General features: G+C 56.3%; 2 protein-coding genes, 1 long non-coding RNA gene and 1 other non-coding gene across 7 annotated transcripts; 3 read left to right on the forward strand and 1 right to left on the reverse strand.

Annotated features, from left to right (window-relative positions):
* Positions 1 to 4262: 4262 nt before the first annotated feature.
* LOC144375520 (uncharacterized) lies at positions 4263 to 17578 on the forward strand. The gene is made up of 2 exons (XM_078040952.1): positions 4263 to 10292; positions 15742 to 17578. Exon 1 carries the CDS (start codon positions 4311 to 4313, stop codon positions 5226 to 5228), a length of 918 nt encoding a protein of 305 aa, XP_077897078.1. The 5' UTR covers positions 4263 to 4310; the 3' UTR covers positions 5229 to 10292; positions 15742 to 17578.
* A 3078-nt stretch (positions 17579 to 20656) lies between these two features.
* On the reverse strand, positions 20657 to 170182 carry Vipr2 (vasoactive intestinal peptide receptor 2). Of its 4 annotated transcripts, XR_013435589.1 has the most exons (14): positions 170011 to 170182; positions 167816 to 167915; positions 154318 to 154425; positions 152514 to 152611; positions 108116 to 108213; positions 98921 to 99062; positions 27389 to 27539; positions 26762 to 26822; positions 25554 to 25623; positions 25329 to 25420; positions 22796 to 22925; positions 22691 to 22732; positions 21306 to 21537; positions 20657 to 20989 (listed from the first exon to the last, which is right to left on the reverse strand). XR_013435589.1 is itself a non-coding variant. In XM_078040953.1 (13 exons), exons 1-13 carry the CDS (start codon positions 170056 to 170058, stop codon positions 21358 to 21360), a joined length of 1320 nt encoding a protein of 439 aa, XP_077897079.1. In that variant the 5' UTR covers positions 170059 to 170182; the 3' UTR covers positions 20657 to 21357. The 4 variants fall into 4 exon arrangements, 3 of the variants coding, with proteins under 3 accessions (XP_077897079.1, XP_077897081.1, XP_077897080.1); XM_078040953.1 differs by having other exon boundaries at positions 20657 to 21537; XM_078040955.1 differs by lacking the exon at positions 154318 to 154425 and having other exon boundaries at positions 20657 to 21537.
* Positions 170183 to 170252: 70 nt separating this feature from the next.
* Positions 170253 to 201088, forward strand: LOC144370457 (uncharacterized). The gene is made up of 3 exons (XR_013430440.1): positions 170253 to 170780; positions 199751 to 199998; positions 200097 to 201088. It is a non-coding gene; the product is annotated as an uncharacterized LOC144370457 (long non-coding RNA).
* A 9165-nt stretch (positions 201089 to 210253) lies between these two features.
* Trnag-gcc (transfer RNA glycine (anticodon GCC)) lies at positions 210254 to 210324 on the forward strand. Its single transcript has one exon. It is a non-coding gene; the product is annotated as a tRNA-Gly (tRNA).
* Positions 210325 to 281957: the final 71633 nt, after the last annotated feature.

Below are 281957 nucleotides of genomic sequence, written 5' to 3' on the forward strand. Positions count from 1 at the left end.
AGCGTCCGTCCGACTCTCAGTGGGAAGCAGGAGGCCGCAGAGTGGGGACGGGCTCCAGGAGCTCCTGGGGCTGCCACACGCCTGGCACAGACCCACGTGGATTCCATCTGGCTCTGCACAGCTCTCCAGCCCTGGACACCTGGGGCCAGGCTGCATCCGGGGGTGTGCACCCGGACTCCACCAGGGGATGGAGAGCGCGGCCGTCTCAGGTCCCTGAGACACAGAGACAACAATAAAAGGGACTTCCTGCCTCACTCCTCCCTTGGCTCACCCTAACTTCCCGCTGTGCTTGCACCCTCTCACTTAGCCCGGCACCCTTCCTGGGCCGGGCTGCCAGCTGACTTCAGAGGGTGGACATGCTGAGCCTGGCTCTGGACCCGGTCACTGCAGGAGCCAGAGCTGCCCGAGGGAACCCAGGACCTGGGAAGCTGCAGAGAGGAGTGGGCGCCACAGACACGCACCTGGCCAGGCAGCGCCCTTGGGGCTTCCCTGGTGCTGTGGTCCCCAGTGCCCGTGAGCTCCGTGTGGGAAACGTGCTCCTGGACTCACACAGCCCGTTGGAGGTGGGCCCTGGGGAAACGTGCTCCTGGACTCACACAGCCCGTTGGAGGTGGGCCCTGGGGAAACGTGCTCCTGGACTCACACAGCCGGTTGGAGGTGGGCCCTGGGGAAACGTGCTCCTGGACTCACACAGCCCGTTGGAGGTGGGCCCTGGGGAAACGTGCTCCTGGACTCACACAGCCCATTGGAGGTGGGCCCTGGAGGCCCTGGGGCTGGCCCATGGCTACGTTGCTGGTCCATGAGGGGAGCAAGAGAGACCAGGAGCTGGCCGGCTCTGGCTTGCCATGCATGCGTGTGGCAGGGATAGCCCCAGGGTGGACGGGCAGTGGTGGGTGCCAGGCAGGGCCTCCCAGGGCAGGTGGCCAGCTGAGAAGCTGGAATTTATGTTTTTCTGACAAAAAACCATGATCCTGGGTGCTGAGGTGGAGGACAGAGCACCAGTTAGGTGGCTCCCACGTGGCAGGTCCTCCTGCCCACCCTGTTGGTGAGGAATCGCTGTGGCCAGCGCAGGTGACCACACAGCCCCAGCCTCAGAGGCCACGCAGATGCCCGTGCCAGGCTCTGGATTCCCCAGCCCCAGGGCCCAGAGCTTAGTGAGCCTGGTCCCTGCTCTGTCACCCGAGTGCAGTCCCCTGTCAGCCACAGAGAAGGAGCAAGACGCAGGACTGTGAACTCCAGCTGTGGGGCGTGTCTGTCCCTTTGGGCAGACTGCACCCTTCCCCGGGCTCCTGACCTCAGGGGGGTCTCCGCCAGACCCGAGTCCTGTCCCAGGGTACCCGGGCACCAAGCCGGGCAAAGCCAGAGGGCTGGGTGCAGGTGAGTGGAGCCCGCCTGGTGAGCTCAGGCCCTGGTTCCCTCCTTAGCACTGTGTCGGCCACACACGCACACGCGCACATGCACACACACGCACACACACGCATATGTGCACAGACACAGGTACACACACACAAGCACACACGCACACATGCATAGTGCACTCAACACGTGTGTGACCGCACACGCACATGCACACACACGCACACATAAGTGCACATACAATGCACACACAGGCACACAAGCACATACACACATGCGTGCACACACACATGTGCACACATATATACACACGCACACACAACCACACACTCCCACACAATGACACGAAGACATGCATGTGCCACACAGGAAAGACATCCAAGAGCGGTTCATGTGGATTTCTGCAAAGTGAGAGACAGAGTCCACCAGAGGCCTGTCGGCTGGGGCACTCTGGGGACGTGCGGGTGACATGCTCAATAAAGAACTTCCTGAAAGTCCACCTCTCCACCTCCCCACCTCCTCACCTGCCCACCTCCCCACATGTCCACCTCTTCACCTGTCCACCTCCCCACCTGTCCACCTCCTCACCTCCCCACCTCCTCACCTCCCCACCTCCTCACTTGTCCACCTCCTCACCTCCCCACCTGTCCACCTCTTCACCTCCCCACATGTCCACCTCTTCACCTGTCCACCTCCTCACCTCCCCACCTCCCCACCTCCTCACCTCCCCACCTCCCCACCTGTCCACCTCCCCACATGTCCACCTCTTCACCTGTCCACCTCCTCACCTCCCCACCTCCCCACCTGTCCACCTCCCCACCTGTCCACCTCCTCACCTCCCCACCTCCTCACATGTCCACCTCCCCACCTCCCCACATGTCCACCTCCTCAACTCCCCACCTCCTCACATGTCCACCTCCCCACCTCCCCACATGTCCACCTCCTCACCTCCCTACCTGTCCACCTCCTCACCTCCCCACCTGTCCACCTCCCCACATGTCCACCTCTTCACCTGTCCACCTCCCCACCTGTCCACCTCCTCACTTCCCTACCTGTCCACCTCCTCACCTCCCCACCTGTCCACCTCCTCACCTCCCCACCTGTCCACCTCCTCACCTCCCCACCTCCTCACCTCCCCACATGTCCACCTCCCCACCTGTCCACCTCCCCACCTGTCCACCTCCTCACCTCCCCACCTGTCCTCCACCTCACCTCCCCACATGTCCACCTCCCCACCTGTCCACCTCCCCACCTGTCCACCTCCTCACCTCCCCACCTGTCCTCCACCTCACCTCCCCACCTGTCCACCTCCTTACCTCCCCACCTGTCCACCTCCTCACCTCCCCACCTCCTCACCTCCCCACATGTCCACCTCTTCACCTGTCCACCTCCCCACCTCCTCACCTGTCCACCTCCTCACCTCCCCACCTGTCCACCTCCTCACCTCCCCACCTGTCCACCTCCCCACCTGTCCACCTCCCCACCTGTGCACCTCCCCACCTGTCCACCTCCTCACCTCCCCACCTCCCCACCTGTCCACCTCCCCACCTGTCCACCTCCTCACCTGTCCACCTCTTCACCTCCCCACCTCCCCACCTGTCCACCTCTTCACCTCCCCACCTCCCCACCTGTCCACCTCTTCACCTCCCCACCTGGCCACCTCTTCACCTGTCCACCTCTTCACCTCCCCACCTCCTCACCTGCCCACCTCCTCACCTCCCCACCTCCCCACCTGTCCACCTCTTCACCTCCCCACCTCCCCACCTGTCCACCTCCTCACCTGTCCACCTCTTCACCTCCCCACCTCCCCACCTGTCCACCTCTTCACCTCCCCACCTGTCCACCTCTTCACCTCCCCACCTGTCCACCTCTTCACCTCCCCACCTCCCCACCTCTTCACCTCCTCACCTCCCCACCTGCCCACCTCCCCACCTCCCCACCTCTTCACCTGTCCACCTCTTCACCTCCCCACCTGTCCACCTCCTCATCTGTCCACCTCCTCACTTGTCCACCTCCTCACCTCCCCACCTCCCCACCTGCCCACCTCCTCACCTCCCCACCTCCCCACCTGCCCACCTCCCCACATGTCCACCTCTTCACCTGTCCACCTCCCCACCTCCTCACCTGTCCACCTCCTCACCTCCTCACTTGTCCACCTCCTCACCTCCCCACCTATCCACCTCCTCACCTCCCCACCTGTCCACCTCCCCACCTGTCCACCTCCCCACCTGTCCACCTCCCCACCTGTCCACCTCTTCACCTCCCCACCTCCCCACCTGTCCACCTCCTCACCTGTCCACCTCTTCACCTCCCCACCTCCCCACCTGCCCACCTCTTCACCTGTCCACCTCTTCACCTCCCCACCTGCCCACCTCTTCACCTGTCCACCTCTTCACCTCCCCACCTCCCCACCTGTCCACCTCCCCACCTGTCCACCTCCCCACCTGTGCACCTCCTCACCTGTCCACCTCTTCACCTCCCCACCACCCACCTGTCCACCTCCCCACCTGTGCACCTCCTCACCTGTCCACCTCCCCACCTGTCCACCTCTTCACCTCCCCACCTCTCCACCTGTCCACCTCCCCACCTGTCCACCTCTTCACCTCCCCACCTCCCCACCTGCCCACCTCTTCACCTGTCCACCTCTTCACCTCCCCACCTCCCCACCTGTCCACCTCTTCACCTCCCCACCTCCCCACCTGTCCACCTCTTCACCTCCCCACCTCTCCACCTGTCCACCTCTTCACCTGTCCACCTCTTCACCTCCCCACCTGTCCACCTCTTCACCTCCCCACCTGCCCACCTCCCCACCTCCCCACCTCCTCACCTCCCCACCTCCTCACCTCCCCATATGTCCACCTCCTCACCTCCCCACCTCCTCACCTCCCTACCTGTCCCCTCCTCACCTCCCCACCTGTCCACCTCCTCACCTCCCTACCTCCACACCTCCCCACATGTCCACCTCTTCACCTGTTCACCTCCCCACATGTCCACCTCTTCACCTGTCCACCTCTTCACCTCCCCACCTGTCCACCTCCCCACCTCTTCACCTGTCCACCTCTTCACCTCCCCACCTGTCCACCTCCCCACCTGTCCACCTCCCCACCTGTCCACCTCCCCACCTCTTCACCTGTCCACCTCTTCACCTCCCCACCTGTCCACCTCCCCACCTCTTCACCTCCCCTGTCCACCTCTTCACCTGTTCACCTCTTCACCTCCCCACCTCTCCATCTCCCCACCTATTCACCTCTTCACCTGTCCACCTCCCCACCTCCCCACCTGTTCACCTGTTCACCTCTCCACCTCTCCACCTCCCCACCTGTCCACCTCCTCTCCTGTCCACCTCTTCACCTACCTCCCCACCTCCTCACCTCCTCACCTCCCCACCTGTCCACCTCCTCTCCTGTCCACCTCTTCACCTGTCCATCTCTCTACCTCTCTACCTCTCCATCTCTCCACCTCCCCATCTGTCCATCTCTCCACGTCTCCACCTGTCCATTTCTCTACCTGTCCCCTCCCCTCCTGTCCATCTCTCCACCTGTCCACCTGTCCATCTCTTTACTTCTCCACCACCCCACCTGTCCCCCTCCCCACCTGTCCATCTGTCCACCTCTCCACTTCTTCTGTCAGCTCCTCACCTGTTCTTTTCTCTGCCAGTCCACCTCTTCATCTCTCCACAAGTTCACTTCTGTCTTTGTACACCTCTCCACCTCTCCTTGTCCACCTGTTCACATCTCCTGTCCACCTGTCTACCTCTCTCCTTGTCCATCTCTCCACCTGTCCACTTCTCTACCTATCCATTTCTCCTTCTGTGCACCTCTCTCCTTTTTAAAAAGAAATTTAAAAAATTCCTTCTGATTAGTCACACATGACAGTAGATGCATTTTGACACATTGTGCACAAATGGAGCAGACCTCTCCTTCCTCTGGCTGCCCACCGTGCAGTCACGTCAGTAGTGTGACCATAGACGTGTATGGGGTGATAACGTCTGTCTCGTTCCACGATCCTTCCCACACCCACAGACCCTGCCCTCCCCTCCCTCTCTTCTGCACAATCCAGAGTTCCTTCATTTCCCTCCCCCTCCCTGCCACTGTGGATCAGCTTCTGCTTATCAGCTAAAACATTTGGCCTTTGGTCTTTTGGGATTGGCTTATTTCATTTATAATGATATTCTCTAGTTCCATCTATTTACCTTCAAAAGCCACAATTTAATTCTTCTTCAAGGCTGAGTAATACTCCATTGTGTGTGTGTGTGTGTGTGTGATTTTTTGATCTAGTCATCTATTGAAGGCACCTAAGTTTGTTCCATAGTTTAGCTATTGTGAATTAAGCTGCTACAGACATTGATGTAGCTGTTTCACTGTAGTATGCTGATTTTAAATCCTTGGGGTTTAAGTTGAGGAGTGGGTCAAATAGTGGTTCCATGCGAAGTTTTCTGAGGAATCTCTATACCACTTTCCATAATGGTCGCTCAGTTTGCGGTTCCACCAGCAATAGATGAGTGCACCTTTTCCCCTACATCCTTCCAACACTCATTGTTGCTTGTATTCTTGAAAATTGCCATTCTGACTGGAGTGAGATGAAATCTTAGAGTAGTTTTGAATTGCATTTCTCTAATTACTAGAGATGATGAGCATTTTTTCATATGTCTGATCAATTGTATTTCTTAGCCCATATTGATTAGGTTATTGTGTGTGTGTGTGTGTGTGTGTGTGTGTGTGTGTGTGTGTGTTAAAGTTTTTGAGCTCTTTATATATCCTGGAGATCAGTGCTCTATATTGTTATGGGCCAGGTTTATGGGCAATGACCAAGCAGACTCCATTTTACCCTGAGACTCCACATCATGTAGGAAACGCCTCTCCCGTGTACCATTAGTAATCACCTAGCAGAGCCTACGTGGCAGCACAGAATAGCAACTCTCTTTTTAATATTTATTTTTTCGTTGTCGCTGGACACGACACCTTTACTTCACTTACTCATTTTTATGTGGTGCTGAGGCTCAAACCCAGGGTCTCGCCTGTGCCAGGCGGTGCCCCTACTGCTGAGCACAAGCCCCTTGTCAGAGATTGATGCCTGGACTCCACTGGGGTCACTCTGAGCCCCTTCCCTCCGTTGCTTGCTGCTAGGCCACCTGGAAAGTCCCCAGGGAGTCCCCGTTGGGTTGTCTGCTAACTGCCCACTTCAGCTTCTGGACCTGCTCTTGCAGCTACTTCCACCCGGAGGTGGTTTTGCCTTTAAATTTCCTAAAGTGCTCAGGCTCAGTTATGGGTCCTGGGGGCAGTCGCCCACTGGTCGGCTACATAGAGACTCTTCAGTTTGGACAAAGCTGGGACGTGGTGTGTTTTCTGTAAGGTGGGTGTGGGAAAGATTTTCCCCATCCTGTAGGCTCTCTCTTCGTGTTATTGATTCTTTCCTTTGCTGAGAAGAAATTATTATCATCATTTTCTGCTACCGAGGATTGAACTCAGGGGCACGCGACCCCTGAGCAACATCTGAGACCCTGTTTTGTATTTTATTGAGAGGCAGGATCTTAGGGTGGCTGAGCATCTCGCTTTGGCTGAGGCTGGCTTTGAACTTGCCATCCTCCTGCCTCAGCCTCCTGAGCCACTGGGATTACAGGCGCGCACCACGGCTCACGACTCAGAAGAAGCTTTTTGGTTTGAATCCATCCCATTAATTGATTTATAATTTCACTCTTCACTTCAGGAGTCTTGCTCAGGAAGTCAGGTCCTAAGCCCACCTGATGAGGATTCGGACCCACTTTTTCTTCTGTTAGGCACAGGGGCTCTGCTCTAGTGCCGGAGTTTTTGATTCACTCTGAGTTGATTTTTGTGCAGGGTGAGAAATAGAGGTTAATTTTATTTTGCTACATTTGGATTTCCAGTTTTCCATTTGTTTAATCGGCTACCTGTTCTCCAACGTGTGTTTTTGGCACCTTGGTCTTATATAAGATGATGGTGTTTCTTGGGTTTGTCTCTGTGTCCTGTGTTCTGTACCACGGGCCGACAGGTCTGTTCTGTAGTGAAGCTTAAGGTCTGGTACTGTGAAGCCTCCTGCTTCACTCTTCTTGCTAAGGACTGCCTTGGCTATTCTGGGTCTCTGATTTTTCCAAATGAATTTCAGGATGGCTTTTTCTGGTTCTATGAAGAATGTTGTTGGTGCCGGGCTGAGACAGGAGGATGGCAAGTTCAACGTCAGCTTCAGCAAAAGTGAGGCACTAAGCACCTCATCTCTCTAAAGAGGATACAACATAGGGCTGCAGATGTGGCTCGGTGGCTGAGGACCCCAAATTCAATCCCCGTAACCCTCCCCCAACAAAAAGAAAGAGTGTCCTTGGGATTTTAATAGGAGTGGCATCAAACCTGTGCGGTGACTGTGGCCATTTTGACCACTCTGCCTGTCCAGGAGCCCCGAGGCCTTTGGCCTTCTGAGTCTCCTTCAGTTTCTCTTCAGGGCTCTGTGGTATTTGTGGAAGAGCTTGTCACCACTTTCGTTAGATTGATTCCCAAGTGTTTTTTTTTTTTTTGAGGCTATTAGAAATGGAATAGTTTTCTTAATTTCTCTTGCAGTGAATTCGTCACTCAGGCATAGAAACACATTTGATTAATGGGTATTGATTTTATACCCTGCTGTTTTGCTAAATTCATTTACTAGTTCTAGAAGTTTTCTGGTGGATTTTTTTGATTTTCTAAATATGGGACCGTGTCATGGGCAAATAGCGAGAGTTTGATTTCTTCTTTTCCTGTTTCATCCCTTTAATTTCTTTCGTGTGTCTGATTATTAGGGTCCGAGTTTCAAGGGCTGAGTTGAAGAGAAGTGGTGAGAGAGGGCAGCCCTGTCTTGTCCCCGTTTCCAGAGGATTCGGTGTGAAGAGCTTCCTCAGGAGTATGCGAGGAAGACGGCAAAGAGGGCTGGGCCGGGCTCAGCAGGCTGCGCCCCTCCTCTGCCTAGGGCAGGTGTCAGCCTGAGGGTGTCCAGCTGGTGGGACCTCACCCAGATTCTCAGAAGAGCAATGCCCCTCCTTGAGATGGCTCAGACAAACCCACGATCCATTCTCCAACCCGGGGCCTCTGAGAAGGAGTGGCCACCCCAGGCCAGGGCTCTGGGGCCCACACTGCCTCAGCTCCTGGGGTCTCTGCGGTGGCCCTCACCCCTGCCCGGCTGGCCTGTGCCTTTCTGCCTGGAGGCTGGCCCTGTCCTGCAGAGTGTGTGGGTGGGGTAGCTGAGGCCAGTGTGGCCAAGGCTGGACTAGCCCTCACTTCCTGCTCGGCCCTCCTTATGCCAGGATCCTGCCTCTGTTAGTGTTTCTCCTTTAAAAATAGCCTCATTAGGAAGTGCAGCCTCGATCGATATATGAAATCCTCTCTGCCAAATGAAACACTTTACAATTCCAGGTTACTCCTTTATCAATAACGAAATCCTTGAAGTCAACAGGCGTGTTGTTTGTTTTAGGTCTGACTTGAAAATAGCACAGAGTTGTATTTTGATTTTAGACTCGATCTGAAATTCTCCCTGTAACAGAATTAATGGTAATTAACCTATTGACCATTAAAAAAAATTTACCTGAGAGAGACTTTAAATGTGATGGATAAAACACCCCACGGAATAGAAAGGACCCGCACCCAGCACCCAGGGCCAAATGGCTTCGGCAGGCTGCAGGTCGGAGCCTGGTGGCCTCGTTTGACTCCAGGACCCGAGGAGGCTGAATTCTGAGATCCTGCTGAAGAGCCACCACGCACACTGCCGGACGGCAGCACGTGGGCCCAGGGGCCAAGCCAGGTTCAAGCTGGGATGAAGGGACCTGAGGTGCACAGATGCTGCTTGCTGAAGTGGGTGGGCGCCACCCCTCCCTCCACAGCCCCTGCCGTGTGCATGCCTCCTGCAGGCCCACAGCAAGCCCTTGTTCAAAGATGGTGGCCGGGGGACGGGCAGACCCAGGAGTCAGAGTCTCAGGCCCGGCTGCTCCTCAGTCATCTGTTCCTGCAGCAGAGCCACATCCAGAGCCAGCAGCACCCTGACTGCAGCCTGGTGACCTGCGTGTTCCAGGGCAGGAGGTGACAGAGGAATTGAGGAACTGTGGTCCATCCAGCCTGACAGGTTGAGGGGCCAGAGCCAGCAGGTGGACTCTTGGTCAGGAGCAGGGTTTCCATGCGAGCTGGGGGAGGCCGATCCCCAGGCTCTGGATGGGGAGCTGTCCTGGGGCCTCTGGTTAACTGCTGCAGCTCTCCGGCGGAGAGTGGCCCCTCCCAGAGGAGCTGGGGTCCCCGGTTCTTCCACTGCCTGTGTGTTAAACTAGGACTTCCCTCCAGGGATTGCCTGGGTCGCCACCCACAAACTCCCACGATCTGGGCTTTTCTTCTTCGGTTCAAGCTGCTTTGAATTTTGCCCTGCCACGTCTTTGATGGATTTAGACGTGTGTTACTTGATTTGCAAATACTTGGTGTCTAGTTATCCCTTTGTTCTTAATTTCTGGTTTAATTCCTTATGGTTAGATTTTATTCCCTTCAATTCATAGGATTTGCTTTGTGGCCCTACAAGTGGCCCACTTTGGTGACTGTGTGTGACTTGAAACACGCACACTCTGCAGCCAGCTGTGCCCTGTGTGTCGGTCACTGCTGTTCAGATGCTCTAGATGACATATGCCCTGGCTGTCCCTGGCCACCCTGCTCTGTCATTCAGAGTCTTGGGTACTCCTTTTAGTTCTCTCATTTTGCTGCAGGCATCTGGAGGTTCTGGATCCTGTTTTCCTCATGAGGTGACCATTTACCATTGAGAAAGGGACAGAGATGTCAGTTTTCAGAGGAGACGCCAAGCTGCAGTGGAAGGTGCCAGTCATTCGGGTTGCGATGTCCCCACCGTATGGGGATGGCTGCTCATGGGAGCGGGTCATCTGGTCAGAGGCGGCCTCCTGGACTCCTTGCTGACAGTCCTGGCTGGTGAGTAATTGGGTCGTGTGATTTGTGCTGGTTATAAACGGTCCACTGGGCAGAGCTAATTGCCGCCAGGAATGCACAGTGTGGGGATTCCAGGTTGTGCCCTCCAAGGAGCGGCTCCCTGGGGACGGCTCCCAGCGGTCAGGGCAGCTGACCAGTGCATCCTTCACGGTTAGCGCTCTCATGGCTCTGACCGCAAGAGTGCAGCTCTCTGCCTGCCTCACAGTGCTTTGGGGAGAGCGGTGGCTCAGGGGACAAATACCTGGAAGTCATCTCTGTCCCAGTCTGAATGCTATATTCTAAATTGCAATTTAAAAATCATTTATGTTAACTTTAGTTTTTTGATATTGATATTATAAACCACATCTTAATGACCGTTTTTATACATAAAGCATATATATAACTTTGAATATTGAATTAGGGGTTTCCTAAAAATGTAATTACTGGGTTAAATGGAAGGAAGTTTTACAGTTTATAATGTTTAAAGTTCAAGGGAGAAATAAACATGGTGAATGATATATGATATGACATAATGTTACATTGCATTACGATAACACTATGAAACGATATAGTCACCGAGTAAGTTTTATCATACTGCACTGCGTGACACAGCTCTGACCTCAGTTAAACCACCTCACACTGATGGTACAGCCTGACCCTGGCTCACACCACCTCATGCTGATGGTACAGCCCTGACCCTGGCTCACACCACCTCACGCTGATGGTACAGCCATGACCCTGGCTCACACCACCTCACGCTGATGGTACAGCCCTGACCCTGGCTCACACCACCTCATGCTGATGGTACAGCCATGACCCTGGCTCACACCACCTCACGCTGATGGTACAGCCATGACCCTGGCTCACACCACCTCACGCTGATGGTACAGCCCTGACCCTGGCTCACACCACCTCATGCTGATGGTACAGCCCTGACCCTGGCTCACACCACCTCACGCTGATGGTACAGCCCTGACCCTGGCTCACACCACCTCACGCTGATGGTACAGCCCTGACCCTGGCTCACACCACCTCACGCTGATGGTACAGCCCTGACCCTGGCTCACACCACCTCACGCTGATGGTACAGCTCTGACCCTGGCTCACACCACCTCACACTGATGGTACAGCCTGAGCCTGGCTCACACCACCTGACGCTGATGGTACAGCACTGACCCTGGATCACAATACCTCACGCTGATGGTACAGCCCTGACCCTGGCTCACACCACCTCACGCTGATGGTACAGCTCTGACCCTGGCTCACACCACCTCACGCTGATGGTACAGCCCTGACCCTGGTTCACACCAACTCACGCTGACGGTACAGCCTTGAGCCTGGCTCACACCACCTCACGATGATGGTACAGCCCTGACCCCGGCTCACACCACCTGACGCTGATGGTACAGCCCTGACCCTGGCTCACACTACCTCACGCTGATGGTACAGCCCTGACCCTGGCTCACACCACCTCACGCTGATGGTACAGCTCTGACCCTGGCTCACACCACCTCATGCTGATGGTACAGCCCTGACCCTGGCTCACACCACCTCACACTGATGGTACAGCTCTGACCCTGGCTCACACCACATCACGCTGATGGTACAGCCCTGACCCTGGCTCACACCACCTCATGATGATAGTACAGCCCTGACCCTGGCTCACACCACCTCACGCTGATGGTACAGCCCTGACTCTGGCTCACACCACCTCATGCTGATGGTACAGCCCTGACCCTGGCTCACACCACTTCACGCTGATGGTACAGCCCTGACCCTGGCTCACACCACCTCATGATGATGGTACAGCCCTGACCCTGGCTCACACCACCTCATGCTGATGTTACAACCCTGACCCTGGCTCACACCACCTCACGCTGATGGTACAACCCTGATCTTAACTCACACCACCTCACGCTGATGGTACAGCTCTGACCCAAGCTCACACACCTCACGCTGATGGTACAGCCCTGATCTCGAATGACACCACCTCATGCTAATGGTACAGCCCTGACTCTGGCTCACACCACCTCACACTGATGGTATAGCCCTGAACTTGTCTCACACCACCTCACGCTGATAGTACAGCTCAGACCCTGGCTCACACCACCTCACGCTGATAGTACACCTCTGACCCTAGCTCACACCACCTCACGCTGATGATACAGCCCTGATCTCGAATGACACCACCTCATGCTAATGGTAGAGCTCTGACCCTGGCTCACACCACCTCACGCTGATGGTACAGCTCTGACCCCGGCTCACACAACCTCATGCTGATGGTACAGCCCTGATCCTGGCGCACACCACCTCACGCTGATATACACCTCTGACCCTAGCTCACACATCTCACGCTGATGATACAGCCCTGATCTCGAATGACACCACCTCATGCTGATGGTAGAGCTCAGACCATGGCTCACACCACCTCACGCTGATGGTAGAGCTCAGACCATGGCTCACACCACCTCACGCTGATGGTACAGCCCTGATCTCGACTCACACCACCTCATGATGATGGTACAGCCCTGACCCTGGCTCACACCACTTCATGCTGATGGTACAGCCCTGAACCTGGCTCACACCACCTCACGCTGATGGTACAGCCCTGAATTCGACTGACATCACCTCATGCTGATGGTACAGCTCTGACCCTGGCTCACACCACCTCACGCTGATGGTACAGCCTGAGCCTGGATCACAACACCTTATGCTGATGGTACAGCTCTGACCCTGGAACACACTACCTCATGCTGATGGTGCAGCCCTGACCTTGGCTTACACCACCTCATGCTGATGGTACAGCCCTGAGCCTGGCTCACACCACCTCATGCTGAAGTTACAGCCCTGACCCTGGCTCACACCACCTCATGCTGATGGTGCAGCCCTGACCCTGGCTCACACCACCTCACGCAGATGGTACAGCCCTAGCCTTCGCTCACACCACCTCACGCTGATGGTACAGCCCTGACCTTGGCTCACACCACCTCATGCTGATGGTACAGCTATGACCCCAGCTCACACCACCTCACGCTGATGGTACACTTCCTGACCCTGGCGCACACCACCTCACGCTGATGGTATAGCTCTGACCCAAGCTCACACACCTCACGCTGATGGTACAGCCCTGATCTCGAATGACACCACCTCATGCTAATGGTACAGCCCTGACTCTGGCTCACACCACCTCATGCTGATGGTACAGCTCTGACCCTGGCTCACACCACCTCACGCTGATGGTATAGCCCTGAACTTGTCTCACACCACCTCACGCTGATAGTACAGCTCAGACCCTGGCTCACACCACCTCACGCTGATGGTACAGCCATGACCCTGGCTCACACCACCTCATGCTGATGGTACAGCCCTGACCCTGGCTCACACCACCTCATGCTGATGGTACAGCTCTGACCCCGGCTCACACCACCTCATGCTGATGGTACAGCCATGACCCTGGCTCACACCACCTCACGCTGATGGTACAGCCCTGACCCTGGCTCACACCACCTCATGCTGATGGTACAGCCCTGACCCTGGCTCACACCACCTCATGCTGATGGTACAGCCCTGACCCCGGCTCACACCACCTCACGCTGATGGTATAGCCCTGAACTTGTCTCACACCACCTCACGCTGATGGTACAACCGTGATCTTGGTTCACACCACCTCATGCTGATGGTACAGCCCTGTCCTTGGCTCACACCACCTCACGCTGATGGTACAGCCCTGATCTTGGCTCACACCACCTCATGGTGATGGTACAGCTCTGACCCTGGCTCACACCACATCAGGCTGTGTGGGATGTCTGTCCTGACCCCGGCTCACACCACCTCATGCTGATAGTACAACCGTGATCTTGGTTCACACCACGTGAGGCTGGGAGGTCTGTCCTGACTGTGGCTCACACCACCTCACACTGATGGTGCAGCCCTGAACTTACTTGCACTGTCACTGGACGTGTGCATTTTATAGGCAATCAAGCTGTCCACCTTTAGTTTTTTTAAAAAATGACTAGAAGAGTGTAGAATTTCTCTTATTTCTTTGCCTTTCATAAGTTTTGGAGGAGTGGTTATCAAGTGCCAGCTGTGGTGCACACAGTGGCCCTGGGTGGGATGGCAGACCTCCTGGTGCCCAGCTCCAGGGCACACTCTCTTGTCTGTGCCAGGGATAGCGATTTTCCCTGCTCTGTGAGGTGTGATCAGCATGAGTCCTGATAAAGAGGACAGGGAAACTCAGTCCCCTGGGGCCAGGTGGTGCGGGTCCTCCTGTCCAGCTGTTTTCATTGCTGTCCCTGATGGTCTGTGTTGGCAGCCGTGTGTGGACACAGCCCGGCACATCCCTGCCCAGGTGTGGTCACCTCTGCTGCAGCTCCTGTGTGCCAGGCCTGGGGAGGGCTCCAGGCCACCAAGGCTGGCTGTGGGTCCAACTCCTGACCACCTCCCCTGTCGCTGCTCCCAAAGGTCCCGGGAGGGGCTTGCTCTGCTGCTCGGGCAGTGATGGCCGCTATGGCCCTCACATGTGGTCTCTTCCTTCTTTGGGCTTCTCCCCCTTTCTGCCTCTGTCCTGAGCTCTGCCTTGCTGTTCCTGACCTTGGCCTGGCCACCCCTCAGCTCTTTCCTGGCCCTCAGGGTGATTGTCTGATGGACAGAAAGCTCTCCCATGGCCCTGCTGGCCTCCTGGTGTTTGCTGTGCCAGGCAGAGGTGGTCTGTCTACTTTGGATCTGAGATGTCAGTGCTCATGAATGGAAGGTCCCAGGGCAGCTAGGGTGAGTCCCTGGGGAGGTGACTGGCCACGAGGGCACAGCCTCACTGTTGGATTAATTCAAGATGGATCCAGAATCATGGCACTGGGGGAAGTGGTGGAACCCTAGTGGCGGGCCGGAAAGCTCAGTTGGCCCCGGCTCCTTCCTTTCTCGGCTTCCCAGCCCCTGTCAGCCGAGCCGCTGCCCACCTCGCCCTTCACGTGGCGCTCAGCCCCGTTCGGGCCCAGGGGAGCCGTGTCCAGGTGGAGCCCGAGGGAGCCTCCCTTCCTGCCAGCTCTCCCCTCGGGTGTAGTCAGGGTGGGGGCCGGCGCAGCTCCAGGCTTGGGCAGCCCTGTGCCCTTCTCCCTGCCCGGGGCAGCTGCTGTGCACATCCTGGGCTGCTCGGCTGCCCCTGCTGGCCGTGTCCTGGGGAAGGACTCTCCTCTCCTGCTGTCCTCTTTCCCCTGGATTCTTCTCGGAGCTATCTGCTGGACACTGCAGAGGGGAGCAGGGCAGGAGGGCCCACCCCATGCCTCCCAAACACAAACCCCAGACCTGGTCACCGCCAGCTCCTACCCCGAGGTGGTCACTGCTGTGGTTGGAATTGGGGGAAAGAACTGCTGTGCCCTGGGGACCTCGGTGGGGTCTTACTGCAGTGTGTGTTTGGATCTGAAAGACTGTGGGGTCTCCTTTATCATTTGGAAATCAGGACTTCTACGGGTTGTGTCACTGGAACCACGACAGCTGTGGGACCAAGGGCACTGGACTCCCTGCTGACGTCTTAGACCCTCAGGTGCAACCTTCTCGGGAGGCGGCTCGCCCCCTGGCCTTCCCGCTGCGCCGTCCTTCGCCTCTGGCACTTCAGTTCCAGGTGAACAGAAGCAGCTTCAGCAGAGGTCCAGCCATGGTCCTGCAGGGTGAGTGTCCTGCCGAGGACGAGTGGCAGGGTCCATGTGACATCCTGGGTGGGTGGAGGAGGGACTGTTTTCCTGAGCGGGAGACCCCCTGCCGACTGCGGCCACCTGCCCCACTTTCCTGGCTAGTCCCTGGAGAGCACAAAGGAAGCTGGTCCCTTTTCTTCCCGTCTGCATAAAGGATGCCCTAAATCCTTTGTAGGCCACGTGCCCACGCTGCTTCGCTGCTCTCAGGCAACACTGAGACCACACAGCCCAGCACTCCTGCCTCCGCCCCGAGCGGCAGATTCCTGAGCTGTCCCCGTTTCCCAAGAATAAAGGAGTTAATCTGTAAATGGCCGGGACTTGGCGCCCGAGCAGCAGGGGCTGCCACTGTGCAGGTGTTAGTGGGTCAGGCTGAGGCTGGGCTCCAAACCACAGTTAGAAACTCTCCCAGAGACCAGCTGCTCACCATTTTGTGAATAAAGACACACTTCTCAAAGGGGGCTGTGTCCTGGGCGTCCCCCAGAGGAGAACCCTGCCTGGACTGGTGCGCGTGGTGCCTTCAGCGTGGCTGGAGAGTGACCGCGCCACCTTGCCTGAGGCAGACACCGGCCAGTGACACATCCTCAGCCCACGTCCCCCCCTCAGCAGCTTGTCCTGGGCACAGCCACAAATCCAGCGTTCCACAGAGAGCCACCGGACACTCCTGGCCGTGCCCACTCGTAGGACGTGGCAGCTCTGAGCTGGGCGTGGTGTGGCAGGCCTGTCCTCCCAGCCACAGGAGGCTGAGGCAGGAGGGTCTCGGTCTGGAGACCAGCCTGGGCAACTTAGCAAGACCCTCACAAAAAAATTTAAAAAAGATATAAAGTGACCCAGTGCTGTGAGCTCAGGTGACCACTCCCACTCCCTCCTCCACTGGAGAGAGCAGGTGGTGGGGCCTCTATGCCACACGACCCCATCCCACCAAAGCCACCGCGGGACGGAGGGACAGATGGTCTGTGTGGACTCAGCGCGACAGGAGCCCACACTAGCCCTTTCCGGGGCGGGGAGGGACCCGTGGCCTCCCCCATGACGTGTGCTCGTACATCGGGAGCCCCCACCTCTCCTGGTCACTTCTGTAACCTGGAAACGTGGGAAACGCACGAGGGAGCTGCTTCCTCCTGCAGCCAGAGGCCTTGTGACGGCACGACTCACGGTGACCTCACACCTGACACAGCACCTCTACCCGCCCACCAACGCAGGGACCTGCCTCTGTGTTCAGGAGATGCCAGATTCCTTCCCTTCTTCCTCCCTAGCTTCCACAGGAGAGAACTCAGGAGACTCCATTTCCTGCTTTAAACAGGGCTGTTTCTGCTGGGAAAGAGCCTACCCAAGGAGCGGGCCACACTCAAGTCCCTCCACCCCACCAAAGGGCGGGTACCTGTCAACCTCCCGGCTAGCACTCCCCTAAGCTAGAGGGATGGCTGCCTCCAGTCAGACGTGCAGGGTGGCAAGCACAGGTCACTGGAGACCTGCTGCTGCTCTCTGCCCTCCTCCCTGAGGTCCTGGGCTGGTGCTCTCTCCCCTCCCCTCCTCCCTGAAGTCCTGGGCTGGTCCTGTCTCCCCTCCCCTCCTCCCTGGGGTCCTGGGCTGGTGCTCTCTCCCCTCCCCTCCTCCCTGGGGTCCTGGGATGGTCCTCTCTCCCCTCCCCTCCTCCCTGGGGTCCTGGGCTGGTCCTCTCTCCCCTCCCCTCCTCCCTGGGGTCCTGGGCTGGTCCTCTCTCCCCTCCCCTCCTCCCTGAGGTCCTGGGCTGGTCCTCTCTCCCCTCCCCTCCTCCCTGGGGTCCTGGGATGGTCCTCTCTCCCCTCCCCTCCTCCCTGGGGTCCTGGGCTGGTCCTGTCTCCCCTCCCCTCCTCCCTGGGGTCCTGGGCTGGTGTTCTCTCCCCTCCCCTCCTCCCTGAGGTCCTGGGCTGGTCCTCTCTCCCCTCCCCTCCTCCCTGGGGTCCTGGGCTGGTCCTGTCTCCCCTCCCCTCCTCCCTGAGGTCCTGGGCTGGTCCTCTCTCCCCTCCCCTCCTCCCTGGGGTCCTGGGCTGGTCCTCTCTCCCCTCCCCTCCTCCCTGAGGTCCTGGGCTGGTCCTGTCTCCCCTCCCCTCCTCCCTGAGGTCCTGGGCTGGTCCTCTCTCCCCTCCCCTCCTCCCTGGGGTCCTGGGCTGGTCCTGTCTCCCCTCCCCTCCTCCCTGGGGTCCTGGGCTGGTGCTCTCTCCCCTCCCCTCCCCTCTTCCCTGGGGTCCTGGGCTGGTCCTCTCTCCCCTCCCCTCCTCCCTGGGGTCCTGGGCTGGTCCTGTCTCCCCTCTCCTCCTCCCTGGGGTCCTGGGCTGGTCCTGTCTCCCCTCCCCTCCTCCCTGGGGTCCTGGGCTGGTCCTCTTTCCCCTCCCCTCCTCCCTGGGGTCCTGGGATGGTCCTCTCTCCCCTCCCCTCCTCCCTGGGGTCCTGGGCTGGTGTTCTCTCCCCTCCCCTCCTCCCTGAGGTCCTGGGCTGGTCCTCTCTCCCCTCCCCTCCTCCCTGGGGTCCTGGGCTGGTCCTGTCTCCCCTCCCCTCCTCCCTGGGGTCCTGGGCTGGTGCTCTCTCCCCTCCCCTCCCCTCCTCCCTGGGGTCCTGGGCTGGTCCTCTTTCCCCTCCCCTCCTCCCTGGGGTCCTGGGCTGGTCCTGTCTCCCCTCCCCTCCTCCCTGGGGTCCTGGGCTGGTCCTGTCTCCCCTCCCCTCCTCCCTGGGGTCCTGGGCTGGTGTTCTCTCCCCTCCCCTCCTCCCTGAGGTCCTGGGCTGGTCCTCTCTCCCCTCCCCTCCTCCCTGGGGTCCTGGGCTGGTCCTGTCTCCCCTCCCCTCCTCCCTGGGGTCCTGGGCTGGTGCTCTCTCCCCTCCCCTCCCCTCCTCCCTGGGGTCCTGGGCTGGTCCTGTTTCCCCTCCCCTCCTCCCTGGGGTCCTGGGCTGGTCCTCTCTCCCCTCCCCTCCTCCCTGGGGTCCTGGGCTGCTCCTCTCTCCCCTCCCCTCCTCCCTGGGGTCCTGGGCTGCTCCTGTCTCTTCTCCTCTCCTCTTGTCCCTGGAGTGTTGTGCTGGACCTCTGACTTTCTCCTTCCTCTCCTCCCTGTGTCCTGGGCTGGTCCTTTCTCTTTGGTTCTCCTCTCCTCCCTGGGGTCCTGGGCTGGTCCTCTCTCCTCTCACAGAGTCTTGGGTGTCTGCTCGTTGCTGACTTTGCTTTCTGGGGCTTTGTTTTTCGCCAGCGCTCTCAACCTCTCCCTGGCCGAGTAGCAGTAGACGCCATCTTCTTGTAGCATGTTGTGGTAGAAGTGAACACCTTCAGACCTGCACACACGTGCACTTCCGTATGCACACCCCACCCCAGCACACAGCACACACGTATGCTTGCACACCACTGTGCACACGCAGAACCCCTCCCCACAGTCTTCTCTGGGTGGCAGGTTCTCTGGTGTCTAGCTGTGGACAGTGAGCCGGAGCTCGGGCAGAGGAGGGCGGGTGTGTCCACTTGCCAGTGCTTCTGGTACCTTCCCTGCTCTCAGAACCCCTCCTGCGGTCAGGGTGTGCTGGCGGCTCAGGCGTTGTCTCCAGGGAATGTGGCTGCTCCCGACGTCCTCGCAGGTACCCCGTGGGCAGCAGGACTCTGGAGTCACAGCAGGTCCTTACCCAGGGTGGACACAGGTTTATTGCAGTATCTACAGAACTCGTTTCCACACAAGGTGGAGTCCACGGTGGCTCAAGCACCTGCGTGCACCGCGGCCAGCCCCCGTTCCTCCTCGGTTCTGTCAGAACACTGTCTGCAGCCTCCCCTCTCCCTCCAGGAGAGACCATTTCACCCTTTTGGTTTTGGCAGGTGCTGGGCTGAGGGGACACACCCCTGTGTACATCTCAGTGCCCTGTGCCTGGCCCATGATCACCAGTGACCCACACCTGCCTGTCCAGGCCCTCAGTGTCTGTTCGGGTGCAGTTTGATGTCCACATGGGCCATCGGCAGCACATCTGCAGTCCCAGCTGGTGTGCTCAGAGCTGCTGAAGTGGCTGGCGGGACTGGTCCTATGGTCTGCAGCATGCACAGCTTCCTCTCCTTGCCCTGCGGCCACCATCCACCACCCGGGCAGGTCCCTGGCTTAGGCCATGGCTCTCCACACTCCTGCCCCCTAGCTGTGGAGGCCGGAGGTCTCTGTCCTCTGAGCCTGCACCACCACTCCACACTGGGGGATGGCCTCTGGTGGGCTGGATAGGAGTCCAGGGACGGTCCTGGTAGTCAGGGTGGGGCCAGCACTGGTTGTGCAGGATGGGGGCCTGGGATGGGGCCTGGGCTGGCTCTGGCTGCTCTGCTGCCCTTCATTCTCTCTTCTGCAGGATGAGGAGTGGGCATTACCTCCTGCCTCCTTGACCCACCTGGTCCAGCCTGGCATGGTGTGGGTCTCCCTGCCTGCCTGGAGCCACAGGACCCCTGCAGCCAGAGCAAAGATTGTGCTGCCTCTCTGAGGGGGAGCAAGTGGCAGAGTGTGCCCTGGCACATGCACTGCCCTGGGCTGGCCATCTGTTGGTCTGCGGGTGTTGGGGATGCGCGATCGGCAGGGGGACTGGCTGTGTCCTGCTCCCACACCCCCAGGATGTAGGTACTCTGTGGCCACCTCAGGGACTCCCCAGCCCTGCCTCTCCACCCTGCAAATAGTCAAAGGAACAGAAAGCAAGAACCCTTTGCAATCATTGGCTAGGAGTGCTTGATACACTTTATCTTCCCTTAAAGGAGTCTCCATTTAAACAGAAGCAATTTTAAGATTATTTTCATTAAGCAGAGAACAGGGTTGATGTTGCTCCCAGTAGATCCCTCAGCCCTGGGGCAGATCGCAGGGCTCTGGCCGCCTGTGGGAGGTGCTTGAGCTGCCCAGGAGGCCACTGAAATGCAAATGTCCCCCCAGAGGCCAGAGAGGACAGGCCTGGGGACCAGAAGAGTGCTGGGAGGGCTGGCTCACTTCCCCGTCTGCCCTGGTTTAAGGAGGAATTTCACAGGAGCTCTGACCTGGCTGCTGGGTCAGCACCCTGTGGGGCCAGGAGAGGGTGGAGGCTGTGGATGGTGCTAGGGTGGCTGTGTCCAGGGCAGCTCCCTGCCTGGGACAGGCCTGGCCAATGCAGGGGGCAGTAGGGAAGGAGAAGCCCCTCCTCTGCTTCTAGGCTTTGTGTCTGGGGCTCATCTTGTCTCCCTCTGAAATGGATCTGCCTGTGTAGCTGCAGGTTTGAGCAGAGTGGTCCCTGTCCACCGCGTGGCCCGTCCCACCCAGGATCAGGCCCACTGCAGGATCAGGTCACCCTGGGATTGATGGGCGCCTCACTGGTGGGGCGGGAGGAAGCAGCTCACCACGGGGGGCCCGCAGCCCGCAGCTCTGCCTGCTCTGCAGTGAGGGGCCTGGCTAGAGGACGGAGGTCTCTGTCTGCAGGAAGGACTGGGTGCGGGAACCCCGGTGGGTCTGCAGGGCGCTCTCTGAGCCGTTCCGGGAGATGGACCAGCTGTGGAGCCGGTAGTCCCGGCCACTGGGTTGGGACGGGTGCAGGCCTAGGCCTGGCCACCTCCTCTTCAGCTCGCACCGCACCTGGTGGGGGGCATTCATCGGGCCTGAGGCTGGATGCAGGCCCTCCTCGGGGCCCACCCGGCTGATGGACACTACCCCTCTCCCTCCCATTTCTGGACAACAGAGCCTGTGGCCCTTTCCCCACATCCCAGTCAGAGGTACCAAGGTGGTCTTGTGGGAGAGGGTGGGAGGAGGGACAGGAGAGACCCAGCCACAGTGGACCCCGTCCACTCTGCAAGCCTTGGGTGGTAGAGAGAGGCCTCCAGGGCCTCAGGGCACACGAGGCACTTCTGGAAGACCCTCCTCAGCAGCATGGGGCAGGGTCCCGCTCCGCTCCTCTCTGCTCCTGGGTGGAGGGTGCTGGGTGGTGAGGAGGGGCAGTGGAGGAAGGACAGAGCCGGTTCTGGGGAAGGTGTGCTGCTGGGCATTAGACACCAGCCCAGGGGCCGCCAGAGACAGCTGAACAGGGCTGGGTGTCCTCAGGTGCGGGCCAGGCTGGGACCGGCCGTGTCCACTCTAGGCACAGCCTCCTGGACCCTGCGTGGGCCTTCACCAACTTCCTTCCCCTCTGGGGACTGACAAAGGGGCTGCAGCATCTCTGGGGAGGTGGGCATCGAGGAGCTGCTGCTCCCCAAGAGGGCGTGAGAGCTGCCCGCGGTCTGCAAGGGCGTCCTTCTCCAGGGGAGGAGCCAGGTGCCAGGCGCAGAGCCCGGAGGGGACCTGGGCACTGCCTGGAGTGAACAGGCCCATGGAGAGAGGCTGCAGGGGAGGGCAGCGGGCGGCAGAACCAGGGGACAGGGGCACCCACTCCGGGGGCTTTATCTTGGGATTGACACGTCTCCTGGTCAGTCCCTGCCCTTCCCCACTAAGGCCCTGGGCTTTCTGGCCTCCTGGTCATGGATCAGGGAGCAAGAGGCTGATAATAAAGAGGGACACTGGATTCGGGTTTTGTCTCACTGGCAGGAAGGGCCCCTGAGGCTGCTCCAGGGTGGTGGAGAGGCAGGTATGGCCTCTGCCCTCGGAGGCCCAGTGGGTAGCAGCAGCCGTCAGTGAGGCCCACGGCAGGAGGGGTCGTGGGAGCTGCCCCCTAACCCCACCCCCGGCTGGCGGGAGACGGGGGCCTCCTGGGTGCTGTGGGAGCCTCCCCTCCCCTGGTCCGTGGTGCAGGCCTCACCTCACTGTTCAGGAAGCAGTAGAGAACGGCCACCACCAGGCCCTGCAGGAGAGAGGGCGTCAGCGCGGCCCAGGGAGCCCACCCTCGCCTGCCGGCCGCACCCACCTGGAAGGACCCGCCGCACAGCTCCAGCAGGATCTGGTACTTGGCGGAGATGCCAATGGGGAAAGCGGCAAACACCACGTAGTGGACGCCAAACAGCGGGATGAGCAGCAGCGTGGACTTGGCCAGCCTCCTGGGGGAGGGAGAGGATGTCGCGAGCCCCACCTGCCACCTGAGGGGGTCGTTTCCCAGGGTGCAGGGGCAGGGTGCTGGGCCTGCTCTGCCTCCTCACGGGGACCTGCGCGGGGAGCCATGGCCCCACCCCGCCTCTCTGCAGGCTTGGTGACTGCTCACGAGGGCCAGAGCCCACAGGGAGGCCTGGGGCTCACCAGCCTCTGTGTGGCCCTCCAGTGTGGCCTCAGGCTCACTGTCCTTTATCACTGCCGTCAACAGTGGAGCAACAGCCCTAGACAGGGGGTCTGGTCTCAGACCGAGAGGCAGAGCAGCAGAGGGAGGCCCCAGGGGCACACACGGGCCCTGGACATGCTGTCACTGGCTGCTAGGCTCCACACACCCCGTGGCATGGAGTGGCCTGGCTGGAGTGACCGCCCTGCTGGACAGAGATCCAGGAGTGGTCGCCCTGCCCGGGCCAAACACAGAGTTTCTTGTGCTTCAGATTGGAAATGGCACCATGCATCCAACTCGACCCTCCTTGCTGCCAGCAGCAGACACCGGCTTGAGCTGACTGAGCTGCTGGGGAGCCCGCAGGTTCCCGGCCCACCCTCAGGTCTGGAGCCTCTGAGCTGGGGTCCGAGAAGGGCATTCACCAGTTCCCAGTGAGACCAGGCTTACGGCTATGGCTTTGCGGCCACCTGTGGGGATCTCCACCCTCAAGCCCTACATCCCTGTCTGGGCACAACAGCCCCATGGGTGGCCAGGAGCCTGGCCTCACATCCCAGGTGACTCCGTGCCACCCAGCAGTGAGGGTCTGCTCCTGCCCGCCTCAGGGCTGCCAGCAGCCAAGCCCTCAGACAGCCCCATCTCACCTGGAAACCGAGGCCACTGCCCCTCCATCCCTCCTCCCTCTGTGGCCTCACACCACTTAGGGAAAACACCTGTCTCCAAACCTCACCCTCTGGGGAAGGCAGGTTCCAGAAAGTACCTGCCCCTTGGCCCACAACAGGTGTCCTGCGGGTCTATCACCAGCCGGATTCCCCCTAACAGACAACTCTCTCAGAGCCAGAGAGGGTCCCTTCTGCAGTGGGCCTCGGTGTGGGGGGCAGGCACCGTCACCAGCCGGCTGACTCTGACTCCTGCGTCCCACCAACGTGCACCTTGACCTCTGAGCCCAGGGCCTGCCACACCCAATGCCTTGCCCAGGGTCCGCAGGTGGGAGCGGCCCGGGGGCAGCGTGATGTGGGGGCAGCGTGATGTGGTCGGGGATCGGGGACCTGTTTTCCTTCCTGCTGCCCCCAGGCCCAAGCCTGCCACAGGGTCTCAGGAGGCAGTGTGGGTGTGGCTGACCTCGGGGCCCTTCTCTGCAGAGACTCACAGGGCACAGCTCAGCTCTGCCCTCCTGCCATCCTGGAAGAGCGCGGATTTCATTACCCCCATGTAACTGTGTCTCCAGAGTAAAAACATCCATCTCCGGACAGATTTCACACCACTCCCAGGGAACCCGAAGGAAAGGTCAGCTCAGATGTGGAACAAGATCTGCAGAAAACCCCAGTCCAATTACGGTCACCAGGAGTGACCTCCTCCCTGCTTCCTGCCTCCGCGGGCCTGGGCCAGGAGCTGAGCTTCTCCCAGCACAGCCGTGGGGCCTGGCTCTGGCCTGAGCACGCAGCCAGCGGAGTCTGGCTCCAGGGGGGCCGCACAGACACTTCTTCCTGAACCTACGCACGGTGTGCCTTAGACACAGGTGGCGCCACCCCACACGGTTCCCAGGCTCTGGCTCTACGGGTCCTCGGGTCTGGCTGCCACGTTTCACCTCACCAGGACACGGAGGACAGAGAGGTGCTCTCCTCAGGCCTGGTGGGATGTGCCCCGGCATTGTGACCCCAGCCTTCTCCCGATGCCCGCACTTGCCAGGGAGGGACAGGGAGGCCAGACACCCGAGGACTCGGGGCTGGGCTGGGCCATCAGGTGACTGAGGGGCTCCTCGCAGCTGGGCACAGGCCTGGGCTGGGTTCCATCCTGAGTGCGGATCATGGAGAGGAGTTTACGGCGCCTTATGCCTTCCTCAGGTCACCTCTGTGTGGTGGTGGCTCCCCTGCTGAGGGTGGTGGGGCAGCACCTGCCCATCAGTGGGCCCCTTCTGGGTGGTGCCCAGACACGGCCTGGCATCAGATGCTCTGTGGCCACGCGGCCCCGGAGCACAGTCTGATGGGGTGACAAGTGGCCAAGGGGAGGGGACTGCAACGGGCCCTGGCAAACCCGATGGTGTTCTCACTACAGGGCCCATGGGCTCCATGGAAGCCCCCTCTCAGCACCAGGCACAGCAGACCTGGCCTTAGCTCCACTGCATCTGGGGGAAGGGGGCACCTCAGGACCTTGCAGCCAGTGACAGGGCCCTGCGGCTCTGGGACCGACTCACTTGTACTGAGACTGGTCGTTCCCACCGACGTCGGGGGACATCAGCTTCTGCAGTAGAATCCTGATGATGCTGATGAAGAGGATGAAGTTGACCTGCAGGGAGGAGAGGGCCCCCGAGTGTTGCCACCTGGACTTCTGTAGGAAGGCCGTGTGGAGCCAGGCCACCCCGCTGGTGAGGACCCTTGGGCCGTGGAGCAGAGCAGCATGTCCATGAGGAAGGACTCACCAGGATGGAGACCAGGATGGGCATCCGGATCACCCACCAGGGGACGCTGTGCTCGTTGGTGTCCCAGCAACTGTGAAGGGAAGGGAGATCCTGCCACCCTGGCCACAGCTGCAGGTCAGTGTGGACGTGCGTGGACACACTGCCCGGGAGGGCCTCGTGCTGGGCCGTGCACCTGGCTGGCTCTTCACCCAGCCCAGGCGCCCAGCTCTGCGGGCGAGAGCCGCGGCTTGGTCCCCAGGGGGGTGACTGTCTGGGGCTGTCCTCCCAGTGTGACCACCTGCTGATGCCAAGGTGAGCCAAAATGTCCAGGACTCTCCCCAGAGCTGTTTGGGGCTTGACTCAGTTTACACCACGAGAAGGGATGGTTTCCCTGAAAGTCAGCTTCCTCTCACCCTCTGTGTCTTGAATGAAGGTTTAAAGCCCCCTCAGAACAGGGCAGGAGGGCCCACTAGGAAGTCCTCTGCAGTGACCTCACCTCTGATTTCCAGCTCCAGGGCTGTTTGCAGTGGGAGCTGGTGCTCACTGCCCTTGAGCATCTGCCACCAGCTCTGGCCTCCTCTGGAGGCAGGGGCCCTGTCCCTGTCCCAGGCCCCAGTTGGCTTGGCAACGCCATGTGAGGCACTGGGGCCGGGCCCTGAGCTCTAGGGTTGGCTCCCAGGACCTGGACCAGGAGGGGACTCAGCCAGTCACCCACCGACCCGGAGGTGACCAGGGGAAGACCTGCTGGGAGGCCCCAGGCTGGCCATCTGTGTGAAAAGCCCTGAACACAGGACTGTTCCAGGTCGCCCACCTTCCGGATCTGTCACCCAGGAGGCACACCCGCTGGGAGTGCCCTGTCCTCGTGTTGGGGCCATGGCCTGGCTTTCCGTGGACAGAGCAGACGCGCTGGCCCAACCTGGCTGTTTGGAGCTTGAGAGTTCCCAAGAGGACAGCCAGCCCTCTGCCATCTCAGAGCTCAGCTGCATCTGCTCAGTGTCCTTTGGTGGACTGCACTGTGCTCAGGAGGCCGCCCACCTCCACCTGTTTGTCCTAGTCTCAGCTACCAGGCTGGTTCAACCCCCTTCTCACGCCCCCTTCACGGACACCCTGGAGACCCTTGCCCACACACGGCGCCTCCAGTCCTTCCACCCAGGCGCAGGCCCTCCAGTCCAGACACTCGGCCAACACTGCTGGGCCTCACTCCATGGGCCAGGAGTGTGTGCACTCACCCTGTGTCTTCTAGAGAGAGCCGGGTCGCGGTCCACGCGCCTATGCAGATGGTGGGGATGCCTGCAGAGAGACGCCTCGTCAGGGGCTCAGGCGGGAGCAGCTGTGCACACAGATAGCTCCTGCGCTTGGGGCAGCTTCCCAGCCTGAGGGCCAGGGGCAGGGCTAGCTCCAAGTTGGCCTCAGTGTTCACACTCAGGCCTTGACAGGGAGCTGGGGAGAGGAAACACGTCTGAAAGCTGAGGATCAAGCCGAGATGGGTCTGTTTCGCGGAGGCCAGCCTGCCACGGTGGGACACCAGAGTCTGCAGGTCTGCCTGTCCCCCACCTCGAGGCTTCCCTGCCCTGGTCAGAGCCGGCTCTGCTGCTGGCTTGTGAGCCTGCCCACCTCTGGCCCTCTGCCTGGTGCCCACCGTGTCCTGTGCACTGGGTGGGGAGAAAGATAAGTGCCATGTTGCTGCCTGTTTGCAGTTCAGGCTGGACCCAGGGTGGACGGGGCCAGGAATTGGATTCACAGTTCAGACCCTGGTTACCAGAAACACCCAAGTGTGGCCTGCAGGAACCTCGGGTCTGCACAACCTGACCCTGCAGTGCAGCCTTCCGTGCTAGCTGGTCAGGTGGAGCCCTTACCCCATCCGATCAGGAGATAGGCCAGGAAGCACCTGCTGGGCGGGAGGACGGCCACCAGCAGCGTGTGCAGGTAGAGCCCCTCCACCAGGAGCCAGTAGAAGTTCGCCATGATGCAGTACTGGAAGAAGACCAGGCTGAGCTTGCAGCCGACCTGGAGCAACACAGACAGCAGGAGAATGTGCCCGGGACAAAAATAGCTTGCGGCAGGCAGCAGTGCTCTGTTTGTATAAGGACGGCCAGGGTGATCCACGCAGGGTGTGGTGCTGACCAGGAATGTGTGCGATGTTGGAGGGAGGCCCTCTGCACATCCCACGCCAGGGTCTATCTGCTCAGAGCCTCGAACTCCCCAAGAGAAACACCCGCAGAGGTGGAGGTGACCAACCTCCCGAGAGGTGGCACGGGCAGGGCAGGCCACCCTTAGGCTCAGCACGCGCCTCCACACCGGTCCACCTTCCCGCCTGGTCACAGGGGCTCCTCTGGCTCTCCACTGTGGACTCGACTCCTGCCCCCCTGGGACACGGGTTGAGGAGGGGGAGGGGGAGGGGGAGGGGAGGAGGAGGGGAGGAGGAGGGGGAAGAAGAGGAAAGTGAGAGGAGGAGGAGGGAGAGGAGGATGAGGAAGGGGAGGAGGAGGGTTCTTGCCAGTGAAGGACTGGGGGAACGACAAGCTCAGGGAGGTGCCTGCCGGGAGGCATGGACACTGGGTGCTGCCTGTCCTTGTCGCTCAGGGCCTGGGCTCCACACTGAATCGAGCAGGCACAGGAACAGGGGCCAGGCAGAACGGCTGTGTCCCTCAGCAGGGCTTCCAGTGGTGGACGCTGGGAGGAGAAAACTGGGGCAAACTAGGTTGGACTCTCAAAGTTTTGACGACCTTTGAAGTTCCCCATTTGTAAGAGTGTTTTAATCTTTGGAAACTTGGAGATGGAAAATAAGAAAAAATGAGAAATCTGGCAAATAAACTCCTTTCCCTAGGAGTTCTGAAAGGGTTTTCACTGGGAAAAAGCATGACATAAACTAACTCTATTTTAATCTCCCAGATTCCCTTCATATAAACCTACCAGGCATTTCAACATGTATAAAACTGCTACTTTTAATCACTTAGTGTATGCAAAGTTTGCTGAAGAAGAGCAGCACTCCCAACATCCCTGACGGATGCAGATCTGCACCTGCAGTTATAGGCACCTACCTATGGAAATGCTCCTGGATGGGCAGATAGGCTACGGGCACAGGCCTGTGCACATGTGGGTCTGAGCACACAGGGTGATGAATGCACACACACCTGTGCACATAGGTGGGTGGCCACACCTGTGTCTGCACACAGGGTGATGAATACACACACACCTGTGCACACATCTGTGGGCACACCTGTCTGCACACAGGGTGATGAACGCACACACACTTGTGCACATAGGTGGGTGGCCACACCTGTGTCTGCACACAGGGTGATGAACGTACATACACCTGTGCACTTGTGAGTGGACACACCTGTCTGCACACAGGATGATGAACGCACACACACCTGTGCACATAGGTGGGTGGCCACACCTGTGCCTGCACACAGGGTGATGAATGCACACACACCTGTGCACACATCTGTGGGCACACCTGTGCCTGCACAGAGGGCGATGAACGCACACACACCTGTGCACATAGGTGGGTGGACACACCTGTGCCTGCACACAGGGTGATGAATGCACACACACCTGTGCACACATCTGTGGGCATACCTGTGCCTGCACAGAGGGCGATGAACGCACACACACCTGTGCACACATCTGTGGGCATACCTGTGCCTGCACAGAGGGCGATGAACGCACACACACCTGTGCACACATCTGTGGGCACACCTGTCTGCACACAGGGTGATGAACGCACACACACCTGTGCACATAGGTGGGTGGCTACACCTGTGTCTGCACACGGTGATGAATATGCATGCACCTGTGCACTTGTGAGTGGACACACCTGTCTGCACACAGGGTGATGAATGCACACACACCTGTGCACTTGTGAGTGGACACACCTGTCTGCACACAGGGTGATGAATGCACACACACCTGTGCACACATCTGTGGGCACACCTGGCCTGCACAGAGGGCGATGCATTTGGGCATCTTCCTCTTGGCTCTTTTGAGGTGGTCTGCAGGGCTGCCCGGGCCTGACCTGAATACTGAGCCCTAAGCGGCCTCCGCCCTCATGACACTGCCTCCCTTTGTCCTTGGCCAGCTGGGCTGGAGGACCCTGATTCCGGCTGCTCCTCACTGCCCCTCTCCAGGAGTGCAGACCCCAGCACCTTGTGACTGGGGTGTCAGGACAGAGTGGAAGACGCTGTGATAACCAACCACCCAAACAGGAAATTTGAGACTTGCCACCACCCACTGGAAGAGTGGGAAAAAGAAACCAAACTTGAAGACCTCTGGGAGGTTCCCGGGAGCGGGCAGCTGTCTGAACGTGGCCTGCTGCCTTTCCACTCTCGAGATCCCGTCATGAAACATGAGCGGGATGAGTGACAGTGGGAGAATGCGTGCCTCCCACACGGGAGCCCTGGGCGCCATCCTGGCAGCACACAGCACAAGACCCCACGCCACGTCTGCCTGCCCCAGGTCACGTGTCCATGCCTCTCTCAGGAGGTGCTGTGGAGCAGTCCTGGGCTGGAGGGCAGTTGTGAGGGCAGAGCTGGTGCAGGACCAGTGTCCTCCTGAGGGGCCTGCAGGACCCCCACCCCTGCACACACAAGAGCCTCTGACCCAGGAGGCCTGTTATGATCTGGACCCGAGGTGGCCCCAGAACTCATGTGTGGGACGAGGCAGGAGAGTTCAGAGGTGGAGATGGGGTCATGAGACCTGAGCCTACTGCTGCATCAGCCGCGTGAACACAGGAGCTGGGTGGTGACGGTGTGCAGGTGGGGTGTGGCTGGAGGAGGGGGTCCCTGGGGTCTGCCTTGGGTCGATGTTTTGTCCCTGGTGAGCAGAGCTGCTTCCTTGCTGTCACATCCTGAGTGCTCCACTCCACCACGCTCTTCCACCATGACGTGCTGCCTCATCTGGGCCAGAGCTCAGAGTCGGCCATCCATGGACTGAGCCTCTGAAACCACGAGCCACAAAGCCACTTCCTCCTCTGCTGACTGTTCCAGTCAGGTCTTCCGGTCACAGCCACGGAGAGCTGGCTAAGCAGAGCCCCCACGACTCAACAGGTCTGCAACACCTAGGCCTGGGACCCCCCGGGGCTGTGGGAAGAGGGCTCTGGGTCCCTGCAGCCCTGGTTGGCCAAGGCCCTCTGACCCGCCAGCCCACCTGTGAGTCCCTGATGGGACAAGGGGCTCCAGGTCTCGGGAGGTGCCTGAAAGGTCTGCAGGGCAAAACACAGGTGCCCCTGCTCGCAGGCCGCCGGCAGGGACGCACTGGGACTCAGGCTTCAGGGTGCCTGTTGGAGGAGTAGGAAAGTGTGTGGAGGGCAACACCATCTTCCTTCTAAAACAGTGACAGGAGCCTGGCCTCAGCTGCGGCCACCGGCTCACCCCTCACCAGCCACACCCTGTCTTTGCTCTGCCTTTTACAGCTGTAGCCGCCAGCCACAGTCCACAGGATCAGAAGGGCAGGAGGGGCCGGTGGGTGACACGGGACCCCCCAGTGCTACCACGGTTCCAGCAGCCACAGTGGGACAGCAGCTGGAGGCTGGCCAAGGCCAGCTGCCCGTGGGCAGCAGCTTCTAACCTGTGCCTGGCTGGATCCCGTGTGAGCACACCTGTTTGTGCACACAGTGTGTCGGGTGCACATGTGTTTTTCCTGTGCACGTTTTGTGCACACGCGTGCATGTGTGTGCATGTTGACGGTGTTCACTCCCTGGGCCCTGCTCTCCTCCCTGGGCTGTGGGCCAAGGCCCCGTGTGCTACGGTGCTGTCTTCCTGGACCCAGCCCAGGCTCTAGAGCCCACCTCTGATCTGATCCTCTCCTCACAGTCTGGGGAACAGGCGGTGGTAGTCCAGCCCCAGCCCCCGACCCTGCAGGCAGGACAAGGTGTAGTGACCCTCGGTTTGGGCTTCTGAGGGTCCAGCAGGCCCCACATGGAACCTGCTCTGGTGGGCGTAGAGGGCTCTGCTGCCGGCGGCTGCCCCGGAGGAAGCCGCACCGCCTCCAGCCCGGGCAGGGAAGCTCCACAAGCCTCCTGCTCAGGGGGGGTCGGACACGCTCCTCCCAGCACCCTCAGAAGGAGGCCTGCTGCTGCTCTGGGTGCTATCCTGGCGTCTTCTCCGAGGCTCATGTGGGTCCAGGGAACCGAGGTGGGAACAAAAACGTGCAGAAATGGAGCTGGAGAGAAACTGCTTCGCGCTGGGCAGAACCAGTCTGGCTCCAGGGCAGTTGGCTGCTCAGAGCTGGGCTCTTCTCCAGACACACTGTGGCCCCTCCCTCCTGCGGGGTCTCTGCCCTCCTCTCCCTGCTCTGTCCTCCCTGGTTCAAAATGGCAGGGCCCAGGGCTTGGGGCACAGCTGCACCCTCTGTTCTCCACAGTGCGCCGGAAATGGCCGGGCACCCGCGGCTGCTCTTCCAGGCAGGCATCATGGCGTTCCACACTGGACATGCCCCTAGTCCTGGTTTGGATCCTGCCACTGAGGGCCCAGTTACCTCACTCATGGGCAGGGTCCTTGTTCTTTCAAGGTGTCTGGGCACCGGCCAGCCGCCAGCAGCCTTGGGAATGGCCTGGCCTGAGAGGCTGGAGACTCCTGTGTAGGGGCTGGCCATGGGCTGCTCCAGCCCTTCGCTGTGGAGGAGCCTGGTGCTCCCTGGAGGCGGGCTGGGTCTTGGGTCAAAGTGGCAAGAGGAGCTGAGAGCTGCTGCTCAGGGGACTAGGGAATGGGGGGTCTTCCAAGGGTCTCTGTTTCCTTGGGTTCAGAGCAAAGGAAGACCACTCAGGAGAGCAGAGAAGAGACAACCAGAGAGAGGGATCTGGGGAACTCCTGAGACCACCGGAGAGAGGGGTCTGGGGCACTCCTGAGAACACCGAAGAGAGGGGTCTGGGGCACTCCCTCGGTGCCCACTGCTGTTACACACAAGGGGACCTGTGTCAGGTTCAGAGCTGGGAGAACATCCACATAGTGATGTGGAGACAGGGCTGTGCCTGCCCTAGTGACTCAATGGTGCTTAGAAGAGCAGTCCTCAGGCTGTACCTGCCCTAGTGACTCCATGGTGTGTAGAACAGCAGTCCTCAGGCTGCGCCTGCCCTAGTGACTCCATGGTGTGTAGAACAGAAGTCCTCAGGCTGCGCCTGCCCTAGTGACTCCATGGTGTGTAGAACAGAAGTCCTCAGGCTGCGCCTGCCCTAGTGACTCCATGGTGTGTAGAACAGCAGCTCTCAGGCTGTGCCTGCCCTAGTGACTCCATGGTGTGTAGAACAGCAGTCCTCAGGCTGTACCTGCCCTGGTGACTCTATGGTGTGTAGAACAGCAGTCCTCAGGCTGCGCCTGCCCGAGTGCCTCCATGGTGTGCAGAACAGCAGTCCTCAGGCTGCACCTGCCCTAGTGACTCCATGGTGTGTAGAACAGCAGTCCTCAGGTTGTGCCTGCCCTGGTGACTCCATGGTGTGTAGGACAGCAGTCCTCAGGCTGTGCCTGCCCTAGTGACTCCATGGTGTGTAGAACAGCAGTCCTCAGGCTGTGCCTGCCCTAGTGACTCCATGGTGTGTAGGACAGCAGTCCTCAGGCTGTGCCTGCCCTAGTGACTCCATGGTGTGTAGAAAAGCAGTCCTCAGGCTGGGCCTACCCTAGTGACTCCATAGTGTGTAGAACAGCAGTCCTCAGGCTGCGCCTGCCCTAGTGACTCCATGGTGTGTAGAACAGAAATCCTCAGGCTGTACCTGCCCTAGTGACTCCATGGTGTGCAGAACAGCAGTCCTCAGGCTGTGCCTGCCCTAGTGACTCCATGGTGTGTGGACAGCAATCCTCAGGCTGTGCCTGCCCTAGTGACTCCATGGTGTGTAGAACAGAAATCCTCAGGCTGTACCTGCCCTAGTGACTCCATGGTGTGTAGGACAGCAGTCCTCAGGCTGCACCTGCCCTAGTGACTCCATGGTGTGTAGAACAGCAGTCCTCAGGCTGTGCATGCCCTAGTGACTCCATGGTGTGTAGGAGAGCAGTCCTCAGGCTGTGCCTGCCCTAGTGACTCCACGGTGTGTAGAACAGCAGTCCTCAGGCTGCACCTGCCCTAGTGACTCCATGGTGTGTAGAACAGCAGTCCTCAGGCTGTGCCTGCCCTAGTGACTCCATGGTGTGTAGAACAGCAGTCCTCAGGCTGTGCCTGCCCTAGTGACTCCATGGTGTGTACAACAGCAGTCCTCAGGATGGGCCTGCCCTAGTGACTCAATGGTACTTAGAACAGCAGTCCTCAGGCTGTGCCTGCCCTAGTGACTCCATGGTGTGTAGGACAGCAGCTCTCAGGCTGTGCCTGCCCTAGAGACTCCATGGTGTGTAGAACAGCAGTCCTCAGGCTGTGCCTGCCCTAGTGACTCCATGGTGTGCAGAACAGCAGTCCTCAGGCTGCGCCTGCCAAGTGACTCCATGGTGTGTAGGACAGCAGTCCTCAGGCTGTGCCTGCCCTAGTGACTCCATGGTGTGCAGAACAGCAGTCCTCAGGCTGTGCCTAACATAGTGACTCCATGGTGTGTAGGACAGCAGTCCTCAGGCTGTGCCTGCCCTAGTGACTCCATGGTGTGCAGAACAGCAGTCCTCAGGCTGTGCCTGCCCTAGTGACTCCATGGTGTACAGAACAGCAGTCCTCAGGCTGCGCCTGCCCTAGTGACTCCATGGTGTGTAGGACAGCAGTCCTCAGGCTGTGCCTGCCCTAGTGACTCCATGGTGTGCAGCACAGCAGTCCTCAGGCTGTGCCTGCCCTAGTGACTCCATGGTGTGTAGAACAGCAGCTCTCAGGCTGTGCCTGCCCTAGTGACTCCATGGTGTGTAGAACAGCAGTCCTCAGGCTGTACCTGCCCTGGTGACTCTATGGTGTGTAGAATAGCAGCTCTCAGGCTGTGCCTGCCCTAGTGACTCCATGGTGTGTAGAACAGCAGTGCTCAGGTTGTGCCTGCCCTAGTGACTCCATGGTGTGTAGAACAGCAGTCCTCAGGCTGTACCTGCCCTGGTGACTCTATGGTGTGTAGAATAGCAGCTCTCAGGCTGTGCCTGCCCTAGTGACTCCATGGTGTGTAGAACAGCAGTCCTCAGGCTGCGCCTGCCCGAGTGCCTCCATGGTATGCAGAACAGCAGTCCTCAGGCTGCGCCTGCCCTAGTGACTCCATGGTGTGTAGGACAGCAGTCCTCAGGCTGTGCCTGCCCTAGTGACTCCATGGTGTGTAGAACAGCAGTCCTCAGGTTGTGCCTGCCCTGGTGACTCCATGGTGTGTAGGACAGCAGTCCTCAGGCTGTGCCTGCCCTAGTGACTCCATGGTGTACAGAACAGCAGTCCTCAGGCTGCGCCTGCCCTGGTGACTCCATGGTGTGCAGAACAGCAGTCCTCAGGCTGCGCCTGCCCTGGTGACTCCATGGTGTGCAGAACAGCAGTCCTCAGGCTGCACCTGCCCTAGTGACTCCATGGTGTGTAGAACAGCAGTCCTCAGGTTGTGCCTGCCCTGGTGACTCCATGGTGTGTAGGACAGCAGTCCTCAGGCTGTGCCTGCCCTAGTGACTCCATGGTGTGTACAACAGCAGTCCTCAGGCTGTGCCTGCCCTAGTGACTCCATGGTGTACAGAACAGCAGTCCTCAGGATGGGCCTGCCCTAGTGACTCAATGGTACTTAGAACAGCAGTCCTCAGGCTGTGCCTGCCCTAGTGACTCCATGGTGTGTAGGACAGCAGCTCTCAGGCTGTGCCTGCCCTAGTGACTCCATGGTGTAGAACAGCAGTCCTCAGGCTGTGCCTGCCCTAGTGACTCCATGGTGTGTAGAACAGCAGTCCTCAGGCTGTGCCTGCCCTAGTGACTCCATGGTGTGCAGAACAGCAGTCCTCAGGCTGCGCCTGCCAAGTGACTCCATGGTGTGTAGGACAGCAGTCCTCAGGCTGTGCCTGCCCTAGTGACTCCATGGTGTGCAGAACAGCAGTCCTCAGGCTGTGCCTAACATAGTGACTCCATGGTGTGTAGGACAGCAGTCCTCAGGCTGTGCCTGCCCTAGTGACTCCATGGTGTGCAGAACAGCAGTCCTCAGGCTGTGCCTGCCCTAGTGACTCCATGGTGTACAGAACAGCAGTCCTCAGGCTGTGCCTGCCCTAGTGACTCCATGGTGTGCAGAACAGCAGTCCTCAGGCTGTGCCTGCCCTAGTGACTCCATGGTGTGCAGAACAGCAGTCCTCAGGCTGTGCCTGCCCTAGTGACTCCATGGTGTGTAGAACAGCAGCTCTCAGGCTGTGCCTGCCCTAGTGACTCCATGGTGTGTAGAACAGCAGTCCTCAGGCTGTACCTGCCCTGGTGACTCTATGGTGTGTAGAACAGCAGTCCTCAGGCTGCGCCTGCCCGAGTGCCTCCATGGTGTGCAGAACAGCAGTCCTCAGGCTGCACCTGCCCTAGTGACTCCATGGTGTGTAGAACAGCAGTCCTCAGGTTGTGCCTGCCCTGGTGACTCCATGGTGTGTAGGACAGCAGTCCTCAGGCTGTGCCTGCCCTAGTGACTCCATGGTGTGTAGAACAGCAGTCCTCAGGCTGTGCCTGCCCTAGTGACTCCATGGTGTGTAGGACAGCAGTCCTCAGGCTGTGCCTGCCCTAGTGACTCCATGGTGTGTAGAAAAGCAGTCCTCAGGCTGGGCCTACCCTAGTGACTCCATAGTGTGTAGAACAGCAGTCCTCAGGCTGCGCCTGCCCTAGTGACTCCATGGTGTGTAGAACAGAAATCCTCAGGCTGTACCTGCCCTAGTGACTCCATGGTGTGCAGAACAGCAGTCCTCAGGCTGTGCCTGCCCTAGTGACTCCATGGTGTGTGGACAGCAATCCTCAGGCTGTGCCTGCCCTAGTGACTCCATGGTGTGTAGAACAGAAATCCTCAGGCTGTACCTGCCCTAGTGACTCCATGGTGTGTAGGACAGCAGTCCTCAGGCTGCACCTGCCCTAGTGACTCCATGGTGTGTAGAACAGCAGTCCTCAGGCTGTGCATGCCCTAGTGACTCCATGGTGTGTAGGAGAGCAGTCCTCAGGCTGTGCCTGCCCTAGTGACTCCACGGTGTGTAGAACAGCAGTCCTCAGGCTGCACCTGCCCTAGTGACTCCATGGTGTGTAGAACAGCAGTCCTCAGGCTGTGCCTGCCCTAGTGACTCCATGGTGTGTAGAACAGCAGTCCTCAGGCTGTGCCTGCCCTAGTGACTCCATGGTGTGTACAACAGCAGTCCTCAGGATGGGCCTGCCCTAGTGACTCAATGGTACTTAGAACAGCAGTCCTCAGGCTGTGCCTGCCCTAGTGACTCCATGGTGTGTAGGACAGCAGCTCTCAGGCTGTGCCTGCCCTAGAGACTCCATGGTGTGTAGAACAGCAGTCCTCAGGCTGTGCCTGCCCTAGTGACTCCATGGTGTGCAGAACAGCAGTCCTCAGGCTGCGCCTGCCAAGTGACTCCATGGTGTGTAGGACAGCAGTCCTCAGGCTGTGCCTGCCCTAGTGACTCCATGGTGTGCAGAACAGCAGTCCTCAGGCTGTGCCTAACATAGTGACTCCATGGTGTGTAGGACAGCAGTCCTCAGGCTGTGCCTGCCCTAGTGACTCCATGGTGTGCAGAACAGCAGTCCTCAGGCTGTGCCTGCCCTAGTGACTCCATGGTGTACAGAACAGCAGTCCTCAGGCTGCGCCTGCCCTAGTGACTCCATGGTGTGTAGGACAGCAGTCCTCAGGCTGTGCCTGCCCTAGTGACTCCATGGTGTGCAGCACAGCAGTCCTCAGGCTGTGCCTGCCCTAGTGACTCCATGGTGTGTAGAACAGCAGCTCTCAGGCTGTGCCTGCCCTAGTGACTCCATGGTGTGTAGAACAGCAGTCCTCAGGCTGTACCTGCCCTGGTGACTCTATGGTGTGTAGAATAGCAGCTCTCAGGCTGTGCCTGCCCTAGTGACTCCATGGTGTGTAGAACAGCAGTGCTCAGGTTGTGCCTGCCCTAGTGACTCCATGGTGTGTAGAACAGCAGTCCTCAGGCTGTACCTGCCCTGGTGACTCTATGGTGTGTAGAATAGCAGCTCTCAGGCTGTGCCTGCCCTAGTGACTCCATGGTGTGTAGAACAGCAGTCCTCAGGCTGCGCCTGCCCGAGTGCCTCCATGGTATGCAGAACAGCAGTCCTCAGGCTGCGCCTGCCCTAGTGACTCCATGGTGTGTAGGACAGCAGTCCTCAGGCTGTGCCTGCCCTAGTGACTCCATGGTGTGTAGAACAGCAGTCCTCAGGTTGTGCCTGCCCTGGTGACTCCATGGTGTGTAGGACAGCAGTCCTCAGGCTGTGCCTGCCCTAGTGACTCCATGGTGTACAGAACAGCAGTCCTCAGGCTGCGCCTGCCCTGGTGACTCCATGGTGTGCAGAACAGCAGTCCTCAGGCTGCGCCTGCCCTGGTGACTCCATGGTGTGCAGAACAGCAGTCCTCAGGCTGCACCTGCCCTAGTGACTCCATGGTGTGTAGAACAGCAGTCCTCAGGTTGTGCCTGCCCTGGTGACTCCATGGTGTGTAGGACAGCAGTCCTCAGGCTGTGCCTGCCCTAGTGACTCCATGGTGTGTACAACAGCAGTCCTCAGGCTGTGCCTGCCCTAGTGACTCCATGGTGTACAGAACAGCAGTCCTCAGGATGGGCCTGCCCTAGTGACTCAATGGTACTTAGAACAGCAGTCCTCAGGCTGTGCCTGCCCTAGTGACTCCATGGTGTGTAGGACAGCAGCTCTCAGGCTGTGCCTGCCCTAGTGACTCCATGGTGTAGAACAGCAGTCCTCAGGCTGTGCCTGCCCTAGTGACTCCATGGTGTGTAGAACAGCAGTCCTCAGGCTGTGCCTGCCCTAGTGACTCCATGGTGTGCAGAACAGCAGTCCTCAGGCTGCGCCTGCCAAGTGACTCCATGGTGTGTAGGACAGCAGTCCTCAGGCTGTGCCTGCCCTAGTGACTCCATGGTGTGCAGAACAGCAGTCCTCAGGCTGTGCCTAACATAGTGACTCCATGGTGTGTAGGACAGCAGTCCTCAGGCTGTGCCTGCCCTAGTGACTCCATGGTGTGCAGAACAGCAGTCCTCAGGCTGTGCCTGCCCTAGTGACTCCATGGTGTACAGAACAGCAGTCCTCAGGCTGTGCCTGCCCTAGTGACTCCATGGTGTGTAGAATAGCAGTCCTCAGGCTGGGCCTGCCCTAGTGACTCCATGGTGTACAGAACAGCAGTCCTCAGGCTGTGCCTGCCCTAGTGACTCCATGGTGTGCAGAACAGCAGTCCTCAGGCTGTGCCTGCCCTAGTGACTCCATGGTGTGCAGAACAGCAGTCCTCAGGCTGTGCCTGCCCTAGTGACTCCATGGTGTGTAGAACAGCAGCTCTCAGGCTGTGCCTGCCCTAGTGACTCCATGGTGTGTAGAACAGCAGTCCTCAGGCTGTACCTGCCCTGGTGACTCTATGGTGTGTAGAACAGCAGTCCTCAGGCTGCGCCTGCCCGAGTGCCTCCATGGTGTGCAGAACAGCAGTCCTCAGGCTGCACCTGCCCTAGTGACTCCATGGTGTGTAGAACAGCAGTCCTCAGGTTGTGCCTGCCCTGGTGACTCCATGGTGTGTAGGACAGCAGTCCTCAGGCTGTGCCTGCCCTAGTGACTCCATGGTGTGTAGAACAGCAGTCCTCAGGCTGTGCCTGCCCTAGTGACTCCATGGTGTGTAGGACAGCAGTCCTCAGGCTGTGCCTGCCCTAGTGACTCCATGGTGTGTAGAAAAGCAGTCCTCAGGCTGGGCCTACCCTAGTGACTCCATAGTGTGTAGAACAGCAGTCCTCAGACTGAACCTGCCCTAGTGACTCCATGGTGTGCAGAACAGCAGTCCTCAGGTTGTGCCTGCCCTGGTGACTCCATGGTGTGTAGGACAGCAGTCCTCAGGCTGTGCCTGCCCTAGTGACACCATGGTGTGTGGAACAGCAGTCCTCAGGCTGAGGCTGCCCTAGTGACTCCATGGTGTGTACGACAGCAGTCCTCAGGCTGTGCCTGCCCTAGTGACTCCATGTTGTGTAGAACAGCTGTCCTCAGGCTGTGCCTGCCCTAGTGACTCCATGGTGTGTGGAACAGCAGTCCTGAGGCTGAGCCTGCCCTAGTGACTCCATGGTGTGTAGAACAGAAATCCTCAGGTTGTGCCTGCCCTAGTGACTCCATGGTGTGCAGAACAGCAGTCCTCAGGCTGTGCCTGCCCTAGTGACTCCATGGTGTGTAGAACAGAAATCCTCAGGTTGAGCCTGCCCTAGTGACTCCATGGTGTGTAGAACAGCAGCTCTCAGGCTGTGCCTGCCCTAGTGACTCCATGGTGTGTAGAACAGCAGTCCTCAGGCTGTGCCTGCCCTGGTGACTCCATGGTGTGTAGAACTGAAATCCTCAGGTTGTGCCTGCCCTAGTGACTCCATGGTGTGTAGAACAGCAGCTCTCAGGCTGTGCCTGCCCTAGTGACTCCATGGTGTGTAGAACAGCAGTCCTCAGGCTGTGCCTGCCCTAGTGACTCCATGGTGTGTAGAACAGAAATCCTCAGGTTGTGCCTGCCCTAGTGACTCCATGGTGTGTAGAACAGCAGCTCTCAGGCTGTGCCTGCCCTAGTGACTCCATGGTGTGCAGAACACCAGTCCTCAGGCTGTGCCTGCCGTAGTGACTCCATGGTGTGTAGGACAGCAATCCTCAGGATGTGCCTGCCCTAGTGACCCCATGGAGTACAGAACAGCAGTCCTGAGGCTGTGCCTGCCCTAGTGACTCCATGGTGTGTACAACAGCAGTCCTCAGGCTGCGCCTGCCCTAGTGACTCCATGGTGTGTGAACAGCAGTCCTCAGGCTGTGCCTTTCCTAGTGACTCCATGGTGTATAGAACAGCAGTCCTCAGGCTGTGCCTGCCCTAGTGACTCCATGGTGTGCAGAACAGCAGTCCTCAGGCTGTACCTGCCCTAGTGACTCCATGGTGTGTAGGACAGCAGTCCTCAGGCTGTGCCTGCCCTAGTGACTCCATGGTGTGTAGAACAGCAGTCCTCAGGCTGCACCTGCCCTAGTGACTCCATGGTGTGTAAAACAGCAATCCTCAGGCTGTGCCTGCCCTAGTGACTCCATGGTGTGTAGAACAGCAGTCCTCAGGCTGTGCCTGTCCTAGTGACTCCATGGTGTGTAGAACAGCAGTCCTCAGGCTGTGCCTACCCTAGTGACTCCATGGTGTGCAGGACAGCAGTCCTCAGGCTGTGCCTGCCCTAGTGACTCCATGGTGTGTAGAACAGCAGTCCTCAGGCTGTTCCTGCCCTAGTGACTCCATGGTGTGTAGGACAGCAGTCCTCAGGCTGTGCCTGCCCTAGTGACTCCATGGTGTGCAGAACAGCAGTCCTCAGGCTGCGCCTGCCCTAGTGACTCCATGGTGTGTAGAACAGCAGTCCTCAGGCTGTGCCTGCCCTAGTGACTCCATGGTGTGCAGAACAGCAGTCCTCAGGCTGTGCCAGCCCTAGTGACTCCATGGTGTGTAGAACAGCAGTCCTCAGGCTGTGCCTGCCCCAGTGACTCCATGGTGTGTAAAAAAGAAGTCCTCAGGCTGCACCTGCCCTAGTGACTCCATGGTGTGCAGAACAGCAGTCTTCAGGCTGTGCCTGCCCTAGTGACTCCATGGTGTGTTAGAACAGCAGTCCTCAGGCTGTGCCTGCCCTAGTGACTCCATGGTGTTAGAACAGCAGTCCTCAGGCTGTGCCTGCCCTACTGACTCCATGGTGTGTAGAACAGCAGTCCTCAGGCTGTGCCTGCCCTAGTGACTTCATGGACTTAGAACAGCAGTCCTCAGGCTGTGCCTGCCCTGGTGACTCCATGGAGTGTAGAACAGCAGTCCTCAGGCTGTGCCTGCCCTGAGTGACTCCATGGTGTTAGAACAGCAGTCCTCAGGCTGCGCCTGCCCTAGTGACTCCATGGTGTGTAGGACAGCAGTCCTCAGGCTGCACCTGCCCTAGTGACTCCATGGTGTAGAACAGCAGTCCTCAGGCTGCACCTGCCCTAGTGACTCCATGGTGTACAGAACAGCAGTCCTCAGGCTGTGCCTGCCCCAGTTACTCCATGGTGTGGAACAGCAGTCCTCAGGCTGTGCCTGCCCTAGTGACTCCATGGTGTACAGAACAGCAGTCCTCAGGCTGTGCCTGCCCCAGTTACTCCATGGTGTGGAACAGCAGTCCTCAGGCTGTGCCTGCCCTAGTGACTCCATGGTGTGTAGAACAGCAGTCCTCAGGCTGTGCCTGCCCTAGTGACTCCATGGTGTGTAGAACAGCAGTCCTCAGGCTGTGCCTGCCCTAGTGACTCCATGGTGTGTGGAACAGCAGTCCTCAGGCTGTGCCTGCCCTGGTGACTACATGGTGTGTAGAACAGTAGTCCTCAGGCTGTACCTGCCCTGGTGAATCCATGGTGTGTAGGACAGCAGTCCCTAGGCTGTGCCTGCTCTAGTGACTCCATGGTGTGTAGAACAGCAGTCCTCAGGCTGTGCCTGCCCTAGTGACTCCATGGTGTGTGGAACAGCAGTCCTCAGGCTGTGCCTGCCCTGGTGACTCCATGGTGTGTAGAACAGTAGTCCTCAGGCTGTGCCTGCCCTAGTGACTCCATGGTGTGTAGGACAGCAGTCCTCAGGCTGTGCCTGCTCTAGTGACTCCATGGTGTGTAGAACAGCAGTCCTCAGGCTGTGCCTGCCCTGGTGACTCCATGGTGTGTGGAACAGCAGTCCTCAGGCTGTGCCTGCCCTGGTGACTCCATGGTGTAGAACAGCAGTCCTCAGGCTGCGCCTGCCCTAGTGACTCCATGGTGTGTAGGACAGCAGTCCTCATGCGGTGCCTGCCCTAGTGACTCCATGGTGTGTAGAATAGCAGTCCTCAGGCTGTGCCTGCCCTGGTGACTCCATGGTGTACAGAACAGCAGTCCTCAGGCTGCGCCTGCCCTAGTGACTCCATGGTGTGTAGGACAGCAGTCCTCAGGCTGTGCCTGCCCTAGTGACTCCATGGTGTGTAGAACAGCAGTCCTCAGGCTGTGCCTGCCCTAGTGACTCCATGGTGTACAGAACAGCAGTCCTCAGGCTGTGCCTGCCCTAGTGACTCCATGGTGTGTAGGACAGCAGTCCTCAGGCTGTGCCTGCCCTAGTGACTCCATGGTGTGTAGGACAGCAGTCCTCAGGCTGTGCCTGCCCTAGTGACCCCATGGTGTGTAGAACAGCAGTCCTCAGGCTGCGCCTGCCCTAGTGACTCTATGGTGTGTGGAACAGCAGTCCTCAGGCTGCACCTGCTCTAGTTACTCCATGGTGTACAGAACATCAGTCCTCAGGCTGCACCTGCCCTAGTGACTCCATGGTGTGTAGGACAGCAGTCCTCAGGCTGTGCCTGCCCTAGTGACTCCATGGTGTGTAGGACAGCAGTCCTCAGGCTGTGCCTGCCCTAGTGACTCCATGGTGTGTAGAACAGCAGTCCTCAGGCTGTACCTGCCCTAGTGACTCCATGGTGTGTAGGACAGCAGTCCTCAGGCTGTGCCTGCCCTAGTGACTCCATGGTGTGCAGAACAGCAATCCTCAGGCTGTGCCTGCCCTAGTGGCTCCATGGTGTGTAGAACAGCAGTCCTCAGGCTGTGCCTGCCCTAGTGACTCCATGGTGTGTAGAACAGCAGTCCTCAGGCTGTGCCTGCCCTAGTGACTCCATGGTGTGTAGGAGAGCAGTCCTCAGGCTGTGCCTGCCCTAGTGACTCCATGGTGTACAGAACAGCAATCCTCAGGCTGTGCCTGCCCTAGTGGCTCCATGGTGTGTAGAACAGCAGTCCTCAGGCTGTGCCTGCCCTAGTGACTCCATGGTGTGTAGAACAGCAGTCCTCAGGCTGCGCATGCCCTAGTGACTCCATGGTGTGCAGAACAGCAGCTCTCAGGCTGTGCCTGACCTAGTGACTCCATGGTGTGTAGAACAGAAGTCCTCAGGCTGCGCCTGCCCTAGTGACTCCATGGTGTGTAGAACAGCAGTCCTCAGGCTGCGCCTGCCCTAGTGACTCTATGGTGTGTGGAACAGCAGTCCTCAGGCTGCGCCTGCCCTAGTGACTCCACGGTGTGTAGAACAGCAATCCTCAAGCTGTGCCTGCCCTAGTGACTCCATGGTGTGTAGAACAGCAGTCCTAAGGTTGTACCTGCCCTAGTGACTCCATGGTGTGCAGGACCGCAGTCCTCAGGCTGTGCCTGCCCTAGTGACTCCACGGTGTGTAAAACCGCAGTCCTCAGGCTGCGCCTGCCCTAGTGACTCCATGGTGTGTAGAACAGCAGTCCTCAGGCTGTGCCTGTCCTAGTGACTCCATGGTGTGCAGAACAGCAGTCCTCAGGCTGTGCCTGCCCTGGTGACTCCATTGTGTGCAGAACAGCAGTCCTCAGGCTGTGCCTGCCCTAGTGACTCCATGGTGTGTAGAACAGCAGTCCTCAGGCTGCGCCTGCCCTAGTGACTCCATGGTGTGTAGAACAGAAATCCTCAGGCTGTGCCTGCCCTAGTGACTCCATGGTGTGTGGAACAGCAGTCCTCATGCTGTGCCTGCCCTAGTGACTCCATGGTGTATGGAACAGCAGTCCTCAGGCTGTGCCTGCCCTAGTGACGCCATGGTGTGTAGAATAGCAGTCCTCAGGCTGTGCCTGCCTTAGTGACTCCATGGTGTGTAGAACAGCAGTCCTCAGGCTGTGCCTGCCCTAGTGACTCCATGGTGTGTAGGACAGCAGTCCTCAGGCTGTTCCTGCCCTGGTGACTCCATGGTGTGTAGAACAGCAGTCCTCAGGCTGTGCCTGCCCTAGTGACTCCATGCTGTGCAGAACAGCAGTCCTCAGGCTGTGCCTGCCCTTGTGACTCCATGGTGTGTAGAACAGCAGTCCTCAGGCTGCACCTGCCCGAGTGACTCCATGGGGTGTAGAACAGCAGTCCTCAGGCTGTGCTTGCCCTAGTGACTCCATGGTGTGTAGAACAGCAGCTCTCAGGCTGTGCCTGCCCTAGTGACTCCATGGTGTGTAGAACAGCAGTCCTCAGGCTGTGCCTGCCCTAGTGATTCCATGGTGTGTAGAACAGCAGTCCTCAGGCTGTGCCTGCCCTAGTGACTCCATGGTGTGTAGAGCAGAAGTCCCCATGCTGTGCCTGCCCTAGTGACTCCATGGTGTGTAGAACAGCAGTCCTCAGGCTGTGCCTGCCCTAGTGACTCCATGGTGTGTAGAACAGCAGTCCTCAGGCTGTGCCTGCCCTGGTGACTCCATGGTGTGTAGAACAGCAGTTCTCAGGCTGTGCCTGCCCTAGTGACTCCATGGTGTGTGGAACAGCAGTCCTCAGGCTGTGCCTGCCCTGGTGACTCCATGGTGTGTAGAACAGTAGTCCTCAGGCTGTGCCTGCCCTAGTGACTCCATGGTGTGTAGGACAGCAGTCCTCAGGCTGTGCCTGCTCTAGTGACTCCATGGTGTGTAGAACAGCAGTCCTCAGGCTGTGCCTGCCCTGGTGACTCCATGGTGTGTGGAACAGCAGTCCTCAGGCTGTGCCTGCCCTGGTGACTCCATGGTGTAGAACAGCAGTCCTCAGGCTGCGCCTGCCCTAGTGACTCCATGGTGTGTAGGACAGCAGTCCTCACGCTGTGCCTGCCCTAGTGACTCAATGGTGTGTAGAACAGCAGTCCTCAGGCTGTGCCTGCTCTAGTTACTCCATGGTGTAGAGAACAGCAGTCCTCAGGCTGTGCCTGCCCTAGTGACTCCATGGTCTTAGAACAGCAGTCCTCAGGCTGTGCCTGCCCTAGTGACTCCATGGTGTGTAGAACAGCAGTCCTCAGGCTGTGCCTGCCCTAGTGACTCCATGGTGTTAGAACAGCAGTCCTCAGGCTGCGCCTGCCCTAGTGACTCCATGGTGTATAGGACAGCAGTCCTCAGGCTGTGCCTGCCCTATTGACTCCATGTGTGCAGAACAGCAGTCCTCAGGCTGTGCCTGCCCTAGTGACTCCATGGTGTGTGGAACAGAAATCCTCAGGTTGTGCCTGCCCTAGTGACTCCATGGTGTGTAGAACAGCAGCTCTCAGGCTGTGCCTGCCCTAGTGACTCCATGGTGTGTAGAACAGCAGTCCTCAGGCTGTGCCTGTCCTAGTGACTCCATGGTGTGTAGAACAGCAGTCCTCAGGCTGTGCCTACCCTAGTGACTCCATGGTGTGCAGGACAGCAGTCCTCAGGCTGTGCCTGCCCTAGTGACTCCATGGTGTATAGAACAGCAGTCCTTAGGCTGTTCCTGCCCTAGTGACTCCATGGTGTGTAGGACAGCAGTCCTCAGGCTGTGCCTGCCCTAGTGACTCCATGGTGTGCAGAACAGCAGTCCTCAGGCTGTGCCAGCCCTAGTGACTCCATGGTGTGTAGAACAGCAGTCCTCAGGCTGTGCCTGCCCCAGTGACTCCATGGTGTGTAGAAAAGAAGTCCTCAGGCTGCGCCTGCCCTAGTGACTCCATGGTGTGTAGGACAGCAGTCCTCAGGCTGTGCCTGCCCTAGTGACTCCATGGTGTGCAGAACAGCAGTCCTCAGGCTGTGCCAGCCCTAGTGACTCCATGGTGTGTAGGACAGCAGTCCTCAGGCTGTGCCTGCCCTAGTGACTCCATGGTGTGCAGAACAGCAGTCCTCAGGCTGTGCCAGCCCTAGTGACTCCATGGTGTGTAGAACAGCAGTCCTCAGGCTGTGCCTGCCCTAGTGACTCCATGGTGTGTAGGACAGCCGTCCTCAGGCTGTGCCTGTCCTAGTGACTCCATGGTGAGTAGAACAGCAGTCCTCAGGCTGTGCCTTTCCTAGTGACTCTATGGTGTGTGGAACAGCAGTCCTCAGGCTGTGCCTGCCCTAGTGACTCCATGGTGTGTAGAACAGCAGTCCTCAGGCTGTGCCTGCCCTAGTGACTCCATGGTGTGTAGAACAGAAGTCCTCAGACTGAGCCTGCCCTAGTGACTCCATGGTGTATGGAACAACAGTCCTCAGGCTGTGCCTGCCCTAGTGACTCTATGGTGTGCAGGACAGCAGTCCTCAGGCTGTGCCTGCCCTAGTGACTCCATGGTGTGTGGAACAGCAGTCCTCAGGCTGTGCCTGCCCTAGTGACTCCATGGTGTGTAGAACAGCAGTCCTCAGGCTGTGCCTGCCCTATTGACTCCATGGTGTATGGAACAGCAGTCCTCAGGCTGTGCCTGCCCTAGTGACGCCATGGTGTGTAGAATAGCAGTCCTCAGGCTGTGCCTGCCTTAGTGACTCCATGGTGTGTAGAACAGCAGTCCTCAGGCTGTGCCTGCCCTAGTGACTCCATGGTGTACAGAACAGCAGTCCTCAGGCTGTGCCTGACCTAGTGACTCCATGGTGTACAGAACAGCAGTCCTCAGGCTGTGCCTGCCCTAGTGACTCCATGGTGTGCAGATCAGCAGCTCTCAGGATGTACCTGCCCTAGTGACTCCATGGTGTGTAGAACAGCAGTATTCAGTGAGTGCCTGCCCTAGTGACTCCATGGTGTACAGAACAGCAGACCTCAGGCGGTGCCTGCCCTGGTGACTCCATGGTGTACAGAACAGCAGTCCTCAGGCTGTGCCTGCCCTGGTGACTCCATGGTGTACAGAACAGCAGTCCTCAGGCTGTGCCTGGCGTAGTGACTCCATAATGTGTAGGACAGCAGTCCTCAGGCTGTGCCTGCCCTAGTGACTCCATGGTGTGTAGAACAGCAGTCCTCAGGCTGTGCCTGCCCCAGTGACTCCATGGCGTGTAGAAAAGCAGTCCTCAGGCTGCGACTACCCTAGTGACTCCATGGTGTGTAGAACAGCAGTCCTCAGACTGAGCCTGCCTTAGTGACTCCATGGTGTGTAGAACATCAGTCCTCAGGCTGTGCCTGACCGAGTGACTCCATGGGGTGTACAACAGCAGTCCTCAGGCTGTGCCTGCCCTAGTGACTCCATGGTGTGTAGAACAGCAGCTCTCAGGCTGTGCCTGCCATAGTGACTCCATGGTGTGTAGAACAGCAGTCCTCAGGCTGTGCCTGCCCTAGTGATTCCATGGTGTGTAGAACAGCAGTCCTCAGGCTGTGCCTGCCCTAGTGACTCCATGGTGTGTAGAACAGAAGTCCCCAAGCTGTGCCTGCCCTGGTGACTCCATGGTGTGTAGAACAGCAGTCCTCAGGCTGTGCCTGCCCTAGTGACTCCATGGTGTTAGAACAGCAGTCCTCAGGCTGTGCCTGCCCTAGTGATTCCATGGTGTGTAGAACAGCAGTCCTCGGGCTGTGCCTGCCCAAGTGACTCCATGGTGTTAGAACAGCAGTCCTCAGGCTGTCCCTGCCCTAGTGACTCCATGGTCTTAGAACAGCAGTCCTCAGGCTGTGCCTGCCCTGGTGACTCCATGGTGTGTAAAACAGCAGTCCTCAGGCTGTGCCTGCCCTGAGTGACTCCATGGTGTTAGAACAGCAGTCCTCAGGCTGCGCCTGCCCTAATGACTCCATGGTGTATAGGACAGCAGTCCTCAGGCTGTGCGTGCCCTAGTGACTCCATGGTGTGTAGAACAGCAGTCCTCAGGCTGTGCCTGCCCTAGTGACTCCATGGTGGACAGAACAGCAGTCCTAAGGCTGTGCCTGCCCTAGTGACTCCATGGTGTGTAGAACAGCAGTCCTCAGGCTGTAACTGCCCTAGTGACTCCATGGTGTGTAGAACAGCAGTCCTCAGGCTGTGCCTGCCCTAGTGACTCCATGGTGTGTAGGACAGCAGTCCTCAGGCTGCGCCTATCCTAGTGACTCCATGGTGTATAGAACAGCAGTCCTCAGGCTGTACCTTCCCGGATTGACTCCATGGTGTGTAGAACAGCATCTCTCAGGCTACACCTCCCCGAGTGACTCCATGGTGTGTAGAATAGTAGTCCTCAGGCTGCTCCTGCCCTAGTGACTCCATGGTGTATAGAACAGCAGTCCTCAGGCTGTACCTGCCCTAGTGACTCCATGGTGTGTAGAACAGCAGTCCTCAGGCTGTGACTGCCCTAGTGACTCCATGGTGTGTAGGACAGCAGTCCTAAGGCTGTGCCTGCCCTAGTGACTCCATGGTGTGTAGAACAGCAGTCCTCAGGCTGTGCCTGCCCGAGTGACTCCATGGTGTGTAGAACAGCAGTCCTCAGGCTGTGCCTGCCCTGGTGACTCAATGATGTGTAGAACAGCAGTCCTCAGGCTGTACCTGCCCTAGTGACTCCATGGTGTACAGAACAGCAGTCCTCAGGCTGTGCCTGCCCCAGTTACTCCATGGTGTGTAGAATAGCAGTCCTCAGGCTGTGCCTGTTCTAGTGACTCCATGGTGTGCAGGACAGCAATCCTCAGGCTGTGCCTGCCCTAGTGACTCCATGGTGTGTAGAACAGCAGTCCTCAGGCTGTGCCTGCCCTAGTGACTCCATGGTGTGTAGAACAGCAGTCCTCAGGCTGTGCCTGCCCTGGTGACTCCATGGTGTGTAAAACAGTAGTTCTCAGGCTGTGCCTGCCCTAGTGACTCCATGGTGTGTAGGACAGCAGTCCTCAGGCTGTGCCTGCTCTAGTGACTCCATGGTGTGTAGAACAGCAGTCCTCAGGCTGTGCCTGCCCTGGTGACTCCATGGTGTGTGGAACAGCAGTCCTCAGGCTGTGCCTGCCCTGGTGACTCCATGGTGTAGAACAGCAGTCCTCAGGCTGCGCCTGCCCTAGTGACTCCATGGTGTGTAGGACAGCAGTCCTCAGGCTGTGCCTGCCCTAGTGACTCCATGGTGTGTAGAACAGCAGTCCTCAGGCTGCGCCTGCCCTAGTGACTCCATGGTGTGTAGGACAGCAGTCCTCAGGCTGTGCCTGCCCTAGTGACTCCATGGTGTGTAGAACAGCAGTCCTCAGGCTGTGCCTGCCCTAGTGACTCCATAATGTGTAGAACAGCAGTCCTCAGGCTGCGCCTGCCCTAGTGACTCTATGGTGTGTGGAACAGCAGTCCTCAGGCTGCGCCTGCCCTAGTGACTCCACGGTGTGTAGAATAGCAGTCCTAAGGCTGTACCTGCCCTAGTGACTCCATGGTGTGCAGGACCGCAGTCCTCAGGCTATGCCTGCCCTAGTGACTCCATGGTGTGTAAAACCGCAGTCCTCAGGCTGCGCCTGCCCTAGTGACTCCACGGTGTGTAGAACAGCAGTCCTCAGGCTGTGTCTGTCCTAGTGACTCCATGGTGTGCAGAACAGCAGTCCTCAGGCTGTGCCTGCCCTAGTGACTCCATGGTGTGTAGAACAGCAGTCCTCAGGCTGCGCATGCCCTAGTGACTCCATGGTGTGTAGGACAGCAGTCCTCAGGCTGTGTCTGCCCTAGTTACTCCATGGTGTGTAGAACAGCAGTCCTCAGGCTGTGCCTGCCCTAGTGACTCCATGGTGTGTAGAACAGCAGTCCTCAGGCTGTGCCTGCCCTAGTGACTCCATGGTGTGTAGAACAGCAGTCCTCAGGCTGTGCCTGCCCTGGTGACTCCATGGTGTGTAGAACAGCAGTCCTCAGGCTGCACCTGCCCGAGTGACTCCATGGAGTGTAGAACAGCTGTCCTCAGGCTGCATCTGCCCTAGTGACTCCATGGTGTGTAGAACAGCAGTCCTCAGGCTGTGCCTGCCCTAGTGACTCCATGGTGTGTAGAACAGCAGTCCTCAGGCTGTGCCTGCCCTAGTTACTCCATGGTGTGTAGGACAGCAGTCCTCAGGCTGTGCCTGCCCTAGTGACTCCATGGTGTGTAGAACAGCAGTCCTCAGGCTGCGCCTGCCCTAGTGACTCCATGGTGTGTAGAACAGCAGTCCTCAGGCTGTGCCTGCCCTGGTGACTCCAGGGTGTGTAGAATAGCAGTCTTCAGGCTGTGCCTGCCCTAGTGACTCCATGATGTGTAGGACAGCTGTCCTCAGGCTATGCCTGCCCTAGTGACTCCATGGTGTACAGAACAGCAGTCCTCAGGCTGTGCCTGCCCTAGTGACTATATGGAGTTTAGAATAGCAGTCATCAGGTTGTGCCTGCCCAGGTGACTCCATGGTGTGTAGGATAGCAGTCCTCAGGCTGCGCCTGCCCTAGTGACTCCATGGTGTACAGAACAGCAGTCCTCAGGCTGTGCCTGCCCTAGTGACTTTATGGTGTATAGAAGAGCAATCCTCAGGCTCTGCCTGCCCTAGTGACTCCATGGTGTGTAGAACAGCAGTCCTCAGGCTGTGCCTGCCCTAGTGACTCCATGGTGTGCAGAACAGCAGTCCTCAGGCTGTGCCAGCCCTAGTGACTCCATGGTGTGTAGAACAGCAGTCCTCAGGCTGTGCCTGCCCCAGTGACTCCATGGTGTGTAGAAAAGAAGTCCTCAGGCTGCACCTGCCCTAGTGACTCCATGGTGTGTAGGACAGCCGTCCTCAGGCTGTGCCTGTCCTAGTGACTCCATGGTGAGTAGGACAGCAGTCCTCAGGCTACGACTACCCTAGTGACTCCATGGTGTGTAGAACAGCAGTCCTCAGACTGAGCCTGCCCTAGTGACTCCATGGTGTATAGAACAGCAGTCCTCAGGCTGCGCCTGCCCTAGTGACTCTATGGTGTGTGGAACAGCAGTCCTCAGGCTGTGCCTGCCCTAGTGACTCCATGGTGTGTAGAACAGCAGTCCTCAGGCTGTGCCTGCCCTAGTGACTCCATGGTGTGTAGAACAGAAGTCCTCAGACTGAGCCTGCCCTAGTGACTCCATGGTGTATGGAACAACAGTCCTCAGGCTGTGCCTGCCCTAGTGACTCTATGGTGTGCAGGACAGCAGTCCTCAGGCTGTGCCTGCCCTAGTGACTCCATGGTGTGTGGAACAGCAGTCCTCATGCTGTGCCTGCCCTAGTGACTCCATGGTGTATGGAACAGCAGTCCTCAGGCTGTGCCTGCCCTAGTGACGCCATGGTGTGTAGAATAGCAGTCCTCAGGCTGTGCCTGCCTTAGTGACTCCATGGTGTGTAGAACAGCAGTCCTCAGGCTGTGCCTGCCCTAGTGACTCCATGGTGTACAGAACAGCAGTCCTCAGGCTGTGCCTGACCTAGTGACTCCATGGTGTACAGAACAGGAGTCCTCAGGCTGTGCCTGCCCTAGTGACTCCATGGTGTGCAGATCAGCAGCTCTCAGGATGTACCTGCCCTAGTGACTCCATGGTGTGTAGAACAGCAGTATTCAGTGAGTGCCTGCCCTAGTGACTCCATGGTGTACAGAACAGCAGACCTCAGGCGGTGCCTGCCCTGGTGACTCAATGGTGTACAGAACAGCAGTCCTCAGGGTGTGCCTGCCCTGGTGACTCCATGGTGTACAGAACAGCAGTCCTCAGGCTGTGCCTGGCGTAGTGACTCCATAATGTGTAGGACAGCAGTCCTCAGGCTGTGCCTGCCCTAGTGACTCCATGGTGTGTAGAACAGCAGTCCTCAGGCTGTGCCTGCCCCAGTGACTCCATGGTGTGTAGAAAAGCAGTCCTCAGGCTGCGACTACCCTAGTGACTCCATGGTGTGTAGAACAGCAGTCCTCAGACTGAGCCTGCCTTAGTGACTCCATGGTGTGTAGAACATCAGTCCTCAGGCTGTGCCTGACCGAGTGACTCCATGGGGTGTGCAACAGCAGTCCTCAGGCTGTGCCTGCCCTAGTGACTCCATGGTGTGTAGAACAGCAGCTCTCAGGCTGTGCCTGCCCTAGTGACTCCATGGTGTGTAGAACAGCAGTCCTCAGGCTGTGCCTGCCCTAGTGATTCCATGGTGTGTAGAACAGCAGTCCTCAGGCTGTGCCTGCCCTAGTGACTCCATGGTGTGTAGAACAGAAGTCCCCAAGCTGTGCCTGCCCTGGTGACTCCATGGTGTGTAGAACAGCAGTCCTCAGGCTGTGCCTGCCCTAGTGACTCCATGGTGTTAGAACAGCAGTCCTCAGGCTGTGCCTGCCCTAGTGATTCCATGGTGTGTAGAACAGCAGTCCTCAGGCTGTGCCTGCCCAAGTGACTCCATGGTGTTAGAACAGCAGTCCTCAGGCTGTCCCTGCCCTAGTGACTCCATGGTCTTAGAACAGCAGTCCTCAGGCTGTGCCTGCCCAGGTGACTCCATGGTGTGTAGAACAGCAGTCCTCAGGCTGTGCCTGCCCTGAGTGACTCCATGGTGTTAGAACAGCAGTCCTCAGGCTGCGCCTGCCCTAATGACTCCATGGTGTATAGGACAGCAGTCCTCAGGCTGTGCGTGCCCTAGTGACTCCATGTTGTGTAGAACAGCAGTCCTCAGGCTGTGCCTGCCCTAGTGACTCCATGGTGGACAGAACAGAAGTCCTAAGGCTGTGCCTGCCCTAGTGACTCCATGGTGTGTAGAATAGCAGTCCTCAGGCTGTAACTGCCCTAGTGACTCCATGGTGTGTAGAACAGCAGTCCTCAGGCTGTGCCTGCCCTAGTGACTCCATGGTGTGTAGGACAGCAGTCCTCAGGCTGCGCCTATCCTAGTGACTCCATGGTGTATAGAACAGCAGTCCTCAGGCTGTACCTTCCCGGATTGACTCCATGGTGTGTAGAACAGCATCTCTCAGGCTACACCTGCCCGAGTGACTCCATGGTGTGTAGAATAGTAGTCCTCAGGCTGCTCCTGCCCTAGTGACTCCATGGTGTATAGAACAGCAGTCCTCAGGCTGTACCTGCCCTAGTGACTCCATGGTGTGTAGAACAGCAGTCCTCAGGCTGTGCCTGCCCTAGTGACTCCATGGTGTGTAGGACAGCAGTCCTAAGGCTGTGCCTGCCCTAGTGACTCCATGGTGTGTAGAACAGCAGTCCTCAGGCTGTGCCTGCCCGAGTGACTCCATGGTGTGTAGAACAGCAGTCCTCAGGCTGTGCCTGCCCTGGTGACTCAATGATGTGTAGAACAGCAGTCCTCAGGCTGTGCCTGCCCTAGTGACTCCACAGTGTGTAGAACAGATGTCCCCAGGCTGTGCCTGCCCTGGTGACTCCATGGTGTGTAGAACAGCAGTCCTCAGGCTGCACCTGCCCTAGTGACTCCATGGTGTGTAGAACAGCAGTCCTCAGGCTGTACCTGCCCTAGTGACTCCATGGTGTACAGAACAGCAGTCCTCAGGCTGTGCCTGCCCCAGTTACTCCATGGTGTGTAGAATAGCAGTCCTCAGGCTGCGCCTGCCCTAGTGACTCCATGGTGTGTAGAACAGCAGTCCTCAGGCTGTGCCTGCCCTAGTGACTCCATGGTGTGTAGAACAGCAGTCCTCAGGCTGTGCCTGCCCTGGTGACTCCATGGTGTGTAAAACAGTAGTTCTCAGGCTGTGCCTGCCCTAGTTACTCCATGGTGTGTAGGACAGCAGTCCTCAGGCTGTGCCTGCTCTAGTGACTCCATGGTGTGTAGAACAGCAGTCCTCAGGCTGTGCCTGCCCTGGTGACTCCATGGTGTGTGGAACAGCAGTCCTCAGGCTGTGCCTGCCCTGGTGACTCCATGGTGTAGAACAGCAGTCCTCAGGCTGCGCCTGCCCTAGTGACTCCATGGTGTGTAGGACAGCAGTCCTCAGGCTGTGCCTGCCCTAGTGACTCCATGGTGTGTAGAACAGCAGTCCTCAGGCTGCGCCTGCCCTAGTGACTCCACGGTGTGTAGAATAGCAGTCCTAAGGCTGTACCTGCCCTAGTGACTCCATGATGTGCAGGACCGCAGTCCTCAGGCTATGCCTGCCCTAGTGACTCCATGGTGTGTAAAACCGCAGTCCTCAGGCTGCGCCTGCCCTAGTGACTCCACGGTGTGTAGAACAGCAGTCCTCAGGCTGTGTCTGTCCTAGTGACTCCATGGTGTGCAGAACAGCAGTCCTCAGGCTGTGCCTGCCCTAGTGACTCCATGGTGTGTAGAACAGCAGTCCTCAGGCTGCGCATGCCCTAGTGACTCCATGGTGTGTAGGACAGCAGTCCTCAGGCTGTGTCTGCCCTAGTTACTCCATGGTGTGTAGAACAGCAGTCCTCAGGCTGTGCCTGCCCTAGTGACTCCATGGTGTGTAGAACAGCAGTCCTCAGGCTGTGCCTGCCCTAGTGACTCCATGGTGTGTAGAACAGCAGTCCTCAGGCTGTGCCTGCCCTGGTGACTCCATGGTGTGTAGAACAGCAGTCCTCAGGCTGCACCTGCCCGAGTGACTCCATGGAGTGTAGAACAGCTGTCCTCAGGCTGCATCTGCCCTAGTGACTCCATGGTGTATAGAACAGCAGTCCTCAGGCTGTGCCTGCCCTAGTGACTCCATGGTGTGTAGAACAGCAGTCCTCAGGCTGTGCCTGCCCTAGTTACTCCATGGTGTGTAGGACAGCAGTCCTCAGGCTGTGCCTGCCCTAGTGACTCCATGGTGTGTAGAACAGCAGTCCTCAGGCTGCGCCTGCCCTAGTGACTCCATGGTGTGTAGAACAGCAGTCCTCAGGCTGTGCCTGCCCTGGTGACTCCAGGGTGTGTAGAATAGCAGTCTTCAGGCTCTGCCTGCCCTAGTGACTCCATGGTGTGTAGGACAGCAGTCCTCAGGCTGTGCCTGCCCTAGTGACTCCATGGTGTACAGAACAGCAGTCCTCAGGCTGTGCCTGCCCTAGTGACTATATGGAGTTTAGAATAGCAGTCATCAGGTTGTGCCTGCCCAGGTGACTCCATGGTGTGTAGGATAGCAGTCCTCAGGCTGCGCCTGCCCTAGTGACTCCATGGTGTACAGAACAGCAGTCCTCAGGCTGTGCCTGCCCTAGTGACTTTATGGTGTATAGAAGAGCAATCCTCAGGCTCTGCCTGCCCTAGTGACTCCATGGTGTGTAGAACAGCAGTCCTCAGGCTGTGCCTGCCCTAGTGACTCCATGGTGTGTGGAACAGCAGTCCTCAGGCTGTGCCTGCCCTAGTGACTCCATGGTGTACAGAACAGAAGCCCTCAGGCTGTGCCTGCCCTGAGTGACTCCATGGTGTGTAGGACAGCAGTCCTCAGGGTGTGCCTGCCCGAGTGACTCCATGGTGTGTAGAACAGCAGTCCTCAGGCTGTACCTGCCTTAGTGACTCCATGGTGTACAGAACAGAAGCCCTCAGGCTGTGCCTGCCCTGAGTGACTCCATGGTGTGTAGGACAGCAGTCCTCAGGGTGTGCCTGCCCGAGTGACTCCATGGTGTGTAGAACAGCAGTCCTCAGGCTGTGCCTGCCGTAGTGACTCCATGGTGTACAGAACAGAAGCCCTCAGGCTGTGCCTGCCCTGAGTGACTCCATGGTGTGTAGAACAGCAGTCCTCAGGCTGTGCCTGCCCTAGTGACTCCATGGTGTGTAGAACAGCAGTCCTCAGGCTGTGACTGCCCTAGTGACTCCATGGTGTACAGAACAGCAGTCCTCAGGCTGTGCCTGCCCCAGTTACTCCATGGTGTGTAGAACAGCAGTCCTCAGGCTGTGCCTGCCCTAGTGACTCCATGGTGTGTAGAACAGCAGTCCTCAGGCTGTGCCTGCCCTAGTGACTCCATGGTGTGTGGAACAGCAGTCCTCAGGCTGTGCCTGCCCTGGTGACTCCATGGTGTGTAGGACAGCAGTCCTCAGGCTCTGCCTGCTCTAGTGACTCCATGGTGTGTAGAACAGCAGTCCTCAGGCTGTGCCTGCCCTGGTGACTCCATGGTGTGTGGAACAGCAGTCCTCAGGCTGTGCCTGCCGGGTGACTCCATGGTTAGAACAGCAGTCCTCAGGCTGCGCCTGCCCTAGTGACTCCATGGTGTGTAGGACAGCAGTCCTCAGGCTGTGCCTGCCCTAGTGACTCCATGGTGTGTAGAACAGCAGTCCTCAGGCTGCGCCTGCCCTAGTGACTCCATGGTGTGTAGGACAGCAGTCCTCAGGCTGTGCCTGCCCTAGTGACTCCATGGTGTGTAGAACAGCAGTCCTCAGGCTGTGCCTGCCCTAATCACTCCATGGTGTGTAGAACAGCAGTCCTCAGGCTGCGCCTGCCCTAGTGACTCTATGGTGTGTGGAACAGCAGTCCTCAGGCTGCGCCTGCCCTAGTGACTCCACGGTGTGTAGAATAGCAGTCCTAAGGCTGTATCTGCCCTAGTGACTCCATGGTGTGCAGGACCGCAGTCCTCAGGCTGTGCCTGCCCTAGTGACTCCATGGTGTGTAGAACAGCAGTCCTCAGGCTGCGCCTGCCCTAGTGACTCCATGGTGTGTAGAACAGCAGTCCTCAGGCTGTGCCTGCCCAGGTGACTCCAGGGTGTGTAGAATAGCAGTCTTCAGGCTGTGCCTGCCCTAGTGACTCCATGGTGTGTAGGACAGCAGTCCTCAGGCTGTGCCTGCCCTAGTGACTCCATGGTGTACAGAACAGCAGTCCTCAGGCTGTGCCTGCCCTAGTGACTATATGGAGTTTAGAATAGCAGTCATCAGGTTGTGCCTGCCCAGGTGACTCCATGGTGTGTAGGATAGCAGTCCTCAGGCTGCGCCTGCCCTAGTGACTCAATGGTGTACAGAACAGCAGTCCTCAGGTTGTGCCTGCCCTAGTGACTTTATGGTGTATAGAAGAGCAATCCTCAGGTTCTGCCTGCCCTAGTGACTCCATGGTGTACAGAACAGAAGCCCTCAGGCTGTGCCTGCCCTGAGTGACTCCATGGTGTGTAGGACAGCAGTCCTCAGGGTGTGCCTGCCCGAGTGACTCCATGGTGTGTAGAACAGCAGTCCTCAGGCTGTGCCTGCCGTAGTGACTCCATAGTGTACAGAACAGAAGTCCTCAGGCTGTGCCTGCCCTGAGTGACTCCATGGTGTGTAGAACAGAAGTCCCCAGGCTGTGCCTGCCCTGGTGACTCCATGGTGTGTAGAACAGCAGTCCTCAGGCTGTGACTGCCCTAGTGACTCCATGGTGTTAAACAGCAGTCCTCAGGCTGTGCCTGCCCTAGTGACTCCATGGTGTGTAGAACAGCAGTCCTCAGGCTGTGCCTGCCCTAGTGTCTCCATGGTGTGTAGAACATCAGTCCTCAGGCTGCGCCTGCCCTAGTGACTCCATGGTGTGTAGAACAACAGTCCTCACGCTGTGCCTGCCCTAGTGACTCCATGGTGTGTAGAACAGAAGTCCCCAGGCTGTGCCTGCCCTGGTGACTCCATGGTGTGTAGAATAGCAGTCCTCAGGCTGTGCCTGCCCTAGTGACTCCATGGTGTTAGAACAGAAATCCTCAGGCTGTGCCTGCCTTGGTGACTCCATGGTGTTAGAACAGCAGTCCTCAGGCTGTGCCTGCCCTAGTGACTCCATGGTGTTAGAACAGAAATCCCCAGGCTGTGCCTGCCCTGGTGACTCCATGGTGTGTAGAACAGCAGTCCTCAGGCTGCGTCTGCCCTGGTGATTCCATGGTGTGTAGAACAGCAGTCCTCAGGCTGCGCCTGCCCTAGTGACTCCATGGTGTGCAGAACAGCAGTCCTCAGGCTGTGCCTGCCCTAGTGACTCCATGGTGTGTAGAACAGCAGTCCTCAGGCTGTGGCTGCCCGAGTGACTCCATGGTGTGTAGAACAGCAGTCCTCAGGCTGTGCCTGCCCTAGTGACTCCATGGTGTGTAGAACAGCAGCTCTCAGGCTGTGCCTGCCCTAGTGACTCCATGGTGTGTAGAACAGCAGTCCTCAGGCTGTGCCTGCCCTAGTGATTCCATGGTGTGTAGAACAGCAGTCCTCAGGCTGTGCCTTCCCTAGTGACTCCATGGTGTGTAGAACAGAATTCCCCAAGCTGTTCCTGCCCTGGTGACTCCATGGTGTGTAGAACAGCAGTCCTCAGGCTGTGCCTGCCCTAGTGACTCCATGGTGTTAGAACAGCAGTCCTCAGGCTGTGCCTACCCTAGTGATTCCATGGTGTGTAGAACAGCAGTCCTCAGGCTGTGCCTGCCCTAGTGACTCCATGGTGTTAGAACAGCAGTCCTCAGGCTGTGCCTGCCCTAGTGACTCCATGGTCTTAGAACAGCAGTCCTCAGGCTGTGCCTGCCCTGGTGACTCCATGGTGTGTAGAACAGCAGTCCTCAGGCTGTGCCTGCCCTGAGTGACTCCATGGTGTTAGAACAGCAGTCCTCAGGCTGCGCCTGCCCTAGTGACTCCATGGTGTATAGGACAACAGTCCTCAGGCTGTGCCTGCCCTAGTGACACCATGGTGTGTAGAACAGCAGTCCTCAGGCTGTGCCTGCCCGAGTGACTCCATGGTGGACAGAACAGCAGTCCTAAGGCTGTGCCTGCCCTAGTGACTCCATGGTGTGTAGAACAGCAGTCCTCAGGCTGTAACTGCCCTAGTGACTCCATGGTGTGTAGAACAGCAGTCCTCAGGCTGTGCCTGCCCTAGTGACTCCATGGTGTGTAGGACAGCAGTCCTCAGGCTGCGCCTACCCTAGTGACTCCATGGTGTATAGAACAGCAGTCCTCACGCTGTACCTTCCCGGATTGACTCCATGGTGTGTAGAACAGCATTTCTCAGGCTACACCTGCCCGAGTGACTCCATGGTGTGTAGAACAGCAGTCCTCAGGCTGTGCCTGCGCTAGTGACTCCATGGTGTGTAGGACAGCAGTCCTCAGGCTGTGCCTGCCCTAGTGACTCCATGGTGTGTAGAACAGCAGTCCTCAGGCTGTTCCTGCCCTAGTGACTCCATGGTGTATAGAACAGCAGTCCTCAGGCTGTACCTGCGCTAGTGACTCCATGGTGTGTAGAACAGAAGTCCTCAGGCTGTGACTGCCCTAGTGACTCCATGGTGTGTAGGACAGCAGTCCTAAGGCTGTGCCTGCCCTAGTGACTCCATGGTGTGTAGAACAGCAGTCCTCAGGCTGTGCATGCCCGAGTGACTCCATGGTGTGTAGAACAGCAGTCCTCAGGCTGTGCCTGCCCTGGTGACTCAATGGTGTGTAGAACAGCAGTCCTCAGGCTGCGCCTGCCCTAGTGACTCCACAGTGTGTAGAACAGATGTCCCCAGGCTGTGCCTGCCCTGGTGACTCCATGGTGTGTAGAATAGCAGTCTTCAGGCTGCACCAGCCCGAGTGACTCCATGGTGTGTAGAACAGCAGTCCTCAGGCTGTACCTGCCCTAGTGACTCCATAATGTACAGAACAGCAGTCCTCAGGCTGTGCCTGCCCCAGTTACTCCATGGTGTGTAGAACAGCAGTCCTCATGCTGTGCCTGCCCTAGTGACTCCATGGTGTGTAGAACAGCAGTCCTCAGGCTGCGCCTGCCCTAGTGACTCTATGGTGTGTAGAACAGCAGTCCTCAGGCTGCACCTGCCCTAGTGACTCCACGGTGTGTAGAATAGCAGTCCTAAGGCTGTACCTGCCCTAGTGACTCCATGGTGTGCAGGACCGCAGTCCTCAGGCTGTGCCTGCCCTAGTGACTCCACGGTGTGTAAAACCGCAGTCCTCAGGCTGCGCCTGCCCTCGTGACTCCACGGTGTGTAGAACAGGAGTCCTCAGGCTGTGCCTGTCTTAGTGACTCCATGGTGTGTAGAACAGCAGTCCTCAGGCTGTGCCTGCCCTAGTGACTCCATGGTGTGTAGAACAGAAATCCTCAGGCTGTGCCTGCCCTAGTGACTCCATGGTGTGTAGGACAGCAGTCCTCAGGCTGTGCCTGCCCTAGTGACTCCATGGTGTGTAGAACAGCAGTCCTCAGGCTGTGCCTGCCCTAGTGACTCCATGGTGTGTAGAACAGCAGTCCTCAGGCTGTGCCTGCCCTAGTGACTCCATGGTGTGTAGAACAGCAGTCCTCAGGCTGTGCCTGCCCTGGTGACTCCATGGTGTGTAGAACAGCAGTCCTCAGGCTGCACCTGCCCGAGTGACTCCATGGAGTGTAGAACAGCTGTCCTCAGGCTGCATCTGCCCTAGTGACTCCATGGTGTGTAGAACAGCAGTCCTCAGGCTGTGCCTGCCCTAGTGACTCCATGGTGTGTAGAACAGCAGTCCTCAGGCTGTGCCTGCGCTAGTTACTCCATGGTGTGTAGGACAGCAGTCCTCAGGCTGTGCCTGCCCTAGTGACTCCATGGTGTGTAGAACAGCAGTCCTCAGGCTGCGCCGGCCCTAGTGACTCCATGGTGTGTAGAACAGCAGTCCTCAGGCTGTGCCTGCCCAGGTGACTCCATGGTGTGTAGGACAGCAGTCCTCAGGCTGTGCCTGCCCTAGTGACTCCATGGTGTACAGAACAGCAGTCCTCAGGCTGTGCCTGCCCTAGTGACTATATGGAGTTTAGAATAGCAGTCATCAGGTTGTGCCTGCCCAGGTGACTCCATGGTGTGTAGGATAGCAGTCCTCAGGCTGCGTCTGCGCTAGTGACTCCATGGTGTACAGAACAGCAGTCCTCAGGCTGTGCCTGCCCTAGTGACTTTATGGTGTATAGAAGAGCAATCCTCAGGCTCTGCCTGCCCTAGTGACTCCATGGTGTGTAGAACAGCAGTCCTCAGGCTGTGCCTGCCCTAGTGACTCCATGGTGTGTGGAACAGCAGTCCTCAGGCTGTGCCTGCCCTAGTGACTCCATGGTGTACAGAACAGAAGCCCTCAGGCTGTGCCTGCCCTGAGTGACTCCATGGTGTGTAGGACAGCAGTCCTCAGGCTGTGCCTGCCCGAGTGACTCCATGGTGTGTAGAACAGCAGTCCTCAGGCTGTGCCTGCCCTGAGTGACTCCATGGTGTGTAGAACAGAATTCCCCAGGCTGTACATGCCCTGGTGACTCCATGGTGTGTAGAACAGCAGTCCTCAGGGTGTGACTGCCCTAGTGACTCCATGGTGTTAAACAGCAGTCCTCAGGCTTTGCCTGCCCTAGTGACTCCATGGTGTGTAGAACAGCAGTCCTCAGGCTGTGCCTGCCCTAGTGACTCCATGGTGTGTAGAACATCAGTCCTCAGGCTGTGCCTGCCCTAGTGACTCCATGGTGTGTAGAACAACAGTCCTCACGCTGTGCCTGCCCTAGTGACTCCATGGTGTGTAGAACAGCAGTCCTCAGGCTGTGCCTGCCCTAGTGACTCCATGGTGTTAGAACAGAAATCCCCAGGCTGTGCCTGCCCTGGTGACTCCATGGTGTATAGAACAGCAGTCCTCAGGCTGTGCCTGCCCTGGTGACTCCATGGTGTTAGAACAGCAGTCCTCAGGCTGTGCCTGCCCTGGTGATTCCATGGTGTGTAGAACAGCAGTCCTCAGGCTGCGCATGCCCTAGTGACTCCATGGTGTGCAGAACAGCAGTCCTCAGGCTGCGCCTGCCCTAGTGACTCCATGGTGTGCAGGACAGCAGTTCTCAGGCTGTGCCTGCCCTAGTGACTCCATAATGTGTAGAACAGCAGTCCTCAGGCAGTGCCTGCCCTAGTGACTCCATGGTGTGTAGAACAGAAGTCCTCAGGCTGCGCCTGCTCTAGTGACTCCATGGTGTGTACGACAGTAGTCCTCAGGCTGTGCCTGCCCTAGTGACTCCATGGTGTACAGAAGAGCAGCTCTCAGGCTGTGCCTGCCTTAGTGACTCCATGGTGTGTAGAACAGCAATCCTCAGGTTGTGCCTGACCTAGTGACTCCATGGTGTGTAGAACAGCAGTCCTCAGGCTGTGCCTGCCCTAGTGACTCCATGGTGTGTAGGACAGCAGTCCTCAGGCTGCGCCTGCCCTAGTGACTCCATGGTGTACAGAACAGGAGTCCTCAGGCTGTGCCTGACCTGGTGACTCCATGGTGTGTAGGACTGCAGTCCTCAGGCTGTGCCTGACCTGGTGACTCCATGGTGTGTAGGATAGCAGTCCTCAGGCTTTGCTTTCCCTAGTGACTCCATGGTGTGTAGGACAGAAGTCCTCAGGCTGTGCCTGCCCTAGTGACTCCATGGTGTGTAGGACAGCAGTCCTCAGGCTGTGTCTGCCCTAGTTACTCCATGGTGTGTAGAAAAGCAGTCCTCAGGCTGTGCCTACCCTAGTGACTCCATAGTGTGTAGAACAGCAGTCCTTAGGCTGTGCCTGTCCTAGTGACTCCATGGTGTACAGTACAGCAGTCCTCAGACTGAGCCTGCCCTAGTGACTCCATGGTGTACAGAACAGCAGTCCTCAGGCTGCGCCTACCCTAGTGACACCATGGTGTGTGGAACAGCAGTCCTCAGGCTGTGCCTACCATAGTGACTCCATGGTGTATAGAACAGCAGTCCTCAGGCTGTGCCTGCTCTAGTGACTCAATGGTGTACAGACCAGCCGTCCTCAGGCTGTGCCTGACCTAGTGACTCCATGGTGTGTAGAACAGTAGTCCTCAGGCTGTGTCTGCCCTAGTGACTCCATGGTGTGTAGGACAGGAGTCCTCAGCCTGTGCCTGCCCTAGTGACTCCATGGTGTACAGAACAGCAGTCCTCAGGGTGTGCCTGCCCTAGTGACTCCATGGTGTGTAGAACAGCAGTCCTCAGGCTGTGCCTGCCCTAGTGACTCCATGGTGTGTGGAACAGCAGTCCTCAGGCTGTACCTGCCCTGGTGACTCCATGGTGTGTGGAACAGCAGTCCTCAGGCTGCGCCTGCCCTAGTGACTCTATGGTGTGTAGAACAGCAGTCCTCAGGCTGCACCTGCCCTAGTGACTCCACGGTGTGTAGAATAGCAGTCCTAAGGCTGTACCTGCCCTAGTGACTCCATGGTGTGCAGGACCGCAGTCCTCAGGCTGTGCCTGCCCTAGTGTCTCCACGGTGTGTAAAACCGCAGTCCTCAGGCTGCGCCTGCCCTCGTGACTCCACGGTGTGTAGAACAGGAGTCCTCAGGCTGTGCCTGTCTTAGTGACTCCATGGTGTGTAGAACAGCAGTCCTCAGGCTGTGCCTGCCCTAGTGACTCCATGGTGTGTAGAACAGAAATCCTCAGGCTGTGCCTGCCCTAGTGACTCCATGGTGTGTAGGACAGCAGTCCTCAGGCTGTGCCTGCCCTAGTGACTCCATGGTGTGTAGAACAGCAGTCCTCAGGCTGTGCCTGCCCTAGTGACTCCATGGTGTGTAGAACAGCAGTCCTCAGGCTGTGCCTGCCCTAGTGACTCCATGGTGTGTAGAACAGCAGTCCTCAGGCTGTGCCTGCCCTGGTGACTCCATGGTGTGTAGAACAGCAGTCCTCAGGCTGCACCTGCCCGAGTGACTCCATGGATTGTAGAACAGCTGTCCTCAGGCTGCATCTGCCCTAGTGACTCCATGGTGTGTAGAACAGCAGTCCTCAGGCTGTGCCTGCCCTAGTGACTCCATGGTGTGTAGAACAGCAGTCTTCAGGCTGTGCCTGCGCTAGTTACTCCATGGTGTGTAGGACAGCAGTCCTCAGGCTGTGCCTGCCCTAGTGACTCCATGGTGTGTAGAACAGCAGTCCTCAGGCTGTGCCTGCCCTAGTGACTCCATGGTGTGTAGAACAGCAGTCCTCAGGCTGTGCCTGCCCAGGTGACTCCATGGTGTGTAGGACAGCAGTCCTCAGGCTGTGCCTGCCCTAGTGACTCCATGGTGTACAGAACAGCAGTCCTCAGGCTGTGCCTGCCCTAGTGACTATATGGAGTTTAGAATAGCAGTCATCAGGTTGTGCCTGCCCAGGTGACTCCATGGTGTGTAGGATAGCAGTCCTCAGGCTGCGTCTGCGCTAGTGACTCCATGGTGTACAGAACAGCAGTCCTCAGGCTGTGCCTGCCCTAGTGACTTTATGGTGTATAGAAGAGCAATCCTCAGGCTCTGCCTGCCCTAGTGACTCCATGGTGTGTAGAACAGCAGTCCTCAGGCTGTGCCTGCCCTAGTGACTCCATGGTGTGTGGAACAGCAGTCCTCAGGCTGTGCCTGCCCTAGTGACTCCATGGTGTACAGAACAGAAGCCCTCAGGCTGTGCCTGCCGTGAGTGACTCCATGGTGTGTAGGACAGCAGTCCTCAGGCTGTGCCTGCCCGAGTGACTCCATGGTGTGTAGAACAGCAGTCCTCAGGCTGTGCCTGCCGTAGTGACTCCATGGTGTACAGAACAGAAGCCCTCAGGCTGTGCCTGCCCTGAGTGACTCCATGGTGTGTAGAACAGAATTCCCCAGGCTGTTCCTGCCCTGGTGACTCCATGGTGTGTAGAACAGCAGTCCTCAGGGTGTGACTGCCCTAGTGACTCCATGGTGTTAAACAGCAGTCCTCAGGCTTTGCCTGCCCTAGTGACTCCATGGTGTGTAGAACAGCAGTCCTCAGGCTGTGCCTGCCCTAGTGACTCCATGGTGTGTAGAACATCAGTCCTCAGGCTGTGCCTTCCCTAGTGACTCCATGGTGTGTAGAACAACAGTCCTCACGCTGTGCCTGCCCTTGTGACTCCATGGTGTGTAGAACAGCAGTCCTCAGGCTGTGCCTGCCCTAGTGACTCCATGGTGTTAGAACAGAAATCCCCAGGCTGTGCCTGCCCTGGTGACTCCATGGTGTGTAGAACAGCAGTCCTCAGGCTGTGCCTGCCCTGGTGACTCCATGGTGTTAGAACAGCAGTCCTCAGGCTGTGCCTGCCCTGGTGATTCCATGGTGTGTAGAACAGCAGTCCTCAGGCTGCGCCTGCCCTAGTGACTCCATGGTGTGCAGAACAGCAGTCCTCAGGCTGCGCCTGCCCTAGTGACTCCATGGTGTGCAGGACAGCAGTTCTCAGGCTGTGCCTGCCCTAGTGACTCCATAATGTGTAGAACAGCAGTCCTCAGGCTGTGCCTGCCCTAGTGACTCCTTGTTGTGTAGAACAGAAGTCCTCAGGCTGCGCCTGCCCTAGTGACTCCATGGTGTGTACGACAGTAGTCCTCAGGCTGTGCCTGCCCTAGTGACTCCATGGTGTACAGAAGAGCAGCTCTCAGGCTGTGCCTGCCTTAGTGACTCCATGGTGTGTAGAACAGCAATCCTCAGGTTGTGCCTGACCTAGTGACTCCATGGTGTGTAGGACAGCAGTCCTCAGGCTGTGCCTGCCCTAGTGACTCCATGGTGTGTGGAACAGTAGTCCCCAGGCTGTGCCTGCCCTAGTGACCCCATTGAGTACAGAACAGCAGTCCTCACGCTGCACCTGCCCTAGTGACTCCATGGTGTGTAGGACAGCAGTCCTCAGGCTGTGCCTGCCCTAGTGACTCCATGGTGTGTAGGACAGCAGTCCTCAGGCTGTGCCTGCCCTAGTGACTCCATGGTGTGTGGAACAGTAGTCCTCAGGCTGAGCCTGCCCTAGTGACTCCATGGTGTGTAGAACAGCAGTCCTCAGGCTGTGCATGCCCTAGTGAATCCATGGTGTGTAGAACAGCAGTCCTCAGGCTATGCCTGCCCTAGTGAGTCCATGATGTGTAAAACAGAAATGCTCAGGTTGTGCCTGCCCTAGTGACTCCAATGTGAAAAGAACAGCAGTCCTCAGGCTGTGCCTGCCCTAGTGACTCCATGGTGTGTAGAACAGCAGTCCTCAGGCTGTGCCTGGCGTAGTGACTCCATGGTGTGTAGGACAGCAGTCCTCAGGCTGTGACTGCCCTAGTGACTCCATGGTGTGTAAAACAGCAATCCTGAGGCTGTGCCTCCCATAGTGACTCCATAGTGTGTGGAACAGCAGTCCTCAGGGTGTGCCTGCCCTAGTGAATCCATGGTGTGTAGAACAGCAGTCCTCAGTCTGTGCCTGCCCTAGTGAATCCATGGTGTGTAGGACAGCAGTCCTCAGGCTTGCCTGCCCTAGTGATTCCATGGTGTGTAGAACAGCAGTCCTCAGGCTGCGTCTGCCCTGAGTGACTCCATGTTGTACAGGACAGCAGTCCTCAGGCTGTAACTGCCCTAGTGACTCCACGGTGTGTAGAACAGCAGTACTCAGGCTGTGCCTGCCCTGAGTGACTCCATGGTGTGTGAAATAGCTGTCCTCAGGCTGTGCCTGCCCTAGTGACTCCATGGTGTGTAGAATAGAAGTCCTCAGGCTGAGCCGGCCCTGAGTGACTCAATGGTGTACAGACCAGCAGTCCTCAGGCTGTGCCTGCCCTAGTGACTCCATGGTGTGCAGAACAGCAGTCCTCAGGCTGTGCCTGCACTAGTGACTCCATAGTGTACAGAACAGCAGTCCTAAGGCTGTGCCTGCCCTAGTGACTCCATGGTGTGCAGAACAGCAGTCCTCAGGCTGTGCCTGCCCTAGTGACTCCATGGTGTGTAGGACAGAAGTCTTCATGATGTGCCTGCCCTAGCGACCCCATGGTGTGCAGAACAGCAGTCCTCAGGCTGTGCCTGCCCTAGTGACACCATGGTGTGTGGAACAGAAGTCGTCAGGCTGTGCTTGCCCTAGTGACTCCATGGTGTGTAGGACAGCAGTCCTCAGGCTGCAAATGCCCTAGTGACTCCATGGTGTGTAGAATAGCAATCCTCAGGCTGTGAATGCCCTAATGACTCCATGGTGTATAGAACAGCAGTCCTCAGGCTGTAACTGCCCTAGTGACTCCATGGTGTGTAGAATAGCAGCTCTCAGGCTGCACTTGCCCTAGTGACTCCATGGTGTGTAGAACAGCAATCCTCAGGCTGTGCCTGCCCTAGTGACTCCATTGTTTGTAAAACAGCAGTCCTTAGGCTGGGCCTGCCCTAGTGACTCCATGGAGTGTAGAACAGCAGTCCTCAGGCTGTGCCTGCCCTAGTGACTCCATGGTGTGTAGAACAGCAATTCTCAGGCTGTGCATGCCCTAGTGACTCCATGGAGTGTAGAATAGCAGTCCTCAGGCTGGGCCTGCCCTGGTGACTTCATGGTGTGTAGAACAGCAGTCCTCAGGCTGCGCCTGCCATAGTGACTCCATGGTGTGTAGAACAGCAGTCCTAAGACTGAGCCTGCTCTTGTGACTACATGGTGTGCAGAAAAGCAGTCCTCAGGCTGTGCCTGGTCTTGATTCCATGGTGTACAAAAAAGCAGTCCTCAGGCTGTGCCTGCCCTAGTGACTCCATGGTGTGTAGAACAGCAGTCCTCAGGCTGTGTCTGCCCTAGTGACTCCATGGTGTGTGGAACAGCAGTCCTCAGGCTGTGCCTGCCCTAGTGACTCCATGGTGTGTAGAACAGCAATCCTCAGGTTGTGTCTGCCCTAGTGACTCCATGGTGTGTAGGACAGCAATCCTCAGGCTGTGCCTGCCCTAGTGACTCCATGGTGTGCAGGACAGCAGTCCTCAGGCTGTGCCTGCCCTAGTGATTACATGGTGTGCAGAACAGCAGTCCTCAGGCTGTGCCTGCCCTAGTGACTCCATGGTGTGTAGGACAGCAGTCCTCAGGCTGTGCCTGCCCTAGTGACTCCATGGTGTGTAGAACAGCAATCCTCAGGTTGTGTCTGCCCTAGTGACTCCATGGTGTGTAGGACAGCAATCCTCAGGCTGTGCCTGCCCTAGTGACCCCATGGAGTATATAACAGCAGTCCTCAGGCTGTGCCTGCCCTAGTGACTCCATGGAGTGTAGAACAGCAATCCTCAGGCTGGGCCTGCCCTAGTAACTTTATGCAGTGTAGAACAGCAATCCTCAGGCTGTGCCTGCCCTAGTGACTCCATTGTGTGTAGAACAGCAATCCTCAGGCTGTGCCTACCCTATTGACTCCATGGAGGCTAGAATAGCAGTCCTCAGGCTGGGCCTGCCCTAGTGACTCCATGGTGTGTAGAACAGCACTCCTCAGGCTGCGCCTGCCATAGTGACTCCATGGTGTGTAGAACAGCAGTCCTAAGACTGGGCCTGCCCTTGTGACTACATGGTGTGCAGAACAGGAGTCCTCAGGCTGTGCCTGGTCTTGACTCCATGGTGTACAAAACAGGAGTCCTCAGGCTGTGTCTTCCCGAGAGACTCCATGGTTTGTAGAACAGCAGTCCTCAGGCTGTGTTTGCCTTAGTGACTCCATGTTGTGCAGAACAGCAGTTCTCAGGCTGTGCCTGCCCTAGTGACTCCATGGTGTGTAGAACAGGAGTCCTCAGGCTGTGCCTGCCCTAGTTACTCCATGGTGTACAGAACAGCAGTCCTCAGGCTGTGTCTGCCCTTATGACTCCTTGGTGTGTAGGACAGCAGTCCTCAGGCTGCGCCTGCCCTAGTGACTCTATGGTGTGCAGAACAGCAGTTCTCAGGCTGTGCCTGCCCTAGTGACTCCATGGTGTGCAGGACAGCAGTCCTCAGGCTGTGTCTGCCCTAGTGACTTCATGGTGTGCAGGACAGCAGTCCTCAGGCTGTGCCTGCCCTAGTGACTCCATGGTGTACAGAACAGCAGTCCTCAGGCTGTACCTGCCTTAGTGACTCAATGGTGTGTAGAACAGCAGTCCTCAGGCTATGCCTACCCAGAGTGACTCCATGGTGTGTAGAATATCAGCTCTCAGGCTGCGCCTGCCCTAGTGACTCCATGGTGTGTAGAAAAGCAATCCTCAGGTGTGCCTGCCCTAATGACTCCATGGTGTGTAGAGCATCAGTCCTTAGGCTGTGCCTGCCCTAGTGACTCGATGTTGTGCAGAACAGCAGCTCTCAGGATGTATCTGCCCTTGTGACTCCATGGTGTGTAGAACGGGAATCCTCAGGCTGTGCCTGCCCTAGTGACTCCATGGTGTGTAGAAAAGCAGTCCTCAGGCTGCACCTGCCCTATTGACTACATGGTGTGTTGAACAGCAATCCTCAGGCTGTGCCTGCCCTAGTGACTCCATGGTGTACAGAACAGCAGTCCTCAGGCTGTGACTGTCCTAGTGAATCCATTGTGTACAGAACAGCAGCTCTAAGGCTGTGCCTGCCTTAGTGACTCCATGGTGTGCAGAACAGCAGCTCTCAGGCTGTACCTACCCTAGTGACTCCATAGTGTGTAGAATGGCAGTCCTCAGGCTGTGACTGTCCTAGTGAATCCATGGTGTACAGAACAGCAGCTCTAAGGCTGTGCCTGCCCTAGTGACTCCATGGTGTTAGAACAGAAATCCCCAGGCTGTGCCTGCCCTGGTGACTCCATGGTGTGTAGAACAGCAGTCCTCAGGCTGCGTCTGCCCTGGTGATTCCATGGTGTGTAGAACAGCAGTCCTCAGGCTGTGCCTGCCCTAGTGACTCCATGGTGTGTAGAACAGCAGTCCTCAGGCTGTGCCTGCCCGAGTGACTCCATGGGGTGTAGAACAGCAGTCCTCAGGCTGTGCCTGCCCTAGTGACTCCATGGTGTGTAGAACAGCAGCTCTCAGGCTGTGCCTGCCCTAGTGACTCCATGGTGTGTAGAACAGCAGTCCTCAGGCTGTGCCTGCCCTAGTGATTCCATGTTGTGTAGAACAGCAGTCCTCAGGCTGTGCCTGCCCTAGTGACTCCATGGTGTGTAGAACAGAATTCCCCAAGCTGTGCCTGCCCTGGTGACTCCATGGTGTGTAGAAAGCAGTCCTCAGGCTGTGCCTGCCCTAGTGACTCCATGGTGTTAGAACAGCAGTCCTCAGGCTGTGCCTACCCTAGTGATTCCATGGTGTGTAGAACAGCAGTCCTCAGGCTGTGCCTGCCCTAGTGACTCCATGGTGTTAGAACAGCAGTCCTCAGGCTGTGCCTGCCCTAGTGACTCCATGGTCTTAGAACAGCAGTCCTCAGGCTGTGCCTGCCCTGGTGACTCCATGGTGTGTAGAACAGCAGTCCTCAGGCTGTGCCTGCCCTGAGTGACTCCATGGTGTTAGAACAGCAGTCCTCAGGCTGCGCCTGCCCTAGTGACTCCATGGTGTATAGGACAGCAGTCCTCAGGCTGTGCCTGCCCTAGTGACACCATGGTGTGTAGAACAGCAGTCCTCAGGCTGTGCCTGCCCTAGTGACTCCATGGTGGACAGAACAGCAGTCCTAAGGCTGTGCCTGCCCTAGTGACTCCATGGTGTGTAGAACAGCAGTCCTCAGGCTGTAACTGCCCTAGTGACTCCATGGTGTGTAGAACAGCAGTCCTCAGGCTGTGCCTGCCCTAGTAACTCCATGGTGTGTAGGACAGCAGTCCTCAGGCTGCGCCTACCCTTGTGACTCCATGGTGTATTGAACAGCAGTCCTCAGGCTGTACCTTCCCGGATTGACTCCATGGTGTGTAGAACAGCATCTCTCAGGCTACACCTGCCCGAGTGACTCCATGGTGTGTAGAATAGTAGTCCTCAGGCTCCTCCTGCCCCAGTGACTCCATGGTGTGTAGAACAGCAGTCCTCAGGCTGTACCTGCCCCAGTGACTCCATGGTGTGTAGAACAGCAGTCCTCAGGCTGTGACTGCCCTAGTGACTCCATGGTGTGTAGGACTGCAGTCCTAAGGCTGTGCCTGCCCTAGTGACTCCATGGTGTGTAGAACAGCAGTCCTCAGGCTGCGCATGCCCGAGTGACTCCATGGTGTGTAGAACAGCAGTCCTCAGGCTGTGCCTGCCCTGGTGACTCAATGGTGTGTAGAACAGCAGTCCTCAGGCTGCGCCTGCCCTAGTGACTCCACAGTGTGTAGAACAGATGTCCCCAGTCTGTGCCTGCCCTGGTGACTCCATGGTGTGTAGAACAGCAGTCCTCAGGCTGCACCAGCCTGAGTTACTCCATGGTGTGTAGAACAGCAGTCCTCAGGCTGTACCTGCCCTAGTGACTCCATAATGTACAGAACAGCCGTCCTCAGGCTGTGCCTGCCCCAGTTACTCCATGGTGTGTAGAACAGCAGTCCTCATGCTGTGCCTGCCCTAGTGACTCCATGGTGTGTAGAACAGCGGTCCTCAGGCTGCGCCTGCCCTAGTGACTCTATGGAGTGTAGAACAGCAGTCCTCAGGCTGCGCCTGCCCTAGTGACTCCACGGTGTGTAGAATAGCAGTCCTAAGGCTGTACCTGCCCTAGTACTCCATGGTGTGCAGGACCGCAGTCCTCAGGCTGTGCCTGCCCTAGTGACTAAACGGTGTGTAAAACCGCAGTCCTCAGGCTGCGCCTGCCCTCGTGACTCCACGGTGTGTAGAACAGGAGTCCTCAGGCTGTGCCTGTCTTAGTGACTCCATGGTGTGTAGAACAGCAGTCCTCAGGCTGTGCCTGCCCTAGTGACTCCATGGTGTGTAGAACAGAAATCCTCAGGCTGTGCCTGCCCTAGTGACTCCATGGTGTGTAGGACAGCAGTCCTCAGGCTGTGCCTGCCCTAGTGACTCCATGGTGTGTAGAACAGCAGTCCTCAGGCTGTGCCTGCCCTAGTGACTCCATGGTGTGTAGAACAGCAGTCCTCAGGCTGTGCCTGCCCTAGTGACTCCATGGTGTGTAGAACAGCAGTCCTCAGGCTGTGCCTGCCCTGGTGACTCCATGGTGTGTAGAACAGCAGTCCTCAGGCTGCACCTGCCCGAGTGACTCCATGGAGTGTAGAACAGCTGTCCTCAGGCTGCATCTGCCCTAGTGACTCCATGGTGTGTAGAACAGCAGTCCTCAGGCTGTGCCTGCCCTAGTGACTCCATGGTGTGTAGAACAGCAGTCTTCAGGCTGTGCCTGCGCTAGTTACTCCATGGTGTGTAGGACAGCAGTCCTCAGGCTGTGCCTGCCCTAGTGACTCCATGGTGTGTAGAACAGCAGTCCTAAGGCTGCGCCGGCCCTAGTGACTCCATGGTGTGTAGAACAGCAGTCCTCAGGCTGTGCCTGCCCAGGTGACTCCATGGTGTGTAGGACAGCAGTCCTCAGGCTGTGCCTGCCCTAGTGACTCCATGGTGTACAGAACAGCAGTCCTCAGGCTGTGCCTGCCGTAGTGACTATATGGAGTTTAGAATAGCAGTCATCAGGTTGTGCCTGCCCAGGTGACTCCATGGTGTGTAGGATAGCAGTCCTCAGGCTGCGCCTGCGCTAGTGACTCCATGGTGTACAGAACAGCAGTCCTCAGGCTGTGCCTGCCCTAGTGACTTTATGGTGTATAGAAGAGCAATCCTCAGGCTCTGCCTGCCCTAGTCACTCCATGGTGTGTAGAACAGCAGTCCTCAGGCTGTGCCTGCCCTAGTGACTCCATGGTGTGTGGAACAGCAGTCCTCAGGCTGTGCCTGCCCTAGTGACTCCATGGTGTACAGAACAGAAGCCCTCAGGCTGTGCCTGCCCTGAGTGACTCCATGGTGTGTAGGACAGCAGTCCTCAGGCTGTGCCTGCCCGAGTGACTCCATGGTGTGTAGAACAGCAGTCCTCAGGCTGTGCCTGGCGTAGTGACTCCATGGTGTACAGAACAGAAGCCCTCAGGCTGTGCCTGCCCTGAGTGACTCCATGGTGTGTAGAACAGAAGTCCCCAGGCTGTTCCTGCCCTGGTGACTCCATGGTGTGTAGAACAGCAGTCCTCAGGGTGTGACTGCCCTAGTGACTCCATGGTGTTAAACAGCATTCCTCAGGCTTTGCCTGCCCTAGTGACTCCATGGTGTGTAGAACAGCATTCCTCAGGCTGTGCCTGCCCTAGTGACTCCATGGTGTGTAGAACATCAGTCCTCAGGCTGTGCCTGCCCTAGTGACTCCATGGTGTGTAGAACAACAGTCCTCACGCTGTGCCTGCCCTAGTGACTCCATGGTGTGTAGAACAGCAGTCCTCAGGCTGTGCCTGCCCTAGTGACTCCATGGTGTTAGAACAGAAATCCCCAGGCTGTGCCTGCCCTGGTGACTCCATGGTGTGTAGAACAGCAGTCCTCAGGCTGTGCCTGCCCTGGTGACTCCATGGTGTTAGAACAGCAGTCCTCAGGCTGTGCCTGCCCTGGTGATTCCATGGTGTGTAGAACAGCAGTCCTCAGGCTGCACCTGCCCTAGTGACTCCATGGTGTGCAGAACAGCAGTCCTCAGGCTGCGCCTGCCCTAGTGACTCCATGGTGTGCAGGACAGCAGTTCTCAGGCTGTGCCTGCCCTAGTGACTCCATAATGTGTAGAACAGCAGTCCTCAGGCTGTGCCTGCCCTAGTGACTCCATGGTGTGTAGAACAGAAGTCCTCAGGCTGCGCCTGCCCTAGTGACTCCATGGTGTGTACTACAGTAGTCCTCAGGCTGTGCCTGCCCTAGTGACTCCATGGTGTGTAGGACAGCAGTCCTCAGGCTGTGCCTGCCCTATTGATTCCATGGTGTACAGAACAGCAGTTCTCAGGCTGCATCTGCCCTAGTGACTCCATGGTGTGTATAACAGCAGTCCTCAGGCTGTGCCTGCCCTAGTGACTCCATGGTGTACAGAAGAGCAGCTCTCAGGCTGTGCCTGCCTTAGTGACTCCATGGTGTGTAGAACAGCAATCTCAGGTTGTGCCTGACCTAGTGACTCCATGGTGTGTAGAACAGCAGTCCTCAGGCTGTGCCTGCCCTAGTGACTCCATGGTGTGTAGGACAGCAGTCCTCAGGCTGCGCCTGCCCTAGTGACTCCATGGTGTGTAGGACTGCAGTCCTCAGGCTGTGCCTGACCTGGTGACTCCATGGTGTGTAGGATAGCAGTCCTCAGGCTGTGCTTTCCCTAGTGACTCCATGGTGTGTAGGACAGAAGTCCTCAGGCTGTGCCTGCCCTAGTGACTCCATGGTGTGTAGGACAGCAGTCCTCAGGCTGTGCCTGCCCTAGTTACTCCATGGTGTGTAGAAAAGCAGTCCTCAGGCTGTGCCTACCCTAGTGACTCCATAGTGTGTAGAACAGCAGTCCTTAGGCTGTGCCTGTCCTAGTGACTCCATGGTGTACAGTACAGCAGTCCTCAGACTGAGCCTGCCCTAGTGACTCCATGGTGTACAGAACAGCAGTCCTCAGGCTGCGCCTACCCTAGTGACACCATGGTGTGTGGAACAGCAGTCCTCAGGCTGTGCCTACCATAGTGACTCCATGGTGTATAGAACAGCAGTCCTCAGGCTGTGCCTGCTCTAGTGACTCAATGGTGTACAGACCAGCCGTCCTCAGGCTGTGCCTGACCTAGTGACTCCATGGTGTGTAGAACAGTAGTCCTCAGGCTGTGTCTGCCCTAGTGACTCCATGGTGTGTAGGACAGGAGTCCTCAGCCTGTGCCTGCCCTAGTGACTCCATGGTGTACAGAACAGCAGTCCTCAGGGTGTGCCTGCCCTAGTGACTCCATGGTGTGTAGAACAGCAGTCCTCAGGCTGTGCCTGCCCTAGTGACTCCATGGTGTGTGGAACAGCAGTCCTCAGGCTGTACCTGCCCTGGTGACTCCATGGTGTGTGGAACAGCAGTCCTCAGGCTGTACTTGCCTTGGTGACTCCATGGTGTGTAGGACAGCATTCCTCAGGCTGTGCCTGCCCGAGTGACTTCATGGTGTGTAGGACAGCAGTCCTCAGGCTGTGCCTGCAGTGGTGACTCCATGGCCTGTAGAACAGCAGCTCGCAGGCTTTGACTGCCCTAGTGACTCCATGGTGTAAAGAACAGCAGTCCTCAGGCTGTGTCTGCCCTAGTGACTCCTTAATGTACAGAACAGCAATCCTTAGGCTGTGCCTGCCCTAGTGACTCCATGAAGTGTAGAATAGCATTCCTCAGGCTGTGCATGCCCTAGTGATTCCATGGTGTGTAGAACAGCAGTCCTCAGGCTGTGCCTGCCCTGGTGACTCCATGGTGTGTAGAACAGCAGTCCTCAGGCTGTGCCTGCCCTGAGTGACTCCATGGTGTGTAGAACAGCAGTCCTCAGGCAGTGTCTGCCCTAGTGACTCTATGGTGTGTAGAACAGCAATCCTTAGGCTGCGCCTGCCCTAGTGACTCCATGGTGTGTAGAATAGCAGCTCTTAGGCTATGCCTGCCCTAGTGACCCCATGGAGTACAGAACAGCAGTCCTCAGGCTGTGCCTGCCCTAGTGACTCCATGGTGTATAGAATAGCAGCTCTTAGGCTGTGCCTGCCCTAGTGACTCCATGGTGTACAGAACAGCAGTCCTCAGGCTGCACATGCCCTGGTGACTCCATGGTGTACAGAACAGAAGTCCTCAGGCTGTGCCTGCCCTAGTGACTTCATGGTGTGTAGAATAGCAGATCTTAGGCTGTTCCTGCCCTAGTGACTCCATGGTGTGTGGAACAGCAGTCCTCAGGCTGTGCCTGCCCTAGTGACTCCATGGTATGTAGAATAGCAGATCTTAGGCTGTGCCTGCCCTAGTGACTCCATGGTGTACTGAACAGCAGTCCTCAGGCTGCACATGCCCTGGTGACTCCATGGTGTGTCGAACAGCAGTCCTCAGGCTGTGCCTGCCCTAGTGACTCCATGGTGTGTAGAACAGCAGATCTCAGGCTGTGCCTGCCCTAGTGACTCCATGGTGTACAGAACAGCAGTCCTCAGGCTGCACATTCCCTGGTGACTCCATGGTGTACAGAACAGCAGTCAGGCTGTTCTTGCCCTAGTGACTCCTTGGTGTGTGGAACAGCAGTATTCAGGCTGTGCCTGCCCTAGTGACTCCATGGTGTGTAGAACAGCAGTCCCCAGGCTGTGCCTGCCCTAGTGACCCCATTGAGTACAGAACAGCAGTCCTCAGGCTGCACCTGCCCTAGTGACTCTATGGTTTTGTGTAGGACAGCAGTCCTCAGGCTGTGCCTGCCCTAGTAACTCCATGGTGTGTAGAACATCAGTTTTCAGGCTGTTCCTGCCCTAGTGACTCCATGCTGTGTTGAACAGCAGTCCTCAGGCTATGCCTGCCCTAGTGACTCCATGGTGTGTAGAACAGCAGTCCTCAGGCTGTGCCTGCCCTAGTGACTCCATGGAGGACAGAACAGCAGTCCTCAGGCTGCACCTGCCTTAGTGACTCCATGGTGTGTAGGACAGCAGTCCTCAAGCTGTGCCTGCCCTAGTGACTCCATGGTGTGTAGGACAGCAGTCCTCAGGCTGTGCCTGCCCTAGTGACTCCATGGTGGGTAGGACAGCAGTCCTCAGGCTGTGCCTGCCCTAGTGCCTCCATGGTGTGTAGAAAAGCAGTCCTCAGGCTGCGCCCACACTAGTGACTCCATGGTGTACAGAACAGCAGTACTCAGGCTGAGCCTGCCCTAGTGACTCCATGGTGTGTAGAACAGCAGTCCTCAGGCTGTGCCTGCCCTAGTGACTCCATGGTGTGTAGAACAGCAGTCCTCAGGCTGTGCCTGCCCTAGTGACTCCATGGTGTGCAGGATAGCAGTCCTCAGGCTGTGCCTGCCCTAGTGACTCCATGGTGTGTAGTACAGCAGTCCTCAGGCTGTGCCTGCCCTAGTGACTCCATGGTGTGTAGGACAGCAGTCCTCAGGCTGTGCCTGCCCTAGTGACTCCATGGTGTGTGGAACAGTAGTCCTCAGGCTGAGCCTGCCCTAGTGACTCCATGGTGTGTAGAATAGCAGTCCTCAGGCTGTGCATGCCGTAGTGACTCCATGGTGTGTAGAACAGCAGTCCTCAGGCTGTGCCTGCCCTAGTGACTCCATGGTGTGTAGGACAGCAGTCCTCAGGTTGTGCCTGCCCTAGTGACTCCATGGTGTAAAGAACAGTAGTCCTCAGGCTGTGCCTGCCCTAGTGACTCCATGGTGTGTAGAACAGCAGTCCTCAGGCTGTGCCTGGCGTAGTGACTCCATGGTGTGTAGGACAGCAGTCCTCAGGCTGTGCCTGCCCTAGTGACTCCATGGTGTGTAGAACAGCAATCCTGAGGCTGTGCCTCCCATAGTGACTCCATAGTGTGTGGAACAGCAGTCCTCAGGGTGTGCCTGCCCTAGTGAATCCATGGTGTGTAGAATAGCAGTCCTCAGTCTGTGCCTGCCTTAGTGACTCCATGGTGTGTAGGACAGCAGTCCTCAGGCTTGCCTGCCCTAGTGATTCCATGGTGTGTAGAACAGCAGTCCTCAGGCTGCGTCTGCCCTGAGTGACTCCATGTTGTACAGGACAGCAGTCCTCAGGCTGTAACTGCCCTAGTGACTCCACGGTGTGTAGAACAGCAGTACTCAGGCTGTGCCTGCCCTGAGTGACTCCATGTTGTGTGAAATAGCTGTCCTCAGGCTGTGCCTGCCCTAGTGACTCCATGGTGTGTAGAATAGAAGTCCTCAGGCTGAGCCGGCCCTGAGTGACTCAATGGTGTACAGACCAGCAGTCCTCAGGCTGTGCCTGCCCTAGTGACTCCATGGTGTGCAGAACAGCAGTCCTCAGGCTGTGCCTGCACTAGTGACTCCATAGTGTACAGAACAGCAGTCCTAAGGCTGTGCCTGCCCTAGTAACTCCATGGTGTGCAGAACAGCAGTCCTCAGGCTGTGCCTGCCCTAGTGACTCCATGGTGTGTAGGACAGAAGTCTTCATGATGTGCCTGCCCTAGCGACCCCATGGTGTGCAGAACAGCAGTCCTCAGGCTGTGCCTGCCCTAGTGACACCATGGTGTGTGGAACAGAAGTCGTCAGGCTGTGCTTGCCCTAGTGACTCCATGGTGTGTAGGACAGCAGTCCTCAGGCTGCAAATGCCCTAGTGACTCCATGGTGTGTAGAATAGCAATCCTCAGGCTGTGAATGCCCTAATGACTCCATGGTGTATAGAACAGCAGTCCTCAGGCTGTAACTGCCCTAGTGACTCCATGGTGTGTAGAATAGCAGCTCTCAGGCTGCACTTGCCCTAGTGACTCCATGGTGTGTAGAACAGCAATCCTCAGGCTGTGCCTGCCCTAGTGACTCCATTGTTTGTAAAACAGCAGTCCTTAGGCTGGGCCTGCCCTAGTGACTCCATGGAGTGTAGAACAGCAGTCCTCAGGCTGTGCCTGCCCTAGTGACTCCATGGTGTGTAGAACAGCAATCCTCATGCTGTGCCTGCCCTAGTCACTCCATGGAGTGTAGAATAGCAGTCCTCAGGCTGGGCCTGCCCTGGTGACTTCATGGTGTGTAGAACAACAGTCCTCAGGCTGCGCCTGCCATAGTGACTCCATGGTGTGTAGAACAGCAGTCCTAAGACTGGGCCTGCTCTTGTGACTACATGGTGTGCAGAAAAGCAGTCCTCAGGCTGTGCCTGGTCTTGATTCCATGGTGTACAAAAAAGCAGTCCTCAGGCTGTGCCTGCCCTAGTGACTCCATGGTGTGTAGAACAGCAGTCCTCAGGCTGTGTCTGCCCTAGTGACTCCATGGTGTGTGGAACAGCAGTCCTCAGGCTGTGCCTGCCCTAGTGACTCCATGGTGTGTAGAACAGCAATCCTCAGGTTGTGTCTGCCCTAGTGACTCCATGGTGTGTAGGACAGCAATCCTCAGGCTGTGCCTGCCCTAGTGACTCCATGGTGTGCAGAACAGCAGTCCTCAGGCTGTGCCTGCCCTAGTGATTACATGGTGTGCAGAACAGCAGTCCTCAGGCTGTGCCTGCCCTAGTGACTCCATGGTGTGTAGGACAGCAGTCCTCAGGCTGTGCCTGCCCTAGTGACTCCATGGTGTGTAGAACAGCAATCCTCAGGTTGTGTCTGCCCTAGTGACTCCATGGTGTGTAGGACAGCAATCCTCAGGCTGTGCCTGCCCTAGTGACCCGATGGAGTATATAACAGCAGTCCTCAGGCTGTGCCTGCCCTAGTGACTCCATGGAGTGTAGAACAGCAATCCTCAGGCTGGGCCTGCCCTAGTAACTTTATGCAGTGTAGAACAGCAATCCTCAGGCTGTGCCTGCCCTAGTGACTCCATTGTGTGTAGAACAGCAATCCTCAGGCTGTGCCTACCCTATTGACTCCATGGAGGCTAGAATAGCAGTCCTCAGGCTGGGCCTGCCCTAGTGACTCCATGGTGTGTAGAACAGCACTCCTCAGGCTGCGCCTGCCATAGTGACTCCATGGTGTGTAGAACAGCAGTCCTAAGACTGGGCCTGCCCTTGTGACTACATGGTTTGCAGAACAGGAGTCCTCAGGCTGTGCCTGGTCTTGACTCCATGGTGTACAAAACAGGAGTCCTCAGGCTGTTTCTGCCCTAGAGACTCCATGGTTTGTAGAACAGCAGTCCTCAGGCTGTGTTTGCCCTAGTGACTCCATGGTGTGCAGAACAGCAGTTCTCAGGCTGTGCCTGCCCTAGTGACTCCATGGTGTGTAGAACAGGAGTCCTCAGGCTGTGCCTGCCCTAGTTACTCCATGGTGTACAGAACAGCAGTCCTCAGGCTGTGTCTGCCCTTGTGACTCCTTGGTGTGTAGGACAGCAGTCCTCAGGCTGCGCCTGCCCTAGTGACTCTATGGTGTGCAGAACAGCAGTTCTCAGGCTGTGCCTGCCCTAGTGACTCCATGGTGTGTAGGACAGCAGTCCTCAGGCTGTGCCTGCCCTAGTGACTCCATGGTGTACAGAACAGCAGTCCTGAGGCTGTGTCTCCCCTTGTGACTCCATGGTGTGTAGAACAGCAGTCCTCAGGCTGCGCCTGCCCTAGTGACTCCATGGTGTGCAGGACAGCAGTCCTCAGGCTGTGTCTGCCCTAGTGACTTCATGGTGTGCAGGACAGCAGTCCTCAGGCTGTGCCTGCCCTAGTGACTCCATGGTGTACAGAACAGCAGTCCTCAGGCTGTACCTGCCTTAGTGACTCAATGTTGTGTAGAACAGCAGTCCTCAGGCTATGCCTACCCAGAGTGACTCCATGGTGTGTAGAATATCAGCTCTCAGGCTGCGCCTGCCCTAGTGACTCCATGGTGTGTAGAAAAGCAGTCCTCAGGTGTGCCTGCCCTAATGACTCCATGGTGTGTAGAGCATCAGTCCTTAGGCTGTGCCTGCCCTAGTGACTTGATGTTGTGCAGAACAGCAGCTCTCAGGATGTACCTGCCCTTGTGACTCCATGGTGTGTAGAACGGCAATCCTCAGGCTGTGCCTGCCCTAGTGACTCCATGGTGTGTAGAAAAGCAGTCCTCAGGCTGCACCTGCCCTATTGACTACATGGTGTGTAGAACAGCAATCCTCAGGCTGTGTCTGCCCTAGTGACTCCATGGTGTACAGAACAGCAGTCCTCAGGCTGTGACTGTCCTAGTGAATCCATTGTGTACAGAACAGCAGCTCTAAGGCTGTGCCTGCCTTAGTGACTCCATGGTGTGCAGAACAGCAGCTCTCAGGCTGTACCTGCCCTAGTGGACTCCATAGTGTGTAGAATGGCAGTCCTCAGGCTGTGACTGTCCTAGTGAATCCATGGTGTACAGAACAGCAGCTCTAAGGCTGTGCCTGCCCTAGTGACTTAATGGTGTGCAGAACAGAAGTCCTCAGGCTGTGCTTGCCCTAGTGACTCAATGGTGTTTTCAACAGCAGTCCGCAGGCTGAATCCTGTCCTAAGTGACTCCATGGTCTACAGAACAGCATTCCTCAGGTTCACCTGCCCTAGTGACTCAATGGTGTGTAGAAGAGCAGCTCTGAGGCTGTACCTGTTGTAGCGACTCCATGGTGTGTGGAATAGCAGCTCTCAGGCTGTGCCTGCCCCTAGTAACTCCATGGTGTACAGAACAGCAGTCCTTAGACTGTACCTGCCCTAGTGACTCCATGGTGTTCAGAACAGCAGCTCTCAGGCTGTACCTGCCCTAGTGACTGCATGGTGTGTAGAACGGAAATCCTCAGGGTGTACCTGCCCTAGTGACTCCATGGTGTGTAGAATGACAGTCCTCATGCTGTGCCTGCCCTAGTGACTCCATGGTGTGCAGAACAGAAGTCCTCAGGCTGTGCCTGCGCTAGTGACTCCATGGTGTTTTGAACAGCAGTCCGCAGGCTGGTTGCTGCCTTAAGTGACTCCATTGTGTACAGAACAGCAGTCCTCAGGCTGTGCCTGCCGTAGTGACTCAATGGTGTGTAGAAGAGCAGCTCTGAGGCTGTACCTGCCCTATCGACTCTATGGTGTGTGGAATAGCAGCTCTCAGGCTGTGCTTGTCCTAGTGACTCAATGGTGTGTAGAACAGCAGTCCTCAGGCTGTGCCTGCCCTAGTGACTCCATGGTATACAGAATAGTAGTGCTCAGGCTGTGCCTGCCCTAGTGACTCCATGGTGTGTAGAATAGCAGTCCTCAGGCTGTGCCTGCTCTAGTGACTCCATGGTGTACAGATCTGCAGTCCTCAATCTGTACCTGCCTTAGTGACTCAATGGTGTGTAGAACAGCAGTCCTCAGGGTATGCCTACCCTGAGTGACTCCATGGTGTGTGGAACAGCAATCCTCAGGCTGTGCCTGCCCTAGTGACTCCATGGTGTGTAGAAAAGCAGTCCTCAGGCTGCACCTGCCCTAGGGACTCCATGGTGTGTAGAACAGAAATCCTCAGGCTGTGCCTGCCCTAGTGACTCCATGGTGTACAGAATAGCAGTCCTCAGGCTGTGACTGTCCTAGTGAATCCTTGGTGTGTAGAACAGCAGCTCTAAGGCTGTGCCTGCCCTGAGTGACTCCATGGTGTGCAGAACAGAAGTCCTCAGGCTGTACCGGCCCTAGTGACTCCATGGTGTGCAGAACAGAAGCTCTCAGGCTGTACCTGCCCTAGTGACTCCATGGTGTGTTGAATGGCAATCCACAGGCTGTACCTGCCCTAGTGACTCCATGGTGTGTAGAATGGCAGTCCTCAGACTCTGCCTGCCCTTGTGACTCCATGGTGTGCAGAACAGAATTTCTCAGGCTGTGCCTGCCCTAGTGACTCCATGGTGTTTTGAAGAGTAGTCCTCAGGCTGTACCTGCCCTAAGTGACTCCATGGTGTACAGAACAGCAGACCTTAGGCTTCACCTGCCCTAGTGACTCAATGGTGTGTAGAAGAGAAGCTCTGAGGCTGTACCTGCCCTAGCGACTCCATGGTGTGTGGAATAGCAGCTCTCAGGATGTGCCTGTCCTAGTTACTCAATGGTGTGTAGAACAGCAGTCGTCAGGCTGTGCCTATCCTAGTGACTCCATGGTGTACAGAACAGTACACCTCAGGCTGTGTCTGCCCTAGTGACTCCATGGTGTGTAGAATAGCAGTCCTAAGGATGTGCCTGCCCGAGTGACTCCATGGTGTGTAGGGACAGCAGTCCTCAGGCTGTGCCTGCCATAGTGACTCTATGGTGTGTAGGACAGCAGTCCTTAGGCTGTGCCTGCCCTAGTGACTCCATGGTGTACAGAACAGCAGTCCTCAGGCTGCACCTGCCCTGGTGACTCCATGGTGTTACAGAAAAGAAGTCCGCAGGCTGTGCCTGCCCTAGTGACTCCATGGTGTGTAGAATAGCAGCTCTTAGGCTGTGTCTGCCCTAGTGACTCCATGGTGTACAGAACAGCAGTCCTCAGGCTGCACCTGCCCTGGTGACTCCAGGGTGTACAGAACAGAAGTCCTCAGCCTGTCCCTGCCCTAGTGACTCCATGGTGTGTAGAACAGCACTCCTCATGCTGTGTTTGCCCTAGTGACTGCATAGTGTGCAGAATTGCAGTTCTCAGGCTGTACCTGCCCAAGTGACTCCATGGTGTGTAGAACAGGAGTCCTCAGGCTGCGCCTGCCCTAGAGACTCCATGGTGTGCAGGACAGCAGTCCTCAGGCTGTGTCTGCCTAGTGACGCCATGGTGTGTAGGACAGCAGTCCTCAGGCTGTGCCTGCCCTAGTGACTCCATGGTGTAGAGAACAGCAGTCCTCAGGCTGTGTCTGCCCTAGTGACTCCATGGTGTGTAGAACAGCACTCCTCATGCTGTGTTTGCCCTAGTGACTGCATAGTGTGCAGAATTGCAGTTCTCAGGCTGTACCTGCCCAAGTGACTCCATGGTGTGTAGAGCAGGAGTCCTCAGGCTGCGCCTGCCCTAGAGACTCCATGGTGTGCAGGACAGCAGTCCTCAGGCTGTGTCTGCCTAGTGACGCCATGGTGTGTAGGACAGCAGTCCTCAGGCTGTGCCTGCCCTAGTGACTCCATGGTGTACAGAACAGCAGTCCTCAGGCTGCGTCTGCCCTATTGACTCCATGGTGTGTAGAAAAGCAGTCCTCAGGTGTGCCTGCCCTAATGACTCCATGGTGTGTAGAACAGCAGTCCTCAGCCTGTGCCTGCCCTAGTGACTCCATGGTGTGCAGAACAGCAGCTCTCAGGATGTACCTGCCCTAGTGACTCCCTGGTGTGTAGAACGGCAATCCTCAGGCTGTGCCTGCCCTAGTGACTCCATGGTGTGTAGAAAAGCAGTCCTCAGGCTGCACCTGCCCTATTGACTCCATAGTGTGTAGAACAGAAATCTTCAGGCTGTGCCTGCCCTAGTGACTCCATGGTGTACAGAACAGCAGTCCTCAGGCTGTGACTCTCCTAGTGAATCCATGGTGTGTAGAACACCAGCTCTAAGGCTGTGCCTGCCCTAGTGACTCCATGGTGTATAGAACAGCAGTCCTCAGGCTGTACATGCCCTAGTGACTCCATGGTGTGCATAACAGCAGCTCTCAGGCTGTACCTGCCCTAGTGACCGCATGATGTGTAGAATGACAATCCTCAGGCTGTGCCTGCCCTAGTGACTCCATGGTGTGTAGAATGGCAGTCCTCAGGCTGTGCCTGCCCTAGTGACTCCATGGTGTGCAGAAAAGAAGTCCTCAGGCTGTGCATGCCCTAGTGACTCCATGGTGTTTTGAACAGCAGTCCGCAGGCTGGATCCTGCCCTAAGTGACTTTATGGTGTACAGAACCGCAGTCCTCAGGCTTCACCAGCCCTAGTGACTCAATGGTGTGTAAAAGAGCAGCTCTGAGGCTGTACCTGCCCTAGCGACTCCATGGTGTGTGGAATAGCAGCTCTCAGGCTGTGCCTGTCCTAGTGACTCAATGGTGTGTAGAACAGCAGTCCTCAGGCTGTGCCTGCCCTCGTGACTCCATGGTATACAGAACAGTAGTTCTTAGGCTGTGCCTGCCCTAGTGACTCCATGGTGTGTAGAATAGAAGTCCTCAGGCTGTGCCTGCCCTAGTGACTCCATGGTGTGCAGAAAAGAAGTCCTCAGGCTGTGCATGCCCTAGTGACTCCATGGTGTTTTGAACAGCAGTCCGCAGGCTGGATCCTGCCCTAAGTGACTTTATGGTGTACAGAACCGCAGTCCTCAGGCTTCACCAGCCCTAGTGACTCAATGGTGTGTAAAAGAGCAGCTCTGAGGCTGTACCTGCCCTAGCGACTCCATGGTGTGTGGAATAGCAGCTCTCAGGCTGTGCCTGTCCTAGTGACTCAATGGTGTGTAGAACAGCAGTCCTCAGGCTGTGCCTGCCCTAGTGACTCCATGGTATACAGAACAGTAGTTCTTAGGCTGTGCCTGCCCTAGTGACTCCATGGTGTGTAGAATAGAAGTCCTCAGGCTGTGCCTGCTCTAGTGACTCCATGTTGTACAGATCTGCAGTCCTCAATCTGTACCTGTCTAAGTGACTCAATGGTGTGTAGAACAGCAGTCCTCAGGGTATGCCTACTCTGAGTGACTCCATGGTGTGTAGAATAGCAGCTTTAAGGCTGTGCCTGCCCTAGTGACTCCATGGTGTGTAGAACAGCAGTCCTCAGGCTGTGCCTGCCCTAGTGACTCCATGGTGTGTAGAACAGAAGTCCTCAGGCTGTGCCTGCCCTAGTGACTCCATGGTGTGTAGAACAGAAGTCCTCAGACTGTGCCTGCCCTAGTGACTCCATGGTGTGCAGAACAGCAGCTCTCAGGATGTACCTGCCCTAGTGACTCCATGGAGTGTAGAACGGCAATCCTCAGGCTGTGCCTCCCCTAGTGACTCCATGGTGTGTGGAACAGCAGTCCTCAGGCTGTGCCTGCCCTAGTGACTCCATGGTGTGTAGAAAAGCAGTACTCAGGCTGCACCTGCCCTAGTGACTTTATGGTGTGTAGAACAGAAATCCTCAGGCTGTGCCTGCCCTAGTGACTCCATGGTGTACAGAACAGCAGTCCTCAGGCTGTGACTGTCCTAGTGAATCCATGGTGTGTAGAACAGCAGCTCTAAGGCTATGCCTTCCCTGAGTGACTCCATGGTGTGCAGAACATAAGTCCTCAGGCTGTACCTGCCCTAGTGACTCCATGGTGTGTAGAATAGCAGTCCTCAGGCTGTGCCTGCTCTAGTGACTCCATGGTGTACAGATCTGCAGTCCTCAATCTGTACCTTCCTTAGTGACTCAATGGTGTGTAGAACAGCAGTCCTCAGGGTATGCCTACCCTGAGTGACTCCATGGTGTGTAGAATAGCAGCTCTCAGGCTGCGCCTGCCCTAGTGACTCCATGGTGTACTGAACAGCAGTCCTCAGGCTGTGCCTGCCCTAGTGACTCCATGGTGTGTAGAACAGAAGTCCTCAGGCTGTGCCTGCCCTAGTGACTCCATGGTGTGTAGAACAGAAGTCCTCAGGCTGCGCCTGCCCTAGTGACTCCATGGTGTTGAGAACAGCAGCTCACAGGATGTACCTGCCCTAGTGACTCCATGGTGTGTAGAACGGCAATCCTCAGGCTGTGCCTGCCCTAGTGACTCCATGGTGTGTAGAAAAGCAGTCCTCAGGCTGCACCTGCCCTAGTGACTCCATGGTGTGTAGAACAGAAATCCTCAGGCTGTGCCTGCCCTAGTTAATCCATGGTGTATAGAACAGCAGCTCTCAGGCTGTACGTGCCCTAGCGACTCCATGGTGTGTGGAATAGCAGCTCTCAGGCTGTGCCTGTCCTAGTGACTCAATGGTGTGTAGAACAGCAGTCGTCAGGCTGTGCCTACCCTAGTGACTCCATGGTGTACAGAACAGTAGTCCTCAGTCTGTGTCTGCCCAAGTGACTCCATGGTGTGCAGAACAGCAGTCCTCAGGCTGTGCCTGCCCTACTGACTCCATGGTGTACAGAACAGCAGTCCTCAGGCTGTGCCTGCCCTAGTGACTCCATGGTGTGTAGAACAGCAGTCCTCAGGCTGTGCATGCCCTAGTGACTCCATGGTATGTGGAACAGCAGTCCTCAGGCTGCAACTGCCCTAGTGACTCCATGGTGTGTAGAATAGCAATCCTCAGGCTGTGAATGCCCTAGTGAATCCATGGTGTATAGAACAGCAGTCCTCAGGCTGTACCTGCCCAAGTGACTCCATGGTGTGTAGAATACCAGCTCTCAGGCTGCACCTGCCCTAGTGACTCCATGGTGTGTAGAACAGCAATCCTCTTGCTGTCCCTGCCCTAGTGACTCCCTGGTGTGTAGAACAGCAGTCCTCAGGCTGTGCCTGCCCTAGTGACTCCATGGAGTGTAGAATAGCAGTCCTCAGGCTTGGCCTGCCCTGGTGACTCCATGGTGTACAGAACAGCAGTCCTCAGGCTGCGCCTGCCCTAGTGACTCCATGGTGTGTAGAACAGCAGTCCTAAGACTGGGCCTGCCCTTGTGACTACATGGTGTGCAGAACAGCAGTCCTCTGGCTGTGCCTGATCTTGACTCCATGGTGTACAAAACAGCAGTCTTCAGGCTGTGTCTGCCCTAGTGACTCCATGGTGTGTAGAACAGCAGTCCTCAGGCTGTGTTTCCCCTAGTGACTCCATGGTGTGCAGAACAGCAGTTCTCAGGCTGTGCCTGCCCTAGTGACTCCATGGTGTGTAGAACAGGAGTCCTCAGGCTGCGCCTGCCCTAGTGACTCCATGGTGTGCAGGACAGCAGTCCTCAGGCTGTGTCTGCCTAGTGACTCGATGGTGTGTAGGACAGCAGTCCTCAGGCTGTGCCAGCCCTAGTGACGCCATGGTGTACAGAACAGCAGTCCTCAGGCTGTGTTTGCCCTACTGACTCCATGGTGTGTAGAACAGCAGTCCTCAGGCTGCGCCTGCCCTAGTGACTCCATGGTGTGCAGGACAGCAGTCCTCAGGCTGTGTCTGCCCTAGTGACTCCATGGTGTGCAGAACAGCAGTCCTCAGGCTGTGCCGGCCCTAGTGACTTTATGGTGTACAGAACAGCAGTCCTCAGGCTGTACCTGCCTTAGTGACTCAATGGTGTGTAGAACAGCAGTCCTCTGGCTATGCCTACCCTGATTGACTCCATGGTGTGTAAAATAGCAGCTATCAGGCTGCGCCTGCCCTAGTGACTCCATGGTGTATAGAACAGCAGTCCTCAGGCTGTGCCTGCCCTAATGACTCCATGGTGTTTAGAACAGAAGTCCTCAGGCTGTGCCTGCCCTAGAGACTCCGTGGTGTGCAGAACAGCAGTCCTCAGTCTTTACCTGCCCTAGTGACTCCATGGTGTGTAGAACGGCAATCCTCAGGCTGTGCCTGCCCTAGTGACTCCATGGTGTGTAGAAAAGCAGTCCTCAGGCTGTACCTGCCCTATTGACTCCATGGTGTGTAGAACAGAAATCCTCAGGCTGTGCCTGACCTAGTGACTCCATGGTGTACAGAACAGCAGTACCCAGGCTGTGACTGTCCTAGTGAATCCATGGTGTGTAGAACAGTAGCTCTAAGGCTGTGCCTGCCCTAGTGACTCCATGGTGTACAGAACAGCAGTCCTCAGGCTGTGCCTGCCCTAGTGACTCCATGGTGTGCATAACAGCAGCTCTCAGGCTGTACCTGCCCTAGTGACTGCATGGTGTGTAGAACCCCAATCCTCAGGCTGTACCTGCCCTAGTGACTCCATGGTGTGTAGAATGGCAGTCCTCAGGCTGTGCCTGCCCTAGTGACTCCATGGTGTGCAGAACAGAAGTCCTCAGGGTGGATCCTGCCGTAGTGACTGCATGGTGTATAGAACGGCAATCCTCAGGCTGTACCTGCCCTAGTGACTGCATGGTGTGTAGAACGGCAATCCTCAGGCTGTACCTGCCCTAGTGACTCCATGGTGTGTAGAATGGCAGTCCTCAGGCTGTGCCTGCCCTAGTGACTCCATGGTGTTTTGAATAGCAGTCTGCAGGCTGGATCCTGCCCTAAGTGACTCCATGGTGTACAGAACAGCAGTCCTCAGGCTTCACCTGCCCTAGTGACTCCATTGTGTGTAGAAGAGTAGCTCTGAGGCTGTACCTTCCCTTGCGAATCCATGGTGTGTGGAATAGCAGCTCTCAGGATGTGCCTGTCCTAGTGACTCAATGGTGTGTAGAACATCAATCCTCATGCTGTGAATGCCCTAGTGACTCCATGGTGTATAGAACAGCAGTCCTCAGGCTGTACCTGCCCTAGTGAATTCCTGGTGTGTAGAATAGCAGCTCTCAGGCTGAACCTGTCCTAGTGACTCCATGGTGTGTAGAACAGCAATCCTCAGGCTGTGCCTGCCCTAGTGACTCCATGGTGTGTAGAATAGCAGTCCTCAGGCTGGGCCTGCCCTAGTGACTCCATAGAGAGTAGAACAGCAGTCCTCAGGCTGTGCCTGCTCTAGTGACTCCACGGTGTGTAGAACAGCAATCCTCAGTCTGTGCCTGCCCTAGTGACTCCATGGAGTGTAGAATAGCAGTCCTCAGGCTGGGCCTGCCCTGGTGACTACATGGTGTGTAGAACAGCAGTCCTCAGGCTGCGCCTGCCCTAGTGACTCCATGGTGTGTAGAACAGCAGTCCTAAGACTGGGCCTGCCCTTGTGACTACATGGTGTGCAGAACAGTAGTCCTCAGGCTGTGCCTGATCTTGACTCCATGGTGTACAAAACAGCAGTCCTCAGGCTGTGTCTGCCCTAGTGACTCCATGGTGTGTAGAACAGCATTTCTCAGGCTGTGTTTGCCCTAGTGTCTCCATAGTGTGCAGAACAGCAGTTCTCAGGCTGTGCCTGCCCTAGTGACTCCATGGTGTGTAGAACAGGAGTCCTCAGGCTGCGCCTGCCCTAGAGACTCCATGGTGTGCAGGACAGCAGTCCTCAGGCTGTGTCTGCCTGTGACTCCATGGTGTGTAGGACAGTCCTCAGGCTTTGCCTGCCCTAGTGACTCCATGGTGTACAGAACAGCAGTCCTCAGGCTGTGTCTGCCCTAGTGACTCCATGGTGTGCAGGACAGCAGTCCTCAGGCTGTGCCTGCCCTAGTGACTCCATGGTGTACAGAACAGCAGTCCTCAGGCTGTGTCTGCCCTAGGGACTCCATGGTGTGTAGAACAGCAGTCCTCAGGCTATGCCTGCCCTGCTGACTCCATGGTGTACAGAACAGCAGTCCTCAGGCTGCGCCTGCCCTAGTGACTCCATGGTGTGTAGAAAAGCAGTCCTCAGGTGTGCCTGCCCTAATGACTCCATGGTGTGTAGAACAGCAGTCCTCAGGCTGTGCCTGCCCTAGTGACTCCATGGTGTGCAGAACAGCAACTCTCAGGATGTACCTGCCCTAGTGACTCCATGGTGTGTAGAACGGGAATCCTCAGGCTGTGCCAGCCCTAGTGACTCCATGGTGTGTAGAACAGCAGTCCTCAGGCTGCACCTGCCCTATTGACTCCATGGTGTGTAGAACAGAAATCCTCAGGCTGTCCCTGCCCTAGTGACTCCATGGTGTACAGAACAGCAGTCCTCAGGCTGTGACTGTCCTATTGAATCCATGGTGTGTAGAACAGCAGCTCTGAGGCTCTGCCTGCCCTAGTGACTCCATGGTGTACAGAACAGCAGTCCTCAGGCTGTACCTGCCCTAGTGACTCCATGATGTGCAGAACAGCAGCTCTCAGGCTGTACCTGCCCTCGTGATTGCATGGTGTGTAGAACGACAATCCTCAGGCTGTACCTGCCCTAGTGACTCCATAGTGTTTAGAAAGGCAGTCCTCAGGTTGTGCCTGCCCTAGTGACTCCATGGTGTGCAGAAAAGAAGTCCTCAGGCTGTGCCTGCCCTAGTGACTCCATGGTGTTTTGAACAGCAGTCCGCAGGCTGGATCCTGCCCTAACTGACTCCATGGTGTACAGAACAGCAATCCTCAGGCTTCACCAGCCCTAGTGACTCCATGGTGTGTAGAACAGCAATCCTCAGGTTGTGTCTGCCCTAGTGACTTCATGGTCTTTTGAACATCAGTCCTCAGGCTGTACCTGCCCTAAGTGACTCCATGGTGTACAGAATAGCAGTCCTCAGGCTTCATCTGCCCTAGTGACTCAATGGTGTGTAGTAGAGCAGCTCTGAGATTGTACCTGCCCTAGCGACTCCATGGTGTGTGGAATAGCAGCTCTCAGGCTGTGCCTGTCCTAGTGACTCAATGGTGTGTAGAACAGCAGTCGTCAGTGTGTGCCTACCCTAGTGACTCCATTGTGTACAGAACAGTAGTCCTCAGGCTGTGTCTGCCGTAAGTGACTCCATGTTGTACAGAACAGCAGCTATCACGCTGCTCCTGCCCTGAGGGACTCCATGGTATGTAGAACAGCAGTACTCAGGCTGTGCCTGCCCTAGTGAATCCATGGTGTACAGAACAGCAATCCTCAGGCTGTGAGTGCCCTAGTGACTCCATGGTGTGTAGAACAGCAGTCCTCAGTCTGCGGCTGCCCAAGTCACTCCATGGTGTGTAGAACAGCTCTCAGGCTGTGCCTGCCGTAGTGACTCCATGGTGTACAGAACAGCAGTTCTCAGCTGCCCGTGTCCTAGTGACTTTATGGTGTGTAGAACGGCATTCCTCAGGCTGTGCCTGCCCTAGTGACTCCATGGTGTGTAGAACAGCATTCCTCGGCTGCACCTCCCCTGAATGACTGTGTGGTGTGCAGAACAGCAGTCCTCAGTCTGTGCCTGCCCTAGTGACTCCATGGTGTGTAGAAAAGCAGTCCTCAGCTGCACCTGCCCTAGTGACTACATGGTGTGTAGAACAGCAGTCCTCAGCTGCACCTGCCTTATTGACTCCATGGTGTGCATACAACAGCTCTCAGACTGCACCTGTCCTGGTGACTCTACGGTGTGTAGGACAGCAGTCCTCAGGCTGTGCCTGCCCTATTGACTCCATGGTGTGTAGGAGCGCAGTCCTCAGGCTGTGCCTGCCCTGGTGACTCCATGGTGTATAGAACAGCAGTCCTCAGGCTGTGCCTGCCCTATTACTCCATGGTTTGTAGGAGAATAGTCCTCAGGCAGCGCTTGCCCTAGTGACTCCATGGTGTCCAGAACAGCATTCCTCAGGCTGTGCCTGCACTAGTGTCTCCATGGTGTGCAGAACAGCAGTCCTCAGGTTGTGCCTGCTCTAGTGACTCCATGGTGTACAGAACAGCAGTCCTCAGGCTGCGCCGGCCCTGAGTGACTCAATCGTGTACAGACCAGCAGTCCTCAGGCTGTGCCTGCCCTGTGACTTCATGGTGTACAGAACAGCAGTCCTCAGGCTGTGCCTGCCCTAGTGACTCCATGGTGGACAGAACAGCAGTCCTAAGGCTGTGCCTGCCCTAGTGACTCCATGGTGTGTAGGACAGCAGTCCTCAGGCTGTGCCTGCCCTAGTGACTCCATGGTGTGTAGAACAGCAGTCCTCAGGCTGTGCCTGCCCTAGTGACTCCATGGTGTGTAGAACAGCAGTCCTCAGGCTGCGCCTGCCCTAGTGACTCCATGGTGTGTAGAACAGCAGTTCTCAGGCTGCGCCTGCCCTAGTGACTCCATGGTGTGTAGAACAGCAGTCCTCAGGCTGTGCCTGCCCTAGTGTCTCCATGGTGTAGAACAGGAGTCCTCAGGCTGTACCTGCCCTAAGTGACTCCATGTTGTACAGAACAGCAGTCCTCAGGCTGTACCTACCCTAAGTGACTCCATGTTGTACAGAACAGCAGCTATCACGCTGCTCCTGCCCTGAGGGACTCCATGGTATGTAGAACAGCAGTAGCCAGGCTGTGCCTGCCCTAGTGAATCCATGGTGTAGAGAACAGCATTCCTCAGGCTGTGAGTGCCCTAGTGACTCCATGGTGTGTAGAATAGCAGTCCTCAGTCTGCGGCTGCCCACGTCACTCCATGGTGTGTAGAAAAGCAGCTCTCAGGCTGTGCCTGCCCTAGTGACTCCATGGTGTACAGAACAGCAGTTCTCAGCTGCCCGTGTCCTAGTGACTTTATGATGTGTAGAACGGCATTCCTCAGGCTGTGCCTGCCCTAGTGTCTCCATGGTGTGTAGAACAGCATTCCTCGGCTGCACCTCCCCTGAATGACTGTGTGGTGTGCAGAACAGCAGTCCTCAGTCTGTGCCTGCCCTAGTGACTCCATGGTGTGTAGAATAGCAGTCCTCAGCTGCACCTGCCTTAGTGACTCCATGGTGTGCATACAACAGCTCTCAGACTGCACCTGTCCTGGTGACTCTACGGTGTGTAGGACAGCAGTCCTCAGGCTGTGCCTGCCCTATTGACTCCATGGTGTGTAGGAGCGCAGTCCTCAGGCTGTGCCTGCCCTGGTGACTCCATGGTGTATAGAACAGCAGTCCTCAGGCTGTGCCTGCCCTATTACTCCATGGTTTGTAGGAGAATAGTCCTCAGGCAGCGCTTGCCCTAGTGACTCCATGGTGTCCAGAACAGCATTCCTCAGGCTGTGCCTGCACTAGTGTCTCCATGGTGTGCAGAACAGCAGTCCTCAGGATGTGCCTGCTCTAGTGACTCCATGGTGTACAGAACAGCAGTCCTCAGGCTGCGCCGGCCCTGAGTGACTCAATGGTGTACAGACCAGCAGTCCTCAGGCTGTGCCTGCCCTGTGACTTCATGGTGTACAGAACAGCAGTCCTCAGGCTGTGCCTGCCCTAGTGACTCCATGGTGGACAGAACAGCAGTCCTAAGGCTGTGCCTGCCCTAGTGACTCCATGGTGTGTAGGACAGCAGTCCTCAGGCTGTGCCTGCCCTAGTGACTCCATGGTGTGTAGAACAGCAGTCCTCAGGCTGTGCCTGCCCTAGTGTCTTCATGGTGTAGAACAGGAATCCTCAGGCTCTACCTGCCCTAAGTGACTCCATGTTGTACAGAACAGCAGTCCTCAGGCTGTACCTACCCTAAGTGACTCCATGTTGTACAGAACAGCAGCTATCACGCTGCTCCTGCCCTGAGGGACTCCATGGTATGTAGAACAGCAGTACTCAGGCTGTGCCTGCCCTAGTGACTCCATGCTGTAGAACAGGAGTCCTCAGGCTGTACCTGCCCTAAGTGACTCCATGTTGTACAGAACAGCAGTCCTCAGGCTGTACCTGCCGTAAGTGACTCCATGTTGTACAGAACAGCAGCTATTACGCTGCTCCTGCCCTGAGGGACTCCATGGTATGTAGAACAGCAGTACTCAGGCTGTGCCTGCCCTAATTGACTCCATGGTGTGTAGAACAGCAGTCCTCAGGCTGTGCCTGCCCTAGTGACTCCATGGTGTAGAACCGCAATCCTCAGGCTGTACCTGCCGTAAGTGACTCCATGTTGTACAGAACAGCAGCTATCACGCTGCTCCTGCCCTGAGGGACTCCATGGTATGTAGAACAGCAGTACTCAGGCTGTGCCTGCCCTAGTGAATCCATGGTGTACAGAACAGCAATCCTCAGGCTGTGAGTGCCCTAGTGACTCCATGGTGTGTAGAACAGCAGTCCTCAGGCTGTGCCTGCCCAAGTCACTCCATGGTGTGTAGAACAGCAGCTCTCAGGCTGTGCCTGCCCTAGTGACTCCATGGTGTACAGAACAGCAGTTCTCAGCTGCCCGTGTTTTAGTGACTCTATGGTGTGTAGAACGGCATTCCTCAGGCTGTACCTGCCCTAGTGACTCCATGGTGTGTAGAACAGCAGTCCTCGGCTGCACCTCCCCTGAATGACTGTGTGGTGTGCAGAACAGCAGTCCTCAGTCTGTGCCTGACCTAGTGACTCCATGGTGTGTAGAAAAGCAGTCCTCAGCTGCACCTGCCCTAGTGACAACATGGTGTGTAGAACAGCAGTCCTCAGCTGCACCTGCCTTAGTGACTCCATGGTGTGCATACAACAGCTCTCAGACTGCACCTGTCCTGGTGACTCTACGGTGTGTAGGACAGCAGTCCTCAGGCTGTGCCTGCCCTATTGACTCCATGGTGTGTAGGAGCGCAGTCCTCAGGCTGTGCCTGCCCTGGTGACTCCATGGTGTATAGAACAGCATTCCTCAGGCTGTGCCTGCACTAGTGTCTCCATGGTGTGTAGAACAGCAGTCCTCAGGATGTGCCTGCCTTAGTGACTCCATGGTGTACAGAACAGCATTCCTTAGGCTGCACCTGCCCTAGTGACTCCATTCTGTGCAGAACAGCATTCCTGAGGCTTTGCCTGCCCTAGTAACTTCATGGTGTGTAGAACAGCAGTCCTCAGGCTGTGCCTGCCCTAGTGACTCCATGGTGTACAGAACAGCAGTCCTCAGGATGTGCCTGCTCTAGTGACTCCATTGTGTACAGAACAGCAGTCCTCAGGCTGCACCTGCCCTTGTGACTACATTCTGTGCAGAACAGCAGTCCTGAGGCTTTGCCTGCCCTAGTGACTCCATGGTGTACAGAACAGCAGTCCTCAGGCTGCACGTGCCCTAGTGACTCCATGGTGTGTAGAACAGCAGTCCTCAGGCTGTGCCTGCACTAGTGACTCCATGGTATGCAGAACAGCAGTCCTCAGGCTGCACCTGCCCTAGTGACTCCATGGTTTGTAGAACAGCTGTCCTCTGGCTGTGGCTGCCCTGAGTGACTCCATGGTGTGTAGAACAGCAGTCCTCAGGTTGTGCCTGCCCTAGTGACTCCATGGTGTGTAGAACAGCAGCTCTCAGGCTGCACCGGCCCTAGTGACTACATGGTGTGAAGTACAGCAGTCCTCAGGCTGTGCCTGCCCTATTGACTCCATGGTGTGCAGAAAATCAGTCATCAGGCTGTGCTTGCCCTAGTGACTTCATGGTGTACAGGACACCAGCTCTCAGGCTGTGCATGCCCTAGTGACTCCATGATGTGTTATAGAATAGCAGTCCTCAGGCTGTGCCTACTCTAATGACTCCATGGTGCGCAGAACAGGATTCCTCAGGCTGTGCCTGCCCTAGTGACTCCATGGTGTACAGAACAGCAGTCCTCAGGCTGTACGTGTCCTAGTGTCTCCATGGTGTAGAGAATAGCAGTCCTCAGGTTTGCCTGCGCTAGTGACTCCATGGTGTGTAGAACAAGAATCCTCAGCCTGTGCCTGCCCTGGTGACTCCATGGTGTGTAGAACAGCAGTCCTCAAGCTGTGCCTAACCTAGTGACTCCATGGTGCGTAGAACAGCTGCTCTCAGGCTGCTCTGGCCCTAGTGACTTCATGGTGTACAGAACAGAAGTCCTCAGGCTGTGCCTGCCCTAGTGACTCCATGGTGTGTAGGACAGCAGTCCTCAGGCTGTGCCTCCCCTAGTGACTCCATGGTGTGTAGAACAGCATTCCTCAGACTGTGCCTGCCCTAGTGACTGCATGGTGTGTAGGACAGCAGTCCTCAGGCTGCACCTGCCCTAGTGATTCCATGGAGTACAGAACAGTAGTTCTCAGGCTGTGCCTGCCCTAGTGACTCTATGATGTGTTATAGAATAGCAGTCCTCAGGCTGTAACTGCCCTAGCCACCATGTTGTGTAGAAAAGCAGTCCTCAGGCTGTGTCTGCCCTAGTGACTCTATGGTTTGTAGAACAGAAGTCCTCAGGCTGTGCCTGCTCTAGTGACTCCATGGTGTACAGAACAGCAGTCCTCAGGCTGTGCCTGCCCTAGTGACTCCATGGTGTACAGAACAGCAGTCCTCAGGCTGTGCCTGCCCTAGTGACTCCATGGTGTGTAGAACAGCAGTCCTCAGGTTGTGCCTGCCCTAGTGACTCCATGGTTTACAGAACAGCAGCTCTCAGGCTGTGCCTGCCCTAGTGACTCCATGGTGTGTAGAAAAGCAGTCCTCCGGCTGCACCTGCCCTAGTGACTCCATGGTGTGTAGAACAGCACTCCTCAGGCTCCAGCTACCCTAGTGATTCCATGGAGTACAGAACATTAGTCCTCAGGCTGTGTCTGCCCTAGTGACTACATGTTGTGTAGAAAAGCAGTCCTCAGACTGTGCCTGCCCTAGTTACTCCATGGTGTGTAGAACAGCAGTCCATAGGCTGTGCCTGCCCTAGTGACTCCATGTTGTGCAGAACAGCAGTCCTCAGGCTCTGCCTGCCCTGGTGACGACATGGTGTGGGGAACAGGAGTCCTCAGGCTCTGCCTGCCCTAGTGACTCCATGGTGTACAGAATAGCAGTCCTCAGGCTGTGCCTGCCCTAGTGATTCCATGGTGTGTAGAACAGCAGTCCTCAGGCTGCACCTGCCCTAGTGACTCCATGGTGTGCAGAACAGCAGTCCTCAGGCTGTGCCTGCCCTGGTGACTCCATGGGGTAGAACAGCAGCTCTCAGGCTGCACCGGCCCTAGTGACTCCATGGTGTGTAGGACAGCAGTCCTCAGGCTGTGCCTGCCCTAGTGACTCCATGGTGTGGAGAACAGCAGTCCTCAGCCTGCACCTGCCCTAGTGACTCCATGTTGTACAGAACAGCAGTCCTCAGGCTTTGCCTTCCCTAGTGACTCTATGATGTGTTATAGAATAGCAGTTCACAGGCTGTGCCTGCCCCAGTGTGTCCCTGGTGTGTAGAACAGCCGTTTTCAGGCTGTGCCTGCTCTAGTGACTCCATGGTGTATAGAAAAGCAGTCCTCAGGTGTGCCTGCTCTAGTTACTCCACGGTGTACAGAAGAGCAGTCCTCAGGCTGCACCTGCCCTAGTGACCTCATGGTGTACAGAACAGCAGTTTTCAGGCTGCACCTGCCGTAGTGACTCCATGGTGTGTAGAACAGCAGTCCTCAGGCTGTGCCTGGTCTAGTGACTTCATGGTTTACAGAACAGCAGCCCTCTGGCTGCACCTGCCCTAGTGACTCCATGTTGTGTAGAACAGCAGTCCTCAGGCTGCACCTGCCCTGAGTGACTCCATGGTGTGTATAACAGCAGCTCTCAGGCTGTGCCTGCCCTTGTGACTCCATGGTGTGCAGAACAGCAGTCCTCAGGCTGTGCCTGCCCTAGTGACTCCATGGTGTGTGGAACAGCAGTCCTTAGGCTCTGCCTGCCCTAGTGACTCCATGGTGTGTAGAACAGCAGTCATCAGGCTTTACCTGCCGTAGTGACTCCATGGTGTCTAGGACAGCAGTCCTCAGGCTGTGCCTGCCCTAGTGACTCCATGGTGTACAGAACAGCAGTTTTCAGGCTGGTCCTGCTTTAGTGACTCCATGGTGTGTAGAACAGCAGTCCTCAGGTTTGCCTGCCTTAGTGACTCCATGGTGTACAGAATAGCAGTCTTCAGGCTGTGCCTGCCCTAGTGACCCCATCGTGTGCAGAACAGTAGCTCCCAGCCTGTGCCTGTCCTGAGTTACCACATTCTGTTGAGCAATGTTTTGCCACGTGCTTCTGCATTTTGATTACAATCGCCAGGTGGTGAAGCTCCACACCTTGTTGTACAAGTAAACACCACCATCTGCCTGGCACCAACATATGGCACAGATTGATAAAGAGCCTACTTGTGCCAACTTAACAAACTAAGTCAGGAGCACTGGAAGCGCAGACATTCCCATCATACCAAGGATAGCAGACATGGGAGCTCATCACTCCTCCAGTGACAAACCTTCAGAGACCCGTAAAGGAACAGCCCCTGAGAAACACAGCGTCACTTTGCTTCGTCATGGTGGCACTTTCTTGGGGCTCATTTGGGGAAATCACCATGGTGACGAGCCACTGATATCCTGTCCCTGTTGAGCTTCAGCTCAGTCTGTTTCTGCTGCCTGTTGTGGCCATACCTCGAGCTGACACTCTGACACTGAAACGGCAGAATTCCATCTGCACCCTCTTGGACAGCTCACCTGACCACCTACAGTGGTTCTGCTTTTTCCTGGCTCAGTATGCTGCAGCCCGCTGGTCACTTTAACCCTTTCTCAGTCTTCCAGGACCTGTTTGTACAGGCTTGTGTGGTGTGTGCTGTGTGACTCCAGAGCCAGTTTTTAGAAACCAAGAGGGTCTGCCCGTCTGTGACCACCAGGTCACCTGCGTCCTTGGAGCCACGGCTGACAGTTAATTGCTGCTGCTCCACAACTGGCCCTATTAGGGATGGCTCGCTCATGACATGGGACTGCCATGTGGGAACCCTGCTTTTATCTTTGTTCTGACCACAGACTCCTCTGTTGATCCGGTCCTGCACCACGAGTCAGGCCATGAAGAAATGGAGTTCCCTGCAGGGGACGGTGATGGCCCCACGCTGATGTGCTAAGGAGTTCCAACAGGCTTTCCCTCAAAACTAGTGAAAAACTGAGAGGATCGAGCAACTGCGCCAGGAGACACATCTCCATGCCTGGAGTGTGGGGCAAGCCCAGTGCCCCCGCTCCCCAGGGCTGGTGCCTCAGCAGGAGGGAGGCACCAGAACCCCAGATGCAGAGTCCTGTGCACCAGCAGAGAGACTTAGGAAGACCTGCATGGAGCAGGCACCCAGTGAGCTTTTTCTGTTAGCTTGACTGAGATTCTCAGTGGCCCCTAACAACCACCCTGAATACAGTCTTGGCAGAGGCACAGTGTGGGTCAGCTGCCCGCCTCCATACACAGTCACTGGCGCTGTCTACCCTGGCATCAGAGAGTTGCAACGCACATTGACAGACATGACCTGTCCCTGATCTGGTGCTGTGTGTGCCCGTGGGCTGCGCAAGTTGACCTCCTCTGGCAGTCTGGAGGGAAGCACCTGCTGCTCAGAGACTCAGGAGTAGGCACCCACTGTGCTGTATTCCCACCCTGGAGCTGCCGCGCTGCCCGTCTCCATCTGAGCTCAGTCTGTGGAGTCAGGCCTGGTCCCCACCCCCCGCCACCCCCGCTGCTGACCTGCACCTGGGCTAGGATCCCAGTCTCTCAGCCCGGCCAGGTCTCAGGAGTTTGCCCTCCCTGGAAAGCCCTGCCCTTGGGGACAGCCTTACCCAGGAGGATGGCTGGTCCGGGCAGTGCAGGGTGCCCGAGCTGGAGTAGAGGACGTTATCCTTGACCAAAACTGAGACGGCTCTCAGGATGAAGGATAGGAACAGGTTCAGGTGGATGTAGTTCCTGGTGCAGTGTAGCTTCCTGTGGGAGGGAGGGACAGTCAGACTCTGGTTTTGTGGACTCTCAAGCAATCTCCTGAGTGCTTTCTTCTTATGAAGTTAATTTATTTAACTATTTCCCCAGCATTGTATATCTAGGTTGGTTCCGGTTTGCGTTATGATAAACATTTTTTGCACAAAGTCTTTCCCCTTATTTCAGACTGTTCAGTGAGGTCAGACTCAAGGTAAACGTCCAGAGCGAAGCCACAGGTGGGCTGGCCTCACAGAGTGCAGGGGGGCAGGCGGAGCCTGGACGGGGGCTGCTCCTCCCCTGGCCTCTTGGGCTCAGCCCCAGGGTTCAGGCTGACGAGGTCCTCTCCTTGGAGTCTCATGCACACCCACATTCTTCTGCTTTGAGAGGGGGCGGCAGCCCCAGGCTCCCCTTCCCTCAGCCTCTTGATCCTCACTGGTCTCAAAAGCTCTGACCCCGCGACATCTGGGTTCCCATGTCAGGTGGGAAGGTCGCCCTCTGCCAACACCGACTTCCTCCAGGAACACCAGTACTGAGGATGGTCTGCCCAGCACCACACTCCACAGACCCCCAGGCATCTCCCTCCTGACCCCTCCTGAAGGGTGGCCCCCACTTCAACTGCACTCCTCTCTCCTAGTCACTCTGGGGTGCAGGGTGTGTGTGGGAGCTCTGCAGGGGGTGTGTGTGTGGGGGGGGAGCTCTGCAGGGTGTGTGTGTGGAGCTCTGCAGGGTGTGTGTGGGGAGCTCTGCAGGGTGTGTGTGTATGGAGATCTGCAGGGTGTGTGTGTGGAGCTCTGCAGGGTGTGTGTGGGGAGCTCTGCAGGGTGTGTGTGTGTGTAGCTCTGTGGGGTGCGTGGGGGGAGTTCTGCTGGGTGTGCTTGGCACGAGACTCTGCAGGGTGTGTATGTGTGTGGGTAGCTCTGCATGGTGTGTGTGTGTGTGTGTGTAGCTCTGCAGGGTGTGTGTGTGGGGAGTTCTGCAGGGTGTGTGTGGGGGGAGTTCTGCAGGGTTTGTGTTGGGAGCTCTGCATGGTGTGTGTGTGGGGAGTTCTGCAGGGTGTGTGTGGGGAGCTCTGCGGGTGTGTGTGGGGAGCTCTGCAGGGTGTGTGTGTGGGGAGTTCTGCAGGGTGTGTGTGGGGAGCTCTGCAGGGTGTGTGTGTGGGTAGCTCTGCAGGGTGTGTGTGTGTGGAGCTCTGCGGGGTGTGTTGTGTGGGGAGCTCTGCAGGGTGTGTGTGGGGAGCTCTGCAGGGTGTGTGTGTGGGGAGTTCTGCAGGGTGTGTGTGGGGAGCTCTGCAGGGTGTGTGTGTGGGTAGCTCTGCAGGGTGTGTGTGTGGGGAGTTCTGCAGGGTGTGTGTGTGTGGAGTTCTGCAGGGTGTGTGTGTATGGGGAGTTCTGCAGGGTGTGTGTGTGGAGCTCTGCAGGGTGTGTGTGTGGAGCTCTGCAGGGTGTGTGTGTGTGGGGAGAGTTCTGCAGGGTGTGTGTGTGTGTGGAGCTCTGCAGGGTGTGTGTGTGGAGCTCTGCAGGGTGTGTGTGTGTGTAGCTCTGCAGGGTGTGTGTGTGTGTGGAGTTCTGCAGGGTGTGTGAGTGGAGCTCTGCAGGGTGTGTGTGTGGAGCTCTGCAGGGTGTGTGTGTGTGGGGAGTTCTGCAGGGTGTGTGTGTGGAGCACTGCAGGGTGTGTGTGGGGGGAGCTCTGCAGGTTGTGTGTGTGGAGCTCTGCAGGGTGTGTGTGTGTGGGGAGCTCTGCAGGGTGTGTGTGTGGAGCTCTGCAGGGTGTGTGTGTGTGTGGAGCACTGCAGGGTGTGTGTGTGGGGAGCTCTGCAGGGTGTGTGTGTGTGGAGCTCTGCAGGGTGTGTGTGTGGGGAGTTCTGCAGGGTGTGTGTGTGGGGAGCTCTGCAGGGTGTGTGTGTGGAGCTCTGCAGGGTGTGTGTGTGTGGGGAGAGTTCTGCAGGGTGTGTGTGTGTGTGGAGCTCTGCAGGGTGTGTGTGTGGAGCTCTGCAGGGTGTGTGTGTGTGTAGCTCTGCAGGGTGTGTGTGTGTGTGTGGAGTTCTGCAGGGTGTGTGAGTGGAGCTCTGCAGGGTGTGTGTGTGGAGCTCTGCAGGGTGTGTGTGTGTGGAGCTCTGCAGGGTGTGTGTGTGAGTGGAGCTCTGCAGGGTGTGTGTGTGGAGCTCTGCAGGGTGTGTGTGGGGAGCTCTGCAGGGTGTGTGTGGGGAGCTCTGCAGGGTGTGTATGTGTGTAGCTCTGCAGGGTGTGTATGTGTGGAGCTCTGCAGGGTGTGTGTGTGGAGCTCTTCAGGGTGTGTGTGTGTGGACCTCTGCAGGGTGTGTGTGGGGAGCTCTGCAGGGTGTGTGTGTGTGTAGCTCTGTGAAGTGCGTGGGGGGAGTTCTGCTGGGTGTGCTTGGCACGAGACTCTGCAGGGTGTGTGTGTGTGTGGGTAGCTCTGTAGGGTGTGTGTGTGTGTGGGTAGCTCTGCATGGTGTGTGTGTGGGGGTAGCTCTGCAGGGTGTGTGTGGGGGGAGTTCTGCAGGGTGTGTGTGGGTAGCTCTGCAGGGTGTGTGTGTGGAGCTCTGCAGGGTGTGTGTGTGTGGAGCTCTGCAGGTTGTGTGTGTGGGGAGTTCTGCAGGGTGTGTGTGTGGGGAGTTCTGCAGGGTGTGTGTGTGTGGAGTTCTGCAGGGTGTGTGTGAGGAGCTCTCTGCAGGGTGTGTGTGTGTGTAGCTCTGCAGGGTGTGTGTGTGGAGTTCTGCAGGGTGTGTGTGTGGGGAGCTCTGCAGGGTGTGTGTGTGTGGAGCTCTGCAGGGTGTGTGTGTGGAGCTCTGCAGGGTGTGTGTGGAGAGCTCTGCAGGGTGTGTGTGGGGAGCTCTGCAGGGTGTGTGTGTGTGTGGAGCTCTGCAGGGTGTGTGTGTGGGGAGTTCTGCAGGGTGTGTGTGTGGGGAGCTCTGCAGGGTGTGTGTGTGGACCTCTGCAGGGTGTGTGTGTGTGTAGCTCTGCAGGGTGTGTGTGTGTGGAGCTCTGCATGGTGTGTGTGTGGGGAGCTCTGCAGGTTGTGTGTGTGTGGAGCTCTGCATGGTGTGTGTGTGTGTAGCTCTGCAGGGTGTGTGTGTGTGGAGCTCTGCAGGGTGTGTGTGTGTGGGGAGCTCTGCAGGGTGTGTGTGTGGGGGGAGCTCTGCAGGGTGTGTGTGTGGAGTTCTGCAGGGTGTGTGTGGGGAGTTCTGCAGGGTGTGTGTGTGGGGAGCTCTGCAGGGTGTGTGTGTGTGGGGGGGAGCTCTGCGGGGTGTGTTGTGTGGGGAGCTCTGCAGGGTGTGTGTGGGGAGCTCTGCAGGGTGTGTGTGTGGGGAGCTCTGCAGGGTGTGTGTGTGGGGAGCTCTGCAGGGTGTGTGTGTGGAGCTCTGCAGGGTGTGTGTGTGTGGAGCTCTGCAGGGTGTGTGTGTGGGGAGCTCTGCAGGGTGTGTGTGTGTGAAGTTCTGCAGGGTGTGTGTGTGGGGAGCTCTTTAGGGTGTGTGTGTGGGGAGCTCTGCAGGGTGTGTGTGGGGAGCTCTGCAGGGTGTGTGTGGGGGGAGCTCTGCAGGGTGTGTGTGTGGAGTTCTGCAGGGTGTGTGTGTGGAGCTCTGCAGGGTGTGTGTGTGGGGAGCTCTGCAGGGTGTGTGTGGGGAGCTCTGCAGGGTGTGTGTGGGGAGCTCTGCAGGGTGTGTGTGTGTGGGGAGCTCTGCAGGGTGTGTGTGTGGAGCACTGCAGGGTGTGTGTGTGGAGCTCTGCAGGGTGTGTGTGTGTGGAGCTCTGCAGGTTGTGTGTGTGGGGAGTTCTGCAGGGTGTGTGTGTGGGGAGTTCTGCAGGGTGTGTGTGTGTGGAGTTCTGCAGGGTGTGTGTGAGGAGCTCTCTGCAGGGTGTGTGTGTGTGTAGCTCTGCAGGGTGTGTGTGTGGAGTTCTGCAGGGTGTGTGTGTGGGGAGCTCTGCAGGGTGTGTGTGTGTGGAGCTCTGCAGGGTGTGTGTGTGGAGCTCTGCAGGGTGTGTGTGGGGAGCTCTGCAGGGTGTGTGTGGGGAGCTCTGCAGGGTGTGTGTGTGTGTGGAGCTCTGCAGGGTGTGTGTGTGGGGAGTTCTGCAGGGTGTGTGTGTGGGGAGCTCTGCAGGGTGTGTGTGTGGACCTCTGCAGGGTGTGTGTGTGTGTAGCTCTGCAGGGTGTGTGTGTGTGGAGCTCTGCATGGTGTGTGTGTGGGGAGCTCTGCAGGTTGTGTGTGTGTGGGTAGCTCTGCATGGTGTGTGTGTGTGGAGCTCTGCAGGGTGTGTGTGTGTGGAGCTCTGCAGGGTGTGTGTGTGTGGGGAGCTCTGCAGGGTGTGTGTGTGGGGGGAGCTCTGCAGGGTGTGTGTGTGGAGTTCTGCAGGGTGTGTGTGGGGAGTTCTGCAGGGTGTGTGTGTGGGGAGCTCTGCAGGGGGTGTGTGTGTGGGGGGGAGCTCTGCGGGGTGTGTTGTGTGGGGAGCTCTGCAGGGTGTGTGTGGGGAGCTCTGCAGGGTGTGTGTGTGGGGAGCTCTGCAGGGTGTGTGTGTGGGGAGCTCTGCAGGGTGTGTGTGTGGAGCTCTGCAGGGTGTGTGTGTGTGGAGCTCTGCAGGGTGTGTGTGTGGGGAGCTCTGCAGGGTGTGTGTGTGTGAAGTTCTGCAGGGTGTGTGTGTGGGGAGCTCTTTAGGGTGTGTGTGTGGGGAGCTCTGCAGGGTGTGTGTGGGGAGCTCTGCAGGGTGTGTGTGGGGAGCTCTGCAGGGTGTGTGTGGGGAGCTCTGCAGGGTGTGTGTGGGGGGAGCTCTGCAGGGTGTGTGTGTGGAGTTCTGCAGGGTGTGTGTGTGGAGCTCTGCAGGGTGTGTGTGTGGGGAGCTCTGCAGGGTGTGTGTGGGGAGCTCTGCAGGGTGTGTGTGGGGAGCTCTGCAGGGTGTGTGTGTGTGGGGAGCTCTGTGGGGTGTGTGGGGGGGGAGTTCTTCAGGGTGTGTGTGTGGGGAGCTCTTTAGGGTGTGTGTGTGGGGGGAGCTCTGTGGGGTGTGTGTGGGGGGAGTTCTTCAGGGTGTGTGTGTGGGGAGCTCTTTAGGGTGTGTGTGTGGCGAGCTCTGCAGGGTGTGTGTGTGGGGAGCTCTGCAGGTTGTGTGTGCAGGGAGTTCTGCAGGGTGTGTGTGGGGGGAGCTCTATGGGGTGTGTGTGTGAAGTTCTGCTGGGTGTGTGTGGGGGGAGCTCTGCATGGTGTGTGTGGGGAGCTCTGCAGGTTGTGTGTGCAGGGAGTTCTGCAGGGTGTGTGTGTGGGGAGCTCTGCAGGGTGTGTGTGTGTGCAGCTCTGTGGGATGCGTGGGGGGAGTTCTGCTGGGTGTGCTTGGCACGAGACTCTGCAGGGTGTGTGTGTGTGTGTAGCTCTGCAGGGTGTGTGTGTGTGTGGGTAGCTCTGCAGGGTGTGTGTGTGGGGGGAGTTCTGCATGGTGTGTGTGGGGAGCTCTGCAGGTTGTGTGTGCAGGGAGTTCTGCAGGGTGTGTGTGTGGGGAGCTCTGCAGGGTGTGTGTGTGAAGTTCTGCTGGGTGTGTGTGGGGGGAGCTCTGCAGGGTGTGTGTGTGTGGAGCTCTGCAGGGTGTGTGTGTGGGGAGCTCTGCAGGGTGTGTGTGGGGAGCTCTGCAGGGTGTGTGTGGGGAGCTCTGCAGGGTGTGTGTGTGGGGAGCTCTGCAGGGTGTGTGTGTGGAGCTCTGCAGGGTGTGTGTGTGTGGAGCTCTGCAGGGTGTGTGTGGGGGGAGCTCTGCAGGTGTGTGTGTGGGGAGCTCTGCAGGGTGTGTGTGTGCAGCTCTGTGGGGTGTGTAGGGGGAGCTCTTCAGGGTGTGTGTGTGCAGGGAGTTCTGCAGGGTGTGTGTGTGTGCAGCTCTGTGGGGTGTGTGCAGGGAGTTCTGCAGGGTGTGTGTGTGTGCAGCTCTGTGGGGTGTGTGGGGGGAGCTCTTCAGGGTGTGTGTGTGCAGGGAGTTCTGCAGGGTGTGTGTGTGTGCAGCTCTGTGGGGTGTGTGCAGGGAGTTCTGCAGGGTGTGTGTGTGTGCAGCTCTGTGGGGTGCGTGGCGGGAGTTCTGCTGGGTGTGCTTGGCATGAGACTCTGCAGGGTGTCGGGCACCAGTGTCCTGGCGTCCCATTTTAGCTGCCGCAGACCTAGCTGATGTTGACTGATGGACTTGGTTGGCATGTTTTTTTTTCTATGCATGAATGGAAGATTGTAGTATATGAATTTTTTTTGGTGACAGAATGAGTTTTAGTAATATTTGTGTAAATCACGTTTGGGTATTAAATGGAAATATCTGTTAATTATTATTATTTTTGTTATTTAAAAAATAAGTGTGGGTGAGTTTTATGATTTGAAATGATGGTGGCTACTGATCCAGAGTCACAGGGACACTGGTATCACCCAGAGCAGGGCAGTGTGGAGGCTGGGAGGACCCTGCAGCTCCCTGCGGGCTGGAGATGGGATACACCGTGGTGAGGACAGAGCTCTTCACACTGAGGTTCTGGGGTGGTAGGTGGTCAGGTGAGGTGTTTTCAGTAAGTGCATATTGAATTTGGTAAGTCTCCTCTTAGTCGTCAGAGTGGACCCTGGAGGACACAATGGAAGGTGTGCTCCTGTCAGGCTCTTTCAGGGCACCCACAAAAGCTAGGAGTCAGGGGGTTCGTGCCCAGCCCAGCACCAGGAGAGGCCTCGAGCGCCTGTCCTTGGCCAGTGCCTGTGGGCACTGTCCTTCCAGACTCCTGGGCTGTGGCCAGATTCCCTTCCTGGGGCAACAGGAGGCTTTCCAGGCCTGCAGACCAAAGCCGGACAGTGTGCTGGCTGAGTCGGGAGCCCTTTGTGGTGAGCTGGGCACTGGGTGGACATGAAGTCTTCACCGCTGATGGCCTGATATGCCATTCTGCATCAGTCCCTAGGAGAGAGCTTTAATTACAACAGCAGCTCATACACCTGGAAAATGTCATGGAAATGTGAGGAACACTCTCTTCATACAATGAATTTAGAGTTCAATACCAATTCACTCATTGCTCCATTAAACGCAACATTAATAAGATTAAGTTAACAGCAGGAGTCAGCAAGTTCACTTAATTTGGACAGAAAGCTTTTAAACAGTATGTTTTTGCTCCAAAAAAAAAAAAATTGATTCCAAAAAAGATGAGCTGATTTTGTCAATGTCAAGCGGAATACTGCAGGAAAATGACGTTTTGTACCAGATTCCCTTGCTAAAAGGCTTTAGTGTTCCGATGACGTTTGGCTGTGTGCTTTACGGGGCCTACCTGCAGACTGGGGGTCCCAGGAGCAGGCAGCGGCCACACTGAGCTCTGCTGCACAAGCAAACTGGACCAAGACCCGTGGGCACGGGTGTGTCCCACACTCCTGGAGTGCTCTTCCTTGGTGACGTGTTGAAACCACAGTATTTTGTATCTAATGACTTAAATAAAAGGTTTTATTAAAATAAATTTCACTGACTTCTTTTTATTTAGAAATGGAGCTACTAGGACATTAAAATTACACGTGCGGCTTCGTGGTCTTCTGTCGGATGCTGCCCGCCTGCCTGGCCACTGGAGGCCACAGCTCCTCTGCCCCAGCAGCCGCTGCCCGCTCTGTGTAGCCCCTCAGGACTCCCTGAGGCTCTGACAGCTTTCTTTGCTCCCCTGCAAGGCGTGCCAGGTCCACCTGGCAGGGCACTGATGATCCTCCTCTTGCACTCAAAGCCTCCACTGCCCTGTCCCCTGAGGTCCCCCAGCTCGGGTGTCAGAAGCTCCTGGCCTGTTAGTGTTTTTCACCCACACCCATATCCTTTCCTGCACCTGCTCAGGTGGTGTGTGGGCTCCGTGTCCACGCTGGCCTGCCTGGTGGGTGCTGCTATTATGCCCACCTCTGGGGTCTGCAAGACCCACCAAGTTGGTTTGAGCGCTGCGTGGAGCTTGGCCTTTGATGACTGCTTCCTTGGTCTCTTGGGTTCTGCCTGGGGAAGACCTAACTGGGTGCTCCCTTTGACCAGGAGGGCACAGAGTGCCTGTAACAGCCATACCCACTGTCACGCCAGTTCATCTCAGGGACCTGGAACCGTAGGTGCTCATCATGAGCCTGATGTCTTTTCCTGCCCATGACTAAAAAAGTTTCCAGGTCGTCCTTTTACATCTCGGTGGCAGTCCTTCTGACAGCAGAGTTCTACAGGTATTTTGAGGTGTGCACTGACCCAACAGGTACGGAGTCCACATTCCCAGGACACAGCCACTTTTGTCAGGGACGTTAGAACAAGCCGCCTCACCAACGCTCTTCCTGGGTCATCCGACAGGACACATGACACACAGAGGTGCACGTGGCCGGACCTCCCCTGAGGCCAGCACTTCCCGGCACAGGAGTGGGCGGCCTGGAGCCAGCCCCTCTGTCTCCCTGGTCCAGGTGTGTGGAGGCAGGAGGAGTCGAGGAAGCCGGCAGAATTCCAGGCACGGCCCACGGAGGCCTCCTTTCCCCTCCACGTTCCCAAGCTGTCCACCCTGAGGAGGCCAAGGGCCTGGGGGCTGCAGGTGCCTCAGGGCGGTGGGGTGAAGACTGGAATTCAAGCCCAGCGCTGGCTGCAAGTGTCCACCAGCCAGCAGAGGCCTGCAGAGGGTGCAGCGTGAGGGCACCCGCCAGCTCATTCTAGGCGTGTCCCTGAGGCTCCTGCTGCAGGCCTTCCGACCTACCAACATGACCCTCATGGCCATCGAGGTCCTCCATGGGCCTCATGGTGCAGTTGCTCAGAGGGCTTGAGTAACCTGACCAGGGTCACACAGCATCTCTCGGCAGCCCAAAGGCGAGGGCGAGGCCACCTAGCCTGGGGTTCCACACGGCGTCACGCCTAAGGGTTCAATGCCTGGTCGCTGAACTGCCCACCCAGGTCAGAGACCAGGTATCTGGGTCACACCCGAGTGCTAGATCACACCAGTGAGCCCCTCCCCAGGCACCTCATGGCTGGCAGGCAGAGGGCGCCAGGCTGCCTACCCTCCTGCCCTCAGAGGCGCCACCCACCTGGAGAGGCTGGCAGCCTCGCTCCTGGGCAGAGCTGCTGATGTCCACTGCTTACCTGAAGAGGCAGAGGATCAAGCTTCCCGTGGCCAGAGAGACCAGAGAGACGCTGTAGCCCAGGGTGTAGACGGCCTTCACCAGCACGTAGAACGCGATCTGCAGGGGAGGAGAAGCACATCTGTGGCCCTGCGACTCGGGAACGTGTTAGGTGCCAGGGCGTCCCCTGAACCCCAGGTCCCACTGTGACACTGTGACAGGTGCACCGCTGTGGCCCTGCGACACGGGAACGTCCTAGGTGGCAGGGCGTACCCTGGACCCCGGGTCCCACTGTGACACTGTGACAGGTGCACCTCTGTGGCCCTGCGACGCAGGAACGTGCTAGGTGCCAGGGCGTCCCCTGGACCCCGGGTCCCACTGTGACACTGTGACAGGTGCACATCTGTGGCCCTGTGACGCGGGAACGTCCTAGTGCCAGGGCGTCCCCTGGACCACGGGTCCCACTGTGGCCCTGCGACGCGGGAACGTCCTAGGTGGCAGGGCGTCCCCTGGACCCCGGGTCCCACTGTGACACTGTGACAGGTGCACCTCTGTGGCCCTGCGACGCGGGAACGTCCTACGTGGCAGGGCATCCCCTGGACCCCAGGTCCCACTGTGACACTGTGACAGGTGCACATCTGTGCCCCTGTGACGCGGGAACGTCCTAGGTGCCAGGGCGATCCCCTGGACCCCGGGTCCCACTGTGACACTGTGACAGGTGCACATCTGTGGCCCTGCGACGCGGGAACGTCCTAGGTGTCAGGGCGTCCCCTGGACCCCGGGTCCCACTGTGACACTGTGACAGGTGCACATCTGTGGCCCTGTGACGCGGGAACGTCCTAGTGCCAGGGCGTCCCCTGGACCACGGGTCCCACTGTGACACTGTGACAGGTGCACATCTGTGGCCCTGTGACGCGGGAACGTCCTAGTGCCAGGGCGTCCCCTGGACCACGGGTCCCACTGTGGCCCTGCGACGCGGGAACGTCCTAGGTGCCAGGGCGTCCCCTGGACCCCGGGTCCCACTGTGACACTGTGACAGGTGCACATCTGTGCCCCTGCGACGCGGGAACGTCCTAGGTGCCAGGGCGTCCCCTGGATCCCGGGTCCCACTGTGACACTGTGACAGGTGCACCGCTGTGGCCCTGCGACACGGGAACGTCCTAGGTGCCAGGGCGTCCCCTGGACCCCGGGTCCCACTGTGACACTGTGACAGGTGCACCTCTGTGGCCCTGCGACATGGGAACGTCCTAGGTGGCAGGGCGTCTCCTGGACCCCAGGTCCCACTGTGACACTGTGACAGGTGAACCTTTGTGGCCCTGCGATGCGGGAATGTCCTAGGTGCCAGGGCGTACCCTGGACCCCGGGTCCCACTGTGACACTGTGACAGGTGCACCTCTGTGGCCCTGCGACGCGGGAACGTCCTACGTGGCAGGGCATCCCCTGGACCCCAGGTCCCACTGTGACACTGTGACAGGTGCACATCTGTGCCCCTGTGACGCGGGAACGTCCTAGGTGCCAGGGCGATCCCCTGGACCCCGGGTCCCACTGTGACACAGTGACAGGTGCACATCTGTGGCCCTGCGACGCGGGAACGTCCTAGGTGTCAGGGCGTCCCCTGGACCCCGGGTCCCACTGTGACACTGTGACAGGTGCACATCTGTGGCCCTGTGACGCGGGAACGTCCTAGTGCCAGGGCGTCCCCTGGACCACGGGTCCCACTGTGACACTGTGACAGGTGCACATCTGTGGCCCTGTGACGCGGGAACGTCCTAGTGCCAGGGCGTCCCCTGGACCACGGGTCCCACTGTGGCCCTGCGACGCGGGAACGTCCTAGGTGCCAGGGCGTCCCCTGGACCCCGGGTCCCACTGTGACACTGTGACAGGTGCACCGCTGTGGCCCTGCGACACGGGAACGTCCTAGGTGTCAGGGCGTCCCCTGGACCCCGGGTCCCACTGTGACACTGTGACAGGTGCACCTCTGTGGCCCTGCGACACGGGAACGTCCTAGGTGGCAGGGCGTCTCCTGGACCCCAGGTCCCACTGTGACACTGTGACAGGTGAACCTTTGTGGCCCTGCGATGCGGGAATGTCCTAGGTGCCAGGGCGTACCCTGGACCCCGGGTCCCACTGTGACACTGTGACAGGTGCACCTCTGTGGCCCTGCGACGCGGGAACGTCCTAGGTGCCAGGGCGTCCCCTGGACCAAGGGTCCCACTGTGGCCCTGCGACGCGGGAACGTCCTAGGTGCCAGGGCGTCCCCTGGACCCCGGGTCCCACTGTGACACTGTGACAGGTGCACATCTGTGGCCCTGTGACGCGGGAACGTCCTAGTGCCAGGGCGTCCCCTGGACCACGGGTCCCACTGTGGCCCTGCGTCGCGGGAACGTCCTAGGTGCCAGGGCGTCCCCTGGACCCCGGGTCCCACTGTGACACTGTGACAGGTGCACATCTGTGCCCCTGCGACGCGGGAACGTCCTAGGTGCCAGGGCGTCCCCTGGACCCCGGGTCCCACTGTGACACTGTGACAGGTGCACCTCTGTGGCCCTGCGACGCGGGAACGTCCTAGGTGCCAGGGCGTCCCCTGGACCACGGGTCCCACTGTGGCCCTGCAACGCGGGAATGTCCTACGTGGCAGGGCGTCCCCTGGACCTTGGGTCCCACTGTGACACTGTGACAGGTGCACCTCTGTGCCCCTGCGACGCGGGAACGTCCTAGGTGGCAGGGCGTCCCCTGGACCCCGGGTCCCACTGTGACACTGTGACAGGTGCACATCTGTGCTCCTGCGACACGGGAACGTCCTAGGTGCCAGGGCGTCCCCTGGACCACGGGTCCCACTGTGACACTGTGACAGGTGCACATCTGTGGCCCTGCGACGCGGGAACGTCCTAGGTGCCAGGGCGTCCCCTGGACCACGGGTCCCACTGTGACACTGTGACAGGTGCACCTCTGTGGCCCTGTGACACGGGAACGTCCTAGGTGTCAGGGCGTCCCCTGGACCCCGGGTCCCACTGTGACACTGTGACAGGTGCACATCTGTGCTCCTGCGACACGGGAACGTCCTAGGTGGCAGGGCGTCCCCTGGACCCCGGGTCCCACTGTGACACTGTGACAGGTGCACATCTGTGGCCCTGTGACGCGGGAACGTCCTAGTGCCAGGGCGTCCCCTGGACCACGGGTCCCACTGTGGCCCTGCGACGCGGGAACGTCCTAGGTGCCAGGGCGTCCCCTGGGCCCCGGGTCCCACTGTGACACTGTGACAGGTGCACCGCTGTGGCCCTGCGACACGGGAACGTCCTAGGTGTCAGGGCGTCCCCTGGACCCCGGGTCCCACTGTGACACTGTGACAGGTGCACCTCTGTGGCCCTGCGACACGGGAACGTCCTAGGTGGCAGGGCGTCTCCTGGACCCCAGGTCCCACTGTGACACTGTGACAGGTGAACCTTTGTGGCCCTGCGATGCGGGAATGTCCTAGGTGCCAGGGCGTACCCTGGACCCCGGGTCCCACTGTGACACTGTGACAGGTGCACCTCTGTGGCCCTGCGACGCGGGAACGTCCTAGGTGCCAGGGCGTCCCCTGGACCAAGGGTCCCACTGTGGCCCTGCGACGCGGGAACGTCCTAGGTGCCAGGGCATCCCCTGGACCCCGGGTCCCACTGTGACACTGTGACAGGTGCACATCTGTGCCCCTGCGACGCGGGAACGTCCTAGGTGCCAGGGCGTCCCCTGGACCACGGGTCCCACTGTGACACTGTGACAGGTGCACATCTGTGGCCCTGTGACGCGGGAACGTCCTAGTGCCAGGGCGTCCCCTGGACCACGGGTCCCACTGTGGCCCTGCGTCGCGGGAACGTCCTAGGTGCCAGGGCGTCCCCTGGACCCCGGGTCCCACTGTGACACTGTGACAGGTGCACATCTGTGCCCCTGCGACGCGGGAACGTCCTAGGTGCCAGGGCGTCCCCTGGACCCCGGGTCCCACTGTGACACTGTGACAGGTGCACCTCTGTGGCCCTGCGACGCGGGAACGTCCTAGGTGCCAGGGCGTCCCCTGGACCACGGGTCCCACTGTGGCCCTGCGACGCGGGAATGTCCTACGTGGCAGGGCGTCCCCTGGACCTTGGGTCCCACTGTGACACTGTGACAGGTGCACCTCTGTGCCCCTGCGACGCGGGAACGTCCTAGGTGGCAGGGCGTCCCCTGGACCCCGGGTCCCACTGTGACACTGTGACAGGTGCACATCTGTGCTCCTGCGACACGGGAACGTCCTAGGTGCCAGGGCGTCCCCTGGACCACGGGTCCCACTGTGACACTGTGACAGGTGCACATCTGTGGCCCTGCGACGCGGGAACGTCCTAGGTGCCAGGGCGTCCCCTGGACCCCGGGTCCCACTGTGACACTGTGACAGGTGCACCTCTGTGGCCCTGTGACACGGGAACGTCCTAGGTGTCAGGGCGTCCCCTGGACCCCGGGTCCCACTGTGACACTGTGACAGGTGCACATCTGTGCTCCTGCGACACGGGAACGTCCTAGGTGGCAGGGCGTCCCCTGGACCCCGGGTCCCACTGTGACACTGTGACAGGTGCACATCTGTGGCCCTGTGACGCGGGAACGTCCTAGTGCCAGGGCGTCCCCTGGACCACGGGTCCCACTGTGACACTGTGACAGGTGCACATCTGTGGCCCTGAGACGCGGAACGTCCTAGGTGCCAGGGCGTCCCCTGGACCCCAGGTCCCACTGCTCCTGCTGGGAGGCAGGAGGGGCCCTGCCACAGTGCCACTCCCTGTGACACCAAAAGGAAACGTCACCCTTGGACACCTCACCACCTGTGACTGAGGTGAGGGGAAACAGCAGGGGTCCCCAGAGGCACTGGCTGAGCACGGGGACCACCAGGCACAGATTGGGAAGGGGCAGGAAAAGGGGTGGCCACAGACAGCTCAGAGCCACCAGCCTGGGTCTTCGTGTGTGGGCCACGTCATGGTGGAGGACAGTGCTCAGGGTGGGGGAGGGCAGCAAGTCAGTGATGTCCCTGGTCCAGGGAGCCACGAGCTGAGCCCGGGAAGGGAGGCCCACCCCACACCATCTGTCCGCAGGTCACAGGAGCAGAATCACGACAGAGCCTGGCCACAGCGACCTCACCCTGGGGCCTCCTCTGGCCTCCACCTCTGTCCACCCCAGCACAGGGGTGGGCAGAGGAGGGTGTGAAGGACGGGCGGACCACGAGGAGGGTGGCTGCTCCTGGGTGGCTGCAGGCCGTCAGGCAGCTCCAGGGGAGGAGCAGGGCTGAGGCCAAAGGCTGGCTGCTGTCCGCATCCCGGGCCTGCGGCAGTCCCTGGGCGCTTAGGGGCATTCTGAGGGAGGCGGTTCTGCTGGGTGTAAAGCCCGGAGGTGCACCCAGCAGACTCTGTCCCCATCTGCCAGCGAGGCAGGGGCAGTGGGCACAGCTGAGCATGTGCCCCAGGGCCAAGGGTGCAGGGAAGCCTGAGCGGGAGCTACAGGCTGGGAATGTCAGGATCCCCCAAGCCCTTCCTGGAGGACACCCTGGGCACTCTGAGGTGGACTTCTGGAGAGGAGGCACTCAGTTGACGCTCCTGTCTCCGGGAGCCCAGGGCCTCGGCCTCCCTTCAGAAGCTGGATGGCTACTCCTGGGTGCCCGCTGCATCTCTCTGCCCTATGAGTCCCCTTCTCTTGGTGCCGCTTGGTTCTGAAGGCTCACTCCCTGCCCAGGGCTCTGGACACCCCACCCTGTGCCTCTCAGCTCACGTGTGTAGGTGCTAACTCTGTGCTGTCTGGAATCAGCAAGGATCCTGGACTCAATCCACATGAAACCATGGGACTCACAGGTGTCCAAACCCATAGAAGACACCGGGAAGCCATAGGAAAGACAGGGGACAGGTGCGACTGCTTCCAGCCTGGGGTACGCTCCCAGAAGGTCCAGAGAACACCTCACATGCACCCATGGCCCTGTTTGCCCAGGGTTGCTCTCCAGGGCCACACTGCTGGGAACAAGTGCAGGTCAGCTCTGAGGGCCACAATGCCGGCTATGGAGTGTGGTCACCTCTCCAGGGACACACTGCCTTCTATGGAGTGCAGGTCAGCTCTCAGGACCACACTGCCTGCTGTGGAGTACAGGTCAGCTCTCAGGGCCACACTGCCTGCTATAAAGTGTAGGTCAGCTCTCAGGGCCACACTGCCTGCTATGGAGTGTAGGTGAGCTCTCAGGGCCACACTGCCTGCTATGGAGTGTAGGTGAGCTCTCAGGGCCACACTGCCTGCTATGGAGTGTAGGTCAGCTCTCAGGGCCACACTGCCTGATGTGGAGTGTAGGTGAGCTCTCAGGGTCACACTGCCTGCTATGGAGTGTAGGTCAGCTCTCAGGGCCACACTGCCTGCTATGGAGTGTAGGTCAGCTATCAGGGCCACACCGCCTGCTATGGAGCGTAGGTCAGCTCTCAGGGCCACACTGCCTGCTATGGAGTGTAGGTCAGCTCTCAGGGTCACACTGCCTGCTATGGAGTGTAGGTCAGCTATCAGGGCCACACCGCCTGCTATGGAGTGTAGGTCAGCTCTCAGGGCCACACTGCCTGCTATGGAGTGTAGGTCAGCTCTCAGGGACACACTGCCTGATGTGGAGTGTAGGTGAGCTCTCAGGGTCACACTGCCTGCTATGGAGTGTAGGTGAGCTCTCAGGGACACACTGCCTGCTATGGAGTACAGGTCAGCTCTCAGGGCCACACTGCCTGCAGTGGAGTGTAGGTCAGCTCTCAGGGCTACACTGCCTGCTATGGAGTGCAGGTCAGCTCTCAGGACCACACTGCCTGCTGTGGAGTGCAGGTCAGATCTCAGGGCCACTGTCCCTGCTATGGAGTGTAGGTGAACTCTCAGGGCCACACTTCCTGGTATGGATTGTAGGTCAGCACTCAGGGCCACAGTGCCTGCTATGGAGTACAGGTCAGCTCTCAGGGCCACACTGCCTGCAGTGGAGTGTAGGTGAGCTCTCAGGGCCACACTTCCTGGTATGGATTGTAGGTCAGCACTCAGGGCCACACTGCCTGCTGTGGAGTACAGGTCAGCTCTCAGGGCCACACTGCCTGCTATAAAGTGTAGGTCAGCTCTCAGGGCCACACTGCCTGCTATGGAGTGCAGGTGAGCTCTCAGGGCCACACTGCCTGCTATGGAGTGTAGGTGAGCTCTCAGGGCCACACTGCCTGCTGTGGAGTGTAGGTGAGCTCTCAGGGCCACACTTCCTGGTATGGATTGTAGGTCAGCACTCAGGGCCACACTGCCTGCTGTGGAGTACAGGTCAGCTCTCAGGGCCACACTGCCTGCTATAAAGTGTAGGTCAGCTCTCAGGGCCACACTGCCTGCTATGGAGTGCAGGTGAGCTCTCAGGGCCACACTGCCTGCTGTGGAGTGTAGGTGAGCTCTCAGGGCCACACTGCCTGCTGTGGAGTGTAGGTCAGCTCTCAGGGCCACACTGCCTGCTATGGAGTGTAGGTCAGCTCTCAGAACCTCACTGCCTGCTATGAAGTGTAGGTCTGCTCTCAGGGCCACACTGCCTGCTATGGAGTGTAGGTGAGCTATCAGGGCCACAAGCCTGCTGTGGAGTGTAGTTGAGCTCTCAGGGCCACACTGCCTGCTATGGAGTGTAGGTCAGCTCTCAGGACCACACTGCCTGCTGTGGAGTGTAGGTCAGCTCTCAGGGCCACACTGCCTGCTGTGGAGTGTAGGTCAGCTATCAGGGCCACACTGCCTGCTGTGGAGTGTAGGTCAGCTCTCAGGGACACACTGCCTGCTATGGAGTGTAGGTCAGCTCTCAGGGACACACTGTCTGCTATGGATAATTGGTCAGCACTCAGGGCCACACTGCCTGCTGTGGAGTGTAGGTCAGCTCTCAGGGCCACACTGCCTGCTGTGGAGTGTAGGTCAGCTCTCAGGGCCACACTGCCTGATGTGGAGTGTAGGTGAGCTCTCAGGGCCACACTGCCTGCTATGGAGTGTAGGTCAGCTCTCAGGGCCACACTGCCTGCTGTGGAGTGTAGGTCAGCTCTCAGGGCCACACTGCCTGATGTGGAGTGTAGGTGAGCTCTCAGGGCCACACTGCCTGCTATGGAGTGTAGGTCAGCTCTCAGGGCCACACTGCCTGCTGTGGAGTGTAGGACAGCTCTCAGGGACACACTGCCTGCTGTGGAGTGCAGGTCAGATCTCAGGGCCACTGTCCCTGCTATGGAGTGTAGGTGAACTCTCAGGGCCACACTTCCTGGTATGGATTGTAGGTCAGCACTCAGGGCCACAGTGCCTGCTATGGAGTACAGGTCAGCTCTCAGGGCCACACTGCCTGCAGTGGAGTGTAGGTGAGCTCTCAGGGCCACACTTCCTGGTATGGATTGTAGGTCAGCACTCAGGGCCACACTGCCTGCTGTGGAGTACAGGTCAGCTCTCAGGGCCACACTGCCTGCTATAAAGTGTAGGTCAGCTCTCAGGGCCACACTGCCTGCTATGGAGTGCAGGTGAGCTCTCAGGGCCACACTGCCTGCTATGGAGTGTAGGTGAGCTCTCAGGGCCACACTGCCTGCTGTGGAGTGTAGGTGAGCTCTCAGGGCCACACTTCCTGGTATGGATTGTAGGTCAGCACTCAGGGCCACACTGCCTGCTGTGGAGTACAGGTCAGCTCTCAGGGCCACACTGCCTGCTATAAAGTGTAGGTCAGCTCTCAGGGCCACACTGCCTGCTATGGAGTGCAGGTGAGCTCTCAGGGCCACACTGCCTGCTGTGGAGTGTAGGTGAGCTCTCAGGGCCACACTGCCTGCTGTGGAGTGTAGGTCAGCTCTCAGGGCCACACTGCCTGCTATGGAGTGTAGGTCAGCTCTCAGAACCTCACTGCCTGCTATGAAGTGTAGGTCTGCTCTCAGGGCCACACTGCCTGCTATGGAGTGTAGGTGAGCTATCAGGGCCACAAGCCTGCTGTGGAGTGTAGTTGAGCTCTCAGGGCCACACTGCCTGCTATGGAGTGTAGGTCAGCTCTCAGGACCACACTGCCTGCTGTGGAGTGTAGGTCAGCTCTCAGGGCCACACTGCCTGCTGTGGAGTGTAGGTCAGCTATCAGGGCCACACTGCCTGCTGTGGAGTGTAGGTCAGCTCTCAGGGACACACTGCCTGCTATGGAGTGTAGGTCAGCTCTCAGGGACACACTGTCTGCTATGGATAATTGGTCAGCACTCAGGGCCACACTGCCTGCTGTGGAGTGTAGGTCAGCTCTCAGGGCCACACTGCCTGCTGTGGAGTGTAGGTCAGCTCTCAGGGCCACACTGCCTGATGTGGAGTGTAGGTGAGCTCTCAGGGCCACACTGCCTGCTATGGAGTGTAGGTCAGCTCTCAGGGCCACACTGCCTGCTGTGGAGTGTAGGTCAGCTCTCAGGGCCACACTGCCTGATGTGGAGTGTAGGTGAGCTCTCAGGGCCACACTGCCTGCTATGGAGTGTAGGTCAGCTCTCAGGGCCACACTGCCTGCTGTGGAGTGTAGGTCAGCTTTCAGGGCCACACTGCCTGCTGTGGAGTGCAGGTCAGCTCTCAGGGACACACTGCCTGATGTGGAGTGCAGGTTAGCACTCAGGGCCAAAATGCCTGCTATGGAGTGTAGGTCAGGTCTCAGGGCCACACTGCCTGCTATGGAGTGTAGGTCAGCTCTCAGGACCACACTGCCTGATGTGGAGTGTAGGTGAGCTCTCAGGGCCACACTGCCTGCTGTGGAGTGTAGGTCAGCTCTCAGGGCCACACTGCCTGCTGTGGAGTGTAGGTCAGCTATCAGGGCCACACTGCCTGCTGTGGAGTGTAGGTGAGCTGTCAGGGCCACACTGCCTGCTGTGGAGTTTAGGTCAGCTCTCAGGGCCACACTGCCTGCTATGGAGTGTAGGTGAGCTCTCAGGGCCACACTGCCAGCTATGGAGTGTAGGTGAGCTCTCAGGGCCACACTGCCTGCTGTGGAGTATAGGTCAGCTCTCAGGACCACACTGCCTGCTGTGGAGTGTAGGTGAGCTCTCAGGGCCACACTGCCTGCTATGGAGTGTACGTGAGCCCTCAGGGCCACACTGCCTGCTGTGGAGTGTAGGTCAGTTCTCAAGGCCACAGTCCTTGCTATGCAGTGTAGGTGACCTCTCAGGGCCACACTGCCTGCTATGGAGAATAGGTCAGCTCTCAGGGCCACACTGCCTGCTTTGGAGTGTAGGTGAGCTCTCAGGGCCACACTGCCTGCTTTGGAGTGTAGGTGAGCTCTCAGGGCCACACTGCCTGCTATGGAGTGCAGGTCAGCTCTCAGGACCAAACTACCTGCTATGGAGTGTAGGTGAGCTCTCAGGGCCACACTGCCTGCTATGGAGTGTAGGTAAGCTCTCAGGGCCACACAGCCTGCTATGGAGTGTAGGTGAGCTCTCAGGGCCACACTGGCTGCTATGGAGTATAGGTCAGCTCTCAGGGACACACTGCCGGCTATGGAGTACAGGTAAGCTCTCAGGGCCACACTGCCTGCTATGGAGTGTAGGTCAGCTCTCAGGACCACACTGCCTGCTATGGAGTATAGGTCAGCTCTCACGGCCACACTGCCTGCTGTGGAGTGTAGGTCAGCTCTCAGGGACACACTGCCTGCTATGGAGTACAGGTCAGCTCTCAGGGCCACACTGCCTGCTATGGAGTAATGTAGGTCAGCTCTCAGGGCCACACTGCCTGCTGTGGAGTGCAGGTCAGCTCTCAGGACCACACTGCCTGCTGTGGAGTGTAGGTCAGCTCTCAGGGCCACACTGCCTGCTATGGAGTGTAGGTGAGCTCTCAGGGCCACACTGCCTGCTATGGAGTGTAGGTCAGCACTCAGGGCCACAGTGCCTGCTATGGAGTACAGGTCAGCTCTCAGAACCTCACTGCCTGCTATGAAGTGTAGGTCTGCTCTCAGGGACACACTGCCTACTATGGAGTATAGGTCAGCTCTCAGGGCCACACAGCCTGCTATGGAGTGTAGGTCAGCTCTCAGGGCCACACTGCCTGTTATGCAGTATAGGTCATCTCTCAGGGCCACACAGCCTGCTATGGAGTGTAGGTGAGCTCTCAGGGCTACACTGCCTGCTATGGAGTATAGGTCAGCTATCAGGGCCACAAGCCTGCTGTGGAGTGTAGGTGAGCTTTCAGGACCACACTGCCTGCTGTGGAGTGTAGGTCAGCTCTCAGGGCCACACTGCCTGCTATGGAGTGTAGGTCAGCTCTCAGGGACACACTGCCTGCTATGGAGTGTAGGTCAGCTCTCAGGGACACACTGCCTGCTATGGAGTGTAGGTCAGCTCTCAGGGACACACTGTCTGCTATGGAGTGTAGGTGAGCTCTCAGGGCCACACTGCCTGCTGTGGAGTGTAGGTGATCTCTCAGGGCCACACTGCCTGCTATGGAGTGTAGGTCAGCTCTCAGGACCACACTGCCTGTGGGGAGTGTAGGTCAACTATCAGGGCCACACTGCCTGCTGTGGACTGTAGGTCAGCTATCAGGGCCACACTGCCTGCTATGGAGTGTAGGTAAGCTTTCAGGGCCACACTGCCTGCTCTGGAGTATAAGTCAGCTCTCAGGGCCACACTGCCTGCTATGGAGTGTAGGTGAGCTCTCAGGGCCACACTGCCTGCTATGGAGTGTAGGTCAGCTCTCAGGGACACACTGCCTGCTATGGAGTGTAGGTCAGCTCTCAGGGCCACACTGCCTGCTGTGGAGTGTAGGTCAGCTCTCAGGGCCACACTGCCTGCTATGGAGTGTAGGTCAGCTCTCAGGGACACACTGCCTGCTATGGAGAATAGGTCAGCTCTCAGGGCCACACTGCCTGCTATGGAGTGTAGGTCAGCTCTCAGGGACACACTGCCTGCTGTGGAGTGTAGGTCAGCTATCAGGGCCACACTGCCTGCTATGGAGTGCAGGTGAGCTCTCAGGGCCACACTGCCTGCTATAAAGTGTAGGTGAGCTCCAGGGCCACACTGCCTGCTATGTAGTGTAGGTCAGCTCTCAGGGCCACACTGCCTGCTAATGAGAATAGGTCAGCTCTCAGGGCCACCCTGCCTGCTGTGGAGTGTAGGTCAGCTCTCAGGACCACACTGCCTGCTATGGAGTATAGGTCAGCTCTCAGGGTCACACTGCGTGCTGTGGAGTGTAGGTCAGCTATCAGGGCCACACTGCCTGCTGTGGAGTGTAGGTCAGCTATCAGGGCCACACTGCCTGCTATGGAGTGTTCCTGAGCTCTCAGGGCCACACTGCCTGCTGTGGAGTGTAGGTGAGCTCTCAGGGCCACACTGCCTGCTGTGGAGTGTAGGTGAGCTTTCAGGGACACACTGCCTGCTATGGAGTGTAGGTCAGCTCTCAGGGACACACTGCCTGATGTGGAGTGTAGGTCAGCTCTCAGGGCCACACTGCCTGCTGTGGAGTGTAGGTCAGCTATCAGGGCCACACTGCCTGCTATGGAGTGCAGGTCAGTTCTCAGGGCCACACTGCCTGCTGTGGAGTGTAGGTGAGCTCTCAGGGCCACACTGCCTGCTGTGGAGTGTAGGTGAGCTCTCAGGGCCACACTGCCTGCTGTGGAGTGTAGGTGAGCTCTCAGGGCCACACTGCCTGCTGTGGAGTGTAGGTCAGCTCTCAGGGCCACACTGCCTGCTATGGAGTGTAGGTCAGCTCTCAGGGCCACACTGCCTGCTATGGCGTGCAGGTCAGCTCTCAGGGCCACACTGCCTGCTATGGAGTATAGGTGAGCTCTCAGGGCCACACTGCCTGCTATGTAGTGTAGGTCAGCTCTCAGGGACACACTGCCTGCTATGGAGAATAGGTCAGCTCTCAGGGCCACCCTGCCTGCTGTGGAGTGTAGGTCAGCTCTCAGGACCACACTGCCTGCTATGGAGTGCAGGTGAGCTCTCAGGGCCACACTGCCTGCTGTGGAGTGTAGGTGAGCTCTCAGGGCCACACTGCCTGCTGTGGAGTGTAGGTCAGCTCTCAGGGCCACACTGCCTGCTATGGAGTGTAGGTCAGCTCTCAGGGCCACACTGCCTGCTATGGCGTGCAGGTCAGCTGTCAGGGCCACACTGCCTGCTGTGGAGTGTAGGTCAGCTCTCAGGGCCATACTGCCTGCTATGGATTGCAGGTCAGCTCTCAGGGCCACACTGGCTGCTATGGAGTGTAGGTCAGCTCTCAGGGCCATACTGCCTGCTATGGATTGCAGGTCAGCTCTCAGGGCCACACTGCCTGCTATGGAGTGTAGGTGAGCTCTTAGGGCCACACTGCCTGCTATGGAGTGTAGATCAGCTCTCAGGGCCACACTGCCTGCTATGGAGTGTAGGTCAGCTCTCAGGGCCTCATTGCCTGCTATGGAGTGTAGGTCAGCTCTCAGGGCCACACTGACTGCTATGGAGTACAGGTGAGCTCTCAGGGCCACACTGCCTGCTATGGAGTGTAGGTCAGCTCTCAGGGCCACACTGACTGCTATGGAGTGTAGGTGAGCTCTCAGGGCCACAAAGCCTGCTATGGAGTGTAGGTGAGCTCTCAGGACCACACTGCCTGCTATGGAGTGTAGGTCAGCTCTCAGGGCCACACTGCCTGCTATGGAGTGTAGATCAGCTCTCAGGGCCACACTGCCTGCTATGGAGTGTAGGTCAGCTCTCAGGACCACACTGCCTGCTATGGAGTGTAGGTCAGCTCTCAGGGCCTCACTGCCTGCTATAAAGTGTAGGTGAGCTCTCAGGACCACACTGTCTGCTATGGAGTGTAAGTCAGCTCTCAGGGCCAAACTGCCTGCTATGAAGTATAGGTGATCTCTCAGGGCCACACTGCCTGCTATGGAGTGAAGGTCAGCTCTCAGGGCCACACTGCCTGCTGTGGAGTATAGGTCAGCTCTCAGGGCCACACTGCCTGCTATGGAGTGTAGGTCAGCTCTCAGGGCCACACTGCCTGCTATGGAGTATAGGTCAGCTCTAAAGGCCACACTGCCTGCTGTAGGGTGTAGGTCAGCTCTCAGGGTCACACTGCGTTCTGTGGAGTGTAGTTGAGCTCTCAGGGCCACACTGTCTGCTGTGGAGTGTAGGTCAGCTCTCAGGGCCACACTGCCTGCTATGGAGTGTAGGACAGCTCTCAGGGCCACACTGCCTGCTATGCAGTACAGGTCAGCACTCAGGGCTACACTGCCTGCTATGGAGTGTAGGTCAGCTCTCAAGGCCACACTTCCTGCTATGGAGTGTAGGTGAGCTCTCAGGGCCACAGTGCCTGCTATGGAGTGTAGGTCAACTCTCAGGGCCACACTGCCTGCTATGGAGTGTCGATCAGCTCTCAGGGCCACACTACCTGCTATGGAGTGCAGGTCAGCTCTCAGGGCCACTGTCTCTGCTATGGAGTGTAGGTGAGTTCTCAGGGACACACTGCCTGCTATGGAGTGCAGGTCAGCTCTCATGGCCACACTGCCTGCTATGGAGTGCAGGTCAGCTCTCAGGGACACTGTCTCTGCTATGGAGTGTAGGTCAGCTCTCAGGGCCACACTTCCTGCTATGGAGTGTAGGTGAGCTTTCAGGGCCACACTGCCTGCTATGGAGTGTAGGTGAGCTCTCAGGGCCACACTGCCTGCTATGGAGTGTAGGTGAGCTCTCAGGGCCACACTGCCTGCTATGGAGTGTAGGTCAGCTCTCAGGGCCACACTGCCTGCTATGGAGTGTAGGTGAGCTCTCAGGGCCACACTGCCTGCTATGGAGTGTAGGTCAGCTCTCAGGGCCACACTGCCTGCTATGGAGTGTAGGTCAGCTCTCAGGGCCACATTGCCTGCTATGGAGTGTACGTGAGCTCTCAGGGCCACACTGCCTGCTATGGAGTGCAGGAAAGCAATCAGGTCCACACTGCCTGCTATGGAGTGTAGGTCAGCTCTCAGGGCCACACTGCCTGCTATGCAGTGTAGGTGAGCTCTCAGGGCAACACTGCCTGCTATGGAGTGTAGGTCAGCTCTCAGGACCACACTGCCTGCAGTGGAGTGTAGGTCAGCTCTCAGGGCCACACTGCCTGCTATGGAGTGTAGGTCAGCTCTCAGGTCTACACTGCCTGCTATGGAGTGTAGGTGAGCTCTCAGGACCACACTGCCTGCTATGGAGTGTAGGTCAGCTCTCAGGACCACACTGCCTGCAGTGGAGTGTAGGTCAGCTCTCAGGGCCACACTGCCTGGTATGGAGTGCAGGTCAGCTCTCAGGACCACACTGCCTGCTGTGGAGTGCAGGTCAGCTCTCAGGGCCACACTGCCTACTATGGAGTGCAGGTCAGATCTCAGGGCCACTGTCCCTGCTATGGAGTGTAGGTGAGCTCTCAGGACCACACTGCCTGCTGTGGAGTGTAGGTGAGCTCCCAGGGCCACACTGCCTGGTATGGAGTGTAGGTCAGCTCTCAGGGCCACACTGCCTGCTGTGGAGTGTAGGTGAGATCTCAGGGCCACACTGCCGGCGATGGAGTGTAGGTCAGCTCTCAGGGCCACACTGCGTGCTATGGAGAGTAGGTCACTTCTCAGGGCCACACTGCCTGCTATGGAGTGTAGGTGAGCTCTCAGGGCCACACTGTCTGCTGTGGAGTGTAGGTGAGCTCTCAGGGCCACACTGCCTGCTATGGAGTGTAGGTCAGCTCTCAGGGCCACACTGCCTGCTATGGACTGTAGGTCAGCTCTCAGGACCACACTGCCTGCTATGGAGTGTAGGTCAGCTCTCAGGGCCACACTGCCTGCTATGGAGTGTAGGACAGCTCTCAGGACCAAACTACCTGCTATGGAGTGCAGGTAAGCTCTCAGGGCCACACTGCCTGCTGTGGAGTGTAGGTCAGCTCTCAGGGCGACACTGCCTGCTATGGAGTGTAGGTCAGCTCTCAGGGCCACACTGCCTGCTATGGAGTGCAGGTCAGCTCTCAGGACCACACTGCCTGCTGTGGAGTACAGGTCAGCTCTCAGGACCACACTGCGCGATGGAGTGTAGGTGAGCTCTCAGGGCCACACTGCCTGCTATGGAGTGTAGGTCAGCTCTCAGGGCCACACTGCCTGCTATGGAGTGTAGGTCAGCTCTCAGGGACACACTGCCTGCTATGGAGAATAGGTCAGCTCTCAGGGCCACACTGCCTGCTGTGGAGTGCAAGTCAGCTTTCAGGGCCACACTGCCTGCTGTGGAGTGTAAGTCAGCTCTCAGGGCCACACTGCCTGCTGTGGAGTGTAGGTCAGCTATCAGGGCCACACTGCCTGCTATGGAGTGCAGGTGAGCTCTCAGGGCCACACTGCCTGCTATAAAGTGTAGGTGAGCTCCAGGGCCACACTGCCTACTATGTAGTGTAGGTCAGCTATCAGGGACACACTGCCTGCTAATGAGAATAGGTCAGCTCTCAGGGTCACACTGCGTGCTGTGGAGTGTAGTTGACCTCTCCGGGCCACACTGCCTGCTATGGAGTGCAGGTCAGCTCTCAGGGACACACTGCCTGCTATGGAGAATAGGTCAGCTCTCAGGGCCACCCTGCCTGCTGTGGAGTGTATGTCAGCTCTCAGGGCCACACTGCCTGCTATGGAGTGTAGGTCAGCTCTCAGGGCCACACTGCCTGCTATGGAGTGTAGGTGAGCTCTCAGGGCCACACTGCCTGTTGTGGAGTATAGGTGAGCTCTCAGGGTCACACTGCCTTCTGTGGAGTGTAGTTGAGCTCTCAGGGCCACACTGTCTGCTGTGGAGTGTAGGTCAGCTCTCAGGGCCACACTGCCTGCTATGGAGTACAGGTCAGAGCTCAGGGCCACACTGCCTGCAGTGGAGTGTAGGTGAGCTCTCAGGGCCACACTGCCTGCTGTGGAGTGTAGGTCAGCTCTCAGGACCACACTGCCTGCTATGGAGTGTAGGTCAGCTCTCAGGACCACACTGCCTGCTATGGAGTGTAGGTCTGCTCTCAGGGCCACACTGCCTGCTATGGAGTGTAGGTGAGCTCTCAGGGCCACACTGCCTGCTATGGAGTGTACGTGAGCTCTCAGGGCCACACTGCCTGCTGTGGAGTGTAGGTCAGCTATCAGGGCCACACTGCCTGCTAAGGAGTGTACGTGAGCTCTCAGGGCCACACTGCCTGCTGTGGAGTGTAGGTGAGCTCTCAGGGCCACACTGCCTACTATGGAGTGTACGTGAGCTCTCAGGGCCACACTGCCTGCTATGGAGTGTAGGTCAGCTCTCAGGGCCACACTGCCTGCTATGGAGTGTAGGTGAGCTCTCAGGGCCACACTGCCTGCTGTGGAGTGTAGGTGAGCTCTCAGGGCCACACTGCCTGCTGTGGAGTGTAGGTCAGCTATCAGGGCCACACTGCCTGCTGTGGAGTGTAGGTCAGCTCTCAGGGCCACACTGCCTGCTATGGAGTGTAAGTCAGCTCTCAGGGCCACACTGCCTGCTATGAAGTGTAGGTGAGCTCTCAGGGCCACACTGCCTGCTATGGAGTACAGGTCAGCTCTCAGGGCCACACTGCCTGCAGTGGAGTGTAGGTGAGCTCTCAGGACCACACTTCCTGCTATGGAGTGTAGGTGAGCTCTCAGGGCCACACTGCCTGCTATGGAGTGTAGGTGAGCTCTCAGGGCCACACTGCCTGCTATGCAGTGTAGGTGAGCTCTCAGGGTCACACTGCCTGCAATGGAGTGTAGGTGAGCTCTCAGGGCCACACTTCCTGGTATGGATTGTAGGTCAGCTCTCAGGGCCACACTGCCTGCTATGGAGTGTAAGTCAGCTCTCAGGGCCACACTGCCTGCTATGAAGTGTAGGTGAGCTCTCAGGGCCACACTGCCTGCTATGGAGTACAGGTCAGCTCTCAGGGCCACACTGCCTGCAGTGGAGTGTAGGTGAGCTCTCAGGACCACACTTCCTGCTATGGAGTGTAGGTGAGCTCTCAGGGCCACACTGCCTGCTATGGAGTGTAGGTCAGCTCTCAGGGACACACTGCCTGATGTGGAGTGTAGGTCAGCTCTGAGGGCCATACTGCCTGCTATGGAGTGTAGGTGACCTCTCCGGGCCACACTGCCGGCTATGGAGTCTAGGTCAGCTCTCAGAACCTCACTGCCTGCTATGAAGTGTAGGTCTGCTCTCAGGGACACACTGCCTACTATGGAGTATAGGTCAGCTCTCAGGGCCACACTGCCTGCTATGGAGTACAGGTGAGCTCTCAGGGCCACACAGCCTGCTATGGAGTGTAGGTGAGCTCTCAGGGCTACACTGCCTGCTATGGAGTATAGGTCAGCTATCAGGGCCACAAGCCTGCTGTGGAGTGTAGTTGAGCTCTCAGGGCCACACTGCCTGCTGTGGAGTGTAGGTCAGCTCTCAGGGCCACACTGCCTGCTATGGAGTGTAGGTCAGCTCTCAGGGACACACTGCCTGCTATGGAGTGTAGGTCAGCTCTCAGGGACACACTGTCTGCTATGGAGTGTAGGTGAGCTCTCAGGGCCACACTGCCTGCTGTGGAGTGTAGGTGATCTCTCAGGGCCACACTGCCTGCTATGGAGTGTAGGTCAGCTCTCAGGACCACACTGCCTGTGGGGAGTGTAGGTCAACTATCAGGGCCACACTGCCTGCTGTGGACTGTAGGTCAGCTATCAGGGCCACACTGCCTGCTATGGAGTGTAGGTAAGCTTTCAGGGCCACACTGCCTGCTCTGGAGTATAAGTCAGCTCTCAGGGCCACACTGCCTGCTATGGAGTGTAGGTGAGCTCTCAGGGCCACACTGCCTGCTATGGAGTGTAGGTCAGCTCTCAGGGCCACACTGCCTGCTGTGGAGTGTAGGTCAGCTCTCAGGGCCACACTGCCTGCTGTGGAGTGTAGGTCAGCTCTCAGGGACACACTGCCTGCTATGGAGAATAGGTCAGCTCTCAGGGCCACACTGCCTGCTATGGAGTGTAGGTCAGCTCTCAGGGACACACTGCCTGCTATGGAGTGTAGGTCAGCTCTCAGGGACACACTGCCTGCTATGGAGAATAGGTCAGCTCTCAGGGCCACAGTGCCTGCTGTGGAGTGTAGGTCAGCTATCAGGGCCACACTGCCTGCTATGGAGTGCAGGTGAGCTCTCAGGGCCACACTGCCTGCTATAAAGTGTAGGTGAGCTCCAGGGCCACACTGCCTGCTATGTAGTGTAGGTCAGCTCTCAGGGCCACACTGCCTGCTAATGAGAATAGGTCAGCTCTCAGGGCCACCCTGCCTGCTGTGGAGTGTAGGTCAGCTCTCAGGACCACACTGCCTGCTATGGAGTATAGGTCAGCTCTCAGGGTCACACTGCGTGCTGTGGAGTGTAGGTCAGCTATCAGGGCCACACTGCCTGCTGTGGAGTGTAGGTCAGCTATCAGGGCCACACTGCCTGCTATGGAGTGTTCCTGAGCTCTCAGGGCCACACTGCCTGCTGTGGAGTGTAGGTGAGCTCTCAGGGCCACACTGCCTGCTGTGGAGTGTAGGTGAGCTCTCAGGGACACACTGCCTGCTATGGAGTGTAGGTCAGCTCTCAGGGACACACTGCCTGATGTGGAGTGTAGGTCAGCTCTCAGGGCCACACTGCCTGCTGTGGAGTGTAGGTCAGCTATCAGGGCCACACTGCCTGCTATGGAGTGCAGGTCAGTTCTCAGGGCCACACTGCCTGCTATGGAGTGTACGTGAGCTCTCACGGCCACACTGCCTGCTGTGGAGTGTAGGTGAGCTCTCAGGGACACACTGCCTGCTATGGAGTGTAGGTCAGCTCTCAGGGCCACACTGCCTGCTATGGAGTATAGGTGAGCTCTCAGGGCCACACTGCCTGCTATGTAGTGTAGGTCAGCTCTCAGGGACACACTGCCTGCTATGGAGAATAGGTCAGCTCTCAGGGCCACCCTGCCTGCTGTGGAGTGTAGGTCAGCTCTCAGGACCACACTGCCTGCAGTGGAGTGTAGGTCAGCTCTCAGGGCCACACTGCCTTCTATGGAGTGCAGGTCAGCTCTCAGGACCACACTGCCTGCTGTGGAGTGTAGGTGAGCTCTCAGGGCCACACTGCCTGCTATGGAGTGTAGGTCAGCTCTCAGGGCCACACTGCCTGCTATGGAGTGTAGGTCAGCTCTCAGGGCCACACTGCCTGCTATGGAGTATAGGTGAGCTCTCAGGGCCACACTGCCTGCTGTGGAGTGTAGGTCAGCTCTCAGGGCCACACTGCCTGCTATGGAGTATAGGTGAGCTCTCAGGGCCACACTGCCTGCTATGGAGTGTAGGTCAGCTCTCAGGGCCACACTGCCTGCTATGGAGTGTAGGTCAGCTCTCAGGGCCACACTGCCTGCTATGGAGTGTAGGTGAGCTCTCAGGGCCACACTGCCTGCTATGGAGTGTAGGTCAGCTCTCAGGGCCACACTGCCTGCTATGGAGTGTAGGTCAGCTCTCAGGGCCACACTGCCTGCTATGGAGTATAGGTGAGCTCTCAGGGCCACACTGCCTGCTGTGGAGTGTAGGTGAGCTCTCAGGGACACACTGCCTGATGTGGAGTGTAGGTCAGCTCTCAGGGCCACACTGCCTGCTGTGGAGTGTAGGTCAGCTATCAGGGCCACACTGCCTGCTATGGAGTGCAGGTCAGTTCTCAGGGCCACACTGCCTGCTATGGAGTGTACGTGAGCTCTCACGGCCACACTGCCTGCTGTGGAGTGTAGGTGAGCTCTCAGGGACACACTGCCTGCTATGGAGTGTAGGTCAGCTCTCAGGGCCACACTGCCTGCTATGGAGTATAGGTGAGCTCTCAGGGCCACACTGCCTGCTATGTAGTGTAGGTCAGCTCTCAGGGACACACTGCCTGCTATGGAGAATAGGTCAGCTCTCAGGGCCACCCTGCCTGCTGTGGAGTGTAGGTCAGCTCTCAGGACCACACTGCCTGCAGTGGAGTGTAGGTCAGCTCTCAGGGCCACACTGCCTTCTATGGAGTGCAGGTCAGCTCTCAGGACCACACTGCCTGCTGTGGAGTGTAGGTGAGCTCTCAGGGCCACACTGCCTGCTATGGAGTGTAGGTCAGCTCTCAGGGCCACACTGCCTGCTATGGAGTGTAGGTCAGCTCTCAGGGCCACACTGCCTGCTATGGAGTATAGGTGAGCTCTCAGGGCCACACTGCCTGCTGTGGAGTGTAGGTCAGCTCTCAGGGCCACACTGCCTGCTATGGAGTATAGGTGAGCTCTCAGGGCCACACTGCCTGCTATGGAGTGTAGGTCAGCTCTCAGGGCCACACTGCCTGCTATGGAGTGTAGGTCAGCTCTCAGGGCCACACTGCCTGCTATGGAGTGTAGGTGAGCTCTCAGGGCCACACTGCCTGCTATGGAGTGTAGGTCAGCTCTCAGGGCCACACTGCCTGCTATGGAGTATAGGTGAGCTCTCAGGGCCACACTGCCTGCTGTGGAGTGTAGGTCAGCTCTCAGGGCATACTGCCTGCTATGGAGTGTAGGTGAGCTCTCAGGGCCACACTGCCTGCTATGGAGTGTAGGTCAGCTCTCAGGGCCACACTGCCTGCTATGGCGTGCAGGTCAGCTGTCAGGGCCACACTGCCTGCTGTGGAGTGTAGGTCAGCTCTCAGGGCCACACTGCCTGCTATGGAGTGTAGGTGAGCTCTTAGGGCCACACTGCCTGCTATGGAGTGTAGATCAGCTCTCAGGGCCACACTGCCTGCTATGGAGTGTAGGTCAGCTCTCAGGGCCTCATTGCCTGCTATGGAGTGTAGGTCAGCTCTCAGGGCCGAACTGCCTGCTATGGAGTATAGGACAGCTCTCAGGGCCACACTGCCTGCTATGGAGTACAGGTGAGCTCTCAGGGCCACACTGCCTGCTATGGAGTGTAGGTCAGCTCTCAGGGCCACACTGACTGCTATGGAGTGCACGTCAGCTCTCAGGGCCACACTGCCTGCTACGGAGTGTAGGTCAGCTCTCAGGGCCACACTGCCTCCTATGGAGTGTAGGTCAGCTCTCAGGCCCACACTGCCTGCTATGGAGTGTAGATCAGCTCTCAGGGCCACACTGCCTGCTGTGGAGTGTAGGTGAGCTCTCAGGACCACACTGTCTGCTATGGAGTGTAAGTCAGCTCTCAGGGCCAAACTGCCTGCTATGAAGTATAGGTGATCTCTCAGGGCCACACTGCCTGCTATGGAGTGAAGGTCAGCTCTCAGGGCCACACTGCCTGCTATGGAGTATAGGTCAGCTCTCAGGGCCACACTGCCTGCTATGGAGTGTAGGTCAGCTCTCAGGGCCACACTGCCTGCTATGGAGTGTAGGTCAGCTCTCAGGGCCACACTGCCTGCTATGGAGTATAGGTCAGCTCTAAAGGCCACACTGCCTGCTGTAGGGTGTAGGTCAGCTCTCAGGGTCACACTGCGTTCTGTGGAGTGTAGGTGAGCTGTCAGGGCCACACTGCCTCCTGTGGAGTGTAGGTCAGCTCTCAGGGCCACACTGCCTGCTGTGGAGTATAGGTCAGCTCTCAGGGCCACACTGCCTGCTATGGAGTGTAGGTCAGCTCTCAGGGCCACACTGCCTGCTATGGAGTATAGGTCAGCTCTAAAGGCCACACTGCCTGCTGTAGGGTGTAGGTCAGCTCTCAGGGTCACACTGCGTTCTGTGGAGTGTAGTTGAGCTCTCAGGGCCACACTGTCTGCTGTGGAGTGTAGGTCAGCTCTCAGGGCCACACTGCCTGCTATGGAGTGTAGGACAGCTCTCAGGGCCACACTGCCTGCTATGCAGTACAGGTCAGCACTCAGGGCTACACTGCCTGCTATGGAGTGTAGGTCAGCTCTCAAGGCCACACTTCCTGCTATGGAGTGTAGGTGAGCTCTCAGGGCCACAGTGCCTGCTATGGAGTGTAGGTCAACTCTCAGGGCCACACTGCCTGCTATGGAGTGTCGATCAGCTCTCAGGGCCACACTACCTGCTATGGAGTACAGGTCAGCTCTCAGGGCCACACTGCCTGCTATGGAGTGTAGGTCAGCTCTCAGGGCCACACTGCCTGCTATGGAGTGCAGGTCAGCTCTCAGGGCCACTGTCTCTGCTATGGAGTGTAGGTGAGTTCTCAGGGCCACACTGCCTGCTATGGAGTGCAGGTCAGCTCTCATGGCCACACTGCCTGCTATGGAGTGCAGGTCAGCTCTCAGGGACACTGTCTCTGCTGTGGAGTGTAGGTCAGCTATCAGGGCCACACTGCCTGCTAAGGAGTGTACGTGAGCTCTCAGGGCCACACTGCCTGCTATGGAGTGTAGGTCAGCTCTCAGGGCCACACTGCCTGCTATGGAGTGTAGGTGAGCTCTCAGGACCACACTGCCTGCTATCGAGTGTAGATGAGCTCTCAGGGCCACACTGCCTGCTGTGGAGTGTAGGTGAGCTCTCAGGGCCACACTGCCTGCTATGGAGTGTAGGTGAGCTCTCAGGGCCACACTGCCTGCTATGGAATGTAGGTGAGCTCTCAGGGCCACACTGCCTGCTGTGGAGTGTAGGTGAGCTCTCAGGGCCACACTGCCTGCTATGGAGTTTAGGTCAGCTCTCAGGGCCACACTGCCTGCTATGGAGTGCAGGTCAGCTCTCAGGGCCACACTGCCTGCTATGGATTGTAGGTCAGCTCTCAGGGCCACACTGCCTGCTATGGAGTGTAGGTGAGCTCTCAGGACCACACTGCCTGCTATCGAGTGTAGATGAGCTCTCAGGGCCACACTGCCTGCTGTGGAGTGTAGATGAGCTCTCAGGGCCACACTGCCTGCTATGGAGTGTACGTGAGCTCTCAGGGCCACACTGCCTGCTGTGGAGTGCAGGTCAGCTCTCAGGGCCACACTGCCTGCTGTGGAGTGCAGGTCAGCTCTCAGGGCCACACTGCCTGCTGTGGAGCATAGGTCAGCAGGGTGACACCAGCCGCTGCACATCCTGTCTGATTCTTCGAGGAATGATGCAAGAGCACACCTGGGGCAGAGCTGAGGCAGAAACTGCAGACCACAGGCCCTTTTGAAGCAGTCCACTGACTGAGCTGCTGAGGTGCAAACTGAGTGTGTGTGGTCGGCCACGCAGTGTCCAGGGCTGACTTTCAAAGCCCCAGGCAGAGCACTAGTAGCCGGGAGCTCTTTCAGGGAGAGGAAGTGAGCAGCCTCCGGGTTCTCTGGGCTGTGGGGACGTGAACCTGGTCTCCGGGGACAAGAATCTGGCTGAGAAGCGGCCGCTCTGGGAATGGGTCAGGCCGACTTCCCTAGAGGGACATGCCTTGCGGCACATGAGGCTGGCCCTGGGACTCCAGAAATCTGGGGCACCCCCTTGTCCACAGCCTGCTGTTCCAGGACTCCTCAGGACACCAGGGGTCTGCCTTGAGGGCGCCTGTCCCTTTCCTGGGCACCCTGCTCACTATTCCAACTCACGGGCCCTGCCCTCCTCCCGGCCCCACCTCCACCGAGGCCTGGCCACTGGTCCACAGGGACCTCAGCAGTTAGGAAATCCTGTTGGAAGAGAGCAGGCCTTCTGCCCACCAGCGTCAACAGTTTGCAGGACAGCCACAGAGCAGCTTCCTGGGCTCAGCGCTGCCTCGCGGTGACCCAGCCCCCGAGGAGCGCGACTCAGGGGAGGAAGGATTACATTGGCTCAAGGTGTGCTGATGCCCAGCTGTGGCTGAAGGGCACCGGGAGGAAAGCAGCTCAGAGCAGAGCAGCCAGGAAGCAGAGGGTCAGAGAAGAGCCAGCAACAAGAGGCGGTCCCCAAGGGCAGCTCCAGTGACCCCCTCTCCCCGCCATGCCCCACCTGTGGGCACCACCTGGTCATCCATTCAGATGATCAGTGCCTCACCTGGATAGGTCACTGCTGTCATGATCCTGTCACTGCCTAAAAACTCCACCTCTGAACCTGCTCCAGGGACCAGGCCTCGACACAGGAGCCTCTTGGGGACATTCTGATCCAAACAGCACACCCTGAGACCAGAGGTGGGAGCCACTAAGTATCTGCTGGGTGAGCGACTGATTGCCAGGAAACTGGCGTGAACACTACAGCGAGCGCAGGGAATGCCCAAGTCCCTGGTGCATTGAACTCGATTCATGCAATTATAAAATGTGAAGGAAGAGGCAATTTGTGAAGTCAACTTATTTCCTAAATAAACTAAAAAATAAAAGCAAAGCTGAAAAGCAGCAATTTTTTTTGAAAACTGAAGAAAACAGTAAGCTCCCCACCTGCTGCCTGAAATGCCCTCCTTCCCTCTCCAGGACCGCTGGAGGGAGCAGGAGGGAGCTGCAGGGCAGGCCCCCAGGCAGGGTGGGAAGGCTGAGGGCACGGTGATGGGGACAGCTTGGTGGTCTGCAGGACAGATCTACCGGCGAGGTCCCTAGACATCAGTGACTCTGTTTTGGTTCTGGGACTCTGCTACCAAGACTAGAAAAGTAGGAATAATGAGGAACGAGGAGATCGTACACATTCTCATGTTCCACCTAAAGAAGCTCAGCTCTGTGCAGACGGAACAAAGCCAAGAAGCGGGAGTGTCGTGGGCCGTGAGCGTCGCCCAGCCGACTGGCAACGACAGAGGATGCCTTCGAAGCTGGTGAACAGCCTGTGAAAGGCCAGCTGTGACCGCGCGGCGTCAGGGCAGGCTGGGGAGTGGGGAGGACAGAGCAGTCCCTAGGATTCAGGGAGGAAGATCCATTTCTTGGTGAGGAAATTCCTCCGTGTTTGCCAGTTACTGCAAATGCATTCCCCAGAATCAGAGAGTCAAACACTGAGGTCAGGCGGGCCCTTCCAGAGTGCTGGAGGCCATGTGCCAACGTGGAGGAGGCGCCAGGGAAGGAGACGCAGGAGGACGTCCACCAGGCTCTCAAAGACAGTGGGTGCCAACCAAGAATCTTAGATCCAGCAAAATTAAGCTTCAGATTTGAAGATGAAATAAAAACCTTCCATGATAAACAAGTTACAACAGGAAGCCTGCACTACAGAGCATTCTTGGCAAAATATTCCATGAGAAGAAATTAAAAAAAAAAAAAAAAAACGAAAATCAGCAAAGGGAGGAACTGCACTAAAGAAAAAGCCGATCAAAGGAGAAACCAAGTCAAGGTGAAAACCCAAAGTAAACCAAAATGACGGGGAATACCCACCATATTTCAGTAATAACCCTGAATGTCAATGGCCGAACCTCATCGATTAAAATACAGAGACTGGCAGATTGGATTAAAAAAAAAAGACCCAACAATATGCTGCCTCCAAGAGACTCATCTCCTAGGAAAAGACATCCACAGACGGAAGGTGAAAGGTTGGGAAAAATCATACCACTCCATGGACTGCAGAAGCCAACAGGGGTCTCCATCCTCATATCAGGTAAAGTGGACGTCAAACCAAATATAGTCAGAAGGGATAAAGAAGGTCATTTCGTACTGCTTAAGGGACCCATACATCAACCAGACAAAACCACCATCAATACCTATGCCCCAGACAATGTATACCAATAAACCCTTCTCAGTTTCAAGAACCAAACAGGCCACATCACAATAGTACTGGGTGACTTCAACACCCTCTCTCACCACTGGACAGATCTTCCAACCAAAAACTAAAGAAAGAAACTACAGAACTCAATGGTACAATGAATAATTTAGACTTAACAGACATCTACAGAATATTCCATCCGTCACCAAGTGAATACACTTTCTTCTCAGCAGCACATGGATCCTTCTCCAAAACAGACCATACGTTATGCCACAAAGCAAGTCTAAGCAAATAAAAATATAGAGATACTACCCTGCATTCTATCAGACCATAGTGGGATGACAGTAGAGATCAATGACAAAATAAAAAAGAGAAGCTACTCCAACACCAGGAGACTAACAATTCGCTACTGAATGACGCATGGGTACAGCAGCCATCAGGGAGGAGATGAGAACAATTCTTAGAGGTAAATGAGAACTCTGATACCACTTATCAAAACCTCTGGGACATCAAGGCTGCGCTAAGAGGGAAGTTCATTGCATTGACTTCATTCATTAAAAGAATAAAAAGTCAACAAATAAACGACCTGACACTGCAGCTCAAAGCTCTAGAAAAAGAAGGATAAACCAACACCAAAAGTAACAGAAGACAGGAAATAATTAATATCAGGGCTGAAATTCAATGACATTGAAACAAAAGAAATAATTGAAAAATTAACAAAACAAAAAAGCTGGTTCTTTGAAAAAATAAATAAAATTGATAAACCCTTAGCCATTCTAACAAAAAGAAGGAGAGAGGGCTGGGGTTGTGGCTCAGTAGTAGATCGCATGCCCAGCATGCACCAGGCCCTGGGTTCAATCCTCAGCACCACATAAAAATAAAATAAAGATATTGTGTCCATCTATAACAAAAAAATAAGATATGTGAAAAAAAGGAGAGAAAACTCAAATTTCTAAGTTTTGTGACGAAAAAGGATATATCATGGCAGACACTATTGAAATAGAGAAGATAATTAGAAACTATTTTGAAAATTTATATTCCAGTAAAACAGAAAATCCAGAAGACACTGATGAATTTCTAGAGGCATATGATCTGCCTAACTGAATCAGGACATACACAATTAAACAGATCAATTTCAAGCAAGGAAATAGAAGACACATCAAAAGTTTACCAACCAAGAAAAGCCTGAGACCATACGGATTCTCAACCGGGTTCTACAAGACTTACAAAGAAGAATTAACACCATTAACACCAATACTCCTCAAATTATTCCATGAAATAGAAAAGGAGGGAACCCTACCAAACTCATTCCACGAAGCCAGTATCATCCTGATTCCAAAACCAGACAAAGACATATCAAAGAATGAAAACTTCAGATCAATATTCCTGATGAGAATAGACACAAAATTTCTCAATAAAAATTTGTCAAATTGCATACAAAAACATATTAAAAAGATACTGCAGCATGATCAAGTGGGATTCATCCCAGGGATGCAAGGTTGGTTCAACATACAGAAAACAATAAACATAAACATATTTCATCACATCAATAGACTTATAGACAAGAATCATATAATTATCTCAATAGATGCAGAGAAAGCATTTGACAAAATCCAGCACCTCTTCATGTTCAAAACACTAGACACACTAGGGACAGTAGGAACATACCTCAACATTGTAAAGGCTATCTATGCTAAGCCCAAGTCCAACATCATTCTAAGTGGAGAAAAATGGGAAGCATTCTCTCTAAAAACTGGAACAAGACAGGGATGCCCTGTTTCACCACTTCTATTCAACATCGTCCTTGAAACTCTAGCCAGAGCAATTAGTAGAAAGGAATTAAAGGGATATGAATAGGAAAAGAACAACTCAAACTACCCCTATTTGCTGATGACATGATACTAAATTTAGAAGATCAAAAAAATTCCTCTAGAAAACTTCTAGAACTCATAAATGAATTCAGCAAAGTAGCATGATATAAAAATCAATACCCATAAATCAAATACCTTTCTATACATAAGCTATGAATCCACTGCAAGAGAAATTAGAAAAACTACGCCATTCTCAATAGCCTCAAAAAAAAAAATACCTGAAAATCACTCTAACATAAGAGTGAAAGACCTCTACAATGAAAACTACAGAACACTAAAGAAAGAAATTGAAGAAAACCTCAGAAGATGGCAAGATCTCCCATGCTCCTGGACAGGCAGAATTAATATAGTCAAAAAGGCTATTCTACCAAAACTGTTATATAGATTTCATGCAATTCCTATAAAAATCCCAATGACATTCTTCATAGAACTAGAAAAAGCAATCATGAAATTCATTTGGAAAAATAAGAGACCCAGAATAGCCAAGGCAGGAGGCATCACAATACAAGCCGTGAACTATACCGTAGAGCAATAATAACTAAAATGGCATGGTATTGACACCAACATAGACATGTAGACCAATGGTACAGAATAGAAGACACAGAGAACCACCCACATAGATACAGTTATCTCATACTAGACATACTAGGTGCCCAAATTGGAGAACAGATAGCCTATTCAACAAATGGTGCTGGGAAAACTGGAAATCCATATGTAGCAGGATGAAAGTGAACATCTATCTCTCACCCTGCACAAAAATCAACTCAAAGTAGATCAAAGACTTAGGCAGTAGAGCAGAGACCCTATGCCTAATAGAAGAAAATATAGGCTCAAATCCTTACCACGTCAGCCCAGGATCTGACTTCCTTAACAAGACTCCTAAAGCACAAGAAGTAAAATCAATAATCAATAAATGGGATGGATTCAAACTAAAAAGCTTCTTATCAGCAAAGGAAACAATCAATAGTGTGAAAAGAGCCTACAGAATGGGAGAAAATCTTCACCACACACACCGCAGATAGAGTATTAATCTCTAGAATATATAAGTCTTTATAAAGAACTAAAAAAACTTAACACCAAAAAAACACCCAATCGATAAATGGATTAAGGAACTGAACACTTTTCAGAAGAAGAAATACAATCAATCAACAAACATAAGGGAAAATGTTCAACATCTCTAGTAATTAGAGAAATGCAAATCAAAACGACTCAAAGATTTTCTCTCACTCCAGTCAGAAGGGCAATTATCAAGAATACAAGTAATATTCAGTGTTGGTGAGGATGTGGGGGAAAGGTACTCTCCTAGATTGTTGTGGGACTGCAAACAGGTGCAACTACTATCGAAACCTGGATGGAGAGTCCTCAGAAAACTTGGAATGGATTCACCATTTGACCCAGCTATCCCACTCCTTGGTTTATACCCAAAGGACTTAAAATCAGCACACTACAGTGACACAGCCACATCAATGTTTACAGCAGCTCACCATAGCTAGACTATGGAACCCACCTAGGTGCCCTCAACAGAGGAATGGATAAAGAAAATGTGGTGCAGATACACAGTGGAATATCACTCAACCTTAGAAAAGGATAAAATCATGGCATTTGCAGGTAAACGGATGAAACTAGAGAATATCATGCTCAGTGAAATAAGCCAATCCCGCCAAACCAAAGGCTGAATGTTTTCTCTGGTAAGTGGATGCTGATCCATAGTGGGGTAGGGAGATGGGGAGAATGAAGGAATTCTGGATTGTGTGGAGGGCAGTGAGAGGAAGTCGGGGTTGTGGAGATGGAAGGACAGTGGAATGAGACGGACGTCATCACCCCACATACACGTCTGCCTGCACTGCTGGGTGACTCTCACCGTGTGCTCCACTTGGGCACCACGTGTCAGTGCATCCACTGTAAAACAAACACACTGATCAATTCTGAAAAAGTGGGTGAGTGCTGAAAGGGGGTGACGTACAAGTGTCCTGGACACTGCAGACCTTCACTCTGACGAATGGCCACTGGGAGAGGCCCTGGCAGAGGGTCCTGGCCTGGCTCGCGCCTCCTGCAGACGACGCATGATGCTCCCGAGGCAACTCAGTGTCCTTTCTGTGCTGGACCCCCGAGTGTCCATGACCTGGCGGTCAGCCACCAAAACTCCGTGAACACGACTTCCCCACAGCCCACGGGACTCTGCCTGAGACCCCCGCTGGCCCTGGAGATAGGGGCGCGTGGAGGCCAGGGCGTCCGTTACCTGTCCCTCCTGCCCCTTCTCAGCCACCTCAGCGGTCCTCAGGCCCCGCTCCAGGCCTGCCCCTGGGGTGGAGGCTCCCTGGGCCCGCCCCCTCAGCCTGCTGCCCCCTTCCTGTTCTCCTGGGCTCTGCTCTTCCCTCTGGTGCTCCCTGCAGGACCTGCTGTCCCCTGGGTTTCCATGGCCACAGGACGCTGACACTCAGGCAGGAACTCCAGCCCCTCTGGCACCTCCAGACCCTGGCCCCGGCCTCTCCACATCTACCTGTGGTTCTCAGGAGCTGGTGCCAGCAAGTCCCCAACCAAACATGCCAGCGGCTGTCTCTGCAGCACATGACCCCTGACCTGCAGCACTTGGCCCTTGACCTCCGGTCTCCAAGCTTCACAATGGCTGGGCCCAGGAGCCTGCAGGCTGCAGGGCATGGGTCTTGGTTGGGGCTTGGGCCCTGGTGGGTTGAAGGTTCCAGGTGAGCGGGTGGCACCTGTGGGACCAGGAGGTGTGACGGCACCTGTGGTTCTCACTGTGGGATCCAGACCAGCACTAGCTGCTCCTGGGAACTTGCCAGAAACTGGCCCTCAGCCCCTAGTGCTGCTGTGCCAGAGACGGGGTGGGGTGGGCCAGCTGCCTGCTGTCTACAGGCCCTCGTGTGCCAGGGCACAAGGCTCCAGGTGGTCCGCAGGGCAGAGGGGTGACCCTCAGCCCCCCCTGCTGGCCTGGAGCCAGGCTTGGTGATGAGCAGGCCTTCCTCTCTCCAGCCTCCTGCCACCTCCCCACAGGCCGTCCTCGCTGCCTGCTGTCGGGGCTCCGTCTCCCAGGAAGCACGCCCTGGAGGACCACAGGCTGCGGGAGTCGCAGCTCTGAGCTTTCCTGCTTGTGAGTCAGCCTGATTCTGGTGGAGAAGGTCTTTCTGGAACTCCACTGCAGGTGGACCTGCGAAGAGGGCCCAGGCCAGGCCCGGGCAGGCTCCCCCATCAGCCTGGCTTCCCATCGCTCTGCCTGGGGTCGTGGGGACCGTCGGAGGAGGCCCACCACCTAGCGGTTGAGGTGAAGATGCGGGGTTCTGCTGCCACGCCACAGCCACGCCACGGCTGGAGGCGGCGACCAGGAGCAGGCCGTCGAACACCAGCGGTTCTGGGAGGAGGTCTCCTGCTTCAGGGACTGGGGCGTCATTTCCCACCCGAGTGCTCACCTTGGTATTTAAGTGAACGGTGGCCTCCCTGAGTGTGTAGCCTCTCAGGATGATCCTCCAGCGGCACTGCGGCCTCCAGGGAGGGAGCTGGCGGCCTGGACATGAGGTGACCCTTCACACCCATCTTCACCACCAGGCAACGGTGGCCCACTGAACCGTGCCAGAGCTGCCCCCTGTGGCTCAGTGCCGTCCACCCACTCCTGGAGGGGGCAGAGGGACCCAGGGCCGTGTCCTCAGGCTCTAAGGGGCACTAACACCAGGACACCACCAGCAGGGTTCCTGTGGACTCATGGCTGGACGGGTCGAGATGCATGTCACAGCCCACGGGGGACGTTACGTGGAATGTGCATGTATTCGGCACCCCCCATCACGAAGTAGCCATGTCCAAGGACAGGCCCTGTCCATGCTCCCTGAGAGCTGGTGGGGTGTGGGGTGGGCAGGGGAACTCGGCTGGCCAGTGCTGAACTGACTCCAGGCCCCAGGAGAGCACCCCCAACTATGAGCCGGGCAGCTCCCCTCGGGCTGCTCCCTGACCTCTGAGGCCAGCTGCAGACAAGGGCCGCCCAGGGGCCCAGCCCTGTCTCTCCAGGACCTCCCAGTGCTGCAGCAGGGGCTCACGTGCCAGGACGCTGGGCCACACCAGCCCACCCAGAGTCTCACCCAGGGCGGTGGGCTGGTACAGGCCACGGTCCTGGGACTGCCAACAGCCCCTGGTCCCCTGTGGGCCAGCTATGTGGCGTGCCCTGTCCACAACCCAGCAGTGGCTTTGACGCCTCTTCAGTGGGTAACCACAACATTTAAAGAAAGGAAGCCTGGCTCTGCCTTCTCGCTGGACACTTGAGCTGCTGGCAGCTGGAGGGGTGGATGTTCCACCTGCCATCTGCCACCTGCGACCCTGTTTGGGAAGATGCTTTCTTCCAGAACCTTCTAGAACTGATCCACTTATCCACCTACCAACACACCTCACGGGGTGCTGTGGGTGCAAAAGAACAACCTCCTGATCCTCAGATGGTGTCTGTCCACCCCGAGGTAGCCCCGAGGACTCCTGTGACGGGGACTGAATTCTGCAGCAGCAAAGGTGCAGAGCAGAGGAGGCCAAGTGCCAGAGCCCAAGAGGCGAACTCAAGGCAGGAACCTCAGGGGCGGTGAGGACGTGGCAGGCGGGCGGCAGGGAAGCCCGGAGGGTGGCGCTGGGCAGGGACAGCCAGGTCCTGGGTGCAGGAGAGCAGGGGCTCTGTCTGCCCAGCCACGGCCCCCCGCTCCCCGAGCAGCACAGTGCTCGGTTCAGGTCCTCAGCTCCCGCAGGGAAGGTGGAGGGGCTGTGTGGGCTGGCCACGCCTGGTCCTGCTCCTGGGCCCTCTGCGATCGCCTCTCAGGTCTGCCTTCCTGGGGCCTCGGGGCATCCTGGCCTGTCCAGTGGCCCTGCATGGTGCTGGCCCCAGGGGCAGGGAGGTCCTCGAGGGCAGGGCCGTGGCTTCCTTCAGACCCCCGGACATCTCAGACCTCAGGGACGGCCCCCTCACGGGACGTCCATGTTCCATTATCTCCTCAGGGTGCCTGGGTCTGTCAGACCCTCCTGAGGCTCGGGGGCCTTACTGGGACTCGGGAGGACCTAATCACAAGCTGGTGACATGGAAGAAGCCATGGTTCTGGAGAGTTCTCAGCCAAGCGCCTTTTACGAGTGCCTGCTCCCCCGCACCTGCTCAGGAGACGGGCCGAATGGACGCAGGGTTCTGTGACTCTGGAACAGAGACGAGTTCCTCCGTTTCCCGCACCTCGTGAAGGAGGGCACCACACCACACAGCTGAGATGCACAGCACTGCGAGGGTAGCCCTGGGCTCAAGGACGAGGGCCGCTGGGCTACAGGCGGGTCCAGGAGGGGCCCAGGGTGCCACACCGCCCCAGGACGCTCCCTCATCCCTCCTGGGTGCCGAGATTCCCCTCCAGGGAGGAGCTGGTGACCTGGTCTAGGTGATCCCACACACAGGTCCCTGGAGAGGTGGCCGTGGGCAGTCAAGATGAGCTGCTGCCAGGGCTGGGGAGAGGGGGAGGTCCAGAGGGTTTCCAACAGCGCAGGTCCCTTTGGCGCTGCCTGGGAACACCCTACTCACGCACATGTCCGAGCGTGACCACCAGGAGCAAGCCCCAGGCGGACCCAGGCTCCGGTGGGCAGCGTGTCATCAGGTCCAAAGATCTCCAGGGAGACCATGCACACCCTCTGAAGGACAGGGAGCTGCCATGGGAGGGGGCCGCCGTCCCGAGCTTGGGCTGAGGCCCGTGTAAAACCACTCCGAACCTCACCAACCCACGTGAGGATGCAGGAGCCAGGCAGGCTGGGGGAGAAGCTGGGGCTCCGGCAGTTTGGGGTTGAGCTTGTGTTGGTGGGTGCCCTCAAAGAGCTTTTCCAGCACAAATTGGCAGACCTTGTGGGGAGGAGATGTTTTACCCTGGGGCCAGTGAGAAGCCAAGGTGCTCCGGTCAGCCAGTGGGAAGCAGGGGTGTGGACAGACCCAACTCCACCCCTCACCGGTGTTCTGCCCACAGGGCTGTGGTCTCTGGTGCGGCTTGGTCAGCGCACAGCTCTGAGAAGCTTGTTTCCTGGGAGGCTGTCCCTCCATGGGCCGGCTGTCCACTGATTCTCTGACGCAGGTGCCCAGGCCCCTCAGTCCCGTGCAGGCCCTGACCTGGCTGTGCGCTCCCAGCAGGACTCAGACCCTCCTTCCTCCTCCTTCAGATCCACCATGGGACCTGGCTGTGCCGGGCAGCAAGTCACAAAGGCAGAAGTCACCAGGGGTCTGGGATGGCCAGCAAGGTTAGGTAGGTGAGGCCTCCAGGCGCTGTCCCCGGCTCCGGTCTCAGGTGGTCAGGAGGTCAGGCGTGCATCTCAGGTGGAGGAAGATCGCTCTGTCAGTCCTGACTGCAGGACAGACTCCCAAACAAAGGAGACCAACGCCGCCCAGAGTGCACCCGCGTCTGCCTCCTGCGACAGGGCCAGGCTGCGATCCCAGAGGTGTCCTGGTGGGAGTGCAGAGGCGCAGGGCTGGGGGCAGACAAGGGTAGTGGCCTGGCTCCTGCAGGCAGACCGCATGAGCATGTGCTGTTTTTCTGGGACCACTGGCGGGGAGCCGTGGTGTCCCTCACCCTGGGCATCCCTCTCCCTGGGTGTGCCAGAGAGCTCCAGCTAACGCCCCCAGCCTCTCTCCTTCCCTGCAGCGATTCCTGTTGGTGACAGTGCCTCTGTGTGGGGAATGCTGGGTGCTCCTGTCCAGTCTCATGGGTCACTGTGTACAGCGTGGAGGCAGCAGTGTGTGCCCCAGGAGGGGAGGCACATGCACGCCAGGGCTCCTTGCAAGTCAGCGGAGGACACAGAGCCTCGGAGCCCTGCTGCAGTTTCCCCCAACACTCGCCGAGAGTCGGAACATGAGAACTAGTCTTGATGATGATCGTCTGGCCATGTATCGTCCTCCTAGTGGTCGAGACCCGTCTGTCCCCTGGCCTGTCCCTGATGGTGGCTGCACTTGACCTTGGGCTTGGGGTTAGATGAGCTAGTCGACACAGGCTGACCTTGGTGGCTGACTCCAGGCTGACAGGAAGGGCATGCTCTTGATGACGTGGAGGCTGAAGCCTGTCCAGCCTGACAAAGCCCCCCCTCCTGGGTGAAACCGTCTCAGCTCCCTTTGCACAAGCCACTTCACCAGGAGCCCGGGGCCTGCACTTTGCACGTGCCTTGGAGCCTGGTGGGGTCTCCCCCACTGGCAGGGGTATGGACAGTGCAGGCAAGGGGCCTGCGGACAGAGAGCAGGCCCTGTACAGATCTGCCCCATCTGCGCAGGCGATGCCAGGACACAGCCCAGCTGCCAGCCAGCTGTCTGCCTGGCCCTGTCTCCAATGTGGAGCCCTGCTGCCCAGCCCAAGGGTGCTGGCCCTCCACCTCTCCCTGTCTGCCTCCCAGCACCAGGGTGCTCTCCTCAGCTCTCTCTCCCCCACTGTGGAAGTGGCCTGTGGCTGAATCCAGGGGAGTGTGGGCCCCCTGGGGCACTAAGCAGGTCGGAGGAGGCCCAAGACACAGCCACAGGCAAAGCTCAGCTCCGTGAGCCTGGAGCTGCTGCCACGGGAGGTGAGGGAGCCAGTCCGGCTGTTAGGGCCGGGCCTCTCCTGGAGAAGCAGATATCCTGCTGTGGACGAGGCTGACTCCCCGGGCAGTGCTGATCCTGCCCCAGGACGGAGCTCTGGAGCACCTTGCCTGCGGGGAGCTGTAGTGGGACCCGCAGCGCTGCAGGTCTCAGAGCGGCACGGCGTGCCATCAGGGCTGCCAGGCCCGTGAGCGCATAATCACCACGTTCCTGCCTCTGCACCTGATTTTAAGCAGCTACGCTGAGTGTTCCTTTCTGGTGGTGGCTGAGGGCAGAGGGGATCTTATTTTTAAACCTACGCGTGACATTTCTGAGGTAAAGAAACAGCCACAGAAATTCTGTAGAACGTTATCCCACGGAGACCTACATTTGTGTATAGAGTTTATGATTAAAAAAAAAGGAGAAATTAGCTGACTGGAACCGGGGACTTTTACATTACTACGAAGTACTCTGATCTTTGCTTTAAAAAACTGTACCTGGCAGATCACCTGGACCTAACCCAGACGAACCAGACGCTCATTTAGCACCATCACTGGCTGACACTGTGGAGCGTCCGAATCAGGAAGGGGTGACAGGGTGCTCCTGGCTGGGGCCTGAGGAGCCACCATGGTGCAGTGGCATATAGGGACTTGTTGTAGAGACACCTGGGAGAGAGCACAGAGCCCAGGACAGTGGCACATGAGCTGCACCGAGGGTGCAGAGCCCAGTCTTGTTCTCACTCACCCTGACCCGAGGGACCGGCCTCCCACCTGCAGTGAACCTGCAAGGCCACAGGAGCCCTGACCCCTGAGGGACCAGACTCTCATCTGGAGTGGACCTGCATGGCCACAGGAGCCCTGACCCCTGAGGGACCTCCCACCTGGAGTGGACCTGCATGACCACAGGAGCCCTGACCCCTGAGGGTCCTGCCACCTGGAGTGGAGCTGCATGGCCACAGGAGCCCTGACCCCTGAGGGACCTCCGACCTGGGGTGGACCTGCATGGCCACAGGAGCCCTGACCCCTGAGGGACCTCCCACCTGGGGTGGACCTGCATGGCCACAGGAGCCCTGACCCCTGAGGGACCTCCCACCTGGAGTGGACCTGCATGGCCACAGGAGCCCTGACCCCTGAGGGGCCTCCCACCTGGAGTGGACCTGCATGGCCACAGGAGCCCTGACCCCTGAGGGGCCTCCCACCTGGAGTGGACCTGCATGGCCACAGGAGCCCTGACCCCTGAGGGGCCTCCCACCTGGCGTGGACCTGCATGGCCACAGGAACCCTGACCCCTGAGGGGCCTCCCACCTGGAGTGGACCTGCATGTCCACAGGAGCCCTGACCCCTGAGGGGCCTCCCACCTGGAGTGGACCTGCATGGCCACAGGAGCCCTGACTCCTGAGGGGCCTCCCACCTGGAGTGGACCTGCATGGCCACAGGAGCCCTGACCCCTGAGGGGCCTCCCACCTGGAGTGGACCTGCATGGCCACAGGAGCCTTGACCCCTGAGGGACCTCCCACCTGGAGTGGACCTGCATGGCCACAGGAGCCCTGACCCCTGAGGGGCCTCCCACCTGGAGTGGACCTGCATGGCCACAGGAGCCCTGACCCCTGAGGGGCCTCCCACCTGGAGTGGACCTGCATGGCCACAGGAGCCCTGAACCCTGAGGGACCTCCCACCTGGAGTGGACCTGCATGACCACAGGAGCCCTGACCCCTGAGGGTCCTGCCACCTGGAGTGGACCTGCATGGCCACAGGAGCCCTGACCCCTGAGGGACCTCCCACCTGGAGTGGACCTGCATGGCCACAGGAGCCCTGACCCCTGAGGGACCTCCCACCTGGAGTGGACCTGCATGGCCACAGGAGCCTTGACCCCTGAGGGGCCTCCCACCTGGAGTGGACCTGCATGGCCACAGGAGCCCTGACCTCTGAGGGGCCTCCCACCTGGAGTGGACCTGCATGGCCACAGGAGCCCTGACCCCTGAGGGGCCTCCCACCTGGAGTGGACCTGCATGGCCACAGGAGCCCTGACCCCTGAGGGACCTCCCACCTGGAGTGGACCTGCATGGCCACAGGAGCCCTGACCCCTGAGGGGCCTCCCACCTGGAGTGGACCTGCATGGCCACAGGAGCCCTGACCCCTGAGGGACCTCCCACCTGGAGTGGACCTGCATGGCCACAGGAGCCCTGACCCCTGAGGGGCCTCCCATCTGGAGTGGACCTGCATGGCCACAGGAGCCCTGACCCCTGAGGGGCCTCCCACCTGGAGTGGACCTGCATGGCCACAGGAGCCCTGACCCCTGAGGGGCCTCCCACCTGGAGTGGACCTGCATGGCCACAGGAGCCCTGACCCCTGAGGGGCCTCCCACCTGGAGTGGACCTGCATGGCCACAGGAGCCCTGACCCCTGAGGGACCTCCCACCTGGCGTGGACCTGCATGGCCACAGGAGCCCTGACCCCTGAGGGGCCTCCCACCTGGAGTGGACCTGCATGGCCACAGGAGCCCTGACCCCTGAGGGGCCTCCCACCTGGAGTGGACCTGCATGGCCACAGGAGTCCTGACCCCTGAGGGGCCTCCCACCTGGAGTGGACCTGCATGGCCACAGGAGCCCTGACCCCTGAGGGACCTCCCACCTGGAGTGGACCTGCATGACCACAGGAGCCCTGACCCCTGAGGACCTCCCACCTGGAGTGGACCTGCATGTCCACAGGAGCCCTGACCCCTGAGGGGCCTCCCACCTGGAGTGGACCTGCATGGCCACAGGAGCCCTGACCCCTGAGGGACCTCCCACCTGGAGTGGACCTGCATGGCCACAGGAGCCCTGACCCCTGAGGGGCCTCCCACCTGGAGTGGACCTGCATGGCCACAGGAGCCCTGACCCCTGAGGGGCCTCCCACCTGGAGTGGACCTGCATGGCCACAGGAGCCCTGACCCCTGAGGGGCCTCCCACCTGGAGTGGACCTGCATGGCCACAGGAGCCCTGACCCCTGAGGACCTCCCACCTGGAGTGGACCTGCATGTCCACAGGAGCCCTGACCCCTGAGGGGCCTCCCACCTGGAGTGGACCTGCATGTCCACAGGAGCCCTGACCCCTGAGGGGCCTCCCACCTGGAGTGGACCTGCATGTCCACAGGAGCCCTGACCCCTGAGGGGCCTCCCACCTGGAGTGGACCTGCATGTCCACAGGAGCCCTGACCCCTGAGGGGCCTCCCACCTGGAGTGGACCTGCATGGCCACAGGAGCCCTGACCCCTGAGGGGCCTCCCACCTGGAGTGGACCTGCATGGCCACAGGAGCCCTGACCCCTGAGGGACCTCCCACCTGGGGTGGACCTGCATGGCCACAGGAGCCCTGACCCCTGAGGGGCCTCCCACGTGGAGTGGACCTGCATGGCCACAGAAGCCCTGACCCCTGAGGGGCCTCCCACCTGGAGTGGACCTGCATGGCCACAGGAGCCCTGACTCCAGCCCACACCCTGTGCCCCTGCCGTGCTCTGCCGACTACATTCCAAACGTGCTCTAAGAGGACCCTGAGAGGGCTGTGCTCCGGGCAGATTTCTCACCAGCATGTGTGAGCCCTGGGCTCCATGGTCAGCACTACATAAAATAAACAGAGAGAATCGTGTGTCCATCTATAAATAAAAATTATCAACAAAGAAAAAAGAAGATCTGTGAGACTCAAAGTGACAAGTTCCCCACCAACCTGTCCACGCCCAGAGCTGAAGGTCCAACTTGACGTAGATGTACTAGTTTTTGAGATCTTAAAATTTTGTTTTATTTAAATACAAAAGTAGTATGTGCTCACTTTTAAATATAGAAAATACAGCAGAAGGGCTTTTAAAAGGGGACACGGTGTTAAAGTGGCTGGTGTTTCTGCCTTCACCCGCAGTTTTCCCCATGTCCTTGTCACTTGCTGGCATCCTGTCCATGCCCTCTGGTCCCAGATCCCAGGATGTGACACAGGGAGAGACCCTCAGAGCCCTTCCTTCTTCTCTGTCCTAGGCCTCCGCAGACCACCCAGCCCCTAGAGGACAGGATGCGTCTCTGCACTGTCCTCATTCCTTCTGGGGACCCTGAAGCCTGTCTGAGGCTGAGTGAGAGCCCCCGATGGCCCAGGGGCAGCCGCTGTTGCTCAGGTTGGCTCCCTGCCTGCTCCTGCCAAGCCTCCTCCCCCCATCATGGCGCCCACTGCACACCTGAGGGTCCTGGGAGGTGGCTGCTGTTCCACACTGTCCCAGGGGCTGGCCACAGAGCCAGCTGCTGGCAGTTCTATGAGAGGCCACTCACACACAAGGGGCCAGCACCCGGGAACACAGCCCCAGCCAAGCACAGCCGCACCCTGTCCGTGCAGAGCCAGGCAGGACCTCACCCACACTGCCCTGGACGGTCACACCAGCCCAGAAGCTCCCTGGCCTCTGTCTCCTGCAGGCCCCTTTCCCTCTGCACCCATGGCTGCCTGCACCTCCAGGCTGACTGTCACCCTACAGCTGTACCCTCGCCTGTCCCTAGCATGTGGTGTCTGCGGTTTACCTAGCTTCCCTGCCACCCTGTCCTCTGGCCTTGAGGTGTCTCACTCACTGCGTGCAACTGTTAAGCGCCAGAGGCACAGGGCCACTCAACACCAGCACCACCTGGCCCCTAGTTTTTCTGGTCCTGGGCCCTTTCTGCTTATGAACACAGGCCAGTCTCAGGGCTCCTGTGGGCAGCTCTGGGTCCCACTCTGCCCACCCACCCAGGTCCCTGGCCCAGATCTCCATGCCCCTCTTGTCCCTGGCTGGTGTAGCATCCGGGATCCCCTTGATCTCCTGCCACTGGCACCTGGAACACGGCTTGCACCTCGAGGAGAAAGACAGACGCTGCTGCTGGGGCCCTGGGAGCCGGAATCGCTGTGGGAACCAGCAGCACACAGGGCTCCGGGTGAGTCCCCTGGGGCTTCTTGGCCACTTCAGGGCTCCTGGCCTGTGCGCATGAGCTGGGCAGCCGAGCCCTGGCAGGTGGCTCACAGGCCTCTGCTGCGTGCCTCCTGTCAAGCTGGGACCACGGTGTGCCCCCAGCGCTGCTCCAGGTGGGTGTCTGCACAGGCAGCATCAGTGCTGAGCCGAGCCTCAGTGACCAAGAGCCTCGGGGGAGTGCAGTCGGCGCCGGAGGGAGAGCTCCCGGGCAGGAGCTGGGAGGAGAGGGCACTCATATTTTTAGGAATATGGCATAATCTGGAAGAAATGCATCCACTTGATACATGGAGGCCTGGAGTGCCAAACAGTGCGTGGCTAAATTTAGCCGATGTGGTCTTTGTTTCAGAACTGCACAGGCAAGGCACAGAGGAGGCTGCGGGCAGACCCCTGGCAGGCCGGCGTGCTGCATCCGCGTGGCCTGGCCCTGCGCGTGGCCCGGTCGTGAGGGGGGAAGCAGCGGGAGTGCCCAGTGGCCTCAGGATCAGCTGCCGCACCCCCTCTCCCAGACAAAGGAGGGCTGCTGTCCCGGGGTGGGGGCAGGGCTCAGCCCCACCGCACACCCCCAGCAGGGCTCCCCCGTGTGCAGACCTGGAGCACCCTGAGCAGCCTCTGCAGAGCTCCTCAGAGCCGACGGAGGCGGCTGAGGCCCAGGGCCCAGGCTGCACACTCTGCTGTGTCCCCTTGGCCAGATGAGGCCCAGCGGGGAGGCTCCTGTTGGTTCTTGTGCCAGAGGCCCTGGGCCCACACCGGGCTCCTGTGGGGACGTCCAGTGTGACCCCACTTGGTTTTCTGGATCTTTGGCACACAGTGAAGCCTGTGGTTTCTACAGAGGTTGATCTTCTCTTGAGTTTAGTTGTTTTGAAACCCGTGATGACCGCACAGAGACACGGCTGATCCTGACTGTGTGAGTGGGAATCCAAGGAAGATACCAATCTGGGAAGAGAGCGGAAGACTGAAGAGAGGAGCAGGAGCTGGGGGACCCAGGGGGTGGCCACCTGGGGACGCTGCCTTGTGCTCACCTGCGGGGGACCGGACTCCGGTGGCACACCCTGCATGGCCCCTGGCCTTGCGCTCCGGGTCTGAGCCATTGTTATCCCCTAATGCTCCAAGTATCCAAAGTGTCCAAAGAGCATCAACTGCCCCAGGGAGGACGCCGTGGCTGGTCTTGGGCCGGCATCTTTACTGCTTTCTCACATTGAAGTGTTTTGACTCTCTAATCCCTTACCAGGAAATGGGCATTTAGGGCACTTGCGGAGTCTCTGAAGTGTCAGTGGAGAGCGAGTTGCTCAGCTAGGCAGACGCACGGGAGCAGACGCCGGGCCACACGCAGGCGGCTTCAGCTTCGAGCCTGCGAGCAGGACCAAGGGACCGGGAGGGGTCTTCCAGACGGTGTCCCCAGAAATGACCCCCGGTGCCACCCAGAGGGCTAGGAAACCAGGGGCTGTCTTGCCCTGAGCTGTGACTACCACGGCGGGTGCCCTCCCTGGTCTCGGTCATTCTTCATGACCTGGGGACGAGCTCGGAGGCTCCCAGGGCACCTTCATGCCCTGTGGAGTGCATCCCTGAGGCTTGGGCCATGACCCCGGGACCTGCGCCCAGTGCTGGATGGACATTGCTGGTAAGGTCTCAGGATAGGGCTTGGCCCCAGCAAGTGTCCTGCTGTACTCAGAGCTCAGCCGCGAGGGGTCGCTGCGTGGTGAGGCTCAGTTTTGGGGCTGTGCATGGCGGGTGATCCACCACCCCTCTGCCTTCAGAAACCTGGGACTCCTGGTCACTCCTGGTCTGCAGCCCCAACATCTGGCTGAATCTCAGGGTTTGGACCCAGGCAGGAAGGTCACTGCCAAAGTCACCCCACTCCATAGCCCTTGCCCCTGCTCTGGTCAGAATTCAGGGCCTCAGCAAAGAACCTTCTCTCCACAGAACAGCCCCTCGGCTGGGGTGGAAGCCTTGTTCTCTGGAGAGACCCTGAGTCCACTCTAACCCCCGTGGAAACGTGAACTCACAGGCAGCATGTGCAGGGCCACCCTGGCTCTGAGCTGGAGTCTCTGTTGGGACCACTGCAGTGAGTCCATCAGCTGCTGAGGTGAGGCGCTGAGGCCCGAGGCCTGGCTCTGGTGTCTGCTCCTCCCAGGAGCACACACAGAGGCTCACGCTCGGCCTCCTGTGCGGGACCAGTGCAGCGAATATGGGGTCCAGAAGCACAAAAGGAACCAACACTGGTGCACCTAGGGGTGGCACTGCAGGTGCTGGCTGCACCCTAGCCCTGGGACCTGGCCCCGGGACCTGGCCGCGGCGGGGAGTCAGTGACATTAACTGCAGGTGTCTGTCGTCACTGAGTTCAGAACATACGACGGCCCGTACACCCGACAGCTCTCTACATCTGAGAGACCAGTGCCACCAGAGGCCACAGGCTCTGGGGACAGTGCAGAAAAGCTAAGGGTGGCGATTAGCATAACGGAGCAGGGCCCTCACAGGATCAGAGGGGCAGGCAAAGAAACCCCTTCCCTCCCTCCCCTGGATCCCCTTCCTGTCTTCCCTGGAGCACAGGACACAGCCCAGGTCCAGCCATGACCGGCAGGGGCTGAGCTGGGGTAGCCCAGGCGCCCGGGAGGCTCCCTCTGAGTGAGGAACCCAGGACACCGACCCTGGACCCACGCAGTAGGACGACTAGCAGGAGCGTCCAGCCCAGGTGGGGATGTCAACCCACACAGCACAGAGGGCGGGGGGGGGTGACCCGGTCCTACAGGAAAGCCAGTGCGGGCACTAGGGAGCCTGGCCTCCAGTCTCCGGCAGGGCCCCTGAGGGGGTGCAGCACAGAGTTCTCTGTGCCTTCTCTGACCCGGCTTTTCCTCTAAGACCCAGAGAGGCCACAGTGGTCCTTGAGCTCACCCACCACCCCTCCACCCCTCAGGCAGGACCGTGCTGACCCAGAGAGACTTCCTTTCTTCAGTGGGAAGAGAACTGGCTTTGAACCGGAACCCTAGAGAAGAAGAAGGACAGCCCGAGGAGCCGGAGGTGGGGAAGCACACTGCTGGGCCTTGGAGAGGCCCCCACGAGGGAGGGCCAGCAGCCTGCCCCCTGCCAGTTCTCAGGCCAGCACCTCTGTGTGCAGCTGGGGGTCTGAATAGGGGCCTGCAGGTTTACCAGGTGCTCGCCTACCGCGGCAGCCAGGAGGGGACAGAGGGCAGGGACAGCGAGTGGCCTGGGGGTGAAGTGGCCACAGCGGTGGGCCTGGGCACAACTGGGCTGGGCAGATGTTGGGGTCGGGTGGACTCACTCCACACAAGAATGTTGTCAGCTACTCTGGAACAGAGGGCCCCTGGCCCCCTTGGGAACGCAGCCACGAACGCGCACCGCCAACCGGAGGGTCACTGCCACCCGGCCCAGGCCCAGCGAGACCAGGATGAACCAGCCAAGGTCGGAGGCAGCCTGGGGCTGGGGAAGGGCTGGTCTGGTCACACCTGGCAGGCTTGGGGCTAAGCTGTGGGCGGCAGACCAGACCCGGGATGGCGAGGGGACACAGGAGGAGCTGCGCTGGTCCAGGTGGAGGAGAGCTGAGCCCACCCGCCAGGCCCAGCCTCCTGCCCGCCAGGCCTCGGTGCCATGGCCGGGTCTGGACAAGGGGCCGCTCTGTGCGGCTAGGAGGAGGGGCCTACCTTGCCCTCGTCCTCGGGGTCACTGTAGCCGCAGGCCTCGACGAAGTCAGGAAATGCCTCCGACCACCCGTCACTGGTGCAGTTTTTGCTGATGTTTCCTGGAAAGTGAAGTTCAGACGTTTTGCCACAGGTCCACAAAGACGTCCCCGTGTGCTTCAGCAGACTCCACGGAGGCCGCCTTTCACAACCTGCCTAGACTAGGGGGCCCAAGAGATGCGAGTGGACACTCGGGTCATAAAGTGGGAAAAACAGAAGTAACATTGCAGTTGCTCCAAGTGCTGCCACCTTGGAGCAGAATGAAAATCCCGCGGCTGGATGGACGTGGTTAAACTGCAAGGACAAAGGCAGCTGTGATGGTAAAATCCCACCTCTCCACCCAGACAGTCCACCACTGGTTCTCGGCAGCCCAGAATCGCAGTGTTCCCCGATGACAAGCTGGTGACCTTGGAGAAGACCACACAGAAGAGTGGGTGGCCCCTGCCAGGGTGGGGTGGAAAACTGAGCACCCCCAGTCCTCGGGCAGAGCCGGTGTCAGCCATGTGCACCCCTCACTCTGTAGAGCTGCTGCCCTCCTGGGCTGAGGGAGCCCAGGGCCCAGGGCCTTTGGGCACTGCCTCATTCGTTTCCAGGGAACTTGGGGGCAGGTGGGAAGGCCAGGTCCCAGCGGTCAGACGACACTGAGGGGACACAGGCTCAGTGCTTCAGGAGCCCCGACTGCTGCATCCACCTGCTCAGTGGCCGAGAGGAGTCAGACAGCCACAGGCAAGTTCCCTCCTTCTTGGTGCCACCTGCCGAGCAGCTGCTGCCAGGCGGGGTGGCACAGCGGCCCAGCCTGCCTGCCCGACTGTGGGTTTGGGAGAGTGTGGCCTCTGGGACCTGCTGGGTCCTGAGGTCTCTCTCTCTCTCTCTCTCTCAGGGCCTCCCTGGGCCCAGGGGCTGGCCAGGCCTCGGCTGCTTGCTGGCTCTGTGCATGGACTTGGATTTCCAGGACAACATTCAGGAGAGAAGTAACTGACCGGATGGAAAGTTTAAAAGGCCAGCTTATCTAGACTGTTCAGGTCCTGAATTGGAGGGGCCCTGCGGGGCGAGCTCAGCCCGACTGCTGCCTGTGAGGCTCCTTCCTGCTCGCTCTCCTCCTCCAACCACGCCCAACAGTCTCTTCTCCAGGCTTAGGCCCCAGCATCTGCCAGATCAGAGCAGACCCCACCTCCCTGTCTGCAGGTGCGTCTTCCACGCTGGCTTTCCAGGTGGGTTTCTCCAGGTTACGAAGATCTGACCACTTATGAAAGCAAAGCAAGCGCTCCTTTAAGCACCCACTGAGCAGCGTCTCCAGGTGCACAGCAAGCCCCAGGACAGGGCCCAGGGCAGCTTCCAAGGCCCTGCAGAGAACTGCAGACCTCAGGGGATGTCAGACTGGTCAGCACAGTGGGGCCCGGGGCTGAGCCTTCAGATGTCTCCTCCTGCCAGAATCCCAGCTCCACAGGGCTGTCTCCGCCCTCTGGACCAAGATGCTCTCTGGGGACTGTGGGAACCCAGCCCGTAGGCTCACAGGGACCCACTGAGCCTCTTACTCTCCACCCCTGGCTCCCACCCCTGCACAGTGCCCAGGCTGTGGCTCTCCTGTGTCTGCCAGGCCTGGCCTCTCCCTGCTACCTGCCCTGCTGCCCACGTAGGTGGGGTGGGACCTCTGTGTCTTGTTGTTCCCTGGCAGCAGGAGGAGCCAGAAGTCACCAAAGGAAGTGGAGACACGAGTTCTCAGACACAAACACTGTGGGGAGCACAGGAAGGAGCACACACAGCCCACCTGGTTTGCTGTAGAAATGGCTGAACACCTGGGGACAGGGCACGGTGACCGTCTCCCCCACCTCTGCAGGGCGCCAGCAGGTGATGTTGTCCCAGACACCAGGGCAGGCTGGAAGGAGAGGCAGAGAGTCAGGGGGCCAGCCCCAGGAGGTGGCAGGGAGGCCATGAGTTAGACACTGCTGTGTCCACTCTGATTAGCTTTGGAGAAACCATGAGGAATGCAGTATCAAGCATTTGGATAACGTTGTACTGTGTAATTTTCAAGTTTTATTTCATTTTTAATTGGCAAGTAGTGAGTATGTTTATGGGATGAAAGTGTTGTCGAACCCTGCACATCGAGGGTTCAAATCAGGCTAATCGGCACGTACATTGCCTCAGAGACTTCCTTCTGTATGGTGACAACAACTTAATTCATTCTTTTGGCATTTTAAAAATGCAATTCATTACTATGAGGCATGTTCACTTGCTGCATGATAGGGCACCAAGACACACTCCTGTCCAACAGCATGGCCAGTGCCCCCAGCCTCTGACAGCAGACTGCACTCTGTGGCTTCCAGGAGTGAGGCCTGCTGTGCCTGCTGTGCCTGGCACTGCCCAGGTCGGCTGGGGTCATCCTCAGTGCACTCAGCAGTGGAGGCCAGAGGACGAGAAGCCTTTATTCCACAAGGCTCCCACGTGGCTCTGGGCGCCCTCACCTGAGGGGGCTGGCCCTTGAGGGATGACCACTGTCCCACTCACTGTCACCCCCAGGACCATCCCCCAGCACTCCCTGGCCCCCAGGACCAGCTCCCAGCATGCCCTGGCCTCCAGGACCAGCTGCCAGCATGCCCTGGCCCCCAGGACCGGCCACCCTATGTGGACTCTGACACTCCAGTTACAGGGGTGGTGGTGTGCATCCTCTGCTGTCCGTCACTCCTGCCCCATCTGAGCCACCAGGTCCCTCTGCAGAGGCCTTGATGAGGGCCCGGAGGGATTCTAGCTGCTGGGCTGCTCCCTCACTACAGCCCAGCCCTGCTGCAGGGCCCTTCAGGTCATCCGCTGGGCAGCGTCTGACAGGAGCCACCTGTCACTCCACAGCTCAACACAGGGGACGCTGCATGTGTTGACGTCCTCCTGTCCCCCCTTTCACGTCTCCCACCACCCCCTCTGGTTCACACGGAGCCATTTTCCCACAGCCATGCCATACTCCACAGACTGACCACATCACAAGTCCCAACTGTAAGTCCCCAACAGCCACAGGTCCATGGAGAAGCAGGATGAGAGATTCCCTGACAGGAAGTCTAGGTACGAAGTACTGACTGGACCAGAAATGCTGGAATCCATCTTGTCTCTTGGAAGGAATCCTAGTTCCTCTCCCATTGATGAGAAAACTCAAAAAGTGTGAAGAATGATTAAAAGTGGGAATTCAACATATTTAAGCTCCAAACACAACTGATTCAGTACAAGTCATCAGCACGTAATAAGACCTGCAAGGTACTGAGTTCCTGCTATTATGATGAAAACCAGGGAGTCACAGGCAGGCGCAGGATCAGCAGGAGCTTAACTGTGGCCCTACAGCCATCAACTGTGGGGTTTGCTCACCTGCCCAGGGCTCGCCTGTGTAGGTTCACCTGTGAGGGCTCACCTGTGCAGGTTCACCTGTGAGGGCTCACCTGTGCAGGGATGCACCTGTGTAGGTTCACCTGTGCAGGGATGCACCTGTGTAGGTTCACCTGGGCAGGGATGCACCTGTGTAGGGCTCGCCTGTGCAAGGATGCAACTGTGTAGGTTCACCTGTGAGGGCTCACCTGTGCAGGGCTCGCCTGTGAGGGCTCACCTGTGAGGGCTCACCTGTGCAGGGATGCACCTGTGTAGGTTCACCTGTGCAGGGATGCACCTGTGTAGGGCTCGCCTGTGCAAGGATGCAACTGTGTAGGTTCACCTGTGAGGGCTCACCTGTGAGGGCTCACCTGTGCAGGGCTCACCTGTGCAGGAATGCACCTGTGCAGGGCTTGCCTGTGTAGGTTCACCTGTGCAGAGACGCACCTGTGTAGGTTCACCTGTGCAGGGATGCACCTGTGCAGGGCTCGCCTGTGAGGGCTCACCTGTGCAGGGATGCACCTGTGTAGGGCTCGCCTGTGAAGGTTCACCTGTGCAGGGATGCACCTGTGTAGGGCTCGCCTGTGCAGGGACGAACCTGTGTAGGTTCACCTGTGCAGGGATGCACCTGTGTAGGTTCACGTGTGAGGGCTCACCTGTGCAGGGCTCGCCTGTGCAGGAAGGCACCTGCTCAACCCTGTGTCTCTTCTCTGTAAAGTGACTACTGAGCAAGGAGATTCTTATTCCTCTAAGCTCTACAATTCTAAAGTAACACCTGTTAGAGAAGCTGGTCACCTTCTCTCTGTAAGCTGCTGCCCTCAAAGCCATCGACCCTGTGTGCTTGCCATTAACTTAAAGCCTGGATGGTGTTGGGAGCTGACTTGGGAGGAAATTATTTTTTCAAGTGCTTTGTTCTCTTCTGATCTGCAACCCTCAGTTCTGACCTGAATTGTCCCAGATAAGCAAAGTGCTGGCCTCAAAAAGCACTGTGTCCCTCATGCTCACAGGATGCTGTCTTCTCCGCACTGAGTTCACAGCAAGGGACACAAGAGAAAATAGGAGCTGGCCTGCAGGGACCAAGTGAGGAGGATGCAGATGACCAGGCTCTTCCCCAAGTTAGACTGCCCTGGGCTTGACACTGCAAGCTGGCCCACAGCAGGCTGGTCCTCTTGCTCAGAGAGCGCACAGCCCTCCCACCCAGTGCCTGTTCGCCAGAAGATCCTCCCTCGTATCCTGGGGCAGAAACCTTCCACTTTCAACCCTTGTTCCCTGGAACCTTGCCGGAGCTGAGCTGTGCCTGCAGCAACTCAGCAGTTTTCCACCTCTGCCTTGCTTTGACTTTCTGCTCACTGATCCCTCAAAATAACAGTATTTGGGGCTGGGGTTGTGGCTCAGCGGTAGAGTGCTAGCCCAGCAAGTGTGAGGTGCTGGGTTCTATCCTCAGCACCACATAAAAATAAATAAGTAAGTATTTTAAAAACCAGTATTCTTGGAGACCTGCTGTCACCTGGGCACTCAGGGGCTACCTAGTTGACCGAACAGAGCAAGAAGGACCCCTGGAGTCTGTTTCCTGAGCTTGGGGGCATGTGCAGACACGGACAGTGTGCTCTGAGCAGCTGCCCTACCAGGACAGCCCTGTCCTAGCAGCTTGGTCTCAGGACTTTCTTGTCTTGGAGTTTACTGCAAAAGAGGCTCCAGAGAGTGGCTGGCTGACAGAATATGCAGGAATCAGGTCCAGCTTTCGCAGCCCCACAGAAGGTGGATGTGACTTGGACAGACAGATCTGCTGGCACCTGGAGCTTCAGAGATGCTGGTCACCCTGCCAGGCTGCCTCAGACTCAGTTCCTCCAGGACACCCTGAACGCTGTCCATGGGGATGGCTATGCCTGATGAGAATCTCAGAAGTGGCAGCTTTATTCTGGGACTTCAGCTAACATCACACCCAGACCCAGAAACAGAAATCACCAAAGCTGGTAAGTGCACAAGAGGACTTTCAAGCCACTTGCAGAGATACAGGCAGAACATATGTATTTAGAAACGTTGAATCCAGCGGAACCCAAACAGCACCTTGCTCCAAACTGAGCCGAGTCGTTCCTCCCTGGGCCCTGCTCATCACTGCCTGCCAGCACAGGCTGATACCCAGCTCTGGACAGGAGCCTGCAGGGGCAGCGGGCATCAAGAGGACTGAGTACAGGGGGAAGTGCACAAACAAGAGCCTCACCCAGGAGTTGCCTGCTGTGCCTCCACCTGCAGCTGCTCGCTGCGGCGTGTGGTGGGTGCAGAGGGAGGCAGGGCTGGGGAGGGCTGTGCAGGGCATGGTGGGTGCAGAGGGAGGCAGGGCTGGGGAGGGCTGTGCAGGGGGGTGGGTGCAGAGGGAGGCAGGGCTGGGGAGGGCTGTGCAGGGGGGTGGGTGCAGAGGGAGGCAGGGCTGGGGAGGGCTGTGCAGGGGGGTGGGTGCAGAGGGAGGCAGGGCTGGAGGAGGGCTGTGCAGGGGGGTGGGTGTAGAGGGAGGCAGGGCTGGGGAGGGCTGTGCAGGGGGGTGGGTGTAGAGGGAGGCAGGGCTGGGGAGGGCTGTGCAGGGGGGTGGGTGTAGAGGGAGGCAGGGCTGGAGGAGGGCTGTGCAGGGGGGTGGGTGCAGAGGGAGGCAGGGCTGGGGAGGGCTGTGCAGGGGGGTGGGTGCAGAGGGAGGCAGGGCTGGGGAGGGCTGTGCAGGGGGGTGGGTGCAGAGGGAGGCAGGGCTGGAGGAGGGCTGTGCAGGGGGGTGGGTGTAGAGGGAGGCAGGGCTGGGGAGGGCTGTGCAGGGGGGTGGGTGTAGAGGGAGGCAGGGCTGGGGAGGGCTGTGCAGGGGGGTGGGTGTAGAGGGAGGCAGGGCTGGAGGAGGGCTGTGCAGGGGGGTGGGTGCAGAGGGAGGCAGGGCTGGGGAGGGCTGTGCAGGGCATGAGAAGCCCTTTGTGGCACCTTCTGGACAGGACTTGGGAGTGCAGGCTGGTCCTGGGAGAGTCTCCCCCAGGTTTATGACTAAGGCTTGGGTGACACTTCCCAGGACTGTGCCAGGACTTGAGGGGACCCTGGCTCCCCCGGCTCCAGGCTCCTGAGGAAGCAGTGTGGAGCTGCCACGTAGGCCCAGCAGGGGCAGAGCTAGGCCACCGTGGGAGGGGGGCAGAGGACTGTGCAGCACCGTGGCCCCAGCTCATCAGTCACACCTGACCTCACAGAAATGCCCGGTCCCCAGGAACTGCTGGGAGCTGCCATGGTCCCCTCATGCCCAGGTCCTCATCACAGAGCACTGGCCTGGGTCCCTGATGGGTGCCTTTCCCACGAGCTCTGCTGTCTCCCTCTTTTCTCTGAGAAAGGCCACCCGTCTCCTGCCCCAGGTGGAGGCCTTGCCCTCCCTCCACCCAGCAGCCCCTCCAGAGCGGCTGGCCTGCTGCCACCCGGCACCGGGCCTCCTTCCTCCACATCTCCCTCTGGTTTGGCGCCTGGCCCTGGTCTGTGGAAATGGCTCCTGGGCTTTGCTTGTCCACAGGAGCATCGTCTTCAGGGGCCTCTCCCTGGGCACATTTCTCTATCCCAGGGCACCCGACTCCTCCCACTGCTTCATGAACTCCTGGGAACAGCTCATGGAGACCTCCCACTGAGACCCAGACTCACACCGAGACTCCCCTCTCAGAGAGCCCTGCCTCTCCCGAGACCCCGCCTTGAACACCAGGACCTCTGCAGTCCAGCCTGCAGCCTCCCCACGCCCACGTGGTCCTCCTCACTGAGTTGAGGGCTTGCCTCCTCCTGCCCTGTGGCTGCGCTCTGGCCTGGTCACCTGGAGGTGATCCTAAGCCCACCCTCCTTGAAGCTCCAGCAAAGTGCCAGCATCAGAGCCCCAGGTGGAGATTCCCCGAGCCCCCAGACGAGGCTGGTGCTGGGGATGGTGCTGGGTGCAGGGCCTGAGCTCAGGGCCTCCGCTGTGTGGAGGGTGCTGTAGGGTGCTGGGTGCAGGGCCTGAGCTCAGGGCCTCCGCTGTGTGGAGGGTGCTGTAGGGTGCTGGGGGCAGGCCCTGAGCTCAGGGCCTCCGCTGTGTGGAGGGTGCTGTAGGGTGCTGGGGGCAGGGCCTGAGCTCAGGGCCTCCGCTGTGTGGAGGGTGCTGTAGGGTGCTGGGTGCAGGGCCTGAGCTCAGGGCCTCCGCTGTGTGGAGGGTGCTGTAGGGTGCTGGGGACAGGGCCTGAGCTCAGGGCCTCCGCTGTGTGGAGGGTGCTGTAGGGTGCTGGGGGCAGGGCCTGAGCTCAGGGCCTCCGCTGTGTGGAGGGTGCTGTAGGGTGCTGGGGGCAGGGCCTGAGCTCAGGGCCTCCGCTGTGTGGAGGGTGCTGTAGGGGGCTGGGGGCAGGGCCTGAGCTCAGGGCCTCCGCTGTGTGGAGGGTGCTGTAGGGGGCTGGGGGCAGGGCCTGAGCTCAGGGCCTCCGCTGTGTGGAGGGTGCTGTAGGGGGCTGGGGACAGGGCCTGAGCTCAGGGCCTCCGCTGTGTGGAGGGTGCTGTAGGGTGCTGGGGACAGGGCCTGAGCTCAGGGCCTCCGCTGTGTGGAGGGTGCTGTAGGGTGCTGGGGGCAGGGCCTGAGCTCAGGGCCTCCGCTGTGTGGAGGGTGCTGTAGGGTGCTGGGGGCAGGCCCTGAGCTCAGGGCCTCCGCTGTGTGGAGGGTGCTGTAGGGTGCTGGGTGCAGGGCCTGAGCTCAGGGCCTCCGCTGTGTGGAGGGTGCTGTAGGGGGCTGGGGGCAGGGCCTGAGCTCAGGGCCTCCGCTGTGTGGAGGGTGCTGTAGGGTGCTGGGTGCAGGGCCTGAGCTCAGGGCCTCCGCTGTGTGGAGGGTGCTGTAGGGTGCTGGGGGCAGGGCAGCGTGCTCCCTCCTTTCCAGAGCTCCTGGGCTCATGTGCATGGTCCTTTCCAAGTGGCCTTGGCCTTCCACTCTGCACGGGAGGGGAGGAGCTCAGGTGAGGTGGGTGGGCAGCACAGCCATTTCCCACCTGCAGTGGCCACAGACCTCCAGGCTGCTCTGGGTCGCGAGGCACCTGATGTCCCCTCCAGACAGTCCCCCATCCAGCAAAGCCACAGCTGCTCCCAGGGGTCCCTGTTCTTCCCCGGGAAGGAGGTGACAGAGTCTCTGCCAGGTGTGATGAGGGAGGCCCCGGGAGAAATGAATGACCTCAGATCCAGGCAGGCTGGCGGGAGAAGCCACTTCACCAGGAGGGTGGAAACTAGCAGAGGCCGCGTCTCGAGGTGGATACGCCCAACACGAGGCGGATATGGACAGGACCTGCCAGCTCAGACGTGGGGCATGCGGGGCCTGCTGCCACCTTTGAGGCAGGTGAGCCCTTCTGGAGCACGCTGCTCTGTCCCCCCACCACAGTGATGGCCACAGAGGCGGCACGTGGCGAGGGTCCTTGGACCCGGCAGCTGCCCGCCTTCTGGGCCTGGCTTCCTCATCTGGTGGTATGATGGGCAGGGGGCTGGGGATCCCCACTCTGCCCCAGCCCAGGGCCGGGAGCACCTCTGCCACGGTCAGTGCCCCTGTTCTCACCAGGCCACGCTGTCCCCTACGCTGCCTGCCCGTGGCCTTCCCTGAGTAGGTGCTGGGCGAGGTGTGTGCAACGCATCCTCATCCTGGTCTAACCCCCACCAGAGGAGAGCCCCTCCAGGGAGCCTCAGAGCCAGAGGTCAGGAATGCCAAACAGGGCCCTGACCGCAAGGGAGCTGGGACCCACCAGAGGAGACGCTGCCTGGCGGCTTGGAACGCCAAGGAGGTGCTCACCATCTGCACAGAAGCAGCTCGAGCCCCACTGGGGGCGGGGGAGGGCAGCAGCGGGCAGTTGGTTCCCTGTCCACTCCAGCACAGGGTGGGCTGGAGGGAGCAGTCGCAAGACATGCAAAACTAAAACCAAGACCCGGGCACTAGGCACTCAGCATGCACAAAAGGTTGAGAGTGAATGACCAGGGCCCACGGCAGTCCAGAGGGTTCACGGCCAGTGACGCAGAGGCCAGCTGTGATGAAAATGTTTCCTGGTCCTATCGGCAGCTTTCCCACCTTCTTTCTGCCTGGTCTCTGAGGGAGGATGGAGTGGCCCTGGCCACTCCTGATAGGCTGATGCCACTGTGGTTCGCTCTCAGGTCTCCCCCAGAAATCCCATGCTCCTTGGTCCTTGGTCCAGGCCCCGTTTCCTGACAATGGAAGGACATTTGCCTTTAGCACTATGGACCCCAGTGTATTGCCCAAGCATCCACTTGGGGTTCCCTGGGTGACGCATCCTGCTCACTTCCCATCACCCCTCCCACCTGGCATATGCGCAATGAAAACCTCAAAGAGCAAGAGCGTCAGCTGAGGCTCTGGCAACCATGACAGTGGGGCTCGCTTCGCTGGGTCCGGGGCACAAGGTGGCCGGTGGACCACAGCCCCTGGGTGCGAGAGCTTTGAGGCAGCCTCTGAAGCTTGCAAACAGAGAGACTCAGATGCCTGTCCTCTGGGAGAAGCGGCATTTGGCCCTACAATAAGAACTGTGCAAAGCCAGAGGCCACAGAAAACCTGCAAGAGCCCCCACGGAGGCACAAGCTGCTGTCCACCAAGGCAGTGACCGTGGCCCCACGGCCTCTGCTGCCAGGAGGCAGCTGTCGTCACCTGGCCATGGAGAGCAGAGCTGTGCACTGCTGTGCCTGGTGTGGAGCACGCTACTCCAGAGGCCATGCAGGCCCGCGAGCCCCAGAGCCCCCTCCACTTGCTCCCTGGGAAGAGGAGGGGCCCCAGACCAGGGCCACACAGTTGTGGCTGGGAAGCCAGGATGTGAGGTGGCACACACAAAGCAGCCTTGAAGTTGGCTGGCTGGAATCTCACTGGTCACCTAGCCAAGGCACTGGGCACCCCGCCTGCAACAGGGGAAGGATCAGCTTCTGAGGATGGAGGCCAGGCTGCTGTGAGAAGAGCCAGGAAAGCCCAGACCCAAGGACCGGAGGAGGCTGGAGAAGCCAGGAGCAAGGACGCTGAGGCATGGAGGGCGGGCATCGGCTGGGAGAGAGGGCCAAAGAGGAGGCTGCCTGGACCAGTCAGCCCCAGGGTCACCCAGGCCCTCTCCTGGAGCTCCTGAGATCCACAGCTTTGTCCTCCAGGCCCCACCTCCGACTAGCTCCCCACAGACTCCTGGGGTGAGCCCATATAAAACCTGATTCAGGGTAGAATTTATTTCAGGCAATTTTCTTTTTCCTAAGAGAAGTACATTTAAAGGCATGTTGAGAAATCCAAATCATTAAAGAGTCATCGATTATTTAAACATACAAGTCTAGGCACGGATCTGCAAAAGTACAGAAAAGAACACAGAGAACGCAGACCAGCTGTGCACCTCTGCAGACCCGCCCAGGAGCCTGTGCCAGATGAAACACGGGGGAGAGAGACCCACAGTGGCAGGCCATGCCGCCATGTCTCCAGGAGGCAGCAGCTCCGTCCTCATTCCACCAGCTCCACCCCTCACAGGCACAGACGCGATCCCCACCCACTACTGGTTCACACCAGTCAGACCCTGATGTCTCCAAGGACCAGGAAGGGCCAGACCACACCACAGCCAAGATCCAGAGCAACCCCTGCAGCGGATCACGCAGTTGGGCAGGGCGCAGGAAGCACGCCAGGGAGGCACACTTGTCAGGACTTTAGAAAGAGAAGCCATTCATGGATACTGATGAGCATTCACTGTGACGGTGAGATATAAGGAAGGGCCAGAGAAGAGCGGGTGTCATTGAGGGTATAACCTGGGTACCACCATCACAGACGTGAACATGGGGCTTCAGGTGAGGACACAGGGCCACAAGCAGCAGTGGCAGCTTCAACCATGGCTTGGAATCACGCCCCCCCCCCAGGGCTGGGATATTGTTTTCCAATGAAAAACCAATCCTGAAACATTGTTTGTAGGAGCAAAATAGCGTCAGCTGCCTAAGAGCTCAGGGACGAAGGCTGGTGGAGGCCAACGAGTGCCATAGAATATTACCCAGCTCTCAAGCAGAGCTCAGGGACGAAGGCTGGTGGAGGCCAGTGAGTGCCATAGAATATTACCCAGCTCTCAAGCAGAGCTCAGGGACGAAGGCTGGTGGAGGCCAGTGAGTGCCATAGAATATTACCCAGCTCTCAAGCAGAGCTCAGGGACGAAGGCTGGTGGAGGCCAATGAGTGCCATAGAATATTACCCAGCTCTCAAGCAGAGCTCAGGGACGAAGGCTGGTGGAGGCCAGTGAGTGCCATAGAATATTACCCAGCTCTCAAGCAGAGCTCAGGGACGAAGGCTGGTGGAGGCCAGTGAGTGCCATAGAATATTACCCAGCTCTCAAGCAGAGCTCAGGGACGAAGGCTGGTGGAGGCCAGTGAGTGCCATAGAATATTACCCAGCTCTCAAGCAGAGCTCAGGGACGAAGGCTGGTGGAGGCCAATGAGTGCCATAGAATATTACCCAGCTCTCAAGCAGAGCTCAGGGACGAAGGCTGGTCAGTCTGCAAATTGCACTGTTCAGATGAAAAACTAAAACAGAAGAGGAGAGCAGGAGGCTGACTAAAGGAAATGCACTTCCACAGGACTGAATGGCCCCGGGACAGGTCTGCAGGCGTGAGCTCCGGCACTGTGTGTATATTTTAGCGGTTTTCTTCTATGTGCCTGTGTCACTTAATTGCTTTATTTTCTCCTCTTCCTTCTCCTCCTCCTTTCTCACGTTTCCCTGCTCTTTCTTACTTCGTGATGCTGGGGATCAAATCTAGAACCTCATGCACATGAGGCAATTGCTTTACCACTGAGCTACACCCCCGCTGCACACTTGATTTCTAATGTGACAATTTTCACTAATCCCTCGGCAAAAGCTTTTGAATCGTCTTTAAAGGCGGTATCAGATTTTGAAGCTACAACAGGAAACAAGACACCATCTCTTCCTCAATGACCAGGTAGTGGAAGGACCGGAAACCACAGTGAGCCATGGTCACTGAGGTAACCACCCAGCATCCCTGGAGAGTCAAAGCCAACAGGGAATTGGCAGCTCTGGCTTGTGGACAGTCCTTCATGGTGTCCTGAGGAGAGGCACCATCCTGTGTTCCCAGCCGTCCTCTGAGGATGACCTGTAGCCAGCACCCTTGGAAGACAGTCTCCCTCTGGTCTCCCCAGTGGCCAAGGCTCTCTGTCTCTGGCCACAGCTGGCGGGCTGGCCAGCAGCCTCCTGTGGACATTGGACTTTCCTGGGCTTGGGCTCCTTGGCTGTGACACAGATGCATGGCATGCGTGTGGAGCCCTGGGGCCATGTCTCCTCTGGCCTGTCTATGGAAGTGTGGCTGCAACCTGGTCAGTCTGCAGTAGGGAGCAATCTCGAGCCCCGCACGGTTCCTGATGGACAGGTCAACGTTGGTTTTGTGCCTTTTGTTTTGAACCATCTTCCTCACGGGTCCTAAGTGGATACTGACCACCATGGCTCAGCTGTGGTCTCCACTCATGGCCCAGGAGGGATGGCCACAGGGAGGGATGGCCCCAAAGTGCAGGCACCTGCTCTGCCTACACCAGCTGGCCCAGGTGCAAGGAGCGGGCAGGAGGGCCCCCAGCGGCCTTGCAGGTAGGACACCTGCCCGCCTGCTGGGGCTGCACTCCCTGTCACAGGGCTCGCCTCTGTGGCCTGGATGGCCTGGTCCTCCAGTGGCAAGATCAAGTTGGACTCGGTGAGGAATCGGGATGAGGTCACCCAGCTCTTGTGCTCAGAGTACTTTTAAAGAGCTCAGAACTGAAACTGGGCTTTGCCTCTCTATGGTACACGCTTTTTCATGTCATAAAGAGGGAGACGGCCACATCAGAACCCCAGAATTCTCTCACCAGCATTAGAAACGCTCTTCCCCTCACTCTGCTGTTCTTGCACCAATTCCTCAATCCTCAGGCTCTAACAGTTGCTCCCGCAGTCCCCGGGAACCTCAAGGTCACCTTTGACCCTGAGTGTGCTCTTGTCCTGTGGCCCGGCCCCTTGAGAACGCCTGCCCAGCTCTGGCTGCCCGCGGCTCTGGTTCCCATCACCTGCGGTATCTTCATCTTGGTAACTCACTACTATTTATATCCCTGGCATTTGAGCCATGCATATTTCTAAGAGTAAAGTGAAGCTCTGTGACACAGGCCGTCTCTGCAGAGCTGCAGGGCGGCCGGGCCTGTGGTCAGCTCTGCTTTGCTCCCAAGGGCGGCTGGCAGAGTACTTGTGAGTCAGAAAGGTGGAATGAGACGCTGAGGCTTCGGGACAGGCAGATGCTCAAGCAGACGCCTGTCACTTCAGGAAAGCCCAGAGCGGCTTCCCCACCAGGCCCTGGTGGGACCTGCCCTGTCCCTCTGCCCAGATGCTGCCACGGCGAGCCCAGGACACACATGGCTCTCTGAGGAGGCGCCCTGTGAGTATTCTCCAGGGTGCTGACTCGGCTTTCACAGGGGATGCCGGCACCAAGCCGGGAGCTGCCTCTGGACTGACTACAGAGGTCTGCTCTGCTCCCACACTTTTATTTAATGTCCTGTTTCCAGACTTTTAAAAAATGAAATATTTTACGTAAAGTTTACATTTCTGAAAACCTTTTGAAAACAGAAAGCTGGACAAATTGGAGACACATTTCTTTGGGGAAAGCCAGACCCCGATAACGCACGATGCCAAGGGCCTCCTCAGACTCTCTTCTGGAACCCTCCAAGCCCTGCAGCTCCCACTGAGCAGGCAGCCTCACAGCAGCGGCTTGCCATGGTGTCCAGCCTGCTGCCCGGGCAGCTGGTGTCTCCTCACAAAGCTGGACCTCAGCAGAGCTGTGGGGCGGAGGTGCTCTCCGTTCTCTGGACAGAGTCCAACCACACACCCAGAAGATGTGGCCAGCAGAGGTGCAGGGCACCTGGGAATCACAGGTCATGCACATTGGAGAGTCGGGAGCCGAGGCCGTCTCCAGTGTGGATGCAGAGGCCCAGGGCAGGAGGGCAAGGTGCCCGTTTTAACAATCAGAACGGCACTGACCAGTGTGGGGGCTGCCAGCTGCCTGGGGTTCCGACCTGGAAACGGGACCCAATGGTGACCCTGGGTGTCTAAGACTCGGGGCAGAGAGGAATGTGAACATGATAGTTCTGTGTGGATGAGTCGAAATCACAAGTGGATATTTCAGGCAAATAAAATGTCCATTCAAATTAATCTCATGTGCTTCTTTTTACTTATTTTAATGTGGTTACTGAAAAATTCAAATTACCCACGTGGCTGCACCCCATTCCACTGGGCAGTGCTGGTCTAGAAGAGAGCTCACCTCCGACCCTCTGTGGGACACAAGGCTGCTTTAACAGAATCTTACTCTGACTTTCTTCCTTGAGGAAGGTAAAGTCTTGGCATAGAGTGGAGAACAAGAAAGAGCCAGGACAAAGGGCTTGCTACTGTGGCAATAGGTATCGTCACAGAGTCTCGCTGCGGGCCCGTGTGGGGCACCCAGGCCGAGTCCTCGGACTCCAGCAGCCTTCTGACCATCAGGGGGGCTAGCAGGCCCACGACATTTGCAATAGGTCTGTTGGCAGGAAAACAAAGCCCCCTTTTCCTGTTTGCTTTGTGCTAAGTTTCCACCATCCTTAACTGGTTCAAAACCATGGTGACTAACTAAGATCTTAAAAATCAAGGAGTCAGATAAATGCTCACTCCATGGAAAGATGGAGCCATTGGCAGAGGGCGACAAAGCCCACCAGAGGTCAGAAACCATTGCTGTCGTCTCAGACCCTGAAAGTCTGTGCCGTTAAGAAGACAGGTGTGTGGGGAGACCTCACCGCTTGGTCCCCGAGTCTGCCAGAGGCTCACAAGAAAGTGCACAGTGGACCTGCCTTCCAGACGCAGGCAGACTTCAGCACCCAAGGAAGCCAGAGGGGGTGGAGCGGACTCCTCCCGGGCCTGCACATACCTGTGTGCTTGTCTGTCGGAGTCCTGAGAAGCTCGGCACATTTTGTTTCTTCCTCCTGTATTTCCAGATGAAATCGGCATTCTGGGTGAATGCTGTTCACCTGTTCAAGGTGAAAAGAGAGAGAAGTAACTTAAATTGCCCAAGAGGAAAGCTGGGCAAAGCGCTGCAAGAATGACCCAAAATCTTACAGTTCCAAACTGCTTCCAAAGTAAAATTCATTTAAAAGTAGTGACCTTCGTTTTCCTGGCATGGTTGTTAGAAAAAAAATCTTTACTTTGTAATGGTTTATAAAAACAAGCATAAAACCTAGCAAAATATTTTTTTTCTGAGCAGGAAAATAAATTAGCATACTACATGGTATGTTTAGACCAACCTCTCAGCATCAGGGTCTTCCACCTCGTAGCCCTGCAGCTGGTTCAAGCCAGTGTGTGTGTGTTTATAAGACCACTTGGGGGCCATGCACCTGCTGCCCCAGCACTGTGCGCGGTCTCTGTGACCATTGTGAAGACCCCTGATATGGTCACATCTGAAACAGTCCTATGAATACAGATAAAATTGTAATAATTTTGACTTTATAATTTGGTGTGAAAAGGCTTTCAGAAAGATTGGAAGAAGAGAGGCAGGGGTGAACATCACACTACCGTGGCTGTGTGGCTCCACAGAGACATGAGCAGGTTTATCTAGGACCCATGACAGGGTCCACGATGCTATATAAGTGGTCACTCCTGCTGTCCACCCAGAGGCCAAGGACAGAACAATACAGGGCTCCCAGTTCAGAACATGTTTGGTGGCTAATTTACAAAGAGTCAACCTTCTTTTTCTCTTCTCTGTCAGACTTCAGCAGGTGCCCATATTGCCGGCTGAGCTGAGCTGCCGGCTGCCACGGAGGTCTTTCTGCCTCTCTCTCAATCTCCTTTTCTCTCTTTCTTATCAAACACTCTTATCCAGCTATATGGTTAGTTATCCTCCTACTGATGCAGGCCAACTAGAATTCCAGCCAGGAACAGGATTTCCTAACAGAATTAAAAGGAGCAACTCGTGCTGGACACGGCTGCCAAGTCCACCTGGTTTGGAGAACTTCTGAGCATCTGAGGTTCACCAGATTAGTACCAGGGGCCAAACGCAGCAATCCCTGGCTTCAAACATGCTGGGCTTTCATATGTAAACAAGTCAATGGTCTAAATTTCAGAATCAAGGGCATTATATCCACTTAGAAGAAGAAATTTTAAGGCACTGACAGCACAGCATCTAACACCCCTGGAGCAGGCAGAGCAAAGACTGTTTGGAGAAGTCTGGGGGTGAGAGCAGCATTCACCCCGATAATCCCCGGTGCTTTCGGCCCAAGCCTGGCCCTGGGGTTGCTGGGGTTGGGGTTTGTTCTGGTCCCTCAGCTGTGCCTTCTCTGGGGACCATGGATCGTGGAGCTCCTGGCCCAGGGAACTAAAGACCCTCAGCGGTTCACCTCTCCCCAGGCAAGCCAGCCCCCGCGGCCACAAGCTTGGAGGGAGGGGCTCTGCAGACAGGGTCTGCCCAGGAAAAGCTCCACTGTGCCACGCACTTCTCCGCCTGGGAGAGGAAAGCAGGAAAAGGGGTCAAACCTCAAGGGGGGGGAGTTTTTCAAATAAAGGAAAGAATTCTCGGGAAGCACATAACGTAGTGCTTCACTCATCTGGCAGACTTCTCCGCAGTTTATCTTTTCGCACAGCGGTCTTTTAAAAAAAAGCATAATATTTCCAAAAGGAAACTTTCTTAGCCACGCCACATCTCTTCTGACACACACTAAAATAAATACGCGCCGATAGCAAGGACCAGGGAGCTGGACGGGAGGATTAAGCAACAAGGCAACTCCCTCTGAACGCGAGGCCAGCGCAGGTGACCGCAGTGGCTCCTCGCACCGGGACCCCAGCGCCCCGTGGCACCGCCAGGCCACAGACCGCTCGTCTGCTGGGGCCACAGAGGAGCCTGGACCCCGCTTCGGGCAGACCTGGGACGTGGTGGGGAGGGGAAGGGGCCAGCGCATCTCCCCCAGCCGGGGCCGGACCTCCACACGCGGACAGGGAATGTTGGGGCTCCCCAGGGAACCGGACCCCGGACCGGCCTGCGGCGGCTTGCGCTCCAGACCCCGAAGTGCGCGCAGCCGGCCGCAGGACCCGCCTCGGCCAGAGGGACCCGGTCGGGATGGAGGGCGCACTCACAGGGACCAGCAGCCAGCAGCAGCAGGTCAGCAGCGCGGGCGCCCTCATCCTGGGCTCAGTGCGCCGCCTCTGTCCCGAGCGCCGGCAGCTGCGCTGGCCCCAACATGGGCTCCGGGACTGCTCCGAGCGCGGCGCCGAACCTCCGTCCCCGCGGGCAGCGCCGCCCGCCCGGGTTGGCTCGCGCCCCGCCCCACGCCCCGTCCCCGCCCCTGGGCCCGCCCCGGCCCCTGCGCCCCCGCCCTCCCGGGAGCGCACCGCCCCTCTCCACGGTGCCTCCGCGTCCCGCTCGCGGCCCCTCGGTCTCCGCCACGCGCCCCTCCCGCCTTCCCCTCTCCCCGCCGGGCCCCTGCGCCCCTCCGGGCCTCCCCGGCCGCCGCCTTCGCGAGTGGGGAGCGGGCAAGGGGATGCTCCCCCGGGGGAAGGACGCCCGCGCCTGTCCGACTCCAAAAGCGAGAACCTGGAACAGGAGGAAGCGGCGCCTGGTGCACCTCCGCGAGAACCGCGAGCGCTGTGCAGCCACCTGTGCCCTCCTTCCTAGCACCCCGAGGACGCCCCAGAAACCGGCCCGGAAGCCCGCTTAGGGGGTGAGCTGCTGTAGGAGCCATGGAGTCGCGTGGGGTTAACCGAAGAGGAAAACTCGAGTGCGTTTCGGTGGGGAGCAGACAGCCTGGAAAGGGGGCAGTGCAGAGCCCAGCGCGGTGGACCTGGGCCCGTCCCAGCGCAACTGGTGAAGCCCACCCGGAAGCCGCCTTTCCAAACCGCAGCCGCAGGTGGGTGTGAGGCGCAGGTGGGTGTGAGGCGCAGGTGGGTGTGAGGCGCAGGTGGGTGTGAGGCTCTGGAAGACCTGTTGGCCATTCGGGACGCCAGTCCAGGGAAAGCGCTAGCTGCTGGGACCCTGAGCGTGGAAATGCACTGAGAAATAAAACAGGTAACGATTTTGTTGTTGTTGTTGTTTGAATTTTATTCAGAAACAGTTTCAAACACAGAAGTTAGAACAGTAGGAAACACACTCTGGTACCTTTTACCTGGGTTCGCGCTTAACTTTTCATCTCATTCAGGTCTTCGTTTTCACTTGACTCCTCCCATCCCCTCAGTGAATCCACCCACCCTCTCCCTTGTCTGTCTGCCATCTTCCATCTACGGTGGCTTTCTGGTGGGGACCCATGTGAGAAAACAAGACCTGGACCTCAGGCTTGTAGCTTGGGGTCTGAAAGCTGGACCCTGGCCCCACGGTCAGCTTTCCTGGGCAGACCAATGGAGTCGGAGCATTTCTAAATGGCAGCAGCCCTTGTTCTTCCACCTAGAGGGTCACTGCAGTGTCAGAAGGGTTAGTGCTGGCGGCCTGCCTGGGTGGGAGGGATGATGGGTCCTCCTGGCTGTGGGTGGGAGGGATGATGGTTCCTCCTGGCCGTGGGTGGGTGGGATGATGGTTCCTCCTGGCCGTGGGTGGGAGGGATGATGGTCCCTCCTGGCTGTGGGTGGGTGGGATGATGGTTCCTCCTGGCTGTGGGTGGGTGGGATGATGGTTCCTCCTGGCTGTGGGTGGGAGGGATGATGGTCCCTCCTGGCCGTGGGTGGGTGGGATGATGGTCCCTCCTGGCCGTGGGTGGGTGGGATGATGGTCCCTCCTGGCTGTGGGTGGGTGGGATGATGGTTCCTCCTGGCTGTGGGTGGGTGGGATGATGGTTCCTCCTGGCTGTGGGTGGGAGGGATGATGGTCCCTCCTGGCCGTGGGTATATCTGGAGAAGTAATGTCACGATGAGGAGACTCAGGCAGACAGGAGGGAGGGAGGGTTCATCTTTCCTCCGGGATCTTAGATGACTGTCTCTGGGACTAGTGAAGGGGCAAGGTAAAGGACCAGAGAAAGGGTATCCAACAGATGGAGCCCCTTGGGCAGGGGAGCCCTGGGCCCCCAGAGCTCAGGGTAGGAATGTGGCTGCCCAGGGGGAGGCTGACAGCACAGGAACTCTGATGGAGGGGAGCAGGGTCAGCGGTGCTCGCCAGCAGGCTAGGCACACCTCAGGAAGGACGCCCAGCAGAGGCTCCGTCCACTTCTCCCCTTCTTCACTCTCAGGCCTCTCCACGAGCCCCTCCAGAGCCACAGTGCTCTGGGGTGCAGCAGTGGGGTGGCCACCTGTGCTTGCTGGTGGGACCCCGGGCCCTGGCCCTGCCAGGCCTGGTGCCAGCAGAGACCTGCCTCCCTGCCCCCAGGTTGGCTCTGACCACTTGCCCCCAGTGTCTCCACTGCAGGGGTCTCGAGGCTCAGGGCTTCCCTCCCGACACGAGGTCCCCTGCAGGGCTCCTGGCACCTCGGCCCGCGGCTGTGGAGGCTTCTGAGGCTGAGTGCTGAGCCAGCAGAATCAAGTCTGCTGAGAGGCTCCTGGAAGGGGAAACCATAGACCTGGGGTTCACCTGGGAACCCTTGGGGCCACCTGGGTACGCCAGAGTGGAAGATGTGTCCTCCGCTCACTGGGAGTGGATGCTGTGCGGGCCCCTGCACCTCCAAGGCAGGATGCACCTTCGTGGACTCTGAGGTCACACTCTGCATGGGCTCCTGGCAGGACACAGGGTCCTCACGGTGCCCACGCCTCCAAGGCCATCTTCAACTTGCAACTTTAAAGAGGTTTACCCTCTGCCTTTATTTTTGTCTTTTAAAAGCCTGGATATTAGCCTTTATTTTTTTTAGTTACATCTTCCCCTAAACACCCGTGAGAAACCTCGGCTGTTGAGAACCGTGTCGGTCCTTTCCCATCCCAGCGGTGGAGTCCTGTGGAAACCAGCAGGAGGCCAGGAGCGGTTGGTGGGGGGCAGCCATGGTGCCTGGGGCCTGGGTTGAGCTTCTGGGTGGTGCTAGTCACCATGGGCTTGGTGCTCTGATTCTCAGCTCCTGGTGCCCCAGGCTTCCCCGTGTTGGGGACCCTGTGGAGTCCTGTGCCCCCAGCGTGTCTGGGCTCCAGCTGTGGAGCACAGTTCCTGCCATGTGCTTGGCCTACTGCTCAAGACGGCCCAAAGCTTAGGTCCAAGGTCAGCCAGGGAGGCCTTCAGGTGACCCGATGACACAGACAGGCTGCTCCCACACTCACCCCAGCTGAGGGAGTCACTCATCAGGGCTGTTGAGAGCCACGGACAAGTCCAGATGGCGCCTGGCACTTTGCCAGAAGGAGGGGTTTGAGAAGTCAGCCAGCGAGCCATTAGGACGATGGAGATTCCTTAATGACTGACGGCGTGTCTAGGTGACGTCAATGAAGTCAAGCTGTGCGTAATCGTCAAGATGAGGATTCCTTATTGGTTGACTGCTGTATCTAGTTTATGTTAATTAAGTTAAGCTGTGTGTCATTAGTTGGGTCTCTATACTTCTCTGTCCTGTAATAAAGCAGCGGTGTCAACCTTCACAAGTTGCTTGTCACCCCCGCCCCTTCCCGGTGACTTTGCCCAGCCACTGGCCAGCCCACTGGGCACAACCTGAGACCTGCAGTCCTGCGCTGGTGGGTGGAATGATGGGTTCCGGAAGCTGAGCGTCCTGTGCGGGGGAAGCTTGGCCTCCTTCCGTGTCACAGATCTCTTCTCCAGACCTGTCCTCCTCAGGCCCTGCCCCGGGCTGGGGCCGGGCTGGGGTCGGGCCATGGGGTGGAGGGGGTTCCTCTTCTGCCTGCTTCGCCTCTGCTCCACTGGGGCCCTCTGCAGTCAGAGAAAGGGAAGGTCTGGGGAGCCCTAGGAAGGGCACAGCCTGGTGGCCATGGCGTGAGGACGCAGAGGGAGCTTCGCGGGTCCTCGGGCCTCCCCTGCCCCTACACGCGGCAGGCTCCTCAGCGATGTCCCTCCCCCTGCAGACACCACCTTTCCACCGTCCAGACGCCACCTGGTGCCTCTCCTGCCAGCTCTGCCATCGGGGCCGCCTCTCCCCTGTGGTCCTCCGGTCAGGGAGAGGACAAGGCCTGGCCCCCAAGTGCTGTGTGAGGGAGGGAGAGCAGTGCTCCTGTGGCCTTGGAGGCTGGGAGGTCACAGCCCTGGGGGAGCACGGGCTGACCCACGGAACCCTTGGGGCCGTCTGGGCTCCGCAGTCCAGGGTCCAGCTGTGTTGGCCTGTGGGCTGAAACTCCGACACGCCTCTCTGCGTCACCTACAGTGCCCAGCTTGAAATGCGCAGGGAGCCTGGGCCGGAGGCCTTTGGATACACCTGGAACAAGGTGGCCGTGGGTGAGAACCAGCTGGGAGTCTGCCTCTCAATAGACTCCATGCAGCTGCTTCTAGAGAAAACGAGCAGAGTACAGAGAGCTCCCGGTGCCCCTGGCCTCTCGGCAGTCTGCCACAGCTGCCGGGGCACGGTGGCGGGCTCCCACCCACCCGGGTTGTTGACCCCTGCTCCTGGTTTACCTGGGGCCCCACTGCTGGTATGGACCCTTCTGTGGGTCTGCACCGATGTGCAGGGACATGTACCCACCATCTAGTAGCATGCTCTCACCAGCTCTTCCTGTTCCTCCGCTCGCCCTCCTAACCCTGGAAACGTGACCCTCGCAGCCTTTCCCACATGGTGCCCAGGAATCCTGCAGTGTGCGCCCTTCAGACTGGCTTCTCTCCCGGCATTTGGGATCCCTCTGTGGCTGCAGGGCTTGAGCTCAGCTCTTTGTAGCTGTCTCCCTGTCTGATCTGCCGCAGCTCATCCACTTGCCTGCTGAAGGATGTCTTGGTTGCTTCCAGGTTGTAGCAACTACGAGTACAGCTGTGTTAACAGCCGTGTGGGCTTATGTGTGGACACAGATTTTAAGTTCCTGTGAGTAAATACCAAGAGCACGATTGTTGGCACCTACAGCAACTTTGGTTTTGTAAGACAATTCCAAATCGTCTTCCTGAGCAGCGCCGCATCTGCAGCCCCCAGTCAGGTAGTGTCAGTGTTTCTGCAGGTGAGAGTTCCTCCGTGCAGTGGGGGTGGCGTGTCTGGAGCCTGGCCTTGCCATGGGGATCGGGGTGTCCTGTGCTGTTCTGACTTGCATCTCTGAGGACATGTGATCCAGAGCTTTTTCTCATATGCTTATTTAACATTTTAAATCTTCTTTCTAGGTATCTGTTCAGTTCTTTTATAAATCATTTTTTTTTTACTGTTGAGTTTTAAGACTTCTTTGTACATTTGGATACTGATCCTTTATCAGACACATGGTGTGTGAAGATTTTCTCAGTTGTGGCTGGTCTTCTGATACTTCCTACAGTGTCTTTTGCAGAGCAAAAGCTTAATTTTAATGAAGTACAATTTAACAGTTTTTTTTTCTTTCTTTGATCATCCTTTTGGTGCAGCTAAAAAGTCACTGACAAATCCAAGGTCACCTGTATTTCTCCTTCGGTAGTTCTAGAGTTTGGCGGTGTGCACTGAGGTCTCAGACCCATCTTGAGTTGATTTGAGAAGGGTGTGCTTTCTGGGTGTGGGTTGCAGCCTGTGCCAACGTCACTGGCTGGAGGCTGTCACTGCTCTGTTGAATCACCTTGCTCCTTGTCCGGGGTGCGCTGACGGTGTCTGTCTTGGTGTCTGTGCTGCCTGCTCATCCTCGTCTCTGCGTCTCTGTTTCTTTTCCAGTGTCACACGTTTCCACTCTGCAATTTTAAAGTAAGCCTTGAAGTCAGGTAATGACAGTGTTTCAGCTTCGGTCTTCCTCAATATTATGTTGGCTACTCTGAATCTTGTTTTTCTACTTAAATTTTAGAATGAGTTCGTTAATGACCACAAAATAACTTGCTGAGATTTTGATTTGGATTGTGTTGAGTCTGTAGATCCCTTGGAGAAGAACTGACATCTTGACAAATTTTGTTTTCTTGACCATGAACATGGAATATCTACCAATTGTGTGGATCTTCTTTGATGTCTTCCATCATGTTTTCCTATGCACTTATTTTTTTGGTACTATGGCCTATGGTATTAAAATTCTAATTTTTCTGAGGTTTAAGAAAGCAGTTGACTTTTGTCTTTTGTGTATTACTCTCACATCATGTAATTTTGCTGTACTCACCTATTGGGTGGAGAAGTCATTTTTATTCTTTGAGATTTTCTACCATCATGTCTTCTATAAACAAAGACAAATTTTATTTCTCCATTGTAATTCTGTATATCTTTATTTCCATATATTTTTTTTTTTGGATTGTCAAGAGCTTCTAGTACAAAACTGAATAGGCACAGGCACAAGGGACGTCCCCACTTTGTCCCAGTTCTAGTGGAAAGCATCTAGTTTCTCACATCAGTTATGAGACTGATTGTAGATCTCTTTTGCATGTTTTTTAGCAAGTCAAGGAAAGTCCCTTTTATCTCCCAGTTTGCTCAGAGTTTTTTTTTTTTTAAAACTTTGAGTATGTGTTGAATTTTGTCAGACTCTTTATGTCTCTCTTGGTATGACAATATGATTTGTTTTCTTTAGCCTGTTGATACGATGGAAAATGTTGATTTTTAAATATCAGTGCGTGTACCTAGTATAACACCCACATGGAGGTGGTGAATTTTTCTTTAACATATTGTTGGGTTTGATTTGCCATTTTGTTGAGGATTTTTGCATCTATGTTCACAAGGCATATTATTGTATGGTTTTATTTTATGTGATGTTTTTGCTCGATTTTTCATGAGGGTGATCCTGACCTCATAGAACGAGTTAAGAAGTACTCCGTCTGCTTCTGTTTTCTGGAAGAGATTATATGGAACCAGCGTTGTTTCCCCCTTAAAGGTTTGGAGGCGCTCACCAGCGAACCTGTCTGTGCCTGGGGCTTTCCGGACGGGGAGGTCACTGATTATCGACTCAGTTGATCTGACAGACATGGCCTGCGTGGATCACCTCTTTCTCTAGAGTGGTTTGGTGGGTGGTGTTTTTCAAAAAATTGGTTCATGTTTTGTGGGTTGTCAGACGAGGGGATCCTTAAGTTCCTTTGTCACCCTCTCAGCATCCCTGGAACCGTAGTGAAGGTCCCGTGCATCTTGGATATCAGTGATTTGTGTTTTCTCTTGTTCTTAGTCTGGTGAGAGGTTTATCAGTTTTATGGATTTTTGTGAAACATTCATGTTTAGTTTCATCAATTTTCTGTTTTTGATATTTTCATTTTTTGCTGTTTTTACGTTTCCTTTATCTTGCTGCTTTGGATTTAATTTGTTCTTCTTTTTCTGTTTACTAAGGCAAAGGATTAGAGGGCTGATTACTTTCTGATGTATGTGTCCAGTGCTACTGATTTCCCTCTAGCACTGCTTTCCCTGCGTTCTGCATATTTTGATATTTGTGTTCTTTTAGTTAAAAATATTTAAGTTTATCTTAAGACTTTTTCTTTGGACCATTTTTTATTTAGAATTGTGTTGTTTATTCTATATTTTTAAAATATTTTTATTAGTTGTTGATGAATTTTTTAAAATTTATTTGTATGTGGTGCTGAGAATGGAACCCAGTATGTCACACATGCTAGGCAAGGACTCTGCCACTGAGCCACAGCCCCAGCCCCTAGTCTAGTATTTTATTTTTATTTTTATTTTTTAATTATTTATTTTTTTATTAGTTGCTCAAGACAACACAATGATCTTGACATATCATACATTTGATTCAAATAGGGTATGATTCTCGTTTTTCCACGTGTACAGATTGCAGGATCACACTGGTTATACATCCATGTGTGTACACACAGCAATCCTGGTGTCAGTGGTATTCTGCTGCCCTCCCTATCCCCTCCCATCACTATTCTCTACCCATTCTACTGTGACACTTCTCTCTCTCTCTCTTTTTCCCTCCCCCCCTCACACCATCGTATATGTATTTTGTGAACCCATGAGGGTCTCCTTGCATCTTCCCCTTCTCCCTGCCTTTCCCTCCCACCTCTTTTCCTTGTTTCATGGTAATCTTCTTCTCATGCTCTTCCTTCCTACTCTGTTTTGAGTCACCTCCCTTTTATCAGAGAAGACATTCAGCATTTGTTTTTTTAGGGATTGGCTAGCTTCACTTAGCATAATCTGCTCTAGTGCCATCCATTTCCCTGCAAATGCCATGATTTTGTTATTTTTTAGTGCTGAGTAATATTCCATTGTGTATAAATGCCACATTTTTTAAATCCATTCGTCTGTTGAAGGGCATCTGGGTTGGTTCCACAGTCTAGCTACTGTGAATTGTGCTGCTATGAACATTGATGTAGCTGTGTCCCTGTAGTATGCTCTTTTTAGGTTTTGGGTATAGTCCAAGAAGGGGAATAGCTGGGTCAAATGGTGGTTCCATTCCCAGCTTTCCAAGGAATCTCCATACTGCTTTCCAAATCGGCTGCACTAATTTGCAGTCCCACCAGCAATGTACAAGAGTACCCTTTTCCCCACATCCTCGCCAGCACTTGTTGTTGTTTGACTTCATAATGGCTGCCAATCTTACTGGAGTGAGATGGTATCTTAGGGTGGTTTTGATTTGCATTTCTCTGACTGCTAGCGATGGTGAGCATTTTTTCATGTACTTGTTGATTGATTGTATGTCCTCCTCTGAGAAGTGTCTGTTCAGGTCCTTGGCCCATTTGTTGATTGGGTTATTTGTTTTATTGTTGTTTAACTTTTTGAGTTCTTTGTATACTCTGGATATTAGGGCTCTATCTGAAGTGTGAGGGGTAAAGATTTGTTCCCAGGATATAGGCTCCCTCTTTACCTCACTTATTATTTCTCTTGCTGAGGAAAAAACTTTTTAGTTTGAATCTGTCCCATTTGTTGATTCTTGATGTTAACTCTTGGGCTATGGGTGTCCTATTAAGGAATTTGGAGCCCGACCCCACGAGATGGAGATTAGGGCCAACTTTTTCTTCTATCAGACGCAGAGTCTCTAGTGTTTTAAAGGGCTCCAATCGTCTTTCTGTTATATACTCTAGTTAATTCTGAGAGTGTATACGGTAGGACTTCCTTTCTTTTAAATTGGTGGATGTGTGTTTTATAGCCCTAATGGGGTCTATGTGTCCCACGTGAGATGGAGAGGAATGTGTATTCTGCTGCTGTGGAATGAAGTATTCTGCAGGTGTTAATTAGATGTATCTGATTGCTGGTGCTGCTCTTGTGTCTCAGGAGCTGTTCATTTCCCATACAGGGCGCAGGCATCCTGCTACACGTGGAGCCCTCTGTGTCCGCTGCAGTCCTGTCGGCTTCTGTCTGCCGCGTTTGGTGCTCTGTTGTCCGGCTCACGCACACAAGGACTGTCGTGTCTGCTGTGAATCATCGCACAGCGCCCCTCTCCGCTCCGATGGCTTGCCCTGCTTGGAAGTCTGTCTGGTCTGAAGTTGGTGTAACTGCTCTGTCCTTGTTGTACCTTCCTCAACGTCCCCTTCGGTACCGATGGGTCTTTATGTTCCGAGTGGTTTCTGAAGACACCTCCTGCCCCGAGTCTTTCCTTGCCACGTGGACAGCATGTAGACCTTCCTGGTGGCTGGCACAGGTGTGCTCTGGGTTCCACCCACTGCCCCCTTCTTGGCTTCTTCATCCCGCACCTGTCCTCTCGTCTGCGCTCTCTGGTGCAGTGGGACACTGTGTGATTCTCTTTTTCTTCCAGCACATCGCTAGCCCTTCTGTCTTTTCACTCTTCAGGGGAACCGTTGCACTGGGTCTGCAGCATGTCGTAACGACAGATCCAGGTCCACTGGTGAGGAGCACTGCCCTGCTCACGGACAGCGTCGGCAGGACACGGCATTCCAGCCCTCCTCCACCCCTGGCTTCTACGTGATACTCGCCAGCTGCAGTCATCAACTTCGCTGCCATGGTCATTGGCTCTTTATGCCTGATTCATAATAGGATTCTCGGGTTGGTTTCTTCCTTAATTCTTCCTTTCTTTTGGAGGTCTGATTTTCTGACCTGTGTCACTTCCCTTCTCTCACAATGACTTTTTCAAACACTTCCTGCCAGGCCAGGCTACGGCAACGGATTCTACCTGAGAAAGCCCTTATTTCCTTGTCATTTTTGAAGATTGATTTTGCTGGATGCAGACTTCTGTCAGTGGGCTTTCTCTCAACACTTTGAATATTTCACTCCACTCTTTTCTTGCTCGCCTGGCTCTGGAGATGAAATCTGATGTAATTCTTGACTTGGGTCCTCACTGTGAAGGTTCTCTCTCTTTCCTCTCCGTCTTCGGTTTTCTGCGGTTGGAACGTGGTGTGGAGGCACAGCAGGGGTTCGCTGCTCTCTCTCATCTGCCACGGTGGCTTCAGTGTTCTTCCTCTTTCTTCTTCTGGTCTTCCCACTGTGCGGGCCTTGCCCCTTCTGGAGCTGACCCCGTCTCTTGGAGTTTCTGTTGTGATTCCTCCTTCTGTTCTCACTTGGGGGCCAGTGGTGGAGTCCCACTTCCCATCTTTTCAGCATCACTGCCTTTCGCTGGTCACGCCCAGTCTGCCCATGAGCCTGCTGAGGGCCTGGCTGGCCTCTGTCCACCAGGCCCATCTCCTCTGTGTCTCCCTGGTAGCCGCTGCCGGTCCCGGGATCCTGGTCTGGTGATTCTAGCATCCCTCTGCCTCCGGCTCTTCAAACGTGTGCGGTCTGGGACGTGCAGCTCCTGCCGTCGTGTCCCCTGTTACGCAGAAGCCCTGGGGGCACTGGTGTGGTGAGGCAGGTGGGGTGAGGGCTCCGCCGCTCCAGGCCGCGGCTTCACACGTGCTCAGTTCCCACCACCCTCAGGGGGCTCAGGAAGGCTGGAGGGTCTGGAATCGGGGTGTCCTCCCGGGGTCCCTCAGGCACTGATAGTCCCAGCAGGCGAGATGCTGTTTGACCATCTTGATTCATTTCAAAAGGCTGACTTCCTGCTCTGGAAAGGCCAGGGATGTCTCTGTGAGATTCCCTGTGAGCACCCCTTGTTGCCCTGGGTCTGGGCCCTGGAGTGAGCTCCCTTGGTCTCTCCCAGCCTCCAACACCCTCCAGCCTGGTTTCCTGGGCTGGGATCTGCTGCAGCAAAGCCTGGTTCTGTCCTCTCTCCAGCTGGGGCCGAAGCTCCCCTCTTGCCTCAGCTCTCTGGTGGGTCAAGGGGCAGGTGCTGGTTTTCGGGCCGGTCTCCTTGTTTCTTGTGAAGATGGCTGACAGCGTCCAGGCTCCCTCTATGACGGCCTGAGCTGCAGGAGCACTGAAAACCTTTTTCCTTTCCTTCCTCCTCCTCCTCCTCCTTCTTCTTCTTCTTCTTCTTCTTCTTCTTATTATTATTATTATTATTATTATTATTATTAAGGAAAAATGCAAGCTAGAAGGGCGTGGAATGTTGAACGATGGTTTGCAAATCTGCTGGGTGACTGCTCAAAGTGTTTTCCAGAGTATAGGTCAGGGATCCTCAGCATTGACTTGACACTGGTTAAATTTAGGGAAAGTAGATCAACTGACGAGTTGATGAGGAGATTAACCCATAGACCAGTGCTAAGACTTCCTGTGCTTTTTAGGACCCTGGAGCCTTGGCAGTTACAGCTTTATTCTCCCTCCGGGCAGCTGACTCCACAGAGCTGACAAATGAACCCCAGGGGTTCTGCCTCTGCTCCACCAGAACCCTGCAGAGCCCTGCAGACTGACCTTCCAGCACAAAGAAGGGCGGGTAGGCCCCTCCCAGGCCTCCATCGCCAGCTCTGAGTCCTGGCTCCTCCTCCCACCATGCTGTGGTGGTCACCAAAGCAGTGTCCCTGCAGGTGAATCATCTGGGACAGGTGCCCCCACTGCTCACCCACAGTGGCCAGCCCCCTCCTCACCCACAGTGACCAGCCCCCTCCTCACCCACAGTGACCAGCCCCCTCCTCACCCACAGTGACCAGCCCCACTCCTCACCCACAGTGACCAGCCCCCTCCTCACCCACAGTGACCAGCCCCCTCCTCACCTAGAGTGACCAGCCCCCCTCCTCACCCACAGTGACCAGCCCCCTCCTCACCCACAGTGACCAGCCCCCTCCTCACCCACAGTGACCAGCCCCCCTCCTCACCCACAGTGACCAGCCCCCTCCTCACCCACAGTGACCAGCCCCCTCCTCACCCACAGTGACCAGCCCCACTCCTCACCCACAGTGACCAGCCCCACTCCTCACCCACAGTGACCAGCCCCCTCCTCACCCACAGTGACCAGCCCCCTCCTCACCTAGAGTGACCAGCCCCCTCCTCACCCACAGTGACCAGCCCCCCTCCTCACCCACAGTGACCAGCCCCCCTCCTCACCCACAGTGACCAGCCCCCCTCCTCACCCACAGTGACCAGCCCCCCTCCTCACCCACAGTGACCAGCCCCCCTCCTCACCCACAGTGACCAGCCCCCCTCCTCACCCACAGTGACCAGCCCCCTCCTCACCCACAGTGACCAGCCCCCTCCTCACCCACAGTGACCAGCCCCCTCCTCACCTAGAGTGACCAGCCCCCTCCTCACCCACAGTGACCAGCCCCCCTCCTCACCCACAGTGACCAGCCCCCCTCCTCACCCACAGTGACCAGCCCCCTCCTCACCCACAGTGACCAGCCCCCCTCCTCACCCACAGTGACCAGCCCCCCTCCTCACCCACAGTGACCAGCCCCCTCCTCACCCACAGTGACCAGCCCCCCTCCTCACCCAAAGTGACCAGCCCCCCTCCTCACCCACAGTGACCAGCCCCCCTCCTCACCCACAGTGACCAGCCCCCCTCCTCACCCACAGTGACCAGCCCCCTCCTCACCCACAGTGACCAGCCCCCCTCCTCACCCACAGTGACCAGCCCCCTCCTCACCCAGAGTGACCAGCCCCCCTCCTCACCCAGAGTGACCAGCCCCCCTCCTCACCCACAGTGACCAGCCCCCCTCTTCACCCACAGTGACCAGCCCCCCTCCTCACCCACAGTGACCAGCCCCCCTCCTCACCCACAGTGACCAGCCCCCCTCCTCACCCACAGTGACCAGCCCCCCTCCTCACCCACAGTGACCGGCCCCCTCCTCACCCACAGTGACCGGCCCCCTCCCCACCCACAGTGACCGGCCCCACTCCTCACCCACAGTGACCGGCCCCCTCCTCACCCACAGTGACCAGCCCCCCTCCTCACCCACAGTGACCAGCCCCCTCCTCACCCACAGTGACCGGCCCCCCTCCTCACCCACAGTGACCGGCCCCCTCCTCACCCACAGTGACCAGCCCCCCCCGGGGTTCCAGGTCAGGGCCCGACTGAGCTGTGTTGAGGGCCACAGCCGAGTCGCAGGCTCCAAACAGGCCCGAGAGCTTGCTCCCCTGCAGACAGGCGTCCCCCACCCCCAGGGCTGTGTGGGAGCTGAGAAGGGCCCAGCGGCCAGTGCTGGATGTGCTGTGCTGTGGGCACGGGTCTGTGAGGCCATGCCTCCTGCCGTAAGTGACACAAGAGCACGCCACAGACAAGGGGAAATTGAGCTCCTGGGACCTGCTCCACGCCTCTGCTGGTGACCACGGACGCGCCCCCAGATGTGGGGCTTGGGCTCACTGGTGCTGGGCCTGAGCCAGGGGAATGGGGTAGTTGGGGGCTCACGGGAATTCCGGGGATCCTGGCGGCAGCAGGGGGGCTGGGGCACTGTGCCTGAACACCTCGGTCTCTGGCTAAGGCACATCCTGGTGGGCCTCCTCCTAGGACTCCCACTGCCCTTTCCTACAAATGCTCCATCCATGTGCCTTGCACCAGGGCCCACCCAGCTGAGCCACCTGCTGGTTCTGCCCCGAGTTACTGTGGCAAATGTCCCTCTACCAGGGGGACCCAGTTTGGACGTATGATATGAAGCACTGAGGTCTACACCTGCCTCACCTCCCACGTGACACCCTCCGTCTGCTCAGTATCCAGCCTGCTTTGGAAACGTGGAATTAGGCAGTTAGATGGTTCTTGGCCTCCTGAATCCAAAGCATGGGGTCCACAGACCAGGGCGGAGAGAGTGGTGAGAGATAGACATCATTATCCAAAGTACAGTATGACGACATGAACTGGTGTGAACACACTTTACATACAGAGACATGAAAAATTGTGCCCTATGTGTGTAATAAGGATTGTGATGCATCCCACTGTCATGTATTTAAAAATATAGAATCGATTAAAAAAATAAAGTAGGGAAAGGCTTGTGGTGGTTGCTGTTCTTTGCTGGGGTTGTACAGGCTTGTCTGCTGGCTCAGCAGGGGTCTGGTGGGGTCTGTGCTAATCAGGGCTGCCGACTGGACCAGTCCAGCGCTCCAGGCTTCAGATGTAAGAAGCCAACCAGGAGTGCACGATTGCAATCCCGTATTTATAGAATTAGCAGACAGGTCTCCCTGGTGGTTTCTGATGCCTCTGTTAGAAGAGGAAGCGTTTTGGGTGGGGGTCTGCTTGTGGTCAGCTGTTGCTAGGGGAAAGGGTAGGACGGCTGAGGAAGGGTGGCTGTGGCTGCCTCTGGGAGGAGCAGAGCAGAGGTTCTGGCTCCGAGGAGGCCGGCTTTGGACCGGGCAGGGAGTGGCGAGTCCCTGATCCTGGCTGCCTGTGGGATGGGGGTCTGTCTGCCCAGCTCACTGTCCCTCTGCCTGGGCCCCGGGGATGCCCAGCCCTTCCAGAACTCTCCCGGTCTTCCTGCCTAGGTCAGGCGTCCTGCCGGGGAGAGCCTGGCACGTGCCGACAGAGGGAGGCAGGGTGCCCTTTCTTACTGGAGAAGGGTGAAGACTCGGGTCTGGGTGAGCAGAGTGTAGTACGAGCAGGAGACCCTCGGGGAGGCTCCAGGATTGGCTCCAGAGCTGAGCAGGGGCCCCTCTCCCACCCAGGGCAGGTGGGACTGCAAGGTCCCTCTGGCCTCTTCTCTGGGCCCAACTGTGACCTGGCTTCTCGCACCCCCTGTCAGGCTTCACCCCCTTTTGGAGAAGAGCCACCTCAGCTGAGCCCTGCAGGTGTCCCGGAGCAGGCCTGTCCCCAGGCCCGGGGTCTGACCTGCTGACCCCTCTGGCCTCCACTCTCACGTCCTGGCTCTTCACCTGGCCTTCCGCTCGGCTCCTCAGTGTCCCTGAAGTCACACATGCCCCCGTGTTATCCCTCTTCCCACCCAGGAGTTGGCCTGCGTCCGTGTGCGCCCCACCCACCAGCCCCTCCTCCTCGCCGTGGGTGCCCTGTCCCTGTTTCTAACGGGCAGCTGAGGGCTGCAGCTCCTGCGATCCGGGAAGCATCTTCTGTGTTCACCCAGTCCTCTCAACTCTTGGGAAGCGGGGGTGGATTTCTTCCTCCTGTTTCCTGAAGCGTGAGTGGGGTTCTGAGTTTGCCAGGTCTCGGGTCAGTGACAACAGAGGCCCCATTCAGATTCCGCTGCCTCTCGCACCCCGTACCCCGTGCTCGCTGCTCACGTTTCTAGTTTGCAATCTCGGAGTCTGATGAGCTGGAACACTGTGAGGCACAGACTCGCGCGCGGAAGGAGGAAAGGGTCGGGAAGTGACACCCACCACAGTCCTGGAGGCGGCTCCCTGCATCTACAGCGGTGGTTATCTTCAGCGGGAGGAAGAGAATGACGAGAGGATCGTTCCTGCTCTCTGCGTCTGTGTTGTGAAAATTGAGATTCCTCCCTCGGGGCTCCTGACACCACCCTGTAATGGGGGCGGCAATTTGGGGAAGTGGATGAGCTGGGTTGTTTGCTGTGCTGAGCAGACAGAGATGAAGGGGAGGCTCCATTAGGACCCTCAACACCACCCCCAGCACACCTCAAGCTACAGGAGAGGGGAGCAGTGCTCACCCCACCTGAGCCGTGGCCGGTGCCAGGCAGGAAACGCAAGTGTGGACACAGGAAGGAAGGGCATTTTCACAGCCGAGCTGAGGGGGTGAGTCTGGCCACACGTGTCAACCTGGCCTGAGTGCCAGGAGTAGACACTCGCAGGGGTCCCCAGAAGTCCGTGGTGAGAGCGAGGCCTCTGCTCCTGGGCGGCTGGCCACAGACAAGGGCCAGTGCTGGAGCTCACCCCATTTCTCCTTGGCGGAGACCAGACATCTCTGTCTTAGGCTACCCACCTCGATTTTTCTTCAAACAGGTGATGTGTCCAGTGGCTACCATCTCAGCATGGATGGACTGGGAAAGCAGGACTTTACGTTTTGCAAGGAGAAGTCTGCGTGGGAAGAGCCCCATGTGGCTGGTGTGCAGAATGGACAGTGTCCAGGGTCAGCAGAGCCTTGTGCCCGCTGGCGGTCACCCTGCAGGTTGGTCATGTGTGTTTCCAGTGACCACTGTGTGCACAGCTTGGTGGAGAATCTGAGGGTGCAGGAGACCCATGGGGCTGGGGAAGGGTGAGGAGGAGACAGCCCTCACTGGGCAGCAGCTCTGAGAGACGGGTCCAGGGCCGCGTGGGCCACGAGGCTTGGGGCACAGGCACCAGCTGGGCGGCATGGTCACAGGTGCGCTGCCGTTCACCTGGCTGACGTCTTAGGAGGAGCACCATAGGGAAGAACTTTAGTGCATTTTAGCAGAAATGAGAATCCGGTTGAGGAGTGAATTGGTAAATCGGACTAAGCCTAAGAGTCTGCTCTAAGACGAACAGGAGGAGGCCATGGATCACTGCAGTCCCTTTGTGATGCCCAGTGCTCTCCGGGGCTATGGTGGGGATTTCCAAGCCGCTCTGCCCGCGGGCAGCAGCTCACTAAGGAGCCCTGCTTCTGAAGCTCAGGCTTGAACACGCCCTCCCTGCTCTTGTACCCTCTTCCTGCTCTCTGGTCCCTCGCTCATTCTAGAGGTACTTCCTAAGCAGAAGGGGAGAGGTAGATGAGGGGGAGGGTCTCAAGAATCCGTCTGGACACAGGGTTTCCCGAGGGTTGCTTCCTGTCAGCACCTGGCCAGTGCTTTCAAGAGCACCATCATAGGGCCTGCTGTGTGCCCAGTGACCAGCTCACAGGCCCCTCTGGTTCTGACCCTGTGGTAGCCAAGTCAAAACCCAGGGAATCCTGACTTGTCTGGCTCTGCCACTTGACCCTGGCCTTCACCTCTAGTACACAGTGCTCAGGTGCAAAGTGGACGAGACAGCAGGTGAACCATCCTGACCGCCTCTGGAGGATCAGGCCAAGCTGGTGCATTTCACAGCAAGTTGGAGCCTTTAAAAGAACCAAGTGAACTGAACATCACAGGAATCTTTGCCTGAAAGGCGGCCAGAGCTGGGAAAATGTCCTTACGTTTACTGTATTGTGCCAGCGTAGACACTCAGGCCTGGTCTGCACCTGGAGTCAGAGGATTTGGCCTGTGTGTGGCTGTGTTACCGCGCCCCAGAGCATCTCTTTGTCTGAGGAGCGGAAGGTGGGCAGTGACTCTGTGCCCCCAAGACCACCTCTCCAGGAGCATCACCTGGAGAAGACGCCAGGGCTGGGGACAGGAGCAAAGGCCTCTGAGCAGCAGGGCCTGGCGCATCTCCCTGAGCGCCACAGTGGCAGATGTGCTGGTGCTGGGCATGGGTCTGGTCACCTGGAGGCCCTTACCAGTAGTCCAGAGCTCTGGGTCAGATTTGTGGACCAGCACAAAAACTGAATGGGTGGATATGAAGTTAAAAACAGACACCAGAACCAAAGATAGTGTCCTTGGATGTCCCTGACTTTGTCTTCAACGTCTCTGAAGGACGGAGATGATGGCACGGGTCAGGTGCATCGAGAATGCTGGGACCTCAGGAGCTATCTGGAAAGTGGTGTGGCCTGGCGGTGCAGGCTCGAGTGAGGACCCTTGTCCCTCCAGGCAGGGACACCATCCCTGCTCAGGACAGCTAGGAGCCAACGGCTCTCTGGACTCTGAGGAGGGCAGGGAGGCTTGCTGGCCCAGAGTGGACCAGGCTCAGCCCACCCCTGAGAAAGCCCCGTGTCTTTGCTGGAGGTCTGCCTGAGCTCCGGGGTTATACGGAAGAGGAGCCCAGACTGGATGGGCACAGGGAGCACTCAGCTGCTTGCTGTCACTGTGGCAGGAGGAAAAGGCCTTCCAGGGCCCTGTCATGGGGACGGTCACCCGGCCGTGTGTTGGTTGAGCACAGACACCAGGCCAGACACGGAGCCGAGGGCTGGGCCTCCAGTCAGGGGCCTGCACTGAGGGCTGAGCAGAGTCCTCGGGGAAGACGGCCTCACGGATTAGGCAGGTCCACAGAGAAACAGGAGCTCGCTCCATGATGGGGCCGAAAAGACCCAGCAGCTGAGACCAAGAGAGCGGAGTGTGGCTCGGGCCACGTCTGAAGGTCTCAGAACCAAGGAAGCCCCCGTACCATTCCTGGTCCCAGGGAGCCCAGGGCTGCTGGCGAGAGTCCCAGAGTCCAGAGAGCTCTGAGATCCAAGGGCAGGGAAGAGGGCCCTGGCTCCAGAGCCAGGGACAAGAATCTACCCTCCCTCCGCCTTGTGTTGGGCCTGGGGCCCAGCCTGCGGGGGGCCCCCATCCCGAGGACTGGTCTTCCCCACCCAGAAACCGCGTCTCAGGTCTCCTCCAGAGTCTCCCTCCCCAGCGTGCACAGAGGCAGACTTCCTGCTGTCCAGGTGTCCTCCGCCCAGCCACGCTGACGCCTAACACTGACCACCCCGTGGCCGGCCCATCCCCGTTCACAGCTGGTGCTCCCCGAGTTTCTTTAGGTCTCAGTCAGACTCTAGGGCGTCCGGCTTCCCAGCTCTTCTGCCTCAGCGGGACGGACAGGGCCTCGGTGCGCTCATAGGGGAGGGTCAGAGGGGTGCAGGAAGACGGCAGGCCGGCTCGTTTCAGGTGTTTCTCTGCCCATCAGGGACAGCTTCGAATCAGAGACACCAGGTGGGAGTTTCGATCTCGAACAGCGGGGCAGGAGAAGCAGGTCACAAGCTTCGTGCCCACCAGGCGGGCCGAGGCTCACTCCCTGTTCCCCCTGGTCCTGCTTGTGAGCTCCTCGTGCCGGACCCAGATGAGGGCTGGGATCAGAGAAGTTCCCAGAGTACACTGACTGGTGTAACTGGCACACCCAAAAAATAGTCTCCTCCCTGATTCTTGAAGTTGGGGTAGAGGTTGCCCGGGGAAGAGTGGAAGTTCTCCAGGGAACACATTCGGTGAAGGTGCAGGTGAAGGCCACAGGGACTCCTGCTCATCCCTATGCCGTGTCACAGCCCACTCCCTCCCTGAGCCTGGCACCTCAGCACACCACAGCGGAGCCTGGGCCATTGTGAGACCAGGTCTGAATGGCGGCCTGCCGGGGCACTGGGCTGGTCCGTCTGATGTTCAACACAAACCGATCGCACAGCTGTTTGACTTTCATGTCTCAGCCAGGCTGCAAACTTGTCAGTAGCCCGTGGCATCTTGCTGTCCCTGGGCTGCCGAGGATAGCTTTCAGTGCGAGGACCTGTGCTCTTAACTGACAGCATTCTGTCCATGCCTCAGCCTCTCCACAGGTGATGGGGCCAGACAGAAAGCCCCAACGCCCAACCCGTGAGCAGGAATCATTCGGTGCTTCGTGTGCAAGGTGCCTGGCTGGGTTTTAAGAAGAATGAGCAGGGAGACCAGGGGCAGGGCTCATCACCAGCATGTGCCATGACCAGGGAAGACCTGTCCACAGCATGTTGCAGAAGCTACAACCTCTTCATGCTTCACTCTGCCAGACTCAGAGGCCAGAGCAGGGATCAAGTGGACAGACAGCAAGTGTGGCCATCCTGTGTGCTCATCCAAGGCTCTTCTGAGTGGTGGGCAGGGAATACACCCTCTCGGACGCTGTCCTGCAGGGGAGGAAGTCTGTTAGCCCCAGGAGTCTGCATGTGCTCCCAGGCTTCTCACTGTGGTGGGCAGCCCTCCGTTGGAGGATTTAAAGGCCGTCTTCCCTGGATGGTCCCCTCCTGCCTGAATTTTCTTCCTGCAGTGTACCAACCTCTGGAATGTGGAGGTTTCCATGCGCAGGTTAAAAGCAGGATGGGAACTGGAGGGGGACTGAAGAGTGGAAGGCAGAGGTGGCCATCTGAGGCCCTGTCCTCTTTTCCCCTACCATCTGCAGGGGGCAGGAGGTTTGGGGAGGAACCTGGATGTTGTGGGCACAGCATCAGAGCCTCATGAGACTGGCCAACTTCTAACGTCACCTGTCCAGCTGCGGTGGCTTCTTGAGCACCCCGCCATGTTCCTAGGCTCATGGAGTTTAGAGCCCACAGGACACTGGGGACCACTGACACCCCAGGGCCTCATCACATGGGACAGAGCACGTGCTGAAGGACATGGAGCTGGGGCAGAAGGTCATGCTTCACCCTCAGGATTCTTCCAAAGCCCCAGCAGCCAGCCCAGTTGGCAAGTGGGAGTGGGCACTGGAGCTGGGAGGACACGCCCAGGACAGGCCTGTGGCCAGCTCCTGCAGGGAGCAGGAAGGTGGAAGGCAGCGTGTGAGGCTGGTCTCCTGTGCGGGCAGAGGCGCGGCTCTCCAGGTAGCAGCTCCACACCCTCCCACCACTGTGGCTGGGGATCCTGCAGCGGGTACTTGCTAGATGCCTTCTGCATCCAGATTTGAGTGTGGTCTAGAGGCTGCTCCAGGGAGGTCTCTGGGGGAGGGTCCCGTGGGCTCTAGAGGCTGCTCCACAGTGGCTCTCTCCGTCAGGCCCCTTGCTGCCGTCACGAGAAGCATGGTGGGGGGGCTGAGCATGGAGTCCTGGTGGTCTAGCCTCTGCCTCCCGCCCCCTCCTCATTCAGAGGCGGCCTTGTCTGTGGGTACAGAGGCAGGCCTGCCCCTGTCGGGTGTGTCGGGGAGTCTGCCTCTGACTGCTCAGAGGGAGCTCTGAGTCCCAGGATGAGCTGAGCGTGGCACTCAGCCTCAGGCAGACACAGGTGCAGTGTGGGAGCCGCTGCGGTGCCCGCCTGTGCCCACCCGGATCTGCCTGCTAGGCCTTCGCACTCTTGTCCGTCATGGAAGAGAGAGGGAAAGAGAGAGACTGAGAGAGGACCCTAGGACCCCAAGTCAAGTCCTCATGGATTCATTAAGAGGAAGACGTCATCCGCGGGAGGTGCTCATTATGCTGTGACAAAATGTGATTTGTTCCGTTAGAGGTAAGGTCCAGCCGGCCCTGGTCCAGTTCATTAGGACAGATTAAAGGGACCGGAGAAGACCGCTGAAAAGCGGCCAGCATGACCCAATTCTTCTTGCCGTGCTGCCGTTTCACATTCTCTCTCTGAATAAGACAGTATTTCCTTTAGAATTTTCTTTTCCTTATAGTTCTGCTCTTTTGGAAGCACTGTCTTCATGCAGTCTTCCAAGGATCTGATTCCTCAGGAAACACAAGACCGAAGGGCTCTGAGCCCCCAGCCAGAGGGCACACGGGGCCCTGGGGCATCTGTGGTGGAGGAGGCCCCTTGGGAGTAGCCATCGGGCTCCCTTCCCAGCCTCCCGCCATCTTACTTGGTGGCCTGGCACCTCTGCTCAGCTGATGGACCAGCTGCTCCCAGGGCACGCTCCAGGGCCCTGCCCACTGCGCTCTTCCCAGGTCCTGGCCACTCAGCAGCCCTGTGCCATGAGAGCCCTGCCTCTCCCACCTGGTGTGAGGTCACCACCCAGCAGGGCCACCACCTAACTGGGATGTCAGGGAGCAAGAAATATCACAGAGACTAACAAGGACACTGAAATTGCTGCTTCATGTGAAGTGAAATGTGACAAGCTGATTTGGATTTTTATATTTATTCTATTAGTTTTATTTTTAAAGTATCTGCTAATTTTTCCTCAAAAGTCAACTCTGGGAATTTCTCATGGGTTGAACGCAAGGCCACCATGGGCTCTGCCTGGTTTCTGGGCGTGCTCCCAGAGCAGGGCAGAGAGGAGCTGGCTTTCCCGCGTGGCCCCGGGTGCCACCCACGGGGGCCAGGCACAGAGTCCAGCTGGGGTGATGAGCCTCCCAGGCAGTCGGCAGCCTCTGGGGGCAACCCTGGAAGGCCCCAGGGTGGCTGGTTCTGGTGCTGCTGGCCTGGGTCGGGGGTGCCCACACAGCTGATGGTCACTTCTGATGTCTCCCAGGGGCTTCTGGAAGAGACGGGCCTTTGACCCAGTGAAGTGGATCTTCCCTCAAGGTGGATGGCGCTGTCCCCTGGGTGGAGCTGGGGTGACAGACAGACAGAGGAGCTGGGAGGCCCGTCTTCTCTGCCGCCGGCTCAGCACCTGCCCTATTTCCCTGGCTCCAGCCCGCAGACGGCCCGTCAGCTGCCCGGGATCTTGGCCCTGCATCGCCCAGGGCAGTCCCAGTGGGTCCTCCCGTGCTCGGGTTCTGCGTCTCATATCCAACCACCAGAAATAAGAGGGACAAGGACTCAGGTCTGCACTGGGCACATCCTGCCCCTTTCCTCGTCACTGAACCTAAACAACGAGACGTGACCACTGCACTGGGAAGTGGACAATGCAGGCAAACCGGAGGTGGCCGAAGCGTCCCCACAAACACCACGTGAGCCCCAGCACCCTGTGGTTCAGAGGGTCCTGGGAGCAACCCCCGTGAATGCTGAGGGATGGCCCTGCAGCCCACTGGCTCCACCACACCCCAAGTGGGCACTGCCAGCGGAGCCCTCGCCAAGCTCCTGGCCCACAGGACCCTGGGAATGAGCAAATGAAGCGGCGCTCCTCAGATGCTTGCTGGGTACTGCCAGGGTTGGGGGCTGTGCTGGGCAGCAGTGGGGGGGAGGACAGCAGGATGGACAGCAGGGAGGAGTGTTGGCAGGACAGTAGGATGGACAGCAGGGAGGACAGCAGGGAGGACAGCAGGGAGGACAGTAGGGGGACAGCAGGATGGACAGCAGGGAGGACAGCAGGGAGGACAGCAGGGAGGACAGCAGGGGGACAGCAGGGAGGACAGTAGGGAGGACAGCAGGGAGGACAGTAGGGGGACAGCAGGATGGACAGCAGGGAGGACAGCAGGGAGGACAGCAGGGAGGACAGCAGGGAGGACAGCAGGATGGACAGCAGGGGGGACAGCAGGGAGGACAGCAGGGAGGACAGCAGGGAGGACAGCAGGATGGACAGCAGGGGGGACAGCAGGGGGGACAGCAGGGAGGACAGCAGGGAGGACAGTAGGGAGGACAGTAGGGAGGACAGTAGGGAGGACAGTAGGGGGACAGCAGGATGGACAGCAGGGAGGACAGCAGGGAGGACAGCAGGATGGACAGTAGGGAGGACAGCAGGATGGACAGTAGGGGGGACAGCAGGATGGACAGTAGGGAGGACAGTAGGGAGGACAGCAGGGAGGACAGTAGGGGGACAGCAGGATGGACAGCAGGGAGGACAGTAGGAGGACAGTAGGAGGACAGTAGGGAGGACAGCAGGGAGGACAGCAGGGAGGACAGCAGGGAGGACAGCAGGGGGACAGCAGGATGGACAGCAGGGAGGACAGTAGGAGGACAGTAGGAGGACAGTAGGGAGGACAGCAGGGAGGACAGCAGGGAGGACAGTAGGGGGACAGCAGGGAGGACAGCAGGGAGGACAGCAGGGAGGACAGCAGGGGGACAGCAGGGAGGACAGCAGGGAGGACAGCAGGGAGGACAGCAGGGAGGACAGTAGGAGGACAGCAGGGAGGACAGTAGGGAGGACAGCAGGGAGGACAGCAGGGGGACAGCAGGGAGGACAGCAGGGAGGACAGCAGGGAGGACAGTAGGAGGACAGCAGGGAGGACAGCAGGGGGGACAGTAGGGAGGACAGCAGGGAGGACAGTAGGAGGACAGCAGGGAGGACAGCAGGGGGACAGCAGGGAGGACAGCAGGGAGGACAGCAGGGAGGACAGTAGGAGGACAGTAGGGAGGACAGCAGGGGGGACAGTAGGGAGGACAGTAGGGGGGACAGCAGGATGGACAGCAGGGAGGACAGCAGGGAGGACAGTAGGAGGACAGTAGGAGGACAGTAGGGAGGACAGCAGGGAGGACAGCAGGGAGGACAGTAGGGGGGACAGTAGGGAGGACAGCAGGGAGGACAGCAGGGAGGACAGTAGGGAGGACAGCAGGGAGGACAGTAGGGAGGACAGCAGGGAGGACAGCAGGGAGGACAGTAGGGAGGACAGCAGGGAGGACAGCAGGGAGGACAGCAGGGAGGACAGTAGGAGGACAGCAGGGAGGACAGCAGGGGGACAGTAGGAGGACAGCAGGGAGGACAGTAGGGAGGACAGCAGGGAGGACAGCAGGGAGGACAGTAGGAGGACAGCAGGGAGGACAGTAGGGGGACAGCAGGGAGGACAGTAGGGAGGACAGCAGGGAGGACAGCAGGGAGGACAGCAGGGAGGACAGCAGGGGGACAGCAGGATGGACAGCAGGGAGGACAGTAGGAGGACAGTAGGAGGACAGTAGGGAGGACAGCAGGGAGGACAGCAGGGAGGACAGCAGGGAGGACAGCAGGGAGGACAGCAGGGAGGACAGTAGGGGGGACAGTAGGGAGGACAGTAGGGAGGACAGCAGGGAGGACAGCAGGGAGGACAGCAGGGGGACAGCAGGGAGGACAGCAGGGAGGACAGCAGGGAGGACAGTAGGAGGACAGTAGGGAGGACAGCAGGGAGGACAGCAGGGGGGACAGTAGGGAGGACAGTAGGGGGGACAGCAGGATGGACAGCAGGGAGGACAGTAGGAGGACAGTAGGAGGACAGTAGGGAGGACAGCAGGGAGGACAGCAGGGAGGACAGCAGGGAGGACAGTAGGAGGACAGTAGGAGGACAGTAGGGAGGACAGCAGGGAGGACAGCAGGGAGGACAGTAGGGAGGACAGCAGGGAGGACAGCAGGGAGGACAGTAGGAGGACAGCAGGGAGGACAGTAGGAGGACAGCAGGGAGGACAGTAGGAGGACAGCAGGGAGGACAGTAGGAGGACAGCAGGGAGGACAGTAGGGAGGACAGCAGGGAGGACAGCAGGGAGGACAGTAGGGAGGACAGCAGGGGGACAGTAGGAGGACAGTGGGAGGACAGTAGGGAGGACAGTAGGAGGACAGTAGGGGGACAGTCGGGAGGACAGTCGGGGGGACAGCAGGGAGGACAATAGGGAGGACAGTAGGGAGGACAGTAGGGAGGACAGTAGGGAGGACAGTAGGGAGGACAGCAGGGAGGACAGTAGGGAGGACAGCAGGGAGGACAGCAGGGAGGACAGCAGGGAGGACAATAGGGAGGACAGCAGGGAGGACAGTAGGGAGGACAGTAGGGAGGACAGTAGGGAGGACAGTAGGGAGGACAATAGGGAGGACAGTAGGGAGGACAGCAGGGAGGACAGTAGGGAGGACAATAGGGAGGACAGCAGGGAGGACAGTAGGGAGGACAGTAGGGAGGACAGCAGGGAGGACAGCAGGGAGGACAGCAGGGAGGACAGCAGGGAGGACAATAGGGAGGACAGCAGGGAGGACAGAGGGAGGACAGTAGGGAGGACAGCAGGGAGGACAGTAGGGAGGACAGTAGGGAGGACAGTAGGGAGGACAGCAGGGAGGACAATAGGGAGGACAGCAGGGAGGACAGAGGGAGGACAGTAGGGAGGACAATAGGGAGGACAGCAGGGAGGACAGAGGGAGGACAGTAGGAGGACAGCAGGGAGGACAGCAGGGAGGACAGTAGGGAGGACAGTAGGGAGGACAGCAGGGAGGACAGTAGGGAGGACAGTAGGGAGGACAATAGGGAGGACAGCAGGGAGGACAGAGGGAGGACAGTAGGAGGACAGCAGGGAGGACAGCAGGGAGGACAGTAGGGAGGACAGTAGGGAGGACAGTAGGGAGGACAGCAGGGAGGACAGCAGGGAGGACAATAGGGAGGACAGTAGGGGGACAGTAGGAGGACAGCAGGGAGGACAGCAGGGAGGACAATAGGGAGGACAGTAGGGGGACAGTAGGAGGACAGTAGGAGGACAGCAGGGAGGACAGCAGGGAGGACAATAGGGAGGACAGTAGGGGGACAGTAGGAGGACAGTAGGAGGACAGCAGGGAGGACAGTAGGGAGGACAGCAGGGGGACAGTAGGAGGACAGTAGGGAGGACAGCAGGGGGACAGTAGGAGGACAGTAGGGAGGACAGCAGGGAGGACAGCAGGGAGGACAGTAGGGGGGACAGTAGGAGGACAGTAGGAGGACAGTAGGGAGGACAGCAGGGAGGACAGCAGGGGGACAGCAGGATGGACAGCAGGGAGGACAGTAGGGAGGACAGCAGGGAGGACAGTAGGGAGGACAGCAGGGAGGACAGCAGGGAGGACAGCAGGGAGGACAGTAGGGAGGACAGCAGGGAGGACAGTAGGGAGGACAGTAGGAGGACAGCAGGGAGGACAGCAGGGAGGACAGTAGGGAGGACAGCAGGGAGGACAGCAGGGAGGACAGTAGGGAGGACAGCAGGGAGGACAGTAGGGAGGACAGTAGGAGGACAGCAGGGAGGACAGTAGGGAGGACAGTAGGGGGACAGTAGGGGGACAGTAGGGAGGACAACAGGGGGGACAGTAGGGGGACAGTAGGGGGACAGTAGGGGGACAGTAGGGGGACAGTAGGGAGGACAGTAGGGGGACAGTAGGGGGACAGTAGGGAGGACAGTAGGGAGGACAGCAGGGAGGACAGTAGGGAGGACAGCAGGGAGGACAGCAAGGAGGACAGTAGGGAGGACAGCAGGGGGGACAGCAGGATGGACAGCAGGGAGGACAGCAGTGAGGACAGCAGGGACGACAGCAGGGAGGACAGCAGGGAGGACAGTCGGGGGGACAGCAGGGGGGACAGTAGGAGGACAGCAGGGAGGACAGTCGGGGGGACCACAGGGAGGACAGGGCCCTCAGCACTGGCGCATCTTGCGCTGTGAATACCTTATTGAGTCTCAACAGAGGCCTCAGTGAATAATAAAACCTCCTCCTCAGCTGACTCTCAACCTGGACAAGGCCAGGCATGGCCCCAGGTGTGGGATTAGCCAGGGGACATGAGCCTGAGACCCTGCACCCCCTGGGTCCCGGTCAGCCTGTGCGGGGAGGCCCCTGGGCCTGCAGGACGTCACCGACACCCGGGATGGAGCTGGCTGCTGGAGAGAGGAAGCCTCTTGCCAGGAGGCGGGGCCTGCTGGGTCTCGGTCCTCCTGTGAGGGAGAGAAGAGGTGCCCTCGGGGCGGCGTGGCCTGCAGGCCCAGAGCCAGCCTCCCGACCGAGGCCAGGGTGAGCCTTCTCGCTGGGCGGCCTTCCAGAGGAGGGAGTAGGCGGCGCCCTCCCTCCTGGCCCCCGGTGTGCAGTGGACGCGTGACTGTGTCCACTTCTCTCGCTCCTGGCGCCTCCCTGCGTCCAACCCCTGCTTCCCGCCTCACGGCCAGCCTGCCTCGTCCAGCAGCCTCCTCCCACAAGAGACAGTCAGCTGGGCAGGTCAGACACCAGGTTGCTGGCTGGACACAGTGTCCTCCTCCTCCCTTGGCTTCGCAGGACAGGACTGGACGGGAGCATGAACGGGGCTGCACCGGGGGTGGGTTGAGCTCTGCAGCCTGGGCCCCTCTGGGCAGGCTGCCTTCCCTCTCTGGGCCTCGTCAGTCGAGTCAGAGGCTCGGGCCACTGCTCTTCCCTCCCCCTGAGCAACGGGGGGTCCCAGAAAAACAGTATTTTCCTGGAACCGTCTGCTGAGCTGGAGGTCCCCTGTACCCAGCCAGAGAACACAATCCCAGGTTTCCTGTGGGTGGACTGATCTGCAGGACCAATATTTATGACTTTATTCTCCAGACAGAAGAGATTCCAGTGTCTAGTGTTGGCAGAGTTTTAGTCCAGGAATGAGCTGTGTGTCGTGGGACAGTGCTGAGTGGGTCATGGTGACTGCCAGCTCTTTCTTTTTCCTGCAGCCCCAGGGCCCTTGCTGCAGGAGCCGCCACCCTCCCTCACAGGCTCCTCATCTGGGTGTCCTGTTGAAACTTTCCTTCCTGAGTCTTACTTTCCAGTAGTTGAGCCTCGTCTAGGAGGTTTGCTGAAATCCAAAGACCCCAGAGTGACTTAGATGGTGGAATCTGGGTGCTGGTCAGGTGGGCTGGACCATGTCCAGGGCGAGGCCCGTGTGGCTGGCCTCACAGGCAGGGGAAGAGGCTCAGGCTCACCCTGGACCAGGTGAGCTGCAGAGAGGCAGCAGATGCCGTCTCTCCAGGACTCGTCGGCTGGCCCTCGCCTGGGCTTTTGCCAGCCGACTGTGGGAGATGATGGGTGGTGCTCTAGGCACTGGAGCCATGCTCCTGTCACCACCGTGAAGTGCCCAGGGCAGCTGAGCTCACAAGGAGAGAAGCTCTGTTTTGGCACTGGGTTCTGCAGGCTCAAGTGACTGGGTGGCCTCACTGTTGGGACCTGTGGAGAGGTGGCAGACCACAGAGGTGGTGTGGAGTGAGAGCTCACGCTTCCAGCCAGGGAGAGAGGCCCGAGTCCCATGGTCCCCGCAAGGGCAGCCCTGTGCCCTGAGGTCCCCACCAGACCCACGCCTCAGGGCTCCCCGGAGCACCACGCTGGGATCACACTGTGACCCGGGGCCTTTGGAGGCACTCATCCAAGCCACAGCATGGCCCAAACCAACCGAGACAGCTGCAGAGATGTAAGCCTGCACTTCCTGCCCTGCGCTGCTGGGAACAGCGTGGGGACGGGATGCTCCTGTGACAGCAGCGTGCAGAGGACTGCGGGGCCAAGCAAGGTCAGCCCAGCCGAGGGCGTGCGCTCTCTGACAGGCTTCACCTGGGCCCCTCCAAGGCCCCAGAGTGTCCTAGAGCTAGCCACTGTGCTCTCTGCAGCAGCCCCTGCACGGCCAGGTTTCAGAGGCGTGAGGCTGCTCTGACTCTGGCCTAGTGCTGCCACCGCAGTGGCACCTGGCGGCAGGACCTGCTGCTTCCTGTCCATACTGGTGCTCTGCGTCTCCACCACAGGCAGCTCTCACTATGTGACTAATGGGGAGTGCTTTGTCGAAGGAACTGCCCACTTGAGGGTCACAGTCTGTGTTTCCTGACAAGTACACGGAGGGTTCAGAAGCCCGGCCTCCCCAACTCCTCTTTGTGCCTCTTTGGGTCTCCCCAGCAGCCTGCACAGACACCCTTGGCCTAGACATTCCTGCCTGCCACTCAGCACGCCACCAGGGCCACCCTCCTGCTTCAGGAAAAGGGGGCGGAGCTGAGGGTGCTTGTCACTCGGGCCTCCTGGGACATTACCTCGAACTTGTCCCACACTCAGCGCCCCCTAAGACGTGAGTGGACAGGTGGGCTTTGCCGGCGGCCGTGGAGAGTCCTGCTGGGCAGCGGCCCTTTCCTCCCCTCCCTGGGGCTGCACGCGGCTGCCCACCCCACGCCTGCTTCACCTGCAGCCAGCCCAAGGTTTCTCCAGTTTTAAGGCAGACACTGAGCTCTGCTCTTTCCTCTGCGGCCCCCACGGGCACTGAGGACGCAGGACAACCCTGGATGGAATTCAGTGGGTGGTTCTTGTGAGGGGCTGTCACCGGTCTGGAGTGATCTCAGTCGTTAGGCTGTACGTACGTGATTCTCCAAAAGTCGATTTAATAAGTCTCTCCCAGCCCTCAGACGCCTCCTGTGGTCGAGACAAGGACGATTGTGCGGTCAGCCTTTTCACTGCTGTGACTGAGACACCCGAGCGGAACGACTGTAGAGGAGAAGAGTTTATTTGGGGGCGGATGGTTTCAGAGGCCTCTGTACTTAGTCATCCCCATTCCTTGGGGTTGGTGGAAGAGTGTGGAGGAGGGAAGCAGCTCACAGGATGACCAGGAGGCACAGAGACTGGCCAAATACAAATGTGCCCCAGGCCACCCCCACGCCCCACTTCCTTCAGCCACCCTCCACCCCCTCCAGCCACCACCCAGCTAATCCCGTCAGGGATGGACTCACGGACTGGGTAAGGCCCCTCAACCCGTCACCTCTCCCTGAGCCTCTTGCACTGTCTCAGCTGTGAGCTTTGGGGGCATTTCACTTTCAAACCACAAACTGTCTTTTTTGCAGGTCTTGAGTCAGGAGCCGCCCAGTGCTGGGCCCAGGGAGCAGCGGACGGTCCTGGGCCGAGTGTGCCACCCCTCCAGGCAGTGACCGCAGGTGCCCGGCCACCCGTGGAGCTTGTGGAGTACCAGGCTGAGCAGGGGCGGGGCAGGAAGCAGGTGAAGGACCTCAGGCAGCTCCTCTCCTGCCACACAGAACCCTCTTCAGACTGGCTGACCCTAGGAGCTTCCTGTGGCCCTCATTCCTGCAAGCAGGTGTGCAAATGGGTGTGCGTGTGGAGGTCATGCGGGATGGTGGTGTTTGCTTTTTAACTAGAGATTGCCACATTGAAATACCCCACATTTCATGATAGGTGGAATCCGTGGCTAGACTCCACACTGAAAAAGAACAAAGTGTCAAGGCTGACAAGGAGGAAGTTCTCTGAGTTGGAAACAGTAACACTTTCGCTCAACGGAAAACTCTGGCTTAGTCACAAAACACAGGCACTGCCGACATCCACTCCGCGCCCTGAGATTGTGTTCCATCAACACAATCGTGGACACCGTGTGCTGCAGTTGTTTAGAAGGAATCCCCACTAACATCTGCAGGGCTCAGACTTCCGCACCTTGGGGTGGGGGACTCAGGAGGAGGAGCGGTCACCAGTTCCAGCAGGGACCTCCTCCTTCAGACCTGGGCCTCCAAGCCCCAGCGGATCCTCCCTGGAACAAGAGTAGAGTCATGGTGACAAGGAGAGGAGAAGACAGGCAGGAGTCTGTCTGCATCAAACCCTGAGGGCTGAAGTGCAATGGGAGCTCAGCTCCCCACAGATTCGAGTTGGAAAACTGAACAGAAGACAGGGGTCTTCCTGCTGATTGAAGTTGGCCCGAGGTGAGCCAGCTCAGCCCTGCAGGCCGCCTCCTCCGCGGGCGCTAACTGGCCTGTCCACCCCTCCTGCCCAGCCAGCACCTGTGCTCACCCCACATCACAGTGCCTTCAGTCTCTCCAAGCAGCTCCAGGTGCGAATGCAGAGCAGGCCCCATCCCTGGGGTCTCCAGGGACAGAGTGATTCTGAACTGGGTTCTCATGAAGGTCGACTCGCTTTGAGTTTTCAAGATGACCCATTCACAGGTGGATTCTGTCCACCCGCTGTACAGACACTTACCCCCCGAGCATCGGGGACCTGAGAGAGGCCACGGGTCCACCTTGAGAGCGTCTGTTTTCATGGTCCTTCTGCTTCTTGAAGCATTGGGTTCTTGTAAGGGTCATAAGCTCACAGGGCTTGTGGGTGCTTCCTGGAGCCTCAGCCCAGGGAGGACATCACTAAATCCTGCTGGGCCTCTCAGGAGGCTCCTGGTTGGCTGTGGACCTCTGGCTGCTCATACTCCAGGGGAAAGACTCAGGGGCCCTGCCCTTGCTGTCAGCCCAGCCTGGCAGAGCCCAGGATTGAACTCGGTGCCCCTCCTCCCCCTCTGCTCCCCACCCACTCCCCTGCTGACCTGCTAACATGGCCTCCCAGCCCACCCCTGAGGACAAGGCTCCTGGGGGGTGCTGGAGGCGCCTGGAGCCTCCCTGGCCATTCCCTCCTGTGGCCTGGGTCTGAGGCCACGGCTCCTTTCCGTGATGCCCCAGGGCCAGTGCGCTGGCTCTCCTCCACTGCTCCCTTCTCATTCTGGATGGTGTGCTCTGGCCCGTCCACCTGTGTGTCTTCGCACTGTGTGCAAAGGGCCTCATGGCGCTGTCTTCTCACAGCGTTGGTCTTCCTAAACCTGTGCATCCACACTTCTGCCCTCGGGCCCGCCCCAAACCCCTTGCACCCTTGGGCCCACCCCACACTCCTCGAGCCCTGCTGCCCCCTGCCCCCTGCCCCCCCCCCCCCCCCCCCCGTGCACCACGTGCCCTTGGGCCTACCCATGCCCTCATGTCCTCAGGCCCACCCTGCAGCCCTGGGGGACCTCCGGCTGCCCTCGGGCCCAGGTGCACCGTGGGAAGGGGATAGGAAGCTTGCTGAAGCGGATTCCCATAGGCCCTCATGAACGGCCGGCCTTCCTGCACATCCCTGACCACAGCGAGGTTCCGCTTCCTCCCGGGGAGAAACCACACTGAGTGTCACATGGCTGCGTGGGTGCCCTTCGCCACTTCTCCCATGGAGCCTCTTCCTTGCACCCCTCCACGTGCTCCCCGGGGTCGGGGGTCACGGTTCAGAGCAGATTGTAAGTGGAGCTTTCCTCCCACCTCCTCTCCCGCCAAGCTGCCCACAGGAACTCCCTTCTTGAGGAAGAGCCTTCTTTGTCCTGATTAGTCTTCCCATCTGAGGATTGGCGAGAACGCCAGAGAGGAATGGACACAAGCTGGGGTCATCGCGACCTTCCCCTTGGGGACATGGCACTCCCCTGGGGGTGGAGGGGCAGGAGGCCCCTCTGGGGAGTGATCCTCAGCTCCGGGGTAGAAGCCACTCCCCTGAGCCATTGTCCACTACCTGGATCCCCGTCCTGGTCCTTAAGCCCCAAGAGGCTACTGGTCCAAATGGCTACTGCAGGGAACTGAGGCTGCCACTCTCGGTCCTGGGTGACCTCGGTTCAGAGCCACCAGGTCTGTGGATGTGTCCAACTTCTGAGCCAGAAGAGCCCAGACGTCCGGCTTGCTTCCAGGCGCCTCCATGGTCACACCCCCCACTCCTCAGGGCGCCGGTCTTCCCGGCCCTGAACACGTGATTGTTGACCCTTCTTGCCTGGTCCACTCACTTCTGCAGGTGTGGATCCTGTCCCTCCTTCAAGGTGGAAATCAAATGCTTCCTCTGGTTAAGCCTCCAGATCACTCCGGGACTCCACCTGTTTCCTGCGGTTTTGTTGTTGTTTGTTTTCTGCTAAAAAACTTTATTTTCTTGTGGTTTAAGGCTTAGGAGGGGCTCCATGGTGGTTAAAAAGCTGCCGAGGGGTTAGAGGAGAGGCTCAGGCCCAACCCAAGGCCAGGAGATGCAGAGGAGCCCCATCAAAGGCCACCGCACCCCAGGGGCCAGCCTGGGGGCCCACCAGACGCCAAGGTTAGTCCCGTGGCCGTCCCTCCTCATCAAGGATGTGGTTCTCCAGAAAGTCACAGAGACGTGGGTCTGTGGGCAGAACCCAAGCCTGAGGATCCAAAGGGCTAGGTTCTGGATCTTCCCCAGGCCAAGGCAGCGTCCATGGCGTCCAGGGTGTGGCCTCCTCCTCTGAGGTTCCAGCATGCTCTGGAGAGGGTGTGGCCGCCGCTCTGGTTTTGCATCATCAGGAGACACTCAGAGGCCTGGCGCTCGTCCTCGGCCCAGGCCCTCCAGAGCCACATGGTCCCAGTGGAAACAGTAGCCCAGAGAGAGGCAGGTGCAGGGGGAGCGCAGACGCCAACTGACCAGGCCGATGATGGCCACCTCCACCTTGGTGGAGTCATTTTTATGGATCCGGGAGTTCATGGTTGGTCATCCAAAACTAGCCACCCCCCAAACTGGTGTTGGCTGGTCCTGGAGGCAGGGGATAGGCAGGATGGCCCCAGAGACTGCACATGGACATCAGAGTGCAAGCTGGAAGGAAAGGGGGTCCCCTAGCCTGTCCACCCAAACACCGTTGGAGAAGACAGATCTAGGCGCCGTGGTTCCTGTTGGCTTGGTGGACTGCAGTTCATATGTCCATCAGCACTCGCCCAGGGCCGCCTGACATCCGGTACCCTTTAATCAATGCCCTTTCACTAGGTAAACTCTTTAGGGCGTTTTAGCCACAAGTAAAGGGAAAAAATAGAGGCTTTACTTCCCATAAATTCCATTGGTGTTCCAATGGAGCCAGTCCCTCCTGCTTTGTCACAGTGCCACATGGGGCACCCACCAACAAGGTCCTCATTGTCCAAGGTGGGTGCAGCCATTACATCTCAGTTCCAGGCTGCAACATGGACGAAGAAACAAAGGAATACTCTTCCCTTTAAGGACAGTCCCTGGAACTTACACCTACATTCCCTTAACCAGACTCATGTAGTCACTCAGTTCCAGAAGGGGTCTGAAGAATCAGGCTGATCCTAGCTGGCCATAGCTGTGGGTCTGTGTGGACAGAATCCAAGGCATGAGGATCCAAAGGGGCTGGGTTCTGGATCTTCTCCAGGGCCAGTCCTGTTCCTGAAAACGAGGTGGTGAATGAATTTTGGTCCTCTCTGTTACAAGGGGCAAGGTCCCTTGTTTCACGGTTATTGTTTCACCATTTCAATGTGAGCCCACGGTGGGGGGAACCCAGGGCCCTTTCCTATGGAGCGGCTGGCTGAGTCCTGAGAGCAAAGACTGGAATATGGAAGGGAACCGAGGGTCTACGAGGAACAGGAGGGTCTGACCAGCCAGGATTCACCTGTGCACACCCATCACGACTCTGGGGTGGAGCCGCCCGGCCCCCAGGCCCCCAGCCCAGGAGGAGCTCAGCTTGCTGTCTACCAAGACAGTATAGGTTCTCCGTGGAGGAGCAAGGAACCTCAGTATCTCTATCTCTATCTCTATCTCTCTATCTCTATCTCTATCTATCTCTATCTCTATCTCTATCTCTATCTCTCTATCTCTATCTCTATCTCTCTATCTCTATCTCTATCTCTCTATCTATCTCTATCTCTATCTATCTCTATCTCTATCTCTATCTCTATCTCTATCTCTCTATCTCTATCTCTATCTCTATCTCTATCTATCTATCTATCTCTATCTCTATCTCTATCTCTCTATCTCTATCTCTATCTCTAACTCTATCTATATCTATCTATCTCTCTATCTATCTCTATCTCTATCTCTATCTCTATCTCTATCTCTATCTCTCTCTATCTATCTGTCTATATAAGAAGACCTTGCCTCAAGGAGACAAGAAATGTGATTGAAAAAATACAGAAATAATGGAAACAGATCCACAACATCAATTAGGGGTCAGAAAATACTTCTTATTAACCATTCTTAATAAACTGAAGGTAAAATGACCACAAATTTTGGCGAAGAAATGGAAATAAGAAGACCTAAGAACCAAGTGGAAGTTCTAGAATATAAAGTCCCGTAAAGGAACAATGAACTCCACGCACTTACTGTGTCTTAGACAGAGCTAGGGGACAGTGGAACTGGAGGGCAGTTCATGCTGTGGTTTGACCATGGTCTTTTCTCTCTGAAAACTCATCTTGAAAATAATCCCATTGTGAGATAATGGGGGGGGCATTGGAGGGAATGGGGATTAAACAGGATCACTAGGGAGTTCATAGTCAACACTGGTGGCTTTAAAGGAGAGTCAGAGAGAGACCAGCAGGGACACATACACTCACTTCCTGTCTCTCACCTGTCATGCACTGTGCCCCCTGGGGAGCCTGCCAGCAAGAAGGTCACCACTCCTGTAATCCCAGTGGCTCTGGAGGCTGGGACAGGAGGATCGTGAGTTCAAAGCCAGGCTCAGCAACTTAGTGAGGCCGTAAGCAACTCAGCAAGAACCTGTGTCAAAATAAAAAATAAGAAGGGGCTGGGATATGGTTTAGTGGTTAAGTGCCTCTGGGTTCAATTCCTGGTACCAAAATTTAAAAAAAAAAAAAGCCACCACCAGCTGCAGAAGTGTCAGCCAAAACAATGGGCTACTTTTTCAATCTCTGGTGGTGTTATTTCTGACAGAAAATGGACTAAAAGTACAGAATAAATTCATAGACCAAAAAAGACAGAATATGTTAAAAATAAAGAGAGAATATAGTGAATTAATAGAATAGCCAAAGAGATAGAAAAAAGAATAAAAAGAGATTAAAAAGCGGAGCAGAAAGAGAAAGTAGGTCAATGTACAGTTGCCATGGCAGGGGAGAGTGCAGAGAGGAGGCAGCAACAGCCCCTGAAGAAATTGCTGAAGACCGTGAACATGTCAAAGGCCTGCGTTCCAGACTCCAGAGTCACTGCGTTCCAGACAGAAGTAGTTCAAACAAGCCGCACTCCGACACGCACAGCACCACACACCAGTGGTGATCATGTGACACGCTCCTCAGGCAGGCCAGGACAAAGCCCTTGTGACCACAAGCAATCATTAGGACAGTTGGTTTTCAGGAAGGAGCAGAGAACCTATAGAACAATGGAATGCCGGGCCGGGGCCCTGGGTCGATCCTCAGCACCAAACAGATAAATAAACAAAATAAAACTATAAAGAAAAATAAAAAAAATTGGAATGCTGCTGCTGAGTGCCGTAGGCTAGGACTCCGACTTTGAACTTCACCCAGCCAGTCTGGAAACGAGACTTCATAAAGTACCGCCAGTGTTCAGAGGGTCTTGAAAAGCATGTCCGCCTCTGTCAGCTGGCACACACCGGGTGCCAGAGACGGAGATCCCAGAGCCAGGTGTCGTGGCCAGCAGGAAGCTTCGGAGGGTCATTGTCCAGATGGCAGAAGACCAGCTGGCTCTCTGGCCCGCTCTTGTGAGGGCACTGATTCTGCTTGTAAGGGCTCCACCCTCATAACCTCGACGGGGTGCTGAGACACCGTCATCTTGAGCGCTTCACGTTTCCTGAAGTAAAACAGAGCACACGGGTCTCACGTGGCCACCACCCTGGAGAGAGCAGGCCATTTCCCAAGCTGAGACAGGGAACTAGGCTTCAGCACTGAAATATGGGGACTACAGACCTTCAGCTCATAACCAATAGCATGTGGTTTGTGAGCTGGTAAACGGATAGTAGTGTTCCATGTTCTTCACATTTTAAGAGGAAAAGGACTGATTTAAATGTGAACTTTCTAAATTAAAGATGTATGTTTTGATCTCAAATATAACCAGTAAAAGAATAGTAAAAGAACATACTTTCCAAGTTAAAAGTGAAATGAATAAATAAATAAAAGGAAGAACCAAAAGCAACAAATCAATTCAACAGAATGTGAATGGAAAAGAAAAATGTAGAACAGGTGAGACAAACAGGAAGCAGTCAATAACTGAGTAGATTCTAAACTAAATATATCAATAATTACATTTAAATGGAACAAATAATTATAAGGCAAAAATTAAAACCCCAAACTATTATATGTGGCTTCTAAGAGACATGTGAAACATATAAAGGTAAGAAAATGGAAGGAAAGGAGGAAATCTGTGTATCTATTCAAACAGAAAGCCTCACCACAGATTTTGAGACAGAATGCGCTGCTGAAGATAGAGATCAAGTATAATCTGCTGGAAGCCCCTGGAGGTGCCCTGTACACAGGGGCTGGCCTGGTACCCCCTGGAGGTGGGCCTGTACACAGGGGCTGGACTGGCACCCCCTGGAGGTGGGCCTGTACACAGGAGCTGGCCTGGTACTCCCTGGAGGTGGGCCTGTACACAGAGGCTGGCCTGGTACCCCCTGGAGGTGACCTGTACACAGGGGCTGGCTTGGTACCCCCTGGAGGTGACCTGTACACAGGGGCTGGCCTGGTACCCCCTGGAGGTGGGCCTGTACACAGGGGCTGGACTGGCACCCCCTGGAGGTGGGCCTGTACACAGGGGCTGGCCTGGTACCCCCTGGAGGTGACCTGTACACAGGGGCTGGCTTGGTACCCCCTGGAGGTGGGCCTGTACACAGGGGCTGGCCTGGTACCCCCTGGAGGTGGCCTGTACACAGGGGCTGGCCTGGTACCCCCTGGAGGTGGCCTGTACACAGGGGCTGGCCTGGTAGCCCCTAAGGGTAGGCCTGTACACAGGGGCTGGCCTGGTACCCCCTGGAGGTGGCCTGTACACAGGGGCTGGCCTGGTACCCCCTGGAGGTGGGCCTGTACACAGGGGCTGGCCTGGTACCCCCTGGAGGTGGCCTGTACACAGGGGCCGGCCTGGTACCCTCTGGAGGTGGGCCTGTACACAGGGGCTGGTCTGGTACCCCCTGGAGGTGGGCCTGTACACAGGGGCTGGACTGGCACCCCCTGGCGGTGGCCTGTACATAGATGCTGGCCTGGTACCCCCTGGAGGTGGCCTGTACACAGGGGCTGGCCTGGTTTTCCCTGGAGGTGGGCCTGTACACAGGGGCTGGCCTGGTACCCCCTGGAGGTGGGCTGTAGCACAGTGGCTGGCCTGGTACCCCCAGAGTTGGGCCTGTACACAGGGGCTGTCCTGGTACCCCCTGGAGGTGGGCTGTACACAGGGGCTGGACTGGCACCCCCTGGAGGTGGGCCTTTACACAGGGGCCAGCGTGGCACCCCCTGGAGGTGGGCCTTTACACAGGGGCTGGCCTGGTACCCCCTGGAGGTGGGCTGTACACAGGGGCTGGCCTGGTACCCCCTGGAGGTGGGCCTGTACACAGGGGCTGGCCTGGTACCCCCCAGAGGTGGGCTTGTACACAGGGGCTGGCCTGGCACCCCCTGGAGGTGGGCTGTACACATGGGCTGGCCTGGCACCCCCTGGAGGTGGGCTTGTACACAGGGGCTGGCCTGGTTCCCCCTGGAGGTGGGCCTGTACACAGGGGCTTGCCTGGTACCCCCAGAGTTGGGCCTGTACACAGGGGCTGGCCTGGTACCCCCTGGAGGTGGCCTGTACACAGGGGCTGTCCTGGTACCCCCTGGAAGTGGCCTGTCCACAGGTGCTGGACTGGCACCCCCTGGAGGTGGCCTGTACACAGGAGCCGGCCTAGTTCCCCCTGGAGGTGGGCTGTAGCACAGGGGCTGGCCTGGTACCCCCAGATTTGGGCCTGTACACAGGGGCTGGCCTGGTACCTCCCGGAGGTGGGCTTGCACACAGGGGCTGGCCTGGTACCCCCTGGAGGTGGGCTGTAGCAGGAGTGGACATGTGAGAGACTTTAACGCAGACAGATGCTGTGGACATCTGTGGACATCTGTGGACACTTTGAAGCGATGGGATGTAGGCTCTTGCAGAGGTGGAAACTGACCTGCTGACCCAGGCTCTGAAAGGACAGCAGGACAGGGAGGGTGGGCACAGCAGATGGGACAGGTCATAGCGGAAGGAGTGGCCCAGCAGAGCTGCCCGGCACCACTGCTGGTGGGCAGGAGCAGAGTGGCTCCCAGCAGAAGGGGCCATGGTAGTCATGCTGGAGGCTCATGTGGGCAGCTGCCCAGGGAGGCCTGGACAGAGGTGGAGGTGGTCTCCACAGAAGCCTCCCCTGGGCCTGCAGGGAGCTTTGCTGGCCACCTTCATGCTGCCCTCGATCCAGGAACTTTACTGCCCCCAGGGACTGACATGGAGCTGGGGGCATCAGGGGGCCTGAGCAGCGGGGGTCCCCCTGCAGCCCTCTCTTGTGCAGGGGCCCTTGGGGCACTTCCAGGAGCTGGAGGGTGGAGAGGGGTGCAGGCACTCCACAGCAGAGATGCAGACCCATGCCTCAGCTCCATCCTGCTGCACCAGGTGCAGACCAGGGGCCCTCCTGTGCTGGACTCTGAGAGCGGCTCCTCTGGGGCCACACCTGGCCCAGCGTGACAAGCACCCTGCTATCACCAGGTGGCAGCCACAGGAGGCCTTGTGTTCTGCTCCACTTCAGGAAACAAGAAGCCCTCAGGGTGCTGGTGTCTCAGGCCTGCGCCTGCTCCTGGGCCTGTGGCTCCCATGGACGCAGCCCAGTCTGGAGTGTCCTGGCCAGCCAAGGAGGGGCCCTACCCAGGTGCAACCATCTGCTCAGTCTCTGGCCCTTACTCGGGGCTTCTTGCCTTGATGTATTTATTCTCCTGGTTGAAATGACGGAGGTGGTGTGTGTGCTGTCTTCAGTGGAAGGTTTTGCCTATTTGAACCCCAAATGATTTCCTCCTGATCCCAGGGCTGCCTGCATTTTGTGCTGCTCTTCCCCAAACAGGTGTGCACCTGCCGTATTCTCATCAGCTTTTGAGGTGAGCTGAGAAATGTCTGTTTCCAGTGTTTTGAAAAGCTCTCTGGGCAAGAAGACTTTGTGACTTGGGGGTGGAGCTCTGAAGGACAGCCCCAGGAGGATGAGCTGAAGGAGAGGGGCTGCACAGTGGGTCCAGGCAGGTGCAGGGCCAGGGGAGGACAGAACCTGGGAGGAGCTCTCTGCGCATGTTTTCCTGCTGGGACCTTGAATCATACCAGCAGGGGGCCAGGTCTTTCACTTGGGAAGAGGCCCTGAAAAGCCAGTCTTGATTTCCACCCTTGGCTTTGTGCGCTGAGACTGGGCCTGTGTGAGGTGATGCTCTGTCCTTGGATACGTGCCAGTGGGGGAGCAGGTGGGGCCTCCCAGACCTGGACTTTGCCACCGGGACTTTGCGGGTGGACGAAGGCAGCCACCGAGCCACAGGTCCCCTGGCCTGATTGGGGTTCCCGTGAGGGCAAAGCCTGGACCGGCTCCTGGCTTCTTCAGGCGGCAGCGGACAAGGCGGTCTGGGGGGCCTGGGCTGGCCCGGCAGGTGCAGGGATCCGGAGCTTCGCGCCAGCGCCGCGAGGGGGGCACACGCAGGCACACACCCGGCCAGCGGCCGTGGCCGCATCCCCGGGGCCCCGGCAGCATGCCTTTAGGAACGGCCCATCCAGCCCCCAACCCTCCGTCCGGGTCCCAAGCAGCAGCTCCTCACCGGAGGCGGTGACCACTGTCTGGCGGTTGCGTGGAGGCGCCTGCCATCGGTGCATGGGTGGTTCAGTGGTAGAATTCTCCCCTGCCACGCGGGAGGCCCGGGTTCGATTCCCGGCCCATGCAGCACTCGGTCCCCTTTTGGTCCCGCAGCCCAGCCCGGACCCCACAGCCTGCGCTGCGCGCTCGCTCTGCCCTCGAGCGCCGCGGCGGCCGCTCCGGTGCCTCTCTGACCCTTCGTTCTGTGCAGGCCCCCTTCGCCCACCACCGTGCCGGACACCAGACTTCTCTCTCCCTTGCCGACTAGGGGACCCGTCCTCCTCAAGGGAAGTCGGGCCAGCCTGCAGATTGGTGCCTTTTGCCTGGGCGTCCCCTTGGAAGACAAGCAAAGTTCCAGCTGCTACAGCACTGACTGAAAAGCCCTGACGCTGGCTTTCCGCACGGCCCACACAACGTGTTGCGAGCCGCGCTGGGCAGAGAAGGGATCAAGAGCTGGGTGGATGGACCTGCGGCCGGGCAGGAGTGGGAAACTTGCCAGTCCAACCTAGTGTGTGTGTGTGTGTGCTCAGGGCCTTGCAGAGGGCCAGTGCTGCAGTGGGCCACAGGGGAGGAGGGTCTCCCCAGAACAGCTCCTGCACGTGCACATGTGGGACTCTTCACCTGAGACTCTGGAGCCCATCCTGGCGACTTCCACAGAAGACAAGCCAAGGGTCAGAGTTCCAAGCAATGCGTAGCTCTGCAGCCCTGATGGTGGGTTTTGCAATCTACTTTTTGGTGCTAAGTGATCATCCCCAAATAAACAACTAAAGTGGAATGGGCGGGACTCTTAGGGAGATCTCCACAGGGCACCTTGCCTGTGCAGGAGGCCAGGCCCTGGGGGTGGCCGAGGAGGTGGGCTGCACAGGCAGAGACACGGCACACTCTCCTGCAGCTGGGTGGCACTTTCACAAGTATTTGTTAAGTTGTCTAACAAATTAATATTAGAAAACAGGCATGTCATGAATAATGAGAGCATTTAAAACATTAAGTTTGGATTAAAAGGAAATAGAAATGACTCTTGGAGTTGGAAATTGTGGACAGAGGAAGCTCAATGGAGAGAGAAATAGTGAAAAGCAGAGAAGCGTTTGCAGAGGGTCAGTCTGGGGTGAGAATGAAGCTGGCCTGCTCCCTCTGTGGCGGAGGACCAGCAGGATGCGTCCCTCTGGCTGCATCCCAGAGAGGCAGTGTCTCCAAGCCCTCAGTGTTGGGCAGAATGTGACTTTAGGGACCTGGTTCTCCCCTGAGCTCTCCTGTGTGTCTCTTGGCCATGTCCTCAGGACGCTTCCAGGGTGTCAGGAAGTGGTGTTTCCAGGCCCCACTGGAGGCTTTTATAGGGTGATAACCCAGCAGGCTGGTGGCCAACTGCTCCTGCTCAGCTTCCCTGACAGCACAGGCCAGGCGCTGCCTGGCAGCTTTCACTGGGTGATAACCCAGCAGGCTGGTGGCCAGCTGTTCCCTCTCCACTGCTCTGTGGTCAGCACAGGCTTCCACTGGCTTTCCACACGGACCTTCTGTCTAAGCACGAGGCCATCCACCGTCCAGAGCCAGTGGTGGATGAAGAACAGCCCAATGCTGACCCCTGCTTGGCCCAGGGACCTCACGAAGCTCTGCAGGGGCATTCCATGGGCCGAGACCCAGGGATGGAGATGCTGTTTGCTCTTCTCAGCTGCAGAGCCTCAGCCGATGAGCCCTGCACCCTGCCCTTGGGGAGTCTCTCAGGATGCTGGGTGAGTGTCCCATCACTGTGTCAGGTTTCCTGTTGTCACAGGACTTTTCGGATCCACGCTGACAAGTCAGTGCTGCGGGCATGGCCTGGTCTCCTGTACCTACCACTTGGGATATGTCCCCAAGTACTGTGAGGAGTTTGAAAGACAGAGCAGGCCCTTCAGGTGGGGACATGGGTCCCTGCTGAGGCCGGTGCTCAGGAGTGAAACACATCTGCCACAGCACTTACAGGGTCACCAGAAAGAGGACTCATGGACCTGCTGCGCTTCTTGCATAAACTGTGTGCAGAGAAAAGAACCCTGTAAAGTCAGCTGTGTTCAGGGGTAAGACTAAAGAGAGCAGGTTTCTCCTTTTGTTTTATTTTCACAATTCACTCCTAAACTCCACAACTCTCAGAGCTGAGGGCCCTTCCAGGCCATGGAATCGGCCACTTCCCAGTCACCCAGAGCTTAGACCTACGACCTACAAGGTTCTGCCACACAGATTCCCTATGACCTACAAGGTTCTGCCAGACACAGACTCCCCTGTGACCTACAAGGTTCTCCAGACAAAGACTCCCCTGTGACCTACAAGGTTCTGCCAGATAAAGACTCCGCTATGACCTACAAGGTTCTCCCAGACACAGACTCCCCTGTGACCTACAAGGTTCTGCCAGACACAGACTCCCCTGTGACCTACAAGGTACTGCCAGAGACAGACTCCCCTGTGACCTACAAGGTTCTCCAGGCACCGACTCCACTGTGACCTACAAGGATCTTCCAGACAAAGACTCCCTGTGACCTACAAGGTTCTCCAGACACAGACTCCCCTGTGACCTACAAGGTTCTGCCAGACACAGACTCCCCTGTGACCTACAAGGTTCTCCAGACACAGACTCCCCTGTGACCTACAAGGTTCTCCAGACACAGACTCCCCTATGACCTACAAGGTTCTCCAGACACAGAATCCACTGTGACCTACAAGGTTCTCCAGACACAGACTCCCCTGTGACCCACAAGGTTCTGCCAGACACAGACTCCCCTGTGACCTACAAGGTTCACCAGACACAGACTCCTCTGTGACGTACAAGGTTCTGTCAGACACAGACTCCCCTGTGACCTACAAGGTTCTGCCAGACACAGACTCCCCTGTGACCTACAAGGTTCTGCCAGACAAGACTCCCCTGTGACCTACAAGGTTCTCCAGACACAGACTCCCCTGTGACCTACAAGGATCTCCCAGACACAGACTCCCCTGTGACCTACAAGGTTCTGCCAGACAAGACTCCCCTGTTACCTACAAGGTTCTCCAGACACAGACTCCCCTGTGACCTACAAGGATCTCCCAGACACAGACTCCCCTGTGACCTACAAGGTTCTCCTGACAGACTGCCCTGTGACCTACAAGGTTCTCCAAGACACAGTCTCCCCTGTGACCTACAAGGTTCTCCCAGACACAGACTCCCCTGTCACCTACAAGGTTATCCCAGACAGAGACTCCCCTGTGACCTACAAGGTTCTGCCAGACACAGACTCCCCTGTGACCTACAAGGTTCTCCAGACACAGACTCCCCTGTGACCTACAAGGATCTCCAGACACAGACTCCCTGTGACCTACAAGGATCTCCAGACACAGACTCCCCTGTGACCTACAAGGTTCTCCAGACACAGACTCCCTGTGACCTACAAGGTTCTCCCAGACACAGACTCCCCTGTGACCTAAGAGGTTCTCCAGACACAGACTCCCCTGTGACCTACAAGGTTCTGCCAGACACAGACTCCCCTGTGACCTACAAGGTTCTCCAGACACAGACTTCCCTGTGACCTACAAGGTTCTGCCAGACACAGACTCCCCTGTGACCTACAAGGTTCTCCAGACACAGACTCCCTGTGACCTACAAGGTTCTCCAGACACAGACTCCCTGTGACCTACAAGGTTCTGCCAGAAACAGACTCCCCTGTGACCTACAAGGATCTCCAGACACAGACTCCCCTGTGACCCACAAGGTTCTGCCAGACAAAGACTCCCCTGTGACCTACAAGGTTCTCCAGACATAGACTCCCCTGTGACCTACAAGGTTCTCCAGACACAGACTCCCTGTGACCTAAAAGGTTCTCCAGACACAGACTCCCTGTGACCTACAAGGTTCTCCAGACACAGACTCCCCTGTGACCCACAAGGTTCTGCCAGACACAGACTCCCCTGTGACCTACAAGGTTCTCCCAGACACAGACTCCCCTGTGACCTACAAGATTCTCCAGACACAGACTCCCCTGTGACCTACAAGGTTCTGCCACACACAGACTCCCCTGTTACCTACAAGGTTCTACCAGACACAGACTCCCCTGTGACCTACAAAGCTCTGCAAGACACAGACTCCTCTGTGACCTACAAGGTTCTCCTGACAGACTCCCCTGTGACCTACAAGGTTCTCCCAGACACAGACTCCCCTGTGACCTACAAGGTTCTCCAGACACAGACTCCCCTGAGACCTACAAGGTTCTCCCAGACACAGAATCCCCTGTGACCTACAAGGTTCTGCCAGACACAGACTCCGTGGTGACCTACAAGGTTCTGCCAGACACAGACTCCCCGGTGACCTACAAGGTTCTCCAGACACAGACTCCCCTGAGACTTACAAGGTTCTCCCAGACACAGACTCCCCTGTGACCTACAAGGTTCTCCAAGACACAGACTCCCCTGTGACCTACAAGTCTCTGCCAGACACAGACTCCCCTGTGACCTACAAGGTTCTCCAGACACAGACTCCCCTGTGACCTACAAGGTTCTCCAGACACAGACTCCCCTGTGACCTACAAGGTTCTCCAGACACAGACTCCCCTGAGACCTACAAGGTTCTCCCAGACACAGAATCCCCTGTGACCTACAAGGTTCTCCAGACACAGACTCCCCTGTGACCTACAAGGTTCTCCCAGACACAGACTCCCCTGTGACCTACAAGGTTATCCCAGACACAGACTCCCCTGTGACCTACAAGGTTCTGCCAGACACAGACTCCGCGGTGACCTACAAGGTTCTGCCAGACACAGACTCCCCGGTGACCTACAAGGTTCTCCAGACACAGACTCCCCTGAGACTTACAAGGTTCTCCCAGACACAGACTCCCCTGTGACCTACAAGGTTCTCCAGACACAGACTCCCCTGAGACCTACAAGGTTCTCCCAGACACAGAATCCCCTGTGACCTACAAGGTTATCCCAGACACAGACTCCCCTGTGACCTACAAGGTTCTGCCAGACACAGACTCCCCGGTGACCTACAAGGTTCTCCAGACACAGACTCCCCTGAGACTTACAAGGTTCTCCCAGACACAGACTCCCCTGTGACCTACAAGGTTATCCAAGACACAGACTCCCCTGTGACCTACAAGTCTCTGCCAGACACAGACTCCCCTGTGACCTACAAGGTTCTCCAGACACAGACTCCCCTGTGACCTACAAGGTTCTCCAGACACAGACTCCCCTGTGACCTACAAGGTTCTCCAGACACAGACTCCCCTGAGACTTACAAGGTTCTCCCAGACACAGACTCCCCTGTGACCTACAAGGTTATCCCAGACACAGACTCCCCTGTGACCTACAAGTCTCTGCCAGACACAGACTCCCCTGTGACCTACAAGGTTCTCCAGACACAGACTCCCCTGTGACCTACAAGGTTCTCCAGACACAGACTCCCCTGTGAACTACAAGGTTCTCCAGACACAGACTCCCCTGTGACCTACAAGATTCTCCAGACACAGACTCCCCTGTGACCCACAAGGTTCTGCCAGACACAGACTCCCCTGTGACCTACAAGGTTCTGCCAGACACAGACTCCCCTGAGACCTACAAGGTTCTCCCAGACACAGAATCCCCTGTGACCTACAAGGTTCTCCAGACACAGTCTCCCCTGTGACCTACAAGGATCTCCCAGACACAGACTCCCCTGTGACCTACAAGGTTCTCCAAACACAGACTCCCCTGTGACCTACAAGGTTCTCCAGACACAGACTCCCCTGTGACCTATACGGTTCTGCCAGACACAGACTCCCATGTGACCTACAAGGTTCTCCAGACACTGACTCCCCTGTGACCTACAAGGTTCTCCCATACACAGACTCCCCTGTGACCTACAAGGTTCTCCAGACACAGACTCCCCTGTGACCTACAAGGTTCTGCCACACACAGACTCCCCTGTTACCTACAAGGTTCTACCAGACACAGACTCCCCTGTGACCTACAAAGCTCTGCAAGACACAGACTCCTCTGTGACCTACAAGGTTCTCCTGACAGACTCCCCTGTGACCTACAAGCTTCTCCCAGACACAGACTCCCCTGTGACCTACAAGGTTCTCCCAGACACAGAATCCCCTGTGACCTACAAGGTTATCCCAGACACAGACTCCCCTGTGACCTACAAGGTTCTCCAGACACAGACTCCCCTGTGACCTACAAGGTTCTGCCAGACACAGACTCCGCGGTGACCTACAAGGTTCTGCCAGACACAGACTCCCCTGTGACCTACAAGGTTCTCCAGACACAGACTCCCCTATGACCTACAAGGTTCTCCCAGACACAGACTCCCCTGTGACCTACAAGGATCTCCCAGACACAGACTCCCCTGTGACCTACAAGGTTCTCCAAACACAGACTCCCCTGTGACCTACAAGGTTCTCCAAACACAGACTCCCCTGTGACCTACAAGGTTCTCCAGACACAGACTCCCCTGTGACCTACAAGGTTCTCCAGACACAGACTCCCCTGTGACCTACAAGGTTCTCCAAACACAGACTCCCCTGTGACCTACAAGGTTCTCCAGACACAGACTCCCCTGTGACCTACAAGGTTCTCCAAACACAGACTCCCCTGTGACCTACAAAGTTCTCCAAACACAGACTCCCCTGTGACCTACAAGGTTCTCCAGACACAGACTCCCCTGTGACCTACAAGTTCTGCCAGACACAGACTCCCCTGTGACCTATACGGTTCTGCCAGACACAGACTCCCATGTGACCTACAAGGTTCTCCAGACACTGACTCCCCTGTGACCTACAAGGTTCTCCCATACACAGACTCCCCTGTGACCTACAAGGTTCTCCAGACACAGACTCCCCTGTGACCTACAAGGTTCTGCCACACACAGACTCCCCTGTTACCTACAAGGTTCTACCAGACACAGACTCCCCTGTGACCTACAAAGCTCTGCAAGACACAGACTCCTCTGTGACCTACAAGGTTCTCCTGACAGACTCCCCTGTGACCTACAAGCTTCTCCCAGACACAGACTCCCCTGAGACCTACAAGGTTCTCCCAGACACAGAATCCCCTGTGACCTACAAGGTTATCCCAGACACAGACTCCCCTGTGACCTACAAGGTTCTGCCAGACACAGACTCCCCGGTGACCTACAAGGTTCTCCAGACACAGACTCCCCTGAGAATTACAAGGTTCTCCAGACACAGACTCCCCTGTTACCTACAAGGTTATCCCAGACACAGACTCCCCTGTGACCTACAAGTCTCTGCCAGACACAGACTCCCCTGTGACCTACAAGTCTCTGCCAGACACAGACTCCCCTGTGACCTACAAGGTTCTCCAGACACAGACTCCCCTGTGACCTACAAGGTTCTCCAGGCACCGACTCCCCTGTGAACTACAAGGTTCTCCAGACACAGACTCCCCTGTGACCCACAAGGTTCTGCCAGACACAGACTCCCCTGTGACCTACAAGGTTCTGCCAGAGACAGACTCCCCTGTGACCTACAAGGTTATCCAGACACAGACTCGCCTGTGACCTACAAGGTTCTCCAGACACAGACTCCCCTGTGACCTACAAGGTTCTCCAGACACAGACTCCCCTGTGACCTACAAGGTTCTCCAGACACAGACTTCCCTGTGACCTACAAGGTTCTGCCAGACACAGACTCCCCTGTGACCTACAAGGTTCTCCAGACACAGAATCCCCTGTGACCTACAAGGTTCTGCCAGACACAGACTCCCCTGTGACCTACAAGGTTCTCCCAGACACAGTCTCCCCTGTGACCTACAAGGATCTCCCAGACACAGACTCCCCTGTGACCTACAAGGTTCTCCAGACACAGACTCCCCTGTGACCTACAAGGTTATCCCAGACACAGACACCCTGTGACCTACAAGGTTCTGCCAGACACAGACTCCGCGGTGACCTACAAGGTTCTCCCAGACACAGACTTCCCTGAGACCTACAAGGTTCTGCCAGACACAGACTCCCCTGAGACCTACAAGGTTCTCCAGACACAGACTCCCCTGTGACCTACAAGGTTCTGCCAGACACAGACTCCCCTGTGACCTACAAGGTTCTGCCAGACACAGACTCCCCTGTGACCTACAAGGTTCTCCCAGACACAGTCTCCCCTGTGACCTACAAGGATCTCCCAGACACAGACTCCCCTGTGACCTACAAGGTTCTGCCAGACACAGACTTTCCTGTGACCTACATGGTTCTCCAAACACAGACCCCCCTGTGACCTACAAGGTTCTCCATACACAGACTCCCCTGTGACCCACAAGGCTCTGCAAGACACAGACTCCCCTGTGACCTACAAGGTTCTCCAGAAACAGACTCCCCTGTGACCTACAAGGTTCTCCCAGACACAGTCTCCCCTGTGACCTACAAGGTTATCCAGACACAGACTCCCGTATGACCGACAAGGATCTGCCAGACACAGACTCCCCAGTGACCTACAAGGTTCTCCTGACAGACTCCCCTGTGACGTACAAGGCTCTGCCAGACACAGACTCCCCTGTGACCTACAAGGTTCTCCAGACACAGACTCCCCTGAGACCTACAAGGTTCTCCCAGACACAGAATCCCCTGTGACCTACAAGGTTCTCCAGACACAGACTCCCCTGTGACCTACAAGGTTCTGCCAGACACAGACTCCCCTGTGACCTACAAGGTTCTGCCAGACACAGACTCCCCTGTGACCTGCAAGGTTCTCCAGACACAGACTCCCCTGTGACCTACAAGGTTCTCCAGAAACAGACTCCCCTGTGACCTACAAGGTTCTCCAGACACAGACTCCCCTGTGACATACAAGGTTCTCCCAGACAAAGTCTCCCCTGTGACCTACAAGGTTCTCCAGACACAGACTCCCGTATGACGGACAAGGATCTGCCGGAAACAGACTCCCCTGTGACCTACAAGGTTCTCCAGAAACAGACTCCCCTGTGACCTACAAGGTTCTCCAGAAACAGACTACCCTGTGACCTACAAGGATCTCCAGACACAGACTCCCCTGTGACCTACAAGGTTCTGCCAGACACAGACTCCCCAGTGACCTACAAGGTTCTCCTGACAGACTCCCCTGTGACCTACAAGGTTCTCCAGACACAGACTCCCCTGTGACCTACAAGACTCTAGAGACACAGACTCCCCTGTGACCTACAAGGTTCTCCAGACACAGACTCCCCTATGACCTACAAGGTTCTCCAGACACAGACTCCCCTGTGACCTACAAGGTTCTCCCAGACACAGACTCCCCTGTGACCTACAAGGTTCTGGCAGAGACAGACTCCACTGTCACCTACAAGGTTCTCCCAGACACAGTCTCCCCTGTAACCTACAATGTTCTGCCAGACACATACTCCCCTGTGACCTACAAGGTTCTCCCAGACACAGACTCCCCTGTGACCAACCAGAATCTCCAGACACAGACTCCCCTGTGACCTACAAGGTTCTGCAGACAGAGACTCCCCTATGACCTACATGGTTCTCCCAGACTCAGACTCCCTTGTGACCTACAAGGTTCTCCAGACACAGACTCCCCTGTGACCTACAAGTTTCTCCAGACACAGACTCCCCTGTGACCTACAAGGTTCTCCAGACACAGAATCCCCTGTGACCTACAAGGTTCTGCCAGACACAGACTCCCCTGTGACCTACAAGGTTCTTCCAGACACAGACTCCCCTGTGACCTACAAGGTTCTCCAGACACAGACTCTTCTGTGACCTACAAGGTTCTCCAGACACCGACTCCCCTGTGACCTACAAGGTTCTCCCACACACAGACTCCCCTGTGACCTACAAGGTTCTCCAGAGACAGTCTCCCCTGTGACTTACAAGGTTCTCCCAGACAAAGACTCCCCTGTGACCTACAAGGTTCTCCAGACACAGACTCCCCTGTGACCTACAAGGTTCTGCCAGACACAGACTCCCCTGTGACCTACAAGGTTCTGCCAGACACAGACTCCCCTGTGACCTACAAGGTTCTCCAGACACAGACTCCCCTGTGACCTACAAGGTTCTCCAGACACAGACTCCCCTGTGACCTACAAGGTTCTGCCAGACAAAGACTCCCCTGTGACCTACAAGGTTCTCCAGACACAGACTCCCCTGTGACCTACAAGGTTCTGCCAGACAAAGACTCCCCTGTGACCTACAAGGTTCTCCAGACATAGACTCCCCTGTGACCTACAAGGTTCTCCAGACACAGACTCCCCTGTGACCCACAAGGTTCTCTTAGACACAGACTCCCCTGTGACCTACAAGGTTCTCCAGACACAGACTCCCCTATGACCTACAAGGTTCTTTCAGACACAGACTCCCCTGTGACCTACAAGGTTCTCCAGACACAGACTCCCCTGTGACCTACAAGGCTCTGCCAGTTAGAGACCCCATCAGGGCAGGCCTGAGTGTTCTGAGGGGAGGGGCAGATGGCCTCATGAGCAGCTCACAGGTGGAGACTTGTGGTCATTCCTCTGAGCAGGACGGAGTCCAGGCCCTGAGGGACATAGTCTGTTCCAGGGCCTGACTCAGAGGCCGGGGGCACATGCAGAAGCATACCTGCCCACATTCAGTCAGTTGGCAACCCTTGAGTCTGTCTTTGACCTGGGGAGCCTGTGACCTTGTCCTGGGCTGTGGGAAGGCAGTGAGGCTGTGCCCTGAGGAGCTGGCGTCACTGGCAGGAGGCAGTGGATGTGGCCGGCAGCCATGGAGGCTGAGCTTCAGGGACCTGGGGGTGGTGATGGCCTTTGAGGTACCAGCACCGGGCGGGACTCAGGCGTGACAGCATGTAGACAGAGGGTGTGTCTGAGGATGGACAGGTGAGCCAGGCCGGGAGGGCAGCAGAGAGTCCCGAAGGAGCTGGGAGGACAGAGTCCATGCTCAGGTCAAGAGCGAGCTGCACACAGCCCAGCGTCTTCCATCAGAGTCCTTTCATGCTCACCCCAAGTCTCCGTGCGCCTTCTGCACCCCTCGTGAAGTCGGCTACAGGTCTGCCAGTGGAGAGGCTGCTTTCACTTCTGAATAGGGAGCTCTGGTGCTGGCTTCATGTTACCCCCACAAAATGACAACAAGAGAGGAGTGTGACTTCCACCTAGAGTCCGGCTCTGCCTCGGGACCTCGGCGACTCTGAACTCATTAAGAGTGAATGTTCATGTGCTTTACTTTCCTACCACACTGACACGATGTAAAGAGTGGTTTAGAGCAGGCCGAAGCTCATCAGGCAAAGTGTGTGCAAGGCTAAAGGGTGTGACAACACAGAGGCTCCCTGCAATGTCCTGCGTGAGCACCGTGACTCCAGCACACAGCACTGTGACAGGAAGATCTGACCGTCTTTTTGTTCTGTAAGATCACAGGGTCTTTAACAGTCTGCTTCTTGACAATGTCACGTGTTTCTGGTGTGAGCCTCAGAAGCATTGATGCATGCCTCTCATCAGAGTGTGTGCCACCATCTTGGTACGGGACTCTGTGACAGGTAGCAGGGCCATGTAAGCGGGCTGGAGGGACGCTGCAGAGGGTGGTAACGTAGCTCACTCCTCCACCTCGAGGTCCAGGTGCTTCTCTCTGAAGTCCTAACCCCTTCCCTCTCCTGCAGGGGGCCTGGCAGGGCACAACCAGCAGAAACCAGGAGTTGCTGGGAGCCACTGGCTGCGTCCCCAGGACAGGCATCTCTTGTGTTTGCTTTCTCTCCTGGTTTGGCAGTAGCTGCCCTTCTCTGGGACCATGTGCTCTCCGTGTTTTCCTATACCTTCCTGGTTGAGCTGGCATGGGGCCCCTCGGCTGGAAGGTTGGTCAGGGAAGTGTGCACCCACCGCTGCCCCATGGAGCTAAGGGGTGAGACCCTGAGTGGACAGGAATCTGGGTGGAGTCACAGAGACCACAGTGCCTGAGGGTGGCAGAGAGGGTGGATGTTCCTGAGTAGGACCAGGTGTGCACACCGTCCGGCCCTGAGGAATGGACAGTGACCACTGCCCCAGGCCATGAGACCTGCATCTGCCTATTCCTGGCTGGGCCTTCTTGCTGTGAGCCGACCGTGGCCCGGCAGTTTCTCCCGACGTGCTGACAGCACTGGCTGCTGCTGCCACTCTTCTGCCAGCCTCAGCTTCTCTCCAGGCTCATGCTGCATCTTGCTCTGGCTGCTCTGAGGAACAACCAACCAACACCTCCATGTGTGGCCAGGAGGTGCCACTGTGGCACCCAGAAAGCTCACCACCTCCTTAAGTGGAGACTTCTCGCATCTCCAAGAACCACAGAGATTCCTCCCTGTTTCCTAACCAGGTTGGCCATGGGAGACACATTCTAAAGGACAAAGAGGCAGCTGGTTGGATACTCCCTTGTCACCTCTGGGCAGCCCCCCTTGGCCAGCATCTCATGGTGTTGGTTTCTGTGTCCTCCACACCAGACCGTGGGTGGGATTCCTGAGGCTGCGGAAGCTGTCACTGCTGCCTTGGGTTGAGAACCCAGATCTCCTGCTCATAGCACCCCATGCTCCTGCTCGAGAGCCCTCCGGTCCCCAGGAACCACCGAGGTGAGCTGCCCTCTTGGCCCCAAGCCTCTGTGGCCGGCCGCTGGGCCTCTCCTGGATGTCCTCCCTTCTTCCCAGCCCTCACCCCACCCCATGCACTGGAATGCCTTTGCCCCAGCTTCCAGTCTTTCACAGTGAGTCCCTCAGGGCAGGCTGGCACCTGTCACCTTGTGACTGGATCTCCAGGCACTGAGATCCGAAGCCGATGCAGGTCCTCTTCTGGGGATGCTGTGGTAAGAGATGAACATTCCAGCAAAGGCAGGTCTGGATGCCGTGGTGGCCTGCACACATGCAGGGTGTTTGCACATGTGACCCCTCAGCATGGATGGCCGCTGACCTCTGGCTTCCCAGGCAGGGCCTGCTGCGGACCTACCTGCAGCTCCTGAGGGTCCCACTGGCTGCAGGAGGCTGAGAGCTGGGGACTTGCCCACTCAGGGTGAATCCCTGCTCTCACCTCTGGATCCTTCTAGGAAGAGGTCTGCTGGGGTACCTCTCTGCCCGAGAAGCCATCATCACCACAGAGAACTTCAGCATTCCCTGTTGGTCGATTCTCCTTTTTACTTACTATTTAAGTACAATTAGGGCAAAGACAAAGTTCATGGTACATATTTACTGAAAAGCATACACCTAAGGGGACAGAAAATTAAGGGGAAATGAATTTCCCCCCCAAATCTGTGCTAAAGAGTAACCACAGAGGACTGAGGTTGTGGCTCATTGGTAGAGTGCTCGCCTGGCCTGTGTGAGGAACTGGGTTCTGTCCTCATCAACCATTAGAAAAATAAAGATGTAGATATATTAACCGATTAAGTGATCTAGCCTGGGGAGACACACTGCCCTGTGGACAGAGCCTGCAGCACCCCATTTCTGTGGCCGCCCCGTTCAAGGCCTCGAGCTCCACCCTCTGCATCGGCCCCTTCTCTGCTCTTGAGGTGAAGCTGAAGCTCACGTGAGCCCCGAGGAAGAATCTCAGACCCAAAGGTGAGTGGTCTTGCAGGCACTCTGGCAGGTGCAAGGAGCCGTGGGCATCAGGGATCTCAAGGTGCACTCCCTCCTGTGCTTCTGCTGAGGCTGACTTTGTGAAATGCAGCCAGTCTGGTCCTGAGCTGTAGGGGGTCTGGCAGGCAGTAACTTAGAGATTCCATTCTGACTGCAGAATAAGCAGGCAACCTGAATCACTTCACCCCTAACTGAGCCAGCTGCCCCTGCTCCAACATGACCCTCGTGAGGGGCTCCTGCCTCCTCCGCCTGTGGTCCATGCTCCACATTCTGAGAACCACTCTGCAGTGTGCTGTGGCCTGCTCCCAGGGCAGATGGGGACCCCTTGGCCTCCCCACGAGGGATGAGGGGAAGTCCAGGGCGTGAGATCCAGGTTGACTCCATGGTACCCCAGAAACACAGGAGGGAGCCCAGGGCAGAGGGGCTTCAGGTCCCCCATGGCCTCCCCAGGAGGGAGAGCAGGGAGCCCAGGGCAGAGGGGCTTCAGGACCCCCCCTTGACCTCCCCAGGAGGGAGAGCAGGGAGCCCAGGGCAGAGGGGCTTCAGGACCCCCTTGGCCTCCCCAGGAGGGAGAGCAGGGAGCCCAGGGCAGAGGGGCTTCAGGACCCCCCCTTGGCCTCCCCAGGAGGGAGAGCAGGGAGCCCAGGGCAGAGGGGCTTCAGGACCCCCCCTTGACCTCCCCAGGAGGGAGAGCAGGGAGCCCAGGGCAGAGGGGCTTCAGGACCCCCTTGGCCTCCCCAGGAGGGAGAGCAGGGAGCCCAGGGCAGAGGGGCTTCAGGACCCCCCCTTGGCCTCCCCAGGAGGGAGAGCAGGGAGCCCAGGGCAGAGGGGCTTCAGGACCCCCCTTGACCTCCCCAGGAGGGAGAGCAGGGAGCCCAGGGCAGAGGGGCTTCAGGACCCCCTTGGCCTCCCCAGGAGGGAGAGCAGGGAGCCCAGGGCAGAGGGGCTTCAGGACCCCCATGACCTCCCCAGGAGGGAGAGCAGGGAGCCCAGGGCAGAGGGGCTTCAGGACCCCCTTGGCCTCCCCAGGAGGGAGAGCAGGGAGCCCAGGGCAGAGGGGCTTCAGGACCCCCCCTTGGCCTCCCCAGGAGGGAGAGCAGGGAGCCCAGGGCAGAGGGGCTTCAGGACCCCCATGACCTCCCCAGGAGGGAGAGCAGGGAGCCCAGGGCAGAGGGGCTTCAGGACCCCCATGACCTCCCCAGGAGGGAGAGCAGGGAGCCCAGGGCAGAGGGGCTTCAGGACCCCCTTGACCTCCCCAGGAGGGAGAGCAGGGAGCCCAGGGCAGAGGGGCTTCAGGACCCCCATGACCTCCCCAGGAGGGAGAGCAGGGAGCCCAGGGCAGAGGGGCTTCAGGACCCCCTTGACCTCCCCAGGAGGGAGAGCAGGGAGCCCAGGGCAGAGGGGCTTCAGGACCCCCTTGGCCTCCCCAGGAGGGAGAGCAGGGAGCCCAGGGCAGAGGGGCTTCAGGACCCCCCCTTGGCCTCCCCAGGAGGGAGAGCAGGGAGCCCAGGGCAGAGGGGCTTCAGGGCCCCCTTGGCCTCCCCAGGAGGGAGAGCAGGGAGCCCAGGGCAGAGGGGCTTCAGGACCCCCTTGGCCTCCCCAGGAGGGAGAGCAGGGAGCCCAGGGCAGAGGGGCTTCAGGACCCCCTTGACCTCCCCAGGAGGGAGAGCAGGGAGCCCAGGGCAGAGGGGCTTCAGGACCCCCTTGGCCTCCCCAGGAGGGAGAGCAGGGAGCCCAGGGCAGAGGGGCTTCAGGACCCCCTTGACCTCCCCAGGAGGGAGAGCAGGGAGCCCAGGGCAGAGGAGCTTCAGGACCCCCCCTTGGCCTCCCCAGGAGGGAGAGCAGGGAGCCCAGGGCAGAGGGGCTTCAGCGCCCCCCCTTGACCTCCCCAGGAGGGAGAGCAGGGAGGGTCAGTACAGTGGCACTTGGGGTGGCTTGTCTCTGGGGCTCTTGAAGGCTCATCCCCTGACACCTGTTGTTCTTTACCTCCCTGGCGGTTCCGGAAACCCACAGCCTCACCCAGCTTACTCACAGTGCCCAGGCCTCTCTCCACAGCATTTGTTGAGAAAGCTCAGGGCCATTGCTTAGCACCAGATCCTCTGAGACAGCCCTGGCTTTTAGGGAATACGTACAAAGCTGGCCACAAAAGTCCCAAAGGAAAATCTGAAGAAGGATGTCCACACAGGCTTTTACAAGTTCCAGTATGTTGCTGGGAAGACAGAAAGTCAGGCAAAGTGCAGGGCTGTGTGCATGCCCAGAAAAGACCGTCAGGCCCGAGTCTCCCAGTGCTCACCTGAGCCGCTCCACAGTGAGCTTCCCGCCAGGGCAGGAGAGAAACTCCAGGACACAAGGCTCCTGCAGGACCTGCTGGTTCAGACAGTAAAGGGACCTGCCAGATGACCCCTGGCTGCTGAACAGACTCCAGGGACCACAGGCAAGAGAATCAGGACTTCCTGGTCACTCAGGAAATGGGATGGAGAGAGAGTCAAACCCAGAATTCCTTAACTCTTAATTTACAAAGTTGCCACATTGTATTATTTAAAATGGCCAATTTACAGTGAGAAATTATAGGATATGCAAAGAAAAATGAAAATTTGTCTCGTAACAGATAATAGTCAATAGAAACTTTTCCTGACGAAAGAAATATTTTACTCTACCAATGTGGCCAAAAGCATTACATTAGTTATTAGAAATGTGTTCAAGGAACTTGGGTCTAAAAAATAAAGACAGTACAAGAAAGATGTTCAACCAAATAAAGAGTACCCATAAACAGGTAGGAATTCTGAATGGGAAGCCAAGAGAACACTTGAAAATGAAAAACAGAACTATGGAAATGGAAAAATTCAGAAGCTCAACCACAAACTTGAACTGGCAGAAGAAAAAATAGAAAATGTGAAAGAAATCAATTGATAGAGTCTGTGAACAGGAAAAGGAACAAAGAAAAACAACAGAGCTTCAGAGAAGGTTAAACACCTTCAAGCAACCAATACACACACAGTGGGAGTCCAGAGGAGAAAGGATCAGGGAGAAGAGCTAGAGGAAGAGTGTCACCCCCAACCCAAATTTGGTAAAAATCATTGATCTACATATCCCAGCAGCTCAGATGAATTCCAAGAAGGACCCACGTAAGGAGTTCCACACCTGCAAGCAGCATAATCGAACTGTCAAAAGGCCCCATCTCCCCCCTTCTGCCCCAGAACACAGGTGCCACCTGCACAGAATCCCTGGATTTGCAGCTCCTAAGTGGAAAGCGTGCAGGTGCACATTGGTCTTTCTTCACTCTGTGGAGGCTTATCACCTTGTTTCATGGTGAGCTTTGCAGCGGTACAGGATTAGCCTACTGTGGGTGGAGCTCACAGCAACCGCCTGCAAACCCTGTGCCAGCTCAGCAGACCTGGGCCACTGGCGCCCTGTAGCATTGAAATGGCCAAGCAGTCATGGGCTCCGAGGCAGAAGTTCGCCCTCTGTCAGAATTTCCAGATAGGCAGACTGTAGAAAACGGTCACAGATGCATAGACAAGGCCAGAATGCAGAGACTGCAAGATACCCCCACCTAGGCCATGCATAGAAAATCAGCACACAACCACCAAGATCAAACAAATCAGGGAAACACAATGTCATTAAATGGGCAGAGTAAGGTGTTGGTGACAGAGTCTGAGGAGACAGAATACGAGAACTGCCCAACAAAGAACTCAGATCAGCTCTGTCAGGGAAGTTCAGCACATATCAAGACAACTCAGATAAATAATTCAAAGTTATTGAGAGAGATTGAACAGATATCGAAATAGTAACATCAAACAGAAATCCTAAAGCTGAAAATATAGTGAATAAAATAAAAATGTAATGAAGCACATCAATAACAGAATCGATTAAATAGATGAACGCATAAGTAAGCTCAGAGAGAGTCTATTTGAAAATATAATAAGAGGAGTAAAAAGAATGAAAAGGGAAATACAGCTTTTAGGATTTATGGGATACCAAATGAGTAAAAGGGTCAATGGGGTTCAAGAAAGAACAGAGCTGTATGACGACGTAGAAAGCTTATTTAAAGTTGTAATAGCAGAAGCTTTTCAAACCTAGAGAAAGGCATAAAAATCCAGGTACACTAAGGCCAAAAGTCACCAATCAGATTTAATCTACATAAGACCATGGTATCAGTCCATATTTTTCATTACTATAGTGAAAAGCCTGCGTGAAGCTATTTTATAAAGAAAAGAGGCTTGTTTTGGCTCTCAGCTTGGAGGTGCACAGGGTGAGGGCTTTGTCTGGTGAGGCGTTTTGGTCACAGGATGGTGCACAGCACACATGGCTGGAGGCAGGGAGCAGCTGTGTGAGTGTCCCTTCAGTCTCTTCTTCTTATCAAGCACCAGGCTTCAATCAGGGGTGTACCCTGTAACCTTATCTAATCCTGATCAGTTCCCAACACCACGGTCAGAGGGCTCCCACTTTTTAAACAGCTCACAGTGGGAACCAGGTTTCCACATGGATGGAGTGTGAGGGGACAGTCAGGTAAACGCTGCATCAACCACCCAAGACGTGTGCCTCAACTGTCCAAGTCGAGACAAAGGGAGGAGGACCCTGGAGTCAGAGGAGGGAAACACACAACTCACCAGGCATCCCAGGGCTCCGAGCAGCTGTTTCCAGTAAACCTCGCAGGCCGGGAGGGAGTGGGTGGTACACCGAGCCCCGAAGGAAACACACACTGCTGACCAAGGCCATGGTGCCCAGAAGAAATGTCAGTCAGAAATGCAGGAACGCAAATTCCAGGGATGTCCCCACCTCCAGAAGTGTCTCACAAGAAATGCTAAAGAGAGGGATGCCAACAAGTAGCATTTGAGGGTATAAAACATACCATAGAATTAAGATAGTCAAATTCAGAATTCCTTAGTGCTATCATCATGGTATGTAAACCACTCATCTCTAATATGAGATTAAGAGATAAAGCTATTAAAATCATAATAAAAATAATTGGTTCATTGTCTGTCATATGAGAAGTTGTATATGGTGATATCAAAAATTCAAAATGTTGTGAAGAGGTAAAGTTACAGTGCAGAGGGGCTTTTTCTTTTCTTTTTTAAAAATCAAAGTTGAGGTGTTACCAGTTTAAAATAGTCTATATATTTATAGATATATGCTGTTCTTTATTACACTCATGGTGAGCACAAAATTCTGTAATAGTTAACTAAAAATAAAAAACAAAGAATTAAAACACGCCACTAGAGAAAGCCACTTAACCACAAGGGGATACCATAAAAGAAGAAGAAAGGAAAAAGGAATCTAAAAATCAACTAGAAATATTCAAGAAAATGGCAGTAGCAAGTCCTTTCCTAGCACAAATAACCCGGACTGTAAATGAATTAAACTTTCCAACTGGGAGACAAAGGTTAATGATGAGTGGAAGTCAGGCCCAACTGCATGGCACCAGGAGAGTCCCACTTCACCTCGAAGGATAGGCGTGGGAGAGTTGGAAGATGGGAAAAGGTATTCTGTCCAGCTGGAACCCAGTGGGAGCGGGAGTGGATGCGTTGCGTTAGACAAAATAGACTGAGTCAAACTGCAAAAGAGGCATAGGATCACTAAATAGTATGAAAGGGTTGATTCAGCAAGAGGACACAATTGCAAACATGCAAGCAACTGCTCCTGCAAGGCACAAGAGGAACTAATCTGAAGGGCAAGATAAAGTCCTGTTGACCCTGCCCTGCAGACCACGTGGACCTGAGCAGGTGTCCACAGAATATTCCATCCAACCGCTGCAGAACACACGTTCTTCTCAAATACGCCAAGGAACTTCATCCAGTGTAGCTCTCACCCTAAACGACAGAGCAAGCCTTAACCACATTAGGAAGACTGAAGCCACAGCATGCATCTTTCCTGACTAAATGATTCAAAACTAGAAGTCAATCATGGGGGAGCTTTGGAAACACATGGAAACAAAACAGCATGTTTCCAAACACCAATAGGTCAAAGAAGAAACTGAAAGAGAAATTTTTTTGAGATAAGTAAAAATGAAAGCATAATATACTCCCCCAGAATGTGGCATAAGACTTCTAAGAGAGAAGTTTATAGCAATAAACACCTTCATCCAAAAATAAAAGATCCCAAACAACCTGATACTGTGCCTCAAGGAACCAGAAAGACAAAGGCAAACTAATATCAGAATCAGTAGAAGCTAAGAAGTAACATCAGAGAAGAAGTAAAGAAAAGAAAACTAAAAATCGTAAAATTGTAAAATATTGATGAAATAAACAGTTGAAATTTTTCAAAAGGTAAACAAAATTGATAAACCTTTATTTATACTAAGAAAAAAGAGAAGACTCAAATAAGTAAAATCAGAGATGAACAAAGACATTTTGATAGTATAGCTAAACAAGGGGTCGTAAAAGACTATCACATACAATCATGTGCCAACAAACTGGAAACCTAGAAGAAATGAATAAATTTCTGAACACATACGAAAAACTTCTGAAGTATGAAGAAATAGAAATTATGAACTGACCAAACTGAGAAAAGAGGTTCAATCAGTAATAAAGGCTCCCAACAAAGAAAGGCCCAAACCTGATGGCTTTCATGTCTGATTCTACCAAACATTCAGAGAGGAACTAACTCCATTTTTTTTATTGGTTGTTCACAACATTACAAAGCTCTTGACATATCATATTTCATACATTAGATTGAAGTGGGTTATGAACTCCCAATTTTACCCCAAATGCAGATTGCAGAATCACGTTGGTTACACATCCACAATTTTACATAATGCCCAATTAGTAATTGTTGTATTCTGCTACCTTTCCTATCCCCTACTATCCCCCCTCCCCTCCCCTCCCTTCTTCTCTCTCTACCCCATCTACTGTAATTCATTACTCTCCTTGTTTATTTTCCCATTCCCCTCACAACCTCTTATATGTAATTTTGTATAGCAATGAGGGTCTCCCTTAATTTCCATGCAATTTCCCTTTACTCTTCCTTTCCCTCCCATCTCATGACTCTGTTTAATGTTAGTCTTTTCTTCCTGCTCTTCCTCCTTGCTCTGTTCATAGTTGCTCTCATTATATCAAAGAAGACATTTGGTATTTGTTTTTTAGGGATTGACTAGCTTCACTAAGCATAATCTGCTCTAGTGCCATCCATTTCCCTGCAAATTCTATGATTTTGTCATTTTTTTATTGCTGCATAGTACTCCATTGTGTATAGATGCCACATTTTTTTAATCTATTCATCTATTTTTTTATTTTAAATTTTTTATTTTTTTATTGGTTGTTCACAACATTACAAAGCTCTTGACATATTATATTTCATACATTAGATTGAAGTGGGTTATGAACTCCCAATTTTACCCCAAATGCAGATTGCAGAATCACATCGGTTATACATCCACAATTTTACATAATGCCCAATTAGTAATTGTTGTATTCTGCTACCTTTCCTATCCCCTACTATCCCCCCTCCCCTCCCCTCCCTTCTTCTCTCTCTACCCCATCTACTGTAATTCATTACTCTCCTTGTTTATTTTCCCATTCCCCTCACAACCTCTTATATGTAATTTTGTATAGCAATGAGGGTCTCCCTTCATTTCCATGCAATTTCCCTTTTCTCTCCCTTTCCCTCCCATCTCATGACTCTGTTAAATGTTAGTCTTTTCTTCCTGCTCTTTCTCCTTGCTCTGTTCATAGTTGCTCTCATTATATCAAAGAAAACATTTGGTATTTGTTTTTTAGGGATTGACTAGCTTCACTAAGCATAATCTGCTCTAGTGCCATCCATTTCCCTGCAAATTCTATGATTTTGTCATTTTTATTGCTGCATAGTACTCCATTGTGTATAGATGCCACATTTTTTTTATCCATTCGTCCATTGAAGGGCATCTGGGTTGGTTCCACAGTCTAGCTATTGTGAATTGTGCTGCTATGAACATCGATGTGGCAGCATCCCTGTAGCATGCTCTTTTAAGGTCTTCAGGAAATAGTCCGAGAAGGGCAATAGCAGGGTCAAATGGTGGTTCCATTCCCAGCTTTCCCAGGAATCTCCAAACTGCTTTCCAAATTGGCCGCACCAATTTGCAGTCCCACCAGCAATGTACAAGAGTACCCTTTTCTCCACATCCTCGCCAGCACTTGTTGTTGTTTGACTTCATAATGGCTGCCAATCTTACTGGAGTGAGATGATATCTTAGGGTGGTTTTGATTTGCATTTCTCTAACTGCTAGAGATGATGAGCATTTTTTCATGTACTTGTTGATTGATTGTATATCCTCCTCTGAGAAGTGTCTGTTCAGATCCTTGGCCCATTTGTTGATTGGGTTATTTGTTATCTTATTGTCTAATTTTTTGAGTTCTTTGTATACTCTGGATATTAGGGCTTTATCTGAAGTGTGAGGAGTAAAAATTTGTTCCCAGGATGTTAAACACTATCCCAAAAAAAAGAGGAGAGAAATATTTCTAACTCATTCTATGAGGCAAGCATTACTCCAATACCAAAACTAGACATGACACAAAAGCAGAAAACTGCAAGCTAGCATCTGCCCAAAAAGATTAGCAAAACTTCTTAACAAAATACCTACTAGCAAACTGAGGTTGACCGCATATCTATGAGGCCATTTTCCCTGATCCAATGGGATTCATCCCAGGGGTGCAAGGATGGTCTAACGTACACAAATCAATAGCATGGTATGCCATATGAGCAGAATGAGGACAAAAGCCATGTGAGCACCCGGGAAACGCAACACCACTTTGTGATAAAGACTCTTAAACAGTTAAGTATAGGAGGGATATCCTTCAACCAATAAAGTCTGTACGCAATGGACCACATGTGATTTCATGTTGAATGAGGGAACGCTGGAAGCTTCCTCTATGACCAGAAGCAGGCTGAGAACTCGTTACATTACTGAACATTCCCATAGGAGCAAAGAGGCAGGAGAAGGAAATGAAAGGCACTTCATCATGAAGGGAAGTTGTATCATCTCTGCTTGCAAATTAAATGATTTGTAACCTCAAAACTTCAACAAAAAGTCAAAACTAATAAGCAAATTCAATAAATCTAGAGGATACAAAGTCCTCACAGAGAAATGAGCAGCATTTTCATATATACTAGTGATGAACTATCTGAAGAAGATCAAGAAAGTGTTCTTCTTTACAACAGCACAGAATACATCAAGGGATACATTTTGATCATGGAGGTGAAAGGTCTCTATAGTGGAACTGGAGAACGTTGATGGATGAAATGGAACAACACAGACGAATGAACACATGTGATATGATGTGATATGATACCTATTCCATGTTCATGGATGAGAAGAATTAACATTGTTAAAATGTCCATACCATTTTAAACAATGTGCAGACTTAACATAATCCTATCAAAATTCCAATGACCTCTTTCACAGAAAGGTTTTACAAATCCTAAAAATTTATATGGTGCCACCAAATAAAACAAATTGAGAAAGTAAAGTTGGAAGCCTTGCAGTCCTGATTGACATCATGTCCTAGGGGAGGGGTGTTCTCGGTGACGATAGCATAGACAAACTCGGGCTTCAGTCCCCAGTACCACAAACATATATTAGAAAGTTCAGACATAAAAACAGTATGGTACAAGCATAAAAACAAAAATCTAGACTGATGGAACAGAATGGAGAGCCCAGACATGAATCCAGTTACAGATGGTCAACTAACCAGTGACAACGGTCACCACGGGGAAAGGACAGCGTCTTCTGTACGTGGTGCTGGGAAGACTGGAGACCTCACGCAGGAGAATGAAGTGGATGCTGTCCGAGCTCCATGTGCAAGACCAGCTGGAGGTGGAGAAAAGTCCTAGGGTAACACTGAAGCCTTAGAGCCCCCAGGAAGGTGGGGGAAGGCCTGGCAGCAGCCTTGGTATCACACAAAGAGCTCAGGATGCAAAAGCAAAGTAAATAAGTGGGGCTACAGGAAAGTAAAAAGCTTCTTTTGGCAAAGAAGACAAGCAAGAAAATGAAAGGCCCTTATAGACTGGGAAACATATTTGCAAACCACATATTGGATAAGGGTCAATATTCAAATTTTTTTTGAAGAATGCTAGTAACTCAACCTAGAAAAACACACACACAGTTTAAAAATGGACACAGGTCTTGAGCACACATTTGTCCAAAGAAGACATGAAAATGTCCAGCAGGTATGTGTCAAGGTTTTCCCACCCCTGACCTGCAGAGAGAGCAAAGTGAAGCCACTCTGAGGTCACCTCACCCTGTGAGGACAGCGGATACCCAAACAAGAGGAGAGTCCTGTTAGGGAGGCCATGGAGAAAGAACCTCTGCTCCGCTGGAGAGCAGGTGGGCTGTGGGCCTCTGTGGGAACAGGACGGGGTTCCAGGACAGAAGCCTCCCTTCCTCTGGTGAGCATTGCTCACTTCCTCCCACAGGTGCCTCTCACAGCAGCACTGATCACAAAGGAAGGACGGGGACAGCCTGGCGCCAGGCCCACCTTCCTCAATAGACCCTAAGGAGCTCTACAAACTGTGAGTGCAGCAAACAGACCTACGTGGACGAAGAATGGACCACGGAAACCGTGTTCCCAGGTACCAGCCATGAACAACATGAACATGAAATGAAGAAAAGGATTCTAGTTGTAATGTCATAACATGCCTAAGAATTAATCAAACCCAGGAAGTACAAGACTTTTATGCTCAACTACAAGGCATGCTTGAAGACATTTTAAAAGACCCGAAACATGAAAAGTCGCTACTGTGTGTCAGTCAGCTCTCCATTGCTGCAACAAGCACGCCAGACCATCAGCTGACGGAGAAGCAGTTTATTTGGCTCAGACTTTGGAGGTTTCAGTTCACAATTCAGTGGCTCTGTTGCGTGTGTGTGTGTGTGCGTGTGTGTGTGTGTGTGTGTGTGTGTGTGTTATCATGGCCAAAAGTGTGTGGCAAGTAAAAGTGTACACTTCATGGCCACAGCATGAAACAGGAGGAACAGCAAGGACCTGGGGTCCCGCTACCCTCAGAGCACAAGCTCCCTCTGAAGTGTCCACCACCTCCCAACAGCACTGAGCTGGGGAACAAAGACCTGGGCACCACCACACCTCTGGTCAAGACACATAGATCCTGGTCCCTACGTAACTTAACAAGGTCCCTCCCCACATCACCGAGCTGGGGTCCCACCACCCCAGGGCATGTCCCCAGGGATTGGATGAGCTCCCTCTGAAGTGTCCACCACCTCCCAACAGCTCTGAGCTGTTGACTCTGGCTCATGGCCTTTAAAGATACTCAAATGGCCAACAGGTACATGAACAGGTTGCCCCATTCATGAACTAGATGACACTATTGTTAATATTGTGTGCATTTGGAATAAATCACTTGGTCAGTCTTGAAGCAAGACATGGAACCTTTATTTACCTGCCAGTCTGAAAGGCAGCAGGCAAGTTGCCTCTGCAACCTTTGACCCCTTGCAGAAGGTAAGGGTGCACTCTTACAGCAAAAAACTCCAACTCCATAGCAATGTAGCCAGCGGGTCAGAATGAACCAGTGTAGTCAGTGTACACTGCCCAGAAAAATGGGAACTAAAAGAGAAATCTTACAAGTGTATTTCTTAATAATACATTGCATAAGAATAACAGAAACATTTTTTAATGCTATGGGTTGCCAGCCAGGGCGTGCCTAGCAGGAGGTGGCACAAGCAGGGTTTTCACACGGGGAAGCGTTTCTTGTATGAAGTGAAGTCTTAGGGTAAACTGGAGTTACTGGTCAAGACACATATATCCTGGTCCATACATAACATTAAGACAAAAAGACTCAAAGTTATCTACAAAGTTATCTTTGTCAAAATCTCGGCTCCCCTTGCAGACACTGACAAGCTGACCTTAAATCTCATGGAAATTTTAAGAGCCGTCGAACAGCCGGAGCCCTCTTGAACGAGAAGCGTAAAGTTGGAAGACACACACCCACTGATTACAGCTTGATGCCAAGGTACACTTATCGGGATAAGGATGAGCGTGTCCATCAATGGGATGCCATTTAGGGACCATTAATAAGTCTGTACAGTCGATCTTCCGTGGGGTGCTGAGGCAGCCACAGGGACAGAGGAGGCTTGCAACGGGAAGCTCAGGGGAAATGCAGAAGAACGAAGCCTCAGGAAAGCAAAGAGCCGAGTGCAGCCCTGAAACGGAAACCACAGTGAGGATAGTCACAGGCCGAATTCCGCAGGGCCTCAGGCCTCTCTCGGGAAGCACAGAGTGTGCCGGAGGAGGGAGCCCACAGCTCCTGGTCCATTGCGTTCAAGACTGGCGTCAGGCCTGCTGCTGCCTCTCGCTGCTCACCGGCCTTCTGCTCCCCACCCAGGCTGAGGGCCACACTTGCTGATCTGTCACGTCTGTCCACAGGTCCGTCTGGGCAACCGTGCCTGTGGTCTTCACACGATTCAGCTAGGCGGCTTGAACAGATGGCGTGGGAGTGCAAGAGGAGAGGGCTTCCAGGAAAGCCGAGTGGAAAAGCTGTGAGTCGCTAGTGTTCACGGCTGTCATGCCGAGTGTAGGTGAGAAGTGAAACATTCTAAAATTCTAGAAGGAATCAGGACTCAATTTCTCCACAAATGTCTTCAAATACTTATTTTTAGAAATCCAAAAATTGAAATGGCAGATGTCAAATTTTACGTATGATTTGTGCAAAAAAGGGAATACCCAGGCTAGCTGGTGACCCTGCTCTTAAAGACCAACATCTGAGGGTGGTTTCAGCCTGGCCTTGTGGCTGGGTGCGGCCGGGGCCTGATTTCAGGACCTCCCTGTGATGCTCGTGTCTAGCCACATCCAGAGCCATGCCTGCAAGGGCTTGTTGAAAATGCTGGAAAAACCGGGTCTTCCCATGCAAAGCGGTGAGGCCGGGCCCCAACCTTATATCATGTAAATTATAACTAGGTCAAATGCATCCATTTTCTCTGAGAGCTTTAAAGCTTTAGGTCTTGCATTTGGGTCTTGGATCCATTTGACAATGATATCTTGAATATGACACCCAAGCTCAGGGGACAAAAATAAAAGACAAGTCAAACCAATGAAAAGGGGACACACAGAAATAGACTTCAAAGTTTGCAATGTCTGTGTGGAGGGAAGAGCCAACCTGCAGGCAGGGAACAAACCCTGATAAACCTCAGATCTAATCAGGGATGTTAGATTATCCAGAATGCACACAAGTCTCAGTCTGTCAGTCTGCCACAGAAAACTAACAACCTAATTAACAGTGGACCCAGGACTTGAAAGAACATGTCTCCATAGCAGATATTCAAATGGCCAACAGGTACATGAAACATAAAAACTCATAGTGAGACGCCACTGCACACCTGTGAGGACAGAGACTGTCCACAAGACACAAGTTCAAGAAATAGCCGGGATGTGCAGAAGCCAAGCTCTTCTGCAATGCTTGTGAGGATGTACACTACAGACCTACTGAGAGAAGTGGTGGGACAGCTGCAGGACATCAACAGGGTTCACAGTGGGTGGAGGTGCACGGAACAGGGCAGAGAAGGGTGTGGCTGCAAAGTCGCTAGTCAAGGCCCCCAGAGAGCAAGCAGGAAGCAGGTCTGATTGTATTGCGCAGTTACCATGTATATACACTCAGGCAGTGGCTAAGCAGATACAGGCAGCCACAGTACAATTTCTTGCCAACTGTCTTTGCAGTGACCAATCGAGGAGTGGGCCATGGAGCGAGTGCTGGGACTGTGACACGTGGCCTCACGCCCAGGGTTGTACCTACTGGGTAAGGGGTTTGCCACTCACGCACCTAGCACGGGGAGTAGCCTGACACTCAGGCACCCTTAATGTATGCCATGTACGCAGTACTCCATGCACTTGTCCCCACATCTCCCCCTCTGACTGTGCGGCAAGGACTTCAGCCAGCATTGCTGTTTTTCATTCGGTGGCCTTTACAGGGTTAGGTAAGCGTCTCACAACACAAGAAAATATCATCACTATTATCAACAGTAGGCCAGGGTAATAGCATTGTAAGGATTAGCTAATTTGGCTCTCAGGTTTTTCCAACGTTCAGCCAATCCCTGGAAGAAAGAAGAGGTTGTCAAGATAGACCCCTCAGTCCCTTTGATTTTGACAATTGCCTTGGTAAGGTCATGCATAGTCATAACAGTTAACATCCTGAGTGCCCTTAATGTACTGAGAAAAATTGGAGAAGTGTAAGGTTACATTTTCAGACACAGCATATTGGGTGACACAGATACCACAGAATTCAGGATCACAAGTGAGGCTTTGCCACACAGACAGAGTATCCAGTTGTCCTGGTGGAGGTCTAGTTCTTGCTGAATGACGACAATAGTGGCTCAGGACAGTTTCTTCAAGTCATTTTGAACTGCAAAGGCTTCGGACGTGGCAGGAGACACGCTGTTCACAGTCTGAGCAGTCTGGACATTCTGAGTGAGTGAAGCAGCCGCAGAGGCTGAGGTGGCAGTGGCTGCTACCAGGGCAATAACCCAGTGAATGAGCCTGACTGCCCGCCTCGTCTGGTGTAGGATCCCGTTCAGAAGATTCTTCACCTCCATCTCCCATGGACTCCTCCACTCTGGACAGCTCCACTGGAGCCAGACTGCCGGGGGCACTCTGAGGATAAATACACTTAGCTGTCACAGCAGGGTTAGACAATTTGTGAGCCAGCAGGATGTGTTGACTGCACAAGGGGTCTCTGTATGGGTGATACTATGCCATCAGTGTCATTGATCATTAGCATGGCAAAGGGTGGCCTAACACAAGCTTGTGCATAGTGGGTATGGGCATCATTTGGCACAAAGGCAAAGGTCAGGGTCTGGACTCGATATAGACCCATTCATCCAGGCGGCTGCTGTCCATTTGATGGCCTTAGCCACCAGCAATGTTGGTGTGACGTCCCTCATGCCATACTGATTTTTTGTTTAACGGTTGGTAATGGCTAGTCCCACATAGCAGGTACTGCAGTGGCCCGTATGGTTTTGGGCACATCAGTTACATTCCAGGGGGCTGTGCCCGCCCAGGTGCATAGACATTGTTCTTCCCGGGAGAAATTCCTCTTATCAAGGAGATAAGGTGTGGCAGTGACACACTGGTTCCATGGGACGCTATCATTATCTGAGGGGGCTTTCCAAAAGCATTGTTGGGCGTGTTGGCAGCAAGGGTTTCTTGCCTTTGCCACGGGGAGTCTATGGCCATAGGTAGCATTAACCATACCTCTAAGGTCAGTGAGAGACAGCCCACATGTGACTTCTTATATCCACAATAGTTTTGTCGGCAAGAGCAACAGAGGGGACTGCCTGGATTGTAGGCCTCATGATCAACTATGGAGAACACATGGGCAGGCAGGGATGGAAATGCTGGCTTTCCAGGGGTGGTCACCTCCTGGACGGGTAACTCAGGACCAATAAGGTTGGAATTATTAGAGAAGAGCTTGGGTAAAGCCCCTTCCTGACTAGCCACTGCTACAGGGTGGCCTAGTGGCCAAAGCCCAACTTACCTGATGGGAGGCTTCACACACAATAGGACCATCATCGCAGGACCAGAGACGAGGTTGCCACCAGGCCGAGGGACCAATCTGGTGGCTTGACCAACAAGACCTTTAGTATCACCCCAGGTCACTCTATGTGAGGTCCCTTTGCATTGTTGAGTTCTCTGCCCCCAAGGCTTCCCTCCAGAGTCAGTTCCTTCATCTTTGGTGGGAGGTCCTGGGGTCCAGGGCGTGACTTTCCTGGCAGGCACCCAGATGGGGTGAGGCTCCTGTTCACATATGTGAACCCTCGACCCCTGGTTAGGAGGGGCCCCGGGCCATCCCATGCATTTGTTATGGGATCAGAGGTAGATGGGAGGGTCCTGTGAGGGGGCCCAAAGCTTATGAGCTGCTGTTTCTGTAAAATAAATTGAAATTGAAAAAAAATTTAAGGCAAATAAGGTTCTGTTCGAGGCATCATGAGTGGACTTGGCATAGATTTCCCTCTGTTTTGTAGCCTGGTCTTTAATTCCTTGTGTGTTCTTCCTATGATGCCTTGAGTCTAAGGGTTGTGGGGATCTCAGTTAAGTGCTGTATATTCCAATCAGTGCAAACTGCCTGAAGTGTCTTGCCAGTCTATGCTCATCCATTGTCAGTTTCCACAGACATGGGAACAGCCATAATCCAAAACATTTAGGGAGATGGGAGATGACCTTTTTGGGGTTTCTCCTGTGGAGGCGGTGACCATTTCAAAGCACGAATAGGTATCAATGATTACATGAATATATTCAAACTTCCAAAAGGTGCATAATGAGTGACATCCATTTGCCATAAAGCATTAGGTTTTTAACTCTCAGGGATTCACTCCAGCAGGTTGTAAAGGGCCAAGGGGAGGAAAGGTGCACGTTTTTGCAGTCTCTGACTAGCTGTCTGCAATCTCCTTTGTCCTGCTTTTATGCAACTGCCATGGCTGAGGCCAGCAGGGAGGCTTGAGCTGCTTGTGTCCCTGTATCCCTAGTGGCCAAAATCCAGTCATCCATGTGCCATTTTCTCTAGGAGAGTCCAGCCCCCAACTCCAGGGCCGGTAGGGCAAGTGAGATACTCTCCAAAAGAATCCAGCCTAGCACCTCAGGGCCTGCAGGACACATCAGGTCTTCTCTAGGAGAGTTCAGCCCAGCACCCCAGGGACTGCAGGACACATCAGGTCTTCTCTAGGAGAGTCCAGCCCAGCGCCCCAGGGCCTGCAGGACACGTCAGGTCTTCTCTAGGAGAGTCCAGCCCAGCACCCCAGGGCCTGCAGGGAAGTCAGGTCTTCTCTAGGAGAGTCCAGCCCAGCACCCCAGGCCTGCAGAACACATCAGGTCTTCTCTAGGAGAGTCCAGCTCAGCACCTCAGGGCCTACAGGACACATCAGGTCTTCTCTAGGAGAGTCCAGCCCAGCACCCCAGGACCTGCAGGACACGTCAGGTCTTCTCTAGGAGAGTCCAGCCCAGCACCCCAGGACCTGCAGGACACATCAGGTCTTCTCTAGGAGAGTCCAGCCCAGCACCTCAGGGCCTATAGCACACATCAGGTGTTCTCTAGGAGAGTCCAGACCAGCACCCCTGGGCCTGCAGGACACATCAGGTCTTCTCTAGGAGAGTCCAGCCCAGCACCCCAGGGCCTGCAGGACACTTCAGGTCTTTTCTAGGAGAGTCCAGCCCAGCACGCCAAGGCCTGCAGCACACATCAGGTCTTCTCTAGGAGAGTCCAGCCCAGCACCCCAGGGCCTGCAGGACACATCAGGTATTCTCTAGGAGAGTCCAGCCCAGCACCCCAGGGCCTGCAGCACACATCAGGTCTTCTCTAGGAGAGTCCAGCCCAGCACCCCAGGGCCTGCAGGACACATCAGGTCTTCTCTAGGAGAGTTCAGCCCAGCACCCCAGGGCCTGCAGGACACATCAGGTCTTCTCTAGGAGAGTCCAGCCCAGCACCCCAGGGCCTGCAGCACACATCAGGTCTTCTCTAGGAGAGTCCAGCCCAGCACCCCTGGGCCTGCAGCACACATCAGGTCTTCTCTAGGAGAGTCCAGCCCAGCATGCCAAGGCCTGCAGCACACATCAGGTCTTCTCTAGGAGAGTGCAGCCCAGCACCCCAGGGCCTGCAGGACACATCAGGTCTTCTCTAGGAGAGTCCAGCCCAGCACCCCAGGGCCTGCAGGACATGTCAGGTCTTCTCTAGGAGAGTCTAGCCCAGCACCCCAGGGCCTGCAGGATACATCAGGTCTTCTCTAGGAGAGTCCAGCCCAGCACCCCAGGGCCTGCAGGACACGTCAGGTCTTCTCTAGGAGAGTCTAGCCCAGCACCCCAGGGCCTATAGGACACATCAGGTCTTCTCTAGGAGAGTCCAGCCCAGCACCCCAGGGCCTTCAGGACACTTCAGGTCTTCTCTAGGAGAGTCCAGCCCAACACCCCAGGGCCTGCAGGACACATCACTTCTTCTCTAAGAGAGTCCAGCCCAGCACCCCAGGGCCTGCAGGACACGTCAGGTCTTCTCTAGGAGAGTCCAGCCCAGCACCCCAGGGCCTGCAGGACACGTCAGGTCTTCTCTAGGAGAGTCCAGCCCAGCACCCCAGGGCTTGCAGGACACATCAGGTCTTCTCTAGGAGACTCCAGCCCAGCACCCCAGGGCCTGCAGCACACATCAGGTCTTCTCTAGGAGAGTCCAGCCCAGCACCCCAGGGCCTGCAGGACACTTCAGGTCTTTTCTAGGAGAGTCCAGCCCAGCACGCCAAGGCCTGCAGCACACATCAGGTCTTCTGTAGGAGAGTCCAGCCCAGCACCCCAGGGCCTACAGGACACATCAGGTCTTTTCTAGGAGAGTCCAGCCCAGCACCCCAGGCCTGCAGGACACATCAGGTCTTATCTAGGAGACTCCAGCCCAGCACCCCAGGGCCTATAGCACACATCAGGTCTTCTCTAGGAGAGTCCAGCCCACCACCCCAGGGCCTGCAGGACACATCAGGTCTTCTCTAGGAGAGTCCAGCCCAGCACCCCAGGGCCTGCAGCACACATCAGGTCTTCTCTAGGAGAGTCCAGCCCAGCACCCCTGGGCCTGCAGAACACATCAGGTCTTCTCTAGGAGAGTCCAGCCCAGCACCCCAGGGCCTGCAGCACACATCAGGTCTTCTCTAGGAGAGTCCAGCCCAGCACTGTAGGGCCTGCAGGACACTTTAGGTCTTCTCTAGGAGAGTGCAGCCCAGCACCCCAGGGCCTGCAGGACATGTCAGGTCTTCTCTAGGAGAGTCTAGCCCAGCACCCCAGGGCCTGCAGGACACATCAGGTCTTCTCTAGGAGAGTCCAGCCCAGCACCGCAGGGCCTGCAGGACACATCAGGTCTTCTCTAGGAGAGTCCAGCCCAACACCCCAGGGCCTGCAGGACACATCACTTCTTCTCTAAGACAGTCCAGCCCAGCACTCCAGGGCCTGCAGGACACGTCAGGTCTTCTCTAGGAGAGTCCAGCCCAGCACCCCAGGGCCTGCAGGACACGTCAGGTCTTCTCTAGGAGAGTCCAGCCCAGCACCCCAGGGCTTGCAGGACACATCAGGTCTTCTCTAGGAGACTCCAGCCCAGCACCCCAGGGCCTGCAGCACACATCAGGTCTTCTCTAGGAGAGTCCAGCCCAGCACCCCAGGGCCTGCAGGACACATCACTTCTTCTCTAAGAGAGTCCAGCCCAGCACCCCAGGGCCGGCAGGACACGTCAGGTCTTCTGTAGGAGAGTCCACCCCAGCACCCCAGGGCCTGCAGGACACATCAGGTCTTCTCTAGGAGAGTCCAGTCCAGCACCCCAGGCCTGCAGAACACATCAGGTCTTCTCTAGGAGAGTCCAGCCCAGCACCCCAGGGCCTGCAGGACACGTCAGGTCTTCTCTAGGAGAGTCCAGCCCAGCACCCCAGGCCTGCAGAACACATCAGATCTTCTCTAGGAGAGTCCAGCCCAGCTCTCCCGGGCCTGCAGGACACTTCAGGTCTTTTCTAGGAGAGCCCAGCCCAGCACGCCAAGGCCTGCAGCACACATCAGGTCTTCTCTAGGAGAGTCCAGCCCAGCACCCCAGGCCTGCAGAACACATCAGGTCTTCTCTAGGAGAGTCCAGCCCAGCACCCCAGGGCCTGCAGGACACGTCAGGTCTTCTCTAGGAGACTCCAGCCCAGCACCCCAGGGCCTGTAGGACACTTCAGGTCTTCTCTAGGAGAGTCCAGCCCAGCTCTCCTGGGCCTGCAGGACACTTCAGGTCTTTTCTAGGAGAGTCCAGCCCAGCACGCCAAGGCCTGCAGCACACATCAGGTCTTCTCTAGGAGAGTCCAGCCCAGCACCCCAGGCCTGCAGAACACATCAGGTCTTCTCTAGGAGACTCCAGCCCAGCACCCCAGGCGTGCAGAACACATCAGGTCTTCTCTAGGAGAGTCCAGCCCAGCACCCCAGGGCCTGCAGGACACATCAGGTCTTCTCTAGGAGAGTCCAGCCCAGCACCCCAGGGCCTGTAGGACATGTCAGGTCTTCTCTAGGAGAGTCCAGCCCAGCACCCCAGGGCCTGCAGGACACATCAGGTCTTTTCTAGGAGAGTCCAGCCCAGCACCCCAGGGCCTGCAGGACACGTCAGGTCTTCTCTAGGAGAGTCCAGCCCAGCACCCCAGGGACGGCAGGACACATCAGGTCTTCTCTAGGAGAGTCCAGCCCAGCACCTCAGGGCCAACAGGACACATCAAGTCTTCTCTAGGAGAGTGCAGCCCAGTACCCCAGGGCCTGCAGGACACATCAGGTCTTCTCTAGGAGAGTCCAGCCCAGCACCCCAGGGCCTGTAGGACACTTCAGGTCTTCTCTAGGAGAGTCCAGCCCAGCTCTCCCGGGCCTGCAGGACACTTCAGGTCTTTACTAGGAGAGTCCAGCCCAGCACGCCAAGGCCTGCAGCACACATCAGGTCTTCTCTAGGAGAGTCCAGCCCAGCACCCCAGGGCCTGCAGTACACGTCAGGTCTTCTCTAGGAGAGTCCAGCCCAGCACCCCAGGGCCTGCAGGACACATCAGGTCTTCTCTAGGAGAGTCCAGCCCAGCACCCCAGGGCCTGCAGGACACGTCAGGTCTTCTGTAGGAGAGTCCATCCCAGCACCCCAGGGCCTGCAGGACACGTCAGGTCTTCTCTAGGAGAGTCCAGCCCAGCACCCCAGGGCCCGCAGGATATGTCAGGTCTTCTCTAGGAGAGTCCAACCCAGCACCCCAGGGCTTGCAGGACACGTCAGGTCTTCTCTAGGAGAGTCCAGCCCAGCACCCCAGGGCCTGCAGGACACATCAGGTCTTCTCTAGGAGAGTCCAGCCCAGCACCCCAGGGCCTGCAGGACACATCAGGTCTTCTCTAGGAGAGTCCAGCCCAGCACCCCAGGGCCTGCAGGACACATCAGGTCTTCTCTAGGAGAGTCCAGCCCAGCACTGTAGGGCCTGCAGGACACTTTAGGTCTTCTCTAGGAGAGTGCAGCCCAGCACCCCAGGGCCTGCAGGACACATCACTTCTTCTCTAAGAGAGTCCAGCCCAGCACCCCAGGGCCGGCAGGACACGTCAGGTCTTCTCTAGGAGAGTCCAGCCCAGCACCCCAGGGCCTGCAGGACACGTCAGGTCTTCTCTAGGAGAGTCCAGCCCAGCACCCCAGGGCCTGCAGGACACGTCAGGTCTTCTGTAGGAGAGTCCATCCCAGCACCCCAGGGCCTGCAGGACACATCAGGTCTTCTCTAGGAGAGTGCAGCCCAGCACCCCAGGGCCTGCAGGACACATCAGGTCTTCTCTAGGAGAGTCCAGCCCAGCACCCCAGGCCTGCAGAACACATCAGGTCTTCTCTAGGAGAGTCCAGCCCAGCACCCCAGGGCCTGCAGGACACGTCAGGTCTTCTGTAGGAGAGTCCAGCCCAGCACCCCAGGCCTGCAGAACACATCAGATCTTCTCTAGGAGAGTCAAGCCCAGCACCCCATGGCCTGTAGGACACTTCAGGTCTTCTCTAGGAGAGTCCAGCCCAGCTCTCCCAGGCCTGCAGGACACTTCAGGTCTTTTCTAGGAGAGTCCAGCCTAGCACGCCAAGGCCTGCAGCACACATCAGGTCTTCTCTATGAGAGTCCAGCCCAGCACCCCAGGCCTGCAGAACACATCAGGTCTTCTCTAGGAGAGTCCAGCCCAGCACCCCAGGCCTGCAGAACACATCAGGTCTTCTCTAGGAGAGTCCAGCCCAGCACCCCATGGCCTGTAGGACACTTCAGGTCTTCTCTAGGAGAGTCCAGCCCAGCTCTCCCGGGCCTGCAGGACACTTCAGGTCTTTTCTAGGAGAGTCCAGCCCAGCACGCCAAGGCCTGCAGCACACATCAGGTCTTCTCTAGGAGAGTCCAGCCCAGCACCCCAGGCCTGCAGAACACATCAGGTCTTCTCTAGGAGAGTCCAGCCCAGCACCCCAGGCCTGCAGAACACATCAGGTCTTCTCTAGGAGAGTCCAGCCCAGCACCCCAGGGCCTGCAGGACACGTCAGGTCTTCTCTAGGAGAGTCCATCCCAGCACCCCAGGCCTGCAGAACACATCAGATCTTCTCTAGGAGAGTCCAGCCCAGCACCCCATGGCCTGTAGGACACTTCAGGTCTTCTCTAGGAGAGTCCAGCCCAGCTCTCCCAGGCCTGCAGGACACTTCAGGTCTTTTCTAGGAGAGTCCAGCCCAGCACGCCAAGGCCTGCAGCACACATCAGGTCTTCTCTAGGAGAGTCCAGCCCAGCACCCCAGGCCTGCAGAACACATCAGGTCTTCTCTAGGAGAGTCCAGCCCAGCACCCCAGGCCTGCAGAACACATCAGGTCTTCTCTAGGAGAGTCCAGCCCAGCACCCCAGGGCCTGCAGGACACGTCAGGTCTTCTCTAGGAGAGTCCATCCCAGCACCCCAGGCCTGCAGAACACATCAGATCTTCTCTAGGAGAGTCCAGCCCAGCACCCCATGGCCTGTAGGACACTTCAGGTCTTCTCTAGGAGAGTCCAGCCCAGCTCTCCCAGGCCTGCAGGACACTTCAGGTCTTTTCTAGGAGAGTCCAGCCCAGCATGCCAAGGCCTGTAGCACACATCAGGTCTTCTCTAGGAGAGTCCAGCCCAGCACCCCAGGCCTGCAGAACACATCAGGTCTTCTCTAGGAGAGTCCAGCCCAGCACCCCAGGCCTGCAGAACACATCAGGTCTTCTCTAGGAGAGTCCAGCCCAGCACCCGATGGCCTGTAGGACACTTCTGGTGGACTCTAGGAGAGTCCAGCCCAGCTCTCCCGGGCCTGCAGGACACTTCAGGTCTTTTCTAGGAGAGTCCAGCCCAGCACGCCAAGGCCTGCAGCACACATCAGGTCTTCTCTTGGAGAGTCCAGCCCAGCACCCCAGGGCTTGCAGGACACTTCAGGTCTTCTCTAGGAGAGTCCAGCCCAGCACCCCAGGGCCTGCAGGACACATCAGGTCTTCTCTAAGAGAGTCCAGCCCAGCACCCCAGGGCCTGTAGGACATGTCACGTCTTCTCTAGGAGAGTCCAGCCCAGCACCCCAGGGCCTGCAGGACACATCAGGTCTTCTCTAGGAGAGTCCAGCCCAGCACCCCAGGGCCTGCAGGACACGTCAGGTCTTCTCTAGGAGAGTCCAGCCCAGCACCCCAGGGCCCGCAGGATACGTCAGGTCTTCTCTAGGAGAGTCCAGCCCAGCACCCCAGGGCCTGCAGGGAAGTCAGGTCTTCTCTAGGAGAGTCCAGCCCAGCACCCCATGGCCTGCAGAACACATCAGGTCTTCTCTAGGAGAGTCCAGCCCAGCACCCCAGGGCCTGCAGGACACGTCAGGTCTTCTCTAGGAGAGTCCAGCCCAGCACCCCAGGGCCTGCAGGACACGTCAGGTCTTCTCTAGGAGAGTCCAGCCCAGCACCCCAGGGCCTGTAGGACACTTCAGGTCTTTTCTAGGAGAGTCCAGCCCAGCACCTCAGGGCCAACAGGACACATCAAGTCTTCTCTAGGAGAGTGCAGCCCAGCACCCCAGGGCCTGCAGGACACATCAGGTCTTCTCTAGGAGAGTCCAGCCCAGCACCCCAGGGCCTGTAGGACATGTCAGGTCTTCTCTAGGAGAGTCCAGCCCAGCACCCCAGGGCCTGTAGGACACTTCAGGTCTTTTCTAGGAGAGTCCAGCCCAGCACCCCAGGGCCTGCAGGACACGTCAGGTCTTCTCTAGGAGAGTCCAGCCCAGCACCCCAGGGCCTGCAGGACACTTCAGGTCTTTTCTAGGAGAGTCCAGCCCACCACCCCAGGGCCTGCAGCACACATCAGGTCTTCTCTAGGAGAGTCTAGCCCAGCACCCCAGGCCTGCAGAACACATCAGGTCTTCTCTAGGAGAGTCCAGCCCAGCACCCCAGGGCCTGCAGGACACTTCAGGTCTTCTCTAGGAGAGTCCAGCCCAGCACCCCAGGGCCTGTAGTACACGTTAGTTCTTCTCTAGGAGAGTCCAGCCCAGCATCCCAGGGCCTGCAGGACACGTCAGGTCTTCTCTAGGAGAGTCCAGCCCAGCACCCCAGGGCCTGCAGGACACGTCAGGTCTTCTCTAGGAGAGTCCAGCCCAGCACCCCAGGGCCTGCAGGACACATCACTTCTTCTCTAAGAGAGTCCAGCCCAGCACTCCAGGGCCTGCAGGACAAGTCAGGTCTTCTCTAGGAGAGTCCAGCCCAGCACCCCAGGCCTGCAGAACACATCAGATCTTCTCTAGGAGAGTCCAGCCCAGCACCCCATGGCCTGTAGGACACTTCAGGTCTTCTCTAGGAGAGTCCAGCCCAGCTCTCCCGGGCCTGCAGGACACTTCAGGTCTTTTCTAGGAGAGTCCAGCCCAGCACCCCAGGCCTGCAGAACACATCAGGTCTTCTCTAGGAGAGTCCATCCCAGCACCCCATGGCCTGCAGGACACTTCAGGTCTTCTCTAGGAGAGTCCAGCCCAGCTCTCCCGGGCCTGCAGGACACTTCAGGTCTTTTCTAGGGGAGTCCAGCCCAGCACGCCAAGGCCTGCAGCACACATCAGGTCTTCTCTAGGAGAGTCCAGCCCAGCACCCCAGGCCTGCAGAACACATCAGGTCTTCTCTAGGAGAGTCTAGCCCAGCACCCCAGGCCTGCAGAACACATCAGGTCTTCTCTAGGAGAGTCCAGCCCAGCACCCCAGGGCCTGCAGGACACATCAGGTCTTCTCTAAGAGAGTCCAGCCCAGCACCCCAGGGCCTGTAGGACATGTCAGGTCTTTTCTAGGAGAGTCCAGCCCAGCACCCCAGGGCCTGCAGGACATGTCAGGTCTTCTCTAGGAGAGTCCAACCCAGCACCCCAGGGCTTGCAGGACACATCAGGTCTTCTCTAGGAGAGTCCAGCCCAGCACCCCAGGGCCTGCAGGACACATCAGGTCTTCTCTAGGAGAGTCCATCCCAGCACCCCAGGGCCTGCAGCACACATCAGGTCTTCTCTAGGAGAGTCCAGCCCAGCACCCCAGGGCCTGCAGGACACATCAGGTCTTCTCTAGGAGAGTCCAGCCCAGCACCCCAGGGCCTGCAGGGCAAGTTAACTGTGCAGGCAGGACCGTTTAGAACAGAAACTCTATGCCAGGTGCACACAGCCTAACACTTCACCATAGTCAACATTGGATGGTGATCAGTGCTCGTAACAGGGTCACCCTACACTCCTTGACCACCAGTGATAGAGAAGCAGACGCCTGGCCACATGGCATGTGGTCCTCACAGGAAGCCTTGAGAAGGCGGAGCTCCCCAACAGGAAGACAAACTGGGGCTGCCTCAGGCTGCAGGGGAGCAAAGAAAGGCTGTGGGTGATGGGGACGTGCAGTCTCAATGCCACCATGCACATGACTGTTCACTTTCCAAACCCAATTGAACTGAACACTCACAGCCAGTGAGTGTGCTGCATGCACGTTATACCCCATGGCTGATCATCAACGAGAAGGTCTGTTGTCACGTGAAACTGAGCTCAGGACTCACTCCCAGCACGTTGGCGCTGCTCTCCAGGTGGTTTCTACGCATCGATACTGAACACATGGCATTATAAGCCTTTTGCTAGGGCACCCTGGCACACCTTTCTCCATCACTAAAGGCCTCCTACACATTTGTGAACACTATTTAACAAGACCCACTTTTGACTATTTCAGTCATTTCCATTTTCCACTCTACAAATCACATTACAGTTTCAAGTGGTCTAATGCTGGCACAGTAATTTGGAGATGTGGCCTATAACCCTGCAAGAAGTCTTAGGGGAATGTTGGAAGTATGCTGTGGCCAAGAGTGGACAGAGCTCAGAGAGGTCTGCTTGAGATTACAGAGAAGTCTGACTGTTGACGGGAGGATTTGGGTGGCTGGGACCTTGCCCAGTGCTACAGTGGACCAAGCAGCTCATCCTCTCAATCCAGACTCCCAGTGGTGGACCCGGACCTAGGCCCACGTCTGCTGCTGGATTTGGTGTTGCACGATAGCAGTCTCTGCAGTGCCCTCGCAACTTTCTTCAAATATGAAGTTGTTTCAAAGTAGAAAGTTAAAAAGTATTTTAAATGGTCAAAGGGCCTGATTAGACATTTCTCAAAGGAAGACATACAACTGACCAACAGTTATATGAAAAAATAATCAACATCACTAATCTTTAGAGAACTGCAAATTTTAACTACAACAAATCAGCACCTGATGTGATGGCTTTATCCACAGATGAAAGATCACACACATGGCAAGATGTGGAGCAAAGGGGACCTGCACAGGTGCTGTGACCAAGGCACATAGCATGAGCAAAGATTCACCTTGGCTCCAGGATTCAGAGGTTCAGTCCATGGTCCACTAACTCTGTAGATCTGGGTCTGAGGTGAGACAGAACATCATGGCAGAAGAGGGGGACATCGGGAGCCACTGAGCTCATGACGTCTAGGAAGAAGAGGAAGAGAAGGAGGAGCCAGGGAGACAACACCCAACCCCAAGAGCCACAGTACAGATCAAATTAAGTGCCCATGAAAGGAAGAGTGGATAAACAGAATGTCCTACATTACACAGTAGAGTACTATTCATCCCTTAAAAAGGAGGAAATCCTGTCATTGGTGACAACATGCATGAACCATGAATGTCAGGTGAAATAAGCAGGCACAGAAAGACAAGTACACGTGATCCTCATTCATAGGTGGAATCCAAGGCATCTGACTTGTAAGAGCAGAGTGGGACACTGACTGCCAGGGTGGGGGTGGAGATGGAGAGATGTTGGAGGGACACAGGACTTCAGTTAAACAAGAGAAGTAAAGTTTGACTGCTATTGCACAGCACATGGTTTTTACGTTTCAATATTGCTCAATTTCAATATCAAATGTTCTCACCACAAAAATGAGATGCCTGTGAGGTCAGGGATGCATTAATCAGCTTGGTGGGGTCACTTCACTTTGCACCCTAACACCACCGTGCACCCCACAAACAGGCCCAATCCTAACTTGACAATTGAAATAAAAACACACTTAAAAAGTAACCAATAACAATTCAGAAAAATCAGAAGAGAATATGGATTGGAGAGTAAAAAGTCTGTAAAAAGTCCAACTTAGCCACTTTATACATAGTTCCCATCTCTGAAAACCCTCCTCACACAGCTCTTGGCTTTGCTGCAGTCTGCTGACCACTGGAGGAGTCCTAGGTGGGCAGAAGCATGGATTCAGCGCCCCGTTTAGAGCGGGGTTGACCTTTGCACAAGGTCACTTCAGACGTGTGCATCTGCTGTTTCTGCCTTAGGTTCAGGGAGCTGACTGGCAACGTGTGCCCGTGTCCTTTCAGAGGGCCAGCTGGGTGGTCCCAGGATGAAGGGACCGTGGCCTGGGGAATGACCCCCTGGAGGAGAACATGCTGTTCTGTTTCCTGACAGATCTGTGGCAGTTTCCAGCCGCTGTCCCCTGACTTCATTCTAAGCACCAGCCATCTTCCAGGTACGGATACAGACCCTGTCGGACCTGGCGGGTCCCACAAGGGTTGGCTTGATTCTGCGTCCCCTGACTGTGGTGGTGAGTGCTGCCTGCTTCCTCACCTGCTCTGGAGGCTGAGCTGGCACGGCAAGGATGCTGTGTCCCCAAAGGAGCAGCTGGTTTGAACTTGCCTGGAGGCAGTGAGCACTCGCAACCCGACACTGAGGGGCCTTGGGTCATCTGTGCAAGTTCCAGGAAGCATGGACTCTGGCTGCCAAATGGAGATAGACTGGAAAGTTGCTTGTGATCCAAGAGCTCCTTGGAGAGCAGAAGTGGAAAAGTCTGACAGCCAGCCCAGAGATCCTGAGCGCTGGCGGCTGGGTTGAGTCCTTGGCTTCTCTGTCCTGGTCACATGAGAGGAAGAGTGGGAGCCACAGCAGGAGCCCAGAGTGTCTGCCACTCTGCCTGTGGGAACTGAGGCAGGACCCTGCTGTCACCCTCCAGTCGCATGTTTTCTCCGCATCAACCGCAGCCCGGGATCTGGCCGTGCTGGGCATTTTTGCACTGTGTGGGGAGAGACTCTGAGGGGACTCCAGCTTGCTGGTGGGACCTGCTCCATCTAGCCCTCTGGGTTTGCTTTGGAGAAGACACACGTGGGCACCTCAGTTCCTGACTGCCCGTGCTGTGGTCTCTTCCTCTACAAGGGCAGCTAGCACTTAGATGTCAGCTGAGCTTCACATCTGGTATGAAAATCAGGAGTTGGGCAATTAAAGTTGCATTTTTTATTTACCCAAGATGGGGCTTGGCAATAAAGGTAAAGGGAAGAATGATGCATTTTCTAGCGTTAGCTTACGGCCCTGGACATCAGTCTTTCCATGCAAGCTGTGGTTGGAGAGCACAGGGGAACAGTCCAGCAAAACTGTTGGCAGTTACATTAGGCCCAGCCTCAACTCCTCCTGCCAATGAGCTAGCACAGCCCCCATCAGGGGCCAAGTCCAGGCGTCACACACCAGGTGGCTCAGGCTGCAGTGGAAGGGGCCTGCTCTGGAAAAGCAGCAGTCTCCCAGGACCAGGGTCCACTGTGTAGAGGACCTGACCAGTGAGAGCCTGCTGGCAGGATTGCGAGTTAGACAGAGTCTGAAGGTCCCACGAGAGGCTCAGGACCCTGATTCTTCAGGGGAAGGACGTCAGGCCTCAGTACCTGGAAGCTGTGGCACATTTTGGCTTCCAACCAAGTCAACCCCATTACTGCTTGGGTGGAACGGAGCAGCTCCCCGTGCACCCAGGACCATCCTGGGTTTCCATTCTCCGTGACCAGTCAGGAGGGAGGTTGGGTGGTGACCTTACCTGCTTCTCAGATGCCACAGATCTGCTTTTCCAACTGGTGAACTTGAGAAGCATGGGCCATTATGCTAAACATTTCTAATCCCTGCATTAATGATGAGAAAATCGGGTCCCTTGGGGAATTTGTGTGCTCCCTCTATTCGGCCACAGTGCTGTGATTTGTGTGGGTGGCACCCAGTGCATCAAAACGTGTAGGGCACATATGTGGCCTGCTCGTGTTCTGCTGAGGAAAGGCGGATGTGACACGTCCTTGTGCTTTGTCTACACAGACATAAAACATTATTACGAGCATGATTTTGTAACGTTTCCTGATTTCAAAATTAAATAGTAAGAATAAAAGTGAAATGAAATGTTGAAAAGCCAAATGGTTCACACCAACTAGGAAACTGTCGCACTTCCTCAGCTGGATTCCTGTTATACCTCCCACTGTAGCTCCAGGTGGGGTCAGCCCCAGTGCCATGGTTGCACTTCCCACTGTAGCTCCAGGTGGGGTCAGCCTCAGTGCCATGGCTACACCTCAAATTGAAGCTCCAGGTCAGTGTCAGCCACAGGGCCATGACTCTACCTCCCACTGTAGCTCCAGGTCAGGGTCAGCCCCAGTGCCATGGCTGTACCTCCCACTGTAGCTTAGGTGAGAGTCAGTCCCAGTGCCATGACTACACCTCCCACTGTAGCTCCAGGTGGGGGTCAGCCCCAGTGCCATGACTACACCTCCCACTGTAGCTCCAGGTGGGGGTCAGCCCCAGTGCCATGACTACACCTCCCACTGTAGCTCCAGGTGGGGGTCAGCCCCAGTGCCATGACTACACCTCCCACTGTAGCTCCAGGTGGGGGTCAGCCCCAGTGCCATGACTACACCTCCCACTGTAGCTCTAGGTGGGGGTCAGCCCCAGTGCCATGACTACACCTCCCACTGTAGCTCCAGGTGGGGTCAGCCCCAGTGCCATGACTACACCTCCCATTGTAGCTCTAGGTGGGGGTCAGCCCCAGTGCCATGACTACACCTCCCACTGTAGCTCCAGGTGGGGTCAGCCCCAGTGCCATGACTACACCTCCCACTGTAGCTCCAGGTGGGGGTCAGCCCCAGTGTCATAACTAACCTCCCATTGTAGCTCCAGGTGTAGGTCAGCCCCAGTGCCATGACTAACCTCCCATTGAAGCTCCAGGTAGGGGTCAGCCCCAGTGCCATGACTACACCTCCCACTGTAGCTCCAGGTGGGGGTCAGCCCCAGTGCCATGACTACACCTCCCACTGTAGCTCTAGGTGTAGGTCAGCCCCAGTGTCATGACTAACCTCCCACTGTAGCTCTAGGTGTAGGTCAGCCCCAGTGCCATGACTACACCTCCCACTGTAGCTCTAGGTGGAGGTCAGCCCCAGTGCCATGACTACACCTCCCACTGTAGCTCTAGGTGTAGGTCAGCCCCAGTGCCATGACTCTACCTCCCACTGGAGCTCCAGGTGGGGTCAGCCCCTGTGCCATGACTACACCTCCCACTGTAGCTCCAGGTGGGGGTCAGCCCCAGTGCCATAACTAACCTCCCATTGTAGCTCCAGGTGTAGGTCAGCCCCAGTGCCATGACTAACCTCCCATTGAAGCTCCAGGTAGGGGTCAGCCCCAGTGCCATGACTACACCTCCCACTGTAGCTCTAGGTGGGGGTCAGCCCCAGTGCCATGACTACACCTCCCACTGTAGCTCCAGGTGGGGATCAGCCCCAGTGCCATGACTACACCTCCCACTGTAGCTCCAGGTGGGGGTCAGCCCCAGTGCCATGACTACACCTCCCACTGTAGCTCCAGGTGGGGGTCAGCCCCTGTGTCATGACTACACCTCCCACTGTAGCTCCAGGTGGGGGTCAGCCCCTGTGTCATGACTACACCTCCCACTGTAGCTCCAGGTGGGGTCAGCCCCAGTGCCATGACTACACCTCCCACTGTAGCTCCAGGTGGGGGTCAGCCCCAGTGCCATGACTGCACCTCCCACTGTAGCTCCAGGTGGGGGTCAGCCCCTGTGTCATGACTACACCTCCCACTGTAGCTCCAGGTGGGGTCAGCCCCAGTGCCATGACTCTACCTCCCACTGTAGCTCCAGGTGGGGTCAGCCCCAGTGCCATGACTACACCTCCCACTGTAGCTCTAGGTGGGAGTCAGCCCCAGTGCCATGACTGCACCTCCCACTGTAGCTCCAGGTGGGGGTCAGCCCCAGTGCCATAACTAACCTCCCATTGTAGCTCCAGGTGTAGGTCAGCCCCAGTGCCATGACTAACCTCCCATTGAAGCTCCAGGTAGGGGTCAGCCCCAGTGCTGTGGCTACAATTCCCACTGTAGCTCCAGGTGGGGGTCAGCCCCAGTGCCATGACTACATCTCCCACTGTAGCTCCAGGTGGGGGTCAGCCCCAGAGTCATGACTACACCTCCCACTGTAGCTCCAGGTGGGGATCAGCCCCAGTGCCATGACTCTACCTCCCACTGTAGCTCTAGGTGTAGGTCAGCCCCACTGCAATGACTACACCTCCCACTGTAGCTCCAGGAGGGGGTCAGCCCCAGTGTCATGACTAACCTCCCACTGTAGCTCCAGGTGGGGGTCAGCCCCAGTGCCATGACTACACCTCCCACTGTAGCTCCAGGTGGGGATCAGCCCCAGTGCCATGACTCTACCTCCCACTGTAGCTCTAGGTGTAGGTCAGCCCCACTGCAATGACTACACCTCCCACTGTAGCTCCAGGAGGGGGTCAGCCCCAGTGTCATGACTAACCTCCCACTGTAGCTCCAGGTGGGGGTAAGCCCCAGTGTCATGACTACACCTCCCACTGTAGCTCCAGTTGGGGGTCAGCCCCAATGCCATGACTCTACCTCCCACTGTAGCTCCAGGTGGGGGTCAGCCCCAGTGCCATGACTACATCTCCCACCGTAGCTCCAGGTGGGGGTCAGCCCCAGTGCCATGACTACACCTCCCACTGTAGCTCCAGGTGGGGGTCAGCCCCAGTGCCATGACTACACCTCCCACTGTAGCTCCAGGTGGGGGTCAGTCCCAGTGCCATGACTACACCTCCCACTGTAGCTCTAGGTGGAGGTCAGCCCCAGTGCCATGACTACACCTCCCACTGTAGCTCTAGGTGTAAGTCAGCCTCAGTGCCATGACTACACCTCCCACTGTAGCTCTAGGTGTAGGTCAGCCCCAGTGCCATGGATACACCTCCCACTGTAGCTCCAGGTGGGGGTCAGCCCCAGTGCCATGACTACACCTCCCACTGTAGCTCCAGGTGGGGGTCAGCCCCAGTGCCATGACTACACCTCCCACTGTAGCTCTAGGTGGGGGTCAGCCCCAGTGCCATGGATACACCTCCCACTGTAGCTCCAGGTGGGGGTCAGCCCCAGTGCCATGACTACACCTCCCACTGTAGCTCCAGGTGGGGGTCAGCCCCAGTGCCATGACTACACCTCCCACTGTAGCTCTAGGTGTGGGTCAGCCCCAGTGCCATGGATACACCTCCCACTGTAGCTCCAGGTGGGGGTCAGCCCCAGTGCCATGACTACACCTCCCACTGTAGCTCCAGGTGGGGGTCAGCCCCAGTGCCATGACTCTACCTCCCACTGGAGCTCCAGGTGGGGTCAGCCCCAGTGCCATGACTCTACCTCCCACTGTAGCTCCAGGTGGGGGTCAGCCCCAGTGCCATGACTCTACCTCCCACTGGAGCTCCAGGTGGGGTCAGCCCCTGTGTCATGACTACACCTCCCACTGTAGCTCTAGGTGGGGGTCAGCCCCAGTGCCATGACTACACCTCCCACTGTAGCTCTAGGTGGGGGTCAGCCCCAGTGCCATGGATACACCTCCCACTGTAGCTCCAGGTGGGGGTCAGCCCCAGTGCCATGACTACACCTCCCACTGTAGCTCCAGGTGGGGGTCAGCCCCAGTGCCATGACTCTACCTCCCACTGTAGCTCTAGGTGGGGGTCAGCCCCAGTGCCATGACTCTACCTCCCACTGTAGCTCCAGGTGGGGTCAGCCCCTGTGTCATGACTACACCTCCCACTGTAGCTCTAGGTGGGGGTCAGCCCCAGTGCCATGACTACACCTCCCACTGTAGCTCTAGGTGGGGGTCAGCCCCAGTGCCATGACTACACCTCCCACTGTAGCTCCAGGTGGGGGTCAGCCCCAGTGCCATGACTCTACCTCCCACTGTAGCTCTAGGTGTAGGTCAGCCCCAGTGTCATGGCTACAGCCCCAGTGTAGCTCCAGGTAGGGGTCATCTCTTATGGGATATCCCTTTGAAGCTCAGGGCCAATTGTTGATTAGTTCTTATCCCTAGGCTCATCAGTGTTTCCTTGCGGGCTCCCAACGCAGCTCAGGAAAGCCACCCAGAAAGTTCCAGGTTCGTAGGCATTGAGTCAGTAACCCTCGTCACCGACCCTCAGCTCACATGGCCCAAGATTCACAGGCTGTACTACCACTGCCAATCACTGAGGACCAGAGTCTGGCATTCTGGGTCCTGGCTGCCCTCCGGTCTGGACTTGCTCCTCCTCCAAGGCCTTGACTTTGGCCTCACCTAACCAGAACCCAAGGCAAGAACCTGTATGTGCAGCTGACCTTGGGTTATTCCAAAAGGCGAGAATGAAAGCCCAGAGAATGTGAGGGGGAGACAGGAAGAGCAACGCAAGGGGCACTGGGACCCTCCCGAGCTGTCTGCTAGAGCCGGCAGGCAAGAGGCAGAGCCCAGCCCTGTCCCTCAGAGAGCACAGGCCGTCTCACTGCAGGGTGTGTGTGCATGCAGACAGACTCAGTCGACCGGAGACCAAGATGGAGCCTGCCGCAGCTTGAGGAGAGCCGAGGTCCCAGGAACCAAGAGGTACCTGCAGCCTCTTCCCAGGAGGTGCCTGCAGACTCCATTCAACAGGTCCCTGTTGTGTCTACCCAGAAGGCCCCTGCAGCCTGTACCTGGGGGGTCACCTGCAGCCTGTACCTGGGGGGTCACCTGCAGCCTGTACCTGGGGGGTCACCTGCAGCCTGTACCTGGGGAGTCACCTGCAGCCTGTACCTGGGGGGTCACCTGCAGCCTGTACCTGGGGGGCCACCTGCAGCCTGTACCTGGGGGGCCACCTGCAGCCTGTACCTGGGGGGCCACTTGCAGCCTGTACCTGGGGGGCCACCTGCAGCCTGTACCTGGGGGGTCACCTGCAGCCTGTACCTGGGGGGTCACCTGCAGCCTGTACCTGGGGAGTCACCTGCAGCCTGTACCTGAGGGGTCACCTGCAGCCTGTACCTGGGGGGTCACCTGCAGCCTGTACCTGGGGGGCCACTTGCAGCCTGTACCTGGGGGGCCACCTGCAGCCTGTACCTGGGGGGTCACCTGCAGCCTGTACCTGGGGGGCCACCTGCAGCCTGTACCTGGGGAGTCACCTGCAGCCTGTACCTGAGGGGTCACCTGCAGCCTGTACCTGGGGGGCCACCTGCAGCCTGTACCTGGGGGGTCACCTGCAGCCTGTACCTGGGGGGCCACCTGCAGCCTGTACCTGGGGGGCCACCTGCAGCCTGTACCTGGGGGGTCACCTGCAGCCTGTACCTGGGGGGTCACCTGCAGCCTGTACCTGGGGGGCCACCTGCAGCCTGTACCTGGGGGGTCACCTGCAGCCTGTACCTGGGGGGCCACCTGCCGCTCTGCTCTTGGCTGAAGCACAGGAGCTGCACAGAGAGCACCACACGTGGCAGTCAGCTGCCACCAGGGGAAGATACTGACGCTTCTTGCTCTTTGTTCCACCTTAGAGATGGCCTAGATTCCCTGCCCTCGCTCAGGTCACACGTCTGTGTTTGGGGAAGATTCAGCTAGATTGTGTCTCCTAAACCTATCTGTAGATGACAAGTGCCTTGGACATAGCTGTGCCCCAGGACCCAGGCTACAGTGTGCTGTTCGCAGCCCAGGAGACCCTCTCATGAAGTTCGCGGGATCCCCGCGCTGTTGGCCGTGGATGTCCAGGACCGCCTCGTCGGCAGTTCAGGGGTCTGTCTCACTGCTGGATTGACGAGGTGCGTTTCAGGAGCGCACAGCCTGCCAGGCTTCACTTCCAGACCCGTGTGAGCCTGTTAAGATTCACATGACGGCAGGGACACAGGTTGTGGTTCAGGGCACACCCTGGGCTTTCCTCCAGCGCGGTCAAGCTGTCCTCCTCTCAGGCTCTTCCGCAGTCTGATGAGTGCTCATGCCAGTGGTGCAGCTGTCGGCTTCTCATCTGGTACCAGGGGGCAAGAGGGGCGCAGCAGGTGTGACAGACACCCACAAGAGAGGTCCAGAGCTCACAGGGGCTGAGGTGGGAGCACGGCTTTTAACAAGTAAACAGGCAAAGCTTGTGGTTTAGTTATCGATTCCCCCAGCTCTGCTCAGCAACGAGAGACAGAGGGGAAGAAAGCAGGATGCTTGGGAGGAAGAGGGGCCAGGGGCCCAGGGAACGGAGATGGAGTCGTCAGCCCCTCAGGCCTCAGCCCTGCTTCAGGGAGTGCAGGTCTCGGGCCCTGGTGGAGTGCTCGCTGAGGCTGTGGGTGTCTGAAAACTCCCGTGTAAGGTGGAATGCATGGGAGCTTCGGAGAGTCTTGATACGGTATGTGGGGGGGGGGGGTAGTTCCTACCACCAGGGGCCAGTGGTGGCCGCCAGAGTGCACCTTCCCTTGCTCATCTCACCTCCGGAAGCCACTGCAGGGACTTGCTGGCTGAGAGTGTGAGATCAAGCATGTTCTCAGATGGTTATGAGGATTCAGTGGCTTTAAAGACCTCAGCAGGAGAAGCACCAAACACAGCTCATTCATGGCTGCAATGCAGTGAGTTCTCACAAACCCCACTTCCTCCTTCTGGCCCCCGAGGCTGTTTGCCAAGGCCCTCAGGCTCCCTGTCCGCTGACCTCACCCACCTTCCCCTCGGGGAAGGCCTGTGGCTGGCCTGGGTGGCACAGTGTGCTCAGGCTTGCTCATCTGCCTTCTGCTTTAAAGTGCTCAAGGCGACTTGAAGACCTGAGGGGCTAGAGAAGCGTGGGACTTGCTGGCCGGTGCTGATGGACCACATCCTGCCGCAGCTCAGGGGGGCCAGTCCTCCGGACGGCTGATAGTCCTGGGAAGAGGCCAGCCCTGCTCCTCTGTCGCAGCCTGACTGCCGTCCTCTGTGGCTCCCCCTGAATCCCTCATTTCTCATTTTCCCAGAAAAAATCAGTAAGACCCATAAGAAGGAGCAAAGCAAAGAAAGCAACATGAAAGAAAAGTAAAACCCAAATGAGCCACCGTCTTCCAGCCAGAGGGAGGAGGAAACTGGCCGTCCTCAAACACAAGAGCTACCTCGCCTGTGATTTCGTCCTGGGCATTTCTGACGTCAACTCTTTCACCCTGAAATAAGACCGGCTTTTAAAAGTTTCACAGAGCTATAGCCATGTCCTGGCAACAGTGTGGGCAAGAGAAGATCCGGGGGCGCTGCAGCTCACGACTCTCAGAGCAGATGCTGAGGTGGTTCCCTGGATGCCATGGACACAGAGTCACGGAGTGGCCCTCAGCAGGCAGAGGACTGCGGTGTTCACGTGGGCTCAGGTACAGCCTGAGACAGAGCTGCTGGTGAGGACACAGCCTTCCCGGGCCCCTTGGACCTCGTGGGGGAGACCAAACCAGTCCCCGAAGGCCTGTGGCCCCGTGGCACCATCAAAGCACACTGAGCCTCGTGGCTGCAGGCTTAGAACTGTGGCGGGGCTCGTGGGCAGTTCCCTGGGGCAGCACCTCCAAGTTCTCAGCTCCAGCTCTGGGGGAGAGTCTGCAGCCCTGAGAAGGGCCTGAGGCGACTTCCCCGGGCCTGTGGCCTGCTGAGCAGGGAGATCCACTCGCCCACCCAGGTCTCCTGAAGCGCAGGGCACCCTGCTCCCTGGTGCTGCTTGCAAGCACCCAGGGCCCTGGAGGGAGCCACAGGTGAGGAGGCCACTCTGCTGGGAACCTCCCTCGCCTACCTGGAGGAGTTGGGGCTGTGTCTGCTCACCCCACATCTGCCCCGAAGCTGCAGTCTGTCCAGGCTACCTAAGAGCACATGACCTCCAACACCTAAGTGAGCAATCACTGCCTGGCCGCCAACCGCCGGCCTGCTCAGCGGTGGGGCTGGGACTGTTGGCCGGTTGCTGGACATTTCTGAGAGAAACGTGCACTTAAAGTAGGGGATGTTTGGCATTCTGGGAAAATTCCAAATATCAAGCTTTTGATTTTTAAACACTGGACCAGTAAATTGTCCTGATTTAGTGATTTACACGAATGTTTGTGAAGAAGCAAAGTACACTGTATACAAGTGGGGACAGGATTCCCTTTGGGTCTACTAATACATAAAACTCATCTGCTGCTTCTGAGTTTGGCCCAGTTCCACTGCGGCACCGTGAGCCCCAGCAGCCCATCTCACTGCTAATTGCAGCTAAAACCTGGACAAATTGAGGATCTGGAAAGTAAATAAACAGGAGTGGAGTGTGCATGGACCTCCCCGCCCCCGTCCCCTCCCAGCAGTGGGTGCCAGTCCTGGGCTCCTGGCTAAGTAATAAGCAGGAGGGGACTGCTTGTGGTCAGCTTGGGGACCACAGTGGTCAGCTTATGTGGCACCCGACTGGGCTTTGAGGAATCCAGCCCTGGGTTAAAAGCGGTTTCTGGCAGGTCTGTGCTGCTGTTTCTGGAGGAGCTTAATGCCAACCTCTAGGCTGAGAAGGGGCTGGCCTCCCTCGTGAGGGGCCTCGTCCAGTTCACTGAAGCCCTGGGTGGAGCACGAGGAAGCGCCTTGCTGTCCGAGGTCTTCTCCAGGCGGGTCCTTGGCTCTGGGGTCTCCAGCACACTGACGCAGATCTCAGGGCTGTGCAGCAGTGTGAGGCCACGAGCTTCTCCTCCTAGTCTCCCTCTCCTTTCCCCCTCATTTCAACCTGATCCCCGAGCTCTGCAGGCACAGAGAAATCCAGACTACCGTGGCGAAGCTTTGCAGGACCAAGGGCTGTTGGGGCTGCTCGCACGATTCTCGGTTTCTCCTCGAGATGGAAAGGAGAAGCTCCGCAGGAGGAGAGCTTGACTTGGAGCAGGGAGCCTGCCTGGTCGTGCTGTGAAGGGAGAGCTGCGGTGGCGGGTGCAGAGTGGCCCAGGGCAGGCCAGGGGGGAAGCAGAAGGACCGGTTGGGGCCTGGGAGTGGAGACCAGGGACTGTTTGGAACCAGGTTTATTTGGAAGTTAGAAGGGATGAGATTTGCTCGTAGACTGGATGTGGAAGGTAGAGAAGGAGAGGAGGTGGATCTGGCCCAGGTGGTGGGGTTGAACGTGGGGGAAGGAGTGCTACTTTGCTGAGATGGAGGAAGACTGGATGGGGCAGGTCCAGAGGTCGGGGGAACCAGGTCCCTTGTGCAAATGCAGCTGGGAGATGTCTTCAGACATGACCTGAGGGCTGCAGCTGGGCACCTGGGTGGAGCAATCCAACAGGAGTGTTCCTAAGGCCCATCCCAACAGCTAAATGCATTTAAAATTACAAAACTATAACTGAGGAATCACACGAAGAAGACATGGTTCTGATTAAAAGCACAATATAGTTCTGAGGTTTAAAAAAAAAAAAAAAGGAAAGTGAAACTTTGCAGAATTTATGTCTCACAAAACCTAACAAAATGGTGATGGTGTGGGAGCAGAATCCCAAGAGCAGCTATTAAAGCAGAGCAACCAGCTTCCAAAACTAGGGACGAGGAAAGAAATGCTGCAATTAGCCCCAACTCCCCAAATCGCTTTGGAGGGGAACGCCGTCCCAAGGCCTGGCCTCCGTCTTACGATGCGAGGACACTACTGAGGGAGAGCCAGGCCCCCTTACTGACGTGGCCAGGAGGGGGCCCTGTCAGGAAGCAGCTCTGTCCCTCGCTGGGCCGCCCTGGCCCTGCTCACTGGCTCCGTGGTTTGCTTGGATCTGCTCTTCTTTACGTGTGCAGTCAGAGGGCTTGCCTCAAGACTTTCATTTTGGGGAAGGATCAACAAATTCTGGGCTGTGTGTGGGGGAGTGTGCTGATGTGCTTCCACCCCGGGAGGAGACCCCTAGGTTCTGCCCGAGACGGAAACGTGCTCTCAAGGCCATCAGTCCTCCACAGTCCTAGGCTCTGCATGTGAGCTCAAGTCAGCGTCTGCAGCCTCCGGACGGCCTTCGGCCTTCCAACCGGAACCCCACAGCGGGAGCTCACCTAGAGGAGCCCGCAGTGAGGAGAGACCCACTGTAGGTGATAGAGGAGGCTCACCTAGAGGAGGCTGCTGGAGAGGAGAGACCCACAGTGGGTGATAGAGGAGGCTGCTGGAGAGGAGAGGCCCACGGTGGGTGATAGAGGAGGCTCACCTAGAGGAGGCTGCTGGAGAGAGGAGACCCACAGTGGGTGACAGAGGAGGCTCACCTAGAGGAGGCTGCTGTAGAGGAGAGGCCCACGGTGGGTGACAGAGGAGGCTCACCTAGAGGAGCCCACAGTGAGGAGAGACCCACTGTAGGTGATAGAGGAGGCTCACCTAGAGGAGGCTGCTGGAGAGGAGAGACCCACTGTGGGTGATAGAGGAGGCTCACCTAGAGGAGGCTGCTGGAGAGAGGAGACCCACAGTGGGTGACAGAGGAGGCTCACCTAGAGGAGGCTGCTGTAGAGGAGAGGCCCACGGTGGGTGACAGAGGAGGCTCACCTAGAGGAGCCCACAGTGAGGAGAGACCCACTGTAGGTGATAGAGGAGGCTCACCTAGAGGAGGCTGCTGGAGAGGAGAGACCCACAGTGGGTGATAGAGGAGGCTGCTGGAGAGGAGAGGCCCACGGTGGGTGATAGAGGAGGCTCACCTAGAGGAGGCTGCTGGAGAGGAGAGACCCACTGTAGGTGATAGAGGAGGCTCACCTAGAGGAGGCTGCTGGAGAGGAGAGACCCACTGTGGGTGACAGAGGAGGCTCACCTAGAGGAGGCTGCTGGAGAGGAGAGACCCACTGTGGGTGATAGAGGAGGCTCCCCTAGAGGAGGCTGCTGGAGAGGAGAGACCCACTGTGGGTGACAGAGGAGGCTCACCTAGAGGAGGCTGCTGGAGAGGAGAGACCCACTGTGGGTGATAGAGGAGGCTCACCTAGAGGAGGCTGCTGGAGAGAGGAGACCCACAGTGGGTGACAGAGGAGGCTCACCTAGAGGAGGCTGCTGTAGAGGAGAGGCCCACAGTGGGTGATAGAGGAGGCTCCCCTAGAGGAGGCTGCTGGAGAGGAGAGACCCACTGTAGGTGATAGAGGAGGCTCCCCAGAGGAGGCTGCTGGAGAGGAGAGACCCACAGTGGGTGATAGAGGAGGCTCACCTAGAGGAGGCTGCTGGAGAGGAGAGACCCACTGTGGGTGGTAGAGGAGGCTCACCTAGAGGAGGCTGCTGTAGAGGAGAGGCCCACGGTGGGTGATAGAGGAGGCTCACCTAGAGGAGGCTGCTGGAGAGAGGAGACCCACAGTGGGTGATAGAGGAGGCTCACCTAGAGGAGGCTGCTGGAGAGGAGAGACCCACGGTGGGTGATAGAGGAGGCTCACCTAGAGGAGGCTGCTGGAGAGAGGAGACCCACTGTGGGTGGTAGAGGAGGCTCACCTAGAGGAGGCTGCTGGAGAGGAGAGACCCACGGTGGGTGATAAAGGAGGCTCACCTAGAGGAGGCTGCTGGAGAGAGGAGACCCACTGTGGGTGGTAGAGGAGGCTCACCTAGAGGAGGCTGCTGTAGAGGAGAGGCCCACGGTGGGTGATAGAGGAGGCTCACCTAGAGGAGGCTGCTGGAGAGAGGAGACCCACAGTGGGTTATAGAGGAGGCTCACCTAGAGGAGGCTGCTGGAGAGGAGAGACCCACAGTGGGTGATAAAGGAGGCTCACCTAGAGGAGGCTGCTGGAGAGGAGAGACCCACGGTGGGTGATAAAGGAGGCTCACCTAGAGGAGGCTGCTGGAGAGGAGAGACCCACGGTGGGTGATAAAGGAGGCTCACCTAGAGGAGGCTGCTGGAGAGGAGAGACCCACGGTGGGTGATAAAGGAGGCTCACCTAGAGGAGGCTGCTGGAGAGGAGAGACCCACAGTGAGTTATAGAGGAGGCTCACCTAGAGGAGGCTGCTGGAGAGGAGAGGCCCACTGTGGGTGATAGAGGAGGCTGCTGGAGAGGAGAGGCCCACAGTGGGTGATAGAGGAGGCTCACCTAGAGGAGGCTGCTGGAGAGGAGAGACCCACTGTGGGTGATAGAGGAGGCTGCTGGAGAGGAGAGGCCCACAGTGCGTTATAGAGGAGGCTCACCTAGAGGAGGCTGTTGGAGAGGAGAGGCCCACAGTGGGTGATAGAGGAGGCTGCTGGAGAGGAGAGACCCACAGTGGGTTATAGAGGAGGCTGCTGGAGAGGAGAGACCCACAGTGGGTGATAGAGGAGGCTGCTGGAGAGGAGAGGAGAGGCCCACAGTGCGTTATAGAGGAGGCTCACCTAGAGGAGGCTGCTGGAGAGGAGAGACCCACAGTGGGTTATAGAGGAGGCTGCTGGAGAGGAGAGACCCACAGTGGGTTATAGAGGAGGCTGCTGGAGAGGAGAGGCCCACAGTGGGTGATAGAGGAGGCTGCTGGAGAGGAGAGACCCACGGTGGGTGATAGAGGAGGCTGCTGGAGAGGAGAGACCCTCTCTTCTCACCGTCTGGTTTCCCAGTGGGTGTCTGTGTCCCTCCTCAGCTCACATCCTCCAGAGAGTTGTAACCTCCCCTGGTGCGGGAACACAGGTACCCCTTGGGTTTCTTCAGGGGCCTTCTGGTCCTCGGGGAACGTCGTTATGTGAGTCTGTGGTGCCATGGAGGTCACTGTTTAAACTATAGTGGTTAAAGGCCCGGGAGGCCTGGCCTTTTTGCTGTCACACCTGGGAGGTGTCGCCAGGGCACATGGTCTACACGAGAGGGGTCTTTAGGAAATAGTCTCTGGGCCACCTGCCACTCTGCACCAACGGCCATGAATGTGAGAGCCAAGCGCCCTGCCCTAAGCTGTCGCGTCTCCCTCCCGAGCCAGTCCTGTCCCCAGCCTCTGCAGGAGCATGCCGGCTGCAGGTCACTTACCACCCTGAGCTAGACAACCCAGTGTTACTTTCTCATGAGGTGATTACAACTGCCTTCAGCACTTCTCAAATGCTTCCCAGACTCTGGCTTTAAAAACTTGGGTTCCAGGCTTGTCATGCTATAGATTACTGTAAATGCATCCAAAGCCAGGCTCACTGGGGAGGCTGAGTTGGGAGGATTGCAATTTTGAGGCCAGCTTCAGCAACTTAGTGAGGCCTTCAGCAACTTAACAAAAATCTGTCTCAGAATTAAAAGGGTTGGGGATTTGGCTCAGTGGTAGAGCCCCTCTAGAGGGTTCAATTCCTAGGACCAAAATAAATAAATAAATCCAGCCTCAGTAGCAAACAATTCTATCATAGAATTTGATAAAATTGTTTATTAAAACTGATAGGAGAAATAATGTGGGCTTTGGAGCCCAGGAGTAGAATCGGGAACACAGGACAGCCAGAGTGTCTTGTGTTTGGCAAGGACCTGGGGAAGCTGCCTTTGCTGTCATTCGGCGCGTTTCCAGCTGTGCATTGAAGCTGTTCGGCTACAAGCAACCAGAGTTCCTAAGCTCACCAAGCATGCTTCGTGTGCCGTGCACGCTCTCCGGGTTTCACCCACAGCAAGACACTCAGCCAGGAGACTGCACCCTGCCCCAAGCCTGTGGCTGGTGGGTGGCCATCAAGACTCAGGTTCAATGCCCCCAGGTCACTGAGCACACTTTACAGACATGGCCTCAGGAGCTGGCCACAGAGCAGCCCTGGAAGGTCTCAGGAACGGCCAATCCTGGTGGCACATTCACTCTCACGGAACACGGTCCTTTCAACTGGCATTTGACGCAGTGTTTGGAGTCCTTTAGGCGGGGTTTCAAGGGCACCCTGGGCGGCAGGTGCCAGAGAGGCATGAGCTCTGAGGCAAGGTCCCTGGAGCTCGGGACTGTCCGACCACACGACAAGCCTGTGAACTCCTCTTGATTTCAAGATACTCACTTTCTGAGTATCAAGTACCTACCGTTACTATGCTGAGACAGCCACTGTAAGGAAAATGAGGGTATATTTGATACTGCTATTTTCTCTGGAATATATTTAATTCTTAGTTGACTTTTTAATTTTCAGATCGAATCAATTATTTAATTAAGTTAACATTTAAATGAAGGAGCAAGAAGAAAAGAATGTGTATAGGAAGTTTTTATTTATCTAAGAAAAGGAGAGTGATATCAATTTGAAACTTTACTTGCTAACATGTTTAAAAAGGAATAAAAAGGCAATAGCACAAAAAACTCTTTAAAAGAGTTCTCGTCCCTGTTTAATGTTAATCTTCTTCTCATGCTCTTCCTCCCTGCTCTGTTCTTAGTTTTTCTCCTTATATCAAAGAAGACTTTTGGCATTTGTTTTTTAGGGATTGGCTAGCTTCACTTAGTATAATCTGCTCTAATGCCATCCATTTCCCTCCAAATTCCATGATTTTGTCATTTTTTAATACAGAAAAAATAATACTCCATTGTGTATAAATGCCACATTTTTTTATCCATTTGTCTATTGAAGGGCATCTAGGTTGGTTCCACAGTCTTGCTATTGTGAATTGTGCTGCTATGAACATGGATGTAGCAGTGTCCCTGTAGCATGCTCTTTTTAGGTCTTTAGGGAATAGACCGAGAAGGGGAATAGCTGGGTCAAATGGTGGTTCCATTCCCAGCTTTCCAAGAAATCTCCATACTGCTTTCCAAATTGGCTGCACCAATTTGCAGTCCCACCAACAGTGAACAAGTGTACCCTTTTCCCCACATCCTCACCAGCACTTGTTGTTTGACTTCATAATGGCTGCCAATCTTACTGGAGTGAGATGGTATCTTAGGGTGGTTTTGATTTGCATTTCTCTGACTGCTAGCGATGGTGAGCATTTTTTCATGTACTTGTTGATTGATTGTATGTCCTCCTCTGAGAAGTGTCTGTTCAGGTCCTTGGCCCATTTGTTGATTGGGTTATTTGTTATCTTATTGTCTAATTTTTTGAGTTCTTTGATTTCTCTGGATATTAGGGCTCTATCTGAAGTGTGAGGAGTAAAAATTTGTTCCCAGGATGTAGGCTCCCTGTTTACCTCTCTTATTGTTTCTTTTGCTGCGAAAAAACTTTTTAGTTTGAATGTGTCCCATTTGTTGATTCTTGTTATTAACTCTTGTGCTATGGGTGTCCTATTAAGGAATTTGGAGCCCGACCCCACAATATGTAGATTGGAGCCAACTTTTTTCTTCTATCAGATGCAGAGTCTCTGATTTGATATCAAAGTCCTTGATCCATTTTTGAGTTAACTTTTGTGCATGGCAAGAGAAAGGGATTCAGTTTCATTTTGTTGCATATAGATTTCCAGTTTTCCCAGTACCATTTGTTGAAGATGCTATCCTTCCTCCATTGCATGCTTTTAACCCCTTTATCAAATATAAGATAGTTGTAATTTTGTGGATTGGTCTCTGTGTCCTCTATTCTGTACCATTGGTCCACTCGCCTGTTTTGGCACCAGTACCATGCTGGTTTTGTTACTATTGCTTTGTAGTATAGTTTGAAGTCTGGTATCGCTATACCGTCTGATTCACACTTCCTGTTTAGAATTGTTTTTGCTATTATGGGTCTTTTATTTTTTCCATATGAATTTCATGATTGCTTTATCTATTTCTACAAGAAATGCCATTGGGATTTTGATTGGCATTGCATTAAACCTATAGAGAACTTTTGGTAATATTGCCATTTAAATGATGTTAGTTCTGCCTATCCATGAACAGGGTATATTTTTCCATCTTATAAGATCTTCTTCTATTTCTCTCTATAGGGTTCTGAGGTTTTCATTGTATAAGTCTTTCACCTCTTTTGTTAGATTGATTCCCAAATATTTTATTTTTTTGAGGATATTGTGAATGGGGTGGTTGTCCTCATTTCCATTTCAGAAGATTTGTCGCTGATATACAGGAATGCCTTTGATTTATGCATGTTGATTTTATATCCTGCCACTTTTCTGAATTCATTTATTAGCTCTAGTAGTTTCTTTGTAGACCTTTTTGGGTCTGCTAGATATAGAATCATGTCATCTGCAAATAGTGATAATTTAAGCTCTTCTTTTCCTATTTTTATGCCTTTACTTTCTTTCATCTGTCTAATTGCTCTGGCCAGTGTTTCGAGAACTATGTTGAACAGAAGTGGTGAGAGAGGGCATCCCTGTCTTGTTCCAGATTTTAGAGGGAATGCCTTCAATTTTTCTCTGCTCAGAGTGATGCTAGCCTGAGACTTAGCATAGATTGCTTTTACAATATTGAGATATGTTCCTGTTATCCCTAGTTTTTCTAGAGTTTTGAACATAAAGGGATGCTGCACTTTGTCGAATGCTTTTTCTGCATCTATCGAGATGATCATATGGTTCTTATATTTAAGTCTATTGATGTGGTGAATAACATTTATTGATTTCCGTATATTGAACCAGCCTTGCATCCCAGGGATGAATCCTACTTGATCATGGTACACAATTTTTTTGATGTGTTTTTGTATTCGATTCACCAGAATTTTATTGAGGATTTTTTCATCTAGGTTCATTAGAGATATTGGTCTGTAGTTTTCTTTCTTTGAGGTGTCAGGGTGATGTTGGCCTCATAGAATGAATTTGGAAGAGCTCCCTCTTTTTCTATTTCCTGAAATAGCTTGAAAAGTATTGGTATTAGTTCTTCTTTAAAGGTTTTGTAAAACTCTGCTGTATACCCATCTGGTCCTGGGCTTTTCTTAGTTGGTAGTCTTTTTACGGCCTCTTCTATTTCCTCAATTGATATTGGTCTGTTTAGGTTGACTCATTCTGGGCAGATCATATGACTTAATAAATTTATCGATGCCTTCACTATCTTCTATTTTATTGGAGTATAAGGATTCAAAATAATTTCTCATTATCTTCTATATTTCTGAAGTGTCTGTTGTGATATTTCCTTTTTCATCCCGTATGCTAGTAATTTGAGTTCTCTCTCTTCTTCTCTTCATTAGCATGGCTAAGGGTCTGTCGATCTTATTTAGTTTTTCAAAGAACCAACTTTTAGTTTTGTCAATTTTTTCAATTGTTTCTTTTGTTTCAATTTCATTGATTTCAGCTCCGATTTTAATTATTTCTTGCCTTCTACTACTTTTGCTGTTGTTTTGCTCTTCTTTTTCTAGGGTTTTGAGATGAAGAGTGAGATCATTTATTTGTTGTTTTTTTTTTTCTTTTTTTAAGGAATGAACTCCAATCAATGAATTTTCCTCTTAGAACTGCTTTCAATGTGTCCCATAGATTCCGATATGTTGTGTCTGTGTTTTCATTTAACTCTAAGAATTTTTTAATTTCCTCCTTGATGTCTTCTGTAACCCATTGATCATTCAGTAACCTATTATTCATTCTCCAAATGATGCAGGATTTTTCCTTTCTTCTTTTATCGTTGATTTCCAGTTTCATTCCATTATGATCAGATATGATGCATGGTATTATCTCTACTCCTTTATAATTTCTAAGAGTTGCCCTGTGACATAATATATGATCTATTTTTGAGAAGGATCCATGTGCTGCTGAGAAAAAAGTGTAACTGCTTGATGTTGGGTGGTATATTCTATATATGTATATTCTATATATTAATTGTATTATTGAGTTTTATAGTTTCTTTATTCAACTTTTGTTTGGAAGATCTGTCCAGTGGCGAGAGAGGTGTGTTGAAGTCTCCCATGATTATTGTATGGTGGTCTATTAGACTCTTGAACTTGAGAAGAGTTTGCTTGACGAACACAGCTGCACCATTGTTTGGGGCATATATATTTATGATTGTTATGTCTTGTTGGTGTATGTTTCCCTTGAGCAGTATGTAGTGTCCTTCTTTATCCCTTTTGTTTAACTTTGGCTTGAAGTCTGTTTTATTTGATATGAGTATGGACACCCCTGCTTGTTTCCAAGGTCCATGTGAGTGGTATGATTTTTCCCAACCTTTCACCTTCAGTCTATGTATGTCTTTTCCTATCAAATGTGTCTCCTGTAGGCAGCATATTGTTGGATCTTTTTTTTTTTTGATCCATTCTTCTTACATTACTTCCTTTGTTTATGCTTAGTTGATTTTTTAGTGACACATTTTATTTTTTCTTGTTTTCTTTTGTGTATACTCCATAAATATTTTGTGTTCATGGGGGAGATTGTATATTACATCCTAAAGTTATGACATTACACTTTAAACTGATACCAACTTGACTTACAACACATATGAAAACTCTATTCCATCAACATAAATTTATAATTTTTTATATATATTTTTTTCATACCACCAGTTTCCATTTATTAGCAATAACAGAGGAAATACCAATAGCACCAATTAAAAATGAATCCACATGACGTGTTTTATCCTTACAGCTGTAATGGACTAGTAACTAACATGGATTGGAAAGCACTTCACAAATTTAAAAAGTGCTATACAGATACATTATAATTATCATCATTAATAAATTAGCCCGATTCTCCTAGTTCAAAAGGCACGTAAGGTCAGTTACATGGGCTTCAGTGGGGCAAAATGATCACAACCTACAATGTAGCAATGGTTTACATGTGTTGGCAACAAGTCTTACCCCATGCAATCCTGCAGAGCTGAAGTTACACACCCTTCAAAATATGGGAGAATGAAGCTAAAAGTAGACAAGACAGTTTTTTTTTTTGTTTTTTAGATTTAATGCCTTTTTTTCTATGACAGACTCCTACTTCCTTTATATTACCTTTTAAATATAATCAAACTTGTAAATCGTACATAACAAAATTAAAATGTGTTATTTAAGGTAACAGTAAATTTTATTATTTTCTATGAGCTGATATTCCAGATAGCATTAGAATTTCAAGCATTCTGCAACTTCAAAGAGGTCAGATTGGTAAAATTTGTGCTTGCACACCTTCAGGGAATATCTCCAGTATTCATTCCAGAATTGTTACTAGAAAAAAACAGCTTTATCCATTCCCTTGCCAGAGGAATCTTGGCAAGAGCTAGCTCTTGGCTGACCATAAATAAAATTCCTTGAATCACCAGTATCTTGATTTAAGAAAGAAATTTTACTGTGTCTTTCATACACAAAAGCGGATTAACAATGGTTAAAAAAACACTACTCCACTTTTTCACAGGTGTACAAAAGGAAATATAATGGAATTACATTCAACAATAAAGCTTAAAGTTCACTCTAGGTAATAGTTGCATTAACATTCACATACACAAGCACAGAGTAAGTATATTTCAGGAGTCTTATAATAGCATACAGCATACATATGGGAGATTGATTTCAGGTAACATCATAGGTGTTAGTAAGATTAGCAATTCAGAGTGTTATAGAAAAGGATAACTAAACCAAAGAGAAGGTGTAGGCTAGCACACCAAGACAAGTCACAGAATTAGAGGATTGAAAAGTCTGCTCACTGTATGTATGCGAAAACAGTATTTTTCTTCAATTTCTGGGTCTTGATTTATATTTTTGTTTTTAAAGTCCTGTGGAAGAATAAAAAAATGGCACTACATACTGAATTACGATGTTACTAGTTTTTATGTGTTCATGTATTTACTTCAATGGAGAATTATATATTTTCATGTGGCTTCAAGTTACTATCTAGTATCCTTTCATTTCAAATTGAAAGACTCCCTTTGGGATTTCGTGATCTCATGAGGATGAATTTGCCCAACCTTTATTTATCTTGGAATGCCTCAATTTCTCCCTTATTTTATTTTTATTTTTTGTGCGAGTGGGAGTAGAATACCAGGGATTGAACCCTGGGTGCTGAGCCACTGAGCCATATCCCCAGCTCTTTTTATACTTAATCTAGAGTCAGGGCCTCACTAAGTTGCTGAGCTGGCTTTGAACTCTCAGTCCTCCTGCCTCAGCCTCCCAAGCCGCTGGGATTACAGATTGCACCACCATGCCTGGCTCTCTCTCATTTTTAAGGCACAGTCTTGCCAGACACATGATTCTCAGCTGCTAGTTTCTCCTCTCGCCTCAGCACTTTAAATATATCACTTTACTGTCTCCAATCAACAAGATTTCTGCTGAAAAATCACTGATAATCCTATCAAGTATCATTTGTACACAAGTTGCTTTTCCTTATTTCTTTCAAGATTGTCTTTGGCTTTTGACATTTTGATTATAAGGTGCCTTAGTGTGGGTCTCTCTAGGTTTATCCTGCTGGGTTTTCAGTGAGCTTCTTGGATTTGTATGTTCATGTCTTTCCTCACACCTGGGACATTTTTGGCAGATATTTTTTTCAAAATGATGTCTGTCCCTTTCTGTCTTTTTCTTCTCTTCTCCTTTAATTTTTCAAGCATATTTAAGGCTCTTGTTTGAAAGTCTTTATCTAGAAAGTACCACCCTATGTTTCTTCACGGGTGGGTTCTCATGATTTATTTTGTTCCTTTGTATCGGCCATGTTTTCCTGTCACTTTGTATGCCTTCTGACCTCTGGTTAGAATTACACATTTGAAAATGTAGCCATTTTCAGGGGTCTTCTGCATACCCAGGAGAGTGACCCAGGCTTCTGGGTTGACATCTGCCCCTCTTAAATCAGACGTTCAGACCCTCACTCCAGCTGCAGTCTTCACCTCTTTTGTGGAGGAGTTGCTCTAAGGGTCCTTGGCAGGGGGGCCAAGCTCTGCCACCTTTCCTTCAAGGTCTAGGTCTGCCCCAGGCGCTCAGTCCCTGTTCCCCACAGGAGGTGACCTCCCTGGGCCTGCCCCTCTCTCCCCTGCCTGGCCCCTTGGATATACTACAACCCACCCCACCCCCTGGTCCTCAGAATCTAATGTGGTTGCTAGGAATGCCGTGACCTCCCGACTCTGCCCTGAGATCAATCTTGGGCTGCCTGGGAACCCGGGCTTCCTGCCTCCACACCACAAAGCCAGGGCCTCTACTCCGCAGATTCTGTCCCATGCTTTCCTCTATTCTATCTGTTTTTCATCCTGGAGTCTCGCTCCAGTGACCCCGTTTCATTGAAAAAGTGGAGCGGTCCATCAAGAACCTTGACATCCAGCCACAGATTGATCAGAAGCCAGGGACCTGGCCTCAGTCCCGTCCTGGTGGCTGGCCTGTTCGTGCCTGTCTGCAGCCATGGATCCACTGCTCTCGACTCTGCTCCTGCGTGACTGTCCCTGTGCCCTCCCACCACTAACTACTTGGCTTTGCTTGGTGGCGGAGCCCAGGCCCACAGGCTGGAGCCAGGCATGACTGGGTCCCTCTCCTTGCTCATCCCAGGGCCCAGCAATGGCTGGATCCAGAGGCTTCAGGATGGGGCAGCCCCTTGCTGCTTTCAGCTCTGCCTGTCTCTGCAGTGGCTGCTCCTCTCTCACCCCCTCCTTCCTGCTGTACAGCCCCCAGGGCCTCCTGAAGTCTGAAGCTTCTCAGGGTCTCCATGCACCTTGGAGAAATCTTGCCTCCTCCCTCTCAGCCTCCACCTGCTGTTCTCACCTCCAGGCCTCCCTGCACAGGCTGCTCCCCGTCCTGTCTCCTGTGACCTCAGGGTGGCCCTTCTCCCACTCGGCTCTGCTTTCTTCAGGGCACTATTCCTCTTTGAAATTCCACCAGGAGTTGATTTCTCCGTGTTGTCTTTCACCAGAACCAGCCTCATCAGGGGGAAGACTCACCGCTCTCCCTCACCACCCTGTCTGCAGTGCGGGCATCCAGGGACTCAGTATGTATCTGCTTGAATTGATGGGTCTGGCTCCAAGATGTGCCCCTCACCACTGCACTGTGCCCTGTGGAGCAGGCACCCTAAGACAACCTGCAGATGGCATTTCTGGAGAAGGTCAGAGGAGAAGCCATGTGCACAGAGGGGACTGTACGCCTGGCTTCTGTTCATATTTGGCTCATATTCCAAGAGAAAAGATCCACGCATAAACAAAGATGGTTATAATTTGTTTATTCCTAAAGCTTAATTTCCCTTCTCTTTGACACACAGATAGCTCTTTTGGCATCTCACATAGGCTGTGGAGTGCCTTGGATAGTAAGATGACCCTGGCATTAATACTTTAATTGCACTTAATAAAAATATTTATTCTTTCCATCAAGCTTTGGATTGGAACCCCCTAAAAAGATATCAACAGATTAGATTTCACATGTGTGTTGGGTTCTTTGGAACCACCCAGTGTGGAGCAGCAGGGAGTCCAAGCCTGGACCATGTCCTGAGGGGGCGAAGCTCCAGGGCCGCAGACGCCCCCAGGGCTGTGTTCACAATCTCCAGCATCTTTAAGGCTGTTGAAATCCCTCGTGGTGGCATGAGTCAGCCTCTCGTGAGCATTAAGATGGTGCTGTGACTTGTTTGGGGAAGGGCTTGAGGCTGCTGCTATCCATATGGACTTACTGGTCAGCACAGCAGAGCTTGGTCCTACACAGTCGGATTTGTTAAAAAGCCAAAGCAGGTTCCCAAAAATGTGCACCCTCTTAGTCGGAGAGTGCAGCGCACACTTGAGGCCTCTCCCCAGGAAGTGGTTGCTACCATCAGTTCAGCCTCACCCCAGAGCAGAGAAGTCTGTGGGCTTGTGCCGGCCAAGGGCATTGCCCAGTGCAGGGCCATCTTAGGCCTTCTCACGTGCGCCCTCCCTCTGTGGGAACATGGCAGGGCAGTCAACCCCAAAGCAAAGGACCTCTCTGGTTTCCGGTTCTGAGTCGGCTGTGGCCTTGGGCTCCAGGCTGGAATCAACTTGTGGCAGGAGCACGTGGCGGAGGAAGCCCACTTCCCCACCAGGAGCAAAAGAGAAGAAGGGGGCCGAGACCTCAGTGGCCTGAAGACTCCCTCCAGGCCCCACCTCCTGAAGATCCTGCCACCCTGGGGACCCAGCATCCCACTGCTGGCCTTTGGGGGACACTCAAGATCTGGAGGAGGGTGCCACCTAGAGCAACTAGTCTGCCTGCTGCTGGGCAAGTGCCCTGGCAGGGTGGTGGGAGCTCTGCCCCCTCCTCTCCCTTGCTGCTGGTGCCTGGTGGAAGTGGACAGTGCCGAGGACCGAGGGTGAAGTCTGGCCTTGGGCACCTCACCAGTGTGCAGCATTGCCGCCCGTCTCCTCACTCAGGTGGTGGTGTGTGAGGCGTCAACTGACCTCCATCAGTGCGGCACAGCTGGTGCCTTCCGACTTTGCACACCTGACCACCTGACCTGGTGGCTGTGTTTGGCCTGCAGCAGGCACCCTGAAGCCTCAGGAGGGTAAGAGCAGAGGCTCAGGTGCGTCTGCAGGGGCCACTGAAAGGTAGCCCTGCAGCTCCCTTCCTCTGAGGCTCAGGCAGCTCTGCGACCCTGGGGCTGGCCCCATCCTGTCTTCCCCTGCCAACCGCCTGCATTCCTGGCCCCTTCTCATGGTGCCAAGCTCCAGGTGCTGGGTGCAGCACAGTTCTAGACCTTCTGCCCCAGGTGCCACCTAGAGCAACTCGTCTGCCCCAGGACCCTAAGCAGGAAGGAAAGGTGCAAGGAACGTCCCTGTCCTGTGTTGCAGCAGGTGACCTGAGCAGGGCATGTAGGAGATTAAAGTAGGACTTGCTTGACCTCCAGGCCCTGAAAAAGGAGCTCAGGTGTCCAGACCCTTGCTGTTATCTGCCACAGAAAGGACCATTTCCAGGAGTTCCTTTGGGCTCTGGGTTGGGATTTCCTCAGAGCAAGTATCAGTACCCACCTTCCCTCTGAACCAGCATTGCCCCCCACCCCCAGAGCCAGGAAGCTACCCTATTGCCCACCTCCAAGTTGCCCTCATTCCTCTACCTTGCTCTGTGCTTTTGCTGTATACACTTCCTCCTTGATTCCCACGGTGTCTGTATAGAGAAGTCATTTCCCAGAACGTCTACAGCTGTGCTTGGAGTCTACTCAGTAGCAGCGGTTCCTGGTGTGCCAGCCAGGGGTATAGACCCCTCTTCTTATTGTTGCTCTTTCTTCCAGTTGGATGAACCTGCTGGGAGGCCAGGCAGCCCTCAGATGTGATTATGTGTGTAATGAGCAGGGTCTTGGCTGGCTTTTCCCAGCTGGCTGGGAATGTACCAACCAAATGTCAACACTTAGCAGTGCACATGACAAAACACAGCAGCTGAGTGAGGTGGAAGGCCAGCGAGGCTGCCTATCTTGGTGGTTTTCACTGTGTACAGTGCTCAGACAATGGTGGTGTTGGCTGTGAATGGCAGTTTGTGACTGTCTATCTCTTAATGAAGCTAAGAAAAACATGTACAACAAAAGTAAAACACAACCAAAAATCAGAGAAGTTTGTAACTGCAGCTGAAACACATCAATTAATGGCGACCCAGAGACGGAGGCCAGCCTCCGCCACCCAGCAACGCTTTCCAGCCGTGCGTTTGGTGTGTTGCTGGGTCCAAGCCGCCTAGCTTGGTGGCTGTGTTTGTGGCCCAGCTCTGTGGCCAGGTGCTGCAGGGAACTCAGGACTGAGTCTTCAGGGCTGAACCTCTGCCCTGCTTTGTCATCACGCAGCCCAGTGGACCTGGAAAGTCCTCATGGAGAAGTAGTGGGCTGGAGAATCTGTTAGTTCAAAACCAAAGTGAAACAGGATAAAATTATTCTCCCAAATCATTGTTTTAAAGACAGAAGGTAAAAACATGACTGGTTTGCAAACTCTGTCTTGAGATGCTGTTGGCGATGGGGTACAACAGCTGGGGCCCCAGCACCCCGCCTTCTCTCTGTGTATGGCTTTTCTAAAAACCGAGCTCAGCTCCAGAGATGGGACTGAAACCCAGGTTCTGGTGCTGCTGGTACATGTTTTTCCCAAATTAGCACATGACAAAGCACAGCAGCTGAGTGAGGTTAAAGGCCAGCGGAGGTTGCCATCTTGGTAGTTTTCACTGTTTACAGTGAGGCTTCACCTGACCTTCATCAATGCCTCAGCTCTGCTTCCCTCCCCAGGAAAACGAACCTCCCCTTCTGCAGGCAAGTGCCTTGGAGTCTCCCAGGAAATGGAAATTCAGGGAACTGCAGGGGATTCCTGTCACAGAGGAGGGCCACGGGGAGCAGAGGCCGCCACCAGTTATTTCCCACCAGTTCTTGTCATCACGCCAGAAGTCCTTCAGACGTCTCAGAGCAGCAGGCCTGAGTCTGTTAGAAGTGACAGGGAAAAGGAACAGGGGACGAGAGAGAGGGAGGGAGAGAGAGAGAGAGAGAGAGAGAGAGAGAGAGAGAGAGAGGGAGGGAGGGAGGGAGGGAGGGGGAGGGAGGGAGAGAGAGAGGGAGAGTAGGACTCTCAGAAAAGAAGGACAGGGTGCCTGTCCTGCCTTCCAGTTTTATTAGAGTCCCAGGGAGGTTTCCACGGTCCTGCCAGTTCTGCCTCTGGACTTCTGACTCACAGCGGTGTGACATCAGACTTTCACACTTCACATGGCCACTCTGTGCTGACCAGTTCTGATTGAGCCTGTTCCGACAGATTTTGTGGTCATTGTCTCCCTGAGTTCTGGGATCTAGTCTGTGTGAGGCTCACCAAAGTCCCCTGCCCCCCTCAGGGTAACGTGTGCTCTTCTGGTCAGCATTACTGGACACACGACAGGACTAATGCTGAGGAACGTGACACACGCTGGTGACTTACGCCAGGTGGCTGCACTTAAGTTTTTGCTTTTTAATTTTATTGCTTTTTAGAAGCAAGCCTGTGGGGGATCAGGTTATACAATTATTCCTTTAACCTCATGTTCCTACCTCTCATGTCTGGGTGTTCCCTATCAGTGCCCATTTTCTGCTTGATCCTAAAATGTTATGGAAAATTCCAGAAAGATAAAGGGCACAACTTGCTGTAAGTGCACTGCTGCGAAGGCCCTGTCTGCCCAGGGGTGACAACAGGCTGGGAGCGGCTCAGAAGCAGGTCACTGGGCTCTGCTGACCCCGCCAGAGGGGAAGGTAGCCATCCTGGGGGGCCAGCCCACATGCGTCCACTGAGTGGGCTGTGGATAGGCACCTTCATTCCTATTTTAGGCAATAGCTGGAGATGACCATGGGCCAGTGTGGCTAGTGTCTACTTGCAATGAAATCTAACAAATATTAAACATCAGCATGGAAATGATTTAATTTAGACCCATATTGATATAGAATGTACTGAATTGTGTGAAAAATACATATAAAACCTCTAAAATAACAGAGTCTTTCCATTTATGGAGAATTTCTTCAGACCATTGAAGAAATGAAAGTTATCACCGTAAAGAATGAAAGTGTGTTCAGATACATAGGAATTAAAACAAAAAACCAAATTTGCAGAATAAAATGTAGTAAATTTTGAAATAAAGCTATAAGATTAGAAAAATAATAGATGATAAACTTAATTGAGAAAAGTCTATAATCTCAAATATTTAAAAATTTTGCCAATCAGAAGGATGGAGATTAGGTTGCTCATGAAGGGTACAACCCATCACCCCAGAGGCACATGGCATCAACATTGACATAGGTAGTCAGAAGCCTGGTGGTTGGGTTACTCATGAAAGGCATAGCCATTAACCATCACCTGCGTTCCACTGTGGGGCACTGATGTTGGGCACTGTGAATGGGAGTCACTCCCCAGATCCAGCAAGGGGTTGTATGTACCTCATCCATCATGGATAACATTGTGTGATTTATCACCCAAATGGACACTTGTGGGGATAAAAAGGGAGATAACTATAACACAGGAGCACAGGTTCAAACCAGGATTATTCTAGTCAAAGTGGTGAAGCCAGATTCACAGAGAGGTAGTCAGTGTAGTTAGGTAAATGGGGTCTAATATCAAATAAAATAAAGAAAATGGAGGCCATTATGGAGAATAGAGTCCAGGAAAGCAGGGCAGCACCTGGGGAAATTGAAATGTTAATGTCCCCAAGGCCCGGAGCCCGTCCTAAGGAACTGTTAATGAAGCAGCTCCCAGCAAACAGGGGGGTGCTAATCAGAAGCCACCCCAGGCCCTTCCTGCCCAGAGGACTCCTGCAGCCCACCTCTCCCACCTGTGGGCCTTCCCACCTGCATTCTGTCACTGCAAGGTAAAGGGGAACAAAAGACAGGAGTGTGGGAAGACCAAGAGAAGACCTTAGCTATAGGAGAGGGAAGACCCCCCCCTTCCACGGACTCCCCCTTTGGTCCCCTTCTTCCTCGGGGAGAAGGATTTCTGCTGTCCTTTAATAAAGCTTCTACTGTCCACTCTACACTTGCTCAGCGTGCTCCTCTGGTGTCACACTTCAGCATTCAGGGAAGCAAGGACTTGTCACTGGTCAACAGCGGTGACAGTGGGACCCAAGGTTATCCACCATCGTCCCTACAGATTCCTCAGGCTGTGGACTTCCTAGAGACAGGGGTCTTCCCAGACACGTAAGAATGGTTCTTCTGCCTACGGTAAAAACTAAAGCATCCCCTAGCTAGAATCTCATGCTGACATTCCTCCTCAGGAAGAATGAAGAAACACAGCTCAGAACAACTAAAAGTTATCATTAATGATTCTCTACACTAAGTAATATAAACCAACATGAAGAAATGTTATTAGTGAAACGGGAAAGTTTGTACGTTTCTAGCAATGCTCATGTTTTGAAAAGCAATCTAGCACTGTATAAAGCTAAACTGCTTATTAATTACGTACAAGAGACACTGCTCAAAGTAAAGCTTCAGAAAGACCCGAGGACAAAAACACATAAATTTCCTGCCAACTTATAAGTCATCCATAATAAACTCAGCAAACATTCTTCAGACCTAAAAATGTTACAAATCAAAAGAACTTAGGAGGCATCTATAGAATATTTCATCTAACAACGGCTGAATATACTTTCTTCTCAGCAGCATGAAACTTCCAACAGAGACCATATTTTAGGCCACAAAGCAACTCTCAGCAAGTACAAAAAATTTGATAAACTTTCTTGCATCTTATCAGATCAAAATGGAATAAAATTAGAAATCAACACCAAAAATAACCTTACAGAAACTATATAAACACATGGAGATTGAACAATACTCTTTTGAATGATGAATGGGTAATAGACTAAATCAGAGGAGAAGTTAAAAATTCTTAGAATCACACAAGAATAGTAACACAAGATGCCATAACCTCTGGGACACTGGGCAGGCAGTTCTGCAAGGAAAGTTTATAGCTGTGAGTGCTACATAGGAAAACCAGAAAGGTCTCACATGGATGATCTAATGATGCACCTGGAGGCCCTTGAGAAAAGAACAAACCAGTTCTAAAACCATATTTGGAAGGAAGTAATTATGAAGGAAGGAAATACTTAAAATCAGAGCTGAAATCAATAAAATTGAGAATAAAAGATACAAAGGATCCATGAAATAAAGAGTTGATTCTTTGAAAAGATAAACAAGATATTCCCTTATCCAAACTAACCAAAAGAAAAAGAGAGAAGACCCAAATTAATAAAATTAGAGATGAAAAAGGAGAAATCAGCATAGACATCAGAGAAATCCAGTGGGTCATGGCTATTTTGAAAACTTACACTGCAATAAATTGGAAAACAGAAGAAATGAGTACATTTCTAGACATCAATGCTCAGCCTCAAGTCCTGTTTATGCTCCTCAAAGGAAACCCCACAGATCACCTTGCAGTGGGATTCTGCTGAGAGAATGTATTTGACATGGACCTCCAAATTCATCCTCTTTTGTGTCCAATTCAGAGATTTCTTTAAGTATGGGGAGTTGTGAACATTTGATATTCCTTCAGATGCCTTTGCTACTTTTAAGGATCTAAGTTGCTTAGGGACTCACTAAGTTGCTGAGGCTGGCATTGAACCTGTGATTCTCCTGCCTCGGCCTCCTGAGCCACTGAGATGAAGAGCCATGCACCACCAAGCCTGGCTAATAATCATAATTATAAAAATAAACTTTAATAGGATAAAAACCAACTCAAAATGGATCAAAGGCCCAGAAATCAGACAAAAAGCTACAAAACCCCTAGAAGAAAGTATAGGAACAACATATTAGCATATACCACGGTCAACGACTTTCTCAGTAGGACCGCTGAAACTCAGGAAATAATGCCAAGTGTTAATAAATGGGAGAATGAAGAAAATCTTTGCTAGCTACTTTTCTGGCAGAGCATTAATATCTGGAATATATAAAGAAGGTAACCGCCCACAATTACCCAATTGATTAATGAGCAAATAAATTAAACATACTTCTCAAAGGAAGAAATACAAATGGCCAACAAATATTGAAAAAACGTTCAGTATCCTTATCAATCAGGGAAATGCAAATCAAAACTACACTGAAATTTCACATCACACCAGTCAGAATGGCAGCCATCAAGAGTATAAACAATAATAAACGCTGGAGACGATGTGGAGAAAAGGACTACTTTTACACTGTTGGTGGGGTTGTAAATTGATACAACCACTATGGAAACCAGTGTGGAGTTTCCTCAAAAGACTAGGCATGGAACTATCATATGACCTGCCTGTACCTCACCTTGGTGTTCATCCTGAAGAATTAGAGTCGTCCCACTACAGTGATTCATGCACACCCATGTT

This window comes from Ictidomys tridecemlineatus, chromosome 2, assembly GCF_052094955.1.
Source record: "Ictidomys tridecemlineatus isolate mIctTri1 chromosome 2, mIctTri1.hap1, whole genome shotgun sequence".
Lineage (NCBI taxonomy): Eukaryota > Metazoa > Chordata > Mammalia > Rodentia > Sciuridae > Ictidomys > Ictidomys tridecemlineatus.

Bases quoted from the DNA above. Each gene is read 5' to 3' on its own strand.
- Vipr2 (XM_078040953.1), bottom strand. From the start codon at position 170,058: ATGAGGGCGCCCGCGCTGCTGACCTGCTGCTGCTGGCTGCTGGTCCCT. The intron at 22,733-22,795 runs GTGGGTGCGGCC...TCTCTCCTGCAG, and splicing joins TGTGCGGCGGGTCCTTCCAG to GGCCTGGTGGTGGCCGTTCT. The intron at 21,538-22,690 runs GTGAGGCCTGCA...GCCCCCCACCAG, and splicing joins ACTGCTTCCTGAACAGTGAG to GTGCGGTGCGAGCTGAAGAG.
- LOC144375520 (XM_078040952.1), top strand. From the start codon at position 4,311: ATGTCCACCTCTTCACCTGTTCACCTCCCCACATGTCCACCTCTTCAC.